We start from the raw sequence: 288,358 nt of genomic DNA, 5'->3' as shown, positions 1-288,358 counted from the left end.
TAGAGTATTTGTGGTGGTTCACAGCAAACCAGATTAAAGCATTTAAAACACAAAAATTTGATGTGACAAACCTAACTCAGATTCACAGATTTCAAATGATAAAAACCATTGATTTTAAAGACAAGTCCATGATCTTTGGGGGTAACTCCTTGAGTTACCTGAAGGGTACAAATGAAATCTGAGCAGACAGGGCTTCCTGAACGATCCAGTGGATGCCAGAAACCCACTGGAAATCACCTCATTTCTGCACCCAAGTTAGTGGTAGGGATTGCTGGGAGGGTTTTCATACAGATCCCAACTTTCCATTTTCTCTGTTAGTGGAGAGTGGGAAAGAAAAGCAAGACAAATGGGTAAACATGCGCTCTGTCTCAAGATAGCATTCACGAGGAGACCTCTACAAAGAATTTCTTCAAAAGGGAGAGATGAAAGGGGGCCTGGTTTTTGCTGGCATTTGCGCTGGCATTTGCAGCATTACCGTATGCCTCCGAGCAGGGCATGAGCAGCTCTTTGATTGCCAAAGAACAGTTGCACCTCTGTCAGAGCGTTCCTCATGACTCACACGGCTCAGCAGCAAAGCGAGGGATAAGAGCAGATGTGAGGGGGAGATCACAGCAGTGGGAAACTAGCTTGAATACAAAAAAAAAAAAAAAGAACACACACAAAACACAAAAGGGGGGGGCATGAGGAAAGGCGGAAGGGGCGAATTATTTGGTAGTCAGTGCTGTGGCACAGCACCTGTTGTCTTAGAGACAACAGTACACCCAGGAGGAATGAATTGTTCCTTCTTGATCATGACACTGGACAACACTGCCCAGAAAATATCTCAATAGCAGCAAACATCATCCTTTTCTGTTGGCTTCATGCAACAGAAACTTGATCTATAATGGAGAATGTGGAAAACTCATTTACATACTATTTTTTAAATTAACACTTTCATGGCACTTACTCTGTCCCAACTACTCTGCTAAACTCCTTGCAAAGACAAAATCATGTAATCTCCTTGGCAATCTAATAGGCAGGTAAGAAAGCTGACATCTGGTCTCTTCCAGTGACTGATCATGGTTATCCTCACTTCCATCCTTCACCACCACATTAGCCACGATTATTATTATTTTTAGCCCTTACTGTATATCAGGTGCTTCTTACATCATCTCACATACCTTATCATTTTTGCCCTTCAGCAACCTTGTGCTGTGGGCACTATTCTCATTTCCATTTATCCATGACATGTAAATATGATCATTTCACAATGAGACTTAAAAAGGCTAACCTACATAAAGTGGTAAAACCGAGAGGAAAGCTCAAGAAAAGAACCTTATTCAGTCGTTTCTCAGAGTTGGTGCCTGGAACCACCATGACTCCCATGCAAAGCAATAAACAATTCATTGGCCGTATGAGAAGCTCTGGTCTCAAGGAATTTCTTCAGAGCCATAAAGCTCCTTGCAATCTCCTTGCAAAACTCACTCTCTGTCAGGTGAGCTATCAGAGACCTGGCATTGAGTCATAGGATCCCAGAGCCTGCCCTCTCCATGCCACTCCATTATACCCACAAAGAAACCAAGGTACATAGTGCTAAATAAAGTCAGAATCAGGAATTGAGCATCAGAACTTCAGCCTACCACCCTCTTTCAAGAAATTCCTGGCCCAGAAAAATGGGCCTGTGTTAGTTTTTGCTGGCTGTTTATATATTCACTGAATGACGAATCACAAGACACAGGACTGGAATGTGAATTTTGGCCCCACTTTCATTGCTAACACAAGTAGGGACCTTTTTCTGTTTCATTTACTGACTGGTTTGAAAAAAAAATCTTGTTCCATTTTCTGTGACTTGATGAAATGACTTCTGCAAACTCCAGAAATGTACTTAATTTTATTAGAATTATTTCAGAATTACCAGAAAAGTCTGCATGAAAATGCTTGTCGATTATTTTGTTTCCAGGTGATAGACAACTGCAAAGCAAATCCAGAATATATGCGGACATTTTTAAGTAACAATCCCAAATTCGGCCATGATGAATTGACTAATTTCTCTGAAAATGAATTCATTTGTTTTTGTTTTTGTTTTTTAAAAAAGCCCATAGCACTTACTGTGTACTCTTTATACCCTCCCTATGCAGTGACACACAGTGAGAGGCACACAGGACAAGACACGTGTCCAATCCCTAAAAGATTCCCTATATCACAAAGAAGACAGATAGGTCTATAAAGGAAATTCTGCAGAGTATCCATACAGCAGGTTAATCAAAAACCTTTATACTTAGGAACACTAAGAATAAGGATGTGAACAAAGATGGAATTCAAAGATCTCTTTCTAATTCCATCAGCTGGTCAATAATCAAATGACCATTTACCAAAATGATTTGAAATTGCAGAATCCCCTGATCTGCCTTCGGAACTAATGCCCAGGATAATGAATGCCCAGGTCCTTCAGATGTTTAATTCTGAAGGGCCCTACTTTCCAAAAGAGAGGCTAGACAAACTCAGGAAGTGACATGGAATCTTAATGAAATGGATTGAGAGGTCATACAATTCAGACTCCATCTTCAGGCAAGACTCTCATTTTTAAAGACCTCAGGGAGAGAAACTTGATGACCTTCTCTATTGATAGTTTTGACAATCCTCCGATGGGTCCGCATTAGTGGCTCTTAAAGTGTATCCCTCCGCCATGGCCTCTAGGATCCCTCGTGGCAGCTGGACATGAGAACAGCCTGTGTTTATACTGCATCTGGGACTGAGGTCTTGGTCCCCTCAGGTCTGCAGGATGATCTGACTTTGCAGCTGGAGGCCAAACCATGGCTAAGGGATTCCAGTATTTCTGGGGGGATGGGATGGTGTGGGTCCCTAGAGCAGGTGACAGTAGCTGACTCTTAACATTCAGTACTAACTACCATCTGGATAATGTGGACCCATTAATGATGTTCTTTGACATACACTATCATGTGGTTTCCAAAGCAAGGTTGGGATAGCAGCCTTGTAATTACTGTCCCATGTTATACACCAAAACTGAGATTGAGAGGATTTAAATTACTAAATGGTAGACCTGGGGCTACTATTACTATTCTACGACTAGTTCTAATAATAGCAATCATGGTGGTAATAATAAACGTGTATGTGTTCCAGCCACTTTGCATGGAGTAGTTCATCCAGTCCTAATAACAGCTCAACTAGGTAAGAAGTTTCTAATATCGCCATTTTACAGAAGGTGAAACTGGGATTTAGAAAGGTTAAGTAATTTGCCTGTGGTCTTGCAGCTAACTTGGTGAAATGGAATTCAAACCTAGTAATTTGACCCCTAAGCTGCTATATTCATTAGAATTTTAAAAAATAACTACAATTTCTACCAGAAAAGGCATTCAAAATCCTAATAATTCTTGCTAAGTCTTCCTGATATGTGTTCTAATCCACTTGGATGGTGATACAACCACATCTCCTGGTGTCTGAGACATTGTCATCTCTACCCACCTTTTTCCCCTTCACCTCTGAGAATTTCAGCATTACCCTACTTCTTTGTGCATTAATCCTGGGCTAGGTTCATATGTCCCTCCCCACCAGCGGGACACAAAGAAATGGACTGGGACAGTGAACTACAATATCTTCACCTGGCGCAGCAGGGAGGACCCTCAAAGAATAATAGAGGCCATTGGTAATTTTCTTTCCAAAACACTTTCCTATCTATGCTTCCTTAAAATTTTGAACTTCATAGAGGAGGTATCTGATGAAACATGAAGAAACCAAATACTTGGGGTTAAAGTCACAGAGAAGTTAGAGGCAGAGTAGGGTCTTAAACCCAGGGCCCCTGACCCACTTATTCAGCAACACACTGGCCAAGAAGTCAATGCCGTAAGCACTTACGGGAAGGCTGCTATGATCTAGGCATTATTTCAGTTCCCTAAACCTCACAAGAAGCCTCATTCATTTATTCAAGAAACCCTTACTGAGTACCTGTAAAGTACCAGGCACTGCTAGGGACACTGAAGATATAACAGAAAACAAAACGATGCTCCTGCTTTCCTCAAGCCAGTATGCTAGCGGGGGCAGAGAGACAAAGCATATAAGCAAGGAAATAAATGGTATGTCAGGTGCCGATCAGTGAAGGAGAAAAGCAAAGCAGGGAAATGGGATTGTGTAGTATGGAGGGTGGGGAGGGGGCTCACTACTTTGTGCAGGGTGGTGGCCTGAGTATAGGCAGAGACCCAGCGGGAATGAGGGAGCAAGCTGTGTGGAGATCTGCAGCAGGAGCATCCCAGGCAGAAGGAAGAGCATGTGGCCCAGAGCAGGGTGTGTGCCAGAATTTCCAAGGAACAGCAGAAAGATCACCCTGGTAGCAGTGGATTGGGCGAGGGGAGTATTCATAGAAGATGAAGTCACATAAGTTGGGCCTTGTGGGCCCTGGCAAGGACTTTGGCTTCACTCCAAGAAGCCAAGGGAGGGTTTTGAACAGAGAAGTGACATGGCCCAACTTACATTCTAAGTGAGGACGCTATAGAATCAGCAGGTGCCTGGCATTCTACTGTCTCTTTCTCCACCCACCCAAACTCCTCATTTCCCAGAGCACAGCGAGCCTGGATTCCCTAATAAAGTCCAGGCAACAGGACATAGTGGAAAAATAAATCATTTCTATTTTTAGCTTGAACAATCCTGACTATTAATTATAAACGCCAACACTGAATAAATATTCTCATCATGGTTTTACTACTGTGCTTTAGAATTTCTAGATATATCCATTATCATGCTTGCATCTTTGGCAGAAAGTCTAGATTACATTCTCATGCCTTGTTTGTCTATTATTTATCTTTAGGTCTTTTTTTTACGTAGTCATGATGGAGTGACCCATCTTGTATTTATAGTCTATCCCTATTAAATTTTATTGTTCATTTATGGCCACTTATACAGCTAGTCAAGGTCTCGGTCTAAGCTAACCCATTTCTAGAACCATCTCTGAGACCTCTAGCCTGAAGTCATCTGAGAAATCAATAAGTGCGGAGATCTTATAAATCAGCACGAAGTTCATATGGATTTTTTTTTAAATCTATGGTGGATTAAAGATGGTCACAAATTTCTTCCTGCTCCTCTCAACAAGAGGTAGGTCTGTTTCTCCTCCTCTTGAATCTGAGTTGGCCCTGTGCCTCGCTTTGACCAATAGATTGTGTAAGTGCTTAGAAGTAACGATCTGGAACTTCTGAGCCCAGGCCTTTAGAGAACTGTTGGCTTCAGCTTTTTCTTTTTTGGAAGTCAGCTGCCAAATAGCAAAGACTCTCCGGCTAGATTAGTGAACTGTGAGAGACACGCAGAGAGGGATTCTCAGAGGGTGAGAGACCATCTCGGATGTTCCAGCCTCAGCTGAGGAGACAAATGCAGCCACCTGAGTGACCTCAGCTACACCACGCTGTGAAGAGCCACTCAGCTGATCCCAGTCAACCCACAGAATTATGAAAAACAACAAATCACTGTTATTGTAAAGCACTAAACTTTGGGGCAGCTGGTTACACAGACATAGAAAACTGAAATACCATCCTGGACTTGCTTTTTCACAAGAGGAGGAACAGTGGGGAGGAAGGGAGAGAGGAAGAGCTGGCTGGTCCAGCAACAACACTGCAAATGGCTTCTTGTTTTTTTTTTCAAGCATCCCTAATCCCTTATCAGTAGTTTCCTAACATTGATCCTCAGACCAATGTTGACTACATAAAATTATCTGAGAAATTTGATTGAAATACATATTTTTGAACCCTTCCTTTGGCAGTTTGGACTCAGTAGGTCTCAGATGGGGCCAGAAATCTGTATTCTTATAAAAGTCTCCAAGCAATTCTAATATGCATTCATATTGGAGAATTTTGGCTACCAACTGGAGGTAGGTTTATCCAGTCCTTGGACTGGTATGGTGTCTGGCATATATGGGAAAGAAATTCATGCTTGAGGAATGGATAAATAAGTGAATGAATGAATGAATGGGGAAATAACAGGGATATTTGTCCCCTAATCTGTTCTGTTTCAGATCATCTCCCTTACACTTTCGCACTGATGGTGTCCATTGTCACAGTCCTGTTCACGACTGAACTCTGAAGTGTTGCCCCAGTTCTCGGGCTCTGGGCTTGGAAGGATCACGAGCCTTAGCCCACATGACGGAGAGATGACAAACAGTAAACACGCATAAAGAATGTATTGTAAAGAAAATTTAAGGGTGCAAAGCAAAAGACATATCCTAAGGGGAAACAGGTCTGTCTCTGTGAGTGGAGAAGACACTATTTCTATGGTTTTCCTTTTATATGCTAGTAGTTTCGGTAAAGGTTAGTTACAATTATTCATAACTATATGGCACTGTTTTGGGGACTAAATTCTTTCCAGGTGTGGACATGACTTAAAGGTCATGTTCCAGTCATTGTTTCTAGTATAAGTATGATGGGGAAAGTTCTATAACTCATTCCCTGGTGGCCAGGGTTCCATGGACTAATTACCCCATTCTTTAAGACTGAAATAACTGTTTCCCCTGGTTATTTTTCTGTAACTATTTCCTTCTTATTGTTATTCTGTAACTGTTTCCTCCTTCTTGTTGTGCTGCCCCTATTGTTCCATTACCTCTGGTTTTTCTGTCCCTAACATCCATGACAACACTAACACCTGTGCTTCATTCTTCCTTCCTCTTGGCTCCTACTGCTACCCAGTTAGGAACCTTGTGGAGGTGGGAAGAGTATGGAGTCAGTGTTAGGGAGGACAGGTGAGAGCCAGAGAGAGAGAGGGAGAGAGAGAAAGCCTTAAAAGGGATTCAGCATTAGGACAATGCAGATAAGCAAAAGTAAACAAAACAAAGCAACACGCAAACAAACAAAAACTTGGCACAGCCCTTGAATCTGAGCTATTTGCCTCACTAAAATCAGCCCCAGGAAACTAAAAAACAAACTCCCATTTCCTCTCCTTGCTTCCATAGGTGATTGTACTTTTGAAGGGAAGAGGTTCAAATTCAAAAGCACTGGCAGTTCAGGGAGCCTGGAGGAAGGAAGGAAGGAAGGAGTAGAGAAAAGGAGGGATGTTTGAGGGGGAGGAGGACAGTGGGAGCTGGACACCTGGGAAGATGGAAGGGACCACAGGGATAATGTCTCAGCCAAGGCGATTTGCTTGCTTTTTGCACCAAATTCTGTTCCCGTCATGCTGAAGAAACTCAGTCTAAGGCCTTCGAGACCTGCATTTTAAAAACCTGAAAACCTGAAAGGCTTCCTCTCTCACTTGGGCTCTCAATCTTTCCTGAATACAAAAGACTGAAAAAAAGTAAAGATCTTGAAAAACAGTCCCAAACCATTTCCTGCAGTCTAATTCATTCTGATCCACACCTACTCAAATTACATTGGTGGCTTTGTTCTCTGACTGCTTTACTTACCAAATGACACAGCAAGTTCTCTAGGTACAGGGAGCAAACACACACAGAGGAGCCCTGCAAAAAAATAACCCAGGCTGAAACCAAAAAATGAAGCAAGTTGAAACATATTTTACAGAAATTTAAAATGCCAGGCTAGGAATATGCTTGCTATTGCCTACTTCCTGCAAGGCTTCAGAATTAAGAAAATCTACTCAAAACTTGGATACCAAGTATCAAAATTTGCATTTTACTACAGAAGTCATACATGTTTATGGTAGAAAAATAAGAATATAAGGGTTAGTAAAAAAGAGAAAAATCTTCCATAATCCCATCATCTTTAGATACCTATTGCTAGCATTTTAGAATATATCCACCCAGATTATATCTATAGCTATATTTACAAAAATATGACACTATATATACCTGTCTTCACTCACTTAAAAAATCTAAACAACTTTCTAGGTTAATTTAGATATGCATTATTATCAGTAATGACAGTATAGTGTAGTAGTTGAAATACATATGTTCTTTTTTTTAAACAAAATTTTGTTACAGCACCAGAAGAAACACACACACACACACACACACACACACACGCCTGCATATGCACATTTTCTTAAGATGGATTTCTATCGATAGCATTATAGCATTACCGGGTCAAATCTTTTGACAGATACTGCCAAATAACTGCTTGGAAAATTTTTACTACTCAACATTCGTGCTAGCTACGTGGCTGTTTCCCCACACTCCTGCCATTCCAGGACAATCTCCTTTCTTACCCTTTGCCTAAGGGTCAGAAGAAAATGTTTGCTCACTATTTGAATTTTTTTTTTCCCTCACTGATGAGACTGTGAAGTTGAAGGTCTTCCTACATATTTATTTATTCATCGTTATTATTCTTCTTTACCTTGGGTTTCTCAATTTTTATTGGGGTATTCATATATTCAATATTGACTTGGAACAGACTCTTTTAAAGGAAGGATAGTAACCTTTTGTCATTGGTAATATACTTTTTCTGGGTTGTCACCATCTTCTACATTTGTTTATAGCACAGCAGATTTGAACAGGATGGGTTCAAATCTTAGCTTTTCCATGTTCTTGTTTTATGAAGTTAGGTAAATTACTTGACCTTTGTAGTCCTCAGTTTCCTGATCTGTAAAAGACAAATCATAATAGTACCTTGATTATAGGGTTAGATATCAAGTCACATCAAGTCCTGATAACCATATCTGACATGTAATGAGCTCTCAAACAATGCTAGATGCATGAATTATAGTAGGTTTATTGCTATTCTGAAATGTTAATCTCATTTGGAGTTAATTTTTTTCTTTTATCGATTCTCCCTTTGAGGTCATGGTTAGAAAGTTCTTCTCCACCCACATTGTAACAGAGGGAATGGCCTGGGGGGAAAAAAAGACAAAAGATTTTCTGTCTTTTTAAGACTTTTCTCCTTCTTTTTGGAAACTGCAACCTGGCCTGCATCTCTGAAGCAGGTTAAGTGATTTGTTAAAACTCCCAGGTGGCACCAGCCCCCACAGGTGGGTGGCCGGGGAGTTCACAGGCTTTGTCTTTGGCCAAGATGGGAAGATTAGAATAGTTAATCACAGTAGTTGACTGAAGCTGAGAACCCTCCCTTTAAAAGCTCTGTATTTCCACCTATGTTCAGGAAAATTTGAATTTTGAGACAACAATCTCTATTTTTCTTCCCTTTGCCAGCAAAGGAATAAAAATGTGTCTTTTCTTCCTCCCCAAACTGCTTGTCCTCATTCTTCTGACTTGGCCTCGTGGACAAGTAGCCAAGCTTTCGGTAACACCATTATTACATTTTTTTCTAGTGTTATTAAGTTTTCTTTTTTACATTTCAGTTTTTAATCCATCTGAAATCAACTGTAATGTAAGTTATGAGTTAGAAAAATCTAACTTCATTTTTGTGCCAATACCATTTATTGAATTATCATTTGTCCCCTACTAGATTGAGAGATGACATGACCTGTGAATTAATCTCTTACAAGTGCAAAAGTCCAGTTCTGGTCTTGCATTTCCACTCATTGATGAGTCTGTCTACCTCGAGGCCAATAATGTAGTCTTTTAATGATTGTAGGTAGTTTCATAGTGTATTATAATATCTGAACAGCAAGACTTCTCACATCACCGTTCTTTGTTAAAATTACATGGAGTGTTCTATCGTATTTATCATTTCAGATGAACTCTACAGATGGAAATTTTGTCCAATTTCCTCCATGTGGTGGATGCTGTGAGGGGCCACCCAGATCTTCCTTCAGGAATGAAGACTTGTTCCCCCAGCTGCTGGGAGTGCTTCTGGAAGATGGTCCCCAGCAATGAGCCATCAGCTGAAGAGAATCGCCCTACCTTGTTAAGGTCCCCTTCCAGAAGTAGCCTATATTTGATGACACACGATGGACGGTAAGGCCAGCCCTTAGTCCCTACCCTATATAACCATCCAAGTTGAAGCTAGTGTCACGGTCCTGTTCGTGGCTGAACTCTGAAGTGTCGCCTCAGTTCTTGGGCTCTGGGCTTGGAGGAATCGCAAGCCTTGGCCCGCGAGAAGGAGAGAGATAACAGACACTCAGCAAGTATGCGTGAAGAATTTATTGTGAGTAAAATTGAAGGGTACAAAGCAAAAGTACGTTTCCTAAGGGGAAATGGGTCTGTCTCCGTGAGTGGAGAAGACCCTAATTAACTCTAAAATTCCTCTTTTAATATGTTAGTAGTACATGTTGATGTAAGGTCAGTTATAATTACTTATGACTTATGTCACGGGTTTTGGGGACTGAATTTTTCCAGGTATGAACATAACTTAAAGGTTATGTTCCAGTCATTCCTTTCTTCTCTACATTTGATGGGGAAAGTCACCAGTTATGGTGTTTTTCTATTTTCTGATTGGTGGTCACTGTTCCATGAACTAATCACTCCATTCTTTAAGACTGGAATAACTATTTCCCCTGGTTATTTTTCTGTAACTATTTCCTTCTTATTGTTTTTCTTTAACTGTTTCCTCCTCCTTGTTTTTCTGCACCTATCATTCCATTACCTCTTGTTTTTCTGTTCCTAACACTAGTGTCAGTGCTTCCTATGGGGACAGGGAAGTCCTCTTTGGGACTGCTTTGCAGACTGCCTTTCCCCTCTGCCCAGCCCTGCCTCTCCCCACCACCCACAGTCTAGGAGCACTCCCAAATAAACACCCCACAAGCTAACCTCAGCTTCACCCAGCTTCCTGGAAAGCCCCACCTGCAACATGCCCCTCTAAAAAGTAAAATTGTTGGTGTTTGGATGAAAATTCCTTTACACATCTAATGATTAATTTGGTAAGAATCAACATTTTTGCAGTAAATATTGTCTTCTCATTGTATATTTTTTCCATTTGTCTCAATTTTTCTTGTATTCTCAAAAATAGTTTCAGGCTTTTTTCACATAGGACCTGGAGTTTCTTTTTAAGTTTATCCCTAAGTATTTTGGCTTTACCATTGACACTATTACTGAGATCTAGTATTTTTTTTCCTCCTTATGATGAAAAATAAATTTACAATCCCAGACTGTTTTGTAAAAGAAGTTTCATTTATTTTGTGTGGCTCCAAAGGCCAGAACTGGGATAATGGAAACAAATTACACAGACACATTTTAGTTCACTATGTGCACAACATTTCTAAAAACTAGGGCGGTCTATTTATTCCATCTTCAAAGAAGATATGGAAAACACTATCTTTAGGGATTGAGAGTCCCGTGACCCTGAAAGCGTACAAGAAGGAGCTAAATAATTCTTTCAGAGATGTGATAGACTAGACTTATGTGTACACTTGGACTGATCTTCAAGGTTCCGAGATGCAGCAGTCAGTATGTTTAACAATGGGTGACTTTGTTTGTTCTACATTTTCCCTTTCTGTTCCACAAAACAGATCCTTGTAAACCACCCTCCCTATTCTTCTGATTCCAAATTATGCCTTTATCTGAGGCCCTGCTAAAGCAAGAAAAATATGTTAAAAAGTTCTTACCCAAGAAATAAAATTTTAAGTAGGGGAGCAGGATTGATTCAAGAAGTCTGTGACTATTTGAAATGTGAATTAAGCTTTACCACTAGCTATGATGACCTGAGTGAACTCATAAAACAAGAACCTGAGAAATATAGCCCACAGGAAACAGGAACTGAAGAATCCACCTATAATTTAGAGCAGGAATTGGTAAATGGGAGCCCAAAGACCCAAGCCAATCTACCACCTGTTTTTTAAATAAAATTTTATTGGGACACAACTATATTCATTCATTTATCTATTATTTAAAGCAGGCAAAGTGGAATAGTTGTGAGAGAAACCATATGACATGCAAAGCTTAAAATATTACTGTCTGGCCTTTTACAAAAAAAGTTTGCCAACTCCTAGCTTAGAGGCAAAGTAACAAGAATAACCTAATAATTAAGACATGAACTTTGGCATTAGACTAAGCTTTGAATTTTGATTCCATTATTTAGTTGTCTTATGACCTTAAACAATAAATATGTCATTTTCAAACCCTAATTTCCTCTTCTATTAACTGATGTAACAGGTGATGAGCATAGTGTTTTGACTGCTTAAATAGGATAGCATTTGGCATAATGCTTAGTATGTAGAATAATCAAGATCATTATATTTAAAATGAGTATCTAGTAGATAGCACATGGTTGTTGTTGCTGTTCTTGTGGAAATCTGACAATGTCTGTCTTTTAATTGGTGCTCTTAGACCATGAAAACACTAATCAAAACAAAGTTGTGGGAATAAAAGAAAAGAAAATTGGAGTGGCTATTAATATCAAACAAAGTGGACTTCAAGTCAAGGAAAATGCCAAGGTAAAGAGAGAGATTACATATTGATAAAAGGGTCTATTCACCAAGAAGACATAACAATCCTAAATTAGGATTGCCAGATAAAACAAAAATATTACATGAGACATAATTATACTAAAAAAATATTGTGAATATAAAAGTCAAACTTAACTGGGCATCTTGGTTGGTTTTTGTTTTGTTTGGGCTTTGGTTTTGCTAAATCTAACAATCCTATACTAAGTGGGTGTTTAACTAACAACAGAGCTCCAAAATACATGAAACAAAAGGGAATAGAAGTAAAAGGAGAAATGGGCAAATTCACAAGTATATAATACTTGGAAACTTCATACTCTTGTCTCAGCAATTATAGAACAAATAGACCAAAAATTAGCAAGAATATAGACCTGAACAACACAATCAACCAACTTGACAATAATTGACATTTATAGAACACTCCATCCAACAACAACAGGATACATACTGCTTTTAAGTACGTGTGAAACTTCTCAAAAATAGATCATATCCTGAGTCATAAAACAAACCTCAACAAATTTAAAAGATCAAAATTATACAGAGTATGTTCTCTGATGCTAATGGAAATAAAATAGAAATCAGTAACAGAAAGAAAATTAGAAAGTCTCTGAATACTTGGATATTAAAACAACATACTTCTGATTCATCTATGAATCAATGAGGAAGTCTCAGGGAAAATTAGAAAACATTTTGAACTGACCAACAATTAAAATACAATATACCAAAAAAAAGTTCTCAAATCAAAGATCTAAGATTCCACTTTAAAAAAGTAAAAAGAGAAGAGCAAAAAAACTAAAGCCAAACAGAAAGAAGGAAACACTAGAGATAAGAGGGGAAATTAATAAAACTAAAAAGAGAAAATCAAAGAAACTAATAAATAAAACTGATAAATCTCTACACAAAGAAAAAAGAAAGAGGGTACTAATTACCAGTACCAAGAATGAAAGAGGGAATATCTCTTCATGTTCCCATAGCTATTAAAAAAAATAATAAGGGAAGACTATAAACAACTCTATGTACACAAATTTGACAACTTGGACTAAATGGACCCAATCCTTGAAAGATACTAACTACCAAAATTCACCTAAGATGAAAAAGATAACCCAAAGAATTCCCTAACTATTAAAGAAATTAAGTTAATGTTTAAAACCTTCATGAAAGGAAATCTCCAAGTACAGATAGTTTCACTGGGGAACTCTACCGATCATTTTAAAAAGAAATTATGCAAATTCTATATAATCTCTAATAGAAAAGGAAAGAATACTTTCCAATTCATTTTATGAACCTGGCCAAAACCAAATCAAAGACACCAAATACTAAAGATAGTAAAAGAAAACTACAGATTAATCTCCCTCATAAATATAGATGCGGGCTGGGCGTGGTGGCTCACGCCTGTAATCCTAGCACTCTGGGAGGTCGAGGTGGGCGGATCGTTTGAGCTCAGGAGTTCGAGACCAGCCTGAGCAAGAGCGAGACCCCATCTCTACTAAAAATAGAAAGAAATTATATGGACAGCTAAAAATATATATAGAAAAAATTAGCCGGGCATGGTGGTGCATGCCTGTAGTCCCAGCTACTCGGGAGGCTGAGACAGGAGGATCGCTCGAGCTCAGGAGTTTGAGGTTGCTGTGAGCTAGGCTGATGCCACGGCACTCACTCTAGCCTGGGCAACAGAGTGAGACTCTGTCTCAAAAATAAATAAATAAATAAATAAATATAGATGCAAAAATTCTCAACAAAACTTTAATAAGTTAAATCCAGCCATGTGTCAAAATGTACTAATAGTGACCATGTTGGATTTATTCTAGGAATGCAAGGCTACTTCAGTACTCTAAAATTAGTCCACCATATTAACAAAGAAGTAAAACCACATGATCACATCAACTGATGCAGAAAAGCTTTTAATGATAAAAACTCTCAGCAAAGTAGGAATAAATAGAACTTCTTTAATCTGATAAAGGGTATTTATAAACAAAAAAAACCCTACCCTATATCTAGCATCATAATGAACTGAGAAAGACTGAATGCTTTTCCCTTGTGTTAGTCAGTGTTCTCCAGAGAAACAGAACCAGTAGGATATATTTATATATCCATTCTAAAGTGATATAGTTCAAAAGCCTTAGAGCCAGAGGCTCTAAGTGTAGATTCCAGTACAAATCTGAGGATCTGAGAATCAGGCGCACTGAGGGCAGGAGAAGACTGATGCCCCAGCTCAAGCAGTCTGGCAGAAGGTGAGCAAATCCAACCATCCTCTGCTTTTCTGTTCTACTCAGGCCCTCCATAGGCTGGGTAGTCCCCACCCACACTGTGAGGACACCTGTTACACTCAGTCCACCAATTCAAATGCTAGTCTCTTCCGCAAGCATCTCACAGACACACCCAGAAGTAATGTTTAATCAGCTCTCTGGGCATCCCATAACCCAGTCAAGTTGATACATAAAATTAACTATCATCCCCCTGAATATTGGGAACAAGGCAAGGAAGTCCATTCTTACCAGCCTTATTCTAACTGTGCTGGAAGTTCTAGCCAGTACGATAAGATAAGAAAAAAAAGGAATGCAGATGGGGAGGAAGAAACAAATTATCCCTATTCACAGATGACATGATTGTCACATAGACAGTCCCGTGGTAGTGATTTTTAAAAAATGCTCCTAGAACTAATAAATGAATAGAGCAAAGTCTCAGTATGTAGGGTCACACACAAAAATCAATTTTATTCCTATATATAGCAATGAACAATCATTGAAAACGGATATTTTTAAAAATACCATTTGCAATAATTTCTTCTAAAAATAAAATACTGAAGTATAAATATAATAAAACATGTGCAGCCTATGTAAGCTAAAAACAACAAATGCTAATGAGAGAAATTTAAAAAGAAGAGAGAGACATATGATTTTTATATATAGATTAGAAGATTCAAGCTATTCCATTGATTTAATGCAATTGCAATAAAATCCCAGAAGGATTTTTGTTATAGAAAAGCCGATTCTAAAATTTATATGGAAAGGCAAAGAAACTAGAATAGCCAAAACAATTTAGAAGAAAAAATTTGGATAAATCACACCACCCAATTATGACTTACTACAAATCTACAGTCATCAGGAGCATTTGGCAATGGTGGGGAGATAGACATATAGATAACTGACCAGAATAGAGAATCCAGAAATGTGGACAATGATTTTTGAGAAAGGTCCAAAGTAAATCAATGGTGAAAGGTTGGTCTTTACAACAATTGGTATTGGAACAACCTGGACATCCCCATGCAAAAACTTGAGTTTTAACCTACCCCTCAAACCTTATACAAAAATAACTTAAAATGGATCACAGATATAATGCAAAACCATAAAGCATTTAGAAGAAAACATAGGAGAAAAATCTCTAGGCAAAAAATTCATGGATAGGACTCCAAAAGCAGGATCCATTTTTAAAAAAATGGATAAATGGGACTTCATCAAAATTCTTACAGTTTGTTCTGCAAAAGACACTAACGTAATGAAAAGACAAACTACAGACTGGAACAAATGATTTTAAATATACAAGCAACAAAGGACTTGTATCCAGAATGTTTAAAGAACTCTTAACACTCAACAGTAGGAATAGAAACAACAAAATTTAAAAATGGACAAAGCAACTGAACTAACACTTCAGTGAAGGGAACATGTGGATGACAAATAAGCACGTGAAAATATATGTTCAACATCACTAAGGAAATGCAAACTGAAACCATGTAAAATACTATCACACATATATTAAAATGGTTCAAAAAACACTGACAATGCCAAGTGCTAGAAAAGTTTCACAGCAGCTGGAACTCTGACATATTACTAGCAGGAGTGTAAAATGATACTACTTTGGAAAACAATTGGCTGTTTCTTATAAAGTTTAACATATTTATTGTATGACCTGGAAATACCACTCGAATGTATTTAGCCTAGAGAAATGAAAAGTTATGATCACACAAAAACTTATGTACATGACTGTTTGTAGCAGCTCCATTCATGGAATCAGCCCAAATGCCTTTCAATGGGTGAATGGGTAAAGACACTGTGGTATGTCCATATGATAGTGCACTACTCAGCAATAAAAGGGCGGGAGCTATTGAAATGCACAACCCAGATGACTCTCAAAGGCATCATGCTGAGTAAAAGAAACCAGTCTCAAAAGGTTATATACTGTATTGTTCCATTTATAGGACAATCAGGAAAAAACAATACTGTAGGAATGGAGAATAGTTTTGTGGTTGCCAGGGTTTAGCGGTCGAGGATGTGATAGCAAGTGGGAGTTTTATGGGGTGATGAAACTATTCCGTATCCTGATTGTGATGGTAGCTATATGAATCTATACATTTACTAGATGTTTATTTTAAATAATAAAATTAATTTCTTAATATATTTAATTTTTTCCAGAACTATTTAAATGCCTTCTCTCTTGGAGGTACTAATTTGGATTCCAGTCCTCAAAGTACTGAAAAATAACATGGAAGAGACAAGAAAATAAATAATCCCAATACATTGTGTTTGTCTGTATGGCAAGATGCTATAAGCATACGTGGCAGAAGAACCTAACTCTACCTTGAGCGTGGGTCGGGCAGAGAATGCACCCTGGAGAGGTGACTGGAAAATTGAATAGGTTGAATTGGTTTGGAGAAGCAAGTGGATAATACATATTAGAAGGTGTTCAAAACAAAGAAAGCAACATGAGGAAACTGAGGCTTGGAGAAGCTGGGGAGCTGGGGAGCTTGCCCACATTTCTGTAAATCTGAAACTATTCTAAAATGAAAAGTTTATTTAAACAAACAAACAATCAAACAAAAATGAAGGATGACTCAGAGGAAGGAACCGAAAGCTTTAAGACTTACTCCCAGGCCTCAATACTTAGTGAAAGAATAGCTGACACTTGCCCTGGTGGATTTCAGAATTGCTGTTTCTGAAATACCAATGACTTCTCTCTGTTTCCAGTTTTCCCCCTTTTTGAACAGGAATGTCTTTAGCAGTTATGCTATGTCTGTCCCACCATTGTATGTTGGGTGTGGAGAGCAGGTGGTAACTTGCATCTGCAGTTTCTCAGGTGAAGAGGAACTGTAGTTGGGCTGTAGGAACAACACCTGAAGAGCCGCAGCTTCTCCTAAACCTGATTTAGATAACAAGAGTCTGGATTTCAAGCTGATACTTTAATAAGATGAAACTTACCAGGTGGTAGAGTGGGGGGCGTTGAGCAAGAGTGAATGTATATTGCATGTGTGAATGATGTGAATCGTTAGACCAGAGGGCAGACTGTGTAGTCAACCTCTAAGACAGCCCCCGAGGAACCCACATTCTGTTATTCATACTCTAGTGTAGCCCTCTCCCATGTTGTACCAGTGTTGGTTTGTATGGCCAATACTGTACAGAAAGATAGTATGCCACCTTCAACACCAGATTATAAAAGCCATAGCTTCCATCTGGAGCACTCTCTTGCTCACTCCAGAGGAAGCCAGTTGCTGTTCTATGTGAATAGCCTGTGGAAGGCCAACATAACAAGGAACTGAAGCCTCCAGCAACAACCACATTCATGATCTTGGAAGTGGACCCTCTGACCCAATCAAGTTTCAGAGGACCGCATCCCTGGCTGACATCTTCATTGCAGCATTGTGAGAGTTTCTGAGTCATAATAACCCAACTAACCCATTTTCAGATTCCTGGCCCATCGAAACTGTGAAATCATAAATGTCTGTTGTTTCAAGCTGCTAAGTTTGGGGTCATTCATTACCCAGAAATAGATAACTAAAACGTTCACCCTCTATTACAATCCAAAGTTGCCCTCTGCAAGCACCTGTGAAATGAAAGTGAGCAGCTAAATGCAAGGAAGCTGAGTCAGTAACAAATTAGCTGGGAGCAGATAAGGAGGCCAGTAAGGACAGACTTAAAATAAGACTCCCAGGCAATTGAGGATAAGGATCAATCTGCCTGAAGAACCATAACACATACCTTGCTATAAGTCAGGAGCCAAAGATTCCAAACTGTTTTCCAGAGCAAAAGAGTCAGGTAGAGGGTATCAGGCAGTTCAATGTAAATAAATGGATACCTGTCCAGTTCTCAAGCTCTAGGCTAATTTAAGGCCGTGATAAATTTTTGAAAATGGGACCTTCATCACTGTCAGGGAGAGAATAGAATTCAATTCAATCCAACAAATTCAATTCAATCCAAGTTAGTGGTCACCGTTTCTGCTGCAGAGGAACGGCCTGATGCTCTAAGACAGAAACTGAATCATCTGTGGTTTTGCTATAGAGCATTTAATCACCCCACTGGGCTGCCCCTTACATTCATAATAAAAGTGAGCACCTGGGCAGCTATGCTAGGTCATTGTAGTCAGGATTAAAAAGACGAAAGTAGGACAAAAAGAGAATACACAACGGGGGAGGCCAGAACTCAGAGGAGGACCTCAAAAAAAAAAAAAAAAAAAAAAAAGAGACACGGAAACATTCCCCCTATGAAGAAATAGTGCCAGGAAAAATGTTAAGATCCTAAAAATAGTGCTTAGAGTTGACTCTGGTGTTTCCAAAATACAAAAGTAATAGCCATCATCACCACTGTCATCATCACAAATGTTACCTAATTCACCTATGTGCCAGGCATCGTTCTAAACGGTTTTCCCGGTTCAATTTATTTAATCTTCACAGTAACCCTATGAGATAACTAATTCTTTTCTTCATTTAAAAATTGCTGAAGCATAAAGGCTAAGTAAATTTCCCAAAGTCACAAAGCTGCTAACCAGCAGTGCTAGGATTCAAATCCAGGCTTTCTAACCTCACAACTAGTGCTGTATTGTCCCTCGGTGAGTCAATGTGGACTATCGGCCTATGTCCCTGACCACTTGCCCATCAGAGTCCATGCTTACATTTTCACCAGGGAAAGCCAAAAGTGAAGGACTGAAGTGGGAATCAAAAGCCCTAGATCTGGGGTTTTTATTTCTGTTCAGCAGTTCTGGGTTAGATATGGGTGAAGTCCCATCTAAAAATGCATCTGAGGTCAGCCATGCATGGCTGACGGCCACAATACACCCCTGTCCCACTGGCATCTGAGGTTTGCCCCTCCCACCCGAGGAGTTCAATAAAAAGAAATCTCTCAGAGTGCACCCTTTTCTCAGGCCTTGCTGGGAGACCGGCCATTTGATCCCTGTCCAGAGAGCCAGGCTTGCCAAGCTGCCCCAGACCACAGCTTTCAGACTGCAGGACTTAAAAATTCAAGGATCTACTTTTTAAACTCTATCCTGAACAAATAATGCTTTAATAATACATATAAGACAACTGGTAATAAAGCAAAATTTATACCTGAATGTATAAACTGGTATTAAGAGAAAGCTGAAATATTGTTGCTACTAATAATAAAATAAGGAAAACACAGAATAGTTAAGCTGGAAATACAGTAACTTTTTTCTTGTTCCTTTGGCTTTTTGTTTAGGTGACAGCAAAAAAAAAAATTTTTTTTATTCTCTTATGTTGGTTATACATTTGTTCTAGTGAACTTAAGGAAATTGAAAATTGTGCCTCTTTTATAATCCCCTCCTCAACGTTCCAGGAACACCCTTGAGTACATCTTCACCTTCATATTCTCACATAAGCCATGGGCTTGTCTCTTGTGTCATTCCCCCTCCCAGATCAGGGGAGGGTAAATATTTGGGGCCTTGTGGTTCATATAGTCTCTGTCCCGAGTACTCTGCCATCGCAGCTTGAATGTAGCCACAGACAGCGCCTAAACGAATGAGCTCGGTTGTGTTCCCATAATACTTTCTTTGCAAACATTGATATTTGAGTTTCATGTAATTTTTACATGTCAGGAAATATTCTTTTAAGTTTTTTCTCAACTATTTAAAAATGCAAAAGCCATTCTTAGCTCACAGGCCATACCAAAACATGAGGTACATCGGATTTGTCCCATGGGCCATACTTTGCTGACCTTTGCCTTAGACGCTAAGCTGCTTACAGGCAGGGACAGGGTCTTATTCATCCTAATATTTCCAGTCCCGATTGCAGTGTCTATGTCAGAGCAGGAGCTCAATATCTGTATCTTGAATGGCAGAATAAATGCAAGTTGTATTTCTCCTTTGTGAAGATCTGGGTATAGATCATTTAGTTCTTTGCCAATTTAATTATATCTTTGATGCAAATTCCCATATTTCTAATTATTGCACCCTAACTTCAACCTCATTTCTAGGCGTAGGGCTCATCCCAAAATTGTGTCTTGCCTTTGTAATTGGCTCCTGGCTTGTCTTCCTGTTTATTTCCATAGGATACTAGCCACTCTACCTTGAATGTAGTGTCATTCAGTTTTGGCATAGTGGCTATATTCCTAAGGCCACCTGCCCAGATTTTCTTAGATAATCTGTTTTTCAAAGATGTACGTATGTATCACAGGATATTTTAGCCTGGTGGGTTCCCATCTCAGGGGCTCACAGTGAGCAGAGGGAGGTGCATCCACTCCCCTTATATGAACTGACGTCCTTAGATTTATGTGGGGCCGAGATCAGATACAGACATACCGGCTGCAGACATGATTGTGGGAAGAGGCAAAGGGGTTTGAGAAAGAGAAGTGAAAGAACTGACTAGCTAAACACTGTGACACTTGGGGCTGAGACAACCTGCACTCTGTGTGTTGGAAAGGAGCACATCCACAAGAATGATGTAGGTCACCACCCCAAGGCATATGGCGCTATTCCAGTGGCACCAACATCACAGCCAGACGGATTTCCAGCTCCACCAGCATTGAGGCTGCAGACATGGAGGCAGCCATGGAAATGGGAGCAATATTTCAGCTCTAACAGCAACTGTATACACTGAGGCTCAAGTCTGCAGACCTTGAGCTTGGCTGGCAGAACAATAAGCAATGCCAAGGCCGATCAGCAGACTCCTGGGAGACATGGGCACTCTCAGCAATACTCAGGATCAGAGTGTTGGTACCACCGCCTCATTTCCCCAGTAGCCATGATCACCAGTGTATGTGACTGTGAACCGACAGCGTATCACCCACAGCACATGCTTGGCTTGCAGTCGCCACTCCATCAGCATCTGTTGGCAGGATGATTGAATTCCATCTCTGGGCAGGTGTTTTGTCTGGTTAGTCTATACTGTATTCACCACTAAAACCACGTCTGGCATAACAATGGCACCCAATAATCATTTGTTGAATGAATGAAAGGTGAGTTTGTGCTTCTTCAGTTCATTTTATTTTTTTTCTATAAATGTGATGTATTGAGAATACTTTTTAAAGATGTAAGTAAATTAACAAATCAGGGGAAAGCCCTTTGTCCTATTTTCTGATTTATGTTTCAAAACATGTGATCACTCTTCCTAATGTTATTCCTGTGATCCACTTTCCTTTGAACCTGCAGCTACCATTATCCCCTTGTACAGGAGCTTATAAATGAGACCAGCCTGCCATGGATAACCATGCTGACGATGTCTGAATATCCATTTAATAGCAACTAGTGCTGGCGTTTTCTTAATGTGGTTTCTCTTGTAATTCTGACAGTGTTATGAATGCTCCAGTAACTTTCAGCTAAATCATCACAGAGTTTCAATTTCCATCTTTAAGCCCCGCAGATAGATCCATAACCATATTATGCAAATAAATAGCTGCATTTCAGGTGGATGGTGGAAAATGATCTAAACGAACGTACAAGGTAATAATGCAGGTCCTTAAGCTGGAGCCGGCCCTCGTTCACTTATTTCCCCTTCAGTGATCAAAGGCATATTAGCCAATTAAAAATAAAATTGGTAAATGGTGCTGACATGATTTTATTCTGCTGTTTACTCTAGAAAGGAGAACATTTCCGGTGAGCCAGTGCTCCCCAGGCAACCTCCTGCCACCGCAAGCACGGGGGAGAGAGGAGGACTACGTGGGCAGCTGTGTTTCCAGCGAGAGAAAGAGAAAAGGGACTCTCTGCAGCTATTGTTTAGGGAGCTGACTTTCCATGTATGGCCCCGGCTACTCTACGTCTTAAGATCCCCATATGAAAAACAAAACACAAGAAAGAAATTCTGACCCTCCTGGGATTCCTTTAAGTATTCTTGAGAAATTCTTAGATGTGTACTGTTTACTGGGCTGTCTTCCATTTATTTTAAGGAAACTTGCTTTAAAATGTACTTTTTAAAAAATTCCACGATGTTTCAGTATTTCAGAGCTTTCAGAGTTTCAAATGTTCAACTGGATCAGTACAAAGTTTTCTATTTTTAAGAGGAAAAAAAAAACCCCAAAAAACCAAGAAACAACAAAGTCTGTTATGAATGACAAAATGTATCTTTTTTTGGAGATCTCTAATTCTTGGCCTCAGAGTCTATCAGGAAAGCTGTAGATAGGGTTTCAGAATACACTGTGCTTAGGAAAATGAATTTATAATCTCTGTCCAGTAAATTACATAGCTCGTTTTGTTCCAAGCGCAGCTTTCTCAGAGGGACTCACTATATGCTCCAGTCTCCTTGCACTGAATCCTGTCCAACCCTGCTCTACTGTTTAAAGGACTACCAGCCCATTGACAAAGACTTATTGAGTACCCAGAGGCATCTAGCTGCTGTCCTTGTGCTGGACGAGAACGTATCTTCAGTGTCATGGGCCGAATAGAGGCCCCTAAAAAATGTATCTATATCCTATTCCCTGGAACCCGTGAATGTGACCTTATTTGGAAAAAGGGCCTTTGCAGATGGAATTAAGCTAAGGATCTCAGGGATCATCTTTTTTTTTTTTTTTTGAGACAGAGTCTCACTCTGTTGCCCAGGCTAGAGTGAGTGCCGTGGCGTCAGCCTAGCTCACAGCAACCTCAAACTCCTGAGCTCAAGCGATCCTCCTGTCTCAGCCTCCCGAGTGGCTGGGACTACAGGCATGTGCCACCATGCCCGGCTAATTTTTTCTATATATATTTTTTAGCTGTCCATATAATTTCTTTCTATTTTTAGTAGAGATGGGGTCTCGCTCTTGCTCAGGCTGGTCTCGAACTCCTGAGCTCAAACGATCCGCCCACCTCGGCCTCCCAGAGTGCTAGGATTACAGGCGTGAGCCACCGCGCCCGGCCTCAGGGACCATCTTGAATTTAGGGTGGGTCCTAAATCCAATGACATGTGTACATCCTTATCTGATAAAGGCAGAGGGGGACTTCAGAGACACACAGAGAAGATGGCCACATAGACATGGAGACAGAAATTAGAGCTATGCAGCCCTAAGCCAAGGAACGCCTGGAGCCACCAGAAGCCGGAAGAGGCAAGGAAGGACTCCCCCCCCTACAGACCACAGAGGGAATGTAGCCCTGGAAACACCTTGATTTTGGACTTTGGTCTCCAAAATTATGAGAAAATAAATTTCTATTGTTTTTAAATCAATCACCCAGTTTGCAGTATTTTGTTATATCAGCCCTAGGAAACTAAAGCAATCAGGTGCCACTTCAACACCTCATGCTTAGAGACATGTCTAGGATTGGATTCTAACGGATTTATTAGAATCCTTTTTGTTTTGACAAGCAACTCCCCAACTCTGTAATCACTACCACCCTACCATGCTCTGCCAAAAAGAGAAAAAAATATCTATTCTTGTATTTACTTTAATCATATACTAGCACATAATGTTACAGAGAATTGCTGGCAATTTACTGCTGATAATTAACTTGTTTAATTATTCCTCTTATTCTTGGGTGGCCTTTCTTGTCCTTTTATTTAGGATGAAAAAGATACTGTTGTCATAATATTTCTAGCTGCTCTTTGATGAATCAACAACTCTGAAAGAGAAGGAAGATCCAGAAGGATGAAGTAAAAGAGGATAAAAGACTAACTTTGTCCTGGTCCCCACCTTGAGCATCTGAATTTCCATGAATACATTTATGAAACTCAGTAATTTCCATATATTTTCATATATATCCTGTCACCCACACATTTCATTGTCTCTGAACAGACTTCATAAGGAAAGCAGTGGGAGTTTCACCTCTTGGACAGTGAGTAATTAAAGATGCCTTCTCAAGGATGTATTATTAACAAAGGTCAAAACCCGACAGTCGTACTTCTGGGCTGGGATGAAGACATCACCTGATCACAGACGTCATGGCAACTGGTCACAAGCCAGATATCTTCTAGGCCCAACGAGAAACCCAGAACATTGTATAACTGAAAACACTAAACCACAACTTGTAAACCACTTCATTAGGTTTCCAACTGTTATTCTTGACTTCATTAACAAAACAAAACAAAATACTAGCTATAAACAAGGCCCTGCTCGGCCTACACTGCTTTTGAACAAGATGATAGAACATTCCCCAAACGTGCCCTGTGTCCTCTGGCTCCCTGCCTTTGCATTTCTCTCACCAGGAATTCTACCCTCCCTTCCCCTGCGTCTGCCTTTTGAAACCCTACCCTGTCCGAAGTCTCTGAAGATGCCCCTCAGCTCCTTCTCCCACCGCGGAGGCACAAGGGCCCCTTTCAGTCCCACACCACTGGCTTTGTGTCCTCCTCCGTGGCTGGCCCCTTGTGTTCTTGTCACACTCCTCTGACCCTCCTCAAAAGCTGGGAGGTCTGGGGGCTGTGGGGGTGGAACATGTTAGAGTCAAAAGAAATAGCTACTGAAGGAAACAAAGCCAAACTAAATCATTGAACTATCCAGGGTACACTCAGGGAAGAAGTGCGCTTGGAGCCCTAGTCCCTCATCTGTACTGCAGGAAGGCTATCAAAGAAAATAGTCAATCATCTCTGATTCTTTTTTCCAAAGGGAATAGGGTGGGCCAGCCTAGGGTCTCCTCTAAGCCCCTTTTTCCTGTGGACTCAGTGCTATGTTTTGTTCACCTTTGTTCCTATATTTCTTATTCTTACATGAGATACACAGTCAGCACTGATAGATACCTGTGAATATTGAACTGGGGAGCTTCCAGTCGACAGGACCCAGTATATAGAAGCATAAAACGGCTTCCTGACACCTCAGCTATCTGAGGGGGACATGTTCACCTCTTTCCCCAAAAAATGTCCCCACCAAGTTGCCAAATTCTGCACAGTCTTTCTAAGGCACTCCTGCGATCTCTTCATTTCTGGTCACACTGCCACCACCCTCTTCCTCCCACGCTGTTGTGTTGATGGTCTTCCCGGTCTAGAGTGGGAATCAGCTTCCTGAAGCACAGTTGGTTGCCACGTTCACTCAGCTGTCTGCTAAAGAATAGCCCCTGGGGTTCCACATCTGACCAGCTCAAGTCACAACCCTCGTCCTGCTTCGAAGGCCTTCTGCACACTTGCCTTGGCTGACCTTTCCACGCTTCTCACGCACTGTTCCCCCTCAGAAACCCCAGGCTGTAGCCAAACAAAACATTATTCGCTTCCCAAATATGCCAGAACCTTCCCACATCCCTCTCCCTGGTCGGGCCGACCCACCTGCCGGGAATGCCCACCTTGCTTGTCTGGCTGCAGGGCCCAGCTGTCCTTCAAGGCCGACCCAGTGCTGCCTCTACCTGGACGCCTCCCCCAGGCACTGCAGTCAAGGATGATATTATGAGCCTTTCGTATTTTGTTTGTGGAACCTACGTGGCCGTTCATTTCCTTACGTAAGAGTTGCCTGCTCTACAGCAGGCACTGTGTAAGCCGCGGGCTTGTGGCGTCTGCCCCACCCAGCCTTGCTCCAGCTCCTCCACCAGGGCCCCAGGCACAGAACGTTCTCAGTGAATATTCATTGAATGAAAGAATAAATTAAAGTGTAAGTCATCTATCTGTTCCTGCCAGAAAGTCAGCTTTGATCATTGAAAAAGGAATAAAATCTATACCCCAAAAAAGTTAATAAACAGTCCCGGGGGATAGCACCATCCTTCGTGTCTTCTCACCGCCCTCTCCCTGCCCTTGGAGAAGAGACAGCGTGGGAAGACAGAGGACCTTCCCCAGCCCTGGCTCCAAGTGCTGGGGGTTTCTCTGTACCATGATGGGGTGCTAAGTATCACACCCCAAATTCACAATGCATCTGACCACTGCCAGCCTCGCACCCTCACCCTGCTGTGGCAGAGGACAGAGCAGGGCAAGGGCTGGGGGCAGGGGGACAGGCTCTGCTAGCCACCAGGTCACAGGTCAGACGACAGACTTCACAGAGCCTGTGGTGAGCCCCTGGGGATGGCGAAGGCGGCAGCAGAAACACCAGGAATGTCTGCCACTTGGCTGCCCCTTGCCTGTTCCTGTGTCTCAAGGGAGGTCTGCCATTGGGGCTGGGCTGGGGCCCCAAGCCCCGTCTCTGACCTCCTTGTCACCATGGGGCATCTGTGAGTCCGGACTCAGAGCATTCTCTCCCACCAGTGGCCAGGCCACAGTGCCTTAAGGGGAGGGCTGTGCCCAGCAGTCCTGGCTGGGGCAGCCAGGCCAAAGGCAGTGGTTACATCGGGCTGTTTCAAGCTCTGAACAAAGGCAGTGGGGAGGGGACCCACATCCTGTGGGGGCGGCAACAGTGGCGAGAGCAAAGTGGCAACAGAGCAGTTCAGGGGAGCTGAACCAAACACGAGGAAGAGAGTCCAAACAAGGTGTGGAGGGAGAACCGCCTGCCACGCGAGGACGGCCCAGTGTGTCAGAGGTGTGAGAGCAAGTGCGGCATCTGACGGCTGACGGGAAAAGACGGTCTCACCGGCACCCCAGCCGTCCCTGGATGAAGAGCCGCCAGCTGGTGACACAGGGGTGGTGGCTCCCTAGTTTCTCTTGACTGGAACCCAATATCCAGCTTAGAGGGGACTGCAGGGGAGCTTGGACACAGGCCTCTGGAGAAGACAACCAGCGCCAGCTCTGCTGTGTGATAAAGGGGGACGAGGTGGAGAAAACGTCAGAAGAAAAATTGTGTGATGGTGGCATGTGGCCAGATTGGGGAGGGGAAAGGAGAGCTCCTCAGGGCGTGGGGATAGCTGGGCACAGCCAAGGCACAGGGGAGTCCACGTGTGCTTGGAGGAGACAGCAATCCCTCGTGCAAAGGTGAAAAAATTAAGGCCTTCACAGTCAGGGAGGAAGACGTGGCCAGTGGGCAGAGGAGACAAGGAAAGGCAAGATGGGCCCGAGGGATGGGACCTTCCTCCCATATCGGGTGCCCAGCTGAGGACTTTGCTCAGTAGACCAGGTTCCAGACTTGCTCAGAGCATTCATTAAAATACAGATTCCCAGGCTCCTACCACAAAGATTCTGCTTCTGTAGGTCTGCGTTGGGTCCAGGAACTACAAACAGCAAGGCACCGACCGCTAAAACAGAAGGGTCTTTAGGAGTCTATCGCAGTAAATACAGCCCTGATGGCAATCCTGATAATAGTAACTATGACTGCCATCTATTGAATGTAGGCTACATCCAAGCTCTGTCATAAACATGTGAGTTTACGACATCAGATCCACACATCAGCCCTATTACTCCCATTTTAGAGATGAGAAAACTGAGGCACAGAGAGGGCAAGCCCCTTGCCCAAGGTAGACCGGCAGCATCAGGCATGACCTCAGGGCATCTGTCTCCAAAGCCTGTGTTTTGAACCACTGTGTTATTCTGCCCCTTGGGGCTGGCATCCTCTGGCATGCGAGGAGGCCAGGCATCCGCCCTCGCCTTGCAGTGCCCTGGGGTTCACAGTGCTCCACACCAGCCCTCTTCCTCCTCGCTCGCAGCCAGCCTGGCCAGGGGAGATGAGGGCCGAGACTCGGGAGTCCATGTGTGTCCTGGCACACGGGCGGAAGGCAGGGGAGCCATCCAGCGTCCTCCCCTCTGTTTGACCTCTCCTGTCTTTTTTGCTGAGGAAAACTAACAGTTCCACCGCAGAATGTGCCATTTTTTCTTTCTGATGTTAATCTAAACAGGTCTCTTATCTCCTTAGGCCAATCGATTGTGCAGACCTGACAGCAAACAGTCCAGGAATTAAGCACCTGGAATCTAGAGATTAAACCTAACCCTACTTATCTGGGTCAGACACTTCGCCAGGTTTCCCGGCTGCAGTTTTTGTAGTTTCTCCCTCCAGGGTATCTTTAGGATTTCTTCCCATTCAAATGCATTCTGCTGAAATCCTTGGTTTTCCCTTGGGTTCCTTCCCTTCTCTCTAACCTGGATATGCTCTTCTGCTGACCTCACCCCGACGTGACCATAATGAATTTCAGACGGGGAGGCCATTCCCCCACGGATTCAGAAAGATCCTCAGTTTATCTTCCGAGCAGCTGTGGAAGGAGGGCAGCAACTCTGGGCTAGGGAACAAAAAGCCAGTGTTGGGAGCCTAGAAAGTGGAAAAGCCATTCTCCATGTCTCAGGAACAAAATGGGAATGCTGATGTAAAGGTTGAATAAAACGATGAGTTACACACATTCTTTATAAGTGGCAAAGCACCATGCAAGTATAAGCTGTCGCTTCCTATCGTCTGGTGATCCTCCCCAGGGCCAGGTTACTTTGTCTAAAAATAAAACACTTCTGGTTCTGAATAGGGTCTATGCCTTGTCTAACACCTTGCACCTACTCAGAAAAGGTCACTGGAGTCCAAGTTCAAAGTCCTCACCGGTGTTCAGGCTGTGAGTCAGAGACCAGACTCAACAGTGGAGTAGACCAGGAGGAAACTCTCCACACCTTGTTTCACAGTTAACCTGTCCTTGAACAGGTAGGTGAAGCTGGGGGGAGTGTCATTCTGACCATGAATATGGCAAACTAGAAAGCAGTTATATTGCGAGGAGGATCTCAACCCCGTCCCCTCCAACACAGGGGCAGGACAAATTGGCCCATTTCGTTCCAGGGGTATGTGGGATGCAAAAGCCAGAGCACAAATTACGACGGTGCGTGGAGCTCCAGCCCACTAAGCGTCGGCGCGGTCGGCAATTGGGGACACCTGTGCCCAGTAGGGATGATGTTTTGAATGTTTATTAGGCTGGTCTAGGGCTGTCGTTTGTTTCCCAAGAGCAAAATTGTCTCATGAAGCTCCCCGCAGTTGCACACATGAGTTCAGAATATGAATATTAATGAAATAAAATGATACACCTTCCACTAAAACTTTATTTGTAGATTTTATTTTCTGCTTACAGGAACATTGATGTTGGTGCTTAGGTCTTTGCTGCATTTAAAGTGCCTCTTTAAAAACCTCATTTGGAGTGAACATTCCATTAATGTTTTGTAGTATTTGGCGTCGTTCCTTTGTCTCCTTGTGGTTTGCCTCCCCCTTTCAGGAGAGGGGCAAGAAAAGGGAAAACGGAAGGCAGAGCTCTAGCTGTTGAGAAGACAAGTATGTGTAATCAGGCAGCAGGGTGGGCTGAAAGGGACGAAGCCCTGCGAGATAAATTCTTGTTATGGCAAAGGTGAATCTTATGGAAATTTTTCACTCTCCTCGTGGTATCCCACCACCAACCACCAATTCTTTATTTTAATTATTCTCTGTATTTATAATCTCACCCTGTTTCAGAGTGGATTTTTTGTGGCTTCAAAGATATTATTTTGATTAGCTTATTTTGATAGTTAACGAAGGGATCTCTTGGAGTTGCCAAATCTTGGGCCAAATGAGTCAAGTTCCTCGGGAGGTAGGTACGGTATGGAGCCGTCTTCCCAAATTAGTTTTGGTGACCCAAGCCAGACCTGTTCAACGGCTCCTAAAAATAAAGCTGGCACTTTGGCTAGAGTCATCCCAGAGTTTGGGTGCAGAACTCATCAGGCAGAATCCCTGAGGGAAACCCAATCCCTCAGTCTTTTCCCCAGAGCTCCTTGGAGGGCTGGGTAGTAACTCCCTAATCACGGTTCTGCAAGCCCAACAAGGCAAGGCCTTAGTGGGAGCCACACCTTCCCCGGAAGCTCTTTGCAGGACACAAGGGCAGAGGGGGCACAAGCTGGCCACTTGGTGAGGCAGAGCGCCCTCCCGGCGCTCCTGGAGCAGAGAGAAGCCTTGCGCCACCCCGGGAGCCCCAAGTACACAGCTGCGATGTGGTGCCTCATAGCTGACCATACAACGTGGCTCTACAGAGAGAAGAAAATGTCCAGGGCTTCAGTCCAGGGCACCCTTTGAGGTCGAGGTAGCAGCTATTGTCCGTGAGTCCCAACCCAAATGGTTTCTGTGAGTATCAGAGTCAGCCCATTTATGCTGCTCACCTTCTGCTGCGAGGCAGGGCGAAGGTGCCGGAGTAATGAGGCAAGAGGCTGGGAAGCAGCGTGGCCGGGAGCAGTCTGTCCTCCTCGCTGTGACCATCCGTGCTAGCAGCCTCGTCCCCTGGCTAGTCAGGATGTGAAAGGTCCTAGAAACCATATAAACACAAAAGGAATAATGTAAAATTTTTGAGGGTGAGGTTCTTGATGTCACCCCTGTTACCTACCCAGACCTTTCAGAGAGGATGTTATGTCCTTTCCTATTGCAAAGCCTCCCTGGCGGCGGGGAGGAAGATGCCAGGGACAGCGGAGCTCGCCCCACCGGGGCCTTTGTCCCAGGCGCTGGCAAGCGCGTTCCATGAGAAGAGGGGCTTGTCGGTGTGGTTCAGAGCTGGATCTTCCGTCATAGCAGACTGTCTGGCCATCAGTAAGATACCAGTAAGCAATCACTAATATCAGTTGAATAAATGAGCGAATGGAGTCTACTCTCAAGAGAAACCTAAAACACTGCTTCAGTGTACCTTCCACAGATATATTTATGCTTAGGGAAGGAAAACTCCAAGGACTGGATGATAAAAATCAAGTGCAGTCTGAGTTTCTAGGAGCTGAATTGAACAAGCTGAGACGGCCCGGCCGGGCCGCCAGAGCGGGTGGCAGTGGGCAAGGTAAGGGCAAGGTAAGGGCAAGGTAAGGGCAAGGCGCACGGTGTTGCCCGAGAGCCCTCGTGAGCCCACGATGCTGGAATCTGGACCCCAGAAAGGATGTCAGTGCTGTCCCCTCCACGCTGCCTCTTGAGAAAGGGATTCCTTTCCATGGGATCCCTCGCAGCAAAGTAGGAGAAGCAGTCCCCAGGGCAGTGTCCAGGTTGCAAACAGATGGTAAATGACTGCTCACCTTCTGCCACACACACCCCACGTCCTTTCATGTGGGAGTACTGTCGGAAGGGTGTTATTGGATTCATCCATTCAACAAATACTTACAGAGTCCAAGTATTCTGAGAATACAAATGGGTGAAGACCTGAATTCTGGCCTCAGTGACCAAGGCAGAACTTGCTTGCACAGAGACAGGGTCTCACTCTGTCACCTCAGGCTGGAGTGCAGTGGCACAATCATAGCTCACTGCAACCTTGAACTGCTGGACTCCAACAATCCTCCTGTCTCAGGCTCCTGAATAGCTGGGACTACAGGCATGTGCCGTGTGCCGTCACGCCAGGCTATTTGTTGTTGTTGTTGTTGTTGTTGTTGTTGTTGTTGGCAGAGACGGTTGGTGGGGTGGGGGTGTCTCTTGCTATATTGCTCTGGCTGGTCTCTAACTCCTGGCCTTAAGAAATTCTCCTGCCTCAGCCTCCTGAAGTGCTGGGATTACAGGCATGAGCCACTGTGCCCGGCCTGAACAAACTTCTTTATGGTAGGGAGGGGTAGCCTATTCCTAGGGTCCTAAAACTTAATCATCTGTCATACCTCAAATCTCCCAGCCAAAGGGCAGCAACCATTAGTCATATTCTCCCCCCAGTTTCCTTCTCTTTGCCTTAATCCTTCAGATCAATAGTATAATTACTGCTCTAGTCTGAGGGTCTTTAATTTTCTATTATTCTTGCTGATTGCCAGTCAACTTTTAAAGTTGATTTTTAATGATTTTTGTAGAGAGATTTTCTGGTTTATTGGAGATTTTTGGTTTCACAGAAGATTTAAAGAAACAAAAGAATGTAATTTTACTTGATTTTCTTTTCTGGCTTACAAATCATAATCTGATGGCGTTTGCCAAAGGTGAGTTTCTGTGAGTGGGTCTGTTTCCGTGAGCGGTATCTCCGTGAAGGTGTGGGAGGTAACTACAGGGCACAGGATTCTGTTTCGTGAAATAACAGCCTGGAGTGTGAGGACATGGGGGCAATTCCAGGAGTGAGTATGGAGATGGACTTAATTAGGGGAATTAAGGTACAGTAGGAAAAACACAGTCTGGTTTGACCCCCAGCTCTGTGACCTCGAGCAGGCAACTTACCTTACTGAATTCTGCATTTCTCATTTGCTCAAAGGATGCCTGCCTAAAAGGCTATGTCAGCATTCTTGGTAGTGGGTGCGAGCACCAGGTGTCGGCTAGCAGTGGCTCTCACAACAGGGAACTGTGTGGCGCGTGGGAGTGACGCGCAAGGACTGCAGGGATGGTGCATCAGGCCTTGACGTTTGGGGACTGGCTGTCCCTGTGGGGTGATTGGGGCACCCCGGCTGTGATTACACTCGTGTGAACAAGCCTCTGGCATTTCATGAAGACTGAGCTGAGGGTATGAAGCAGAGGGGCACGATGTTTATCTCAATCTCAGAGAACTGAAAAGAACCTTCAAGAACAAAGAGCCCATTTGGTAAGTAAAGTCAACTGCCTGATAAGGGCTAGAATCCAACATGTAACCCATCTTACCCAGACCTACTTTCACTCCTCCCACCCACTCCCTTGTCCTCCTCAGCCTCCAAACCAGGTAAGAAAGCAGAATTACTGCCCAGGTCTACATTACTCTCTGATATTTTAAGCTGCTCCCTGCCCCACACCCCACTATGTAAGCTCTCAGCTCACACAGCTCCCATGAAAATCTCTCTAGCACATTTTGGGAAAATCCCGGACGCAAAATCTATACTGACAGCTGTAACAGGGTTTTTTTCACCCATTCCCACATTGCGCAGCCCAGCTTGGCAAGGAAGAGAGTCTGGCGTGTGACCTGGCTTCCGCTGGCTGCTCCCCAGCCCCAGGGCCCTCTGGCTGAGCTCCTAGGGCAGCCCACCCTCTTCCCTGGCCCCGTTGCGGGTCAGAAGCACCAGCCCCATAGTACTCTCACCCCAAGCCACTAATTCACATAGAACCTCTCCCACTTTTCCAAGATCTGACAAATCCGAATTTATTTTGGGAAAACGTTTCTGTATTTTTTTTTTTATTTGCCCCCAACCTTCTCTTCGGACACCCAGGAATCTTCTTTAGCTCCATCTGAAAACTCCTAAGTCTAGGATTCACCCGCCTCTTCCCAGCCTCACTCTTAGCAGTCATTTTGTTTTTAAAACCTATTCACATTTCCTGCCCTTCTCTTCCAGATCATAATCCATCTCATTCTCTCAAACAAACCAGGTCTCGGAAATTCCGAGTAAAATTCTTTCTTATTTTTAACACCATGTTTCAAAGCCTTTCTTATTTTTAACACCACCTTAGACCTTCCCCATCCCCGTTGCTTCTCTTTGGCGTCTTCACCTTAGGACGCCTCCAAACACAACAGGAAGCCAGTCAGTCCAAGGCTGTAGGGCACAATGCAGACAACTTTACTATGCGGAGTAGACTCTGTAAGGCACAAACTCTTCAACTACATAAAAGTAGATAAATCACAGCTATTCGTTACCCGAAAGCACGGGCTTTGTATCTGTTTCACTCTCATGTTCTGCTCTTATTTCCACCTTCTCCCAGCCTGTCCCCTACTCCAGTCCCCTAAAACCCACCCCTCCTTCCACCCCAGCCACACATGGCATCTGCCATATCTCTGTGGGTCAGGGGGATGCACATGCAGCCCACCCTGTCTGGTCTCTCCCGTCTCACCGTCTTGCCGTTGAATGGAGGTGAGGCTGCACTCCAAGTTGCCCTACCCTTTGGAGGGGGAGCCTCCCCTGTCTTCTGCAGACTGTTCCCTGGATTCCTCTCCACCTAGACTTTTGGCCTCCTTGCTGCTCTCCTAAACTGTCCGTACTGCCCCCTGCAGACTTCCCTTGTCTTTGGTCACTCTCCATCACCCTGTAGGCATAGTCACATCGTTTGGCTTTCGGCTCCCAGTCTCTCAAAAACACTCCCTCTGTTCTCCATCTCTGCCCTACTTTCGGGAGGGTCTTCACCCAGGCCCATAATCAGGGCCACAGGTGGCAAAGAATGGCCCCCTCTCAGCAGGCAGAGTCTTGGCAAGGGGAAGAACCTGTACTCGTCCCCAGAATGGGCATCTAACCTACATAAGCGTACACAGCAGCCCTGCCCAAGACATAGACTGAATTTTAGATGAGGAAACGATAGTAGAAAGTGGAGTCCTCAAGAAGTTGAGTTATTTCCCCAAATAACTCCCAAATCCCCTCATACCTCAATGAGGGGTCAATTCAGAACTAAAGCCTATGTCTCATGCATCCCAGTCTAGGGCTCCAGTATTCTGCAAACATTGGTGATGATCATTCTCTCCTCACATCATTAGCCATCGTGAAAATGCTAAACTCACATTGAAATTAACTGAGGTTTCTGCCACAATCAGATTCAAGTCCACGTGCCAGCAATAGTTGAGGAGTGGAAATTCCAAGATTGCTATTTACACGTTACATCCACCATATCCCTGTGCCAGCCCCCCAGAGCCCCATGGAATAGATACGAGGCGGGCAGTTCTTTGTATTGGAGTAGGAGAGAGGAAAATGAAGAAACAAATGGTGGAATAGAGGAACAGAGAGGTCTAAATTTTCATTTCCTTTTCGGGTTAGTATTTTTACAAATAGAAAATGCTTTCCCATTTATTGTAACCCAATTTAGTGTCAATTTGCTATTAGAAAGCCAAATTTCTTAAGCAATATCTCTTTAGGCTCTTTTCCTAAGTCAAAACATCTGCCTTTGTTTGGGGCTTTGGGATTTTTTTTCTTGTTTTCCTTTCTTTCTTTCTTTTTTTATAGTCCTCAAGACAGCCACCCCAACGCCACAGCACCATTAACCCAGCTGCAGCCTGGATTCTGCAGGCTCTTTACTGCCTTTCCCGCAGCTGTTGCCAACGCATTGTCCTATCCTGCAGAGAGGTCAGTGGAAGCCATAACTCACGGGTTGTGGCACTTGCAGAGATACCAGGCATCCATCATCTGGGCTTTCAAAATGTACAAGAAATCTAAATACTGAGAACATTGCTGTGGCAAGGAAACGGGAAGGAGTGTACCTCTTGTTGTCCTTATTGCTCGAGGCATCTTCCTGCCAATGGTCCAAAAGGAAGAGGAAGAGGAAGTTTCAGGTACCTTGACAGCTGGAAAATTGTCTTCTCTTAATGCAAATCACAGGAGCACCTACTAGGTACCCAGCACTGTGCTGGTTGCTCTGCCCACGTTATCTCTCAGTATTTTCCTTATTGTTTTAGGATGAGGCTAAGAGAGGGAAAGTGATTTGCCTGAGGTTGCATCACCGACAAGAGATAGGCTCACCTAAAGGGAATTTGTTATAGGTAAATTAAGTGTGAAAAGGACCCAGGAAGCAGGGTGGGTCATTAGGAAATGAAAGAGGAGAGGAAAAGAGGGAAAATGACCTTATTCACAGTTAGGCCTGAAGTAGGTGCCAGGATGTCAGTCCTCTAATAGCTTGAACTTGATTTTCATCTTGTTCCCTGGTGCTCAGTTGAGATTCAAATGTCCCATGGCTCTTCTTCAAACCCAGCTCTGAGTGAGGCATCAGGTCAGCTAAAGCTAAGCAGCTGCCCTCCCAAGCCCCTCTAATCTGGCTTGCTCACCTGTGTGCACATGGCTTGCTCCTTGGGACCAAAATTGTCCACATCTGCTTTGTCCAGTGTTGTACTAGTGTCTCAATGCCTTTCTTCTTCCCACTCCTCAGAGAAGACATAAACTTCCCATCTGGGGGCTGTTGGCCTCTAGCCTGAAGCTTTATCCCAAATGGATCAGGATCTGTTTGGCCACCCAGGATAGAAGGATGAACTCCATATTTCTAGTTCACCCAGACCATCTGCTCACTTTGCAATAACATTGTTCTCTGGGTCTGTGCTAAGGGACCACTTAAGAGAATGCTGCTTCAGTAACTAAGCACTTTGATGTGAATTTAAAATGGATCCTTATTATAACCAACTTGATGTGATAGCCCATAAAATGGTGGTAGGATTCCAAGAGTCCTAATTCTCTCCATAAAAGGAAAACAAGAAGGGATTAGAAAAGGAGACAGTCTTTTTTTACATCCTAGAATCCAGCTAAGTCACTGCATAAGTTAATTAGCAGGGCAAGGGTGCCACCCAATTCACTGATTCCCACAAGTACTTATTGACTCTCGGCCATGTTCAAAGTTTCCTGAGAACAACATCAGGAGATACAGTCATGATGAACTGAAACCCTTAGGGATGTTTTATCAGGCTTTCTTGGTTGTAGAAGTGAGGTGGGGTGTTACTTTTCTGAGTAGGGTTTTACTCTCATGGGAGAGAAGTTGTAGAGAAGAAGAAAGAAGAAAGTAGACAAAAATACTGCCCCATGTAGATGTTTGATTGTCTTGCTGGAGGAAATCTACACTTTCATCAATGTGTTGAGAGTTTGGGGGTTTTTTTGTGGGAATAATGCATTGACATGTTACGTTGGCAAAGGCTGTTAAAAGGGCCCAGCCACACGTGTACTGCACAATATAAATAGATGAGGGTCTACTGCCTTCAAGGAACTTATGATTTTGTAGGATTCATAAGACAATTAAAAAATAGCATTGGTGCAGGGAAGAACTTGGTCAGGACCCAAGTTATGTCCTTTGCACTCAAAGCCGTTCAGAGCAGATGAGACATGTGACATTGCTGTTTTAATATCCCAAGTGCCACCTCAGCACAGCATTTTATTGCCCCATCTGGTAAAGCTGGGGGGTGGAGAGAATGAGGAACACTGTAAGGATGTCTGTCTTGCATCTTATTTGATATGCCCTGAAAATGTATGGTTGTAAAAGTAATAGAGGATAACTCATTATAACCTTGGAATGGGGAGGACTTTTGAGCAGTATACCAAAGCCAGAAATAGTAAAGATCGATTTGATGGGATAAACACACACACAAGCACACAAACTTCAAACAAGTTAAACAAACAAAAAGACAAACTGGAAGAAGTATTTGCAACATATGTCGCAGACTGTCATTTGTTTTTTATTTTTAAATTGGTTTAAGATTGCTTTGATTTTATACTTGGATTCTTACCAAGCTCTGCGCTGCATCAATATAACAATAGTTTATTCAAATCATTAATAAAAAGATATACACCTGAGAAACCATTATCCATCAACGGAGACAATGGAGACATGGTAACTAAATGCAATGTGACATCCTGGACTGCATCCCAGAACAGAAAAAGAACATAAACCCCAATAAGAAAATAGACAAAGGATATGTACAGATAATTCAAAAGAAGAAATAAATAGAAATGAAAATAGTCAATGAAATATGAAGATGTTCAACCTCACTATCAAAGAAAGGAAAACTTTTATGTACATAATACATACTATAAATTTTATGTGTATATATACTATGTATTACATAATATATACTATACACACTAATTTTGGATTGGCAAAGGCAAAAAAGATCAATGATATCCACTTTTGATAGTGGTATAAATTGATAAAATCATAAACTCTTCCACTCTCCTGTATTTCTGCCTTGACCATTCTGGTCCAGACTATGTGCTGTGTCTGTAGTCCAACAGTTTGGGCTATTATCATCTGTCCCTTGGACTATGGCAATAGCCTCCTACCTTGTCAACCTGTCTTCATTCTTGCCTCTGTTCATCACTTCTCTCTACTCAGCCAAATTTATCCTTTCAAAACACAAATATGATCCCCAAACCCTGCTTACACCTCTCTTTGCTGTTAGAAAAACAACAAAATCCTCAACCAGACCTACAAATGCACCCATGGTATGCTCCCTGCCCCGTCTCCAGGCTCACCTTGCCCCACCTTGCCCTCCTCATCTCCACTCCACCCACGCGAGCCGTCTTCACCTCCCTGCGCACCCACATTCCCACAGGCTATGGCTGAAGTGCTCTTACCTCCCTCGTTAGTGGAGGTAACTCCTATTTAACCTTTGGGATTTACCTGAACTGTCACTTCCTCCAGGAAGTCAGCCTTGAACTCTCAACTAGGTGAAATCCTCTCTACCGTACTTTCCAAAAGTGCTATGTATCTTTCCTCGGTAACACACCAGACTCCACAAGGCATGGGCCATACCTGGTGTCGTTCTCCATCGTGTCCTGAGTACTTAGCACATGGTTCTTGGCACATACAATGTTCTCAATTAATACTGTTGAATGAATTATTAATCTTTCCAGAGATCAGTTTGGCAACATTTGTCAAACTTTTAAATATGTGTCTTCTTTGACCCAGAAATCTATGTTAAGAAATTAATGTTTTCTTTTATTCTGCTACACACAGGCATACACACATGTCACACACACACATATGGGAGTGAGTCCTGAGATTTTCCACTTTTTAAAGTATGCACATATTACTTATATAATCAGGAAAAAAATAAAGATATTTTTATTCTTGGAAGAAAATGTAGGTTAATGATGTCGTATGTAGGTTATATCTAAACAGTTTGAATCAAAGGAATAGTTTGAAAATATCACTGTTGTTCAAAAGACTACCCCAAATTGCTATGGCAAAAGGGTCACGTCAAAAGTCAGAGGAGGTAGACAGTTTCATCTGTGGATGGGGAACTGTGGAGTGTTCAAGGACGTTTTCAGAAAGAGAGATCCTGTGGGTCAGGTTAGGATTCACACAGATGAGGAAGCAGGGAAAGGCTGTAAGTCAGGCAACAGGACCGGCACACAGAGAGTTATGGAGACGGGAACGTGCCGGGCAGGCAATGTGGGCATTTTCCCTGAGTGCAAGTACAGAGGGAAGCAAGACACGAGAGAGAGACAAGGTAGGCAGGCCCAGATTACAAAAATTTCCATAGCTGATGGGAAACAATCGGGTGGTTTTAAGCAGAGAATAAACAAACATGGCAGGCTCCATACTTTCTTATTGTTTTCATTTCTTTTTTAAGATGATAAAACATACTATTAATACTCAGTGTCACAATGCATATCTTTATATATTTCTTCAGGCACAAGTTTAAATATAACTCTAGGAGAAATTCCCAAACATGCAATTGATATGTGAAAGGGTATGCACATTCTAAATTTTTATAAATATTGTGAAACTGGCCTTTTTGGAAGTTGTATCCATTTACATACCTAAAAATATATATATGAATCACTGCATAAGCTCATCAAAATAAGTGGCCAAAAATACATTTTAAAACTCTTTGGCTATTAGGTGAAAAATGTAGTTTTAATTTACAATTGCTTATTGTGTTGAATCTAGGCATCTTTTCAAATACCTAAATACAATTTGTATCTCCTTTCGTGAGCTATTGGTTCATGTCCTTTGCCAATTTTTCTATTAGAGTGTTGATCTTTTTTCTATTGATTTGTAGAATTGCTTCGTATGACAAATTTAGCTCTTCATCTGACATGTTTGTTAAAAATATTTTTTCCCTTTTTGGGATTTGTCTTTTGACTTTATTCATAGCATTTCCTATCATGCAGAAATGCTTGATTTTTACCATGCTTAGAAAGGCCATCTCTACTCTAAGATCATTAAAAATTTTTTTACATTTTTTTCCTAGAACCTCAATAGTTTAATTTTCATGTTGATAGTCCATCTGGCACTTACTTTGCTATAAAGAGTTAGGAGAAATACAACTTTTTATTAATATTTTCCAGATGGCTCCCCAATTGTCCCAACACCATGTATTAAATTGCAAAATTTTTCCCCATTGATAAAAATTGGCAAGGTCTATCAATTACTAAATCTTCATTAAGTATTGGTATCAATTTCTGATTCTATTCTGCCTATTGTTCTGCTTATTTATTCATGTACAATTATTAACTACATTAATGATCATCACTTTGTTATAAATTTAATATCAGTTAGGGTTAGTTCTCCCTTTTCATATCCTCCTTTTCAGAGTTTTCCTGGATATTCTAGTATACTTATTTTTCCATTAGAGTCTCAAATTAGGTAGACTGGTTAGAGAAAAATATTTAAAAAGCCCTGTTGGCATTTTTATTGGGACCCCACTAAGTTTATAGATTAGTTTAGGGAGAATTGGCAGCTTTATAATAATTTGCGCTCTTGGTCTTTCCATTTATGGAGTCTCTTTTGTGTCCCTCATCAGCATTTGCAAGTTTCCCTCACATAGATCTTATGGGCACCATACTCTACAAGGAGTACTTGTTAGATGGGAGAGGAGGAAGACTGAGGCAGGATGGTGAGTTAGGAGAGCACTTCCCAGGAGAGATGTCATGAGCAACTGAGCTACGTGAAAGCAGTATACTCAAAATGGTAGCATTTTTTACTTATTAAAAATTGAAAGCAAGGAAGAAAGCAGGAATCAAAACCTCCTCCAAGGTTTTGAGTGTAAGGGATGGGAAGTTTGGGAGGTGGGATTATCAGAAAAGGAAAACAAGGAAAGAAGAACCAGAGTGTAAGCAGAAAGGTGATGTATTTGCTTTGGGAAATACTGGCCCTTGGGTTTCAGCAAGATGGCCAGGTGGAAACGTCCATTGAGCAGGTGGAAATGAGTGTCTGAATATATAGACATGACTTGGAAAACAAACCACTGGGTGACAGTCAAAATTTCTCCGCTTCTCAAGAGGCGAACAAGAGCAGGACCTGGGAGGCATCTTTTTTTGAGGGGAAGGAAAAAGAAGGGGTAAGCGATCAAGAGATAAACAATGAGAGTAGTGGAAGAAACAGACCAGTGCAGAGTCAGGAGAATGGAAGACAAATCAGTGAACGAAGCTGTATTTCCCATCCTCTAGACGCTTTCATACACTTGCATTAGAGATTGGCCATCTGGGGTTCAATCTTGACCCCGTTAGCTGGGAGTTATAGGACTCCTGGAAAGTTAGTTAAGCTCTCTGAGCCTCAGTTTCTTTATCTGCAAAGTGGAGATAATAATAGTACCTCTATCAAAGGGCCGTTGTAATGATTAAATGAAGTACCTTTTCAAAGGCAGCAGGCATTCAGAAACACTAGCTCCCTCCTCAGCACCCAGAGCAACAAAATTCTGAACAGTAGAATTTCTTATTGGACCGCACTGGAGCTGCCTTGTTCTGAAGAACTGCATGGTCAACAATGGGCAGAGACATCAAGGAAGCTGATGTTTGGCATTTAGAACACTATAGTTGAGCTACTAGAAAAACTGTTCTTCAGAACAGTGGATACAAATCCAAATCCAAGAGTCTAGAAGTGAGTGGCCTTATTCCCTCCTATGGACTCTGTTCTTGCTGTCCCCTCAGCTTACTTCCTCGTGTACCCTTCCAAAATTTCTGTTGCATATACAAACAAATATTACATGGAGCTGAAAGGTAGTGCACTGTCCACTCTGTTCTGCACCTGACTTCTGCTGTCTTGTAGCTCTTTTCAATGTTCAAATATATTATAACTTTGTTCTCTGTTGATAAACATCTGAGTTGTTTCCAATCTCCTGTTTTTATAAATAATGCTGAAATGGTTAACCACGTACACATGTTCTTTCACACAGCAGTTCTATCTGTAGGATGAATTCCCCAAAGTGAAGTTGCTACAGGACAAAATCTTAATCAGACCTAAAAAAAGAATCAACTCCTGCAAATATAAAAACCAAGGCTGTAATTCTTCTGTGAGATGTCCAGCTTTTAGCACAGGAACAGATAACTAAAAATCCCTACAGGAAAGATATTTCTTACTTCCTCTCTTTATGAAAACAGAAAACAAACCCAAACACCCATGATGAATGTGCATTTTACTCCTCATTTAATGTGCTTTCCTCCAGATGTTATTGAAATCATTGAATTTGATGCACTCTGTTGTAATTTTTATTCACACTCTGTCCGAAGCCTTGAATAGCATTAGGGAGGTGGTTGGGTTTTGCAGGAATTAATAGACAGAATCCTGGGTTGGAATTGGTTACAATGACAGCTATAGAGCCATTTTATGATCATTACAACTTCAGCAATTGCATATTCCTAAACTGAATTATTGAGGTAGTGGTTGGCAGACATGCAAGTTTAAATTCGTATGGTTCGCCACTCCTTTCCTGGCTGTTCCCAGCCCTTTGACCCCATGAACAACTACACAACCGTCATCTGTAACAGGGAGCCTCTTCTTCCAGGAGGCCTTAAGCACTAAGCCAGCGGTATGTCCATGGCAGCTGGGAGTGAAGACTTGGCACTTCAACTGTGTCAGGTGGAAGAGACAGAAGAGAAGAAAGAGCCAGGAGATGGCCTGCTCTCCTTATTTCTGACATCAATCATTTTCTTCTAGATGATTCTGACAGTAAGAGAGCTGAGTTCCCAGGGGAGCTCCATCCTGGGTCATGTCCTCATAGATCAGAATGAGCCGCCCTCCCACAGTCCACACCAAGGACAAGCCCTGCAGACTGAGCCAAAAGCCAGCCCAGACATCCCAACAGAGAATGCAAGGGGCCCTGCCCCCATGAGGGATTTGAAAACAAGAAGAAAACAGCCAGCCAAGTAGGTAAAAGTACAGAAATACTGGAGTCTTGTGCTTTTGTAGCATTCCTTATCAAATTGAACAATAATAAGAAAAAATTAGAAAACTCAGCCCACAAGGAAGAAGCAGCAGGCAGATAAACCAACTAAGTTGGAGGCAGCTAACACCATAGCTCTGAAGATGGTGCCACCTGGTGAAGATTCAGGGAGACGGCACAGGGTTAAAGAAAACAGCTCAAGAAACTCCAGCAACCTAGGGGGACCCTAGAGGAAAGGCATCAGAAATCAAAGTGCAGCTGCTCTTTTGTTTGCTGCTTAAATCATTATATATTAGCTGCAAATTTAGTTTGCTGGCCAACACTCAAAAGTGACATATGGCCAATAAAAGGTTTGGTGGAGTTTTCCATCTGCTGATCGACTTTACCATGGCCGCCATGCTTACGGCTGGGTGTCAGAGCAGACTGCACTTCAGAATCCTGTCATGAGCCGTACGCAGGCTGGTAAATGGGCACTTTTCTAAACCGGCGTATGCCACCAGCCCAGCAGAATGTTTAACAGGTTGATGTGCGTGTTCTCTGAGAATCTATTCCACTCTCAGATCCAACCGCCTTCCAGGATCCAGAGAACAAAAAGCGCCTGAACGGACGAGCCCTCTGGAACGTTGCGGGTGGGGATGCCATAAGCTGGCTCCACCCGTGGAGTTCCAAGGCATTATCTGGATGTTCAGCACAAAGATTGTGAGAGACAACTACACTCTGGGTGCTCATTAAAACCCAAGCCAGATGCAAAGGAACTGGCAAGCGCCAGTGGCTCAGTTTTGGAAACTGTATTCACTGGCATTAAAATGCAAAGAGAAGAGGTTTATGTTCCTGGCTCCGGATTGTTCATTTCACCCACCGTGGAACTACAGTTACCTGCACTTGGGCAAATCGAGGCCAGTGGTCCACTCTGCTTCCACCCGTCAGCAGCCCGTGTGCTCCTGGTAAATGCTGTCCCGCCACCCTCTGCAGCTCACATTCAGAGACATATTCATGGTCCTGCTGCGTTTTCACTTTTACAGCCGCGCTGCAACAGGGGTCAGATTTTACCCCAGAAACTTGCGATGAGAAGTCTCTCAAAATCATTCTAATGCTTTTCTAATTGTTGTGTTCTTTAAAAAATGGAATTGGAGGATGAATGATAGCCACCGTGATTTATTTGTTCAAGTAAAAGAACAAAAACTGTCCCAAAAGGCAATTTCACTATAACCCAAAGGGATGCTAGCAGGAGAGATGACGATCCACAGAGCCGCATTTGCTTGCATTCTGCATCCCGCTGTCATTGCTCCTGCCTGCTCTGCACCTGTCAGAAACAGACTGCCAGAGGCAGAGTGAGATTCTGGGCTAGACTCAGAGACAGTCTGTTGCTGACTCCTGTTTTGAATTTGTTGGCAAAGAGATGGTAGAAGGGCAGGCGGGAGACAGGGACAGAAAAGAGACTTTTGAAATACTACATAGGGATTGATGTAAAAAATAAAAAGTCCCTGAGTCTGTAAGGAGGTGGCACAAATTATAACAATGAATCATTTGCACAGAAATGGGCCCTCAGTTCTGACAGACAGCAAGGATTTAGGAAGATGGATTCTTCCTGGGTTCAGCAAGAAGCTGAGGCGAGGAGGCCAGTGGCACTTGGGGTTTGGCAGAGAGTCACAGACTCTTCCTCCAGTGCGCTGACTTGGCAAAAACTCCGTCCTCGAGGAGCCAGCCTCTCTGGAGACTATAATTTCTTTTTTCTTTTAACCCATGTGCATTTGAGGGAAAATTTAATCTCTCTGCCTCTGGCTCATTTACACTTAACTCATCAAAAAGTTGTTTTGCTTTGGTCTATTTGATGGACAATAACTTAGAGTCTAATTTTATAAACAGCCTCTGGTCCTGGAAAAAGACCCAAACCAAGACCCGAGACTCAGACCCAGCTTCTGCTTTGATTGAAAAGAGTGGGAGGTTATTTTGGGGGTAACACTTCGGGGAGAGTGTTCACTGTTTCAACCTTCCCCCCAGCTCCCCTGCTCCCACCACCCAGTGCACAAGCACACACACTCACACATACACACACTCACACATACACACACTCACAAGCTCACACACACTCACACATACACACACTCACAAACTCACACATACACACACTCACAAACTCACACACACACTCACACACATACTCACACACACTCGTTCAACTAAGGAACTGAGTCTGGTCAGAGGTCAAGGGAACAGGGTGCCTGAATGGCTTTCTTGGCCATGGCAACCTGCAAATAGTAATTAATGGTTAAGACACACCATCCTTAACCATGAACTTAAAGGTGCAGGTCTGGGGCAGATTGCCCTTTTCTTGGTGTATTACCTTAGGCAAGTTACTTAATCCTTCCAGATTTCAGTTTTCTCATTTGCACAACACTGATAATGAAAATAGTGTCCATTTCACAAATGGTGAGGCTGAAATTTGTTGATCCGTATATAGTGCTTAGCATGGTCCCCGGACAGGGTAAATACTTACTCAGGGCCTACTTGAAACCAGTGAACTGTAACTGTTTTGGCCAGGTAGATCAGACACCCATCTGATTCCTGTATGCACCGCCTCGCCTGATCCTCTCCGCCTCACCTGACTTCTGTCCAGCAGTCACTGCAGTGACCAGCTCGTCACGTCGTCTGAGCAACTTCATGCAGGTGCAGTATGACAGCACTCGCCACGTACCTGTGCTGTGTGCCCTGCACCTCTGCAGGGGCCTCTCTGTTGCCTTGGGTGGAGTTCTCCCAGAAGCAGATGCTGAGTTAAGAAGTCAGAGGTGAAGCTAGGAACAGTGATAAGCGAGTAGGGATGGGAGATCAGGATGAGAAGAAAGCCAGTAAAGGGTGTGTTCATGAGCAAGTTGTTGCAGTGGGTCACTGGGACTCAGTCCCACTAGAAATCTCTGGGAGACACCACAGTACATGCTTTATGGTTGGCTCATCCAAGGGACAAGGACACTGGCGTATTTAGCCACCAACTCTCAACTCCCAGGGATGTTAAGCCCCTGGCATGGGGGCCTGTCATGCACCTGCCACCAGGGAAAGCCTCAAGCAGAGAGCTGCAGGTGCTGCCCTAGAGAGTGAACGTGTGTGCGGAAATAGGGAGTGATGAGGAGCTCGGCGGAAGCACGGACAGAGTGGCTGGGCCTGTGCCTGAGAGCCCTGGGACTTCCAAGGACCCCTCTCAGGGTCTGTGCATGCATCCAGGAAACACAGGGGAGTTGAGAATGTGTGGCTCAAAACTTTTGGGGGCTAGCGGGAAAAATGGGAGCTGGTGGATAAATTCTTCCCCTTTCTCTCCTTAGGGAGGACTGTCCTGGGATCCAGTTTATACATCTTGGAAAATGGCTTCGTGAGATCAAGCAGTCCATCTCACACAGAGGAGGCTAGCACTCCGACCCACCCTTGACTCACCTCTCCTCCCTCCTGCCTCATCCCCTCAGCCTCACTCCTGCTGCCTGGAGCTCAGCTGTACCAGCTAGCCTTGGCCTCCCGCTCTGCCTTCTAGGGAACCTCGGCTAAGACAATAAGGCTAATTTCTTATTACAATAGACTCCCCTTATCCACAGTTTCTCTTGCTGTGGTTTCAGTTACCTGCCATCAAATGTGATTCAAAAATATTAAGCAGAAAATTCCAGAAGTAAACAATTCCTAAGTTTTAAATTGTGCGACATTCTGAGTAGGGTGATGAAATCTTCTGCCATCCTGCTCCATCCTGCCCAGGGTATGACTTATCCCTTTGTCCAGGTATCCATGCTGTACAGGCTTCCTACCTGTTAGTCACTTATTAGCTGTCTCGGTTATCAGATGAAAAAACATAGAATATACAGGGCTTGGTACTATCCTCATTTTAGGCATCCACTGGGGGTCTTGGAACACATGATGTCCCCTGTGGGTAAGGGGGAACGACTGTAATTCCAAATCTCCGTCACTTACCAACTTCACAGAGACTGGATCTGGTATAGGGTGCTAACAGGCACAATGTGGGATATCAAGTTACGTGGGCACCTATTAAGAAGCTAAGACCTCCTAAGTCAGCCAGGAAAAAAATATGAGATCACAGTACTCGGGTACCCCATAGGAAGGGAAATACAGCTCCTGGAGAGAATGGTCCACAAATCCAAGACCCCTGCTTCTTGAAATTAGAGAAAGCAGAACTCGGAGAGAAGCTGAGGGTTTGTATTTAGTGGCTTCTTGGAATGGAGCTGGAGGCAACGTCTCTGCAGCCTGGCCATGTGGTTCCTTCCACAGCAACCCCGCACCGCCCCTCCCCCTAACCAGTGGAAAGCAAGGACTGCATGATGGACAGTGGTCCTTAACAAAAATGTAATAAAGAAGCAGACATTGCAGTTAACTTCAAGTGTTGCAAGACTAATTTCAGTTCTTATTATTTTGAAGCTATTTTGAAGGAGACATTAAGTGCCTTCTTGGACGCAAAATCCATATCTGGTGAAGGAAAGAATTCTCAGGACACGTAACTGCCCGGTCTCTGTGTCACAGGAGGCACAATCCCTGCCTGCCCACTCACTCCTGCTGGCACAGAGACGGCACCCCCGCCCCAGCCGGGGCTGCCCTGCTGCTTTCATGCCAGGAAACACTGGCTGCAAAATGAATAATACATCACTTTGTTTCCGTGAGGATGCTTGTCACTCTTTCACTTGCCAAAGTGCAAATGAATATTCAGCAAGGACTGTAGCCTCTACTGCCTGCCATGAACAGGCAGGGTCAGTGATGACCCCTGTGATATGATTTCAGAATGCTCCTCCTGCCCAGAACCCACCCCCAGGAAAAAACCTGAAACCTGCAGAGGAGGAAATTGGCACTTACTGAGCGGCTATGCACCAAGTTCTGCACTAGAGCCTCTCCACGGATTAACGCAGGAATCCACAGTTATTCTGTGCGGCACAAGTAGCAAACATTTTATACTTTGTGGTCCACAGGGTCTCTGTGGCAATTGCTCCACTCTGCCAGGCTGGCACCAAAGCAGCCGTAGATAATAAATACACGACTGGGCGGAGCTGTATTCCTATAAAACTTTATTTGCCGAGACAGGATTTGGCCAGCAAGCCCACGTTTGCTGAGCCCTGGGTCAGCCTATGCCACCTTCAGGAGCACTGTGCGTGGTAAACATTTTCTTCTTTGTGATGTTTCTCCTCAAGGGTAGTCACTCTTAAGAGAAATTACACAGCAAATCCCAAACATCGTAGTGTGGCTTAATTTGTCATTAGCTCTTCAAGAGATGAGAAGTGGGGGAAGAAAGAGAAACAGCTCTTCAGAGTGAAGGCAAACGTCAGGAGGTAGTGAGCGGTGAGCCAGAGTAGGGCCAGGGCATCTCCGGTGGGAGGCAGGGGAGGTTAGGGCTTGGAGGACAAACTGTTACATGGTCACAGCCTCCCACCTTTAACCCGTATCAAATGACAGCAAAAGCAGGGTCTGGGAATCAACGCTTTGGCAAAACAGGCTCTGCTTCTGACAGGTGCTGGGACCCTGGATGAGTCATGAATACTGGACATCAATTTTCTCATCTGTCAAGTGGGGATTCGTAAGATTGACGTGAGGATTAAATGAGATAATTCACAGAAAGGGCTTGGCAGAGTGCCTGGCACGAAGTGAGCGCTCAATAAACGTCAGCTGTTATTGTTGTTGTATTGTTGTAACCCAGAATGAGCCCAAGGAAGGAAAGGCTACCAGGATGAAAATGCCCACCGTAAACTCACAAATGTTCTTAGGGATACTCTAGAGCTCCCCTCTCCCTTGTAAGGAAGAAGCTTATCAGTGAGTCAACTGGACATTCTGAACTAACAATGAGTCGTAAACAGCAATACACACCACAGAACGTGTCCCCTCTGCAAACTTAGAACCCATCAATCTCTGCCTCTAGGAAGTCTCCCTTCCCCAGCTTCACACACTTAGGAGTCGATCACTGATGCTCCAGAGCGCGTCCGTGATCAGATCTAAACGCTAGGGCTTGTTTTCTCAGTCATTTATTTCACCCATGCTTTCTTGAAGGCTTGCTGAGGCTTGAGTAGAAACACAAGAAAGAGTACAAATGAGATAAAATAGAGTGTTTAGGGTACATAAGACTAATTGCTTTTTAATTCTCTCTGTTTGCATGAAGCCTGGTGGGACTGTGTTCACAGCTCTTGACCCTAAGGGGCCAACACATAACAAGAACATTTAAGATGGGGAATCAAGTTTCCGGGCAAAAATGTAGCCACCACCAGAAATATAGAAAAATGTGAATTGGAAATTCAGTGTTTCCTGGGTTGAAAATGCTCATTTACTGTGGAGCCCTGCTGGTCCCATCAGCCCCTCCCAGCCCCTCCCACGCGTCCGCCTCCTGCGGGAAGGAGGCCTGGGCTCGCTGCTCCAGCCCGTGCCAGTTCCTGGCCCTTCTCACTGCCTACGGGGCAAACCGCAGGGGCTCTCAATCCGGGTGCTTAGGATAATCTAGGGTGCTTAAAAAATACTAATGCCCAGAACCTCCCCAGAAATTCTAACTGACTTGGTCTAGATAGGACTGGGTATCAGAATAGCTTTTAACTTTTTATTGAAATAAAATATATATACAGCAAAGGACACATAAGTGTTCAGCCCAATAAACGCTCCCAGTGGGACGTATCCATGTAACTAGCACACAGATTGAGACGCAGAACGTTCTCACCACCCCAAAGCCTCCCTCACCTACCCTTTCTGACCCCACTCCTCCCCGGGTAGCCATCCTGACTTCTAATAATAGACGAACTTTGTCTGTCTTTGTATTTGATATGAATGAAATCATACAGTATGACTTCCTGATATTTAAGTCAATTCTTACATTTTGGAACAGTACTAGAATGACAGAGAAAGTGCAGGTAGCACAGAGAGCACCCACACACCTTGCCCCACTTTCCCGTATTGTTAACCTCTCCCGTTGCTATGGTACGGGTAAGTGTGTGACTCTCCTCTGTCTGGTTTCCTTCACTCAGCATTTGACTTATGGGATTTTTCTACACTGTTGTGTGTCGTTGCTCTTCCATTCTCACTGCCTGCCCAGTGGTGCTCCATATTGTGAACGACCCGTAATTATTTGTCTATACTGTTACTGATAGCATTTGAATCGTCTCCAGCTTGGAGCTCTTACAAATAGTACTGCTGTGAACATGGGAGTGAGCATGTGCATTTTTAAAAAGCTCGCCAGGGATTCTAATGTGCAGCCAGAACTGAAAGCCACCGAAAGAGTTAATTCCACCTTGGATTGTTGTCGTATTGTTCCATATCCCTCAGTCTTTTCTCTTCCGTGGGGCTCTCGGGCTCCCCACAGTGCATGGTACAGAGCTGAAGACAAACACCGCTGTCTTGACTAATCAATTGATTATGCTTTCATAGTTCACGTCACCCTCTGTTCCAGGTTTGGGGAAACCAGTTCTAGCAGCCACATCTCTCCCCGTGATGGAGCAGGTGCTACAGTGCCTTCACCTGGCCCAGCGCAGGCCTTCCCTGGGCCTCTCAAACAGGCATCCCCGAGGTGCGCTGGAAAGGGCAGATCCTGAGCACGGATTTAGCGGGGGTGGCACGTACAATGAGCTCACGTCAACCAGGTGGCTATTGAGTGGTCATCTGTCATTCTTCCTTTGTACACTGATTGTATCTTTTTTCACTTTTCCAAAAGGCATTTTATCTTTTTCTTAATGACTTTACAATTGTAGCTCTTTACATATGAGAACATTAACCCCTTTTTTCTGTCATATACATGGCAATTATTTTCAGGGTATGGCTTGCCGTTGAATATTGTGTTTGCCGGCCTCTGGAAACCTGACGTCCAAGCCTGTCTTCTCCTACCCTCGTCCTCTCCAATACCCACACAGAGCTCTGTTTTGTACGTGGCATCGTGAACATCTCCACCTAATCTCAGCAGCACATCAGACCCAGATTTCTGCCGGGAAATGTGGCTGTTCCACTGCTGGGTTTATCTATGTCTTCATTTCCTATGGCTACTGTAACAAATCGCCATAAACTGAGTGTCTTAAAACAGCAGAACTGTATTCATTCACAGCCATGAGGCTGGAAGAACAAAGTCAGGATGTTGGCAGGACAGTTGCCTTCTTCTGGGGTCTCTGAGAGAGAAGCTGCCCCAGGCCTCTCTCCCAGCTTCTGCTGGCTCCCAGCAGTCCTCGCCTTCCTTGGCTGTGGACACAGCACTCCAGCCTCTGCCTCTCTCTTAACGTCACCTTCATCTCTGTGCGCGTGAGTCTCTGTGATGGGTAATTTTGTGTGTCAACTTGCCTGGGCCACGTTGCCCAGATATTTTGGTCAAACATATTCCGGATGTTCCTGTGTGTGTGTTTTTGCACAAGATTAACCTCTATATCGGTGGGCTTTGAGTAAAGCAGGTTGCCCTCCATAATGTGGGTGGGCACCACCCAACCAGCTGACGGCCTGAGTAGAACAAAAGACCGACCTCGACGAAGAAGGAATTCCTCCAGCAAGCAGTCTTTTGACTTAAACTGCAACACTGGCTCTTCCCTTTCCTGCATCTCCAGCCTGCTGGCTCACCCTGCAGATTTTGGACTTGCCAGCCTCCATAATTGCATGAGCCAGTTTATTAACATATATGTTATTATATTATACACACACATATACTTCCTATTGATTCTGTTTCTCTGGAGATCCCTGACTAGCACAGTCTCTGTGTGTCCTCGTCTCTTCTTATAAAGCCACCAGTCATCAAATTTAGGGCCAACACTAATCCAGTATGACCTTATCTTAACTAATTACATCTACAAAGACCCCATTTCCAAATCAGGTCACATTCTAAGCTTCTGAGCAGTTGTAAATTTGGGGATGGGGCACCGTTCAACCCAGTACAATCTACATTAGCTTGGAGTTAGTGGATCCCAGAGCTATTTCCCTTTTCCCACCCATCCTGCAGATGTCATAGCTGGGAAGACCGGAGGCGGCACACCTTGCAGACTTCTAGCACCAGCCTAGTCCTCCTTTTCCAGCCATTGCAGGTTGAGCATGTCAGTCTCAGGTATTTGTTGTGTTCGAGTTGGACCCTTCCTGACTGTGCTTCCTAAACCCAGGATGGTGCCATATACTCCAGTGTTTATCAGTTCATCATACACTTACTGGGCTGAGCACTGAATTCCTGAGGGCACAAGTATGGTTTCTGGAGCCACGTGGGCTAGGTGTGAATTCCAGTTCTGTCCTTTTTACCTGTGTGATCTTGGACTAGTTATTTTACTTCTCCCTACCATAAAGGATTGTTATGAATATTAAAAAACCAGAAGATGTGAGGAAAGCACCTGGCAATAAATGTTAGCTGTTTTTGGATATTATCAAGAAAATAAATGAGACAGGGTCCTCACCGCTGGCCCTCTTGCCTCACTTCTTTGGCCTCCTGGTCTGCATACCACACATTCCTCTCCTCCTCCAAAGCCTGCATGGCCCCTCTCAGAGCCTCCAGAGTAAGGTCTAACCCCTAGACCAGCCTCTCTCCCACAATCTCCCTCTATACACTCTGCAAGCTGGAGCACTCACCACCCAAAATCACAGCCTATATGTTAGGACACCAGGTTTTGTTCATTCTCTTTGCTTTGCCTAGAAGCTGCTTCTTTCCCCGTCAGTTGTTTACTTTTTCCTTTTTCAAGACTTCACTCAATTGTTACCACCATCCTAATGTATTTCTATTTCCCTCAGCAATCTTCATGTCTTTTCATCCTCAATTCTGCATCCATTTATTTATACTTTTTATTTTATTTTATTCTATACAATTTTATAATTACTTAGTCTTGTGTCTGTTTCCCTGAAGATGGAAAGTTGCATGAGAGTAGGATGTGTATTTGACTCCCCTGCCCTGTGTGTGAGGCATGCAGTAGGCGATGATCGATGTTTGCATCAATTGAAAAGGCCACACGGGCCCTGATTGCTGCACGCCAGCTTGATGTCTGCTCTAAGCTTCTCGCTCATCTTATATTATTTGTGTTACATTACCTACAATTCTTCCGGAGCAAGATCTCTTAACATTTCTTCTCATCACGCTGTATCACCCACCTGCATTCACCAGGAAGGAACCAAACACCTGGCCATTGTCACCATCCTCACATGCCCTGCTGGGTGGTGCTCAGTCACACTGGCACAGATTAGCCACATTGCAGGGCTCTCATCTTGGCCCTTGACATTGCCGTTGTGCCCACATCATTGCACAAACATGTTCTCAGCCTATTAAGGATATGGCAAATCTACGTACAAATGGTGATCTTGACCTGCATAATCATAGAAATTAACTAAATTCTTAACTCAAGGATCTTTAAAAAACACAAGTAGCTGAGACATGACAGAGAATCCCAAAGTGCCTGAGTTCCAACCCCTAAACAGATGGTAATGCACCTGGGTAGTACCGCCAAATGGCTAGATACATTTCTTAAGTCCAACATATAGGAAGACAACTGGCATTAAAATTTTTTATGTCTCTGATGAGAGATGATGAAGGATTTACTTCAATTATATTCCTGGATTCTTGGTGCAAGGACATTTAGTGCTCTTAACCAGTAAGCGTGGTAAAAGCAAACAACCCTGACTTCTCCCTCCAAACCGCCCTCTGTTCTGAACTCCGACCACATCCGTCTACAGATTCAAATGGTCCAGGGCTCCCCATTTCACACAAGCCTGAGTTTCCTCTGGAGAAATGGGTCCCTCCATGCGCCTTCACCATCCCTTCTATGTCCATCACACAGACACACAGGATCTGCCCCCTCCAGGCCTCCCTCATGCTCTTCCCCTGCCTGCACTGCCAGTTTCTCTTGTCTCAGTGGAAAAAGTAACCATATACCGTATTGCAATGAATCAGAACTAGAAGCTGTTGTAGATTTGGGGGGAAGTGGGTAGGAACAAGCTGTGAAAAAAGTGTTTCAAAAATACTCATGGGCTTTGGGCATGGAAGAGCTTCAGTGAGGCCTGGGAGTTCATCCTACAACAGCTCCTCCCTTCCCCTTGTTCGTGCTGCTTCAAGGGAGGTCGCTGCTCGGTCCCGCTGGTGATGGGGGCTGAACCACACAGAACGCCTCCACCCATGACTCACTACCAGGGCTTAGTCACGGACTCCTGACACCTTGCTGCAGGCAACCAAGTATTCTAATCGGATGCCAAGCTCATCTGAGGGCTGTCACCAAAGCTTTGCTTGCATAAAACAGGACTTTATAAAGCAGCCAATTTGAGTTTTAAAAATTGGATTTAAAAAAAGTTAATCAGAACACACAATCCTGATTCTTACTCCTTTCACCCTCACCCATCTCTGACTCCCCGCCATCCATGCCTCTCCCTGAACCTCACAATACCCTTTTCTCCCACCTTCTTCTTTATCTTGCCCTTAATGGCGTGAAGGTCAGAGTGGTTGTAAAGAAAGAACTGATTAGAAGGGAGGAGGTGGGGAGTGCAGTGGTGCACTGTGTATTATTTGATAACTTTTATTTGAGACACGGTCTTGCTCTGTCACCCCAGGTAGAGTGCAGTGGCATCATCATAGCTCACTGTAACCTCAAACTCCTGGGCTTGAGCAATCCTCCTGCCTCAGCCTCCCAAATAGCTGGGACTACAGGTACATGCCAACACACCCTGCTAATTTTTCTATTTTTTGTAGAGACAAGGTCTTGAACTCTTGACCTCAAGTGATCCTCCCTCCTCAGCCTCCCAAAGTGCTGGGATTGTAGGTGTGAGCCACCGCACCCGGCCCACCCTGATAACATTTTTAAAGGTGAAAGTTTAAGCATTTGTTTATTATTATTTTTTTATTCAGGATAGTATGGGGGTACAAACATTTTGGTTATATGTAATGCCTTTGCCTCACCCAAGCCAGGGCTACAAGTGTGCCCCGCCCCCCAATACAGTATATTCCACTTGCATTAGTTGTGGGTTTACAGCCCCCACTCCCCCACCCCACTAGCACCCAATGAGGATTACTACCATGGGAACACCTTAGTGTTGGTCAGTTAGTACCAATTTGATGGCGAGTACATGTGATGCATGTTTTTCCATCCTTGTGATGCCTCACTTCGAAGGATGGGCTCAAGCTCTATCCAGGATAATATAAAAGGTGCTAGATCACCATTGATTTTTTGTAGTTGAGTAGAACTCCGTGGTATACATATGCCACATTTTATTAATTCACTCATGTATTGATGGGCATTTGGGTTGTTTCCACATCTTTGAAATTGTGAATCGTGCTGCTATAAACATTCGAGTGCAGATGTCTTTATTATAAAATGTCTTTTATTTCTTTGGATAGATGCCCAGTAGTGAGATTGCTGGATCAAATGGTATTTCTATTTTTAGCTCTTTGAGGTATCTCCAAATTACTTTCCACAGGGGTTCTACTAATTTTCAGTCCCACCAACAGTGTAAGAGTGTTCCAATCTCTCCACATCCATACCAGCATTTGTTGTTTTGGGACTTTTTGATAAGGTCCATTCTCACTGGAGTTAGGTGATATCTTATTATAGTTTTGATTTGCATTTCTCTAATGATTAGACATGTTGAGCACTTTTTTATATGTTTGCTGATTATTCAAAATATTCTGATATCAAATCACCTGAATCAAGATGTTAGGTGACACAAGAAAGGGAGAATAGTAATTGCTATGGCTAGGGGCTGGGGTTGGAGGGACTCTTATGACTGATCCCCTTTGCCTTGTGCATTGTGTGCATGCCGTACCTTTTCACCAAAGCATAAATGAGTTTTCTTTAAGGTCGTATATGCCCTTAGCAGATCCATTGTACTAGGGTCCAAAAGAACTTTACACACCACCTCCGGGGGGACAAGGTTAAAATCCCCATTAATTCCAATGTATTTAGACCAGAGTTTCTTTAGAAATAAAAACTTGAAAGCTTTCTTAGCAGCATTCTCTCTTTCTAGTGTTGGAGGTGGAGTCTAGAATTGCCTGTGACTTACAAATAACAATAGCACAGGATATAGGTTCAATATCACTCCTGAAGAGTTTTCAAAATACGTGTCTGAGAAGCAAAGGCATATTTAAGAATGCAAGCTCATGTTTTCTGATTGGTGAATAAATATTACAGTTCTGTAAGTCAAGACACACAGCCAACAATCTTACAATAGTAGAGTTTATTGGCTTATATATTTTTCAGAAACTAAACCAGCAAAATACAACATGCTGCAGATTTGCTTCATTTGCTCTCTTCAGTCAACTCCAGGCAAGTTTTAGAGCGTTACTCTTTTACATGCTATCAATAGTTTTTCCATCAGAAAGCTATTTTAATTCATTATTGATGCTTTAAAAAAAATGCCACTGTTTAACCACTACACTATTGATGGCAGAAGATAAAGGAGAAAATATGTGGGGAAATGCAAGAAAATCCTGTGAGTGCTGCCACTGCTTTTGTTTTAATATGGTTCATTAAATTATCTTCTGGTGCAAGTAAGCTAAGTAACGCCTCCATTACCCACCAGAATGCTGGAAGCACTAACAGAAATTCCCTGCACACACCCCTGTTGTTTTCTCCTGAAATCAGTCTGGCGTAAGAATTAAGCTTTGGGCGTCTGAAATCTGACTTCAATGCTACACTAACTACTAGATTATAATCTGAGCCAATTTTCTCAACTTTTCTACCTAAGATCCTTCGTCTGTTTAAAATAGGGATAGCAGTTGTACTTCCCTCATCGGGTAGTTATGTGGAGTAAACGAGACAATGCATTGTCAAGAGGTTGGCAATGAGTGAGCACTCAATAAGTATTAGCTATTGTGTTTACACAGTGATACAGCAGCCTGACCCTTTGTTGGTACATATGGGATCTTCTCAACCCAGGCACCTTCGCTATTTCACCATTGCCTCATTGATGATCCATGCATGGAGAGCAGGTTTCTATTGATCACAAGTTCCCCACATTTCACTCCCCCATTCTGCCTTGTGGCTTCCCCACATTCAGTATTGTCTTAGTCTGTTCATGCTGCTATAACAAAATGCCTGAGCCTGGGTAATTTTTAAGAACAGAAATTTATTCCTTACAGTTCTGGAGGCTGAGAAGTCCAAGGTTAAGGCACCGGCAGATTTGGTGTCTGTTGAGGGCTGCTCTTTGCTCCATAGATGGCACCTTATTGCTGTTCCCTCACGTGGCAGAAGGCAGAAGTCCAAACTGGCCTAGCTAGATCCCCCTAGACCTTCTACAAGGCACTAGCCTCATTCATGAGGGTAGAGCTCTCAGGACTAATAGCCTCCTAAAGGACCCACTGCTTAATACTATCACATTGGGTTTAAGGTTCCAACATGTGAATTTTGGAGGGACACATACATTCAAATCAGAGCAGGTGTCTAGCAATAGCTGAATGACTTGGAGATACTGACTGTTTTCTACCCTTCTCTCCTGTGCCCTGCTACACTGATGCTGCTCTTAAACACAGGTGGAATAGTGAGCACCAGTGCAGTTTCATTTTGAGGGATAAAGGAGGTCTCAAGCCTCCCCTCATCCCCAATTATCCCTGATCTCTACGGACTGCCCAAACTTATGCCATTGGCTCAGTTAAATCTTCAGTTAAAAGGAAAGAAAAGGAGAAAAGAAATGGAATTAAAACTCTTCTAAAAAGAAATGGAACATGATTTTATCTTGTTCCAAACTACCTCAAACTCAGGCTTAAGATATGATGGAGAATTAAGACAGATTGGGTGGCCTGTGGCATATGGATTACCTTGTCTCCTTCTGCTTACCCAAATCCTACCCATTATTCAAGACTATTCTACAAATATTCCATCCAGGAATAAATGCTCCCTTCTTTAAATGTTCATAATGCATTGTAGCTTGATTCTAGTCCTTCTTAATTCCTGCCTTATTTTAAGGTTATTCATGTGTTATAGTTGTTTTTGACCATGTTCTAACTTTTCTGCTGGGCTGTCAGAAAACTGGGCTCAGAGCTTCTGCCTTTATTTCTCATGAATGGTTTGCAATCCATGCTCGTTTTCATGTTGTGCTGTCCTTCTAGCTCCAGCCTGCATCCATAGCCCCATTTGCTGCAGGAGCAACAGCTATTAGAGCCCCAAACTTACAGTGTCTTAGACCCAGTGACATTATATCACAGCCTCGGAAACCATGACATAAACCAAAGGATAATCAATGCCATAGTTTTTAATAGTGCAGCTAAAAATGGATTGCCTGCTCCTCAGCATAGGGAAACAATTATAGCCGAAGCTGCTCTAGAGGGGAGGAGTGATGTTTAATAATATGATATAGGAAATCTCATGATACCACAAAAATGGATCATCTATTTTTAGCTTCAATCTGGATGTGACTTTTCTCACACAAAGGGGTTGCAAACCCCATCCGTTACCACAGCCCTTAAAATTTCAGGTTCTAGCCCCCAAATTACTAATCTTCACAGAGGGAATGCAGTCGTCCAGTCCATTTTCTTGGAGCCACAAACTCAGAAATCTATATGACCATGGGCAGCACGTTGGAGGAACACTGATGGGAAACAAAGTCTTCTAAAGGATCTGATGAACTCAAAGCCAGTGATATCAGAGCCAGAAACATCATTTCATTTGTTTTCTTTTCATCAACTTAAATCGACCTCCAAGTTCATGTGACTCAGGGCTGGGGACACATGGCCTCTTAGGCTTTATTCCAGTTTCTTTCTTCTCCAGTGTCAAGAAGATTTACAAAGAACCCTGAACATAGGAGCAGGTCCTCGTTTCTCTAATGGTTCCTTCTGGCACCTTAAAGGTTTAGCATTTGGAGGTTTAACATGGCCCTTTGAAGTTGAACTATCCCAAAGCAGAAAGCCTCACCCCATCTTCCCCAGGTGCTCAGCAGCCCTGGGGAGGAGGGTATGGGTCCAGCCACTCTCCAGACTGCTGGTCTGCAGACCCTACTTAGTCCCTGGGACTTGTCCTCCGAGGTGAGCCTCTTTTCTCCACCCAGCACCATCGCTTTGATATTTGACGTTCAATATTTTATAAAGCACTGGAGGACTTCGGCCCTCAAGCAGCTTCTCCTCTCTGCTCTGCAAAAATGTCCAGGGTAAATAAATACAAACATCCTGTTTCCCATCTGAAACAGGGAAGGAGAAAAAACAGGGAAATACACACACCAGCTAGTATCTCGATTCTTTATTTTTCCATTTATGGAAGACTCTGTAATAAAGACATAAGCAGGGTATAGATATTTCAGGAAAGATCAGAACTTTTCAGATAAGAGCAACATGAAATATGCAGAAAAGAAACCAGTTTGGACCAGACTTAGTAAAAGGTGATTTTAAAGTTCCTTAGTGAGGAGAGAAGAGGAGAAAAGGGCTAGATCTGTTGCATATCTTACCTTTCCCGCTTGAAGTCTATACATAAGAACAGTGAATGGTGTTTCAATTTCATCTCATCTTCACAAAACCCACCACAGAAACCTTTCTAAAAGTGTTAGAAACAGATGCAAGGTTTAAGTTATACCCACTGGATCATCAGGGTCAAAACTGCAGGCAAAACCAGATAAACAACTCCCCCAAGAGGACTGGCTTAACCCCAGATTATTTCCATCTGCGTATGCAGAATATGAAAGTCATACAGCTTTTGAAGGGGAATCCAGGTATCCGGGGGAAACTTTTGCACAGCACAGATGATTTGAAGAGTAGCAGATGCTTTCTTCCAACTTATTACACTACTCCGTTACTAAGGAAATGGAAATTTTGGAAGCTGGCCAGCCATGTTTAATCTAAAGATTTGTGCTTTCCAAAAAGGAGTGGAGATAAGCCACGCTTATCTTTCCCATCACAGACACAACCTACACAAGCCAGAAGTTTCCCAGCCACAATATATGGTCCCAAAACTTTACTTCCCCTCTAGTTGTTGGCCAAATGGTCCCGAATGGAACCACAGAAGAATCATAAATAGGTGTGATGAACAGGCAGGCAGCCAGTTTGTACATACATGGAGAAATAATGTATGACTTTATATTGTACAAGTAACCCAGTAATACATGTTTATTGTTAAATAAGAAAAACCTAGAAATCATATAGATAAGCCAATAGTAGAAATTAAGAATTGCCTATTATCCTATCACCTGGTAATAACCACTATTAATATCTTGGTATATATTTGCCTGGACCTTTTTAATACACACATAAATAGGATATACATCTAATTTGTACAAGAATGGGGTCACTGTACATTTTATTTCCTAACCTATTTTTAATTTAGGGATATATTTCCATACAAACAAACTTCTATTTAATCATTTTAACATCTACAGAGCCTCCATTGTACCATAATTATTTTATTAGAAAATCTAGGTTACATCCAGCTTTTTGACATTATTAACAATACTACCATGAATGCATACACTCTAGGTGTACTTCTAGCCATTCTCTTAGTACAAGTTCTTTCAAAACAAACTTGAGGTCAAAGTTGTTCGTATTTCATAGGTTCTTTTGATGTACGTTGCCAAATTGCCCTTCAGAAGAGCTGTTCCAATTTACTCCCACCTGTGTGGTGTGGGTGAGTGTCCAACACATTCATCTTAATGCTGTGTAGTAAACTCACTCACAGACACAACTTTTTATGACTGTAAGAATCTGAAGCCCTGGCCAGGCACAGTGGCTCATGCCTGAAATCCTAGCACTCTGAGAGGCTGAGGTGGGAGGATTGCTTGAGCCCAGGGGTTCGAGACCAGCCTGAGCTAAAAATAGAAAAATCAGCCAGGCGTGGTGTCGTGCACCTATAGTCCCAGCTACTTGGGAGGCTGAGGCAAGAGGATTGCTTGAGCCCAGGAGTTCGAGGTTGCAGTGAGCTATGACAATGCCACTGCACTCTACCCGGGATGACAGAATGAGACTCTGTCTCAAAAAAGAAGAAGAAAAAAAAAAGAATCTGAAGCCCTTACAATATGTTGTCTAACATTCTGCACACAAGCACACCTTTTGTACAAAATGTTTAAGTCCTCAGGAGACTCTCATTTGGCAATAATTCCTAAATTATATTCTATTTTTAAAAATCTAGTTTAATCAAATCAACATCTGAGTCTCAGGTTCTTTATCAACTAGGTGTTCTCTAAGGTCCCTTGTGTCCTCAAACTATGTTCCCCTCTGGAAAGGGAGAAAAAAAAGGCCCAGGTCCTTCACCTGGCCCAGCCTCCTCTCCACTTCCCCTTCTGGGCACCTTCATGCCACTGAGCTGTTTCCTGAGCCAGCCAGGCCGTTTCTAAATTCTGAGTCTTTGGACACACTATCCTCTCCATCTTGGAATATTACCCTTCTTTTTTTCCTCCCTTGACAAATTCTGCTCCTCCTTGAAGATCCACTCCAATAGCACCTTCTCTGAGAAGCTCTTTTGGGTTCCCCAGCAGCCCCTCTTGGCTTTTCCCACATCAGCCGGTTTACGCCTCTTCTGCAACACATAGCACTGAATGCAGTGAGCTCGTGCACGTCTGTCTCTCCCCTGACCGTGTCCTCTCTTCATCTCATGGGTTAAGAACTGTGTGCTGCATACTAAGGATGTTTAGTAAGGACTTGATGAATGTGCAGGTGAGCAAGTGAATCAACAGGTTACAATTTTTCAGAGTCCATCTGTGACATCTCTAAAAACTTCAGAGATTTATGCAAATCTACACCAATGTGAAGTTGGCATTTTGCACATCTAAGGGCCAGGGTTTATTCTGGGGCTTATCCCAGATCCAGGCTCCTCTCGATAGGATACTTTCCCTCCTTCCTATGAACAAGCACCTACTACCAGTTCTCATCCCTTGGACTAGGGAAGAAGGTGGTTAAAGCCCAGTGTGTACACACAGTGCCACGGGCCCAAGCAGGTGCTATATGCGCCATCCACAGTGAGGGTGTCAGTGGAAAGAAGGGAAAGTTACAGGAATTCTAGATGAATAGAGGAGGGCTGGTAGAGAGGACAGGGTCTTTGCATTCCCTTTTAGCAGCAACTATAGCATGACAGGAAAAATAAAAGAAAGGAAGTAAGGGAGAAATGTGTTTCCATTTCTGTTTACTTTAGACTCAGGCTAAGGACATAATGTGAGTTATCCTCAAGCAATGTGAACATTCTGCAGGTCTGTCGTCAAGTAATGTTTAGAAGTTCTTAACACTACACAACTCGGTTCCCAAAGACACTCTCCTCCACTATTTTTACACAGCAAAGCAGATTCCCAGCTGTTTTTGAAATCTGATCTAATCAAAGACTGTTTATCTATTTGCCATGAAATTGCAGCCTAGCCATACTGCAGTGGCCGTAGCAAGACCACCACTGAGCATTGGTGAGCACTGACTTTGGTAGTTGGAATTCCAAGAATTGAGATCATACCTTCAAAACTGCCCTCTAGGCCTGCAGTGGAATCAGCCCAGAACTTTTGGGCTAATATATATAATATGGTTGTATGTATGTATAATAATTAAAAGTGAAGGTTCCAGAGTTTCAGGCCCTAAGCTTAAATTATAGCTCTTTCATTTTCTATTGGTGTAAACTTTGGCAAGTTACTTAGCTTTTTTTGAGTCTGTGTTACTTCTTTTATAAAATGTCTTACTCTTTCCTACTGTATACAAGTGTCTTATCAAATGTCATCTCCTCAGAGAGGCACTCCCAGACCACCCTGTCTAAAATGGTGCTTCACTATCACTATCCGTCATTTTCCTGTCTATTTTAACATTCCTCCTGGCATTTATTACTACCAATATTCTGTAAGGTTATTTGTTTATTGCCTTTTATTAGTAGGAAAGCACCAAGAAAGGAAGTTCCTTGTCTCACTCATTCTAGAAACACATATTATGAATTCAGTAAATATTTGTTGAATGAATGAATGCATGGGAGTACTAATTGCATCTGTTATTGGATTATTATGAGTATTAAATAGTGCACAAAAATGTTTAGTGTATTTCTTAGCATATTATAAGCATACAGTGTCTGATAGCTAGTAGTTCTAATAATACTATTAACAGTAATAAACATTATATTACCAGAGTCATTTTTTAAAAATCTAATAGTGAAAATATGACTTTCTAGTCTTATTTTATGTAGCCTTTAATGAATATCCCAGCTTCTCCCAAGAAAGGATTTAAGGTAGCTTACAAAAATATGTAAAACTACCTGGACCAACATAACTTAATTCTAGAAGATTTTTATAGTTATTGATACAATTTTAATGCATTTCATTTGCCTATTCATACATTTCAAGGCAAACACAATTAACAATCTTATTCTCCTCATTTACAACAGTAAATGAATCTTTGGAGGAAGAAGCATACAGTCATCCCTGACAAAATTACAAGCAATGGTTTGGTCTCCATCCCAGGGTAGGAAGACCATCGCTGAGCTGTACTCAGGTAGCATGCTCTGTCCTTGCAGGCTTTGCATCTGCATCTGCTGAAAACAGCTCTTGTAAAGTATTGTAGGTGTCTCAACTAGGGTTCTGGAATAAATTTTCCCATAATGCCAGTATTTAATATGCTTATTCAATGCATTTAGTGACTCTCAAATATCATGCATTGTAGAGCTCACAGCTGTAATACATTTCCTCTGTTTTTCCCTCTTACTATATTTTCTATATCATGCAGATTTTTGTGTCTGGTATTCCCACGTGTTTAGTTCTATAGAGTTTCACATCCTTTCCCATTTCCATTCATTCTTCTCTGTCTACGGTGGCCTCTGTCCACATTTGTCATCTTGATCTCTGCTTTGCTCCTTTATTTGCATTTCTTATAAGGTTTCCAGAGTCCTTACTCATAATTTGTTTCTTTTTATACTTCTTAATTTATTTGACTAAACAAATACATGCTTGAAAAAGATCATATTTGTCTCGTTTCAGTTAACAAAGGCTCAGATAGAAGCCTTTGATTTAATTGATAAATGCTCAGAAATGCTTTACTTCTTGTAAGCAATTTTGTGCCCAGTAGTAGTACAAAATAGGTGACATTTTGACATTATATGTTGTGGACATTCTAAGCTTCACTCAAAAAGATTAGCTGAATAAATTCTCAGAAACATGTATTGCTTATAAATGGTCATAATCTGAATCTTCACTATCATAATTTGTAAAATAACAAGCTTGCTTTTCACATGATCATCAGAAGTTTGCACCAGCCGAAGTGGTCAAGAGAAAATCTCAGCCAGTTGAATCTCAGAGAAACACACTTTAACATTAAATTTCTGAGAAAGATTCTAGAATAGAAAAACACAGACAAGAAAAAAATAGCAAGATGAGGAAATCAGGAAAAGGTAATTAGATAAAGCACAGGGTAAAATTATTCCTGAGAAATAGCCTATTTGTCTGCATATTTGCTAAAGTTGAGCTGGGGCCACAGATCTAGCTCTTACAGGCAAAGCAAAGAAGAAAACATATTTATTGATGAGAGTCCCAAAAAAGTGTCAGTTCACTTAGGAGAGTCACAGGTCTTCCTAGCTACGAAACCCTAGAAAAGCTTCCCTTGTGGGTCCTAATGAAGGGAATATTGAGCAAACGAGTGAACTATTTCCTCAGCAACCTTCCATATTAAACACCAAGGAGACAAAACAGGAGTGCTTCTTACAGCATTCGCAGCACCAAAAATTTTATAGCCCACAAGGCAAGTCACAAAAAATGATCCATAAGAAGTTAAGACAATCAGGGTCCCAGTGTGCAGCTCTCAATTCAGGAATAATCTGTAGAGTTTTTTAAAGAATGGAGTTATCTGTTCATTCAACGAATAGCTACTGAGTATTTGTATGGGTCAGGTACTGCGCGGGGCAGTGGGGAAGAAGCAGTGACAAGACAAATGCAGTCCTTTTCTGCAGAGAACAAACTTGTTAGGAAGATAAAGCAACATCTACAAAACATTTAGATGTGTGCACAAGGAGAGGAGATCTAAACCCTGGATTTTCAGCTCCTCAGCCTCCTCATGTTTAGTTGCTTTTCCCTTCACTTCACTGGAGCCAAGCTGGCCTTACTATCACAGACTACCCTGTTATTACTACAGTCAGTGCCACCTCTGAAATCTGTTTCAGAAAACCCCATCTCTAGTCCACACCTCCTCTCAGAGCTCCAGCTCACTGACACAGGTCTTCAGTCTCACTGATATCCCCAACCATAAACCACCTTCTCGTTATCTACCAGCCAGCCCCTTTTCTTATTTCCTTCTTATTCATTTAGATCACATGGCCCATCGTTACAATCACCTCCTTGGAAATCTCCTCTCCTCTCTGACTCCTCCCTCTTCTGTCACACGTGCCTGGAATAAAACCAAGCCTGGCTGGTCTCATTTATCCACACTTGCATTTGAAAAACTGAGTATGGCTGGAGGCAAAACACATACACACAATCCAATTGACCAGTTTCACTTTAAACTCATGATAAAAAGCCCAACAAAACACTCCTCTTTTGTTTTCCTCATAAATTAGCTTCTCCAATCTCAGAATGATTATTTTATACTTTCTATAGTCTTCCTCCTCAAACCTCCTTCATATATGAAATAAACATTTTTAAAATTTTTATGATAAAAAAACAGCAAACAACAGATAAGAATTTATATAGCTTCCTCTGTATCAAATCTGTAAGTCTCCTTTGTCTCTATCTCTTCTCCCTTTTTCCCATTTCTATAGGGGACACAGGGGTCCTCCAGCAAAGGCCCTGTCCCCTCTCAGGCTCTGGAACCCCGATCCCCATGTTTCAGGGATCCCCCTACCCACCACTGCACTTTCCATCTCTTTCTCACTACGGGACCATTTCCATCAATGCATAAACATGCTATAGAACTTCCCACGGTAAAAACAAACTCAAACAGCCACAAACCAGCTCCTTCATTCAATAACACCCCCCCACCAGCTGCTACTCAGCTTCTGTTTCACATACTAAAAAAAAAAAAAAAAAAAAAATCTCTACTTCTTTCTAACAGTTTACTCTGATTTTACTTCTACTCACCGAACTCTATTGAAACTGCTCTGAAGGACACCCGTGATTTCTGTGCTGCCAAATATAATGGGCTGCTTTGTATTTTACCTTATCCTCTAATGATGCCCTCCTTTAAAGCTTTCCACCTTCCCCTCTGGCAATACCACACTCCTCTGGTTGTGCTCCTGCCTCAGTGACCCTCTTTCTGAAGTTCATTTGCTGGGTCTTCCTCTCCTACCAGGCTGTGCCTCTGAGCCACGTGCTCCTATATCCACCTGCCCACTTGACACACAGGTGTTCGAAGGATGGTGGGCTGTAGGGTGGCAAGGTGGGTGACAAGGGATGGGTCAGGAGGCCATTGCAGAACTCTGGGCAGCAGACAGTGGTGGCAGTGGGTGTGGAGCAGAGTGCGTTGACTCGGGGACGTTTAGAAGGTAGAGTGATCTGGACTTGGGAACTGACAAAGGTGGTAAGGGATGGCAGGAGTAGGAGTCAAGGATGACAGCCAAGGTGGCATCGTTCACTGAGACTGGGAACTTGGAAGGAAGATGGGCTCCACATAATATATCCTTTAGAAATTTTCCAGAAACCTGGTTTCTCCCAACTGAGCTTTTAGAGAAGAACTAGGCAGCAGAGGGTTTGAGGTTTATTTCTCTGAAAAAACAAACAAAAAGCTGATATGCAGGTGTTAGGCATCAAGAGCCACATGCTCTGACCATCCTTGACTTCCAAAAGTCCAGGGCCCAGGTCTGTTTGCTCAGCACGCTGCGCCCAGCACTGGCATATCGCAGGTGCTCTGTGAATGGTTACTCAGTAACCGAAGGAAAATGCAGTTAGCAACCCCTTATGAACAGTTAGGGGCCAGACCAGAATGGGTGCCTTTTACTTAACTTCTCTGTGCTTCTCTTTCCTCACACATAAAATTAGAATATTAGCAGCAACTTTCTCATAGAGTTATTGTAGAATTAAATACAGTAATAACCATAAAGGTTTAGGACAGTACATGGCTCATGATGGATGCTCAAAAAAGCTATTTGTATTAATAATATATATTTTTTAGGAAACTTCTACTCTGCCATGTTGAAGGGCCAATTGACTTGTATGACATTTTTTAAAAGAAAACTGTGGGTCTTAAGGAAAGTAAGACTTGAGACTTGGGTGGAACATCTGACCTCTGCTTCAGATTCCCAGGCACATAAAGACCAGGACTCCAGGAAGCACAGTCTCTGAGAGACCCAACCTCATGGCAGCCCCTGTTCGTGTTTCTCTCGGCGACCCGCTCAGAGGAAGCCCAGTTTGCTAAGGGAATGGGTGCTGAGTGGATGCTGAGTGTTGCGATTAAGCCATGTTCCTTCAAACGGGAATCCAAGGCGGCTTGTCATTTGAGGTTCTCCGATGGTCACACCCTACAGTGACAGGAGTGTGAGTCCACCTGCAGGACAAATTAATGGCTTCCCAGTCATGCTCAAAAGGTAAGCACAGAGGGCACAGAAAGAGAGCCTGCCCTTCGAAACTGAACCTCTTGTTCCCGTTGTATCCAGGAGGAAAATTTGAAAATCTCAGGATTGGAAGGATCCCCCAGAGCCACGAAAATAAGTGCTAGTTGAAAGGAGAATAGAAAACGTGGTGCACAAGCATCCCAGCCTTCCAACCACTGGAACCACCGAGTCTCTGGGAAAGAGAAGACAGGCCATGTGCAGTGGATGGCAGGCAACACGGCTGAGGGGACAGAGCTTTCTACCAGTAACGGCCAACGTTTGCCCGGTGCTCTGGAGTTCACAAAACTCTTTAATATAGATATAATGGAGATAATGTTTTCAAGATACTTTCCAACATGTTTTACATTTCTGTTTGCCCTGTGGTTACCCGCCCACTGAATCAATGGCATTTCTTGCTTCAAGTAAAGGGCAGCCACAGCCTAGAACAAAGCACTCATTCCTCAACTTTGAGTTCCAAGTGCAGTTTTTTTCTTCTATTCATAGAGGAAAACAGTTTTGAAAGCCAAGATTTGTTGAAAGAAAGAAGCATTTTCTAAAATCTAAAACTCACTGTTTATATATCAAGGGTAAAGTTTGGAAGACTGAACATAGAAGTCTCCCAAGCTACCAGGCGGGCTGGCACCTATCAGTGAGACAAAGTCACCGAAGGCAGGGCCCTGCAGAAACTGTCACTGAGATGCAGTTGGGGGTGGAGATGTTTACTGGGGCTCAGCAGCTGGGAAAGGAAGTGGGAGAAGTCAAACTTCAAAGTCAAGTCCAATGAAGTCTCGGCCAGACCAGTGGGGAGCTCTGAAATGAGTATTTCCCACCGGAGTTTTCTGTGTCAGGCTGAAATGGCTGGGTTTTTATGTCCCTGCCCTGCTTAGATGTGGGCTGCCTGTGCACGGTGAAGCTTGCGCCCTCAGGTAAGGCGGCCCTCTGGCTCTCCAGCTGAGGCAGATAAAGAAGGGGCTGAAAGTTGGAGGCTGTCTGCTGCCAGCAAGCCCATCTGCTGGGAAGACATTCCTTCCTCAAGGGGGATCTGGGAGGCCCATATCCATGTAGGGCACAGTATCCTAACAGTTAGAAGAAGCTGGAAAACAAAGGAGAGAAGGGCAAAAGGGGAGATATGTGTGTCCTCAAGCTCTAGAAAAACATAATGTAGTTCTAGATCCTTGAGAATATTAACCAAGAACAAAGCAGACTGAGTAGCCCAGCAGTCCAGAGTGCAAGGGCCCTTGTCACGAAGACTTCTGCATGCTGTGCACTCAAGAGATTGACTTACCAAGAGTGATGGTAGTCCCAGTCCCAAGAACAGTCTTGGACTACCTGGGCATGATGTGTTAAGCTACTCAGATCACAGTGGTCCGTCCTTGTAACCCAGTTCCCTACTTCTCCAGCTCCACACCACCCCACCTCTGCCACAACAACAGAGCTATGACAACCTCCATCTCTGATTGCTAAGAAAGGACTTCGAAATACATTAAGTAATTTTTATAGCCTACCCCAGCACAGAAAGAGTTATAAAGCATTTATTTGCTTTCTCTCTTCAGAACCAGACTCTCTCACGCTCAGTTCTTATGAGCTCTGTGGCTCTTGAGTTCCAAACCTAAGGGAGAACTTCTAAGCCCAGCAAATTCTGAAGCATCCCTGATGAATTCCTTCATCCTGATTATTTATAGTAAAGGTGGCATTAATCTCCCCATGTAGGGACAGCAGCCTTCACACAGCAGACTAAGGAAAAATGGTGATGCTAACTCAGACCCTGAGGGGGTTTATTATATTAAAGTGAGAAAAACAAATCTCACACTCTCTCATGTTTGAGTCAGGGCCCCTCCACTTCTTGTTCTCACTTGCCACCCCCTCAACTCCCCAATGAAACAGAGTTAGAGGAGAAAACAGCAATACCAAGCCAGAGGCAGGCCTTTTTCCAGATCACTCATTAAACCACCAAGTGCCAAGACACTCAGGGAAGCCTTTTATCTACACCCAGAGAACAAAGGCAGAGTAAGGTGAGCACAAATGAAGGGGGAGCCCCAAGTATCAAAAAGCAGGCTAAATGTCAAGTTCCATTTTGTGTAAATTCAGTTAAATGAAAATCCCTGTCTGTTAATTTTTTCCCCAGCCTGATTTTTTGCCCAGTGCATTCTGTTTCACTGAGAGCTGAGCACTCTGCCACGTTCTAGTAACGTGTTCTCAAGATGTTGTGGTGCAAAGGGAGAGGAGACCCACATTTACGTTCTCTATCTTTAACCACACAGCCTGAAAGTATGTGCTTTATCCTCATTGGCTGTTTCGGAAAGTATGGGCAAGGGGAGTTTAACCCAGATTTGGCTAATTTTAAAAGTATTTACACCCTAAAATTTTGTTTATATTAAAAAATATATAATTTACTAAACTGGAATACTACCAAATAATTTGAATTCCCTGTTACCACCAGACCCTTGCCCACTGCCCAGGTAAAGGCCAATATACTGAGACAGCAGGAATTGCCGCAGAGAGTTTAACATCACAAGGTGTCAGGTGAAGAGAGGTAAGTAATTCCTCCCATCCAACTCCCTTAGAATTTTGGAGCTAAGACTGTTAAAGGTGGCTTAGGGAACAAAGGGCTAGGGAATTGGGTCTGCTGATGGCTGGGGAAGAACTCATAGAGTTGGGAAGCAGAAACTGTCTGGGCAGGGGGTTGCAAGACTTGTTGGGTCTGTTCCTGCGCGAGGCCACTGGTCCAGTTGATGTCAGTTGTCCCCCCCCCCACCATCACCAATGCAAACTCTGGAAGATATCTCAAAGACCAGTCTTAGGTTTCACAATAGCAATGTTATCTGCAGAAGCAGTCAGGGAAGTCACGAATCTTTCATCTGTGAAGGAGATATGACACTTAAGCAGTGGGCAGTTAATAGCAATAGGAAGTTAGGGAACAACGGCCGGTGAAGGAAATTAGAAATATTTTACCCCAAAATATGGCATTTTGACATACTGGACTGACCGAAGAAGGCTCAAGATCTCTCTGACCTCTCCCCCAAGCATGGGCTCTCCCAAAATCGTTGAAGTTTCTTTTTCTGTCTGACATACAGACCCACCTAGGAGAACAATTGCTCTTTTATTTCCCTCCCTATAAGACCATGAATGTGAACACACCTGAACAGACTCTTAAAGAAGATAATGCCCCCTCTTTCAGACTTTTTGAATTCCGTAGAGAATTATGTACCAATTAATCTTCATTCCCCCTCCAGCCATCCTCCCTAGCAATTCCTTATTGCCCCTGGACAGAATCCTCTTTTCCCCCATCCCATAACCAGTTTTACCAGAAAGGCATATAAACTTCTGAACCCTGTTGGGGAGTTGAATCCTCATTCTGAGGGTTCCTGAGTAGACACATTCAATAAATTTATATCTTTTCCCTCCTATTAATCAATCTGCCTCATGTCAGTGATTTTTCAGCAAACCTTAGTGGGGCAAGAGCCTTGCTCCCTGTAAGCGGACTGGAATATGTCTTCCAGTGAAAGAAAAAAAAATAAGTACCAACTCTGAGAAGACTATGATGGCTTTCTAGGAATTGAAAATGTTTTAGGCAATTTTCACAGAGTTGGACTCATTCAGCAGTGGAATGGACCAATCAGAACTGGGTTGAAAATTAGGGAAGTTCACTCATTCTCTAAACCAGAGCTCAACCTAGTTTTTATATTCACCCTTAGTGAGATTGCTGGGAAACTTACTAAAGTTGAGGGTCTGGGAAAGTTGGCAGGTATCTTGTGACTATATGAACCATTGAGTAAAATGCTACTCAACACTCAGTCATGGCTGTGGATCAAGCTAGCCACTCATGTGATAATGAGAGGCAAAAAACGAAAGAGCTCAGCAGACTCAGCTGAAAGCTCCCAGTCCTGCTGCAGCAGCCTGAGGGAGGCCGCTCCCGGGACTGCAGCAACTGAGAGACTGGCGGCTCCACCCAACAATGCATTGACATTCAGTATTCACTCTGCTCCAGTTCTTACTTAGCATGGTGACAGTCAATCGCTTACCTTCTTAGAGGTTACCCATTGTGACTTGACTCTGTATATTTAAATTGCAAAAGGCAATGGCAAAATATGTGTGCTCTTCTGTATGTATATTATCTATTCCAGTAAAATATTAAAAAATAACAAGGTAATACTGATCAGCTGGATTCAAAGCATGGAAAGAGCCCTAATCATCTGCTTCCTTTCCCTTCCTCAGTCTTCACAGTAATCAGGGCAGCCTATGAACACCTTCCTTTCAGGGGGTAACCAGCGTTTCTCGCTCTTGTTCAATGGAGGAGAGTCAAGCTATCTTCTCAAATGCCAAATTTCATAGGTCTCCTAATAGTACATTTTCCTGTATTTCCTCAAACAGGAAGCTGGGAAAGCCCATTCTGTGTCGAGGCATCAGCAGGTGGAGCTGAAGAGCTAACTGAGCCACTGAGTTATGGGACGTCTCAGACAAGTACTGAGAGAACTGAGCAGATGGCATTTTGGATGAGACAAAAAGGCAGACTCACAAAACATTCAGTTCTTACAGGGTCCTGTGGACATTGTCAAGGAAAAATGCAACGTGGAATACCTTCCTGGTTTATTAATATTTCATTCATTCATTCAACAACATTTATTAGATACCCCCATGTGCCTGGCACTGTGTTGCACACTGAAAGTGCAGTAGAAAATTACATAGACATGGTTTTGCCCTCATGAAACTTACATTCTGAGGAGTCGGCTCAGCTTAGTGGTTAAGAATGTTCGTGCACTTGACATTAGACAGATCTTTGTCTCCATCCTAGCTCTGCCACTTAGGAAATATGTAACCTCAGATCTTAGGCAATTGACTCAATCTGTCATCTATAGAGCAAGGATAGCAATATCCACCTAAGTGGTTTTCCACTGTCCTAAAATCATCTGGGAAGTTTTTACAAATACCAATGCCTGAGCAACTCCTATAGATTTTTCTTCAATTGGTCTAGGTAAGTATCAAATCATCAGTATCTTAAAAAGCCACCAGATACTCCTACTGAGCAGCCAGTGAGAACTACTTCTCTATTCTTTCTGGTTGGGGGAGAATTGCACTGAATAATACATATGGACACCTCAAAGCTCATGTAACTGTTAGCTTTGATTCCCAAGCATAACAGGTGCTATTGAACTCAGCAGAGGTCTAGGTATCTGGGATAAAACTGTTAACCTGAAGTTGGTCAGTGAGTAAGGAAGAGCTAAAGATAATTCTGATGGTTTTGTTACTTAAAAGAAAAAATGGCTCTCAGTCTCTAACTTACTCACATCTCAATAACCACCTCTGCACTGATTTTAATGGGTGAATTTAATTGGCTATTTTGAAAGATGGCTTGTTCTGGGACTTCTTTTTTTCACTTCTTTTAATTTCTATTTTTAGTACAAACCACTAAGATCTTAAGAATGTGTAATACTAGCAAGCATTAATAAGGGAAAGAATTAAGAACATATTTTAGAATCATATCTAGCCCAGAACTTTCATTTTAATGGATGAGAATAAGGCAGCCCTAAGAAATGAAGCGATTTTCCCAAGATCGAACATCCAGTAGGTTCACAGTTTCGTTTTGTTTGATCTCAGCATGAATCTATATAACAATTTAGCTATAGGCAACTTTATATAAGACAGATGCTCCTCAGCTTACAATGGAGTTACATCCTGATAAACCCATTGTAAGTTGAAAATATCATGAGTCAAAAATGAATCTAAGGCTGGCAGCACAACATAGATGGGTTTCCTCCTGGTTGTACAGAGACTCTTTGTAAAGCAAACCATGTGTTCACTGTACTAAAAGAAATTTCTTGTTAAAGAATACAACTATGAATCCCTTTGGTTAAAAACAAAAAACAAATATAGAGACAGCAGTGGCATGATTTTTCAATCTCTCCAAATCCCTACATAAAAACAGACAAAGCAACTAGATAGCAAATCCAAAGACCCATGGACAAATTTAAAATATCATTGTGTCAAGCTATACCTATGCACCCCAAATACAAATGAGTAGGAATAAGACACCCTCATAACACCAACCATGCATAGTACCAGCTTCTATGCAGGGGAAAATACAGGGAAGGCACAGGAAATTTGACTGACCTGAGAACTGGAGACCTCAAAATAGATAGCAGGTATTCACAGAAGTACAATAGGGCAATTTGAGAATAGCAGCTAAAACTAAAAAGAAAAAAAAAGCTGGGCTCATTCCAATGGTGTGTGAATACAGGGGTCACAGTAAGATCTGACCCATATGAACTCTCAAAACTGATCATCCAGGGTTAGGTTCTCTTCCAGCACAGGGCCCAGTGCATGAAGATTTGAATCTACACATTAAAACTGCTAGTAATGGAATAAAAGCTAAGCAGGATAGAGACAATAGAGAAAAAAAGGAAGAAAAGGTCCAGATAAACATAGGGGTGGAGGACTGAGCCAGTATACCTAAGAAAGCAAGCCACGTTATTTTTTAATACTACGAGAAAACAATAGAAGAGGTAGCTCTGTGAATTGAGAAAAGCTGTAGTGAATAACACCCTTCCTCTAAATGTGCAAGAAAAATTAATTTAATATAAAAATGAAAAAAGTGTGGAGGTCAAAGCCCACAGAAATTTATTAAAAGAATAAAAGAAAATAAGGGGCAGAATAACATCTCTTCAGACAATGGAAGCATGCCAGGAAGACACACCCACAGAACAGATCAAAACTGTAACCTAGAACTGAAAAGACATGAGGGAAATCATAAAGAACAACACAAATCAGAATTAGAGACAAACCTAGAAATGAAGTGGTAAAACTCAGGAAAGAATTAGACATAATAGGAAAAAAGCCATTTGAAAAATGAATATTAAACTAGAAGGGACATAAAAGCATTAACACCATAAATAATGTCTTAAGAGAAAAAGAAAAGAAAAAGCATTAAAATTTTTAAAATCTAAAAAGAAATGAAGAAAGAGATAGAAAGGATTTATAACCAAGTTATGATATTGAAGATACCCAAAGAATATCCAACATAGAAATAATGGAAGTCCCTGAAAGAAGAAAGCCAAAAAAGAAAAAAAAGGAACAGAACATTCCTAAAATAAAGGGATTTGAATCTAATAATGAAAGAGCACACTATATGTCTAAGAATATTGACCTAGAATGACCAATACTATGATATATTCTAGTAAAATTACTAAACTTTAAAGGAAAAAATCCTTCAGGTATATAGAAAAAAGAGCATGTAACTTGTAAAAGGAAGAAAATTATCGATTTGTCAACACAATGCTTTATGGTAGAAGAAAATAGAATATTTCAGATATTTAAGGGAAAACATGTGAGCCAATGATTTTGTAGACAACAAAGCTGACTGTCAGAGTATCAAGATCAATGACAAATTGTTACCAACATGAGAGAACTCAAGAAATATCATTCCCATGAGTCCTTCCAAGGAATCTACTGGAAAATAAGTTTCAGGCATCAAAACATCTAAACAACAGTCTAAAGACTAGTGGCAAGGATTAAACATGTAATTACTTGTAGAACCAAGACTAAATGAGGGTTAAAGGGAGAAACAGTGCATTTGTCTATATGCTCAGGCAATGTAGAGTGACTACAGCTCTTAAAATGAATAGGAGGAGAATGGAAGAGCATATGCAAAAATAATTAACTCTTCTCATAACTATTTTGGTATTGATAGTACCAATGTTATTTGAGACTTGTATGTAGGTAATATGGGACCAGTAAAATTATAAATTGTCAAATATCAGATATTCTAATTCTATCATCTCCTATGTTCTTGAGAATCAGAACCCTTGATATGAAAGAAAGGGGATATAGAGTTAGTACCAAAAACGTTCAAATTACAATAAAAAGCTGTAGTTCTGATTTGAATGAGAAGTGTCAGTATGAACTTCAGAAGTATTTTATTAAGAGATAAGAAAGTGTGTGTTCTGTGTGTGTGTGTGAGAGAGAGAGAGAGAGAGAGGTTTAGAAACAATGACCAATCCAATTGCAATAAGCATCTCTAGCAATCCAGATTCTTAGATCGTGGTCTTGAAATACTTTCCACTTAAAAAATAAAGATTTTGAAGAAATGGGTGCTGTCATGTATAATATGAACCTGGAACATCTTTTTATACCAAATAGTGAAGAAGCTATCAAAGATGGTTAAGATCATGTCAAGGATGCTCAGAAACCACCTGAAGAGGCTCCCACTGGCTAAAGATGAAACAACGTGAGCTTCAGAATGGGTAATAATTGCAATTGATTGGAACCCATCAAACATATTTAAATACATTAATTCATAATAATTTTAATCTAATTGATTATTTTTAGAGAAAAATGGGGAACTGATTAACTATCTTGAGAACCAGTAACCAAAGGGAAAAATCAAGCATGTGTCTAGTCTTTCCTATATAAACTGGGTACTCTTGGATACCCAAAGAGTAGATGATAAAAATCATCTCTTTGTGAAATATTCCAACTAACAAATGAAGGCTAAATTATAGAATTAGAATGCTACCCTTTTACAACCCCCAAAGAATTAATGGATCTAGGTAATGGGCATGAATGGCTCTTCACATTACAAAAAGATGAGCCTCTGAACACACCACTATCTACAGTCTTGCTGCAGGGACAGGACCAAGTCTGACCAAGCCTCTGCATCCAGCTGCCAGTCTACAAAAAGAAAGAAAACAGAGGAACATATTGAACTATACCATGAGGACACAATCATCAAAATCAGGACTGCAGGGAAACTCTACAGATCAAATGTCCTGAGCTCTTCTGACAGATAAGTTATAAGGAAAAGAAGAGGAAGGAGGGGAGATCTACAGACTAAAAAATGTAAAAGATATTTTTAACACAAAACTAAGCTATAGAATCCTAAAGATGCACCCAATTAGGTGATAAACTATTACACACACACACACACACACACACACACACGCAAAAGGAAGTGATTCCTATACAAGTCAGGAGAGGGATTACTTTCAGACCAAGGGAGATGAGACTGAGAGACATGAAGCAGCTTCCAGGTGGCTGGCAAAGTTTTATCTCTTGACCTGGGGTGTTTACAAGGTTGTTCATCTTATAAAAAAATAATAATATGATAATAAACTATAAATATGTGTGGCTTTATCTGTGTTTTATTTTACAATAAAAAGATTTTTAAGATCATTTTGCAAAATGAAGAATAAGTGTGCAAAGCAAATCTAATTAGCCTCTTAAATTCTCTTTTCTTGGTAAATCCATATTTAATTGGATAATTTGTTTACACCAAGTGCATGCCTGTTCTGGGAGTGTGTTTTCAAGAATCATTAAAGTGCAATGAATCAACAAATGTTGACTGGATACCCACTATGTGCAAAGCAGTCCTGTTCCACTGCAATTGGCTTGTGCCTTCAGACACTTGCTCCCTCTCTTGGATTAGTTGACAACATGCGTTGGAAGTTTTCACTGTGGGTTTGAGTTTTTGCTATTGTTGGTGCTTTATTTGTTTATGATGTTTTGTTTTATGAAGTCATTGAATTACTGCATGGTGAAGAGAAGAGACTCCTAAGACACTTTCACTCAGCATAAAACTGAGCCATAAGTGGCCTCTTTTCCTAGTCTGAACCACGGCTGGCACTGAGGCCACAGGCCAGCGATCCAGGGTGCCACTTCCTGTGGGTGTCAGCAACTGGGACTCGGATTGTTGAGAATCTGCTCTGTTACTGGGCTATGCTTTGGTGACTCATCATCCCAGCCTGACAACCACACCACACATCTGAATATCTATTTCCTAGAAATGACAGTTTCAGAGTGGTTTATAATGGGTAGCAATTCCCAGCAAAACAAAGGATGTTTGAGAATTTTTACCAACCTAGGATCACAAATATCAGGAAGCAACTTAGTCCTTTCCACCAGATAAAGCCAGCTTATAAATCTAAAACTTTGCAAGCACATCAATTTTTATGCCTTTTCTGCACAGAAAAGGAAATATGAAAGCTGCAAAACTATGAAATTTTTATAACCAAAAAGGGGGCTTCTATTTCAATCAAGAGTAATAAATAATAATAGTAATAGAAAGAAGAAAAGAGAAAAAATTAAAGAAAAGAAATTGAGTACATGGCAGAGGCTACTGTAAGCAAATTATGTGCATTCATTTATATAATGCTCACCACAACCCAAACAGAGGTGATCCCTATCTCACAGATAGTAGAACAGTGGGGCAGAGAGGTTAAATAACTTGCCACAAGGTCACATAACTAGTAAGCAGCAGTGCTAGGACTCAAACCATGTGGTGTGGTTCCACAGCCTGTGCTGTGAGCCACAGGTTACGATACCACCACAAGTTCTTAACATCTTGGCAAGTCTCTTAAATGCTAGAGAAGATAATAGCCTATATTTGAACACTACCTGGCTTGTCAAAATTGCATTTTAGATAGCTCCCTCTGAGAGAAAGCACAGCTAATCTATAATCGAACAGGATCCACTTTATCTCCTTAATAGTTCTTGATGCTGTTGGCTTCTCTCCATCCTCATTGCCACTGCCTTGGCTCAAGCCACCATCATTTCTTGGCTAGATTTTTGCAGTCACCTCCTAACTGGCCTTCCTGCCTTTAGCCCTAAATGGAGATGAAGACTAGAAGCCAAAACAGAATTATAAAAGGGTGCCAAGCTAGCCAAAGAATGTACAAACACCAGCCCCAACAACTTCTAGGAGCAAGGGCTGGAGAGAGAGCAGTGGAAGCAGTTGCAAACTCAGGTCTTTACAAATCTAGAGAAAGTCGAAAGCAGAGCCAGTATGGAGACATTAACTAAAACCATGCATTTTCATCAAGTGCAAGCTGCCTGGCTCTGCCCTCAGAGACTGTGGGCCATAGAAATAGCTGCTGGTAATGGTTGTCTGCTCCCTCCCCTTCTCCTCCAGCCTCTCTGGGCCTTGGGTCTCCCGGTCAGAGAAGCGTGGCTTGCTCCAATCTCCCTGCCTCCTGTGCTAGTCTCGCTGAGATGTGCCCTGGGCAGGGCATTGGGCAGGAAGGAGACTCCTCACATGATCCAGCTTAATCCTCCTTTCTTCCCTTCCTGAAGCGGCACACTGCAGTGAGAGCACAGCAGAAATGCAGACAAAAGGGGGCCCAAAATGGGCAAGAAGGGCCCTACTGCTCGGCATCCTCTGGACCACCACACACCTGCCTCTCCCAGGAGCCTCCTTGCCCCAACGTCTCCCCAGGGCCACAGGTAAGTGGACACTGGGGTCAGTTACCTCTGCTGCCGCTGCTACCACTGCTGCTACCACACACAGAGCAAGGGACAAAGATAGGGAAATTCTCACATAACTTTTACATATGCTTCCTGCTTGAAATTTGCTTTGAATTTTGGCATTTAGAAAGATAGCAAACACTTTTGATACCTCAAATAAGTTCTTAAAGATAGTTCTGAAGTAATTCACAGAGATCATGAAGAAAGCAAGTCTCCAGTTTTTATTGTTGGAGACTTCATCATGGAAAAAAAAATCTCTCATCCTAGAAACTGCAACAACAGATGATTCTTTGCAGACCTGTGGACATCTTAGGCTCTAAAATGAGAAAATGAAATTGTACAGATAGTAGAAATCTTTACTCATCGGAGATAGAGTTTTTACTTGGGGAGGGAAAGGAATTCAGAATTCCTTTTTAGAAATAATGCAGACAAGGAAGAGTGATTTCGTGATTTCCCCTTTTTAATTCTTTATACCATCATCACCATATTTCATTAAAGCATCTCTTTCTGGTCTCAAAAACTATTTTTTAAGGCTCTACAACTATATCATATTTGGAAGTATGTTATACATTTTCACTGGGTTCTTAAAATTCTACCCAGATACCCGACACTTACAGTTTTTTTAAGGACGCTCTCTTTGTAGGCTCAGAATGTGTGACTCCAAATGCTTCAAACTTTTGTCTCCTCTTCCTTAACCAGAAAATAGCACCCAATGTGTTATTTCTCCATCATCGGAGTTTCCCGAAGGGTTTTTCACAAAACAGGAGCGCAGAGATGGCGGCATCATCATCTACTTCCTAATTATCCTTTACATGTTCATGGCTGTGTCTATTGTGTGTGAAGAGTACTTCTTACCCTCCCTGGAAATCATCAGTGAATGTAAGTGGCTGGAAAGCTCCCCTATAACCTTCAGGAAGAGTGTGTCACACAGATAAGGCTCTCTTTGAAACAACTCAGCAATAATTCTCTCCATCTCAACTGGTTACAGAGCAGTGACTTCTGTTTTGTGGGGTCCTGTCTCTTAAGGAATTGGCCGAGTGTGGTTTTTCTTGGTAGTCAACATGCATGAGAGCATCTTTAAGTTGGTACCCACCACTTATTATTATACTGCCTATTTCCAGAAACTTCCGGTTTGTCTACTGCTTAGCTGTTTGTTAATGAGAACTGTTCCAAGATTTCACTTGCGTGCATTTTGTATGTACTCCTAAGACAATGGGGGTTGAAATTCCGAATACTTTCCATTTTATACTTCAAAAAACTTTTTTCATTTTTACTCTAAGATCATTATAACTTTATTTAAAGAGGTAAGTGATAAACAAATGCAATTAAGGACCACCCTCCCCGTATTCCTTTCCCAGCATCCTGCCATTAAGGAAACTGATAAATTTAAGAATCAGTCAATAAATACACAGAACAGTAAATCCTGCATCCTATGTAAAGTGACTTCAGGCATCGGATAATTATAAATTCAGTTATTAAAAATTAAGCTCCATTACTGGTTTCTGAAAATAAGATCAGCCAGTCCAAGCCCCGAGTTCTCCTCCTACAGCAGCGTATATTGCCCAGAATTCTGAGGATAGACTTTCATTGGCGCACTGGTCCCTAAAATCACGATATCTGTGATGTTTTACGCTATTTAAGCAAAAGTGCCTGTGTTTCCAGTCTCTGTCTCCCACTGGGTTAGTTAATTGGTGGAGCATGCTCACTTCACAGTGATGTCAAAGCTAAGGGTTGGGTTTCCCATTACATATTCACAGGACTGCACAGAAACAACGGCATCCTCCACACCCTCCCCTGCCATACATATACATTGCTACTATTTCTTCACAAAGGGAAAGAACATGAATGTAAGCTCTCCTTTTTCTCCTCACCCTACTCTACTCCCTCACCCTACTCCTGCTAAAACGCAAGGCAAGTTATTTTGTCTCTTGCTCACTGCAGTCTAGCAGTATCTTTAGGATAAATAATGGTAACTGGCAAGAGCAGAGGCACTCAACACCCATTTCTTTAATGAAAAAAATCTATAGAATAGGTTAGGGTAAGTTTATTACAATTATTATGTAGCTTAAGTATATGTAAATATATACTTTTTTACATTGACATTACATCTTACCTTGACATTATTTTCTTTAATAAGGATTAAATTACTTTAACATATTATTTTTACTTAATGAAATATAAGAAAAATAGAAGAAAAAAGTAAAATTACTGTTGCTTCTATCACCCTGAGATCCCCACAGTTACCACTTTGTATATACTTTCTTTAAATCTTTTGACTCTTCAACGTTTCGGGTCTTTCTTTTTCCTCATGTAATATTTTAATGTGCACATTTCCCCATATCATTAAATACTCTTCAAAAAGATTATTTTTAATGGGGACATGATAGTCTGTGATTCAATAAATGATTTAAGCACCTGACACTGGTTTTTAATACATAGTAGGGACCCAGTAGAAATTTATCATAATTTTTAAAATTATTAATCTCATTGGACATTTGATTTGCTTAAACTTTTTGTTAAATAATGTTATGCCCATACTTGTATAAAATCTCTGCACACTTCTTTGATCATTTCCTGATTAAGAGGAAGAACTACATGTTTTAAGCCTTATGATATATAATTGCCAAAAGGTAGTCCACATAGGGTGTGCCAATTTAAGCCTCCATAATGCATGGCAGCATCCATTCCAGAAAACCATGAAAAACATATTTGAAATATCTTTGTTAATTGCTTTAAAATGGAAATTTATTTTATAAAACTTGTATTTGTCCTATTATTCATGAGAGTGAACATTTTATATATTTATTGAATTTTGTAGTTTTGTTTTTGTCCATATTTTAGGGGGGTTATTAGTCTTTTTCTTACTGACTTTCAAGACTTTTAAAAAATATATAAAGATATTAATACTTTTTCTAATATAATCTTTATATCATATGTTTTCATAGTTTGTTATTTGCTTTTGTATTTTGTATGTTTATCACACCAAAGTTAAAATATTTTTAAGTAAATTTATAAATCTTTTCCTTTATAATTCTCCTTTTGGTTTTATACTTTTTATCCCTAGGTCAGAAAAAATGTCATATTTTCTTCTACTTACATTATAGTTTTTATTTCTTCCATTCAGAATTATCTTGCTATAGGATAAAATGCTACTTTTTCCAAAAGTTGATCAATTTTCATATACTAAATTCTTGTATACACGTGAATCTGTTTCTTTACTCCCAAATCTATTCTAATAATCTATTTATTCATTCTTGTGTCTGTACCACACTTTTAATTAGAAAATGTAAAAAACTAGAAATTAAAAATGTTAATCATATAAAATTAAGAAAATTTAATGTTAAGGTATTATATACATTTACAAACAATGACTTTACTGAACAATGGCAGGACTGAAAGAATAAATTCATCAAGAATTTTGATTATAAAAAATTATCTTGGGAGTGGTAAAAAGTAAATAAACTTTTCTGGCCCTGTAGAAGAAACTATTGCATTAAAATTTAGAAATTATGACTTCGAAATAATCTTCATTAAGTGACTTCATATGCCTAAAATAATGACTTCCACCCTGCCACTTGTAAAATTACTTTGAAATATCATCAGCAAAATTGCATTTCTCAAGTGAGTCACTCTGCCCTGAAATATAACATGGTAGCTATAATAGATGTATGATTGATAGATGCCCATGCCACTGGCAAATCTTCAGCCGTTAAAAATTGGCCCTGGTCTTGAATGTCAAAAATGCTGGGAACAAAATGAGATAGAAATAGTGCTAGCTCAAAAAATTTTAAATGCCTATAAATTAATTCTGCCATTTCTCTTTTCAAGGTCTAGCATGGTCTTATCCAAATTATGACATCAGCAATAAAAAACAAATCCCCTGAAATTTGTTTACATCCACAGAAACTGGCTTCAGAAGAGTTTGCAAATACTTTGCATTTCCCCACAGTTCCTTGATGTGCATTGAGTTGTAGTAGTTCCACCCATTTTATCAATTAATAATTATTAACATAATTCTCAAAACAGTTCACAGAAGCATTCCACAATGTACTAGTGTTATTATTTATTTATCAGTTATTTATCATGATACAATTGCAGAAGACCAAGCATGATGCTAAATATATACGTGTATGGCTTCATTTAGTCTTTACAAAAACACAACAAAGTAGACACTAATATTTTGGTTTTGCTAATAAGAAAACCAAAGTCAAGATGGTAGGTATCAATAATTTCTCAAGCCCACACAGTCACACAGAGAGAATCCTGATCTCTCTGATATCAAAACCCAAGCTTGATCTCAACTGCTATGTGATATAATTTTACACATCCTTGTTTGAGATTAGCTGCCATAATATGGTTGTTTCAGAACTGTTCTATTTGAACAATCTTATAAGAAGTTTTCCTCTCAAGAGCACTGAAAATTTTGACCAAAAAAAAATATCAAATATCCATTGTAATCATGGAAGAAGTAGACTACAAAATAAATACACTGAATTATTTATAAAAATTGGTTTAGACTTTTGATAACCTATAGGGGTTGTAAATTCATGTTATAAACACTTGCCCATAATTAGGCTCCCAGGCCTAAACATTTTGTCTAAGATGTACATGAGATGATAGTGTAGTACTGTGGAACTTCATCATCATACATGAGGCCCTAATTTTCTGTGGGGTACATGCTCTGAGTTCCAATCTAGAATACAGCGGGAGAATTCGTAAGACCCTGTCCCACCCCAGCCCCATCAGTACATTACTCCTTCCTCAAATCCCCACAGGGGCTCCTTTGGTCAGCAGTAGGATCTTCAGCAAGGTGAAGACTAGGAGAGGCTTGGGGCTGGAGTGTCCAAGCAGAGATGAGTCAGAAGTGGGGGAGGACAGAGCCTCTTGCTGACACTCTGGCAGGGCCCCCGCTCAGTCAAGAGAGTGCTCTCTCTCTGTACCTATAGATGTTGGTCTGGCAATATTTCCTAGAGCTGCCACCACCAGAGGCTTCTAGCAAGGATTTTTTTCCTTCTCCTTGCTCATAATCACAAAAGTTACACAACCTCTTCTCCACCCTTCAACGTTGGAAAAGCTAGAAAAGCACATATCTCTGTTAGGCAGGCTAAGACATTCTACCATCATCTTAACTGTGTGGAACCAATACAAGAAAATGCTGTTGCTATTTCTTTAATCTCATCTTCTTCCTTCCCCCCACCCCCATTTAGGTTCTGTAGGAAAAGAAGCTAATGATGATTCTCTGAACACAGACACCTGAAGTGAAATTAATCCATGTTATAGAGGGGAAAAATATATCACACTCTAGTTGCTCAGGGCATTTTACCTTTTGAGAAAAGGTCTGGCTTCTGTAGTGGGAAACAGGATGGAGGCCCCGGGAAAAGGGTTAAAAGATGTGATCAGAGGGGAAATATCATCTGGGGCCAAGTTAGAGCTAAGGGAGGTAGAGGTCAAGCAGTGAGAACAAATCCAAGGGCAGCTCCCTATACCCACCAGTTGTGCTTACTTGGGGGCGGGGGGGCAGTACTCTGAGGGGTGTGTGCAGGAGAAAGAGACAGAGACAGAGACAGAGTAAAATACAAATGACAACAATGCAGGGAAGGGAGTCTCTGTGGTCCCTGGCCATTCATGTAAGCCTGTCTTAGGAACCTGTGCTTAATTTGTGAAGTTAGCTACATTATCTTGTAGTCACAACTGGTATGGTTTGCTTGGGGCATTTTCCACTTTTTCTATATCTCTATGTTGAGATACTTGCTGAATCGTCAGTGACAATGCTGGAACACTGCCATCCTATGCTCTAGTGCCATACTAGTACAGTGAGATGGTTGAAAGTGCCTGCCCTGGAGACAGACACAGCCTAGGTTCAAATCCTGGCCCTGCCATTTGCTAGCTCTGTGACCTTGGGCAAAGTGCTTAACTTTTCTCTGCTTCAGCTATCTTAGCTGTGAAACAGGATGATTATAGTCCTTAGTTCATAGCGCTGTGTGCCAAGTACATAAGAAAATATAAGTGAACTGCTTACACAGGTACCTAGCACATAGAAAGCATTCACTGAATATTCATTTTTACATAAGAACAGACTACAAAGTTAGAATCTTTTACTCAGAAAAGATGAAAATGGAGAGGTGAATGATCAAAGTCAATATAAATAAGTTTGGAGCAAATAACCAAATATATATTGCATCTGCTAAAGCTTGAAAACCAAGTTTAAGGTAACTAAAAGCAAGCACTATTTCACAAGGTAAGAAGTAAGCTCATGAAATTCATTCTTTTATTTCCTCTAGTAAGCCATGTGGCAACTTTAAACTATACTTTAAATATCTCTGGAATATTCTGTTTAAAGTTCCTTTTATTTCTCTTACATTAGCACCCATACCATTTTATTTCATCTTTAACAATCTTTTGTCGTTAGAAAGTGATATTTTTAAATTATGTTTAATTTAAATATAAACCAATATATATAAGTTTAAAATATAATATAAACCAGATTACCTTAAAGGCCAAATACGACTATTATCACTCATCTCTATAAGCAATTCATTTTTACAAAAGTTAACAAAAAATGAAAACAAAATATCCTTTTGATATGTAATGGGAATCTCAGAGGTTTTGAGCCACGGTTTAGAGCAGCTTTCTTTATATTTTTCTAAGATATAGATATAGAAAATTCCAAAAACTCCTTAAGATCAGTCATTTGATAGAGCCCAAATTCCACAATAAGTTGGCTATGAAATTTTCCTTTTTAAATGTTACACTAATATGCTATTCAATTAGAAATTATAATCCTCCACCATGCTGATACCTTTGAGTTATAACATGCCTTAAGTAAAAATGATCTTAAGATTTGGGGGAAATATACTTAAATAAAATATTTACATTTTTATTAAAAAATTTTTACTCACTCTCCTTTGAACTAATATTTGCCTATGTCCTACTTCATGTTTCAGAAATAGACAATAAGAAAGAAATGCAAGTTTTAATTCCAGGTAGAATTGTTTCCAAACTGATAAAACTGGGAGTCGAATAATTCTGTGAGTATGGCATTTGGATAGTCTACAGTTTCAGGGGATTGTTTGATTCTTAATCCTCATGAAATTTACAGAAGCAAAAACTTCCCAAAGAACAAAGAATCTAAGAATAGTGCTTCCTCCTTGTTACACAGACACTCATTCTCCTAAGAGCATTTCATCCTCTTTGTTGTTCTTTTCTCTCTGATCTAAATTGTGGTCCCCTTGGATTGCAGCTAAATCTACACCAGGCATAAGGATCTAAGTAAGTGCTAAGTAGTCTGTGACCAAGATGCTACTGCATGAAAAAGTAACAATAATAATGATAAAGCTATATATTAATCTCTTTACTTTGCCCACAAAGATAGCCAAAAGAGCAGCTTCTTGGTGTCAAAAAGATCTAGGTTCCCATCCCACCTCTGCATTGTGACCTTGGACAAGTTATGGATCCAAAACTCAGGTAACTGTAAGGTTTGGAGGTAAAGGGTCTCGCATATGTTTATATGCTAGGTTCAGGGCAGGTGGAAATCCACTGTAATATTACAGCTACTGGATTGGGAGTGGGGGGAGTCCTTCTTCTTCAGTGCAATCTAGCCTTTACAAGCATTATACCGAGTTTCAGAATTCACTCCTTCATAGCTCAGACAAAATATGAGGTGGTAAATATAAGGTAATCAAATTATTTTTATTTATTATTAAAAACAACCACAGAGCATATACATGCAGATATGTATTCCGAACTCCCAGTAATTATTTTTCCCCCTAGGCACAATGATGCTGATTTCACTCAAAATATTTCTAGAAATACATTTGAAATTAATTGCAGAACCAGTTTTGCAAATCATAAAAAAAAATTAGTTTGCTGTCACATTTGGTTTTGGGTCCTAAATAGAATTATTCAGCATGACTGCTCACCTTAGTCACTAGAGTTGGGTCTGAATGACTTTTGATTGTTCCCAAAACTCTAATCCATTCACAAAGCACAAAAATTCACAGACTTAAAAATTGTGCCAGAGGACACCAAATTGTATCTAGCGTGGTTGCAACTATATTAAAATGTGCATTGTGAAAATGACTGGAAATACATTAAAATGACAGCAGTGGTTAAAATACAATGGTAAAAGTATAAGTGACTCTTCCTCCCTATATTTTCTTCTCCATCCTCTAAATTTTCAATACTGTAGGATTGAGGGGTTTTTTTAATTATAAAAGAAATTTAATTAAAAATAAATAGTGAGGCCGGGCGTGGTGGCTCACGCCTGTAATCCTAGCACTCTGGGAGGCCGAGGTGGGCGGATCGTTTGAGCTCAAGAGTTCGAGACCAGCCTGAGCAAGAGCGAGACCCCATCTCTACTAAAAATAGAAAGAAATTATATGGACAGCTAAAAAATATATATAGAAAAAATTAGCCGGGCATGGTGGTGCATGTCTGTAGTCCCAGCTACTCGGGAGGCTGAGACAGGAGGATCGCTTGAGCTCAGGAGTTTGAGGTTGCTGTGAGCTAGGCTGACGCCACGGCACTCACTCTAGCCTGGGCAACAGAGTGAGACTCTGTCTCAAAAAAAAATAAATAAATAAATAAATAAATAAATAGTGTAGAGTCTTAAGGAAAAGAATTCATATTCTACATTTTGAGTAAAGATTGAAAAAATTAGATGATACCTTAAAGATTATATAGTCCAACTCTCCATTTTACAGATTGCAAAATACGAGGCTTGTCTATGTGATTTATCTAAAGTCTCATCAAGTTACTGGCAGACCAGAATCCAGATCTCAGTTATAGTTTAATATACTTCCTACTATATCATGTTTCCAGAAGATTTTCAAAAATTGTTATAAACTGTCCAACATGGCATCACAGAACACATTTGAGAAAAAGTCTGATAAATTTTAATTATGAGCTCATTATAATGAAGTTGCACTTTATAAAAACAATGTATTAGTACCTAAACCTCTAGAGAAATCTCATCTTGAATACTGCTACTATACCTTGAAGGAAATGTGATTATTCCTTTAGGGTAATGGGGGGAGGAGGGGAGTAATAGCGATAGAGGGAAAAAAAAAACTGGAAGAATTTATCTTTAATAATAAACTATAGCAGAGAGAAATTCTACCCAAAAGGTCAGAGAAGACAAAGCCAATCTATTCTAAAGTTCGAAGGTATAAACCATTTAACAAAATATTCTTAGAATCTCAAGATACAACTTGTTAAAATATTTTCAAAGTTTTATACATCCATCTACACAAAATCTTTTTTCATAATTCAATTAGAGCTGAGCGAATAGCAACAAGCCTCATTCTTACTGCCATTTGAGATGAAAAGAGTTCTAAAGGGCCACCTATTTTTCTACCTTGCAACAGCCCAATGGATCACCTGTTCTCTTTCTTGAGATTGAATTTTTCTAAAGTAGCATTCTTCAGCTAGTGCTAACAAAGCTTGGTCAGTCTTCACGGGGCACCAAGTTTGGAAAGTTATTTCAAGATAATGCGTTCTGTTCTTTTTCATTTTCTTCCATAGATTAGCTAGCTCTGATTTGATTTGGGAAGATAATTCATGATAATATCCAGTAGCACTAAATTTATAAATTCTCTAGAATATGCTACAAAACTTCCAAAGTACTCCTAACTCCTAGTAACTACTTTTTCCCCTAGGAAAAAATGGAATGGCGTGGTTAGCCACGAAGGAGGGGCTAAAAATGATTCAATCACCCATCAAGTTATAATTGGCCTAAGTGCCATTTTTGTATTAGGTTTCTGTGGTAAAACAGAAACACTGGACCTAGAATCAATAGACACAGGGTTTATGCTCTAACTCCCCACATTTAAGACCCTTACTATCCATGTGACTTTGAGTTACTTAACCTCCCGGACCTATTTCTTTATCCATAAAATGGAATACCACCACTCACACCTGAGGATAGTTGATATTATTAATACTAAATTATATACATGAAAGTGAATTGTACACCATGAATGTATACATGGTATATATTATTTTGAAGTAAATTCCTAAAATGGAAAAAAAGTTAATCACTGAGCAGTCTGCTTTATCTTTTTGTTCTATTTATATGGCCAGTTGTTCTTACTACAGATCACAGAGTTGTAATAAGAATACAGTATAAGCCGGGCGCGGTGGCTCACGCCTGTAATCCTAGCACTCTGGGAGGCCGAGGTGGGCGGATCGTTTGAGCTCAGGAGTTCGAGACCAGCCTGAGCAAGAGCGAGACCCCATCTCTACTAAAAATAGAAAGAAATTATATGGACAGCTAAAAATATATATAGAAAAAATTAGCTGGGCATGGTGGTGCATGCCTGTAGTCCCAGCTACTCGGGAGGCTGAGACAGGAGGATCCCTTGAGCTCAGGAGTTTGAGGTTGCTGTGAGCTAGGCTGACGCCACGGCACTCACTCTAGCCTGGGCAACAGAGAGAGACTCTGTCTCAAAAAAAAAAAAAAAAAGAATACAGTATATATATTTGTGTGTATTTATGTGTGTGTGTGTATATATATATGTACACACATATACTGGCTGGAGTGATTGATTATATGTATATGTACACTCTCACCAAGAAAAGAAACACTATGAAATGTGCTATGGTTCAGATATTTGGCCCCTCCCAACCTCTTGTTGAAATTTGATCCCCAATATTATAGGGGCCTAACAGAAGGTATTTGGGTCATGAGGGTAGATTCCTCCTGAATAGATTAATGCTCTCCCTGGGGGTGAGTGAGTTCTCACTCTCTCTCCTAGTTCCCTTCCAAAGCTGTTTGTTAAAAAGAATCAGGCACCTCCCTCCCTCTTTGCTTCCTCTCCTCATATGATCTCTGTACACACTGGCTCCCTGTCATCTTCCACCATGAGTGGAAGCAGCCTGAGGCCCTCACCAGATGCCCAATCTTGAGTTTTTCCAGACATCAGATTCATGAGCCAAATAAATCTTTTGTCTTTATACATTGCCCAGCCTCAGGTATTCCTTTATGGCCACACAAAACTAAGACAAAGTGTAAGCTACACAGATCACTTCTCTCTCTTCATTAGTCAATGCAGATGTTCATCAAGTGACATGACCAAAGGCAAATAGTGAGATATACAATAAAGGGCCTGGACTAGATAATCCTAACTATCCTGAGAGAAACTTTCACCATGGTATATCAGGTGTCAAAACAGCTCCACTAGAGCTAGTTAGGCCTCTGAGACCAAATAACCCTGAGGGATCAAACTAATGACTGCGGCTGGTATCATCCGAAGGCAATATGTAGATGGCTTTCCAACCACTTCCCATATCTTTCAGAATAAAAGCCAAGGTCCTTATGAGGATCCATAAGGTCTTACATCATCTATTACCTTTAATCTCAACACCTACTGCTCTCCCTTCACACTGTTCATTCCAGACACACAGGTCTTGTTTCTTGAACACATATGCTAGCTTCCATCCCAGAACCTCTACAGTCATTTATTCTCCCTAGGATACTCTTATCCCAGGTATACGAGTGGCCAGCTTCTCACTTCAAAGTCTTTAGTTACTTTCTCAGTTAACTCCTTTCTGGTTACCCAACCTAAACTTTCAATCCTTTCTCCATGACATTTTATATCCCCACTCCCTGTCTTTACTCCTTGCTACTTATCTCTTACATAATACATATTTCATCTGGTTTGTCTGTTTCCCCCCACTAGAATTAAAGCTCCATGAGAGCAGGAACATGTCTGTTTTATTCATTGCCATATCCCTGGCACATAAAAAAAAATCTGGCAGATAGTAGGTACTCAATAAATGTAACAAATAGATGAACAATAGCCAGATGACTATATGTTGCTGCTAAACCAATCACCCCAAATCACGTTATTACCTTTCACAGTCCTGGAGGTTTACTTGGCTCAGCTAGGTGGTTCTTGCTCAGGCTCTCTCTCATGCAGTTACAGTCAGAGGATGGGGCTGGGATCATCTGAAAGCTCACTCCCTCACACTTCTGGCACCTAGGCTGGGAAGAGTCAAATCTGGGAAATGAAACAGCCAAAGTTCCTCAGGCATCTCTATTTCTTTATGGGGTCTTAATGAAGTCTCTCCAGTATAGGGGTTTCAAGGTAGCAGGACTTCTTATGTGATGGCTTAGGACAAACATCCCAAGACAGGAAATTGTATCACCTTTTATGTCCTAGCCTCACAAATAAATGGCTCTGCCAAAGCCATACTCTTATTAGTAAAAGTCACAAAACATGCATTCAGATTCAGGAGGTGAAGACAGACTCTCCTTTTTTTTTTTTTTTTTTTTGATAGGGAACAGAAAAGTTATGAAAACACACATGGGGCAGAAATATTGTAGCTATTACTGTAAAATACAATCTGCTACACCAAGAAACAAAAAAAAGGAATCAGTAAGTTCAAGGGCAAATGTCCCAGCAGAGTGGAGAATGAGATGGACCCGGGAGTAGGTAACAGGTGACAGTCCCACAGATAAGAATAAGAAGGAAATATCAACCACCTATAGCAGGGACTCAAACAAGCACACCAGAGTTTGAAGGTCTGGAAAGACTTAACTATCAAGCATCCACAGGTATAGTAAACAACAACAAACATCAACAAATAACCACCATCAAGTCTTGAAAACCTGACTTCTAGTTCTTTGACATTCACTTTGTGACCTAGGGTAGATAATAATAGTTTAACATCTAGCACGCTACCTCTACTGACTAGTTAGCTTACCAGTAAGGCCTGGTTAGAGATTTCTGATGCCACCTTATTTCAACTTTCTCAAAGCAAAGACAGAGTAGTTTCTTCAAGGCTTTCTCTTTTCCTTTACAAAGTAGGTCCCTCGGCTCTAAAATTGAAAGGTTCAAAGATTTCTTAAGACTTTCATCCTGTCAATGACTGAAGTTAATGGACTTGAATGCTTGTAAGTCTGGAAGATATACACAAACTATTTGAATAGTATTGAAATATTTTCTTTTATTTCCTACTCTAGAGCAAAGTTTTAACAGGTCCATGTTTTAAATCAATAGGCTGTATTTATACAATATCAGACTTATTGGGCTTTTAGTTAACTAAGTAATTTCTTCTCGTTTGTAATTACATAAGGCTGAAATTGCAAATTTGTGAACAAGCTCAATACAGCTTCATTTATAGATCTTAAAAACTACTACTATCTTTTAACCCCCTCTTTCAAGTTGGGTTAGGATTCACAAATTATCATGCTGTTGCTGCTCACCTCAAGCCCTACCAGTTAGAAAGGAGTCTCTTTTCTGGGTTCCAAGTGACCCCATATCTTGGCACTCAGGATACTGAGCTGCAGTTCCTTCCAACAGTCTCCTGGCCTTCTCATCCTTTCTATAGAAGCATCAAGTGATGAATTCATAAAGAAACCAAGACAATAGAGTCCTTTATTTTTTAACCTTCATATTTAGTTTGCCAGCTTAAGTCAATATTAGTGTTTTTGTGTACAGCTGTAGCTTTGAGTACCTGTTATATTTAGTTATAAAGACATACTCTTTCACTTTATCAGGCATAACAATAATTTCATTTATGTTCAGCCCTTGGATTGTCTCAGGATGTTGCAGGTGCAACTTTCATGGCAGCGGGTAGTTCAGCTCCTGAATTAGTTACTGCTTTCCTAGGTAAATATTGCTTTTTATACTTTTTGCTTACTCAATGTGATTTTATTCTATTCAAGTTAACACTAACTTAGCTACTACTATCTTGCACATAGGTGTATTTATCACAAAGGGAGATATTGGCATTAGCACCATTCTTGGATCTGCAATTTATAATCTCCTTGGCATCTGTGCAGCCTGTGGCTTGCTGTCTAATGTGGTATGTAAGGAAAACTTCATTCAACAAAATTTATTGTCTTGACAGAGTCTAAAAATAACTATTCATAGTCTGAGACAAACAACAAGGCACTAGTAATGTGTTCAATCAAATTTATTAATCAGTAGAAAAACATGTATTCAATTTAAAGTTAACCCACAAATAGCTCTTGGTCAAATTTATGAAAATCAGTGTAGGTTTAGAAACACAATTGTTCTTTAAAACTCCTTTTCCTCTAAGCAATATGCAAAAGGTAACAATATATAACTACAAATATACACGCAATTTTAGTATTAAACTAAGCATTGTACTTGAAGAAGTTACACTATAATGGAAACAATAAATTCACTATCATTTTACAGGTTTCAACACTCTCATGTTGGCCCCTATTCAGAGACTGTGCAGCATATGCAATTAGTGTAGCAGCAGTTCTTGGCATAATATTTGACAACCAAGTTTACTGGTAAGCTTGAGATAACTGTTACTCTTATGTAAAACACAATTAGAGAGAGGAATTTTATGCAATTCTGATGGTTCAGTAATTTTTTGTTCAGAAATGTTATTTCAGTCAATCTGCCACTTCCACACCATATTCCAATGAGTCTCTGAACTAACTTGCTCATTATACTACTAGGTGGGTTCTTCTCATTACTTTGCAATTTCTTTTTAGTCACCTCAGTCTCCTTTTTTGTCTCATTAGTTACTAGAGACCACCGCTCTTCCTTCTCCCCACTGGCTGCCTATTCAGAAAGTTTCCCAACTTTTGTTGTCTGTTGAAGTCCCAACAGTTGGCTTTTTCCTTCTGCTGGGTTATTGCTTACCTTGCCTTGATTAGAAGTGGTCACTATCACAAAAGAATGGAGAAAGATGGTGTAGGAAGTAAAGAAGTCCCTTTATATTCCTCCAAATTTTTCTCTGATGCTCATTTAGCAGGAGGAACTACAGCCTTCTTTCTCTAAGAACCAACAATGTTTAGCTTTCAATATTAAAAATTATTTTTCCTGTAATCTCTCTGTGCCCAGCTGGTCCAAGAAAATGAAGAAGGTGGCAACTTAGTGAACAGACATCAACTTCTTCAACTAATAAGCACCAGACATCTACTAGGTGTCTATTACTATGCTAGGCATCATAAGGGAGAAAGAAATGTAAAACTCACAGTCCCACAGGTTGTACACTGCACAACCCCCAGAGGACATCAGAAAAATAGAAAACAATGTAAATGATGCCCATCTGGGGTAACACAACTTAAGAACGCTGTATAATACCTGCTATTAAGAAACTGAAAATCTAACAGGGAGCAGAATTTCTAAATTAATCATCCAGTCATCTACATCTAGTCTTTTCCCCAAAGACAGACTGTGTTGGTAAACTGAGAATCCTTCTGGAATTCAGTAGCTGTCTGTAAGGGACAGTGACTGTGAGGGTATCCAAGCTAAGGCTCCCACCATTAGGGAAATCAGGAACTCTGTTCTTTTAGCTGTAGCAGAGAGAGATTTATGGCTATAAAATAAAAAGTAAATGCAAGGTTCAAATGTGATGACATTAGCTAACTGCCAGAGTATAAACAGTTCTTGGTACCTAAGTAGTAATTTTTTATAATGTCCTTATTTTCTTGTGAATAGAAACCAAATTCAGTTACATTACAATCATCAAAAAAATCTCTGTATAACAAACTGAAAAGCCCCAGCCAAAGCCTTACATATTCTGAATATTTTACACAAAGTTCCTATACCAGAAAATTTGAATGGACATAGTTGAAATGAATTAACAGATATTATATTCTCTTATAGTTGTTAAGTATTTGGGAACTGTATCATGCCAATGAACTGAGGTAGAAAATGCCCACCACTATTTCATTAGTTTTACTTTTATTTTGAAAATCTCCAATTATTAGTTTCAAGGAATTTTTTATGCCTATCATTTGGAAAGAATTTATACATAAAGACAATGAATTATAATCCTCTTTCTTAAATACAGAAAGAAGTATCAGGCTCTTATCAATAAATATACAATAATGTTATAACTGGACAAATCTACAAAACAAAAAATACCTAGAAATGTTTGATTCCTCTAATGCTGCTTCTGTTAGAAAATCATGAGATAGATACTGCTCAAAAGCTATTAGCTCTAAAATGACTTTTGTTTTTAATTTAAAAACACAAATTTCTCTTCTTTAATCTATAGGTATGAAGGAACTTTATTACTTTTGATATACGGATTATATGTGTTAGTGCTGTGTTTTGACATTAAAATTAATCAATATATTATAAAGAAATGCAGTCCTTGCTGCGCCTGTCTTGCCAAAGCTATGGAGGAGAGAAGTGAACAGCAGCCACTGATGGGATGGGAAGATGAGGGTCAACCATTCATTCGTCGGCAATCAAGAACTGATAGTGGAATATTTCATGAAGATTCTGGCTACTCTCAGCTCTCTATAAGTTTACATGGTCTTAGTCAGGTTTCTGAAGGTAAGAACTACATCCTGCCCACCATTAAGTCTAGAAAAACTTAAGCATCTCGTTTCAATTCGGCAAGTATTGTGTTCTTATTATGTAAAAGATGAGGCAATTAAGAGTTAATAAAGAGGAAGTCCCTACCCTTAAGGAACTTCAAATATTATAGGGAAAAGAAAGCAAAACAGCTAAAATATGAAGGTATATAAGTACCATAAAAAGATAAAGTGTAACTGTGGTTTATAAATAGAACAGATTGTACAAAACTTAGTGAAGAGAGTTGGGAGATAATCACAAAGCATTTAAACTGAGCCTTGCCGGACAGGTAAGATTTTAACTAATGACCTAATATTATGACTAATAAGTAATAGCTGCTGAAGTCTTTATATTGTATCAATGATGCAGAGAGTAAAGTATTAATATAAGACACAGCATATGCACAGTAAGGAAGCAGAGGAAAGATGGACAGAAAGGAATAGATATGAATCATCTTAAATGCTGGTGTTAAGAATCTTGGAAAGATTGTGAGGAGGGAAATTAATACAACTGTTAATTTAGGAATATTATCCTGAACTAATGTTCATAGAAGAACTGAAATATTAGGTAAGAGACAAGGAGATCTTACAGAACACATCTAGCTAATGTGTTCACTAGATGCCTAGGTAGAGTAAAAGCAGTGGGAAAAAAGAGAACAGATGTGAGACAATACAGAGAGAGCATCGGCAAGACTCATCAACTGAGGGACTGGACAGAGCCAGAAAAGGGAAAAAAGACCAACTCCAAGGTTTTGATCTTCACTGAGAAAATGGGAGCACCACTTGTAAAATTGTAAATTCCGGGAAAGAGCCTGGTTTGGAAGAAAAGAAAGAAGAAAATAGTTAAGGTTTAAACGTCATTTGAAGCAGCAGCAAAACATTAGATAAATATCTGTTCAGTAGGAGGTCAAATTCAGCTAGGGCCAGAATTTTAAGTTTGTGGGTTACTTTTATATGAAGTCATTGTATAAAATAATACTAATTTTAACTAAGTGCATTAGTAAGGGAATTTGTTCTAATTTACTATTTAAAAAACTTAAAACATCACTTTTTCCCCTTCTTACAAAAAGTATAGCTTCTAGTCTTTCAGGTACAAGAGTTATGGATCTCTAAGTTAAATTCTGTAATAAGAAATTAAAACGAACCAGTCCAATTTTGATTACATTAAAATTATTTCTAATATTACTTAATGGCACACTGGTTAAGCCTTGGCAGACTTTTTTATGAGTTATTTTACTAGCATTAGTTGTAATGTGATTTGATCTAATATATGAGTACATTATTTTGTCAATGCCATACAAATTTTAAACAATTTTAAATTCCCCTATTTATCCAATATATTATCATTATCCTTGTCTTCCACTGACTTAAACTGAATAAAGGAACATATTCAACTTTCATAAGTTACATTGTAGAATATACTACCTTCTATTTTCTTAACGTTCTTTCTAAGAATTTGGTAAAGGCTGAATTTAGTAAATAAAAGAGTAATGAAACAAACAAAAAAACCCCACTTATAAGTAGAATGAAATATGCAACCTGATAAAAGGATTATGCTAAAATTATCTTATATTCCCTAAGTATGCATTACCTGATACATTGTGCAGGCAGAGGCACCATCAATATAGTGGAGATAACTCCAGTACCTGGGTTAGAAGTCAAGTTAATCCCATAAGCAAATGGTCACTGAAGACAATCTGCATTGTAGAAAACCAAGAGAAAGCCAATTGATCCTTCATAAACACTATCTTTAACATAATTTAGCGAGTGAGCCAAGACATTTTGATGTATTTAAGGCCCCAAATCAAGAAATGCTGAGTATCACATCTTACATTATTTTCCCTAAAGTTTCAATTAGTTTCCTTTTGCCAACAATATCAGTAATGAGGTATTCAACTGTTTTAAGTAGCCTTTTAAAAACTGATACAGCTAATTTATTTCAATATAGCTTTCTAAATGGGCATTTTAACTTAATTGGCAATTTGAGAAAACTCAAAATTGTTTAATTTTTCCACAACAGATCCACCAAGTGTTTTCAACATGCCTGAAGCAGACTTAAAAAGAATTTTTTGGGTATTATCTCTTCCTATTATTATATTACTTTTTTTAACCACACCAGATTGTAGAAAAACATTTTGGAAAAACTACTTTGTGATAACCTTTTTCATGTCTGCACTATGGATATCTGCATTTACGTATATCCTGGTTTGGATGGTCACAATTACTGGTATGTATTTTAAGCATAATAGCACAATTTAAAAAGAAAATAATTTCATATGAGAACAAATCACATATGTTTACTTCAAGTAGTCTAGCTAGGCAGCAAATTTCTTTTTCAACAAGACTAAAGATTAGCTATTTACAAAATGATTAAATATTAATACATTAATAACAACAAGATCACTCAGGTTTTGTGAGTTGCATATTGCATATCAATTATATTTCTCACTACTATACACTCTAGGATACAAGTCAAGGGATCATCTTAAAAATGCAATCAAATTCATGGGATGTCTTTCTATTATGATAATAATTAAATCACATTGCATGGGGTCCACAATAAACTCCTCATATTGAATTCCATTTCATAATGAAAAACAGAGCAGGGAGCCAGTGTTTTGGGAAAACAATGGGTGCTGTTAACTGGATTATATTTTATTTTGCTTTAGAATATGGCAAAATAAACATACTATGAAATGAGTGAAAAGGGTATAAAATAAAGTTTCATTGTAGGTTTCTACTACCTTTATAAATTAAGACTTAACTATTAATGTTTAACTGTTACTGTTGGCCATAATCTGCTCTAGTCCCCAAAGGAAGAACTAATTTATAAACATAGACCAAAAAATCAGGAACTTCTCCCAAAAGGGTTAACCTAAATTGACTCATATTAGAGGTGAACAAACTACTGTTTGTGCCAAAATTACCCGGCTTATTTTTATTAGTAAAGTTTTACTGAATATAGTCAGGCCCATTCATTCACATATTATCTGTGACTGCTTTCACACTATACTGGTGGAGCTGAATAACTGCAACTCTTTAGCAAAGTAATTACTATCTTGCCCTTCACAAAAAACAAACCAACAAACCAAAACAAAACTGCTTATACCTGACTTTTCTCAAATTAAAATATATAAGTCTTAGAATACTAGCATACTAGAATACTTAGTATACTAGCAAAATGTGGAATATTAGAGTTTTTTTAGAATGATAAAAAGTCCAATTAGCTTGCATGTTATATCTATCCAAATTTTCTCAGCCAGAACATTTGATATTAGGAAAATAAAAAGAGCAAAATCAAGTAATAGATCACAGAACAGCTACTAAGATGTAAATATTAGTGTAATTTATGTACATATGAACTCCAGCAAAGCCAGTAACAAAAATTAACCAATTCCAATTTGAGAATCAATATGAAAGCATGCAATAAATAAGCAACTTTCTAATTAAGTTCTTTTAATTGGCATTTTAAGGGAAAAAAAAGAAAAAGATCCTAAACCAAGTTTTCAATTACAACATTAAAAAAACCGTTAAATATCTTTTTTTTAACTTCTCTCTGGTTCTGTTTCCCATAATGAATACATTTCTGAAAAATGTTGAACTGACATCAAATTTAACAGAAGTATTAATAAATTGGGACTGTATGTTAGAAAGACTCAAGTAGAAAACAAATAGGTTTTGTTTTCCTCAAGAGATTTATGGACTTTCCCAAAGAATACACTAAATTAAGGTACACCACTAAAGCAGAACTTTAAAAATGTATATATACATGTTAACACATTTATAGCTTCAAGATAGCTATAAATAATTTGCTTAACTCTGACTACTTTTAAGGAAACTGTTTTAGAAAAGAAAATGAGAGAATGATCAGTCTCATTAGCATGTACTAAACAACAGCACTGATACGAAAAAGGGTGGACATCTACAACTTCTATAAGAATAACAAATAGGGTAATTTCTTATTGGTAGTATTTTGGCTGTTAAATATCTTTAACTATCTTCCGTTAAAAATCTGTGCTACACTGGTTGCCCAAATTACCAACCTGATTCAAATATTTTGCTAGCTAAAAACTAAGTAAAACGCATATTGGTTCTGAAATCTAAATGTGCCTATTTTATTTTTGTTCAAGAAGGAAATATCTGTAAAGACTGGTTAATCTATAAGATTTGTAACTTGTAATGTCTATGTTTATTACAGGGGAAACACTAGAAATTCCAGATACAGTAATGGGCCTTACTTTATTAGCAGCAGGAACAAGCATACCAGACACAATTTCAAGTGTGTTGGTTGCAAGAAAAGGTAAGAAACTAGATCCCTCAAGCTGCAGTGCCCATTCTTCAATCCTGGTTGGAATATACTGAGTAAAGGTAGCTTTAAAAATATTTATTTGCTCAGTAACATACTTTGAAGGAAAAAAAAAAGTGACTCTAGAGCAAGAGTTTACTATTTAATAGATTAATTTCACTTATTCTAATCCCCCAAATCATATTCACCTGAAATGTGCATTAAATAGTAATTAACCATTTAAATTTGAATGAAAAGCAATGAGTAAGCTATATACCTTATTGAAAAATGGTTTAATAAATAAAGATAATTATTATTAAATAAATGTTAAGACTATAAATACTAACCCAAGAAAAATTTTGAAATACAAACTCAGTAAGACTTTTGCTCTAATAACAATATTCCAAAACCAACCAACAACAAAAAGTATCCAGTGTTTTTTTCCTTATGAAGACTATTAATAAAATACAGTACTGGTATGCACATTTTAACAACATGTTTTTCTTTTGTAGGTAAAGGAGATATGGCTATGTCTAACATCGTGGGATCCAATGTATTTGATATGCTATGTCTTGGTGTTCCGTGGTTTATTAAAACTGCATTTATAAATGCATCAGCTCCTATAGAAGTGAACAGCAGAGGACTAACTTACATAACCATCTCTCTCAACATTTCAATTATTTTCCTCTTTTTAGCAGTTCACTTCAATGGCTGGAAACTAGACAAAAAGTTGGGAGGAGTTTGCCTATTATTATACTTGGGGCTTGCTACACTATCAATTCTATATGAACTTGGAATTATTGGAAATAATAAAATAAGGGGTTGTGGAGGTTGATATTTTTAATAGTGTTATGTGAGAAATGTGAATGGCAGGGAGGGGAAGAGAGGGAAAAATCCATTTCTTCGTTTAAATCAAATAAAAAACATCCTGAACTTCAGAATCTAAAACTTACAGTAATTCTTCATCACCAAAGTAACTCAAAACCAACCAAAATCACATCCTAATTTGTCTGAGCCCTTTCTTCTCATGAGCAATTACATATTATAAAACAGAAGTTTTGAAAAAAACATCTATGTTTTACCTCACAATAAGTTGATAAAAGCTGGGGAAACTAGAACAAACAAATCCCACTATATAGTACTGAAAACAAGAAGAAAATGGCTTGTTTCATTAAAAACAGTATAACCATTCATTTAAACTGAATGACCTGACTTGCTGTCTTTAAAAACCCAAACTTGAGATTAACAAAAATCACAGTATATTTTTAACATTATACTGTTAAAAGCTGGTGGGAGTTTTAAAAGTACATTTTTACAGCTTTTGTAAGCATACAGTATTACTTAAAAAATGACTTTTACTAGGAGATTCAGCAAAACAGATGTAGGAATGTTCCAACCATGGTTTGAAATTATGCATTACGATCCAAGCGAACATCGATTTCTCTGCCACTGATTTTTATGCCATTCATTATTCTGCAGGCTTTTTCAGCTGATTCTGGTGAGTCAAATCTGACCGTTCCACAGCCTTTCGACTTTCCATTCTCCATTTTTATTTCTGCAAACATTACATGACCTGTAAAAGAAAAGCCACAGAATTATTAGCCAGTTTAAATGGGTTCTATTTCACTATACAGGTTTAAACTTCCCCACACCCAGTGAAGTGATAGGTAATTTGATTAAGAACATTAGTATTAATGATTTAAAAATTACAAATCACATAAGCATTATTATCATTTTATATTTTGAATATAACACAATTCACATGAAGTAATAAACAGATACATATTAGAATATACAAAATTGGAAACCTGGATAGATTTGCTTAGGATTTAATGTATTTTATTTATGTTAAATCCCTAATTTCTGAAGTGAATTTTATAGCAGTAAGTCAAGGTTAGCACAAAATGCCACCAACTCACCATGCCCCAAAACAAACTTAAATATTTAAACAAAATTATTTTTAGAATTTAATGCCCAATCCCCTAATCTCTCTTCTTTTGCTTTTATCCTCATTTCACCCCTTCATCCCCTGCAAATAAGTGCAACTGCCCAGAAATCTAATTTCCATCAGGCCACAAAGGGCCCCAACTAATTCAGCTTTTCAACCACAATGCCAAAGCCATTTACTCACTATCACAATTTGAGCTCAAAGTCTAAGAATGGCACCAAATATGTCATGGAAATAGTCATGGAAGAGACAGCATAAATTTAAGTCAATAATAGTAAAAACAGTCATGTTAATAACACAAAGGAGAACCTCAGAGAAATTTCAGGGAGGAAGATGAAAACCAGACAATTGTTCCTTGTACAGTTAATATCACTGCTAACTCTAGAGACTGATATTTGAAGTAAACCAATACCATTTATAAAAATATAAAGTGGCCATAAAAATTCATCATCTAAACCAGAACACTTCTGAGATTAAAAGGAGTCATCATCAATAATTACAGGTAAGAAACAGATGTAAAGTGAGACTATCCTCAGGCAAACTGGAATGCATGATCACCCAATCCAAACAGGTCATAAATTTCCTTAGATGTGACTACTTACCATAATATTTCCCTCCCCTCTAGATGTATGTGTCAAAACAAATCAAATTAGAGAACTTCAAATATTATAGTTGCCAGATCACTATGGGTTAATACTCTGAAAACCCAATCATACAGCTAGATATATACAGCTCCATAAAGGGAGGGGGTGGGGAAAGGAAGAAAGGGAAAGGTAAAAACGGAGGGCCCATCAAAAAACTGCATAATCCCTTCCCAGGTGAGGGGATCAATTTTTAATCTCAATGCATGAGTATGATTTTTTTCAGCCTTGAAATCTTAATCTGAATGATCTCTTATCTACAATACCCTGGGATACTTTTCTACTTTTGTTTTTTCATCCACCCCCATTGGTGGGTTTCTTTTGAAAACCAAATGGTAGTCAATTGCTCACCTACTAAACACGAATTAAATGGTCTAAGATAATGAATGTCATACTGAGCCAAAACCATGATCTTGTTACCCAGGCCAGGCAGGCTTTAAATATGTTCTGAAAGTTATAAAACAGGCTAATTAATCTCCAGAGAAATTACATTATAATGGTTAAAATAGACCCAAGTAATATTTAACCTACAACTGGGATTAAAATGGAAAAAATAAAAACCCACAGCAATCATACTTTCTAATAAACATCATAAAATAAAACTGGAAAATGTATTTTTTTTAAAAAACTTTAAAGATAAATGTACCACAATTTTCAGAGTCCTCTTAATATCCTGAATGCTCATACCTGCAAAAAAGCAAGCTGAATTAAAGAAGCCTACCTTTGTAAATGGCAGCACTTAACAGTGATTTTGAAAGGGACTGTATAATTTTCAAGGGCAGGTTAAAGGTTCTTCCTTATTCTAATTTTACCTAAAAACGTAGGGTTTTTCTTAAGTATCCCATCACAGGTTTATTACCGATAGTAAGGTTCACCCAAGCAAGAAATCTTCAAAACTTTAAAGGAAAATATGTCACTATCTTTTGCATAATCTCTCAATCTTTGAAAACAAGTTTCTCTTTCTTTTTTGCTTTCTTCTTAAATTGTCTCCCTTAGTTTAGGAATCAGCACTCAGACCTCCACATTCCTGACTTCAAAATGATCTCAACAATTTTCTAGCTGACAAGGCCCCTCAGCTAAGATGCTTGAACCTTCTTACAATTTGGACATTCAGGCTATACAGAGAGTAGTTCATAGATACTTGTTTCATGGTTTGACTGTCACCAAAAAATCTCAGAAGGATAGAACCAGAAAGAGTTGTAAATTTTCTAAGTTTCTTCCTAATCCTATAAAAATACCAATTGATATATTTTCTAAAGATAAATAATTCAGGAAAAAAATAGTTTCAAATAATTGATTAAAATCAGGCCTGCCTTTTTACATACTGAGGACTTCCTCAACTGACTTAAATATCTACTGATCTTGTAATGATTCCATGAAAACAAAATTATGACTGCTATTTTAGCAATAGTAAAGGATAAAACAGCATGCCATGAGAAACCAGTATCACAGAATAAGCAAACATATTGCTGTTACATACACTAGTAATAGAAATGACTTATCCTTCAGTAAGAAAAACCTTTCCACTTTATTTAACCTAGCCTATTAACATCTGTGGGGTACACTTTGGGAAATGTTGATAAAAGAGCATATCTAAAAATAGACCAAGTCAAAGCATTTATAAATAAATAACTGGTTCAATAAAATCTAGTGCCTACATGAAGCTGTAACATAACCACAGGAGAAAAAAGGAAAATCAGATATTCTACCATAAGAAGCATAATTAAGATATAAAGGACAAAACACAAAGTTTTGGTGTTTCTTTACAAACGAATGAAAGTGACTATCAATGAATGTTCTTCAGATATTATCTTTACTGTTACCAAATTATTTTTACTGTTAAGTTATTCTAGAGTTAAAGTCCACTCATCATGTTTGAAGCAGCAAGTGCTTTAGTAAATAAAATCTACCACAAGTCTCCATTTTCCATGCAGTTAACAAGTATACTGATGTAGAAATACTGCATAATGGAAATCTGTGGAACAAAGTTATCTGTGGAACATATTTTTTATATGTCTTAAGGCCCGCAAGAATAGTTGGGAACAAGCTTTCCTTGCACTGGAATTCTAAAATATTATAGTCCCGCATCATGCTGAGCCAGGCCAGAATTCCGCTAACATATATAGACAACATGAGAGCAAGTTTGAAAGATTATGCCTATCTGACCCCATTTAGCACAAGCGAAACTAATGTGGGGTCCAGCTTTGGAGAGGTCAGTTAATTTATTTTTACTCAGCCTTCTTGAAAATGCATGTCACTGAGGAATTACACAAGGCAGGATAAAAAGAGAGATCTCTTTTACTATAGGAAAGATGTGTGTCTTATCAGCCTGGGGTCAAAAACATTATCTTTGGGGGCTTATTGGAATTAGAAGGAATTGGAATATAGCAGTTATATTCATTTGTTGCTCATCTTGTTATATTTGGGAAGGTCTAAAAATACTTTTTCCTGAATTTATAAAGGCTGAGAAAATGTTGAATTGAGGGTAATATAACCCATAATACAACATTTTCTCAGCCTTTGTAATTGCTCCATCAAGGACAGCTAATCACTAGAGACATTTTATGAGCAGGAAGGCTTGCCAGTGGGACCATTTACTGGCAGATATTGTTTAGGAGAGATGGATGGAGTACCACTAGACTCTTATTAAGAAGCAAGCAAGAGAATATACTTACTTTGGGCGCAGGGGAAAAAACAAACAAACAAAACTGCCTTTACTGCCAAAGAAGCCATTACTTACTCACAGTAGGTTAAAAAGAAACATCCCATACTGAGAAAAACTCTAAGATTTATAAATAAACAAAGTGATGTGCCAGAAAAATGGATAGTTTAGTTCATATTAGCCAGATGATTTTCATTGTTGTCAATAGCTGGACACTAAATTCTATATTATTATAACTTACTTTCTTTCCCATCAATGCAATTCAGGTTAAAAATAAGGGAGATATATTAGGGAACTTTATATCTTGGTATTACTGTAATATAAAATCTAAAAGTCAGAAGTTTTTACAATAAATTGAGAGTAAAAACAAATATCATTAATCTTAAGTTATAACTATAGATTGATCAAAAAGGGATATAAAAATATAGCTTAAAATAACAAAGTAAAGAATAATTTAACCATTATTTTATATGTCTAAAATACTGTAGAAATTTTTCAAATGTAGATTTGGATGCTTTTTTCTTTCAGAAAATGTCTTTCAATTGGTGATATCCATCTGTCAAAACAATGCCACTCCAACCAGAAAAAGCCTGCAAAAAGACCAAATTTGCTGCAAGCCTTATTCACACCTGACCTCAAAAGGAAACCTGCCTATATAGGACAATGAACAGTCAACTCAATATTGCTCAAATTTTCATTGTCATTTCTTTGGCCCTCTTTGCTGTTTACCTTGTTAAAGTTCATTTCTACTTTTTAACACAATGTCGTATCTCATTTGGAGATGCTTTTTTTACTGAAATTACATCAACAGAAATTGTCTATACTTGCTGCCACTGCTCTCCATTTGATGTATTTCACTAAGGCCCTAATATGTTCTTTCCTCTGTAGTCTGGGATTCATGGCCAGATGTTGCTTATACAATCTGGCAGATCTTCTTACTCCTACACAAAGACAACCAATGCCTCGAAACAACTTTACTACTTTGCTTTCTCTTAGTGACAAATATTTACGAGCCAACTTGTTTTCAACAAATTTTTTAATTGAAAAATGTCATCTTTCTTCCTTGAACTTTAGATTAGTGCAAAATAAAAGGATGATCAACAAAGGGAGCCAACAGAACATCCTAGACAAATTCATGCTGTTTGTTCTTGAGGGCAGGGGTATCTGAATTTGTTCACCTTCATAATTCTAATGCCTGCAAACTGCAAAAAATATAATATTTGTAGATTTAATGAATGAATAACTGAATAAAGATCTATCCAAAACATTTAACTTATGAATATTTCATAAACTCTTACTATACGGACAGAGATAATGAAAGTTGCTACAATAAAGAGATGACAGTTCTTGCCCTCAAGAGCCTCCATCTGGGATGGAAGAAAACATGAACAAATAATTATAATATAATAAAAACTCATAGTATATGTACAGAGGCAATGAAAGGTGCTAGGATAAAAAGATGGCAGTTCTTGCCTTCACAAGCCTACATCTAGAATGGAAGAAAATGTGAACAAATAATTACACTATAATAAAAGCCACAACAGAGTTACGTATAAAGAACCACGAGAACCCAGTAGATAATATTATCTCTGATAGTGGCCACAAAGGCTATTTTTGTCAGAGAACACTAACCCTATCCTATCCCCTTTTCATGACCTTGAAAAATTAACGATATATTCCAAATACTCTTAGCTTTCTGTTAACTCTAACAGGCTGAATGTACCACTTTTAGTCCTTGTTCATCATTATTTGCTACCTATGTAGCTTACTATTGTGATTATAGTCTCTGGGATTATAGTCTCTGCTGTCCCAACAGCAGAATACTATCAAAAAATATGTTACTTAGTGACACTCACACTAATTCTCTCATTGTGACAAAAGAAAATAAAAGTGAGAACTTTATAGGTTAAGAGTAACAAAAGTAAGTATGGTACATAAAAGGGTCTCTTTTAAAAGTAATAAATCACCTAACCTTCTACAGATCTAAGAAACACATTAAGATTGTATAGGTAGTATCATTATAGTTAAGAACAGTTTAAAAAAGAATTAGAAAGGCAACCAAAATATACCTATGTCTAAGGCATTCCTGGTAGTGGGTTCTACGCTACCAGCCAAGTTTCCTATTTTAGGCAGGCAATGCAGTGTATGCATTGCCTATTAACTACATATCAATTGGATGTCAGCATCTCAGCTGGTCATGCTGACAATCCACTGTACTACACTATAAACAAGGAAGTAAATATACTACTTATTAATATTTCTCATAAGAAAAAACTTTTTAATGCAAACGATGATATGTTAACCTTTTAAAAATGAGCTAGTAAAATAAGCCCTTGTTGATAGGAGACAATGACAAGCTATACCCTAAACCCTATTATTTAGTAGTAATTTGCACTGCTCTAAGTTAAAAGATAGCAAAATAATTCATTTAAAGTGGAATTAGACCTGGCACACTATCCAGACTATCCAGGAATAAAGATCTGGACAGGTAATGGGCTAAATACAGTGGCTGAAAGTTTAAAACCAATGCTCCTCCATAATTATATCAACATATCTACAGTCACATTAGCATACTTACCACACTGACTGAATTTCTCTTTTAGTTTCTGCCAAGTCAAGTCAAAAGGCAGCTAGAATGAAAAAAGGTATTAGTAACATATATACAAGAAAAAAAAGAATTTTATTTATCCTTTACATTTATTTGCTTACATTTCTGACAAATATCTGGTTGCCTTTGGAGCCTATTCTGTCTCTCATTCCGCTTCCCATTGGACCCGATAAAAATCCTCGATCCATATCGATGCTCCTTTCCAGTATAGCTCCTATACCTGGTCCCATTCTATCAAAGCTGGAACTCATCCGGTCCAGTCCTATCCCCATTCCTCCAGTCACACTGTTCATGCCACCCATTCCACCACCTGGATTTTCAAGAAGGGAAGGGAGGATTTGGGAGTTTTGTGTTTGGGTTTCGAAAACATAAGGAAAAGAAGAAGAAAGAGAAGGAAGAAGGGAAAGAAGAGTCATTTTTGAGAAAAAAGGGGAGAGAAAAATTAATTCATTTATATAATTAAATATTTATAAACATAAAATCATTTTCATACAGATAATTTTCCAAGGAATTCACTTTGGTATACATTTGGTTAGTTGAGAAATTGTAATTCCAGCCAATATATAAATACATTATGCAGATATACCTCTATAAAATTATATTCTGATCATAAAACACATCGTATAAATTATACCAATCCTGTACCAATCACTTTACCCATTAATATTAGTGGTTTTTAATCCTTATTTTTTATTTTCAAATAATATCAAGCATAATAATTGCTAGAACAAAGATATATAGAGATAAATTCAAATTATTACAACTCCAGCACACATGCTACCCTCCTCATACTCTCCACATGTAAATATTCCTTTCCTAGCTTACCTTTTACCTCAGTATCTTCACCTCTGTTTCCCACACAGTTTTTCTTTACACTGCTAATCAATTTTCAATATACAAGAAAATCATAGCAAAACATAACTTTTAATCTCAATATTATACAGAACTTGTGAAGGGAACAACAAAAAATGGTATCACTTCCATTTAGCCAGAGCTTGAGAATTTAGCTTCTAGCTGATACCTACTTCCTTTTTATGTACTAACTCTTTCCTGGCCCCCTTAATTATTACAATCTTACCCATTCTCAAAACTTAATATTGTTTCTCATACCTAATATCCCCATACATGGAAATTCTAAAAATTAACATCACTCTCAAATTGGCTTTCTGTGAATAACAAATATAAAATTAGGGAAACAGAAGTATAAACACTGAGATAAAAGAAGAGGGTAGGAAAGTTAGGATTAACAGGAAAATGGCCAAGGCTAAAAGATGATAAAGAAGGAATAAAATGAGGGGCAGGATACAGTGGAAGTAGATGTCGTCAGCTGACAGGATTTTAGAATTCACTCTTTGAGTAGGTTGTATTCCTATTTGTGAATTTTATCAATTAAACGAAGTCAATATGGGAGGCCAAGGCAGGAGAATTGCTTGAGGCCAGGAGTTCAAGACCAACCTGAGCAAGAACAAGACCCCATCTCTACAAAAAATAGAAAAATTAGCCAGGTATGGTAGGTAGCATGCATCTGTAGTCCCAGCCACTCAGGAGGCTGAGGCAGGGGGATCGCTTGAGCCCAGGAATTTGAGATTGCAGTGAGCTATTGATGACGCCACTGCACTCTAGCCCAGGCAACAGAGCGAGACCCTATCTCAAAAAATAAATTAATTAATTAACGAAGTCAATAAAGTATGGGGAGCTCACAGATATATGGCCCAATAAGCGATAGAGGTTAAAAAAAAAAAAAAAAAAAAAAAAAACTTAAGCCATGTATTAAGGCTTAATGTAAGGCCTAAAACGTGGTAGGTGGAAACAGATAGGAAACACAGCATTCCCCAGTGTTGCAACTACCCTTGATTCTATCACAGAAAAGGTTTAAGAGGAAAGGAAATAAGCACCTCTTTCAACCTTAGGTGTCAACCTCAGGAGGTCTCTAAAAGTGTTATATCTGCATTTAACAAGACACAAGATGTTCACAAATGAAATGAGCTAGTCACTAACAGCTGTTACAGAAAGTAAGCAAGGAAATAAAGTTGGTCCTAAAGCAAAAGTTGTTCCTGACACACAATCAGAGAAATCCCCACATTCCTTAGTTGGAAAGAAGGTTCTTGGATTGGCTTGTTAACACAAACTGTGGTGTTAGTTTAGAGATATCAAAGAGGTAAAATTCAAACAGTTAATTTAGAAATTTCAAATAATGATCAGAAAGGCTTAGTTTAATAACTATCAAAGTTTCCCATATTATGACAAGACATATTAACATAGATGCACAATGTATTACTATACTACAATAACTATTCTTGCAAAGTTTTTGCAAGCACTCAAATATTACTGAATAAATTCTAGTAAAATTTAAACCTACTTATTCCAGATCCTACTGGACCCATGTTAGAAGCTCCTATTCTTCCTGCAAACCCTCCAATCATTGCACTGCCTAAACAAGGACGGAAAGATACTAATTAATTTAAATAATCATACTTTAAAATTCCCAAGGTACTATGCTCTCAGAAAATGTACAATAACTGAAAACTATAAAGTCTTCTGGAAATAGGGTTCAAATGTGTAAGATATGAAAAAGAGAGCAAGTACATTAAAATCCCTAAAATGTTTTCTTCAGGTAGTAAGTTGCATGAAACATTATAAATTTCTAACTTTTCACAAAAAAAGGAGAACAAATTTTAAAAAGTATAACCTGTGAAAAGAAAAGGAGAAGTATACAGCCAACCCTACCAAGTCTACCAAAGGAATCTCCAAAGCCTCGATTTATTCCAATATCACCACGTCCAAAATCTCGCTCCATGCTACTAGTCATCGCACCACGGTATAGCTCTGAAAAGATTGTGCAACAAATTAACCCTTTTTCAAGTACATTAATGCATGGTAAAACACTCAGGAACATATATCTAAACTAAACTGAAAAGACAGCATAAGTCACAAATACAAAAGTCTGTAATTTTACCCAACTTACCTTACATGCCACACATACCATGCCCATTCCCGCCATGGCTGCTCTTATCCCCTTAGTGCCCATATGCTATCTGAAGACATCTGTAACACCCATTCCTAAGTGATGGGGGGGAAATTTTAATAATAGGGAAAACTAAACATAGCACACATATCCCACTCCATACATTTACCTACCTCCCATTCGGCCAACTCCTCCAAATCCTCCCATGCTATTCATTGCTTCCAGACCACCAAACCCAATTCCTACGGAATAAAGATTAATTTTGAGATCTGACTGTCAGTTATATAACTGAAAGGTGCACTTTGTAAATGTTATATCTCAATAAGCTCTTCAGCCACCCTACCTGTGTAGCTACTTAACACATCGCCTATCCTTAAGTATGTACTGAGCTCAATTTCTGCTAGCAGCCTTTAGAACATGAGCCAACAATAAACCAAGACTTTTTTTTTCTTTGAATTCTCAAGAGTTCCCAGTTTATTAAAAATGGAGATGGGTACATACACAAAACAAATGCTCATACATACCTCCTCCAATTCTATTCATTCCTCCAAAACCTGGACCATCCATTCCCATACCTCAAATAAAATACACAGTACGTACTTTGAGTAAATTTTATTTTTATGACTAAAGAATGACATAATGCATTATAACAAAATAGATACCATTGGTCTAGCCATAATGAAACACTAGAGAAGCAGCAGGGTACAGGAAGGATGGTTTAAAGTACTATGCCATAGCAGTTTTCTAATCATGAGTCTTCAAAAAGGCTTCTTTGAACATTAGACAAGAAAGCAAAATTCACTAGTCACACCTACAACATTCAGTTAGAGAATATCTAGGACTAGGTAATTTTGTTTCAGAACAGACACAGAAAGATCACTATAGCAGATTTAGAGATTAGGCCAGAATGTAAGGACTCCTCTTAACATGGCAGTTAAGGGAGTTGTAAAAAATTTAAAAATATAAATAGTATGTGTTTGGGGAGGAGGGGGGTGGAGAAAATTTGCTTGGATCAGAATGGTTACCATAATTACTCTCATAATTTAAAGTGTGACTACAGCATCTCAACAAAAGTAGGATTCTAACAACATTTATCAGTACACCAATTAAAACAGTAATTCTCAAAGTATGGTCTGGGGACCCTTGAGGGTTCAATAGGTCAAAACTATTTCAGTCATCAAATACTACTATGACATTGACTGTTTTACTCTCATTCTTTCATGAGTTTAAGGTGTCATTTTCCAGAGACTATATGCTATATAGTATCACAACAAACTGAATGCAGAAACAGATATAACAGCATGTCTGTTGTATTAAGCCAAACATTAAAGAAATGCGTGAAAAGTTAAAACAATGCTACTCTTCTCACTAATTGTTCTACATTGGAAAATAGTTTATTTTCTTAAAAATTATATTTATGTTAACAGATAATGGGCTTATTATTGTTATTTTTATATAAATATGTAATTTTTTACACTTCTAAGTTTTCATTTATAATACAGTAAATATTGCCAAATACAAGCACATGAACAAAACTTTTTGGTCCTCAACAAATTTTGAGAATATAAAAGGGTTCTGAAACCAGAAAGTTTGAAAACCAATCTCTAAAAATGAACTATGAGTTAGTCCAGGTGAACAGCCAAATAGCTACCTGAAAAGCTACCTTCCCAACTAGATACATAAATTTAAGTTGCCTATGATATGGTAGCATTTCAGCCATTTCACAAATACTCTATGTCCATTACATTCTCCTTCTGCCTTAAAGACGTTTCAAAATCCATATGGCTAAATGGCTAGCTACAATATGGATGGCCCCAGAGGCACCCTCCTGACCTTTGCCTACTCTCTTTCATGTCAGCTGCTTTCAAGGTTTCATTTCTTTTTCAGACTGAAGTGACACCCTAAATATATCACTATAAAATAGAGCCCTTTAAATATTACCACAGATTAGCAAATGTAAGCTTTACTACCTAGCAAATGTATCATTTAAAAAGAAATAAGAAAGGTAGAATACTCACCACTTGGACCTAAATTTCCCATCACACCACCTATATTCAACTGGCTGGCACTAATAGGCTGTCCACCTGGACCAAGTCCCATTCCAATGCCTCCAAGACCACCTAAAACACAAAAAAGAAATTAAATAATGTCTTCTGCAGCAATGGATGGAACTGGAGGCCATTATCCTAAGTGAAGTCACACAGGAATGGAAAACCAAATACCACATGTTCTCATTTATAAGTGAGAGCTAAGCTACGGGTACACAGGGGCATACAGAGTGGTATAATGGACACTGGAGACTCAGAAAGGGGAGGACAGGAGGGGAGTAAGGGAAGAAAAAATACCCATTGGGCACAAGGTACACTGTTCGGGGATGGGTATACTAAAAACCCAGACATCACCACTATACAATTCATTCATGTTAACAAAAACTACTTGTACCCCCGAATCTATCAAAATTTTTTAAAAAGGCAAAAAAAAAAAAAAAAAAAAGAAAGAAAAGAGAATAATATTAGCAAGATCCATATATGATTAACTAACTAGCACTAAAATTTCAAAAAAAGCTATATGTGTATGACAGTATCTCCAAAATTTTGTAAATTTGCCAATACAAGCACTGGTTCTTGCTTTCATTTAGAAAGCAGCACACTGAAGCCTGACTATAATACCATTTATTAAGGAGAAATGTTTTGTGAAACAGGTCCATTTTATATCCCACTTAGAGGTATACTGAAAGGACTACCAAAATACCAAGAGGATTTTGAATATCGTATCACTTTATAAATGGAATATACATCTGAAAATGAGTATCTTGCCCAAATTTGTAGAACCACGTAAAATCTTGGAATTACTTTTAAGATGATTCAAATCAAACTAAAAAGTCAACAATAAAACATAACAATGAATGAAACAAATATTACATTACCTAGTTTTCTCATTGACATATGTATTTTACATTTATGTGGCATCTTAAGTGTTTACACATCTACTACCCACATAGATGAGGAAATTTTTGAGACCTTGAGTTACTTCCATACAATGTCATTTAGCTATGTGATTAAGCTAAGACTAGAATTTGTGTCTTCTTTCTCTAAATCCAGCATTCTTTTTACTACTTCTCTTAAAATAATTAAACTACATTTATATATTTATTAATACATATTTAATTAAATTGAAATAATTAAATTAGTTGGAAAGACTTTAAAGAGTATAATTTGATGACCTTAAAAACAGTGAACACATATAGATGGGGACTGTTTTAGTCCACTAAATCTGAGTATGGTTTTAATGTCCTTGCTAGTCAAAGGTATAAATTAATAAGTCTTAGGAGCTTAGAAAACCATATACTACATTTAATTTTATAAAATTAGAGTACAGAGCATGTTGTATTAAACTGTAAAAGATCAACATGAAGGAAATCTTTTTCCCACTCACTCCCCTAAAATGGCCCACTTGAAAGCAATAGCATATCTGACCATCTGACCATCACCCAATGCTTATGTGTCAAGCATCCAAATTTTCATCTATATCATTCTTCACTAAGAGAACCAGGTCTCCTTGAAGGCAGGTCAATCCCATGTATTGAAATAAGAAAAATCAAAATGGATCTGGGAAATCTTATCTTTACCAAAAAGTAAAAATATCAGAAGCATAGAGAAGGAGGTTCCCACTTGCCCAGTTATAATTTGAGCAAAGGAAAGGAGGTAAGGAGAGAGGAAAAAAATTATTTGGCAGAGGGGTTATAATGATTAACTTAACTAAAACAAACTGATTCTGTCAAAATCCATGAGTACATACTATGTATTAATAGAGAAGAGTATATAAAAATGTAAAACTCAAGAAGAATAGATGCAACATAAAAGTATGAACATAATAGTACAGGTTTGTAATCTAAACAAATAGAAGAATATTAATAGTGAGAAAGTAAATTGGAAGTCCTTGCATAAAGCTAGGGTCTTGAAAGATGACACCCTGACTGATTAGGTAAACCTGGGGAAGAGGAGGACTGCCCTACAAAGGGGAAAAGAATATGCAAAGACATAGCTGACAAATTTTCGACATTTATTTTTTAAATGAATTCTCAGATTGCGAAAGCCCAATAAATAGTAAACTACACCCATACTAAAGGAAAACTGCACACCAAAGACAAAGACCTTAAAATAAGCTACATGAAGAACACAGATTATCTACAAAGAAACGACTATTCAGTAGATAGATGACTTAATAGCAACAATGGAAACCAGAAGACTGGAATATTTTCAAAATGCTGAGAGAAAATAACTACCAATCTTAAGCTATATAACAAGTGACACCATCTTTGAAGACGTTTATAGACAAACCAAAATTGAGAGAAGTTACTAACAGATCCTCATTAAAAGTTTCTAAAAATAAATACTCCAGAGAAAAAAAAAAATTAGTGTCAGCATCTGTAAAAGCAGAGGAATGATGATACGACAAAATGGTAAATAATAATAATGTCTAATTTGTGGTATAGGAAAAAAAAAAGCAATATGGAACTAAAACATTGAGCAATAAAAGCATATAATTCCACAGGAAAATGATTAGAATTAAAGTATTTGAAGGTCCCTCTACTATTACGAGAATAATTATATTAACTTCAGGCTTTATACAGACATATTGCAATATCCAGAATAGCCACTAAAAAAGAAAGATAGGAGAAAAATACTTGTAAAACATAGAAAAATAGAACAAAGAATAAAATAACAGAAATTAACCAAATGAACCAATAAATGTAATAAACTCTTCAATTTCATGGAAAAGTCTGTCAAATTGACTTTTTAAAAATCTAATCCCAGCTATAACATTATTTATAAGGGGCACATGTAAAACAGTAAAAACTAAAGAGACAGGAAAAATGTACCAGGCAAATACTAAATAAAGCTGTCATACTTACATTAACATCAGACAAAAGACAGGTAATTACTACAGTTAAAATCACTCTATAATGATAAAATTTTTGATTCACTAGGAAAATATCTCAATTTAATCTTGGATGCATCTGCTAAGTTAGCTTGAAAATATTTAAGTAAAAACAAGAAAAAATAGACAAATCCACAATTACTTGTTTTTGTTTGTTTCTTTTGAGACAGGAGTCTTTCTCCATTGCCTGGGCTAGAGTGCAGCAGTGTAATCAGAGCTCGCTGCAACCTCAAACTCCTGGGCTCAAGCAATCCACCTGCCTCAGCCTCCCAAGTAGCTGGGACTACACGCATGCGCCCGCCATGCCCGGCTAATTTTTCTATTTTTTTGTAGAGATGGGGTCTCCTATGTTGCTTACGCTGGTCTCAAACTCCTGGCCTAAAGCAATCCTCTCACCTCAGCCTCCCAAAGTGCTGGGATTACAGGTGTGAACCACTACACCTAGCCCAAATCCACCATTCTAATGGGAGATTTTACCAGACACATTTCTCAATAATTGATAGCACAAGTGAACAAAATTATTGGTAAAGAACTAAGACAGTTTAAATAATTAACAAACTTGATTTAATGGACACATATAGAACACTGCACTCACCAAGCACACCTAGAATACTTATAAAAATGTGCCATAGGTTAGGCCATCCATATACAAGTCCAAATTAATTTCAACGCATCACAATCATATAGACCATGTTCACTTACCACAATGAACTTAAGTTAGAAATTAATAAGGAAAAAAAAACCTCATACATTTGAAAATTCAAAAATTATGTTTTCAAATAATACATGGCTCAATAAATCATAATCATAATTTTTAAATACTTTAAAAACTAAACCATAATAAAAATACTCCATAGCAAAACCTATGTACACTGGCTAACTTCACAGTCATAACTGCTTATATTGGAAAAGAGAGGCTGCAAATTACTGAAGTAAGGATTCAACTTAAGGAGTTAGGACAAAAATAAGAGACTAAACTCAAAGAAATAGAAAAAAATTGCAAAGCTAAGAGCAGAAATTAAAGGTACAGAAAACAATATTCAGTTCTTTGAAAACACTAACAAAACTGATAATCTCTACCAAAATTGACAAAGAAAAATTGCAAACCTTCGGATTTTAAAAGACAGAACTATAGATGCGGCAAAAATTTAAGAGACAATCTTATGCCAATAAATTTGAAAATGGCAAAAATAGATAAATCCTTAAAAAAACAGAAATTACTAAAATTGACTCAAACAGCAATAGAGGGAAATACGATCAATCAGTAGTTAAAAATCTTACCCAAAACAATGTATGAAGGCCAAGACAGTTTTACACACTATTTCTAGCAAATATTAAGAGAACACATAATTCTAATAAAAAAGAACAAATACTCCCCAACTCAGTATTGTTTCTAATAACTAAAAATTAGAATAACCTAAAAAACAGAAAAATGTATAAAATGTGGTATCAGCAGTTAAAATGAAGAAACTAGAGCTACATCTATCAACATACATGAATCTCAAAAACAATTTTAAACAAAAAACAAGGTATATAATACTAATATACAATATTATGTCACTCACACCAAATTTTAAATATAGCAAAACAATTCATATGTTTATGATTTACAAATGTGTAGTCAAATTATAAAAACCTAAATGATAAATACTATATTCATAAGTTGTTTCCCCTGGGTGAAGCATATGTTCAAAAGTGGGTAGAGGATAGCAGAAATCTCCACTTTACTATGTAAAATTTTATTTAAAGAAAAAATATATACAACAAATATGTCATATGATAGCTATAGAATAGCTTTATTTGTCTATATATTTAAAATATTTTATGATAAAAAAACTCGGGGGGATGGGTGGGACATGGGCAGTGTATGTGGCCTGAACTTTTGTACCCCCATGATGATAAGCTGAAATAAAAAAATAAAATAAAAAAATAAACTTTAATAACCAGAGAAAGTACAATGAAATAATAAGACAACAGCTAATATTTCTTGAGTGTTTACATTATGCCAGAAAGGTTCTAAATACTTTACACATATTAACTCATGTAATACTCAAGCCAACCCTATGAAGTAGGTACTATTATTATCCCCATTTTTCAAATGAGGCATTGAGACACAGATACTAAGTACATTACATTTTTGTTTTTTAATCCTTTGGAAAACAATTTGATAAAACTAATCAATGGACATACACCGAGAACTGCACATATACTTCAGAATATCTATCTTAAGGAAATAACCAAAAATATAACAGATTTATAGGCAAAAAAGCATGCATTACTTTGCTGGTTATCAAAGGAAATAGAAGTTAAAATACCTAAAACAGTGAAATACTTTAGGACAGCAGTCCCCAACCTTTTTGGCACCAGGGATCGTTTTTACGACAATTTTCCATGGACCCGGGAGCTGGGGAGTGGTTTCAGAATGATTCAAGTGCATTACATGTACTGTGCACTTTATTTCTATTATTATTATATTGTAGTGTATAATGAAATAATTAAGACAACTCATCGTAGGTTGGGGGCCCCTGCTTTATGGAGCATCTGCATAACAGACTATTATACCACCAACGAAAAATATCTGCAAAGAATTTTCAACATGAAAAAATGCCTATACTCTAATATTTTTTTAAAAATTTGCAGTTATTTATATGATAGTTCCCAACTACATAAAAAAATATACATAGAAGGAAAGACTAGAAGAAAATATACAAAAATGTTATAAAGGGGGTTACTTGTAGGTGATGAAATTATAGCGGAATTTTTTTCTTTTATTTGTATGAGCCTACCAAATATTTTAGGATGTATCGCTTATATATTCAGGAAAAATTACCAAAAAGAAAAAAATGGCATACACATGTATCTTCTCAGTCTTCCTAAGCAATAGCATGAAACTATTTCCACAATTCCAAACTAATCCCAAATTGTGTGCAATGTAGGACGTAGGTACAAAAACAGTTTCGTTCAGCACATAATAAAACTGGGAAAAAAAGGTCTGTGTTGTTGTTTCTAATAGTAGCTTTTACTTACGTGGTAGTTGTGGTGTTTTACTATCATGTGAACGGTACTCTTCATGAGGAACAGACTTGTCATCCTAAATGCAAAAAAGTTTATTACATGGTTAGTATATTACCAAAAAAATCTATAATGTACAGGAGAGCAGATAAAAGATTTGAAGAGGTTGGAGGGTTGAGGTGATACATAGGAACTCACCATTTTCACATGCATAGGTCTATCAAATAAAAACTGTCCATTGAACATAGCTGTTGGTTCAGTCAAGGAAAGGCAGTTAAGATAGCTATAAAATTATACTTGAACACAACTAATTTTTAATAATCTTAAAGTCCAACTATCTCTAATATTTTAATTAACATCTTTAATAGTTATTGGTATTAGCCACTGCTGTATACTCAAAAAAATCTTTAATTCTTTGCTTTATACTTTTAATGTATAAATAAGATATACTCTTTCAGTTCAACCACTGAAAAAAGAAAACTAACAAGGTTTCATTTAAAGCAATTGCTTTAATGTACAATGGATCACATAACTGTCAAAAGCATGTATACATATGATTAGCTGTGGTAGGATGAGAGAGTAGAAAAAAACTTCATACCAGCCTTACAAAAATTGCTAATTCAAGTTTTAAGAGTGACTTTAGTACTTGGACATAGTAAAGGTTTTATGTGCTGGAGACTAAAGTCTAACATATTTCTAAGCCAGGCAACCTTAAATTCTATTATCCCCACAAAATGGTATCAAGCTTCCACTTCATAAATAACGCTAAAATGTAAATCAGGATACAAATTGCTTGAACAGCTTCAATTGCTTGCTCAAAAGTGACAGTGCCCATTCCTCTGCTCTTGCCATCTTTGTCTTCTTTAATATCTGCCCGCTTTACAGTTCCAGCTATGCTGAACACTTCCTTTAGCTTCTTCCAACCAACTTTGAAGTCAAGCTTAACATAAAATTGTATAAAGTTACAAAGCTAATAAATCCCTCTCCCCATTTATAAATACAAAATAATCTTTTCTAAACCCTCAAAACTATAAAGAACTATAATTCTTATTCAATAGTATATCAATAATTTTCAGATAAACATCTTCAGTTGTTTAAAATCAGTTAACCTACATCTAAGTTGTTCCTTATCCTTATTATTTTTAATTTCCAAAATCATCTCTCAAGTGCTCAACCTGTTTTGTACATTTGAAACTTGCATATTTATTTTTACCAAGAGAAATCCAGATTTTAAAAAGTATTAATTTCACTGACTTCCAAAAGCTTAGAACAAATGACAAACCAACTATAACATGCACATTCACAATAATCAAGGCCACAAGAAATCCATTTACCAATATGCACCATAATACCTATTATTAAAGTAAATAATTTCAAGAACTGCTTAAATGTATATAAATTCTACAGTTCTCTGTTTAAAAATCCAAACAGTCGTACTTAAACTCTAATCTTATAAGTATACAGACTTAAACTGTATTTGAGTAAAAATAAGCAAAATGTTCTAGAAACCTTTAAGTCATTCATCTAATTAAATTATCTAATGATCAGAACTAAGTATCTGAATGACAAAATTTTAAACTAAAGCTTAAACTTACATTAGCAACAAAAATTGTGGAACCAAGTCTACCAGCCTGCAAATTACTGATAACCTCAGGAGGAATGTTTGGATTATTGAGAATGGAAGGTGGTAAATTCATCAACCCCGATCCCACATCAGGGACATGTCCTCCTGGAAATGATCCTCCTGTTCGTTGCAATGCCCTACGAGCATTTTCTCCGTCAGGATCCTATAACACACATTGAATGTTAAATGCCACTAAATATATCAGTAAATCTACACAATTAAAATAACAACTTCAAATTCTACAGTAACTATCCCATTTGGCTCAAATTATTGACCCTTTTGAGAGTGAGCTTTTTTTCTCATCCAGAGAACTGAGTGCCATAAAAACCTGTGGATAGACAAAAGATTTCAGTCTCCAGAGATGTCAGTTAAATACCTCTTTCCAACCACTAAAGTCACTTAAGAACTTGAAATTAGTTTAATTTTGCCCTCACACTAGTGTACAAGTATATGGCAAATACACATATATGAGAGCAAAGTACTCACTGTGACCTCTTTCTTTCCAAAATGTAGAAATGGTGAATTCTTACCACTGGATGCCCAATGGAATGCCAAATTCAGACTAATTCAAAGATTTTCAATAATGGAACACACAGTTATAAAACTCAGGAATATTGTGGTAGAGGGAGACCTATTATCATCTATAAATTTCATTCCTGAATAATTATCTACCTTCTAACCTCTTACCTTCCTCAGTAATGATTATGATCTGAGATGGGGGCAAAGGAGAAATAAAGGATGGCTAAGTGTCCAAATGGAGAATTATATTAAACATTGGTTTTTGTTAATTTCATTAATTTTTATGAGAGAAATACCCTAGGTTTAAACAAAACCAAAAAAAAAAAGCAAGTTTAAATGTACTTCTCACTCATTCCACTAGGTGGAATGAAAAAAAAAAGCAAAAAACCACATAAACAACATTGATAGACTAACATTTGCAATACCAAAGATTATGCTAAAAAGGTAACCATCAACTCTACTCTTCTGGCCTCAGTCTGTGAATACAGTACTAATGAAAAGAAAGTTGGATAACCAACAAATTCTCTAGGACAGCTGTTCTCTAGAATAAAAGGTGAATGTAAGAATAAAGTTACTCTGGCTTCCAATGTATTTCTTCACTATGAAGGAATAAAAAAGATTACAAAGTAAAGAAATAAATTCTATAAAATGTTTAAATTAATAAATAATAAATTCTTCAGGTCTGAGTATTCAAAAACTTGTACAAATACAAAAGTTAGGACAGTAGTTACCTATGGAGAAGATGTTTCTTGAATTATTAAGACATATAGGCTGTGCTTATTACATTAATAAAGCATATTGCTATTTTTTATTTGTCTTTTATATATATGACAAATATATATACACATAATACATGCACACATATACATATATAATATATAAAATAAAATTTACATAAAACAAATGACCTACTAGATAACATGGCTCTTATTCCTTGGTTGCCTTGCTGTCAGCCTGACAGTCACTGACTGCTATTGCTTTTAGAGGACCCATAATACATTTATGACTACTACTAATCCCCATTTAATTAAATGAAAAGTTGTAATTCTTGGATCTGTTAAGGAACGTTGGAAATATACTTTCCTTGGACTTCCATCTCAATGGTAGTTCTAAGCATTCACCCCAGCCACCCAGCTGTAAATCCCAGGAAAGGGACTGCCTGTGATAATGTTAATCCAAAAAATTTAACTGAATAAATCCCTGATCATTTATCCAGGCCAAATTTGACCATTTTCTCTCTTTAAAAAAAGTTAAAAATGGAAGCATCCTTATGCACTTGGATCATATAACTCTACTCTAGGGCCTCTGAAATATTACTGAAGATCTACAATGTGCTAAAATTAAAAGAATGAAATAACATGGCCTTGGCCTTTAACATCCAATAAACGTTTTTTCCAATTAAAAAAAAAGATATTGAGAATCTATAATACTTGTCCTTCCCTCAAAATAATCATTCTGAGGATTATAAGAGAAATTATTCAAGATACCAACATATTTCTGAAGAATTGGTCCTGGCTTATACATAAAAACCACAAATAAATGGCTGACACAAGCCACAACAGTCTAAACTTTTTCTACCAATTATCCATGTCCCTGTCAAAAAAATTTCAAAAATAATAACCCCCAGGGGCTCAAATAGGATTAGAAGAATTTGGAAGCTAACTCTAATAAAGGGATTTAGGATACATGTATATATGTTGTAGCAAGGCCTTTAATGTCAAGCTATCATCACTGCATACTCAGGAACAAGAGACCAAGCACTCTTAGGATTAACAACAATCATTACTATTACTGCTAACATTTTTAGGTAGTTACAATATTTTGAGCATTGTGCTAAGTGCTTTATATAAGTATAATAAATAGCTAACAATTAAATGCTTTACATGTATTAACTCTTTGAGTCCTTATAACACTATTAGGTAGGTTCTATTATTATTCCCGTTTTAGTTATAAGGAAAAAGAGAGGTTAAGTGATTTGCCCTGAGTCACACAGGTTCTCTGATGCCAGAGACTGAATTCTTTACCATGTATCTCATTTAGTCTTCATAAAAAACCTTATTAGGTAAATACAGACATATCTCATTTTATTGTACTTCATAATATTGTGCTTCACAGATACTGTGTTTTTTACAAATTCAAGGTTTGTGTCAACCCTGTGTCGAGCAAGTCTATCAGAGCCATTTTTCCAACAGCACATGCTCACTTTGTGTCTGTGTCAAATTTTGGTAATTGGTGCAAAATCTAAAACTTTTTCATTATTATTACATCTGTTATAGTGATTTGAGATCAGTGATCTTTTATGTTTTAATTGTTTTGGGGTACCACCAATCACAGCCACATAAGGCAATGAACTCAATCAATAATTATTGTATGTGTTCTGACTGCTTCACTGACTGGCCATTCCCCTTGTCTCTTTCTCTCTCCTCAGGCCTCCCTGTTCCCTGAGATACAATATTGGAATTAGGCCAATTAATAAGATTACAATAAATTCTAAGTGTTCCAGTGAAAGGAAGAGTCTCCTGTCTCTCACTTTAAATCAAATGCTAGAAATGATTAAAGTTTAGTAAGGAAGGCATGTTGAAAGCCAAGATAGGCAAAAGCTAGGCCTTTTATGCCAAACAGTAAATTAAGCTGTAAATGCAAAGGAAAAGTTCTTGAAGAAAATTAAAAGTAGTACTCCAGTGAACACATGCATAAGAAAGCAAAACAGCCATATTGCTGATATGGAGAAAGTTTTAGTGGTCCAGATAGATTAAATCAGCCACAACATTCCCTTAACCAAACAAACCCTAATCCAGAGCAAGGCCCTAACCCTCTTCAATTCTACAAAGACTGAGAGAGGAAGGAAAAGCTGAATAAGAAAAATTTGAGTCGGGCGCGGTGGCTCACGCCTGTAATCCTAGCACTCTGGGAGGCCAAGGTGGGCGGATCGTTTGAGCTCAGGAGTTCGAGACCAGCCTGAGCAAGAGCGAGACCCCATCTCTACTAAAAATAGAAAGAAATTATATGGACAGCTAAAAATATATATAGAAAAAAAATTAGCCGGGCATGGTGGTGCATGCCTGTAGTCCCAGCTACTCGGGAGGCTGAGGCAGGAGGATCCCTTGAGCTCAGGAGTTTGAGGTTGCTGTGAGCTAGGCTGACGCCACGGCACTCACTCTAGCCTGGGCAACAGAGTGAGACTCTGTCTCAAAAAAAAAAAAAAAGAAAGAAAAATTTGAAGCTAGCAGAGGCTGATTGACGAGGTTTAAGAAGAGAAGCTGTCTCCATAACATAAAAGTGCAAGGTGAAGCAGCAAGTGCTGATGTAGAAACTGCAGCAAGTGACCCAGAAGATGAAACAGTCTTCTATTGGGAGAAGATGCCTCTAGGACTTTCATAGCTAGAGAGTAGAAGTCAATGCCTGAATTCAAAGCTTCAAAGGACAGGCTGACTCTTTTGTTAGGGGTTAATGCAGCTGGTGACTTTAAGTTGAAGCCAATGCTCGTTTAACATTCTGAAAATCCTAGGGCCCAAGAATTACACTAAATCTACTCTGCCTGTACCCTATAAATGGAACAAAGCCTGGATGACAGCACATTTGTTTATAGCATAGTTTACTGAATATTTTAAGTTCACTGCTCAGACCTGCTCAGGGGAAAAAAAAAAAATTCCTTTCAAAATATTACTGCTCACTACCAATGGACCTAATCATCTCACCTAAGCTCTGATGGAGATGTACAGGGAGATGAATGTTGTTTTCATGCCCATTAACACAACATCCATTCTGATGCCATGAATCAAGGAGTAATTTTGACTTTGAGGTCTTAAGAAATATATTTTGTAAGACTATAGCTGCCATAGATAGTGATTCCTTTGATGGACCTGGGCAAAGTCAACTGAAAACCTTCTGGAAAGGATTCACCATTCTAGACACCATTTAAGAACATTCATGATTCATGGGAGGAAGTCAAAGTAGCAACATTAACAGGAGTTTAGAAGAGGTTGATTCCAATCCTCATAAATGATTTTGAGGGGTTCAAGACTTCAGTGGAAGATGTAAATGCAGATGTGGTAGAAATAGCAAGAGAAGTCGAATTAGAAGTGGAGCTTCAAGATATGATTAAATTGCTGCAATCTCATAATAAAACTTAAACAGATGAGGAGTTGTTTCTTATGGATGAGCAAAGAAAGTTTCTGTAGATGTAATCTATTCTTGGTGAAAACACTGTGAACATTGTTAAAATGACAGCAAAAAATTTAGAATACTACATAACTTTGTTGATAAAGCAGCAGTAGGGTTGGAGAGGAGTGACTCCAGTTCTGAAAGAAGTTCTACTGTGGGTAAAATGCTATCAAGCAGCATTGTATGCTATAGAGAAATATTTCTTGTAAGGAAGAGTCAATCAATGCAACAAACTTCACTGCTGTCTTATTTTAAGAAATAGCCACAGCCACCCTCGCTTTCAGCAGCCACAACCACCCTCATCAGTCAGCAGCCATCAACATCAAAGTAAGACCCTCCACCAGCAAAAAGATTAAGACTTGCTGAAGACAAAGATGATCACTAGCATTTTCAGCAATAAAGTATTTTTTAATGGAGGTATGTCCGTTGTGTTTTTAGACGTAATGCTATAACACATTTAAAAGACTATAGTATGTGTAAACATAACTTTTATGTGCACTGAAAAACCAAAAAATTCATACAACTTGCTTTATTGTGATACTCCCTTTTATTTTCGTGGTCTGGAACCAAACCCGCAGTATCTCTGAGGTATGCCTGTGTTATCAGTAGTAGTATTACAATTACTGAGGTTTAGCAAAGTTAAGTAACATACCTAGTCACATAGCTAGAAACTGATGGAGCTGGGACTCAAAGCACTTGTTAAATGCTAAGGCTTACTGACAGTACTGCTGTACAATCAACAATTAGCATCAGTGTTAATAAAGAATCTTCAGGTTCCCCAGGTTAAACCATCTCTCTCTCTTAGCACAGACTTTAGCAAGGATATGTACATAACTGGTCTGTAATCAAATCCTTAGGATAAAAATACTACAAAGCTGCCCATGAAGATGAGTGCTTTACAAGCTAATCATTCCAAGGTAAATTACACCTAACTGTACATAATATTTTTATGTTATCTTCTGGTTATTTTTTTTGTCAACCTATTTACATGCAACAATTCCATATTAAGAGAGCATTTCCACTTTAGGGGTTTCTGAGTTCTAGTTATAAATTTCACTAATAAAGTTATAACTTTCCTTAAATTTTTAAATGGAAGTTTTGAAGTTAATTTTATTAAAAGTGAACATCAATTTTATTCAAATCCCTAAGATATTTACACATTATTAAGCAATCTTTAATTATCAACTATAACACAATCTAAAAATTAAAATGTCTATACCAAATAAAGTCAGCACTTAAAGTTTGTCATCTTTAAATTTCTTGGTCCTGAAATTTTTTTTAATTTTATACCTCTGTTTACAATAACTCGAAATAAAATATATAGGATAACTACATAAGAGCAAATAGAAAATCATGTACAAGTAAAACTATCACCAATATATAAAGCTTTATAAGCATCTATGCGTAAAAAAAAGTTGTAGTTCAGACAAATACATTACCAAAAATGAAAAGTCCAAAGAAAGCATGTCCTTATGGTCAAGTGTTTAAATTCCAAATATAAGAAATCTTACCTCTTTAATATTCAGGGGTCTTCCACTAAGATCATATTTGTTCATAGTTTCTAGTGCTTTCTTTACAAATTCTTCATCTTTGAATTCAACCACACTTAATGGGGGAAAAATTTATAGGAAATGTTTATGTACTAATTTTTTTCCAATCAAAAGTTTAATTTGACTTAAGATACTTAAAAAAATTCTTACCCACAACCCTATATCCAGGTAGATTTGTCAAAATATGCAAAAGAAAAAAAAGTTTTAGATCAGTAGACGAAGGTAATGGTAGATTCTAACATTTAAATCATTAAAAGTAATAATAGAGTACAATAATATAGTGTAATGACTTTTCCATCTTTTACACCTCCAGGACATAACAGGCAAGTGATCACAAATTTTCTGTAAATCTGCAACTCTAAGATAGTAGAACGTAGCATTTAACAAACTTGGAGCACATTTTTACTTTTAGATGACTTTCAAGTTAAAACTAATGTCACTGCACAAATTCAATCAATAGTAATCCAAGGAAACAACTGAAGGCTCCAATATACCTACCCTTACAGAGTAACAAATATTTTCCAAAAATGTATTGTGTACAATATATTTTTCAACTCTATTAAAATCAAAATAGCAAATAAATATTAATTTTATTTTGAAGAAAGTTCTCTGTTAGATTAAAACTGGCTGTATATAATTTTAACAGCACCCAGCTGTAAGTATGTAAAAATTACCTATGCTAAAGAAACTAATTTGTAGAATCATTTTTAAAAATAATTCCTTATGTTTACTGTTCAAAATGCCATTTGAATGTGATGACAAAGTTTTTATTTCTCATGCACCTAACTAGTTTTTTTAATATAATTAAACATGGTAAAGAGCTTTCACTATATTCTTCAGTATATTGCATTCTCGTTGCTAAAAATCAAAATCTACTGTCAACCAATTTATTTTATGTCAATTTATTCATAAATGTCATTCATACCAAATGGTCATAGCACTGCCTCTTATGTAGTCCTGCAGGCCACCAAACTAAGCTTTTCAGTAAAAGTTTCAAATATACATTCTGATTAACACCTTTAAGCTATAGGCCTCTCAAAAAACTCTTAAGGAATATTATCAACTCAGTACTTTTAAAATATCCTTGAAGACATCAAAATACAACAGAAATCCTATATTAAAATCTTGTTGGCTAAAAAGAAGCATTACCTTAGTGCATCAGAAAAGTGAATGCCCTTTATGAGCATTTACAAAACCCATCCCTTCCAGGCAGCTAGTTTGGTTTGGATAAGTGTCAGACTTGCTAGTATAAAGCCTCAAATCTTGCATAATAAAGTAAAACAAAATGAAACTTAAGTTTCCGAAAACTGGTACAAGTATTATACAAAAAGTAAACTGCTGAGGAACTTTTAAACCTCAAGCAGATTATTGCCCACAGCACTTACCCTTGATTTTCCTTCCGCATCCTTAAAGAGCTCCACGTATGTAACCTCACCAACTACATAAGACATACAAAAGGAAGATACCAAGAAACAATACATTTAAACACCAATATCTTGCTTTACTGCACACCTGTGCACAACTCTACAAAGCACCTATTATTCACCAACAATCAAAACCAGACCAACATACCTCCTATCAATGGCTAGGTAAATTTAACTAATTTTCAGAAATGTACATCATCCACATTCTCTAAAAAAAGCTAACAACCATATTAACCTAATTCATGCTACAGATCATATTTTGGCCAGCATGATATAGTTGGTGAACAAATGCACATATACATACAAATGGTCCCTTAGCCTATCATATTAAAAAACATCAACATTTGCACTTTTCAAATAACTTTGGTCAGCCTACACACAACAACTGTTTTAAGGTGACTTTCTACCTGAATGTCTTCAATCATGTTTGCCATCAGTAAACTAAATTTACAAGTCATGCTTCACAGCAAACCACACACTTTCTAAATAAAGTCAATGAATAAAACCAATCAAATAGTTGTCACCTTACAACAGATACACCAATGCAAATTTTTTAAAATTTATTAGAAGAGATCAGCCTCAAAGCCAAGTACATAGTTTGCAGGACTGTTGAAACTCAATTTTTCAAGAGATAACAAAACTAACTTTTACAAGATCAAGTATTAAAATTATTTTTCCCCAAAACCAACCATATATGTAAGATGAAGGTTTTCAGATTATTCTGAAAACTGCAACAGCAGTAATGCAATTTTAATATAGAACTTCAAAGACAGCATCATGGCAGTCATGACAATGCAAACAAAATAAATTCCACACCCAGATTCCAGACTCCACCAAGATAATAACAAAACAGCTTTTGGAAAAAAAATAATCAGACCTTATTATTCATACTTTAACACACAAAATGTATTGCTTAACTAATGCAGTAGTCCTTTAAAAATCTATAAAAACTTCAACTAGACAAAGCAATCACTTTAACAAAGTTCTTGGTGGCATGCATATGCTGGCTCGCTACTATCCCACTAAAATGGCAAAAAGAAAAATACTTCATTTATCCATACTACCTTGTTGTGAAATTGTGTCAAATGAAAGAAGAGGAAAAGATTAATTCACATATCAAGAAATAAAAATCAATTTTTTGAGTCTGTGTGGCTCAGAAGAATAAAAAAGTTTAATTAGTTCCCTCCCCTTTCTATATGAAGATTATCCAACAGTGGTTTATTTCAGAGATAGTTACCTTTTTCTCTCATTAGATCTTTAATAGCTTGCCATTTCATGTCATATGGGATATTGCTAATGAAAACTCTGTTACGATTTGGACCCTTCTTTTCTCCAGTGCCTGAATTCTTGTCTTTCGAATAAGGATGAAATCTATTTGCCTTCTTATTTCCTGTAGATTTTTCTTTTAAGTCAGACTTCTCTTCTTTCACTGATTCATCATTCTCCCTATGAATTTAAAACAAACAAAACCCTCAGTTGTGCTTCTAAGAACGTAAGTCTGTATTAAGTAAATAATTCATATTTATCACTTCACAAAACTCTCCACCAAGCGAGACCTCAACAAAGTAGCTGGAGAGTCAGTCTGATAGCTTTGAAATTACCCAATGCCATTTCAAAGCAAGGGTTTGGGCATATTACCAAACTTCTCATTTAAAAAATCCTCGTTTTTTATTATGTTAAATAGTTGCAAGCATCCAAACAACCAATTAGTTTTTCCCATCATACTACTTAATAAATGTTATTAGAGTGGGGGAGGTGGACATAGGTGATTATATTTCTATAGTATGTAAAACAGCCACCTATAATGAAGACTTAACTTCCTGGGCTTCATTCAAAACTCTAAAAAGCTAATTTACAAAATGATACCCTGAAAAAGTTCCCAGAACTTTCTCCTCCCCTGCTTAAAAACATAATAAAATATGGAGCTATGTCTATACATCTACATCTACATATGTATATACTCACATAAAACTCTCAAATTTTTTCTATTCCTAATTTTAATCAACAGAAAATTTACAAGGCATCCTAATATTTTTATGTTTAACATTTCTGTTTTAACCTATAAACTAGGATAGGGTACTTCACCAAATCACGCCATTTTTTTTTATTTATTTTACCTTATTATGGGAGTACAAAAGTTTAGGTTATGTATATTGCCCATGCCCCCCCCCGCCCCCCACCCCCGAGTCAGAGCTTCAAGCATGTCCATTCCCCAGACAGTGCGCATTGCACTCATTATGTAGGTATACACCCATCCCCTCCCCTCTCCACATCTGCCCAACACCCAATTGGTGTTATTCCCAAATGTGCACTTAGGTGATGATCAGGGAAACCAATTTGCCGGTGAGTACATAAAATCACGCCATTTTTATTAGTAATATTAACTATAATGAGGGGATGGGCTGGAGGAGAGAAGCAGTACTTTAATGCAACTTACACAAAATTTTATAGATCTACTTTTTAATGAGGCCCTAAGTGGGAAAAAATTTAATTGATAAGACTGTAATCACAACACAACTACATGATGCTATACACCAATCATCCCTAATATGTAGATGTACACTTAAAGTAAATCCTATAGATAAAAATCTGGATTTATATTTAAAAATGCAATTTACTTTTCAAAATGAATCTTTTTTTACAAAAGTAACAATAAATGTCTTTTAAATCACTAATTGCTCTAGTGAATTTAAAACTATTTTAACAATAAACTTCAATTTTAAAGCAATTTTTCACAAACATATCTAATAAAAATCTCTAGGAATGACATCCAGGAATCTAAATTTTTTTAAGCTTCCTGGAGTATTCTGACAACCAAGTAAGTTTCATAACCCAGGCTTTAAATTATCTTTTAAGCCAAGCAATTCTGGGAATCTGTACATTGCAGTGCTACACACATACCTCTAACTATAGTCACCTGTTACACAGCACAGTAAATTTCTTAGACACTACTCATCTGAACAGGTAACAACACAGCCATAAATACAGTACATAAACTCTGTGAGAACAAAAACCATCTGCTTTCAGCAGCACCTAGCCTGGTGACTGCATATAACATGTGCTGTATAAATAGTAAATTTTGAATGAACAGTCTATTAAGAATCCACACTGGGCCGGTGGCTCACGCCTGTAATCCTCGCATTCTGGGAGGCTGAGGTAGGAGAATTGCTCAAGGTCAGGAGTTCAAGACCAGGCTGAGCAAAGTGAGATCCCGTCTCCACTAAAAATAGAAAGAAATTATCTGGACAACTAAAATATATATACATATAAAAAATTAGCCAGGTATGGTGGCGCATGCCTGTAGTCCCAGCTACTCAGGCGGCCAAGGCAGAAGGATCGCTTGAGCCCAGGAGTTTGAGGTTGCTGTGAGCTAGGCTGATGCCACAGCACTCTAGCCAGGGCAAAAGAAGGAGACTCTTTCTCAGGAAAAAAAAAAAAAGAATCCACACTCATCTGAGCACAGACGTTCCCACTGTCTGACAGAAAAGCAGTTAAAATAAAGAAAGAGACATTAAGGCCACCTTGCCAACTTGCTTTGCCACCTGTTCAGACATTGACAGGGACATCTTCACTATCAAATATATTACCTCATCAGAAACAGCATGGCCTAGAAGGTGTTATCTCAAGTGTTCAACTCTAAAGTACCTACCTGTCTGAAGAAAGTGGCACTTCTGAAAATGACAGCAAGCAGCCAAAAGACATAGAGGCTTTTTCTCTGGTTTCTGGGTACAGCAGACATAAGAACAAACCCTTCTTTTTAATCCCCCAAAGGACCTATTTACATAACAGGGTTAGGCTAAATTCAATGAATGTTTGTGAAAATAAGTAAGTCTCTGTTCAGGTGAGCAGCTACCTAGATAAATTTACCCCTATCCCTGCCTATTTTCTTCCTGGATGAAACCAATTGTAAAAATTACACAAAGTTCTGATGTACTCATGACATTCTATTATTGACCTGAGTGGGGATTATATGGATGTTGTAAACATTTGCTTACAACGATCTGACAATTCCATTAAAAAGCAGTAATATATACATCTTCTTTACAATATTTACTTGAATGATAACTAGAGAGTAATTTCTTCAAGTTTTCTCCAATTAGTAGCATTTTAAAAAATACTGCTAAACTGCTTATCTACAGTGTATAAACTGAGATTATCTATGGAAGTCATATCAGTTTAGAGACTAGAACAATGATCTATTAAGAAACTAAGCCATACTTACACAATTTCTGAACTATTTCTATGTCATAAATACACTATGGAAGAAAAAGTAAAAATTAGTGAAAACTCTTAAGGAAATGATGCTACATAATACAAAAATATTGGCACTATATCCAGAATTACATGTACTAATTCCCAAACTATTCCTTTAGGCAATTCCCCCCAACGTATTTAAAGCCTCTAGAATAGTCACAAAAATGTTACCTACTCTTAAGAGTGAATTATGCCTACCCAAATTATAACATAAATTTCTGAAAAAAATCAATATCCAACATCAAATGAAGAAACAGTTTAATGTGTGATTTAAAAGTGTAAGGGTCTAGTATGAGATCCAAAATTAATCCCAGTGCCAGAGGAAAACTACCAGAGAGAAGTGCATAGTAATTAATGCCTACATGAAGATAAAAGAAAGATCTCCAACAACCTAACTGTACACCTCAAGGGACTAGAAAAAAGAACAAATCAAACCCGAAGTTAGTAGAAGGAAAGAAATAACAAGAATTAGAGAAAAAAATAAATGAAATACACTAGAAAAATAATAGAAAAGATCAACAAAATTAAGACTTGCTTTTTGAAAAAATACACAAAATTGACAAAGATTAAGCTAGACTAAGGAAAAAAAGAGAAGAATCAGAAATGAAAGAAGAGGCATTAGAACTGATACTAAAGAAATACAAAGGATCATAGGAGATTACTTTGATGATACGTCAACAAACTGGATAATCCAGAAGAAATGAATAAATACCTAAAAACACAACTCACCAAGTCTGAATTATGAAGAAACAGAAAATCTGAACAGATCAATAATGAGAAAAGAGACTGAAACAGTAATCAAAAATCTTCCAACAAAGAAAAGCCCAGAACCTGATAGCTTCACTGGTAAATTCCACCAAACCTTAAAGAACTAATACCAATCCTTCTCAAACTCTTCCAAAAAAATTGAAAATGAGGAAGTGCATTCAAATCATTTTACAAGTCCAGCATTATCCTGATATCAAAGCCAGACAAGAATACTACAAGAAAATTATAGGCCAATATCCCTGATGAACACATGCAAAAATTCTCAACAAAATACTAGCAAACCAAATTCAACGGCACATTACAGAGATTATACACCATGATTAAGTGGTATTTATCCCAAGGATGCAAGGATGAATTAATATACCTAAGTCAATAAATATGATATACCATATTAATAGAATGAAGGATAAAAAATCAAATGATCATCAATAGATGCAGACAATGCATTTGACGAAGTTCAACATCGTTTCATAATGAAAACTTTCAACAAATTAGGTACAGAAGAAATGTTCCTCACCATAACAAAGGTCATTTATGACAAGCCCACAGCTAACATTATACTCAACAGTGAAAAGCTGAAAGCTGTAACAAGATAAAGTGTCTGCTCTCATCACTTCTATTCAACAAAGTACTGGAAGTCATAGCCAGAGCAATTAGACAAGAAAAAGAAATAAAAGGCTTCCAAATTGGAAAGGAAGAAATTATCTCTGCAGATGACATGGTCTTACATATAGAAAATCTTAAATACTCCATCAAAACAACTGTTAAAACTGATACACAAATTCAGTAGTAATAGGGTACAAAATCAACATTCAAAAATTAGTTGTGTTTTTACACGCTGACAACAAACTATCCAAAAAGAAATTAAGAACACAAGCCCATTGACAACAGCATCAAAAAGAATAAAATACCCAGGAATAAATTTAACCAAAGAAGTGAAATATCTGTGCACAGAAAACTATAAAACACTGATAAAAAGAAATTAAAGATAATTTAAAAAAGGAAAGATATTCCATGTTCATGGATCAGAAATAAATTGTCAAAATGTCCATACTACCCAAAATGACCTACGGATTTAATGCAATCCTTATCAAAATTTCAATGGAATTTTTCAAAAAAATAGAAAAAATAATCCTAAAATTGGATTTGGAACCACAAAAGGCCCCAAATAGCTAAAGCAACTTCGAACAACAACAACAACAACAAAAAAGCGGGACTTCTTTATTTTAACTTATATTACAAATCTATAGTAATCAAAACAGTATGGAACTAGAATACAAACAGACACACAAACCAACAGAATGGAAAGCCCAAAAACATATCCACACATATACAGTAAACTAATCTTCAGCAAAGGTGCCAAGAATATACAATTGGGAAAGAATAGTCTCTTCAATAGATGGTATTGGGAAAACTGGATATCCACATACAAAAAAAAATGAAATTGGATCCTTATCTTACAACACACACAAAAATCAACACAAAATGGATTAAAGACTGAACATAACACCTGAAATCATACAACCCTAGACGAAAACACAGGAGAAATGCTCCAAGACACTGGTCTTGGCAATGATTTTTTTGGATATGACATTAAAAGCATAGGCAACAAAAATAAAAATTAACAATTGAGACTACATCAAAGTAAAAAGTTTCTGTACGGCAAAGAAAACAATAAACAAAATGAAAAGACAACTTAAAGAATGGGAGAAAATATTTGCAAACCATATATCTGATAAGGGGTTAATATTAAAAATATATAAAGAACTCAATAGCAAAACAACTCAATAGCAAAAAAAAAAAAACCTGACTAAAAAATGGGAAAAGTGCCTGAATAGACATTTTTCCAAAGAAGACATACAAATGACCAATAGGTATATGAAAAGGTACTCAGCATCACTAATCAGCAGGGAAATGCAACTCAAAACCACGATGATATATCACTTCACACCTGTTAGGATGACGACTATCAAAAAGTCAAAAGATAAGTATTGGTGAGGATGTGGAGAAAAGGGAACCCTTATACAAATACATATTGGTACAGCTATTATGGAAAACAGTATGGGGGTTCCTCAAAAAATTAAAAAACAGAGCTACCGTATGATCCAGAATGCCATTTCTGGGTATACTTGCAAAGGAAATAAAATCAGTCTCAAAGAGATATCTGTACTCCCATGTTCAATGAAGCATTCACAATAGCCAAGATATGGAAACAATCTAAGTGTTTGTTTATAGGTAAGTGGATAAAGAAAATGTGGAGAATACATATAGATACACACACACATAATGGAATACTATTCAGCCTTTAAAAAGAGGGAAATCTTGCCATTCGCAATAATGTGGATGAACCTAGAGGACATGATGCTCAGTAGACCAGACTCAGAAAGAAAAATACTGCATGATCTCACTTGTATGTGGAATCTAAAAATGTCAAACTCATACAAGCAGATAGTAGAAGGGTCTTTAACAATGAGGGTGGGGAGAGATGCTATCCTTTGGGTCCAAACTCTCAGTTCTAAGATATATAAGTTCTGTAGATCTAATGTACAGTATAGTGACTATAATTAATAATAATGTACTTACTTTATACTTGAAATTTGCTAAAAGAGATCTGAAGTATTCTCACTATAAAAAAAAAGTAACTACATGAAGTGATGGATATGTTAATTAGCTTGATTATGGTAATCATTTCACAATGTAGTCATATATCAAAACATCACATTATATACCTTAAATATATACAATTTTTATTTGTCAATTATACCTCAATGAAGATGGGGGAGGGGAATTAAGCCCAGTTCCAGTCTTTACTCCTAATATAATAAAAATTACTACTCTACTAGGGAACACTTCACCTTGCTCCAATGCTTAATATTCTATAAGTACTCTAATATAACTCTCAAACTCCATTTACTCCAAGGTGTTACTTAATCACACATGAATATTTGTTTTAAGAGTACTGGTATTTTCCCTTCTATTCACTTTTAAAAAAAGGAGAGCTAGTATACCATTTTGGCATAAAAGAAAAGACTAGACCTAGGGAAACAGATCTTTAATTTCTTACCTAAAGATGTGAACATGCCAACTAAATTCTCTGTATATGGGTTTCATAATCATAAAAGTTCACTTATGCATTTCTTCAACAACTACTTACTGGGCCTTTTTAAATGGCTTTGAGGTGAGTAAGACATAGTAGTATCCCAGCCTCAACAACTATGGATTAACCTCACCAAAAGTTATTTCAATGCTGATGACAAACAGTACTCTATTCACTTCTAAGCAATATACATTTTAGGGCAACATTTGGTCATTTTTATCATCCATAGTGAATTCTTATCATCAAAAACATATAGTAATCAATTCAAAGTTTATGTGTTGAGGTTGTTAACTACTCCTACTAGTTCACAGAGTCAAAAAGGTTTAGGTCCCTAGTTATTCAGTGTGAGTGACTTAAGCTGGACCATCGTATGTTATATGTTCTTATGGCATAGACAGTACAAGAAAATCCCTGAGAGTAAACTAGCCTCTACTCAACTTCTGGGAAAAGAGCAAGGGAGAAAGATGAATTACAAGCAATTTGGAAAGAATCTGTATTTACTAGTAATATTTACTAATTTCTTCACCTTATATTTTTCTCTTCCTAAATGAGAAAGGATTTTTTCCACACCTCTCTTCTCCATCTTTTCCTATCTTGCTAAACCATGATGAGACTTTTAATGGGATTGGACTTTTAGATCTAATGTAGATTTAAACACCAGCTTCACCTGTACCAACACTATCACACTAATCATACCCAGGTAGATATTCAAGGCTGTGCTTTTTGTTCAGGAAAAAGATAGCACATATGCCCATGGTAAGATATAAAGTAACAGCACATACTTTTAAGTTCATCATTCCAGGATTTTCATTTCTATTTTTTAATGCCAAATAAAATCCCTGAAAGCCCACATTTTGGCAGGCATCGTATAAAGTGCCTCACTTACTTTCTGGTTCTTCAATTACCGAGGTGCACCACTGTCCATCCAGGAACAAATTCTGTGAGTTTCCAAAGATGCTACCTATCTTATTCAAACCTATTTAAAAGCAAGAATGTCATAATGGAGAGAGCCACCCACTTCATCTGCAATCAACTCCTACACAGAATGGTCCAGATCTTATGATACTCTTTCAAACATTTTTATGCAAGAGAAAGTCAGACGTTTCCCTTTCCTATTTTAGTGTGAGCATATGTTTACTGCTTTCTACTCTGAGGCATAACAGAGAAGGAAAAGGATGTTTTCACTAAACTAACATACTTTCAACTTCAGGTTTAAAGAGCTGAAAATAAATGCTTGACTTCGTATCCCCCCACACGACAGGAACAAAGGGGAGCATAGTATTTCTCTGTAACATTTCCTTATAATGAGAATTTATTACGGATTTGAGTCAATGAAATTCTTTATAGGTACTGATGACAGCTGCAACCTTCAAAGTGGGTTTTCTTCTATTAAAAAAAAAACTTATATTACCATTATACCAAGATTAAGACAATCACAACCTGAGTTTTTAAAATAGCCTTCACAACTGACAAATGTTAGCGAGTGGGTGGAGAAGCAAGGCACAATCCCTTTTAAAAAGTAATGAATAAAGTCTAGCCAATTCAGGGGTAACACAACAGATTAAGTGTAACAGCACATTATTAAACTTCCTCTCCGTATCAGTTCAAAAATGAATATACATTTTAGATAACAACAAAATACTAAACTTGTAAAGCTCCAAATAAGGCCAGGGATATTCCTTTTAAGTGCGTTCTCGGTGGTTAAATGGAAATGTCCGATGATGTCATCCCTAGATACCCCCTAGTGATGAACACTAACTATTGGCCCTTAAAAGGGGGACCATTTTCCTGCAAACCGTGGCGGTCTCCAGGCTTTGCTCAAAGGTTCCTCAGTTGAAGTCAGGGAAGAAGGGGTGTCCTGCGGTCTCGGCCCAGAAATAGGGGAGGAGGGCCGACTCCTTACCCCCCGACACTCCGCCCCGGCTCACCCGGCCGCACCAGGCCCGAGACAGGAAGGGAAAGGCCCGGGAGCCGCCCGGCTGCACCTGCTTCTCGGGCGGCCAACGACTAGGGGCCGAGAGGCTGTTGTCCCCCATCAAGGCCTAGTCCAGCCTCCGGTCCCTCGGCCGAATCCCCGCCCCCACCTCGCCCCAATCCCCGGAGGAAAAGACAATACATTTTAACGCCATTGGAGCTGCTGCTGTGCTGCTGCGGCTGCTGCTTCTCTGCCTCTGGGGGATGCGGTTCTCGCCGCGACTCGCCCGGCGGCTCCGCGGGCTGCTGATGCGGGCTGTCGTCGCCAGTGGCCCCGGGCACCTCGGACTTGTCGGCGTCCGCCATCCCGCCGCCGCTGCCTCCGCCTCGGTCGCCTGCGCTAAGGGGCTCCGAGCGCGACAATGGCGGCGGCCAGGGAAGCGGTAACGGATCCCGATTTGAAAAGGCCCCGAGCGCTCAGTTGCCCGGATCTCGCGAGAACCGGTCGAGGCTGGGCGACTGGGAGATGGTGTGTGCGCGTGCGGGGGGGAGTGGGTGTGCAGGGGGCGGGGAGAGTTGGGGGAGAGGGGAGACAGGGGAGACAGAGAGGCAGGGGTTACGGTCGCCCTTGCTGCAGTCGGCCCTGTACCTGCCTGGGGAGGGTTTGACCAGTCCTGAAGCCCCAGGTGGTGCCATGTTCTGACCACCATGCCGCCTGTCCCTTGGCACCCAATGGGGTCTTCGTTTAAAAAGAAGGATTAGAAACTTCTGGAGTTCTGAATCCCAGACTGTTCAATTCTTTCCAGGTAGGGGCAATTTAAGTTAGAGAAGCACACTCCACGTTGCATCTTTAAAGGCGTCTGCAGATCTTCAGGCTCCCCTTAGAAATCCTTTGAATGATTACCTACCACTTCAATGCCTAGGCACCCTGTGGACATTCAATAAATAGATATTGATGATTGATTGCAATTCACCAATTGCATAGCTTTGAATTTCTTTAAGAATTGGTTGTTCTTAAGAGTGAGGATTTCCTTGAAACTCAGCTACCAGCTTAGTAAAAGAAAATTGAAATGTTTTAATTCTCTGGGCAGCAATCAGTGGGAGGAATCTATAATTTTCATAAGACATCTAGATTGGCTAATAATGGACATTTTGTGTTTTGGTTATGTGTTTATAACATGCTGCTGGAAATAATATGTGAAACAGTTACAGGCCCTCAAATAAATTTAATTACCATGTGGAGTTTTAAAATATAGTAATAGATTTTTTTCCCTATGTATGAAAAAGAAACCCATTAAATTTAATCAAGTCCTAACTCTTGAGTACTATAATAATATTTCACACTGAAATAACCTTTTCAGCTGAAAAATTCAAACACCTTCCCAAACATTTCTTTTCATAAAGAAGCAAATATACATGGTTTACATGCTCTGCAGAGTGTCATACGCGCATTAGTGGTAAAGCTGTAGTTAGAAAGTAATACTCAAGTGATGCATACTTTTTTCAATTTCCCTCGTTCTTCGGAATTTCAATATGTAGGTTCCTGCCCTCTACCAAAAAATACCATAAAACATTTGATCCTGTGCCTGAAGAGTTGAGCTACTTCATCAATCATACACACACACACACACACACACACACACACAAACAAAATCAGAACATTTTAATCTGAATGAGAATGCTTGATGAAATACTGCTGTTAGGATGGTGCCTACATTGTTTCATAAAGATAACAAATGCTGTTATAGTTGTATAAATCATTTCTCATCCAACCCTGAGATACAGTGTTTAGAGTAGCAGAAAAGGGACTCGATTTTGACAAAATCTGAGTTAGAACCCCAGCTTTGCCATTTTCTGCCCATAACTCCTTGGGCAAATCACTTCGCTTCTCAATCTCTCCTCCATAATTAAGGATAACAATACCTCCCTTGCAGAATTGAGGTGAGAATTAAAAGAGAACTTTATGTAGGAAAAAGTGCTTTACAAACATAAAGTAGTGTTACAATTCACTGTCTCTCCAGGCTCAGCGGAGTTTTAGTCAAAGAGAATCTAAGTGATTTTCCCACAGCCCTAAATTATAAGTACTTTCAACATAGTCATCATTCTGTTACTCTTTTGCTATAGTTGCATTTAACAATGAAAATTAAACCCCACCATCCCTAGTACAGTATATTTTTGCAAAAATCCCTTACTTCAATTCAGTATTTTTTTTTTTTTTTGAGACAGAGTCTCACTCTGTTGCCCAGGCTAGAGTGAGTGCCGTGGCGTCAGCCTAGCTCACAGCAACCTCAAACTCCTGAGCTCAAGCGATCCTTCTGTCTCAGCCTCCCGAGTAGCTGGGACTACAGGCATGCACCACCATGCCCAGCTAATTTTTTCTATATATATTTTTAGCTGTCCATATAATTTCTTTCTATTTTTAGTAGAGATGGGGTCTCGCTCTTGCTCAGGCTGGTCTTGAACTCCTGAGCTCAAACGATCCGCCCACCTCGGCCTCCCAGAGTGCTAGAATTACAGGCGTGAGCCACCGCGCCCGGCCTCAATTCAGTATTTTTTAAGAGGGCTTTATGTTTAAAACAGAGTAGTAAGCACACGAGGAATACAAAAATGAGTTACGGCCCTGTTGGGAGAGGACTATTATAAAAAGCTCAATTTGAGCACCATAATAGAGATAAAGCAAAGTATAATTAAAAATGTATTTACAAAAACAGGAGACTGGCCTGCGTGTCTTAGTGTGCTGATTAAAATATTCCTGTAAAATATTTATCTTGACTACTGAGCTTTTGAGCACTCCTTTAAATGTTGTGCCCAAGACAAATGCCTCGCTCACTGTAGCTTAGTCCTAGTCCTGATAAATGCATTAAGAGTGAAGGTTAATTCGTACTGGGGCATCGGTGAGGGCTTCATAGAAGATCTGGATTTCAAAAGATGGAAGGAATTGGGGTAACTTCTGAAGAGGAAAAAAATGATTAATCCTTATCTCTCTATCTAACTGCTCTGTAGATGGATCTGTCCTACCTCTCTTGCTGTTAATAATGTACTTAGCTAAACCTGCAAAAGAGGAAGAAAAAATAGTTACTAATATTCTATTGCTGAATTCCATTTCTATATTTTCCGTTTTTCCTCTCTATTGTTTTTTTTTTTTAGTACATGTATTCACCTTGAAAATTCTTAAGTAATAGTCCAGTTCTTATTTTCCCACAGTTCCCATTGCTCAAGTGTTATCCTTTATAATCACATGAAATATATTACTGGCACAACTTCATGTAACCACTTAGTTTTCTTTCTTACGAATTGGAGAGAGAGAGAGAGAGAGAGGCCATTATACTTATCTAGAAATGTAACCCTAAAATTCCAAAATATTTTCAATTAATACCTTAATATGTGTGTCATTTAGAAATTGTGTTCACCCGCTAGTAATAGCAACTGGAAATAATAGTGTCTTAAACGAGATAGACGTTATTACTCTCGAGTAAAGAAGTGCAGAGGGAACATCCCAGAGAAGGTATAATATCCACAGTCATCATGGACTCAGGTTCCTGCTACCTTAATCTTTCACTACTGTAACCTGAGGCTTCCATTCTTAATGTTGCCCTTCGGCCCAAGATGGCTGCTGGAGGTCTAGGCATCTTGTCTCCATTGTAGGTCAGGAGTCCAGAAAAGAAGGATCATACCCAGAAGTCTCACACAACACTTCCACTTATGGGCCAGAACTTAGTCACGTGACACACTTAGCTGAAGGGGAGGTTGGCAAACAGATTTGGGCTGGGCTCACTGCCCAGGATCCTGTTACAAAAGAAGAAGGGAATGGATTTACTATGGGTTATATTTAAAATCTAATATATATTTCCCTTTATTCTAAAAAGTTCATCCTATGATGAAAATGTGGATGTTGGTTATTGTCAGTAGAAAGAGAAGTTTAATCTTATTCTGACTATCAACTACTTATTCTCTCTCTCTCTCTCTCTCTCTCTGTCCCCCCATCACCCCCACAGTCCCCCACAGTTCTGCTTAATTTAAGAGTCAATTTTTTAGCTTTCAGCATTCCAAAAATACATCCTGTGTAAAGTCTCCATAGGCCAAGTGAAGTTTAGAATTAAAACAATTTTCTGAGTAATCCAGGCAGAAGCTGCATTTTTACTTCTATTATTCAAATAATTCAGATAACACCAAGAGTTTTGCTAGAATTTCTTTGATAATTGTTTTGCTTTTCAACTTTACAGTCCCAGGGTCATTGCCCAATGACAGATTTACTTTTGAATTTTGTAAGCAATATTGGGATGTATTTTTTTCCTTGAAGACTCCTAGAATTCCCAGATATTTGAGTCTCAACTTTTTAACCACTTTCTAACTTTTTAACTTTAATCACCCTGCCTTTTCCTCAGTCTCACCCCAGTAACCCCAATAAAGGCAGATCAGAAGAGCAAATTTCCAAGAGCCCTGCCCTACTTTCCTTTTTAAGAACATAGCTACTCCCTCCTCTTTAATAATCCCATGAATTAGGCTACCTGTGTCCAAAGCCATAGGTACTATTGGAAATATTTTTAACTCTCCTCAGTTTGGTATCCTAATTCAGAGTATTAATGAAAATGATTGCTTTATATCAATTTTTATTTTTAATTTAAATAATTATCCTTTTTAGGAACATCATTCTCAGTTTTCAATTACAACATTTGGAAGAAAGAATAGACTTCTTACATTGATGAATTATAGTGTTTCATCCACATGCTATCCTGCATATTTGAAGATAATCCTATAAATGATGATGACAGAGATAAAAACTGACACAATCCATCTCCTTCTTTTTATTTGGCAATAGAAAGCCAATTTATTGTGGTGGCTATGAGTATTACTAGAAGTCTACATTTCCTAGTCTCACTTGCAGCCAAATATGCCCATGTGACTATGTTCTGGCCAATAAGATATAAGCAGAAATGTAAGGACCATGTAGCAGTTTCCTTAGAAAGAACTGACTTATCCAAGAGAATGACACTTTTGTCCTCTCTTTCCTCCTCCTGCTGCTGGCTTGCAATAGAGAAATGATGTCTGTAAGAAAACAACCCTATTAGACCATGAAGTGACCTTGTAATTGGAACCTAAGTGCTAAGAATGGTGGAACAAGAAAATAGAATCCAGGTCTCTGATGACACCATGAAGTCACAGTAACAACCCTGATGTTCCTACCCCTAGACTTGTTTTCAAGAGAAATAAATAAATTTCTATCTTGATAAATTGCTGTTATTTGGGGTCTTTCTATCAAATACAACTGATAATAATCCTGATGACTATTAATTTAATTGAAATGACTTATTTGCTTCAATAGTTTCTTTTACACCGTGATCACACATACACTACTCTAAAATGTTTTTCTGAAGACATCATTTACTGTGGTTTTGGTTATCTCTTTTGCTTTATGCTGTAGAACACTACAAGAAGTTTTGTATATGATATCCATTCTCCATTTTTTTCTTAATGACAGAACCACAATTTTGTTTAAGGTAACAATGTGCCCAGCTTAAATTCTAGGAGTGACCACAGGACACATCTCTATCCAATGACTTACAAGAAGTAATAATAATAGCGTTTCTGAGAGAGTCTTTATTTTCCTAATAAGTTCTTTGCCTTTCTTCCTTCTTGTGTGTCTAGAGGATAGAGTACCCATCTTGAAACCAAAAGTCAACAGATACAAAGACAAATGCCACAAGCTAAGGATGACAGATCAGAAAGATATTAATAGGAAACTAAAACGTTGGTAATCTCACAGTAATTGTATAAGCCCTGGACTGCCCACATCCAAACTTCTTGTTTGTGGAGAAAAATAACTTCCATTGCCTTTAGGCATTGCCATTGGATTTCTGTTGCCTCAGTTTCATGAAACTGAACAGAATTCAAAAATTATACCATATTACAGCCCTTTTCAACAAAGGCCACACCATTCCTGACGGCTGCTAATGAGCCTAGTTTGTTGGAATCAATGGTTTTTTGGTAGTATACCAAGGTGATACATTTTTTTCCCATGGTATATTGCAGAATGGTAGACTGAAGTATTTTCATGTCACTATATACTAATTTTTCAATTCACAAACTGTTTAAACATGTTCAATATGCATATGTATATATGTACAATACGTATATAAACAAACTTGATAAGGTACATTTCCAAGATTTTTATTTCTAACATTTTTCAGCAATCAGTGAAATAAAGCTTTTAATTCAGTCAAACACCACAGATATTTCATGCAGGAAAGGATTTAATGCAAAGTCTTAAAGGTTTATACAATAATTAGTAGGGCTGGGAGACAAAGGTCCAGAGGCTATTGCTAGAGTTGGAAAAATTAGGAAGGGCAGGAATCACAAAGAACTACCACCAATGATGTCTCTAACCTGTGGCAATAAGGTAAGTCTCAGGATGTCCTTATGCCCAGAAGCTGCTGACATAATGTTCCATCTGCCATTTGCTGAGAGTAAAGGTTTCTCCTTCTTGTCCTCCACCCAAATTTTGCAACAGTGCCTCTTATTAGCAGAATTATTTTGGTGCAGTCTCTAAGCCGTTTGACATACTTTCTGGGGTACTCGAATGCAAAGAAGAGAATTATTGTATGTATTTGTTCATTCAGCCTGTCAAAAATAAAATCAGGTCAAATTAAATATTTTTAAAGTTTATCATACATACAAAAGAAGAGATTGCAGCCTGGGAAACCCCAAACTGAAAGTGGTAAGAAGAAGCACAGAGTCATGGCATTGTAAGTTGGCTTATGATGCAAAAACGAGGAAGTTGTTTCACTTTTACGATGATTGGTTATTACCATGGGGGTTTTCAGATGGCAGAGAATTGGTTCAAAGTGATCCTCTTTTACCATTTTTAGAAGGTGAGTTAAATTGAATTTATGGTTATTCGAGGCATTTACAAGAAATAATTTAAGTTTTGCTTATGTGGCCAAACTGGTTTTATCTGCTCAGAAGATTCTCAAGTGTAGTCTCCATTTTATTTTGTTTTAACAATCCATTCGTTCATTGAGTCTGTTAGATCTAGAAATGCCTGCCCATCTAAATAAGATAAAGTATGTAAAAATACTTGTGACATATATTATTCCTTTAACTCCATTAACAAATCTCAAATATGAGTTACCTGTAATATCCTTCAGGTTACTAAGAAAACCACATGGTAGTCCTGTCAGGGTAGATGTTCTGACAGTCCCAAAGTCACAGAGCAAATGTCAGCTTGCATAAGTATCCATGTATTTCAAACTAGATTTTTGCATCTGGACTCCTAATATTTCTGAAAATTAGTATCAATAACATTTCTGAAAAATCAGACCTTGTTCTTCCCAATTACTTATCGCTTTAAGCATCATCTAAAGTCCTGGGGACAGTCACATAAGAACTACTGAAAATATAGAATATTACATAAAAATTATTAAAATTAATCAGTCCCCAAACATTACATTTGTATTTTCTCCTTAAAATCTTCATATTTTTAAACTACTCTTTTAAGCAATGGCCACTAATTTCAACTTATTTAACACTGAGTTTTAGGTAGTATTGAAAGATAAGGCCCCTTTTTGGCCTTTCTGATTGTCTTCTATAGTTGCCTAAAGTGACTTTATATCTCCCTGGGTAAATATTCATTCTTTTTATCTTTACTTAAAATATGAGAGGTTTGAGTTTTATTTGGCTAACTTAGTTATAGAAATCTACTGTAAGTGTACAGGTGTTTCTTCTTTAACAATGCACACATTCCTGAAAAAAAAAAAAAAACCTCGTATTCTACAAAATCATGCATTAAAAAAACTAACAACTTAAGAAAATAGATACTGGGCATATACCGAAAGGAAAAAAGGTCATTCTGTAACAAAGACACATGTACCCGAATGTTTATAGCAGCACAATTCACAATAGCAAAGATGTGAAAACAACCCAAATGCCCATCAATACATGATTGGATTAGTAAGCTGTGGTATATGTATACCATGGAATATTACTCAGCTATAAGGAATAATGAAGATACGACATCTCTATGGTTCTCCTGGAGAGAGTTGGAACCCATTATATTAAGTGAAGTATCCCAAGAATGGAAAAACAAGCATCACATGTACTCACCAGAAAATTGGTTTCCCTGAACATCACCTAAATACAAATCTGGGAACGACACCAATTGGATATCAGACTGAGGTGGGGGTGGGGGAGGGGATGGGTGTATGCCTACACAATGAGTGCATTGTGCACCCTTTGGGGAATGGTAACTGCTTGAAGGTGCTGACTCGGGAAGGGGGGGTGGGGAAGGGAGGGATATATACCTACATGATGGGTGCAATGCGCACTACCTGGGGAACAGACACGCCTGGAGCTCTGACTTGGGGGGAAAGGCGGTACAGAGGCAACGTATGTAACCTGCAATTCTGTATCCCCCATAACAAGATGAAATAAAAAAAAAAAAAAAAAGAAAATAGAAAGATAACCCACATACTGGGATAAAATCTTAGCAAAACACATGTCTGATACAGGAATTATCCAAATATACAAAGAACTCTTAAAACTCAACAATAAGAACACAATCCAATTAAAAAGTGGAAAGCTCTGAACAGACGTATAACAGAAGAAGATATACAGATGAAATATAAGCATATAAAATGACCAAACCATTATATACCTATTAGAAGGGCTAAAATTCAAAAACATTGACATCACCAAATGCTAAGGAGGATACAGAGCAACAAGAATCCTCCTCATTCATTGCTGGTGGAAATACAAAATGGTATAGCTGCTTTGGAAGACAGTATGGCAGTTTCTTACAATGGTAAACATTACCTTATCATACAATCCAGCAATCATGCTCTTAGTTATTTACCAAAATGAGTTAAAAATTTTATTGTCCACACAAAAACCTGCACAAAAATGCTTATAGCATATTTATTCATAATTGCCCTAAATTGGAAGCAACCAACATATCTTTTAATAGGTGAATAGCTTATCAAACTGTGGTATATCCATATAATGCAATATTACTGAGCAATAAAAAGAAATTAGCTATCAAGCTACAAAAAGTCATGAAGGAAGCTCAAATGCATATTGCTAAATGACAGAAGCCAGTCTGAAAAGGCAACAGTGTCTGTATGGCACTATACATATGTTCTGGAAAAGACAAAACCATAGAGATGTTAAAAAGATCAATAGTTTCCAGGGGCTTATGAGGGGAAGAGGAAAGAATGAATAGGAGATGGTTAGGAATATATGACTATTTTGTATGAAAATATAATGCTGGATACATGGCACATGCATTTGTCAAAAATTATAGAACTGATGGACACAATGAATAAACTCCAATGTAAACTATGGACTTTAGTTAACAATAATGTAACAATATTGGTTTACCAACTATTAACAAATGTACCACACTTTTGTAAGATGTTAGTAATAGGTGAAACTGTGGGAGAAAGGGAAGGGAGATATATGGGAACTTTCTGTGCTCTCTGCTTGACTTTTCTGTAATCCTAAAACTGCATGAAAAAATTTGCCTATTCAATAAAAAAGTAACTGGCAAGATTTAGGGAGAAAATCATGTTGGGGAAAAACGAACAAAAATCCTACACAGCATCACAACCAGAGCACTACAAAGACATTATAAACCTAATAAAAATGTTAGCACAGTTAAAAACACAAGTTGAAATATATGTTACAATATGTATTTAGAATTCCACAAATTTGTTTTAGTTAAGAAAGAATGCCGAGGCGGGTGGATCGCTCGAGGTCAGGAGTTCGAGACCAGCCTGAGCAAGAGTGAGACCCCGTCTCTACTAAAATTAGAAAGAAATTATATGAACAACTAAAATATATACACATATACAAAAAATTAGCTGGGCATGGTGGCGCATGCCTGTAGTCCCAGCTACTCGGGAGGCTGAGGCAGTAGGATCGCTTAACCCCAGGAGTTTGAGGTTGCTGTGAGCTAGACTGACGCCACCGCACTCACTCTAGCCCAGGCAACAGAGTGAGACTCTGTCTCAAAAAAAAAAAAGAAAGAAAGAATGATGGGACAAGTACAAGGAAAGGTTGAGTTATGAAAAGAAGGACAAATGCACAAAGATCAGGAAGAATTATGCAATACACATTATCAAGACAGAGCATGTGGTCAAACTGAGCCAAGAGGAAAAAGTGTTCCCGAATGGCATTGTGTATGCTTTGTGCTTTCCTCCACAGCTTATTGCATTCAGCTGTGTTAGTGGATTTAGCATTCAGCTGCTTTCACTTGGTAGTCAAAACATTAATGTATTGAGGAAAATCGTGTGTAAAACAATTGATTTCCACATTCTATTGACATTCTTATTTGCCAATTATGTTAACTGACTCATTAAGGAAGCATACATTATAACAGAAAAAAAAAAACTGTTTTTGTTTCTCTGTTTCTTTAGCCAAGCAAAATAACTTAAGTTAATTACTATATATTATATTGTAGTTATAGCTCACACATTCATGGAGATTGTGCCCAAGGTATCCTTTCATACTCATTAGCTTCAATAATAAATATATTGGAGGGTTTGAAGTACACTTTAAATGAAACAATTTAAGGCTATGGGCAGTAAAATTAAAACCAATTAATTAAATGAGACTTCATTTAAATAGATTACTTTGAACTGAAACATTTAGTGCGTTTTTCTTTGCAGAAAAGTTTACCAGCAGACATAACATTTCATTTTCAATGGGACTCATCAAATAGACCAGCAATAGATCATTAACTACACTGAAGTGTCATCATGCTCAATTCACTTATGAGTCCACACACTTAGATAATTTCTTTACTGTTGACAAAATCCCACTCAGTCATTTTCTAATCAAATCTAATCATCCTATTACTGTACTCTCTAATCTTATTTCAGCACATTCAACATTGACTACTCTCAAGATATCAGATGGTAAAATGACTTAGAGAAGAACTCCAAGGAAAAAAATAGAAAACTAATAGAGTGGTTGACAAAATATACAGGACTTTAAGCCATTCAATACTTGCAAAACTGGAAATGAAATCATTAACCATTTATTTATTTACAACAGATTTTTAAGTAGGTTCCTTGAATTACTTGGGATTATAGAAATGAACTTCCAGAAGTTCATGAATGCCTGAGCTGTGAGCACAATATCTGCATATATGTATTTTTAGAGAGATGGTGTATATTTCCGAGTGAAATTTCAAAATCATTCTTACTCCCTCCCCTAAAAAACATATTAAAACCATTTATGTAGAAAAAAAATAATGAGTAGATAAAAATGACACTCAAAATAGATAGGAATACGTTTTTTAAAAAACAAACAGTTGACTTCTGAATATAACTAAGTATTTAACATCATCTAAAGCCAAACAAGCATTGTATTAATCTTTAAAAATAGTTATATCAACACTACTATGTATTTGTTGTTAATACTTGTTAAAAATTTTTTGCATTTGAGGCTGCCTGTAGTGGCTCATGCTTGTAATCCTAGTACTCTGAGAGGCTGAGGCAGGAGGATTGCTTGAGGCCAGAAGTTGAGGTTATAGTAAGCTATGATGACACCACTGCCCTCTAGCCTGCGCAACAGAGTGAGACCCTGTCTCAAAACAAAACAAAAAACGATGAAGTTTTTTTTTTTTTGCATTTGAAAAATGTGGTATCCAATGTTTGAATTTATAGCAGTATTCTAATAAAAAGGCACAACTACATTAAAATATTTTAGCTCAGGAAGAATAATCAAACTTCTACCAGACAAAATATAGATTTCCCTGAAAAGTTGAAGGTAATTTATTGGCCTAATATGTTCAAGAAATGATCTCACTTTACAAGAAGTCAACTGGAGCCAGGGTGGCAAGAATTCATGCAAGAAAAATTTTCCTCTGATAAGAATTCTGAGCTGACTTGTTAGAGAAAATTCTTGCTTTCAGTTTCTTTGTGACATCCCCATTCTAGAGTGTATTTGCTATAGTGGGGCTGTCATGCTCTCTAAATTCCTTTAGTTACCATGACTTCTAACAAGGTAGATAATTCTTCCCATCTCTAACATAATTAAAAAGTCTTAGTCATATGAGAGACACTATTTATTGTATAGAAGGAGAAACAGAAAAACAAAGTGATTTGAAATTAGGATGATCTGTAATTACATAAATGGAAAATTTCTTCTGCCACCTTAAGTTTTCAATATTTAACCATTATAATTTAGATTTTTATCTTTATAGCTAATTAGATGATATATTTTTCTATATTTTAGTATCCCACTTAAAAAATTTTATAAAACAACTATATACACTCACCTAATAGTCAACGTACTTTGGCCAAAAAGTAGAGAAATTTACCTATTTATTTACTCCACTGCTGATTTTATGAGGACATTTATATAAGGTCACACATTAACATAGATAATTCAAAGAAAATAACATATCATTACCTAAGAAAAAAAAATTCCGGTAGTTAAGGTGATAGAGAAAGAACACAGATATAAAAGCCTTAAGCTCTTATGTAGTTATTAATCTTTAGCTGTTAGTTTGACTCTGACATGCCTAGCAACTAAAAAAATGGTAAATGTGATCAGTGACATAATTTTCATTCTACGTAGGAGAAGAATAAACCATTTAGGGGTGGTTTAGGCGAGCATTCAATTCCTGAAATTGGCATAAAAAGAAATATTTTGGAGGGAGTGTCTACAGAATCTAAAGTACTTAGGCATTGTTATATAAGAAATAGTAAGTGATGTGTTGACAAAGGCTTTAGTAACAGCCCCATAGTAGATATAGAACAGGTTGTGTAAGCTGGAAGTTGTCTCATACAGAATATTTGTATAAAAGCTGAGAGCACAATGTCAAAGCATGGTAAAAGCAATTCTGTCTGAGGGAGGTCTAAACAATGCCACTCACATATTTACCTTTGTAATAATTTGGATTGTCCTGAAAATAAACTATAGACTCTCCAGAAGTATAGGTTGACCATATGTGCTTTCGACAAGTATTCATATATTTTATTTCTTTCAACTACTTTTTATAAAAGTTGGGCAGCAGATATTGTCAAAGACCTGAAATGCAAGTACTCTGTGTTTTACCTTTTTGTGATTCTTTACCACTTCTTTGGCAGTGGAGAATAAAATATCAATAGCATATTAATCTCCGTGCTTCTACAGAACTTTGTAGAACTTGCCATGTTGTTTTGCAATGTTTCTCCTCAAGGGCAGGGACCAAATCTCATTCATCTTTGTATCCCAGCATCTAACAAAGTGGAACATAATGGATTTTTAATCCATTGTGTTTTCCTGAATGGGCCATTTTGCAGTCTTTTGAGAGCATCACCACCTTTCATATAGTTTGAAAAGGGTCAAGGTCATGCACCAACTAACACCAAGGAACATAATTTATAGTGAAAGCATTCCTTTGGCATTAATTCAAAAGCATTAACTGGAAACATTGTATCAAGTAATGTAGGTATGGATTTTTTTAAAAAAATCTGAAAACCATCCAGAGCAACCTTCAAAATCTAAGCATGTGTATATGATGTCAATGACCTGACAAGTCAACATTCACACAAATGATCTATGAAACAGTAGTACTATCCCACTTTCTAAACTAAGTGAGAATTAGATCTGTAACATCCAGATTTTTAAAATCAGCTCCATGAGCATTTACCATGGAGCCATATTTAAAGTCATAAAATGACATGTCAAAGTCCCTAACCACAATTATAAATTCTTGGAGGCCCATACATCAGCAGCAGAATCATATAACTTAGTTCCGTTCCCTGTTCCCTTGAGCTGGGCTTTCAAAGAGAATGAATAATTGCAGATCACAGTATGGAAATATAGAGTGGAATCAACTCTACCATGGGTCCAGACAATATCAAAATTAAAATCAGATGAAACAAATTCACAAACAGTTAATCCTGTGCAAACAAAATGTTTGCATGATTAACCTCTGAACTGATTTGAATAAATTATTTTTGTGACGGTCTAGAAACATACATAGAATAATAGATGGAAGAAAATGACCTTCTTGCCCACACTCTGTGAGTGACTGCATTGCCAGAATACAATATCTCTAGCACCTTGCTACTTGAAATGGTCCCAAGACTAGCAAACTCTGGCATCACCTGGGATATTGTTAGAAATGCAGAATCGGAGACCCAATCCCACATCTACTGAATCAGAATCAGCATTTTAGCAAGACCCTTAGGGGATTCATTGCACATTAAATTTCAAGAATCACTGTTACAGCACAGAGTACTAATAAAGGATGTGGCCCTTAGCAACCTTAAAAAGAGTTAGTAAAACCATTGGCTATGAAAATTTCACTAGAATAAGATATGTTTTCCATTCTCTTCCATAGTGTAGAGTTATTTCACCTATATTTTAGTACATTTTAATCATTTTAAATGAAAAAATATAACTTTTTTTAATGTGGACTTATATGAACTCACAGTTATACCTTGCTCATGTTTTTGTGAGACCATGAAATTCCTAAATTAATAAGTACCCTAAATAACCATAAAGTTTGTCTTTATTTCATTATTGAATCTGGTTATACTTACACTATGTATTTTCAGTCTTTTCTTTTTTTACATGAACAATGTCCCAATTCAATATCTACATTTTACCCAACCACATGACAATACAATAGTTCATAAGGTCAATAATTAAGTTTATAGGCAATCTACAGGTACTTGCAACTCGTAGGTTCTGGATATAGTATCAAAACATAAATAGGATTGGGAACCTTATAACTGAGATCGGAGAAACCACCAGACCCCTAAAATAGGGATGAGAAGGGAGGTTTCTGTTGTTTTGTTTTACTCTGCTTTGCTTTGCTTTGCCTTGCCTTGCTTTGCTTTGCCTTGCTTTGCTTTGCTTTCAACGGGGTTTAGGTTTGGAATCTACATATTCAACACTGTTTAGAAAACGTGTCTGGCAGCTATCTAGGGCATTATCCGAGTATTCCTCGACACTATTTTGGGAGTGAGGTCTCACCGCTCAACATTTCAGCACTAAGGACAGCGCTTAGGCGCCTAGTCCTAGAAACCGTAGGGGATTCAGTTGCTTGTGTGGAAGAGAAAAGGGAAAGCGTAGGCAAAAAATAACTCCAAATGACGCATTCAGTTTCCAGTGAAACCAATACACCTTTCACTCCCATCTTTCCCTGATCGGATGAGAAGAAACATGTAAGAATTTAGCACCTACTATTTGACTGTGACGGCTGTCACCGAGCACAGTAAAATGCCCGCGGCACAGCCAGGAATGCAGCAAGGAGAGGAAAACAAGGATTTCAGCAATAAATGAATTAAACACCCACTGCTTTAGGAAGTAAAGATTGTGATGAACCCTGATTGCTGACCTGCAGGGGTGTGATATAAGCGAAAACGAGATCTTATCTTTTTCTTTCTTTTTCCTTTCTTTCTTTTTCTCTCTTTCTTTTGGCAGAATTGAAAAATAGAGCCTGTTGCTGCTGTAGCTGACTCCCTCGCCCCTCTCACTTCCCACCGCCTTTCAGTGTCACGGATATACGCGGTCAAACACTCTCACATGCACAACTCGAGCGCGCCTAAATATTTACACACTGCCACCCCGAAGAAATCCAGGCACATTTGCCTGCAAACACGCGCGCGCGCACACGTACTTCGGCGGGCGCCCACGTCCTCTGTCCCTCACCGACGAGACACAGACATTTACACACGTAGGCCAGGAGGGTGCTAACCACGGTCCTGAGACTCCACGCAGGTTCCCAGAACGCGCCTCTCACATTGTGACTGAGCCCATCAGCGAACACAGACAAACCTGCCGACACTTAAGTCTACTCGCTGGATTTCATCTCCATGGCAACAAGCATGGAAGGTGAGACCTCGCTGCCTGCGAAGTAACTTTCTCCCCGTTCCCTCCGCATTAACTGACAGGGTTCCAAATGCAGATCCAGATGAGAAGTACGTCCTCGTTCTCTGGCATTTCTGAAGCAAGGGAACCAGAGGTGGGGTGGGGGGGTGAGGGAGCCTGCAAGTCTGATGTAGTTCAAATTCCAAAGGGGAGAGAGCGGCCCTAAGGCTTCTGCCGCTGCTGATGCTGCTGCCAAAAAAAAAAAAAAAAAATCAAAGGATGTGTTGTGTGTGTGTGCAGATTGCTGATGCTTCTCCCGTAATGTTTTGTAGGAACTTTCCATGCTTCTTCGGTTTAATATGTAGAAAGAGAACTGGAGACAAACAACGCAGAATGATAATGATGGCCTAGGTTTCTCTAGTGAGACATTTTGAGAATTTCCAGACAGGTTTCCCAGTGCTTTGGAAGGAAGGGATGTCAGAGTCCTTGAGGAGCCCTCCAAAGATCCTCTTAAGAGATAAATTCTCTTAAGGTTGAAATCTGAGGGTTTTGGGGTGGATTCTGGCAGATCCCCAGGTTTTGGATCTCTGGAAAACCCTGAAATTTATGCACTTCACTATGATGAAGACATCTGGGTTTGTAATTTAATTTAATTTGATCTCAACACATTCCATTTCTTATGATTCACTAACTCTGCAGATGTGTATTCAAAAATGCTTATTTGTCCTCTTTACTTTTAATAGGATTTAATGATCTTGTATATTTTGTGTGGTATGTGTATGTATATGGTGTATGTATGGGAGGGTTCATTATTTTTTAAGCTTGGGTTTCTTATATGTCTCATTTCAAGAAATTATGACTGTCATATCATTATCATTAGAGATTATTATATCTAATGGCCAATACTAAAGTACTTTTTACCCAGAACATTATATTCTACTCTAATAGTTACTATTTCAGATTTACTATTTGGAATATCATTACTAGATAAATAAACAAGAGAAAAAAAACCTGTTGATTAAAGAAAAAACAGGAGTTTCTTTAATTGGTACATACTTTTTAGCATTGGTTTCTGCAGTTATGCATTCTTGCATACAAATTAGATAACTTTATCTGAAAAGTGAATTTTTATATCTTCTAACCAGTAAACTCATTTTACTTATTTCACAGAAGAAATAAATATCATATACAACATTTATGAAAATAACAGGCTATATGTCAGGTATAAAAATACTGTTACCTTTTCTTGCGTACTTACAGTGGTATAATTTGTAATAATTGATCATAAGAAGACTGCATTTTTATTTATTGTTTGCTAACTAGGAGCCAACTTCATGAGATTTGGGCCTTTTAATATCTACAGGTAGACCCTTAGTCCAATCTTATGACTCATCAGGACTTAGAAACCTCAGTGCCTGACAATTGCCATGAAATAAATGATGTACTTTCAACTGAGTTGCTCATTTCTAAAGTATCTAAACATTTATTCCAGTAAATATGGCTAAAGGTAGTATTTTATCATTTGCAGTAGCATTATAAAAATATACTTAAATATTTTAATAATAATACATATTTATCCTGATATTTAAACTGTGCAATGTTGATTTTTCCCATTTTTGTGGTGTGGCATATTTAAAATAACTTTACCACTACCCAATTTTACATTCTACTTTTTTTTTTGAAAATTCATTTTTTTCTTAACTACTTTTTTCTCCTATGTTTTTTTTTTAATTTATGGTTTTGTAATTTCTTAACATAAATTTTCTCATATTTATTTCATTTTCTATTTCCCAGTAAACAAGATATTAAGATGATGGTTTCCTCCTGAGGTAGGCATTACAATGTCTGTTTTACAGAACCTAATGATTTTTTTCTTTCCCATCTCTGCCAGTGATTAAAGTGAAAATGCATCTTTTATCTATAATTGTTGAATATTTTGGATGCCTTACTAATTATGAAAAAGTCAGTGTTGTTTTGTTTGTTTTTAATAATATTTTGTTATTAATATTTTTATATCATATTATGCTCTGTATCAATAGAAAGTCACAAAGCTCAGCACTTAGAGCAGTATATCCTCAAAAATTTTAGACTTAGTATTGAAATGAGACAAATTCACTTCAGAGAGCAAGTAAAATGGAAATTTTGGGCAATTACTTGAAAAATTTAGGCCTGAAATACAGATATTTCAACTGCTACATATATAGTTTAAATTACCTAGATCATCTATTTGCTGAACATATTGTTAGGCAATTGCTTAAATTTTTACTTTTATTTGCTTATGTAGATACAGGCTGCAGTAATGGCCAGACTTTTTTTCAACTTTTGATTATTACTCTTTCAGTTGTTCTCCTTGACCTGTATTTTGTTTTCATCTTTGGTATGAAGTAGAATTTTAAGATGAATATAGAAGTCTAAGTTTTTCCTTTTAAAATATTAATAATGCATCTGTTCTTTCTCAGCCCAATTTTTTTGTTAAAATGGAAATTTCATAGTTCTTTGGATCTCAGGTGAATTTACTTGGCTATTCTTTTAAAATTGAATATTCAGTCATATACTTATTATTGAAAATGATTAGTCTAATGATTTAAACTTCTGCACCTTTAACTTTTGTGCAAGTAAAGTTGTTTTCTGTCAAGTTTCTTTACCACCTGACTCCATTTTCTCATTACCCATCACTACTAAATCCCCTTCAATTTATTGTCCCTCCTGGACACTCAACTAAATTTTTGTAATGGTACAGTTCTGAATGCCAAACCCAAGGCCCTGGTTTTCAGTGCTTAGACTCTATCACCACTGCAGAATTTGACCTTGTTTACCAGCATCTTCTTCTATTAATAGAAACCCTAGCCTCTTTTATTACAGGAGAACTTCCCACTACAGACTTACTCATGACCCTGAGCACTTCTTATATAACTCCACTAGGAGATCTTGTTTTTTCTTTTTAGGAGAGGCATTCCTTGAAACTCATTGCTATGTTTCCTCCATCTTCAATCCTTTCTGGTTAACAGCAAATAGAGCCTAATGGAATTACAACAAAATAGTCTTCTGGATCAATCTAGAACAAGTCTATCTGGCTTTCTACACGATAACACTTCAAATAATTGAATTCACCTATTGTCTTCCTAGGTCTTACCTTTACTAGGCAAAACTCAACAATTCTTTCCTTCTCTTAAGCTTTGATCTGCAAATACTTTTATGTACTGAGGTATCTCCATCCTGGACAGATTCTTCTACACAAACTTTGACAACAATACTCTTAAAACATTCTCCCCATCAAAAGTTTTATGCAGGACAAAATGATCTGGATTCATTTATTTAAAATTATCTATTGACTCTCTACTGTGTGCCAGTCATGAGTACCATAAATTCACCAAGTCCAGAATAAAATTCTTCATTTACTTTCTAAATCTATACTTTGCTCTATTTTCCTAACTTTGGTTAATGAAAACACTCTTCTTTATATTTGTCCAGGCTTAAAAGAGTCATATTTGATGTCTCTCTCTCTCCATGGCCCACCTATATTCCATGAGTTGCCAAATCCTATCCTCTTATTTTTCTAAATATTTTTCAAACCCATACCCTCTGCCTCTATACATCTACTGCCTAGTGCAGACCCTCATTGCTTCTCACCTGAACCATTTCTTTTCCTTGATGCTCTCTCCCTCAAACTTATGTCTACTTCAGTCTTGTTATTGTGCCACTCAACCTTTATGTAAATTAATTTCAAACTTTTACCCTGGCAGTCAAAATACTTCAAAATTGGGCTCTAACCTATCTTTCCAACATTTTGTTTCCCATACTCCCTTTACTTGAACCAAATTGCTCACTGTCCTCTGAACAAACCCAGCACTCTTCTGCCTTCACATTTGATGTCATGCTCTTTCCTTCTTCACATATCTACATTTTTCTATCTTTCAAGACTCAGTTCAAATACAGTCTCCTACAAGAAAAATTATGCTAATTCCCAAAGGGGTGAAATCTCTCTATTCCTTCTATATTTGTTTATCCTCTTTGAATCTCCTTTTTTTCAACATGTTGAAGATAATAATATCATAACCATATGTCTATTATGGGGATTAAATAAAATAATATATGTAAAGAGTATTTGATACACAGTAGATTTTAAATACAGGTTTGTTTCTACCTCCCTTTTTATTGCTTTTGTAGAAGGTTACATTGTTTTATTCTTGTTTATACGTGGCTCCTCTTCCTTACTAGTTAGAATCTCTTTGAATAGAGAAATATACTAAAATGCAGTAGCAACTCACTAAATATGTTTGGATGAAAGTATAGTGAACATATACAGTATTACTTTATATATGGCCTAACATACATAATAATAGTGTTATTACTTTCTATCATTTGCACCCCATTCAATTTAAGACAATATTTGCATTTTCAGGCAACCACCTCACATCTTTGGTACTAACTTTTGATTAATTGCAGCTTACAGACTTATTTTACATGAACTGCCAAGTCATGTCTCCTCTATTTGGAGTTGGTACATCTCCCTCCCTTTCACTTAAACACAGGACTTTAGAAGTATTTCTATTAAATTTTATGCTCTGGTTTCAACCCAGAATTCTAGTCATCAGAATTGTTTTGAATCTTGATTCTGTTTGTTTACATATAGTTTCAGCCAAGCTTTGTGTCAAATTTAATAATCATCACTTCAATGTCTTCAATTTAGTCACTGTTCAAAAATACTAAAGAGGATATAGATAAAGTTAGACCTTTGTGAGACTATGGTTGGAGACCCATCTCCATGACTACAGAACCCAATATTTATTAGGGTAGTTCAGTCAACTAGGAATCTACATTAAAATACTATTATCCAGGTATATCTCATGTCTTTCCCACAAAGATAGCATGGGAGACCATTAAATGCATTGCCAAAATCACTAAACCACGTCCATGCTATTTTTCTGATTCACCATATTGGTAGCAAACTTTCAAAAAGGAAGTGAATTTGGCACTACTTATTAAACTTATGTTAACTTTTAGTGACTTCTTAAATGTTAACAAATTACCTGTTAAATAATTAATTATGGATTTGCAACAAAGATTATACTGATATATAACTTTCACAATTCCCCCTTAGTCCTTTTGAAAATTGAGACATTTGTCCATGTCCTTACCTCTGGCAGCTTTCCCATGGTTAGTAATTTCTCAAAGGTCTTGAAAGTATATCTGCAAGTTATAAATCATCTGATCTTGGGAGATTTGACTCATTTAATGTTGTTAAACATTATTCCACTACATCTTTGTGATAATTATTCTACTACATCCTTGTCCACTTATACTGTTTGGTGTTTTTTTTTTTTTTTTTGTATTTTTCATTTCTAAAGACCATTTTACATTGGTTAAGAAGACAAAAGTAGCTTAAGTAGTTTTGCCTTTCCTTTGTCATTTGATACCATTAAACCACCTTGCCCAAGTAAGAGGTTTTCTCTCTTATTGGTCAATTTCTTGATCTGAAAATATCATATGTGAAACTCTCCCCTTGAAGCCTTTGCAATGGCCATTTACTCAAACTTCAATGCTATTCCTTCAGATATTTTCATGGCTCCCTCCTAGACATCATTCAGGCTTGGGTCAAATATTATCCCCCTAGGGAGGCCTTTGCTGAACTCTTTAATTAAAGGGGTGCCCCTCATCCACCATCATTTTCTATTAACTTACTTTGCCTTCTTTCTTAGCATTTATGACTGTGACTTCTTGGCTTATTATATAGATATGGATATATAGTGATAGATATTTTAAAATAATCATGTCTGTTTTCTCCACTGGGATGTAATCCTCAGTATGGCAGGTGCACATTCTTATCTAGTTCACCACTGTACTCTAGCACCAAGAACAGTACTGGCATATAACAGATACTCAATATCTATTTGTTCATTGACTAAATTAAAATATTATTATATGTTACCTTAAGCTCCTTCAGCTTTTTAAACTTCTTGACAGCATCCTTAAAGTTTTTGGTCACTTCTCAGCATTTTTCCTAGTTGCATTGCATTTCTTCTATGTTTTTACCAATAACAGAAGAAGAAAGAGTGCTTATAAGTTATGTTTAAAGCCATGAAGTAGCCATTTATCTATTCCTCCAAGGCAGTGTAAAAATAGTGACTTTATTTATTCACAGTGACTCTGTATATCCATTTATTGTTTAGAGCCCTACCTGATTCCAAAAGCCTTTGAAATACCTTACAATATTTTCTTAGCTAAGGGTAACAGCCAAGTATGTTGAGGGCAGGAGCAAAGGAAGAAAGGATAATTATACTAGAAATCTTAAGGTCACTGGAATTGAATACAAAATTTAATTCTGTACTTTCAGATACAGATTAATGCCAAAGTAATATGATAGTTACATACCTTTCCTTAGACAACAGAAGGAAAGATCCATTTTCACTACTTTGGATACTAAAAATCATGTGAGTCTTTCTGAGAATACTAAATAAATTTGATAGGAAAGAACAGAAACACTGAACTCTGAAAGAGCTACTGAATTTTGATATTTATCTTCGAGGCCAATTATTGAAATCAAATAAAAGTTTTCTTTTTCATTTTTAACTAAATAAATTTTCATGTTTTCTGGATATTTAAAAATTAGATTTTAAAAAATAATAACTTTATTCAACAGAAATTACATTCTTCAACATATTTAGTTTAACTCAATTCAAATGCTCATTAAATACCTATAGTATGCCAAGAACTGTGGCCACTACTTAAAAAGTAATTATTTTTCCATTAAAAATAATAAATAACTCACTAATCCACATATTTTCTAAAACTCTAAGAACAAAACATTATCTGTTATATGTTAAACAAATTATAATATAAAATATAAAGGATTTTGTATGTCTCACTAGGAAAATATCTTGTTTTAATTTAATAGTAACAAATGAGAGGTGTATTTTATTGCTACCTCTAGAAAACGCCTCTTTTGTTTGTTTATTTGTTTGGTGTGTTGGTGGGTTTTGAGAAAAATAACAGAGTCTAGTGTATTAATCACTGGCTAACAGACTTAACTCCTCCAGTGATAAGTTAGGATATTGTGTCTGTTTCTACATTATAATTTTTAAAAACACCTAAATAAATTTAGCTAACATCATAGCTATAACCAGTTTAGGCTATTTCTACATGATAACAAAATGAACTAGCTGAAAAATGAACAAATCCTTAAAACTGCCCAGGTATTTTAACTTCTGCAATGCCAATTGTTGAAGGTTGGGTTCCCAAGCACCAGACCCTGAGTCAGAATTTAGTTTGCTGGATGCTTATTTATTTGTTTGTTTAATTTTTATTTTTGTTTAATTTTTTATTTTTTGACACAGTCTCACTCTGTTGCCCTGGCTAGAGCGCAGTGGCATCATAATAGCTCACTGCAACCTCAAACTCCTGGGCTCAAGCGATCCTCCTGCCTCAGCCTCCTGAGTAGCTGGGACTACAGGCATTCGCCACCATGCCCGGCTAATTTTTCTATTTTTTGTAGAGACAGGGCCTCACTCTTGCTGAGGCTGGTCTTGAACTCCTGATCTCAAGCGATCCTCCAGCCTTGGCCTCCCAGTGTGCTAGAATTACAGGTGTGAGCCACCATGCCAGTTTGCTGGAAGTTTATTAAGGAGTGTCCTTGGGCTCAACACCTGTGGAGAAAGGGAGACTGAAGCAGGAGTGGGCAGAAGTTGAGCTGTGATATGAACCCAATAAGACAGCCTCAGCTGACCCCATTTGGAACCCTGGAGCTAGAATGGTCCTTCAGAGTTGTCCCCTTTGAGTCAAGATGGCCATGACTTTATACTATCACATCAATTAATCACTGAATATGGTCTTTTCTGGAAGGGCCATGATCTTGGATGAGGTAACTCTCGGCAACTGAGGCAATCAGTGAAAGGCATTGACAGCTGAAGACTGTTTTGCGGCAACATTCCTCGCTGCTGGGCAACGAATCCTTCATTGAAGAGACTCCACCAATAAACCAGGCTTATTGTCTCCTTTTACCCACATAGCCCCTGAAATAGCCAACTGTTGTAGCCTAACAGGGTCATACTCTAGTTTAAAAGTAATTTGAAGAAATTACTTGGCTGAATCAATCTTACATGAAGAATGCTTGGTCCAGCATCTCCATGTAGAAATATCCTGCTATTCAGTTTCTCTGTTCATTAAACAAATGAGCCAGAAAGTGTATGGATCTCAACAGATGATCTTTAATTGACGAAAGCAAGAAAATTAGCGATTTAGTTAGAAAAATTAACTTAAATTCCAGTTAAGTCTCAGAGTCATTAGATACTCATTCTAGTCTCCCATGACTTTTACAAGATAGTGCAGCAAGAACTCAATCTTCAGGAAGCTCACCCTGAGCCACTTAAATGTTCTTAAGTTTAAAAAAATTAAAGCATTTTCACTATACAATGTTTAGTAGGGCAGAAAAATGATTTAGTGGAAAGAAATTCAACAGGGGCTTGAATAATATTTTTTCCCTTTTATTGAACAAAAAGTCAAAAAAAAAATCATACCCCAGAATGTTGCATATTTCTGCCACTTAAAGTTTGAGAATAAAGTTCTTTTGTAATCCAAACCGTTATAAAACAAAACATTGATTGCATTAATTGGTATATTATTTGCAGAATAATTTTGAAAACTACAAGGACTATTACTGTCATTCTGCATTCCTTACCTACCATCCCTTGTTCTGTCTCAGTTGCTTTCTGAAAATTGAGTCCAGAAAAATCTCAAGCATCAATTATTTTAATAAACATAATTCTAAGAAATAATCAGAAGCAACAGCAATAAAAAAGAAAATACCAGGAGTCTATCATTCTCATTTATTGGATGACAATTTATTTGGTGATAGTTTTCTCAAAAAAGGTGGCTGTACAGTAATAATTATTTAAATTTAATTAACTAATTTTTATTTTGGTTTATTTAATTCATTTATTAAGACATCAAATGGGAAAAAAGTTTTGTTTCAATTCAACATATACTTCCTAAACATTTTAGTTGTAGTTTTACAATCTCGACATTGTAGGGGCTTAGGAATAGAAATCTGGCTGGGAGGGGCACTGGGGTGCTTTTCTTGAAGCTGAGTTTGCAGAGAAAACATGCTGTTATTTAACTTGGATTTTATGTTTATTTAAGGTGTTCTGAAAGCTAATGGCGATGGTGGGGAGGTGGCTAACGGCCATAGCTACTGCTGCTTGTTTGCAAGCTGCTATGTTCAGCACTGCTTGTGTTAATATAATTCCAAAAAACATAATTTCTCTCTTTAAGAAATTGACCTTTAGTGTATTAAGTAGCAGTGGTGAAGAAAATAAAAAAGTATAAAAGCTAAGGTGGTGAAAAAGAGAGAAGACATTATATCTGTTTAAAAGGATCAGGCCCTGTACCTGTAATCCCAGCTACTGGAGAGGCTGAGGCAGGAGGATCCCTTAGTCCAGGAGCCCAGGAGTTGGAGGCTGTAGTGAGCTATGATCTATGATCACATCACTGCACTCCAGCCTGGGCAACAGAGCAAGACCTTGTCTTTAAAAAAAATAAAAATTTTTATTTAATTTAAAAATAATAAATAAATAAGTATCAAAATCTGTGTCAGACAAAATGGCACTAGAGATAGACCTTGAAGTGTAGGCTTTAAACAGCTTGACCAGCTTATGCTCTATGATTCTTTATGTTACTATTTACACATGCAAAAATGAAGTGAAAATTAGATGACAATTCAGATCAAAGAAGCAGGGACTTAACCATCTAGCAATGAATCAAAAGCTGTTAGGGTTCGTTATTTGATATTCACCTACATACTGGATTTTATATTTAGAGTATGTAGGCACAGTGTTATGTATCCACAAAGGCAATTCCATGACTACTACAGTAGAAGTAGCATCTCCAATATCAATTTCACTCTGATAGGTATCTGATGACGTTTTCAACCATCTTTTGTGAGTTAAGTCAAGAGGGTTTGAAAAATGCCATATTTTATGAAACAACGACCTGCCCAATTCCATATAAGGATAAAGCTAAACTGAGTCCAATTTTGTACCTAGGCCAAGAGGTGATTCCAGCAGGAATTCTGAAGAGCTGCAACGATGCACCCGTGAATAATGAGTAGTACCTACTGCGGCAACTCTTCAGCTAAGATGAGTGTCAACGAAGTATCAGCTTTCTCCTTGACTCTGGAGCAAAAGACTGGCTTTGCTTTCGTTGGGATTTTGTGTATCTTCTTGGGACTTCTAATTATCAGATGCTTCAAAATCCTGTTAGACCCATATAGTAGCATGCCTTCCTCTACCTGGGAGGATGAAGTTGAAGAGTTTGATAAAGGGACATTTGAATATGCACTGGCGTGAGAGTTCCAACTTGATAGGTTTTATGGTTGTGCCATTGGGACATGTGGATACGTTTGTAATTACCTTTAGTGTGTGGGAGAGCAGTTCAGTTAATTCACTGAATTCAATAAACATCTGCGATTAATTTATGCACCATGCTGTGTAAATAATAAACCATCATTGGAATTTGTCACTTTCCTCTGTCCCCAAATGGAGGTTTCTAATGAATAGAGCATAACGATTGCTGCAGCCATATATACCATTTGTATTCTTATCTCAAACATCTGCCTTGAATTTCTGCTTCCTTTCTTGTGCTAATAAACTATGCTAGAGCTTCTCTGCCTTCTCTCCTCTGCAAAGCTCAGGCATCCTCTCCACATTCCAGATTCAGGCTCCTTTAGCTTTAGCGAATCAGGTCTTAAACATAAGGAGCCTTCAGTCCAAAGAATAAATAGAATATGATTTTTCTAATAATAGCCATAGATCAAAAAGGTTCACAGGTAAAGAAAACTCAAAAAACTAACACTCAAATATTACAAGTTACAAGTAGCCACAGGGCCTAAAAGTCCCCACATCTCACAAAACTCTAACCCTTCTAGTTCTTCTCCTTGTTGAATCTCTTGCAATAAAATTTTATAGCTTGGGATCCAAACCAGACCTGCCTCACGCTGGTGCTCCTTCCCCTACTCCTTGTACAAGTAGAATTAAAAAGGGAGTTTCCGGCATGACCTGGTGGAAAGGGCACTCTATCAGAAACAAGTACAGTCTCCATGCTGCCACCATTAGAGCTGCACAACCTTGGGCAAGTCATCTATGTAAGGTTTTTTGGATTGGCCGGTGCCAGAGAAGGAAAGATGAGCAGAGTTGAAAGGGATAAGTAAAGAGGCTTTATTGGGGAGATCCCGGGTGAGAGTAACGAGTCCCAAGAGAGGGGCCCCGGGTGAGATTTTCGGGTCCCGGGAGATAGAGAGAGAGAGAGAGACCCGAAAAGTCGCCCGGCCCAGAAGTCTGAGTGGGTTTATTATATATGTTTTGGGGGCTGAGGGATGGGGATTTCTTCAGAGGAAAGATTTCGGCGCGAAGAGTGAGGAATTTCTTTGTTGCAGTTTTAGGGCGGGTATTGAGGAATAGGAGGGGCTTCTTCTTTTTTTTCATTAAGGAAGGGAGGGGTGCCTGCCACCAGCCTTACAATCTAATCCCTGTGGACTTCAGTGAGAGAGCTAACCAGAAGATTTCTAATGTCCTTTGAATTTTAGTGCCCTATGAATGCTACAAATGTACCTAGAAACCCAGAGATATGAGATGAATGGGGACTTCAGATAGCATGAAAAGTTTTCAGATCAGGAGCCTAAACTCAGCGATTTGAATTCCAATATTGGCCCAGCCAAGAACTAGCTTTATGACCTAGAAAGTTTCTATATCTGTAAAACAAGGATAAAGACGCCCATCCTGCATATCTTCAGGAATTTGGAAAGATCAATGAGATATAATGAATGTGAAATCAATTTACAAACTATAAAACAGTGCTTAAACATATCTTGCTATCATTATTTATAATCCTCATCAGCAGTAGTAATAGAGATTTTCAAACCCTAAGAAGCAATGGCTTATTTTAAGTTAATCTCTCCAATCTTCATTCTCTTTATTTGAGAAATGAAAAGGTAGAATCATACAGTTCTAAAATTCTTTCCAACTACAAAATTCTAACTATGAGTCAGAATGAAGGAATACAGCAGGAGAGAAATAAGCATAAAAATATTTATGTCACTCAAGAACACAGAACTGCCAAACATACCAAGAAGGAATAAGACTAATATTTACTGAGAGTTAGCACTAAATTAGGTGCTTTCCATGTATTTGATAATCTTATCAAGCCATTGAGTTTGGGGTGACTATTTCCATTTTATTTTTTTCTCAATTTCACAGAGAAGGAACTGAAGTCGAGAGATTAAGTAACTTCCCAAGGTCACCAAGCTAAGAAATGATTGTGTTAGGAATCAAACACGAGCAGATTAATGTCTGCTGTACTCCTAGAGACTGTCCTCAATGCTTCTACATATCTTATAAACATGATCACTGTTCAGGCCTATGGCACTCCCAGACCAGCTGTCTTAGTGAGATTCCTTGATGCTTTCCATCTCATAGTAGATTTAGAACACATCACTATTGGTTGTGGATCTTCTGGACCAAACCTTCATCTCAAGGAGGCTCTTTGTACCCCAGTTGGTACAAAAGTATAGACCTAGAACACCTCATAGCCAGTTAGTAATTTGGCCCCAAAACACCTCATTGAGCCACACTCAAGCTGAACACATTGAAAGTTGTTTATGCCAGGAGATTAGGCATCTGTTTTGTGACCAAGGCTTTTAAAGTACTCTCCAAGATACACATTCAAGTACCACGTGTTCCATTTATCTCCCAGGGAAGACACCCACCAAGACTCTCCATTTTGATGACTAGAAAAAAACAAGGGCAGATCTTTACTTCAAAAGAACAAAGGCACATAAAACCAAAAGACAAGAAAACTTTATGAAATATGAGGATTGTTTCTGAAAATTCAACTCCCATAAGCTTTTCAGATATCACCAACTCCACCACAATATTATTTCCAATCCCACTGAAGAGAAATTCTATTAACCAAAAGTCTCTTTACCCATGGTTTTATTTGTGTACCTTAGACTTTTGTGTATGGGGGGCGCGGGGGTAAGAAGGGTCAGCATCTGTATTTTCAGAACTAGAAATAATATAAAAAATAGAAAAAGCTGGTTACAGTATGGATACAAGGTGGAAATTTTATTAAATGCTAATTCTTCCAGGAATAGATGTCCAATGCCATAGCCAGATCAGCCTCTAGCTTTGCCTCCCCAAGAGCCTCGTCAGGGAGGACAGGAGGAAAGATAGAGGCGCGTACCTCCACCCAGCTTGCTCCTGTTACCTCACCCACATGTCTGAAAGGCTTAAATCAGGTTCCCCTTTCAAGGTTGGCTTTATGGATGGTGTAATTTCACCCGTATCCCCCAAACCATCTCCCATCTGCTCCAGAATGTCTGAATTCCCTTAACAGAGAACAAAGACTTTCATTTCACAGTTAGAGATAAAAGGCTTAGAATGAAAATGTCTAGTTGATGTAAGACCAAGACTAAAACTAATTCGCGTTGCAGTGAAGTCAGGCAGTCAGTCAGCAAGAAAAAGGAAATTGACTGGTATCAGAGGCATTCACAGTCTTCGGGAGAGGGATGAGGTTACAGAATAAATAGGTGGCTCCTGAGAGGGTTAGAAGATGTTAGTTCACAGCTCCTGTCCTGGTTGGCTGGACAGAACTTGTTTGGGATCCCAGCCCTACCCTAGCGGTCCCCAGTCCTGATCTAAATAACCAGCCCCTCACAGCTGAGTCTGAAATGTGACTAACTCCTATGCCTAAAAACCTTCTATATGGGGAGTTAGAATCCTTTGTTGAATAGATAAATGTCTTGTGCTGGTGGCCTTTAAGAGCAGAATGAGTTTAGGTACATACTTGTAATTCTGTCTCTATTTCGGATACAGCCTCACGACATTAGCCTGACTAGTTACCATGACATTTACCTGACTAAGAGCATCAAAGGGGTTTTGCTTAGGTATCTCCAGATTCCTGATCTCCTGCATCTGTTCACTAACTTAGTTTTACCTTTCTTTTAAGAGGAAAAAAATATAATATCTATCCCAGTCTCTAATGATTCTTGGAATCTTAGATGTGGCTAAGTAAAAGTCTTTAGCCAATTGTAAATAATGCTGAAATAGTAGAAGCAAGCACTGCATAGAAACTGTTTACGTTCTAAACCCTATACACAGATTAAGTCATTTATTCTTCATAATAACTCTACAACAAGGTAGGTACCATCATTATCCATATTTACATTTGCAGAGGAGAAAATTAAGGCACAAAGAGATTGAGTAACTTGCCCGAGTTCACACAGATAGGAAGTGGCAGGGCCCGGATATAAACTAAACGTTCTGACTTCAGAGTCTTCTCTTAACCACTATATTATACCACAACCAACCTACTCAGACAACTGAGAATCACTTAGTTTCTAATAATACACAAGGAAGACTCATTCAATCATCCTGATTGAAAACCAGTGACAGAACCTGCAGGGAGGAATTGTTTGTGCTGTGTTAATAATCACCTACTCACAGATTTGGAAAAAAAAAAAAACACCTTTCCTCAACAAAATTCAAAAACCGGATTTGATAAAAAATGTTTTTCCAGTTGGAGACACAAAGATCATTTAGTAGTGCCACTGGGAAACAAACCCACAGTTTTATTCCTGCTAGTTTTCCCACTAGGCAGGGGATTTTCAATAAATCATTGATTTCACTCTCAATCTGTTCACTTCCCATGAAGAGAGGAGTCAAGGTAATATATACTACAAGCAAGAGAAAATAATTTCAGATACCATTTTCTAGTTACAAAGTACCAAAATTATCTCTGGAGGACTATATTTTGGTGCACATACTAAACAACAGGAGATCACTAGAGCTCATCTGAAATAAGATAAAGCAACACTCACATTTTTTTGCATGATTGCAGTTAAAGCAATCCAATTCTCCTTATGAATTAAAGAAACTTTTTCTTTTAACTTTCTGTCTAAAAGGATTAATGGTTTACTGCTAGTTGCCAGTTGATGTGGTACTTAAAGTTTGTTCCTCAGGGCTAATGACTGGGTGGGGCTTACAGTGCTATTCCAGGCCAATCATTGCACAGTCATCTCTTTCAAGAAAGTTTCTAACCAATAAGAAGCAGCCTAACGATCTGGGCTGAAAGCGGAGTGCCCCATATATTCCAGGGTGATGCTGAAATAGGATACGCTTTCTCCGAAGAAGGCTTCTTGGTGGTAAGTTAAACATTTCTGGGCAGGGTAAAAAAATCGCATTTAATATGATATCATAAAGTAGATTCTGAGGAGTGGAGTAAAGATGAGGATGTCAAGGAAGAACAGTGAGATGCTTTTGCAGAAACTAAAAAGATAACAACTTCACTTATAATTTCTCCAGGAAAGGTTATTTGAGAGTTGAAGTTGGGATTTTTTTTTTTATTCAAAGAAATAGCTTTAATATCTGCATGAGAGAGGCAATTTTTTGTTTATATTTATCTCATCTTTCTAGAACATTCTTTGAGAAGCCAAATTTTATGAGATCAATAAAGAAATATTATTCTAAATGAAGTATTTTAAGACAGGCCAATACTGTGGAATTGTGAAAATTATTATAAAGTCTATTCATCTCACAAATATAAACCTCTCAATTATTGAAAACCTTTCATTAAAGGGAGTTAGTAGAGAATGATTATTTTACCTAAATGTAGCATACGACTTCATTAAGGGCTATGACTTATTTTCTTACCCCCATATACTCATATATTTCTTTTAAAGTTTCCATAATTTGTTTGCAAGACAAATATATCAGCAAATGAAACATTTTGAAGGATAGTAAAAGATCCAAGAATTTATAGAGACATCAGCTTGACAGGATGTATTTTTTAAATTCACATTCTAAAATACAGGTTTTCACTTGTTGCATAGGTAACAAAACATTTCTAGAACAATTTTATTACTTGAACAGATACAGATTTTTGTAAACTAGCAAGAACGTATTTTTTAGAAGTTTTTATTTCTTTTCATTTTATTTACTGTATAATTTATATTCTTATCAATCATAAAGTATTTTGCAGTTTAAACATGTAGTATTACCAATGACCTGTTTTTCAGGCTGAGAATATTCTCATCAGTTCTTACTGTACTCAATTGGTAGAGTTATATCTTTTGTAAAGTCATGTTGAATTCAAGTGCAGTGAATCCAAGCAAATACTACAAACACACGTGAAGTTTTCATGACTTCACTGAAGTTCTGTTTGCTGAAGCAGGTCTCCAGTTATTTATTACACAATTTAATTGCTCAAGTGACTAACGTTCCTGAACAGGTAATTTTTAGTGAAATGAATTTAAAATTGTATGTCTTGTAAAAGAAAACTATTTCCTCTTGCCCCACCCCTACTTAAATATATTTGCATTACTTGGAATGAGCTTAATTTTCTTTTGCAATGACAGCTTTGAAGAACTCCCTGAAGATTATATAGGAGACAATATATCAAGAATCTATTTATTGAGTTCATCTAGAACAAAAGCCAGGAGCTCCCTAATGTAACCACTAGGGTTTATTTCAAGGAGAAAAATATATAGATTTTTTTTCATGATCACGAAGTAGATAGTTTAGTCCAAAAAATCCATTTTGGAAGATGTCACTGAACAACTCTTCCAACGTATTTCTGGATTCGGTACCCGGTAACACCAATCGCTTTCAAGTTAATGTCATAAATGAGAGCCATGAGAGCAGTGAGGTTGTGAATGACAACACTGACCCGCCACATTATGAAGAAACCTCGTTTGGGGATGAAGCCCAGAACAGACTCAGAATCAGCTTTAGGCCTGGGAATCAGGAGCGCTACGACAATTTCCTCCAAAATGGAGAAACTGCTAAAACAGATGCCAGTTTCCACGCTTATGATTCTCATACCAACACATATTACCTACAAACCTTTGGCCACAACACCATGGATGCTGTTCCCAAGATTGAGTACTATCGAAACACCGGCAGCATTAGTGGGCCCAAGGTCAACCGACCCAGCCTGCTTGAGATTCATGAGCAACTTGCAAAGGTAAGCTTGAAGGACACGGGCAAGTATCCTCCTTTATTCATTCCTTCAGGCCATTTCCTCCCCTTTCATAATGCCATGAATGTGAAACAGTCAAATGAAGAGGTCTATTGCAAACCATCCATCTTACTTACATAACTGTCTCAAGTTCCCCCCAAACAGAAAATACACAAAAAGTGTTTCCCAAATGTTTACTGCCTTAGGATAGAGAACTAAAGAATTAACTCTAAAAGCCAGGCAATATGTCATATCTTGTTTACAATTATAGTCTACTCAGTTCACACTTGGTTAAACATGTCAAACTGAATACTAAGCTGGTTCCACCTCAGTGTTAATGCTTCTATACCAACTGTTTATAAAAAATCACTTGTGCTTGCGATAGTTAATACCATGGGTGCCAGCCTTTAGTGTGCATGGGTATTTTTTATATTCTATAAAGGGAGAGTAGAGATTCTTATGAGTCTGCATTTTATCCTTTCCTCTTTAAAACTTTGCCTAAGCTTCCTGAACACACTTAAGCATATAAAACAACTAAATTAAATTTACATACAGAAGCAGCAGAAGTGGCTAAACTTTTCATTATTTAAGGAATATAGCCAGGGTTCCCAAATCTGCTAGAAGTATGAGGCAGCATTTTTTCTAATCTTGTAGCAAATCATTTAGAAGCTTATTAGATTTCTTCTTCCATAGCTTGCTCTAAAATATGTTGATGGACTTTATCTTCCTACTCTTTTGGAACACAGTTTGGAATGAGTGTCATTCTTTGTGGAATACAATTGCTTGCTAAAAAAGAATGTTTAGATGTCACATATTCAAATGAGTTTACTCCTGACCAAGTTTTGAATAGAGGGGAAAAAATGATTAAAACAGTTCCTTTCATATTCATTCATTCAATATTTTTTTATTAAATGATCACCCACTCCAGAGATTCTAGGAATACTGCTCTCAGGAAAGATGCGAATAAAGGCAAAAATCTCTCTTTAGTTTCTGCTCACCCTTCCTTCCATCTCCAAAACTTATTCCCCTTGGCTGCTAGGGCCCCTGACTCTGGGTCCTACCGCCAGGGACTGAGTGACTTGCTGAGGAGGTGCCCATGTTCTCGACTTTGTTCCCTGTCCCCTCTCTCCATCAAACCTTTCTTGTTGTATATGCCACACCAGTAACACTCTGCTAAATGGCTGGTTTCTTCATAGATGTAAGATTTAGATTTTATCTGGAATACTTGGTGCTTTAATCAAAAGAAGTTAGCAATATGGCCATTTCAGACAAAACGGCAAGCCCCAAGGAGAGTTTTGAGAAGGGAGGCAGTTTGAAACTCCTGAAGTCAGACTGAGGTGTCAGTTTCCTTTTCTATGTGAGGGGAGAGGAAAGGAAAATGGCAAAAGAGAGAAAAAGGAGAAGGAAAGGAAAAAGAAGGTTGACAGAAGCAGGCACAAGGAATTTCCAAGATGTGGAAGGGACAGAAAGAGAAATTTAGGGCTTTATAAAGAGATTTCAATTTATTCTGAAGAAATAAATTGCACTAAAGTTCTGCAAAAAAAAGACCTGAAATTCTATCTCACAATACTTTACCACATTACACGTGATAATTTTTAAAACTTCCTCCATCATTAAAATTAGTATCAAAATTAAATATTCTCATTCATCTCCAATTTACCACAAAAGAAAATAGAATTTTAACTCTATTAAAAAGGAAATGGAGTAAACTCACATCGTTCTTAGGACTGACATTCTAGAGAGAGAAAAGTAACGTATTTATAATTTCTAAAGTCATGGCTTATATAAACCTTTCAGTAAAGGGAGAAAAGCCCTGAAAGAACAGTTGTTTAGAAAGCCATCCGAATGACCATACAGGAGAAATATGATACCTGCATTTGACAAATTTGATAGCTGTTTGGGATATCATACCACCTTTGAAGAGATAAAATGAGACTAAGGACTTAACATTGCCTTATAGCACTTTTTTTCTCAGACACAAAGGAATGGAAAATTAAATATATTAAAATTTAGGTTTAAGCTCAAGTCCCTGAATGATCATTTTGAACCAGTGTAGTAAAAAGTTACTCTTCTTATAAACTTGACCCTCGCTTATCTAGGGTACTTCGTCCTGATTAAATCATGTAGAGGTATCCACATAGCCAAACTGGGAGTGGAATTCAAATTTAACCCTGGAATCTGCAATGGGCACGTTCCTGCAGCCCCTAGCACATTCTAGTGTTGCTGAAGGTGTACGGACCAGTCTGCCTCTCCATGTGTAACAGTCTGGAACGCCTGCAATTTACCTCGTTCTTCTTTGCTAGTGAATTTGATTTAACTGTTTTTTCCCCCTCAAATAAGAGATGAAGACCTGCAAAGTAAGGTAGCTGTGCTGCCGCCACCTGTGGCTCTTGACATTTTCACGGTAGTTCCTCAAATTGCGACCAGAAATCATCAATAAAATAAACATTACATAATTATACTCAGACACTTCATAGATTTGGTACGCAAAAAATATAAATCGTAGTATTTATTTAAATCATTTAAAAGTGGAAAGTATTGACATAGTACAAGTAAGGCAATATTTTTTATACCCATAATTATAATGCTTTTAAAAGCCATATAGCAATGGCATATTCATACTGAATAACAGACTATTTTTAGACAGAAAACCAGTTGAATTTTTATACAAATCCTGGTTATAATTTCCAAGTCAGAAAAAAGTTATATGATTAGATTGTCTTAATAGGTAAAATGAAAAATAGGCTTGAAAGACATTATTTTAAGTCTCTGCCTTAAGTGAAACTCTAGGTATGATAGATATTGACAGAATTTGTAATCCTAATGATTTGAGATTCTGATTGAAGAAATGCTTTTCGTTTTCTATGGAGGAATGAGCTAAATGCTTATACTGGTGGCTATTAATTATGGATTTCTGAAAACTCTAATTAAAAGCAGATAAAAAAACTGTCATTTATTTACTCTGCAATATTGTACAAACTACATAACTTCTATTTATTTTACAAGATGCTTGTGAATATTAGTTTATATGCATATAAAGTCTAGCTCAATGCTTACAATGGATAGGAACTCAATAAATGGCCATTGATGTTGACAGTGGCAATTTTTATACTAGCTTTTTATTTAAAAATTGACATATACACAAAATATTAAACAAGTACTAAAAAATATATAGTATAATGTTTCTCATCTAACATGAATCTTTCAGGTATTCTTTCCAGGGCAATCATTACTGACAGTTTCTCATAAATCTTTCCAGAGATTTTCTAGGCTTATACAAACATATACAAACATCTATAAATATCTAGCTAATTTTCTGCCTGTATTATTTTTACAAACATGTATTGGAACATATTTTACACATTGTTCTGCACTCTGCTGTTTCTACAATGTACTTTGAAGATTCTTCCCTATTAAAACATATGAAATGATTATCTGGAAAAGATTAATCTAGTAACTTTAGTTTATAAAGAGAATTCTGCTTTCAGTATCCAATCTATTCACACACAATTCCAAACTACAGGACTAACGGAAATGGAACTCCTTTTCAGCATTACTAACCACCATAGTTAGTATTTCAGAAAAAAGATATAAGTATAAAGGATTCAGGAAAATATATAGCCTTTCTATCAAAACCATGTGTTATGACATCATTGAAATAAACTATCTATGAAAAGTATAAAATATTATAAAAATTAAGACAAAAAATATTATTTTTAATGGGGCCACCGTATAAAAACTGATCCAAAACAGAAACAATGGGATGACTTCACATTTGGCTATTAGGCTGTTAACAACTACAAATAATTTGTAAATAAAAGCATTAAGATTGACTGCAGGGTAATAATAACCAAATTTTCACTGAGACTTTTTTATGCATCAGACACTGTGCTCACACGTAAAAATTTCTCATTCAATCCTTACAACAACCTCTCAAGGTAGGTACTATTATTATTGCTATTTTATAGATGGTGACAGTTTTATAAAATGCTATGGATCTTTTAGAAGAGAAAACAAAGACTTGGAGAAGTCACTGAATTTCCAAGGTCTAGAGGCCAAGGTCATATGGCTAATAAATTGAACACATGTCTGCACGACTTCAAAGTCCTTGCGGTTTATCACTGCTTTCCTTCCTCAGTCTGCTCTCCCGTGGCATTTTGCCCTAGCTCATTCAACAGCTAGAGAGAACGGTGGAACTCAGCACAAGGAAGAAAATCGCAGCTCAGTCGTGATGGGCTGAGCAGGAGGTCCTTCCTGATTTCAGTCCTGTTTCTGGGACTGTGCCAAGAGACCACATTGCTTGTCCTACAGAATTATAGGTCTCAATCATTTTCATGGTCATCGTAAAAAGCATTTATTAAGTATTTATTTACAAGAGCTACTGTATAAAGTGAGTTAAAGAGATTTGACCTCTTTCTTCTAGAATTTTATGACATAAGTCAAATGACATGGTTATGAATAGAAATAAAGAACATGTAGTCAAGTTAACAAACATTAAACCCACATAAATCAAGTTATTAAATGCTTGTCCTTTATGAAAGGACAAAAATGTACAAATGTTTTCCCTAAAAAATAATCTTTTCTAAAGCATTTCAAAGTTCAAATTTGTAACTTTAGCATTCAAATTTGGGATATCTAAAATTAGAAATAATCACTAAGCTAACAGCAGCCAAATAAAATAAACATTAAAATTGAAGTAATAAATGCCTTACAGGCCAGTGGTGACCAGAAGCCACCCCTAAAATATTTGTTGGAGTAAAATTCTGCAACTAAGGTTCATTCTGATACTTGTTAGATTTTCTTAGTACTCAAGGACAGTCCCCCTAGGAGCTCACACTATTAAAATAATCTGTGGGAAAAAAACAAAAGCAAAAAAGTGTAATTTCCCATTATAAATAGTTCAGTAATAGATGGTGAGAAGAGTAGGAGTTCTTGTAAAGGTATACTGGGAAAATATTAAGAACCTTTTAATTTTCTTTTTCATATGCCAGTTTATTGCACATAGCTAACTTTTGGCCTGAGTTATTAAAAACACATCAATCTTGTGTGTCAGATATATATCTTCAGATATAGCAAAATTCTTTGATTACAAATTGTAACCATTAGGAGTGAATAGAGGCATAGTTTGCAATAACTTTTAAAACAAGAAAAACAAACCTCTCATTTTCGTCATTTAAAATACTAGCCTTTAACACAAAGGGATAGAAACACACAGACATAATAATATTGATCAATAAGACAGGGAAATATGATTAGAATCACATGTTTTCTATTCGGAAATGAGCCTTAGGAATTATCTAGGTCTTGGTGGGATTGGTTTTTAAATAATTCAGTGGCAAAGTTGTGGGGGGCTTAGATAGAACAAGACTGGCCATATGTTGATAATTGTTGAACCTGGGTGGTAAGTACATGAAATTTATTATACTATTCTCCTTACTTTGGCATATGTTTGAATGTGTCAATAATAAAAGAAAGTTTAAAACAATGGGAGATCATCTAGGCGTAAGTATTTAGAGAACTATTTCTCAATGATGGTCTAAGAATTCTATCACCCTGAGATTAAAGGCTCAAAACTTGAAAGCATGTGTAAGTAGCAAATATTATCCAGTTGGAATTAAAGAATAAACATATTAATTTCCTCTGCTTTGATGATACCTAGAAAGATATTTGTTATTTTTCTGGAGCCTGAAAAAACATATACACGTTATATAAAATAATTTAATCTTTCATCTTACAACTCTTTAGCAATTTGCCATTTAAACTACGTGTGATTGAAGATTCACTAGTTTGCCAGTATTGGAAAGGGAAAATTTGGTTTTTTTTTTTTTTTATCAAATGATCTTTCTTTTTTTAAATGTACTTTATTTTACCTTTTCTGAATCCTTAATGCTTAGGTAAAACTCTTGGTAAATAAATAATCATTCCCTAAAGCTACACATTTAAAATGCACTTATAAAAAGTTACAGGTCATCATTTATGGTAATGGAGTGTGAACAAACAAATCAATTCAAAGTGTGAGGGGAAAAAACTAGTTTCAAGACAGCAATCATAAAACTTTTAGTTTTTGAGACTTTGGTCTCAAGAACATGAACCAGTCGGGAGTCTGAAAGCCACTGGTTATAGCTCATAGCCACCAAGTCTCCACAAACCCTCAATCCAAAGTCATGTTCAGTACTTTGATGATAAGTTGAATTTATAATTGCTGTTCTGACTTACAAAGGAGGCATTTATTAAAAAGTGAAACCAAGGTTTGCTTTGCCATGTCAGAACAGGAAGATGGCAAACATAGAAAAATGATTTTTACTTCTAGTAAACTGCTTCAAAATAAAATTTTTGGAAAATGCATTGGATTTATTCCCATTGCTGTATTCAAGAAAGATAAAACAACTTGCTGGAGGACACACCCTGCGTTGATTGTGCAGCCAAAATTGGATTCTAGGCCGGGCGCGGTGGCTCACGCCTGTAATCCTAGCACTCTGGGAGGCCGAGGTGGGCGGATCGTTTGAGCTCAGGAGTTCGAGACCAGCCTGAGCAAGAGCGAGACCCCACCTCTACTAAAAATAGAAAGAAATTATATGGACAGCTAAAAATATATATAGAAAAAATTAGCCGGGCATGGTGGCGCATGCCTGTAGTCCCAGCCACTTGGGAGGCTGAGACAGGAGGATCGCTTGAGCTCAGGAGTTTGAGGTTGCTGTGAGCTAGGCTGACGCCACGGCACTCACTCTAGCCTGGGCAACAGAGTGAGACTCTGTCTCAAAAAAAAAAAAAAAAAAAAAAAAAAAAAAAAAAAAAAAAAAAAAAATTGGATTCTAAGTCTCCTAGTTTATATGGTGCAGGATATTTTGGCTCCTACATGATAGTGAGCAATGGAAATGGTTTCTATGCTTGTAAATTTTCTCTCTAATCTTAATAGTCAACAAGAGAAGTACACAATCAAGGTTCCCCCCCCCCATCGTCTAAATGTATTTAAAACTTTGAAACTCTAGCAGATTGTAATATTTACCTAAGGGAGAATTGAACACCATACGTTGACTATATTTTTTTAATAATTTAGAAAATGATTGCTTTACTAATTTCTATTTCTGTATATGGTGGTTTCTCTGCCATGCCCTCAATGAATATTCTCTTTTGCATCATATTGTGAAGTCCTCATGATAAATTGGAAAACCATTAAACTGTGACCAGGAGGGGCATCTATCAGGAAGAAATGTTCATTTACGGGGAAATTTTAAATATATTACTCATCCTTTAGCCTACTTTGTAAGATTTCTTTTTTTACCGTCATTGGTATTCTCATTAATTCAGATCTAAGGATCACAGTCACCATTGGAGTTCATCAGGTAGCAGAGTAATTTCCTGGACCAACTCTTCAAGTTCAGGTTTAATCAGAAAACATGGGTTTTATTCCCAAGACTTCTTTAAAAAGGCAAGTGACTCAGGCTATGTCTCATGGGATGCTCAATTAATCTAGGCAAAGGAAATTGACTTTTCCCTGAATAAGTAGTTGCTGACGGTGTGGCTATGGGACCTTGATTAACCAGAATATTGACAATTAACAAAAAGTTTTTTTCAAATAAATGTATCTCCTAACCAAATAATCTCTTCAACATTCATGGACAGTTTAACACATTCCTCAATTCCCTGCTCTCATTGATTATACGTTTCAGCTATGAAAAATGAAAGTTACATTTGACCCATTCAGCTGCCTTATGTGTGTAGAATTCTTTCAGAGGAAAAAAGTGTTTTTAATTGACTGGAAAACAGCCTCAAATGTTTCATCCATCTGAAATCGACTGTATTGTATAGACCTATGCTGTTCAATATGGTAGCATTTCAAATGTTCATGTGGCTATTGAGCATTTGAAATGTAGCTAGTACAAATTGAGATGTGCTGTCAGTGAAAAATATACACTGGATTTCAAGGACTTAGTATGAACAAAAGAGTGTAAAATATTTCACTAATATCTTTATACTGATTATATGATGAAATAATATTTTATATAGATTCTATTAAGTAAAATGTATTATTAAAACACTCTGTAATTCAGTTCCCTCCTACATATTGGGGTACAACTACTGCTAACAAATACTTACATTGCAAATATTAGAAATACGATATTCTACAAAGATTAAATATATTTTTAAAATTTTGGAGTCCATATCTAAACCCAAGTTATTTACCCAATTTCTTTTTACTTTTTAAAAAGTAGCTACTAGAAAATTCTGAATTACATACATGGCTTGCATTTGTAAGCTGATATAGATCACTTGTTTCTGCCCTGCCAGTTCAACCTCAATTTTTCTGGACTTTATTTATACATATCTTACATTGGTATGAATATAGGATGTCAGTTTTCAATTATTTGTGCAAATAGGGACTGGTGATGCTTAAGATTAACATATTCCTCAGGTGATTCAAAACTAAATTTTAACTATGAATTTTAATCTCCTCTGTCATTCAATTTTTTCCCAATGCTGTCAAAAAATAATAAGATAACGTGGCTTGGGATTCATTCCCTTTATCTCCCTTTTTAAATATGGTTTGCACAGAGGAAACAATAAGAAATGGACTGCCCCACAGGGAAGGAATGGAAAAGAAATAGGCAGCAAGAATGGATAAGAAACTAGGGTGTCTGCTCCCAAGTGGTAGAGATCGGGGACTTTCAAGTCAGCCTTAGGGAGTCAGCATTGTTTATTGATGGTCTGCTATATGGCAAGCCCTTCACTGACACTAAGGAAAGTAATCCACAACATAGAATGGCTACTAGCATTCTATAATACTGGTAATTAAATGTTAAATCTTTCTCCAATTCAGTTATCATACAATGACTCTTAGTACATTGATTACTTTAGCTATCCAAGTGTCACCATGGTATTATGAACAAAGTCTCCCAGGAGAAGAAAGTCAGGGAGAAATCCTTGCTTAGGTAGAGAAGAAGAACAGGTTGGAAGAAGAAGACAAGAAGTCAAAGTGACTTGCAGTCAATAGCCCAAATTAAGGTCAGTTTATAGTGGGTCTGCTAATGACACAGTAAAGCCCAAAGAAACAAGAGCCTTTGAGGATGGCAAGTGCAAGAACTTCAGCTATCCTGGAAAAAAAAAAAAAAAGAAGTCTTTATAATAAATATTGAATATTTATTTTACACCAATCCCAGTTTAGAGGGGAAAAAAATGCTCTTGTCCAAGACTTTTTAGCTAGTGACTTCAGAATATATCATCTTAGGCTTAAACCAATTTAGACCACTTAAGTTATCCAATAGCGATGGTAATTAAGTGATGAATCTGAGAGATTCCTCCAATGGTTTCAAAACCCTTCCTAGAAAAGAAAGCTTTTTCCAGAGCTCAAAGAAGTGTATAGTCTCCCCAAATAGCCAGGTAGGTGCTAGATAAACTAAATTAAGTAGGTTCCTCTGAAATTATTCAAAGTCACATCTAAAGGGAAATTAGAGATTGAGAGTTATTCTTAACTTGAGAGAAACAGAGCTGTTTCCTCTCTCATTGAACTCAGAGACTATCCTACTGAGAAGGATGATCTTTTTCAGAATTAAGCCACAGGAAAAAAATGACATAAAAGTTTAAACCCTTATTCGTACTACTACCTACTTCTACTCAATTAGTCTTTCTAGTAGTCGGTTATGAGACTTCTTACCTTCTATATGATAGTAGCACATTCAACAATTCTCAGCCAAAGGCATATGGAATCTGAGAGAAACTTCCCCTATAAGAATAACATTCTTGTATTCATCCAGTGACTTTAAACTTTTGTAGAATACTATAAACTTTTTTTTAAGAAAACATTTCTATGTATTCTTTCATTGAATCTTCTTAAAGATCCTCTGAGGTGAGTAGAGAAATGTTATCATGATTTTAGATGAATAAAATGAAGCACAGGGAGGTTAATGGAAGGAAGTCCAGAGACTCTGCATAACTGAGGAAGGTTATCTCTCTGCCCCATCTAACGTGCCTTCTGAAGACCCTCATCCACTCTTTCTGGGCTTTCCCTCCTTGTAGCCCTTCTTCTCTCTTCTGTTCTTTTTGTGTTCTGGATTTATCTAAATCTGACCACTTTCACCAAAGGAAATATTCTCACTAGTGGAAGAACTGCTCAGGGTCCCTCTACTACCTCTGCAGTCTTAGCCATGTCTAAAAATCATTCACAAAAGGAACCCATCAGCTCCTAGGGAAAAAAAATTACTAAAAGTGACCAGAATATATTTTCCCCCGACACTTTTGGGGGGGGGCAGGATTCCAGAGTTTTATGTCAATTGTTTTGATTTACCTTTGAAAGTTTCATGGAACAGTTCGTTTGTTGACCAACTATTATATTTTTGCTATCTATAACAATGCAGAATGTGGCGGTGGCCCCAGGTTCAGCTGAAAGGGTTGCTAATGGTGACGGGGTGCCTGGAGATGAACAAGCTGAGAACAAGGAAGAAGATCAAGGTGGTGCTGTGAAGTTTGGATGGGTGAAAGGTGTGCTGGTGAGAAAGCTCCTCTGTTTACAATGAGAACTGTGCATTCAATGTGGTAGCGGATTAGGTGTTCGCAAGGCCTGGACGCCAGCATGACAAACATGGCTGTCTTGCCCCACTGTCACTATTCATGTCTTCTTTCGCTGTCCCTTCAATCCACAGGTCAGATGCATGCTGAATATCTGGGGAGTCATGCTCTTCATTCGCCTCTCCTGGATTGTTGGAGAAGCTGGAATTGGTAAGTATTTTTCCTGAATAATTTTTATATAAATTATAAGCTCAATAAGCAGCTTGTTTTCACCATTAGTGCTAAATGTGAGATGAAGGTCACAGAAATAATTTACACTTGGGCTCTTTTTACTTTGCCTCTTTGACAATGTTTGGCAGAGAAGAAAGGTGAAGAGTTAACTCCTGTGAGACTGGAATTTTCCAGCTTGCCTAACAGGTGAATGAATGCTCAAGGGATTATTGCCATCTTTTGAAAGAGTTTTAGGCGCATATAAAAGCGTATTCATTTTAGATAACAATATTCATATTTTGGGACATAATTGACATTTGCCTCTCGTTTGTCACAGAGTGTCCCTATTGTGATGATTGGTAAAACTTCACTAAATAAAAGTATCTTGTGGGAAAACCGGTGAAAATGTGACCTGACTAATAAAAAATGCTGAGTTGTTGAACATTTTCCAAAGAAAATACTTGTGTTACTTTCAGTTACCAGCAGTTAGAGAACAAAGGTTAATAAAATATTGCCAGCTATAAGCTTAAAATGATAGATGAAATAACTCAGATAATGTATATTTCGAATATTTTTTCCCCTAAATGGGAAATGAATGATAATGACATTATTTTAAGGGCGACTATTTAAAGTTTTGAAATATTACATTGCATTTAAAATATTATTTCCTCTAGCAAATCTTTTTCTGTTCAGAGTAAATCAGTAAAATTTATATGGAAAATGTATTTGAATTTTATCAAAGCTCCTGATTTAATGTGATTAAAATTAATGCTTTTCTACTCCATATATGGAAAAAATTATAAATTCACTTTAAGGGGAAGACTTAGCATCAAGAACATAGACATTCAAATGAGTTTGCAAATACTACTCCAGAAGGTATCTCAATTCACATTTTTAAAGGTACTTGGTCACTATTTATTGCCTTTGCTCCTCAAAACACATTTAGAATCACCAGAAAACTAACTCAAGAAAGAAAGGGCTAAGATGTAAATTGAAAAATTGGCACCAGTTCCCGTAGTTTTTCCGTGTTTCATGTTTGGCAACTGCTGGGTTCCTGACCAAGGGCTGTTTGCCGGTTTTATGGTGCATATCAAATGAGTGCATACAGCCACGGGGTCCAAAATAAGTATATGCTGTTCCATGGAAAATCTGCATCTTAATATTGCCAAGGTTTTGCTCCAGGGTTTCATGCAAAATTAGGTTTTTAAGGGCAGTTTAGTAACTTATTGAGATCATCAAGAAACATTACTTTGTTTGGAGGTGTGAGAGTAGCCAAGGGCAAGAGTAATTCTTTTTAATGCAACTTATTTAACATCCATATGTTTGGGCAATAATCTGAACTTTAATCAGATCTTACATTACTCTTCACAGTCAACCCAGTTTCAGGTTTATTGCAAAATTGTAAAATATGAAGAATCCTATCTTCTGCAAAATAGTTTATTACACTATCAGACACTATCCTTGTTTTAATAAGGATGTTTTATTTAAGTAGTTAAATTATATATTAGAAGAGATTAGAATTCTACCTAATGAGTGTTCAGTGAGTTTTCCTTTGAATGGAGGTTGTGTTTTTCTTTTCTTTTAAATTCTCAAAGGATAGACTTTAGTGAGTAGTAGAAACTTACTATCAACCTTGGTTTTACAGACCTTTGCTGTGAACCTAAAGCTAAATGAGTTAAGTCACTCTCTGGGTCCCATTTGGATCTCCTTTATTGGCAAAGAAAAGAAACAAATGCAAGTATTTTCCTCTTGCTTTGGGCGTAGTTTAAAGAAGTCTGAATACATTTGCAAGCCCAGACCTTGGGAATAAAGCCAAAGGGAATCTGGAGCCAGAAGTCACAGTAGCTACAGCCCTTGAGTAACCATTCTGGAGCTAAAAGTTGTGGCTGTCTTTTCCCAAAAGCAAATGGTAGAATGAGCTGATAAATGCTGTCGAGTTGTTCTGTCTTGGAGACCTGGGCTGGGGCAAGATGATTTCCAATAACTTACACATTAAGCCGGGGAGTTGGGTGTGAAAAGCAGGTATATGGCCTGAAGCAAGACACTTCTACTCTGTGAATTTCACTATCTCTTCTAAAAGTCAGGGAGTGGGTTAGAGTTAATTCTTTCCCAATCAATTCTTTGAAGATAAAGCTAAAGAAGCTTTCTAAACAGGCAGACACAAGCTGAGACAGGCGGAGGGTAACTTAGTCATTTTATTGTGGAGTGCATAGAAATTACCTGGAAAGTTGGGTTAGGAAACTGCAGAATCCTGGAATTCACTGTTAAAGATCCAAACTCAGTAGGTCTGGGCATTTTTAATAAGCACCCCAGGCATTTCCTGAAGCAGGTGGTTCAAGGACCACACTTTGAGAAAACAATGAACTGAATATTCTCTAAGCTGCATTTTACCCTAGGCTTTTATTATGTTTGATTGTGAGAGAAGCAAATCCTTTGTCATTTAAAAGTACGAAACTTTGTTCCAAGATTTCAAATGGTTTACGGAAATATATGCAATGCAACAGGATGAATTGAGAATTCTTCAGAAAGTAAGAGGCAAAGGGAAAATAACGGTGGGGAAATAATAAAGTCAGAGTAGATTTAGTGTCATGAAATGCAAATTATATGTTCCTATACAGTTTCTGGGGTGTGCTAAACATCAAACGTCCTCAAAACAAAGTCAAGAGCAAAATAAGTGCAAAAGATAAAAATAAGTCACCTTTAGTGGTACAGGACCTGAGGCCACATAGTGAAACAGAGGTGATGCTCACCACAGCATCCCTGCAATAGATATGAAGAATTTAGTGCAACTATTTCTTGTAACTCCCAGCTTTTAAGAGTCTTATAGGGGCCAAAGCAATATGGTCCAAGTTTGCAGCTTGTACCCCACAGTTATGCTCTTCCCACTGCACTTTAACCTGCAAAATAGCACAGAATACCCTGCTAGAGCCAGGGTAGAGCTGGAGCATCAAAGGAGCCAGCCTCTAGTACCAGATTCCCATTTCTGTCCTTAATCTCTTTCCACTTCTCCTGGGACATAGCCAGACAGATCACAGCCTCCCTTGGGGGACTACCATTCTAACCATCCATGGGACAAGAGAGCCTGCCAACAATTATGGAGCATTCACTTTATGTAGGGGAGCATATCAAACAGCCCAGACCAGAGTATTCTGGATGGAGCCATGGTGAGTTCAGCGGTTGTGACCTCACAACCTTCTCCCTGAATCCTGGATCAGCCTCTATTGGAGAGGGTATTATAGAGAAGGAAAAACTGTTTCCCTCTAACCCACCTTAGGCTCATTGGTCAGGGCCCTATAAATGAGACTGACCAAAGTCAGATTAACAAGAGAAAAACAAACAAACGTTTATTGACATGTGTGTGGTGCATATAGGTAGGAGCACTCAATGGTAAGTTACTCAAAGGGGTGGTTAGGACATGGGTTTAACAAAAGAACAATAAAACTGGAGAGAAGTGACAAGACAAAGAAAAAGACTTTTTGTTTCTAAGGTGGCAAACTGTAGGAAGGTAAATAGATGGGGAAGCTAATGGAAGGAAAGAACTTGTTTTGTAGATTCCTGTGGTGTTTTCTTCAGGCTAAATAAGGGTCTTAATTTGTTTCTCGTGATTAGTTTCTGTTTTTCCTAGTAGAGAGAGGAGGAGGAACACATGTACAAATTTATGTCCTGCTTTTAAGAAAATAGGAAAGAGACCAAGAGCTTTTCTTGTATCTGCTTCTTTCCAATTGCCTTCGGCTCAAAACAATCCTTATGGCCATTTTGCTACCCTTCGGTCTCCTCCTGGCTGTGTGTTTCTTGAAGCTGAGAGCAGTCTCACCTTTCTCGAATTCTGGCTTCTACTGCTTCCTCCCTCTCCAAATAGTCATCACCCTTCTAAACCATAAGATCCTTGAGGACAGCTTTTCATTTCATTTTATTTGCTCCTTGCATCTCTCACACTGCCTGCCACACAGCTGGGTATATAGTAGGCTTCTAAAAAGCAATAGCTATTATGACTATTTTCGATATGACCAAAAAGCAGTGCCACTGACTGTGTACTGTGTTCCATGCTCCATGCTAACCACTTTACACATGCATTCTTTCTAATTCCATTGCCATTTTTGGCTCAGAAAATAAGTAACTTGACAGAGATCATACAGCCAATAAGTTAATATAGTTTAATTTGATTCTATCCGCTTTACCCATCTGGTGGATGAACAATTTGCTATACTGTGTATAATTTTCCACCCCTACATAACCACATGTACATAAAAAGGTAGTTACTTGGAAGGATGAACATTTAATCTCCCGTTATATTGACAGCTTGGAATTGTAGACCAAATATTATGTTTATAGGTGTGTAGGACTTCATCAAAGAGGGGGTTCTTATTAAATTTTGACCAGACATAGTTGATTTTTTGTGTACAACTTAGCAATGCACATTTTAGCTCTTTAGTTTCTTGAAACCTGAGCTATCACAGGCAGAAAACTTCAAAGCTGAGCACTCATTCTGTGTGATTTCCCAGCCAACATGTTGAACTCAAATGTGATTTTTCAGTGATTGCCCTAGATTTGCTGGCAATTATTTAAATAATCTAAAGGATTGTTCCACCATTTAATGCTTTTATTTTTCCTCTCTCAACTGAGGTCTTGGTGTGATTATCATCGGCTTAGCCGTGACAGTGACTGCTATCACTGGTTTATCCACCTCTGCTATTGCCACAAATGGATATGTCAGAGGAGGTAATTAAATTTGTGATGTGCACCATCATTTGTAAGGTAAAGCCAACACAGGCTCTCATAGTTCACCAGTGACCTTTCGGGAGTGTTTTCAAAGGTAATGCAAGTTGGTTCCTTCTCCACCACTCCCCCACCCCACCCCCCAGGCAAAGGGATGCGAGAAAAATGGAGAAGGTTTTAACCTTTGTCAAACACCCAACTTCCTCATTCAGGTTCCTCAGCAGTAAGAAAGAAGGTCAAATGTTATGTTTTCTCTTTTCACAGCCAGGGTAGTTTCTCTCCCAGGACACCAGCGTAAGTCAACTTTTCCTTTCCAGGGCTGCGGTTTCAGTTGTGTTTATTTTAGAAACCATCCTTCATCCTGATGAGCTGTTCTCCTCCGACTTGATCTTTATGCCAGGCATACCAGTTTCCGCTTAGCACACAGAAACCCCGATGGAGCCCAAGGCATGGACCTGAAAACTTAAAGGCAATGTAGTTTGCAGCAATAGGGAAGCCAAGGAAGAAAAGTAAAACGTAGTATCTTCTATCTTTCATTGCTAACAGGTCTCGGAGTTCTCATAATTCTTCTTTCCACCATGGTAACTTCTATTACTGGGTTGTCAACTTCTGCGATAGCAACTAACGGGTTTGTTCGTGGAGGTAAAAATCTCTAAGATATCTAATGTCCTCATCACTCGCTACGGGTAGGCAAAAACTTTTTATATATTTCTTTTTGATGGGAATGAGAAAATAGCCCGATGTTCTTGACGCCTGGCTCAGTATTTGGAGGAGCCAGATGCAGAAGAAAACATAAGGTACGGTGAGTACAGTCCAGCTCTGCGCTGGTCGTCTCTGGTCTTGTTTCTAACAGACCTCTCTGGCACATTTCAGGTCATGCCTTACAGATGTGCAAATTCCTTGAGTAAACAGTTTATTTTTCAGGCAGGTCTGCATACCTCTTGCTGGTGTTTCTTGGAAAATGATTCCCGGACATGGCTTCAGTTTTAAAGTTTGGTACATTTCAGGTGCTCGCTAGACCTTCGTGGGCTGGGATCTTTTAGAACATTTCAGGTTTTCATGGGGAGGCTGAACCTCCTATGACAAGATTCAGACAGCTGCCTCCTGAAGCACCGGTGACTTTTCTCAGTACTGGAGCCCAACACCTTTCCTGGGGGATTTTGCAGGTCTTGGATTCGTCATCGTCGGCCTTAGTGTGGTGGTGACGACACTCACAGGTATTTCTATGTCTGCTATTTGCACAAACGGAGTAGTAAGAGGAGGTAAGCCAGTTAATTCACTTATGACTACAGGCTTGATTGCTAGGAATGTCTAGAGTTGGTTTAATATTGGAAGTGAAAGTTGCATATTGCTAGTTAGTCCCCAAAGTCTTAAAATAAAATAACACAAATTTAAACAGCAAGGCCAAATTCTTCTCAGTTAAAATGAGATCTCCAGAAAAGATTTTTTGACCCATTTCCCATGATGAAACATGTTTATAAAGTGGAGAGTGACCATGTGTTTAGTAAGAAGACATGGAATATTTCAGTAAAATACATGGTTTCTTTGTACCTTGGATGAGCCCCGCTGGCTCTCTTCTCGGGTCCCTGCAACGTGGGTCCTCTCCAGCGCCCTCGTGAGCAGTACTAACAGTCCCACTTGGTGAACCACTCCCGCACCCAGCCCTCAGGGTTCACCCCAAACCCTGCACTCCCAGTGGCCAGCAGGCGCGGGAAGACCATTAAAAAGAAAAAAATTAATAAATGAAGAGTTACTTTCAAAACATCTAGGAGCAGGCAGGCCCAGGCAGAAAAGGAAGTGGATAAAGTTTATCATTGTTCTTCTAACTTCCTTTCATTGGTTCCTCTGGTTCTGTACTTGAGGAGTTTATCCAGGTCTTGCTACTCAGAGCCTTCTGAAACACCATCCCTCCCACAACACACCTCCACCCCCAACTTCTACCTGGCTCTCATTTGACCAAGCCCACCTAGATAACAAGAAGCTAGCTAATGTGTTTAAGGTAATCTGTATAAAGGAAACAATGCGAATTTGCCCCACCCAGATAATATGTTGCATTTTCAGAGAGGACTTTGACCTCTGACCCCAAAGGAATTACTACAGAGAAAGAAATTTCTTCACAGCCAAAAGTAATTTTGTTTTGTTTTTAGGTGAATTTATTCAATATCATTCTTCTGTCCACTCAGTTCACCTCTAAGACCAGCTCAGTATAAGAAGTCATTAATTTACTATGGTCTGTGATAATCAGACCTCTTGATACTTTTCTTTTTCTTTTTTTTTTTTTTTTTTGAGACAAGAGTCTCACTCTGTTGCCCTGAGTAGAGTGCCGTGTCGTCAGCCTAGCTCACAGCAACCTCAAACTCCTGGGCTCAAGCAATCCTACTGCCTCAGCCTCCCGAGTAGCTGAGACTACAGGCCTGATTCCACCATGCCTGGCTAATTTTTGTATTTTTAATAGAGATGGGGGTCTCACTCTTGCTTAGCCTGGTCTCGAACTCCTGAGCTCAAGCGATCCTCCCGCCTCGGCCTCCCAGAGTGCTAGGATTACAGGTGTGAGCCACCGCACCTGGCCCATCAGACCTTTTAACATTTAGTATTTTCATTTTCAGTAACCTACTCTAGGTACCCTCCAAGTAGTTGACCAATCTAGTTCTGTGTTTCATGCACACAGACGTATGCAGCCATATATAGAACTACTTTTCCAATGTGCAAGGAAGAGGCAATTGTTCCAAGTCCGCCTTATGTTTCTTCCCACGTGCCACCCCCATACACATATGAGTATTTGGCAATAATCATGCCTTCTCTAGCTAAAAACGTAAAAAAACAACTCTGATCTATAGATGAATAATACATAGCACTACACAGATACCTTGATTTATGCAGCAAATATATACCAAAAAATTATATACACTTCACCCACTTCATTTTCTACCCAGGCTTTCCTATTCCTGGAAATTCTGGATATAAAATTTTACTTCAGTTGCATTATTAATTTGAATATGCCAATGATATTTTTTAAAGACAAAACATTTTTTGAGTAAAGTTTGCCGTGTTCTTAGTTGTAGCATATTTTTTTTACATTTAGGTTTCAATAAATTGGGTTTATTAAGTCAGGCTACTTCTATTGTAGATTATAGAGTACAAAGAAGGGTTAAGTTATTCATTAGGGTGACACAGGATTCCTAAAACTATTAGGAAGTTGTAATATTTTATTAGAATAATTAACATTTCAAATGCTTTCAGACATTTAAAACTACTTGGTCATATAAACTAGCAGTTCCTTGACATAAAGCATGTTCATTTCTTGTTTCAGGTGGGGCCTATTATCTTATTTCCAGAAGTTTAGGCCCCGAGTTCGGTGGGTCAATAGGCTTGATCTTTGCTTTTGCCAATGCAGTGGCTGTTGCTATGTATGTGGTGGGATTTGCTGAGACTGTGGTAGATCTTCTTAAGGTAATTAAGAGCTTCTCTATTTTTCAGCCAAGCAAGATAATTCAGTTTAGTTTGCTTTTTCAGGGCACTAGGGGATATTATTATGGCAAGATGAGAGGAAAAAGTTGGAAATAGTAGAAGGAGCCTAAGCTTAGCATTGGAAGATCTGGTTTTGAGTCCTGGCTCTCAAATTTACCAGCCAAGAGATTTTGGATCAGTTCCTCTATTAATATAAACCCTGTTTTCCAAATCTATAATATGGGCTAATAATGTTATTCTATGTATTTCACAGAAGTGTGCTGCAAATCAAACTAAATAATGCACATGAAATATTGGGTAGCATTTGAAACACTGGATAAATAATGGGTACTATGATCAGCAGTAATACTCTGATTATGGTTGTAGATTTCCAAAGGAAAAGAAAGTTCAAATGTTAAAATAACTCCCAGCAGAAAACTAGGCATTCCCTAGTTTAGTGTCAGTCTAGGATGGTGTATACACAAGCACAGTAATTAGCTAGTATACTAACTAACTTCTAGTCCTTGTCTTGTGGTAAAGATAGCATTCACTGAATTCAGTTGGTAAAAGTACCTCTATTTGAAAATTAGATAAATAAATGAGCTTGTAGTTCCTAAGGTGTGTTATCTTCAAGAGATGCCTTATCAGATTTGTGTGGTCTGTTCCTAAATTAAACAGCACTTAATTTCCAATATTCATACCATGAACCACTCATTTTTATTCCTCTAGGATTCCCCTTGACACACAAAAATAGTCATTCTTCTGAAACAAAACACAATATATTTGTGCACACACACTTTTACTTAGTGCTATCATCTCTTCAAAAGCTATGATTAGAATGAATCTCTAAAACTTCTAGCTTTTAACCGTGACTATCAAAGGCCTATTATCACAGAAAAAAAAAATGCTAAGTTATCTTCTGAATTTTATGAACACTTCATTTTTGTATCATCCTGTATGGCCCCATGTGTCAGTGTACAGTATCTCTTTTAACTGTTATATGCTACAATAAGACACATGCCCAAAAAGCTGTATCTCTAACCATTTAACCAATTTCCCCCCCAGGAGAGTGATTCAATGATGGTGGATCCAACCAACGACATCCGGATTATAGGCACCATCACCGTGGTGATTCTTTTAGGAATTTCAGTAGCTGGAATGGAATGGGAAGCAAAGGTGAATTTCTCAAAAATGTTACCCACAAATGCTAGTCGGGTCCTGAACAAATTGCAGGAATAGAAGGAACCCCATATTCCAAAAGAATTGCTGCTACTATTTGCTATGGTGAAAGGAGCAGGTTAGCACCAGATGGAACATGACGCCTGCAAAGCGGGAAGCCCAGGCAGTCGTGACTCACAGCTCATGAGTCACGTGACAGGGCCTGTGTTTTGTCCTTTCTGCTATCATCACACTGACACAGCCACCAAGGTGGCTGCTGCCATCTTCATGCATAGACCCTTCACGATCATAGCAGTGGTGCACGCTGGAAGCCTGTGTCTCTCAATCACAAACCCTGGTGTTCCCTTTCAAGCTGCCCGTGGGTGCTGCTGAAGCCCAAAAGAAATGGCAAGTGTGCTAGGAGAGGGTAATAGAAGCAGAAGTTATCATTCTTTTCTGAAACCTAGTATTTCACCTGCAAGTTTGAAGACACCATAGGCTTTGGAACCAGAAAATACCTGGGTTGAACTAGTAGTAAAACAGATAGTAAATTTCCAAATGAGGGGAAGCATGTCTTTTGCCTTCTTTGTAACTCCCTGCACTGATTGGTGCAATTGAAAATGTTCCTCTGTGCCTGGAGGTGAAGTAACTAGATTTCAGGTGGTCACGAGAAATAGAAAGACAGCCAAAGCCTCTCACCTACGTAAGGCGATAGGAAGCATTCCTACATGGCATTTATTTGTGGATGATACATTCACACATTAACTAAAAATTAATTAAGAGCCTACATGCGTTGAGCATTCTGCCAGGCACTAGATGTTCAGTTGTGACCAAAACAGGCAGAATCCCTACTCTAGTTCAGCAAATGGTCTACAGATAGATGAGTAATAAACAAGTAAACAAAGGAATAAATATAAAATGGTAAATTGTGAAAAAGTACTGTGAAGGAAATAAATAGGACCCTGAGATAGAAAAAAAGAAAAACAAAAAAAAGAAAAACAGAGGAAACCTACTTTAGAGTACTGGATTCCAGGAGGCAGGCAATGAAGTTTAGTGGCAATAGAAAGTAGTATTTAAATCTCCAGCTTTGTGGTTAGAGTGCCTGGATTTGAATCCGGTTTATATTTCTGTGACCTTAAGTAAATTATTTAACCTTTCTGTGTCTCAGTTTCTTTATCTTTAAAATGGGGGTAATAAAATTACCTACTTCATAGTGTTGTTAGTTAGTGGTATTATTTAGCTAAAAGAATACAGGTAAAGTTAAGTCTGAATCTGTTCTATTGTAAGCCCTCAGTGACCATATAGCTGTCATTATTTAGAGTAAGTGGTCAAGAAAGGCCTCCCTGAGGAGGTAACTGAGACTTAAAGGATTAGAAGGAAATGGCATTGTGGAGTAGGATGGAGTGTGTTCCAGGTAGAGGAAAGAGCACATAGTAACACTGAGCCAGTAAACACCTTGAAATGGAGAGACTGCAGGAAGACCATTTAGCCGGTCACCGCTGCAGAGTGCTTGAGCTGAGTACACAGCGGTCAAGTGCGCTGGGCATCCCAGGAATTCTGTGACTCATTCTGTGTTTTCACTCTCCTACACTTAGCAGCAGGAAGAGGAAGAACCCACAGGTGCTCTGCCTAGAGAAAAACTCAAGTCTATCAGTGTTAAAAACTTCTGGCTCCATTTACATTCCTGAGACCATTGTGATAGTTACCCACCTGCTAGTTGGAATGTTCTTGAAATGTAACCCTCAAGTGCCCAAGCACATGCTCCCGTTGAAAATGTAGCATCAATATCCAGGAAGAATAAGGTTTATTAACATGCTATTCTATAAGGATGCACTTATCTTCTCTGGGTAGCAGAGTCTTCACTAGAATAATCAGAGTCTTTCTCCAGTGGAAAATTACAACTTTTATAATTACATAAGAAGTTGTCACATATATCTAATTTGTCTCCTTTTACTTTGCCATTCCAGGCTCAAGTGATTCTTCTGGTCATTCTTCTTATTGCTATTGCAAATTTCTTCATTGGAACTGTCATTCCATCCAACAACGAGAAAAAGTCCAGAGGTTTCTTTAATTACCAAGGTACATGTTACAAATTAGCTGTGTTTCAGTAAATGGTTCTCCATTGCCCCCCATCACCATCCCAACCCCGCCGACCCCAGCCATGGGAATGCCAGTGTGGTCCAGGGAAGAGCCTGGAGTTGGATTCAGGAGACCCAGGGCTGGGTCTCACCTCTTCCACTTACCAGCTGGACAGATCACCTAGCGTGTTCAGGTCTCAGATTCTCCAGCCAAAGTGTGGGTGATAATAATAACTTCCTGAAGGAATTCTGAGAAGCAAATGAGATAGTGGATGTGAAAGTGCCTTGTAAACCTTAAAGTGCTGGACAAATTGTTGCCCCTATCAAACAGTAGAAACAAAGAACATACTCAGTGAAAGAGAATAGCTTGAACACCCACTGGAGGTGGGGGGCTCCGGCAGGTAAAAAAAAAAAAAACCCAAAAAACAAAAAAGAATAGCTTGAACAAATTGTTCAATCATTGCAGAGCACTAAAGTCAAATATAGTATTTTTGCACCTTGCTTTCCTATAGCATTACCTACTTAAGCATCACTGTCAAGTTTTCAGGCATAAAAGACTGTAGGAGTTACTTAGTATAACATCCTGTGATGATGTCACTGAGCATGAAAGCTGACTTCTTTTCCTCCTATTCTGCTCCTCCTATCCACTCCTTCCCCTCTAGCTTACTCAAGAATCCACTGCTGTGGTGTTTTTTTAAATATATATTTCCCTTCACTATTTATTCACTTGACAGTATTTGTTTCTTTTTTATATCACATCATCTCTTTCTTCTTAATTCTTTTCCTTTATAAAGATTGTCTTATTTGCTTTGCATGTTAGCATCCTTTTCTTTTCTATTCTTTTCCCTCCTTCCTACTTCTACCATATTTTTTGATGTTTTAAGCTTTTCATCCTTATTTGGTACCCCAGATTCTCTTGTTCACATTTTTCTTCCTCCTCTTTTCTTCTTTTTCCTTTCTGTTTTTCTTCTACATTGTTCTCTTTTATTTAAGTAATTTGGTGACAATCTGTGGGATAGTATTATGTTGTTAATAAAACCCCTCACTATGTTATTCTCCCATACTAAGAATATGGTATGAGGATCTAAAACCCAATTTCTGGGAGAGAGGAGTAAAGAGATTAGGACATTAGTAGCAAAATTGTAAAGTAGCCTCATCCACAAGGTTCTTCGACAATTAGAAAAAAAGGCATAGAAAAGCAGTGTGTTGATTGTTTAAGCTATTTATGTGTGTGAGGATTTAGTTGCATGTGTTTGGGTGTGTGTGTGAATGTGTGTGATATATTTGTAAATATGCCAACATGGTATATTGAGAGAGTGCTTCATCTCTTCCTCTTTCAATTTATTCTAGATTCTAAAAAAATCAGGCAGCCTGGGTCTCTGGTGGCACAAAAATTATTGATTTTTTAGAGCTATGTCCTAGAGATCTAAAACCTTACGATATATATTTTGACTCTTGGCAAATATTAAGATAAGGTTCATCAGGAGTATACCAGCATCTTCAAGTTCATTTCATTTATCATATAGGAATATAACTGCATTTAGGGCTATGGAAGGCAAAGGTAACTTTACCTCCTACTCTGTTAAAGAAAAAGTCTACATAATAATTTTCTCATAATTTGTGTTGCAGCATCAATATTTGCAGAAAATTTTGGGCCAAGCTTCACAAAGGGCGAAGGCTTCTTCTCTGTCTTTGCCATTTTTTTCCCAGCAGCTACTGGGATTCTTGCTGGTGCTAATATTTCAGGAGATTTGGAGGTATGTTGTTTTCTCTGCTTTGCAGCCCTGAGAGGTGGTGGTGATGGTGTTGTTGATGGGTAACAGAAAGAGCTATAGAGATTGAATGTGACCGTATCTCCCTACAGATTCACAACTCTAAGATTTCTGCAAAATTTTCTGCTTATTTAAAAGTTCTCTCTTTTAAGGCCAAATTTAGATTCCTATTCCAGATAGTTCTTACAAAAGTTTTATTCAGTGATATCAGAAGAACAGAGTATATTGATAATGTGTCATAATTCTAACAAAATGAGTATAATTCAGTAAAAAAATACCAGAACCACATTTTCTCTTTTAACACCATAATGAATAAGAACATGAAACAGTCATGAAAAATTAAAAACAAAACAAAGAAAAATAACCACATTATTACTTAGCACTCTATCCATATTATTCTATGTTAAGTACAGTAAGGAACACTGTATGAGTTAGGATATTAGAATGTTATGAAAGAGCAGTAACAATGGGATAAAAAATATAGAAGCTTGTTTTTCTAGTATATAAAAATCCGAGCTCAGTCAGGCATAGTGGCATGCACCCATAGTCCCAGCTACTCAGGAGGCTGAAGCTGGAGGATTGCTTGAGCCCAGGAGTTTGAGGCCAGCCGGGGAAACACAGCAAGACCCTTTTTCTAAAAAAAAAAAAAAAAAATCAAGCTCATGGGCCATCCAATGGAATAAGAAAAGTCTGCTCCAAAGGGTAGCCCAGGAATCAAGATGACCTCTCTTGTTTCACCATTACCTTGGGGTTTGCCCTCATCTGGGAGGTCCAAGATGACTAATCATTTCCAAGATCACATTCTAGTCCACAGGAAGGAGAATAAGGAAGTAGAGGGTAAGCAATGCCTGGAACTTGTACATATCACTCCTGCTGACATTCCATTGGCCAGAATTTAGTCTTGTGGCCTTACCTAGTTGCAAAGGAATCTGGGAAATGTAGTTTCTAGCTGGGTAGCCATATCCCCAGATAAAATTTTAGGGGGTTCTAGTATTAAAAGGAGGAAAATGAGGATGGATATTAGGGGACAATAAGCAGTCTCTACCACACACAGAAAAAAGTAGGAGTTACAGGTTTTACCTCAATAAATTTATAATCAACTTTGGAAGACAAGAAATATTTTCAAGAGTCATCAGAAGATATGTATAAATGAAAACCATATGCACTGTCCAAGTGGGTTGTGAAATACAAATACTGAACAAATAATTGTTAAGTTAGTCAGGGAGGGTATCCTCAAGGAAGTAACTTTTGAACCTGAACTGAAAGCAAAGGCTACATGCTGACTATTGATGAGGATTTATATTTATAAGAGTATTCCAGGAAGAGAAGACAACAGGAACAGTCAGGCATGAGGAGATTTGGAACAATGAGGAGTCCCTTGAACTTCAACTGGAGAAATCCTATTGAGGCAGAGTCACCTTTAAGGCAAGGGCAAACAGTTAGAGGGTACCCAAATCTGAGTGAGAGTTGCTTGCCCTAGAATATAACTCCATGAAAGTGAAGACTTTGCCTTTGATTTTGTTCATTGCTGTATCCTCAGAGATAGTAAGTATTCAATAAATATTTACTGAGTGAATAAATAAAGGCAGTTAGATTTGTTATATTATTTATAGGAGCCACAGTACTGTGATAAATTCTTGAGCAGAGATATGGCATGAAACAGATTGTGCTGAAGTGCAGGAAAGTTAAGAAACTTATTCAAAATGATTCAAGTAGTAAGCATTGCTGCTTAATGAAACTTAGCTATGGGTGTTGAATTTCTGGTTTCTCAGCTCTGTAAAAGTATCAGAGGTCACTGATTTAAATTTCTGCAAACTGGAAGCATACCTTTACATTAAAGAACGTTGTGCTTTCCCTGGACTCCTTAGAAACAAGTTTGTATCCGATGCTCAGGAGTTGGTTCACCTTACCAGCACCTACTGAGTGAGTCCCTGCTCACACCAGGCACTGCAAAAGCAAAGAGCTTCATCCTTCCCTCAAGGAGCTCCTAGTCTAAGGGGAGACAGACTTACTCTAGCTGAGTTAGAACAAGCAAGAACAGAATCATGTGCAATGGAAAGAGGAAATAGTAATTACCCGCCCCCCAAAAAAGTAAGGAAAGACTTTCAGGGGAGAGGACACTCACTCCAGATTTCGAGGGATGAAAAGGAGTCAACAGGACAAAGAGGAGAGGGACATTTGGAACAGAAGGAATGGGGTGTCAAAATGCACAGAAAAAGATGCTGCTTATGGGAATTGTTTTATGTGTGAAGTTGGGTACCTAAGTAAAATCATTTTATCAAAATGTTAATTAGCATATTTATAAAGAATCTTCTGTGTCTTAGGCACTCTGGGAGTAAGCAAAGAATTAAAAGATACTATCCCCATCTAAAAAGGCAAAACTTAAAATTCCCTTCTCCCAAAATAAGTGCTAACTTGATTTAGGGTTGCTATGTTAGTAAAGAATTTTATTTATTTATCAATCTGTGCTAAGAAATCTCTGATTTTGAGTTTACACATAAAGAAAGTACAGAGTGTGGCCTGTCATGATTTTCAGGGCGCACATGGTCGTAATATTATTGCAGAATGTTGCATTCTTTCCATTTGAAAGTACTTTTATGATTTTTCAATTAAGCTTAACTTGTAACACATACACTACTATATACCATATAATTTTGCTTTATGCTGTGTAATTGTAAGTAGAACTCAAAGGTCCTTTAAACTACCAACAGTAGAGTTTAAGTATAATTCCCAAACTAGCTAGAGACACCCAGGAGGTTAGAGGGAGTACCATAATTAGGTACATGTTTTAGAGAGAGACCACTAATGGTTTGTGAAGGACAGGTTAAAAGGCAGGGGAAGAGGGACATAGGTAGGAAGACTGGAGACAGAAAGATCAATTAGAAAATATCCCAGTAGTCTGGACAAGAGATGACATGGGCCTGAATTAAGGCCACGCAGAGGAAAAGCATGAAAGGGGTCAGCTTTTGTTAGAGTCAGGAGAGGAAATAGAAAGAATGTTTTTTTTTACTATGATCCATAGTAAGAAGACATACATCACAACCAAGTGCACACTCACAAAATTTTCCACCATAGTTCTTACTTTATTATAAGCAATGCCTTCTGATATTTTCACATCGGTTCCATTGTATTTTATTCTTTTAATGCTGGTTACAACCTACTGAATTGATTCCATGGCACAGTAGAGGAGGAAAAAGAAGCTCAGATTTTCCCGTTGAGGCTAAAGGGCAGAAGGACAGGTGTCTAGTGGGTCACTAGACTTAGGAATCTGGAGCTCTGGAAAGGAGCTAGGGTAGAGCAGGAAGCTATAGCATGGACGAGTTCACCCAGATATGTGCAAGAAGGGAGAGGGAAGAGGTCCAAGGCAGTGCTAAGGGAAACACAGACATTCACAGTAGTAGTGCTAGACACGGAGTCTATAAGGAAATAGAGAAAGAGCAGCCTAAGCGGTAGGGGAAAGCAACAGACAGTGGGGTTGTGAAAGTCAAGAAAGGAGAATGCTGTGAGGAGTAACAACATGGCAAAAGCCAGAGCAGTCAAGCATGGTAAATACTGAGAGGTGACAGTATGTTGGGAAATGGTGAGGAAACTTCAGTACTTACAGATATTATTTCTCTCTGAAAGTGAAACTAGAAATAAAACAGTGGATTCAGTTCAACTTAGTAAACATTTATTGTTTACACACTATGGGATAAGCAAGATGCTGACCTCTCCTCACAGCCTCAGCATCCTCGAGAAGGCACTGCAGGTTTCCAGCGACGGTCAATGAGTGTTGGCAAAAAGGGATGCTACGAAGTTCCCATTTTGAACCTTCTATTTGCTAATCACACACACACTAATAGGTGATCTGTAAATGTGTACCTGGGAGAAGATTTGGGAGATATCTAAGTCTAATGGAGAGACATGAGATGTGATTTCAGAGATGCAAAATTAGAGTGTGGGTGGCACACCCAAAAAGTAGCAATCTAATAGACTGCTTGTATTCTGTTGTAAGAAAAAAATATGTTTAATTAAGAAAGGTGGAAGAAGGTTAGGTTTTGGATTACTGCTGGGGGATGGAAACTAGCATTTTAGAGTGAAAACTAAGAATTTGTCAAAGTCCCAAGCCCTGTTCAGGGGAAATGTAGCCAGACTAGACCATGTGAAAATATGATCATATATTAATATATTGGCATCCCAATTTATATGTTAATGTCTTAGGGTCAAGCTGGACTCTCATGTAACTCCTATAAAGTAATTTTAGACCTTGTAGCAGTTAGTTGTAAATAGAAACTAAGCTTTTGTGTTTTAAGAACAAGACTGCCTTCCATCTTCATGTCTCTTGTCTTTACATATATATTATATTTCCTTTCTTCCCATTTAACTCAGTTCTTTACATTTCACTCAGATCTCAAAAAATTCTTATGCAATAAAATAAATTTTGGAACATAACATGAATTAGGGGATTGAGTGGGGCCCACTTCACCCACAATTGCCATCTTCTTCCTTCCACGTGCTGCTCCATTGCACATACCTGCCACCTTGACTTTTGGAGATGACAGTTTGAAAGGAAGAGACTGGGTCTGCATGTATCAGAACAAAGCCTTTGTGCAGAAATTCCTAGAAGAGTGGGGAGGAATTAATGATCACAGAGTGGCTCCACAGGGCTGGCTTACTCCCATGTGGGGGCAGGTTTGCTTGAATCTGTTATGATTCCCAGCAATCGAGTCTGCATTCACCATGAGTGACCTTTCTCATGGACTTGATCAGTGTATTTCAGTTTTTTGTTTGTTTTTTTTTATAAAAAAGCTCAAACTTTGCTTGACTGTATTGACTGTGTATTTGTATTGATGAGTCTCATGTTCTCTGGTGAGGGCACTAATGCCTACTGCAATTGTGCTTTCCTCAATTCAATATTTATTGACTCCTACTATATGCCAGGCATTGGCCTGTATAAGCAGTGAATACATTAAAATTTCTATTTAATAATCTCTGTTAAGTTGAATTGAACATAATATAATATGCTCCTTGGAAATTGATTTGGTATGATTGAGCCCCCAAAATAGGATATAAAATGGTAAATTAAATATGATGTGAACTCAACTCAGTGAATGTATATACATTTACGCGCAAGAGAAAAGCCCATTTTCTGGTATAAGCTTGAATTTGCCTCTTCTTTATGCCTGCTTATGGAAATTAAATATCTCCCCTTACAGTCATTTCTGAACTAGATTCCAAATGAAGAATTTAAGGGACTGAAGAATTTAGTAGATCATACTTTTGCTCAGTCAAAAGTGATTTTTTTAATGAAAGCCCAAGCTCAGTATAAAACAAATACACACAAACACACAGATATCAATGAGCCAAGTATATTTGTATATTGTCCCCTAACACTTCAAGGTCTAGGATACAACTATAAGAAATTCACAGGAGGTAAAGGGAAGGGAGAGGATTGGGTGAGTGAACTACACCTAATATTAAAAACTTCCTTCTGGACAGTTAGAGTTCTCTTCTGTTCAGCTCAAAGTTTTACAGATTTCTGTATTCACTCTGAACACCTTTTCTTTGTCCAAAAAGAACTTGAACTCATTGCCTTGCCATTTGCTTGATCTTTTCTTTAGAACTTGCATGTGGAAGGGTAGCCTAAAACTTTGAAAATACGGAAATAACTCCAAGTGATCTGTTTCTTATTCTGCCCTGTATTCTCCTATCTCCACCTTGTTTTTTCAAAGGATCCCCAAGATGCCATCCCCAGAGGAACCATGCTGGCCATTTTTATCACCACCGTTGCCTACCTAGGTGTTGCTATCTGTGTAGGTAAGTGGAACGTCTCTGGTGTCAGAAAGTTAGAATTATAAGGGGTGCAGTTGTTCTTCATGTCCAGTGGGCTTTCCATGGAGCATAAGTAGAAAGTTTTATAAAAGGCAACAATTTTAATTTTCTTCTTGGTACCTTAATGTTAATGGTTTGGATGCTTTGGGGGTTTAAATGCAATTAAGCTATAATGTAGATGTCTCTGAGTCAGAGCTAGAGTATAGCTAATCAAATTGTTATTCTACCTGAACACAAAGAGGCTGCCATTTTCCTACCCTAGGTGATAATCCCATTGCTAAGGAAGCTACCACTTCCAGCACACAATTCCCTTGTCCTAGGAGGCAGTTGAGAAACAGAGCAAAGAAGCAAAAACAAACAAAGGAACAGCCTTAAGAAAGTCTAAAAGAGTAGATTTTTATGACTTTGTCTCATCCTTGCACTGTTGTCCCTAATGTGGAAATGTCGCTGTCACCAACTGGCAAGAAATCAGAACAAGAAAAGATCCAGCTGCTGGCAGTGTGGGCAGCCAGCCCCTACATTGCTCAGGGAACAGAAAATATGTGTATTCACCTGCTGTTCCTGAGGCTGACTTTGGTTCCACCTGCTGCCTGTAGACATACCTCCTCCTGGTTGGGAGCTGCCCCATACTTCTGCCATAGCAGGAAAGGAAGAAATGTGCTTTCCCAACATTCAGAAAAGAAAACTCTTTTTTGTGTACACCAGGGAACATAGCTCCAGGCTGGACCCCTATGAAAACCAAAAGGTATCCCAATCCTCCTCTGCTTACTGTAAGGGAAATTGGGAAAGTGCATATTTCTGGAGATAAAAGCAAAAAAATTAACTTAGATTCTTGCCTGCCTCTTATTGGAGGAAATTGGATAAGTTTGTTAAGTGTATTGTTGTGGCAGTTCCAAGTTTAGTTACATGCAAAGAAATTTCATTCTAATATTTAGAAAATCAACACATTTTTAAATAACATTGAAACCTACAGTGAAATTTCCCAAATGGTTTTCTTTTTTTTTTTTTACCCACAGTAAAAATAAGGGAATGAACAAAGTTATAATTCTAATCACAGAGATTCTTCTATTTTTGCCCCTGATGTGTGGAAAAATCTGTGTTCCTACACTTTCCCAGGGTAAGAGGGCAGGCATAGTGTCAATGGCCTGTCATTAGTGCCAATGATGGCTCATGGCCTGGTTCGTGCGAATTTGGAGAGATCTGTTACTCAGAGGTTAAAATACAGGATTCAGAAAAGTCAATTCAACATAAATGAACATGAAAGAGGTAAAATCTGGGGTGGATAGTTTAGCTCGGTAATCAACATCCATAGTTTCAAGTGTTTAAGCAGAGGCTGGCAAGCCTCCTCTCAAGACTGTGATAAAAAGGGTTCCAGCACTGATTATTTTAAATGGCTCCTTCATCTCTAAGATTCTATGATTTTTAAGTCTTTCCCAGATTAAAAGAATGTGAATTCCATGGCTCAGATTGAGGGTGCCCAGTAGTTCCTGTCACTGGGACCTGTCTTAAAGTTATTAGCAAGGAACAGGAATCCACCCTGGGTGGAGTTTGAAAAGCAAAGTGAACAGTTTTATTGGTTGGCATTTAGTTTGTAAAATGTTTATCCTCATGTAGTTCAGGACAGTTTATATATATGTCATAGGTATATTCAAATATTTCAATAATCCTATCAAATACATATTGGCAAAGGTTACAGTTAGAAAAATTCATAAAGGAAAGTGAGTGATTTCAAGAGGTTTGAATGTTCTTGAATGTTCATAATTCCATTTCTGAGAATCTATCCTAGAGAAATATTTTGAAATACAGAAGAAAAAGTTTATGCACAAAGATGTGCATCATAGAATGTTTATGGTAGAAAATAACAGAAACACTCAAATGTATGAAAATAATGGTATAGATAAACTGAGTCAAATATTTGATAAATATTATTTGACCATTACCTAGGAAATCTTACCATTTTATCCTAAGACGTTTTCTTTATTATTTAAACCAGTAAATTTCTATATAAAGTAAAACTATAATTCTGTTTAAAAAGTTATGCAAGGAATATCATTAGTTGACAACAAGGGCTTTTTTTCTCTAAACTAGAATTCCATAATGCCATCCCCTGATTCTCTTCCAGATGAGGAAACAAATCCTTCTACTTGAAAAACACCCAATCAGTAACACTAAGCCAGAAATATGAATTGAGTGTGTATTATGCTCAAAGCACCCGCCAAGAGTATTTTAAGAGATCAGAAATTAAGACAGTCTCAACTCCCAAGTCTACCACCCAAACTTAAACCGCATCGGCAGTTGAAATGGCAGCTGGTTACAGACAGGGGGCGCGCTCGGGGCCCGGAGAATGGGAGCTTCCAGTTACCATGTCTCAAGAAGCATTGACAGTGAGCAGAGGCTAGGAAATGGACCTGTTCAGACTCAGGGTAAACTAAGTACGTTTTCAGAAGAAAACCCTAAGGGAGCAGACCACTTATAAAGAAATGACAGGCCATGGTTGTTTCTACAGGAGCCTGTGTGGTCCGAGACGCCACTGGGAGCACGAATGACACCATCATTTCTGGGATGAACTGCAATGGTTCAGCAGCCTGTGGGCTGGGCTATGACTTCTCCAGATGTCGACATGAACCGTGTCAATACGGACTGATGAACAATTTCCAGGTTCAAACTGCAAGAAAAAGATCATGTTTATTGCTGCTGTTTGCATTTTTAGTATAGTAAAATGTATAGTATAATTCACGTATAGTAAAATGTCTGAATCTGCAACTGATTGATTGATTAGTAACTGATATGAATTCAGCAGGGAATAATTCGTGTGAGAGGAAAGAAATCACACAGGCATGATGTAGTAGCAAATCCTGTGGCTACATTTACTGTGGCAGTGGGAGGGCAACAGGCAGTGGTACGAATTGTGTCACTAGGGAAAGATCACCGCCTGGCACTATGCGTCTCCCAATCAGTTGTGCAAGGGTTCATAGTGGGAAGGAGAAGTTTAGATTAGTTAGCACTCGGAGTCCACTTCACGCATGGGCTTCCACTTAGGAAAAGCCTTTGAGGTGGCCCCGGAGAACCCAAAATACAAAGCCGAGAGAGAAATTGTGAGTGCTGGAATGGAGCAGTAAATGAGAGGGAAGGAACACGGGAAGTTGGGAAAACCGTAGGACTTGCAACATTAATTTGTCTGCATGATTGGTGAGCAGAGGGAGAAGTAAATCTGTCGTGAAAGCTTCATTCATTTATTTTAACAACCAACAAAGAGAAATTAATTCAGCTGAAGTCATTATTCCAAAATATGACTTAAAGTGATAGAATCTCATCATGTCTCAGATCTAAAATTACGTTTAATGAGCACAGAAAAAGCAAAGGCTTGAAAGGCCTCTGTGTGCAGGAAGAAGAAGAAAGGTTAATGTCTTTTAAAAGACTAGTAAACAGCTGGAGCCCCTCCCCAAACCTTATTAAAATAGTACTTTCTGCTAGATAGAATTTCCTATCATCAAAGAAACACATAACTACAAAGAACAGAGGGGGAAAATGTTATTAAAATCCTGGAAACCATTTCCTTCTTTATTCTTTCCAGTATCTTCTGGCTATATTGTGGTGAACATTTATTATTTTATAAATAACAAAAAGGGCCATTTCCATTTTGAAAAAATTAAATTAAGAACTTGAGAATGAAGCAGGGGGAACAAATCTGGTTAGAAGCAATTAGCTTATACAAGAGATTCCAAATCCCAGCAAATGGAAAGGGAAGCATTTGCATAAAAATTTGGCTATTTTTTTTTTTTTTTTTTTTTTTACTGTCTATTGGATGAGACTCCTGACTTGAACCTCTCTTCCCAAGGTCATGAGCATGGTGTCAGGGTTTGGCCCCCTCATCACTGCTGGAATCTTTTCTGCAACGCTCTCCTCTGCCCTGGCTTCCCTTGTCAGTGCTCCCAAAGTGTTCCAGGTAATACAGGCACAAGACCTTGTGCTCCTCCTTATTGCTGTTTCCACTGGATGTGGCTCAAGCTGAGATATTCATTCTCACCGGCAATCATTTTCCATCATTTTCTGAAACAGTTAATGTTTGCATCTGGCTCAAGTGTGATGTCTGCCACATAGTCAAGATCGATTCAAATAATATAAAGAATGATAAACGGCAGTGTTAACTTGTGCCTCATAGTGTGTATCACTTAATCTTTCCCCAAATATTCTTGTTTGAATCACCTAGACAAAATGACTGTGCATAGATATATAAATGACAAATTTCTCCTCTTCTTTTTCATTAGGCTCTGTGCAAGGACAACATCTACAAAGCCCTGCAGTTCTTTGCAAAGGGATATGGGAAAAACAATGAACCCTTGAGAGGATATATTCTCACTTTTTTTATAGCCATGGCGTTTATTCTTATTGGTTTGTAGATTTCTTGTTCTTACTGAAAGCCAAAGGATTCTTCTGATTACTCATAGGGTTTTCCTTTTAGTTTGAGAAATTACCCGTTTTATGTTTAAGATCCCATTTGGGAGTACTGAAGTCTGTCTAAGGAGGAAATGAGAAATCCTTGTGTGTAGAGGGCCTTTGAGGAACTTGAGGTAGCCTTTGGACTTTAATCTCTTCTTTAAATCTGAGTGTTGGAAATCCACCAACCAAATGCAACTGAATCCTTTCTCCAACCTGCCTGATGTTGTCTCATTCCAGAGTCTCCCCCAGCTGCTGTATCTCCTGGCCTGATGTTAGTGTCCCCCAAATGTGGTCCATTGACCATCTGTATCACCATCACCCGGGGTGTTTGTCAATGTGCACAGATTTTAGGCTCAGTTCTAGAGTTACTGAGTCAGAATCTCTGAGGATACAGAATCTGCATTTTACAAGCTCCTCAAGAAATTCCTGGTCACTAGTATTTGAAAAACACTTACCTAGACTATAATCTCCGCTTCCTTTCCCCAAGCGATACAGAAACAGCCACATAATCTTGGACAGGTACATTCATCAGCTTCAGCCTGCACAGTCCTCATTCTTCCCTAAGGCCCACCTTTGCTGATGAGCATATGAGAGGAAAAGAAGCAAAAGCCAAAGGACAACAGGAACCACACACAGGCAGGCAGAGCCTTCCTCAGCACAGCGGAACCGAGCAATGAGGGCTCCTCCTCATTACGTATTAAACTCAGGAAGTGATGTTAATTCATAAATCCTCATAAGATTTCTATAAAGCAGAAGAAGGGAATATATAACGCTCTCTGTTTGTTAGATGTTTTAAAATTAAATAAAAAGTGATTACATACAGAGATATTTTGGTTTTGTAATTTAGGCTTTAAGACCTCATCATTGCCCTATGCCACATTTAAGTGGTTAAGCAACCAAAGTTTTAAAAGTTTTGTATAAATTAAATAATATCCTCTAAAAATCACTCTTTCAGAACAATGCAAATTAGCTCTATGCACAAGCTTTATGGCAGCTGTTCATGGCTACTTTCTCCGTATCCATGTTCTAGAATCACACCCAGCTGCCTGCATTTGCATTATTGAGGTTGATAGATGTCTGACCCTCAGATAAAAGAGGATGTCTCTATATTTTTTCTTATATCACACAGTAAACAGTCCAGCTTGGAGTTAATCATACAGGATATTTAACCATGGAGGCAAAAGTACTTTTGGCAAGCCTTAAGAGCTAGAACGAACTCTCTAGAGATATGGAAAAATAGAAATGACTAACAAGAGTCCTGAAAGTCAGAGAAAGCACATTGGGTACATACGGAGATATTCCCATCTAGGAGTTTCTGGTGCGCTGGTGTTAAACTGATACCCTGTAGAGTCTTTTGACTGTATACACAGCAGATAAAGAACACAGGACTTGGTGCCTCCAGAATAGCTACAGGGGAGTTTATAATATGCTCAGTCCCCAAACCACCTTCCCACTCCTACTTGAATTTTTCGTAGGTAGAGGTCTTGATTCTCTATTTTCTGATTGGTAGGCTTTCTTACTCACTTTATGGAAACCTTGGCTAAGAGAATGTATGTAGCTCCCAAAGAAAAATCACTAACTTCCTAAACTTTGACAGATGCTAGCTATGTTTTCAATTTCCAAATAAAGTCAAGCTTCCAGGATATAACAGCTGTTCCGGCCCTGCTCTCATCACTCACACGTACATGTTCAATTCTGCTTCTTTTACAGCGGAACTGAACACCATCGCTCCCATCATCTCCAACTTTTTCCTGGCCTCATATGCACTTATTAATTTCTCCTGCTTCCATGCCTCTTATGCCAAATCTCCAGGTAAGCTTTCAAAAAGCTAAAATACACCTAAGCAAACAGTTAGTTTGTCTCAATAAAATGAAATAAGTCAGCGAAAAGTGTTCGATCTGTGTTTATATGTTTCCTTCTATCTTAGTGGGAAGTGTAATCCACTTTATTTTAGTGAGTTGGGGGATGACTTCTGAAATAGAAAAAGAATCATTTGAGCAATGGCCTTTTTGACCAACCGTAAAGTCAATTTTCTCCTGCGGCAATAAATTATTCATTGCAAGAGAAACCACATTTATTTTAGCAGTAGAAAAACACCACTATTTATTTCCAGGGTGAAAGTGACCACAGAAGTGGAATTAATGTATATATTTGAAACTTCCTTACTATCAATTTGTTTCCTGCCCATGGTGCAGAAGAGAAGGATGAGTAGTTCCCATAATTACCTGCTGAGTGCAGGCAATGCAAATACACATTGGGCTTCGTCACATCGATGCTGGTGGCATCAGGGTACCAATTGCTTGAAAACTGGTCAAAATTCACACCAATGAACCTTCCCCTTTTTAGGCACCCCTCACCTCTTCTTTGCTTCCATTGTCCGATAGAGTTTTTCCTGCCTTTCCACCAGAGTAGAGACGTGTAATTATCAACATTCAGAAGGTCTCCACCACAAGGACTTTTACCCAGGATGTAAACACATTTCCACTCTTTTAGGACCTGCCAAGATCTCAAGTCTCCTTTGGAAAACCTGCTGCCAATAAGAAAAAATAATAGATGGAAGGGGATCCTTTATCCACCCAATACTAGGCTACAGAAGATAATAAAAGGGATTTCTTTTCCGTTTTGTTGTGTTCTTTTAACACATAGAAATGTGTGACTCCATGCCACATTACGGCCATTTTTGAAAAACAAGGTGAATTAATAGAGGCAGTCAGGGGAAAGAGTGAAAAGGAGGAAAGGAAAGAAGGGGAGAGAAAAAGGAAGAGGAAAAGAGAAAAGCATATAGAGGAAGACACATGGATACACTAACCCAGCAAATGACTGTCTCTCTTTCTCACACGTACACACACACACACACACACACACACAGAGCCAGATTCAGAGAAAAATAAGGGTATTTCCAGAGATGTTCTTGAAGTGCTGTTTCCATCTTGTGGCCATTTGGGAAATTGCTTCTGAAGACTTTTAAAGCTCTGTTGTGTTTTGGCAACTCCTAATTTAAAATGTACTTCACTCATAAACTAAATGTGCCCTTCACATCAGAGCTTCCTTGTCCTGACCATGCTGTCTTCCAATTTCTTTCATTTCAGGGACCCGACAGAAACCCCCTATGCATGTACGCACTGTGAGAAATATTTTAATTGCAAAATGCATGACATATTAATGCATTGGGTCTAGGAATCCTTTGCTAGCCATTTGGTTGTAAGAAGCCATTTCTCCCTCTTTTCCATAGATGATTATTCTTGAAAGGGCAAGCACAATCCTCCAAGGGTAATAGAAGAGCTACCGGGAAGTCAAGTTGATTGACTCTTGATGGCTGCTCTGCTTTCTCCATGGGCGCAAAAAGCCCATTGTCTCAACCTTCTCTTTCTTGAACCACGAAGACATTCCTCCTTACTATTCTTTTTTCACCCAATGGCATAGAATTAGATGCTTATGGTTTGGTATTAACAGTCTGGGAAGAAATCAGGGGATATGCAGAAAGTATGGCGGAGTCATGAGTGGCACATTTTCTAGGTGCTTAATACTTTTAAATTTTACAGTATCCTATTTAGTATAAGTACCACCTTCATAAAGCAGGGCCCCCAAGGTCATAGGAAAATAGTAACAGAGTTAGGGAACTGACCTAAAAGTTCTAATTCTTTAAAGACATGTTATATTTTTACAATATTCAGTGGCATGATAGTAGTAACATGGAAGTTTTTCTTCTGCACCTTTTTTTAATTTTCAGGGTGGAGACCTGCATATGGAGTTTACAACATGTGGGTATCTCTTTTTGGAGCTGTTCTGTGCTGTGCAGTCATGTTTATCATCAACTGGTGGGCAGCCGTCATCACCTATGTCATTGAGTTCTTCCTCTATATCTATGTGACTTATAAGAAGCCAGGTAAGATCAGAAGGACCGTATAGGATGGGGTTTCCAAATCTCTCTCTCACTACTTATTTATTAAGCACTTACTGAGCAGCTTCTCTGTGCCTCGGCGAGTCATATGTAGGGTGGATATTAATAACATAATGTAATATAGTAATAACAATAGTTAATGTTGAGCACCTATTATGGCTCATGCACTCAACTCATTTCATCCTCACAATAATGCTGTACATTACTTATTATTAATCCCATTTTACAGCTGAAGAAACTAGGGTTCAAAGAGTTGACCACTTGTCAAAGTAATAGTCAGGATGCAATGGAGCAGACATTTTAACCAGAGCTGTATGATACCAAACCCCACAAGTTTTCCATTACCTCCCCTTCTGCCTCTAATGACCTGATGAATGAGATACAGTCCCTGTACTCAAGGAGTTCACAGACTCACACTCCAGCGATTAATTATAATATAATATAGTAAGTACCATGAGAGTCATCTGAACAAATTTCTGAGAAAAGGGGAGGGAGTGGTTACCTTTGACTGGAGTTGTCCAGGAAAACTTTCCTGGTTCATGGCTTATATTCACAGGGCCAAGCACTCAGTAGGCCCTTAATAAATATTTGTCAAATGAATAAATAGCCTAGGTTTAAAAAAATCAAGTGACTAAGGGTTAGTTAATTGGACAGAGTCAGGGCATGATACTCTAGGCAGAGGCAAAGCAGGAACGAAGTCAAGGACACGTACAAGCACATAGGGGCATGTTTGGGAAGACTCAGGCCTTTAGCGCATGTGAAGTTCTAGAGTGCTAAGAAGAAGGGGCACAAGATGAGCCTGGAAGAATGGGTAGGAGCCAGAAAAATAAGAAACTTAAATGTTATGCTAAAGAATCTGATAATGTGAGCAATAAGATGATACCAGAGGCTATTCAATTGGAGAAATATAACTGGATCTGAACTTTGGATGTTGACTTTAGAACCAGGTGGATTGAAGCCAGGAGAGACAAGAGACCACAGAGTGCAGTGCTGAGAGGCTGGGAGCCACCCCACACTCCCTTCCCCTCACTCTGCCAATAAAGCAGAGATCGTAGTAACTACCTTGGAGGAGTCTGTTTGCTTTGTTTTTATCACTTTATATATTTTCAACATCAGTTTTAACTCACATATGGTAAAATTCACCTCTTTCAGATGTGCAGTCTACAAGTTCTGACAAACTTATAAAATCTTGTAACCATCATCATGATCAAGATATAGGATATTTCCATCATCCCCAAAAGTTCCCTTACACCCCTGTGTAGTCAATCTCTTCTCCCCAACTTAGCTCCTGGCAACTGCTTTTCTGATGTTTGATCCTATAGCTTTGCTTTTTCCAGAATATCATGTGAACAGAATCATATGTTATATGGTATGCCTTCTTTCACTTAGCATAATACTTTTAGATTTATCCATGTTGTTGCATGTATAAGTAGTTTGCTCTTTTGTACTGTTGAGTAGTATTCTATTGTATAAATATATTGCAAATCTTTAAAAAATCTATTAACCAGATGATGAATATCTGGGTTGTTTCTAGTTTAGGGTGATTATTTAAAAAGCTTCTATAGGCTGGGTGCTGTGGCTCACACCTGTAATCCTAGCACTCTGGGAGGCGAGGCAGGCGGATCGTTTGAGCTCAGGAGTTCGAGACCAGCCTGAGCAAGAGCAAGACCCCGTCTCTACTAAAAAAATAGGAAGAAATTATCTGGACAACTAAAAATATATAGAAAAAATTAGCTGGGCATGGTGGCGCATGCCTTTAGTCCCAGCTACTTGGGAGGCTGAGGCAGAAGTATTGCTTGAGCCCAGGAGTTTGAGGTTGCTGTGAGCTAGGCTGACGCCACGGCACTGTAGCTCAGGCAACAGAGTGAGACTCTGTCTCAAAAAATAAATAAATAAATAAATAAAAATAAAAAACAAATAAAAAGCTGCTATAAATATTCACCCACCAGACTATATGTGGACCTATGTTTTCATTTCTCTCAGGTAAGTATCTAGGAGTGAGATTTCTGATTGTATAGTATAGTAAGTGTATATATAACTTTATAAGAAACTGCCAAACTTTTTTCCATGGTAGCGGTATCACTCCAGCCATGAATGAGAGCCCTAATTGCTCTACATCTTGGTTATTAATAGCATGTAGTATCGTCAGTTGTTTTTATAAAAAGCCATTCCAATAGACGTATAGTGCTATTTCATTGTGGCTTAATTTGCATTTTCCCAATGACTAATGATGTTGAACATCTTATTTGCTACCCGTATATCTTCTTTAGTCAAGTGTCAGTTTAAATCGTTTGCTCATTTTTTAGTTGTTTGTTTTCTTATTATTCAGTTGTGAGAGTTCTTTATATATTCTGGATGCAAATCCTTTGGCATTTATGTTTTGCAAATATTTTCTCCTGATCTGTGGATTCTCTTTTTATTTTCCTCACAGTTTGTTTGGAAGAACAAAAGTTCTTAATTTTTATGAAGTTTAACTTATCTGTTTTTTTTCTCATGTGGTTTGTCCTGTTGCATCTGATCTAAGATATCTTTCCCTAATCCAAGGTCACACACCTCTTCTAGAAGTTTTAATGCACTGGGAATTATATTTAGGTCTATTATCCATTTTGAGTTAATTTTTGCATATGGTATGAGGTGTGCTTCAAGGTTCATTCTTTACATATGAATGTCCTTATAAAAATATTTTCTAAGTATAAAAATAAATGGCCTATGCTATGCTTAATGCCTAGTACATAATCAACACTTAATGAATATTAGTCTTCTTTCTCTCCAGATAATTATCCCCCACCTATTTCCTTGACTCTCCAGAGCAAGACTGGGGAGAATTAGCTCTGTCTGTCATCTGGGGTGTATCTGTACATTCCTATCGGGGACCTCATCTCATAAAACTTAGAGGATCCATTTAATATTTAAACTTATAAAAAAACAAAATACAAAAAAAAAAAAAAGACAAGGGATGGTAGAGCTGACCTCCCTTTTGATGAAGATTAGGTTTTAAAAGTTCAAACTAAAACAGGTTCAAAGCTTGCTTAAAGAACCTTGACCCTGTTCATGGAAGTAAGAATTCCCGAGCTATTCAGTTTTACTGTTCAAACTATAAAGATTACTGCGCACTATTTGTGTATACAAAATGCTGCTTTTCCTTTCAATTTAAAAATTAGTGAAGACATCTTGAATTGATTCAGGGGCTGACCATTTTCCCTTGTCTGGCTGTGCAGTGTGTTAGCACACAGCTTCTCCCACCAAACCAGTTTCCTGGGACTGCAGTTTTGCAGTCTGATTCTTCGCTGGAAAGAAGTCTCATTTCTGAGGATTCACGCAGTGTTCCTAGCAGGACACAGTGTGCCTTTTAGGAAATACTACGTTATATTTTCTCTGATTTGGACACTCATCATTGCTGGCATAGCCAAGGAAAATCATAGAAGGGAATGGCTTGTAAAATTATTCATGGTACATCGAGGGAAGGTCAATGCTTATTATGCCAATTTCCTCCTTTATCCGCAGATGTGAACTGGGGCTCCTCCACACAAGCTTTCTCCTACGTGAGCGCTTTAGATAACGCTCTGGAATTAACTACAGTGGAAGACCATGTAAAAAATTTCAGGTAAAACTGGCTTCTCGGACATGGAGGTGATGTTTTATAGTGAAAGCGGTTTTCCTTTTTGGGAAACAAGTGCATTAGAGTAGTTATAAGCTCTATGGGTATATTCTAAAAATAAGCAATCCTACAAAACTGCCACATTTTCACAACAGCACCTCCTATAAATGAATGCTTCTTTCCTTCCACACTGAGCTATGGCCACGCCAAGCTACAGCCCCTCCAAGGGCCAAGTGTCGCCTTCCCTGCTTGGGACAGAAAGGTGGCCTAAGTGGTGTCATGTCAGAGAAGTGTCCCTAAATCCCCATGCACCTTACTCATTGGTATTGTCTCCATTCAGCTGAAGGCTTTATGGCCTACTGAATTCTCTTAGAAATAACACTTTTAGCTCTTCATTAGTTGTATATGATTTTGCGTGGAACCTCAAAATGTAAGCATGCAAGGAGGATGAAGGAAAGCAGCATAAAAATACTGGCTGGAGAGGGATAGGTTGTAGGGAATTTGGGGTAGGGTAGTGTCCAGGGGGAAAAAGATGACCACCTTTTCCTCACTTCACACTTTTGCTGTAACTAAGTAAACTAAGAATACAAAGATTTCAAGGTAGACAGGCAGGACGATTCAAGAATTCTGACAGGAAAGCCAAGACACAGTTAGGGTAAAGGTTGTCCCATTTTTCTAAGCCTTCTGTCCCTGGGGTGGTTCTGGGCTCCCAGGCTTTTTGCGATGGCCAATTTCCCACCTTCTTTTCTCCACTTTCAGGCCCCAGTGCATCGTCTTAACAGGCGGACCCATGACAAGACCCGCTCTCTTGGATATAACTCACGCCTTTACCAAGAACAGTGGCCTTTGCATCTGCTGTGAAGTCTTTGTGGTAAGAGCCACTTCACCCATGGGAAGTGCTTTTTCCTCCCTGCTCACCTTGGGTTATTTTAGGCGAGCAGAGAAGTGCATGCAGTGACAGAAAAATAGCAAAACAGTTTCAACAAGAGCCCTCTACCTGACTCATAGAACAAGGCCTAGAAAGGGCCATGATCCTGAATTCAAATGAGTAAATGAAATGCATTTCAGATTTCATAGGAGACCAACTAAAAGTGATAAATATTTCCAAATGATGGTCTTTGAGTCAAGAGAAAGAGAACTGGCTCAGGAGTAAAATGAAAGCATTTGGGATGATAACTACCTAGAGAAATATAAAACGATGGAATGAGCTAGATAGAGCGCTATAATATAGATTCACTGATGAGGAAAGACATAATGGCCTTAAATGACAGTACATAGAATTTAGATTAAATATTTGGATAAACTTGATAACACTACAGATATCTAGGGAATTAAACCAAGTTTTCCATGTAATCCAAGTTTTCCATGTTTTAGATAAACACTCAGAGCTAAATGAATTCCTCTTTGTTCAGGAAGTATATGGTGGACTAATAATAACTTATTGGTGGTTGTCCTAGGAGATATTCAAAGTAGGTGCTAAAAATTTAACCATAATTATTGACCAATTTTTTCAAGTGTGGAGAAAGCATTAAAAGTACAAAATAATAAGTCTAAGTTATTCCTACAAACTAGCCAATCTCTATTTGTATTCTCATAATACACTCTTTTCTCTCTCTCTCTCCCCCCGCCCCACACACACCCTCCACTCAAAATCCTCAGCTATCAATGTGTTTTTCTAGTACTTAAGTACTTACCTATTCTTCAAAGTGTTTTTCTACAGTTTTTATTATTTGAGCCACACAATAGACTAGTAAGGCAGGAAAGAAAAGCAGCCCTGTTCTCATTTTACTGATTGGGAAAGTGAAATTCAGGAAAATTAAATTATTGCACTGGATCCCATGACAAGAAAGTGGCAGAGCCAGGATGTCCGTCCAGGCCACCTGCGTGTGCTCTGCATCATGCTGTGAGGAGAAGCCTTAGCAGACTTGTATCCCTGTGGGTGCTACCAGACTTAAATTTCCAGTAGCTGAGGAATAGGGCTGTCAGGAAGTCGTGTGACCCTCGAGCCAGTCAACTCTGCCATCGTGCAGGGGGCTAATTCACCACATGTCATCATGACCAGCACTTAAGCATCCTGCTACACTTGGCAATATTCTAAATGCTTTAGGAAGCTAGTTGTTCCTATTCTCCTTCCTCTCAGTGCTAATATGACAGTAACTCACACAATATAACTCAATGCAATTATCCAGTGGGGGGTGGAGAGACTCCTACTGAATACGTAAGATTGACAGGTTAAGTAATGACCAACTGTGACTCCAGAGGATTTTTTAAAATCTTATCAAGTACCCCTCTCTCGTATTATCAACCTTGGTGCCCTGGATTAGTGGATTTCATTTTGGCCAATACAATATAGGAGTCAGTTTTGATGGAATAAGCAGTTTGGGATGTTTCTCTTCTCCGGCAATTTAGAGAAAACTTAGTTTAGCAGGCAATAAAATATCTTTAGGACTGGAGAAATGAACTGGCAGTATAAACAGTCATATATTGGCAAGGGAGAAAAAGTCTTCTTAGAGACAAGAAATATTGCTTTTAATTAACTCTTTGATGCTTTAACTCTAATAAAGGAGTATGATGCTGAAATATCATTTCATCAGAAGTAGCGTGCTTCGTCGTTGCCTCCAATGGCCCTGGTTGGACCACATTATACATTACTATGCTGGTGTCTCCATGGAGGGCCCAAGAGTCTTGCTCCCAGGTGCTGAGGTTCTCTTGGGGACAGAAAATAGTTACTGCATCAGTTAATGACTTTCCAGTTAGTTACTTTCTGCGAGCTCCTGGGGCTGCAGATGTTGTCAGCATTTTTAGACTCCAGGCTGAGTCGTCAATCATCTTTGCACAGAAGCAGATGGAAGGGGATGTGGGGCAGTCAGCATACCATCAGAAATTTTTTTTTCCAAAAGCACCATGGTTGATGGTTAGGCCAACTTTGTGGAAAATGTTAAATAGTGATGATGATAAGAGAATAACAATTTAGTATTTAACTCTAGGAAGCTGGTGCTTATAGGCTTTTGAGAATAACAGTCAGGTTCCGAATCACTGCTTTGCCACCTATTAGCCGTGAGTCCCTTAGGGGCATAATTTTCATCTCTCTGGCCTCAATTTTCTCAGTTATAAAATGAAAATAATAAAAATGGCACCTGTGTCACAAGATTTCTGTGAGAATTATATAAGCATTCTAGTGCTGAGTTTGTTGTGTGTCAGATAGTAAATGCTCAGTTAATTTTAGTTGTTGTTGATTTTGTTATTGTCATTATCATTATTTTTGGTATGCTGTAGTTGCCATTTTCATTCCAGAAATATATTACAGTCTTCAAAAACCTAAAGCATCTCCTCTTGAAAAAAACAGGTCCAGACACTGGATTCTGAACTTGTTAGGTGTGCAGCAGTTTGATCATGGTGGAACAGTGAGATATGTACTCCCACCCAATTAATCACAGGACAGCAGGCTCTGCACTCCATCACTCCGGTGGCCTTCAGCTACTGACGTGTGTGCTCGAAGTGCTATTAACACTACCAAAATGGAGCCAGACCCAGAACTCACCGGCATTTTAATGTTGGTGGGCAGATGGAAAGCTTGTGGATCCCGCTGCTATTTCCTGCACCCATGATGTTTGTAAAGGACCAGAGGTCATGGTCCTTGAACCTGCAGAAAATGAAATTAAGAAATGTATGCTCTTTGCTAGACCCCAAGCACCTGCTGTGGCCTTGCAACTATCCAACTAACTCTTGCACCCATCAGAACTCACCCTCCCTCTTCCTGCCTTTTTCCTACTCAGCCTAAAAATTTCAAATGAGGGGCCCTTCATCAAGACAAATTTGGGGACTCATTTTAAAGAATTCAGCTTGATAATTTTTAAAATATTGTCTATTCTTCTCCTTTGAACTAAAGGAGAAAATAAATAAGTGATATACTTGTATCTCAAGAGGCTTTATATTCAATATGTAAGTACTATTGCTCTTCTGTTCCTCATTCCTGTCGCCACAGGAAGACTAGAGGGAGTAGGACGCCACCTTGTAGTATCCCCTCATGCCTGAGCAGATCCAAGTTCAGTGGTTCAGCAAAAGGCATGTATTCAGGCAAGAGTTGCAAACTGCAGGACAGGAGCAGTGGTTGACACCATAATCCCAGTACTCTGGGAGGCCAGGGTGGGAGAATCTTTTGAGGGTGGGAGTTCAAGACCAGTCTGAGCAACATAATGAGACTCAGTCTCTCTGAAAAATAGAAAAAAATTAGCTAGACATGCCGGCGTGTGCTCGTAGTCCCAGCTACTCGGGAGACTGAGGTATCCTGATATACATAAGGACTGCCTTTGTCTATGGGTTTCCTCATTTATGTCATTCATAGTAGATGGAGAGAGAACCAAACCCATCATCACAGATAAGTTAACTTGAATTTATGTGCCCTTAATTTTCTGGGCACATGACGTCCAGCTCTAAAAATCTTGTGGCGTCCGTTCACACTTGTGTTTCCCATGTGAGGAGGCCTCATGCTACAGCAGTTCCTCTCTCTCATAATTATGTTTTGCATTTAAAGGCAAGGTTTTTTTTCAATTAAAACAAATTAGAAAATAGGTATACTTTTTTTTTTTTTTTTTTTGAGACAGAGTCTCACTCTGTTGCCCGGGCTAGAGTGAGTGCCATGGCGTCAGCCTAGCTCACAGCAACCTCAAACTCCTGGGCTCAAGCGATCCTCCTGTCTCAGCCTCCCGAGTAGCTGGGACTACAAGCATGCACCACCATGCCTGGCTAATTTTTTCTATATATATTTTTAGCTGTCCATATAATTTCTTTCTATTTTTTAGTAGAGATGGGGTCTCGCTCTTGCTCAGGCTGGTCTCGAACTCCTGAGCTCAAACGATCCGCCCACCTCGGCCTCCCAGAGAGCTAGGATTACAGGCGTGAGCCACCGCGCCCGGCCGAAAATAGGTATACTTTTAAAGATCGAAAGTTGATTCAACGAATCTGGGATTTGGACTGCAAATCAGATAAAGCCATTATTGTCCAAAAATATGCCACTTACCTCTTTTCTGAATTTTTTTTTTTTTGTCTTAAAATTGCAAAAGGCTTTTAAGTCTACAGTGGCATCTTTTGTGTTGGTGGCTGAAACATAAGGGTTTTTGTAAAAGATTGACTCTATTTTTTATTTTGAAACCTTAAGAAAAATATTAAGTTGAATTATATGAAATTTGCATTTTTGAAGAGCAAAAACTGTTGAATACTGGCCATTTCATATGGCTCAACTATATAAAATTAAATGAGATTTATATTCTACCGCTCTTAATTAATAACTGTTAACATTCTTGTCAAAAATGCTTCCACTCACGTTTTGAATGAAATAAACCATCACATGTCAAGCTGATGTCCCCTGTATGACCACTCCAGACCCCCAGCTCTCTCGCTCTCCAGGGACAATGTTATCTGAGTTTTATGCATATTCTTCTTGTCCTTTCACACATGTGTACCAAGATGTAAATCTATTTTGATTCATGTTTTTCCTACTCTTTAATATTACTTTAAACCTCAGTTGTCTTTCCCCATTGTCAAGGAGAAGAGGGGTCACTTCTGACCAGCTTCCTCATGCAGAGTTGCTCTTAAAATTTCACTCTTACTGTTTCCTTTTCTCCTTTTTTTTCTAAAAATTTTTAAAATATCCCTTCGCGAAACCTAAAGCTCTCTTTGAGAGTTTCTCAAGAAAACTCAGAGAAGACACCCATCTCCTGACTCTGCGGCATATGGAGGCCAAGTCACGCCCAGATAACCGAGAGGAAACTCAATTCTCATTTTTGGCGTCAAACTTCAACCGCCTCTTAGTCCCAGCTTTCACATCCACCAAGAAGAAACTGTATTCCTTTTAGATGCATCTATTCTCCTTTCGTCAGTGAGCATCTGTTCTGATTTTAATAAAGTAGTGACATGACCAAATATAGAAAGAATAAAATGACCTATAAATGGGCACCAGGATTTCATGGTGAGATAAAATATGGGCCAAATCAGAAAGGGAAAAATTCTCATCCACAATTCCAACCAGACAGCAAAGAAAACAAAGACAGACAAGACTCTCAATGTTTTAAAAGATAAAATTGGAAAGAACATTGCACTTGGCCCAAATTCCTCTGTTTGATCTTAATGGTGTCGGAACTTCTGTGCAAACTATTTTTCATAATATTCATTTATTTGAAGTAGCGTCACACCAACTTCCTCTCCAGGCTAAATAATTAGAAATTCTTTAGTCCTTTCTCCCATCCAAGTACTAACCAGGCTTGACCCTGCTTAGCTTCCAAGATCAGATGAGATCGGGTGCCTTCAGGGTGGTATGGCTGTAGACTACCCCTTTCTCAATCAATGTCAAAGTTATAATATATACAAGGTTTTTAAAGCTTCTTTGTTCAAATCCTGAATTAATTAATATTCTCATATTTTGGATTCCAATAGAAACTAATCTCTGTAATATTATAATGGGGTACTAAAATCCATTTTTATGACTATGACATATTTGAATGTTGAATAATTGCATTCTAATATGTCTTCCCTCTTTGTTAGTTTGTTTTATTCTTACTACATTTGTATTGCAGCCTTCCTTGCCTCACATTAATAAGTGAGCTACAAGGATATTATAATCGCTTTTAGCAAAGAAAGAGTCTGCATGAAATATTTTTATGACTTCTCAATATGGCAAATTTAGGCATTAAAGTAAATCTCTCTGTCACAATTAATGTTTAATCTGGATTTTTGTGATACTAATGGATGTACGTTAGACTGTATTTATTTAAATAAATGCCATTTTCCCCAGGGGTTCATAATCATTGTGATAGAACTCAATACACTGCTGATCCAACATCTTTCCTAGATGTTGGTTATTCTTCTATCTAATGGCTGTTGTTACCACTGAGATTCCTTGAATAAAATATTCTCTCTTTTTGCAGCTGTTGAAGTCTAGAATGCCCAAGGAAGGACTGGTGACTCAAAATGTATTCACAGTCTGGAAACCTGAGCTAAATTTGATTCATAATGACATATCTTTTCTTAGACTATGTCTTCTGGTTTAATAACTACCCTCCCTATCTCTCTACCTTTTCTGTCTTCATTGAAGTTTCTTGTTTTTTTAACTTTCCTTTAATTGTAAAGTCATCCAAACTATTTTTGAAAAGTTGTCAGGATCTGGAAAATATACTGAAAAAAATAAGTATATGAAGAACCTGATCCAATTTCAATAGAATATTACAATGGGAGGAACACCAGAGATCATCTATGATTATATAATAGAAATATAATATGTGCCACATATGTAACTTAAAAATTTCTAGTAGCCAATTAAAAAGGAAAAAAGAAATAGTTATTTTTTAACCCTATACATTCAAAATACTATCATTTCAATATGCAATAAATATAGAAACATTAATGAGGTATTTCATATATTTTTTGGTACTAAGACTTTGAAATCCAACATGTATTTTATGCTTCTAGCACATCTCAGTGTGAACCAGCCACATTTCAAATACACAATAGCAATATGTGGCTATGGGCTATCACACTGGGCAGTGTTAACCCAGGCAATTGCCTAACTTTTATAGATGTAGAACATATGTCAAGCGAGGACAAATGACATACCCAGGGTATCAACCAGTCAGTGCCAGAGCCAGATCTAAACCCAACCTCCTGACTCCCAGTTCAGTGTTCTTTCAGCTCTATTATAGGATAAACACGGTGATGGAATTTGGTCTAGGGCTTCAATGAGATTGTAAGCACTCATTTAAGATTATAAAAATCAGCTTTAGATGAGCATTTAAAAATTTCTAGACATTGTATAGGTACCTTATTATTGCTACTTAAAACAATCTTTCAGCATAGAGTTTGTCCCCATTTTCAGAATAAGTTATCAAAGCTCAGAGATAATCAATTACCTCTGAAGCAGCCAAGCTTAGATTTGAGACCAGTTCTGTCTGACCGCAAAACCTGGACCTTTTTTTCATGTATCCTTATGCCTTTTCTCTCCAATCCAAGACCCTCTGAGACTGTGACTCAAGTGTGGTCTAAGAACCAGCGGCATCCTTGTCACCTGTTAGAAATGCAAAATCTGGAGCCCCACCCCAGACCCACAGACTGCATTTTATCAGGATCCCAGGTGATTCATATGAAATCTAAGACATCTCAACAAAATTCAAATCTATGAATTGAAAGAATTCCCTGGGAAAATAATAGATTTATACCCCATCAGACACACAGTAGATAATCAGAAATACCTTTTGGGTTGAATTAAAACATGAGAAGAAAAGAGCTAGCTTGTATTTTTAAGGAAATAGAAGCAAAAATAGAATTTTTAGTTAAAAATGAATTTCCAGAACTAAATCTTGGAATTGTAGAATACCTTATCTACCATCACAACACCTGCCTCCTTCTTTCTTCACTTCTTCCACTCTTCTTCTGTCATAGGTATGTGAGCATTTGTTCCCACCAAATGCACTGAATGATAAGGAAATGCTAATTGATTTGAGTGGAAATGTGTCTACGTTACACAAGGATATTTTTACCACACAAAAAAGCAACAATGCATCAGCCAAATAGAATTGTCAAGGTGTGCAGTTAGTTCATGGCGGGATTTGCAGCTCACCATGTTCTGCCTCCCAAGAGCCCTGTCCATTTCTTGAAAATGGCCTCTAGCTGAGATCTTTGATGTTCCCAAAAGTGGCTCTCGCTACTGGGTCAAAGGTTGACTGTGTATTTATCCTGAGCCTCTGAGCCTCTTCAATCATGTTTTCAGTATTTCCTCACGTGCCATAATGCCCTCAGGTTTTCCTCTCATTCAGAGTAAGGCAGTTAATTAAGCAGCCATTAAAAAGTCTAGATATTTTGGGTGGAAAGTGAATGATAGAAGGAGCACAGGTCCTCTCTAAAAGGTTGGATCCCTGTGAACCCTGTTTAGCAAGGTGTTTTTCCCTCTTTCCCGTTTTTTAACTCAATGGGGCATTGCCGGCTATTTTTGTGCTTTAGAAAACAACAGCAGTGTGATGTATAATAGCAGGGCTTCTAAACAATATTTCATTGTGTCGTACAGGGACCACGCAAGCTGTGTGTTAAGGAGATGAACAGTGGCATGGCGAAAAAACAGGCTTGGCTTATAAAGAACAAAATCAAGGCTTTTTATGCTGCAGTGGCGGCGGACTGTTTCAGAGATGGTGTCCGAAGTCTCCTTCAGGTAAGGCTGGCGTTGAGGAAATGAGCACAGAGGCAAAAGACAATTAGTGCTCCATGTTAATAAGGCTGTCAAAGTGAATGGCTGTAGTTAGGCAGCCCAGCATCAGAAATCAGTGCAGATGGTTAAGGAATTCATTTCGAATTCCTGGGGATAGGCAAAGCTAGAACAAAAGCAGAGAGGTTCTATTACAATGAACTATGAATGATACACTAGAAATGAGAAATTAGGTTGCCTTTGGCCACCAGCATAGATTCTGCCCCCATACTTATTGAAATGCAAATTTGTTCTGGTGCTTGACGACATTCAGGATGCTATTGAAACTTCAAACTATTTTTACATCTCATCCTGCATATAGCAACACTCAAGTCAGGCATTCTTTTCCTTTTTTCTTTTGCAAATGGTGTGAGGGTAGCTGCTAGACTCAACTAAATTAATGCATGGTGATCTGGGAGTAAAATCTCCCTATCCTCCTGAATTATTTCCAGAATGTTGCATAAAATGTAATAATCTCTACAGCTCAACCTTAAATCCCACAGTCTTTTCTCCCTGGTTCTTTCTTTTTTCCTCCTCTTCTTTATAAAATCTTTCCCTAGTTGCAATCTTCCCAATTTAGAGTGCCAAAGAATCCTTAAAACAATCCAACAGGCCCTCGGAAATTGTAGGGCTTGGCTTTCTAAACATTTTGGCTTTAATATGATTGAAAAGTCCTGATTCTTTGTATACCAAATGGTGCATTTGGCTTTCAGAGTTGCCATGTCTAGGAGTGTCGGCATTCAGGACTGTATCCAGGTAACCCTGATGCTTATGCAGGCAAGAAAGAAAAAATATTGGTTAAACTACAATATTGTGGAGATTAAGAGTACGTGATGCATTCCTGTCTCTAATGTCCCTTAAGAACACTTGTGAAGTAGCTGCACATGCAGAGAAGCCATTTCTGAAAGACGTATTACCCCCAATGAGGCTCTTTTCATCTGTTATTAATTTACTAAACCATGGAAATAGGTATTATTGCAAGATGCTGATTTTTCTTTCAGTAGCGAGTTATTTTTCAGTAGCTCTTTGGTTAAATATGTTGGAAGGGCTAGACATTTAATATAAAATTGTCACAGAAGATTTGTAAAATAAGAAAATTTTCAACTAGGAATGGGAATATAGACATAGAATAAGAGCAGGGAGAGAAAATACGTAGGTATAGACAAGAAATCTTATATTAATCTGGAAAAAATGGTAAAAAAAATGAACATGCATAAATTCACACACTTTTTTTTAAATAAAATTGGAATACAGAGGGTTTATGGCAAAAGGCAGGACAGAGTGGTATTAAAGGAAGCACTGCCAACCACATCAGTGTGGATAAAGCCTTCTTTGCATCTGAGAAATTATGGCACACATTACCACATCCTCATGGAAAGACTACATCCAAGCTACCATACATTTTCCAAGAACCAGATGATGCTCTAAAGAGCTGCTGGGCTAAGAGAAATACACCAAATTGCTGAAGGCAAAGTTTATTTCAGGAGCCTTCCATCACTGCCCATCTCCTTCCACTTGCTACTGTCTCCTCTAAATGTCAAACTCTGGTCACTTCTTTCACTATTCCCATGGCCCAGAGTGGCCTTCCACCACTCCCACTGCTCTCCTTATCTTCACCCACCGACACCTAATCACTCTGCAAGACTGAGAACAAATGCCATGTTCTCTCCCATGACACTGACCGTGAATCCTCATTCAAGTTTTCTTCCTTTGTGCTTCCATATGTATTTCTATTGCATTTGTGCTTACGTTAGAATTATTCGTGTATATCTTGTCCCTTCCACCCTATCTGGCCCCTTAAGGCCAAAGAATGTCCCTTGCTACTTTTCCACCACACCTAATGTAGCACTTTGCAATTAATAGGTGCTTCATAATATTGCCAAATTAAATTTGATTAACTGCAAACCATATCCTGTCATCTAACGGGGAGAAACAAAACTTCTGATATGGAAGATGGCTATTAATGATACTGTCATTCGAGAGGATCAGGTTTAGGAAACATAGTTCAGTCACTCTTCAGTAAATAATATAAGTAGAGGTTTCAGTGATCCTTTTATGTAAGAATTTTCCAAACATGAATTTTATTGCTAATGACATTATGGATATAACAGGTGGAAACGAGCTTTGAACCACTAAGTTACAACATGCATAGCAACAGTTAAGCTGACCCTCACTTGATTTTAAATTATTGAACCATTTTAATGAGTGTGTCAGAAGAAATGCAAATGACTACTAATTTAGAAAAGCTACATTTCTGTCATCTAAAATCCATTTATGGCTGAGATGATTTAGAACTAATCTTTCTATTTTATGCTTGAGTACGGGCATGAAGGACATGCACTAAAATGTAATCTAATCTTCAGCATCTTCAGAACATTACTTCAGTGCTCTCTGGGACATTATTTTTCATTCGTGGTGGTAGTTTCCCAGTACGGTAAGGATTACCCATGTGTTTGTGTCCTCTGTTTAGGCCTCAGGCTTAGGAAGAATGAAACCAAACACTCTGGTGGTTGGATATAAAAAAAACTGGAGGAAAGCTCCCTTGACAGAGATTGAGAACTACGCGGGAATCATACAGTAAGTGATGGCTTTCGAGACATGTTCTTGTTTATAAAGCACTAACCAGGGCAGTACATAACTTGTACTTCACATCACACTGTTGTGCTGGATTAAATTGCCTGAGAAGAGCACATTCCCCTGGTGCTCTGAATTCTTTCCCAAAGTGAAAAAACATCGCTAATGGTGGAACTTGAGGGAATCAGAGTGTCAGAAGAGGCAGGGTGGGAGAAGCATTAGTGTCAACGAAAAAAGTAAATGTTTAGAGTTACAACTTTAAAATCTATTTACAAGATTAAAAGCGAAGGACCGCCAGGTAAGGAGAAATTTTTCTTTCAAAACTCCTGGAATCTTGGGTTGGCTGGTGTGGCCAACTCAGACATTGTCTTCTTCCTTGGCTAATTCGTTTATTGTCCCGGACACCCATATCTCTCTCTGCTGATAGGAGGCTCCCATATGCCAGGTGCTTCTGCTACCAGGTGGAGCAGCATCGGTTTGTGTGCAGAGTGAGAGTCTTAGATGGCACGTGACATCTAATAGCTAAATATTTGAAGAGTCTTAGGGTACAAGTAATAGTAATAGACCTTGCAACAGTGGTCCCCAACCTTTTTGGCACTAGAGACCGGTTTCATGGAAGACAATTTTTCCACGGACTGGGGGTGGGGTGGTCTCAGGTGGTTCAGGAAGTGTGGTTTCAGGATGATTCAAGTGCATTACATTAATTGTGCACTTTATTTCTATTATTATTACATTGTAATATATAATGAAATAATTATACAACTCATCATAATGCAGAATCAGTGGGAGCCTTGAGCTCATTTTCCTGCAACTAGACAGTCCCATCTGGGGGTGATGGGAGACAGTGACTGTAAATACAGATGAAGCTTCGCTCACTCGCCCACTGCTCACCTCCACTCTGTGGCCTGGGGCGGGGCGGGGGGGGACCACAGCCTTAGAGGACTAGCAGGCACTGGGTTAGCATACTTAACACGAATCATCCCATTTAATTCTTATAAGAAGCTGTGGAAGTAAATACCATTATTGTTCCCATTTTACAAGTGGAGACATAGACATTAAAAATTAGGTAACATGTTGAAAAATCACGGAGCTCAGTAAGGGATGGAGCTGGGATTTCTACCCAGGAGTATCTGAATTCAAAGTTTAAAGTCGTGACTACAGTGCTATGCTGCCTCTAAAAGCACATATATACTCAAAGTATTACCAGGATTGGTGCCTTCTTTCGAATGAGAGAAAATAAATTATACACATAGAGAGAGAAACATTCTAGAAAATTGAGACTTTCTTCTAGGCTTGAAAATACTCAACCAGAAACAAGAGAGGCAGTGTAAGTGATGCCCAAGAGGCCATCTCTTATGTCAAAACCCCTAGAAATGGAAGGTTTCCTTGTCTGGGATCTGGCTGCCTTCTGATTTCGTACTACAGGATACAGAACAGGCCCTGAGAGGTACGGCTGCATTTAAGAGTCCATACTACACAGGGAAGAAGTTCTCACACCTTCAAAACAAGTATATGCTTAGTGTTTCTTACAGCAGTTTATCTCCTCTGCCCCTGTTGTAATGAGCATCACATTTATCATTATTTTGGGCAGATTTACAAAACACATTAACAAAAGCATTCTTCATTCTATTGAAAAGAAGCATAAGAAAATAACTTTCATTTTCTGAAATTATAGGCATTACTGACCAAACAGAAATTCATCCAACAGTCTTTCTAATGTGAGGACCCTATATATTAAGTGCACTGTGTTTCCCAAATATATAAACCCTGAATGCGGTGTGCTGCCATCTGGCTCCTGCTGGCGTTGTAAGGTCAGTAGGTTAAGGCTAAACCAAGTCATCAGGATCAGAGTTTTACCAGGTGCAGCAAATAGCATATTTACATATTTAGAATCACTGTGAGTTGCTAACCAGACATTCTTGGAAATGGCTTAGGTCTGCCCTCTGTTAACCAGATTCTTCATCTTCATATCAACTTCACCTTGGGAAATGAAAAGGGTAGAGGGAAAAAATCGAATAAATAGGAAGAAATGTGTAAATCTTCAAAGAGTCCATTATTCGGTACAGAATTACCTGGGACTGTCTGCTAACCTTTCCACCATCCCAAACAATCTAGAAATGAAAAGGTACCAAAATAATCAAACCCAGTAATACTGAACCAAGGGGGCCTCTGGGTTTTACAATAAATGAAAGATTGGTCTTTTTTGTAGTAAAGTTCAGTCCTAAGGTGGCTCAAATTTGTAATAATATAAAACTTAGCTGGATTGGTCAAGTTAAATGACTTTACTACCATAGCAGTGGGATTAATACGAAAGGAAGACAATCATGCATCTGTACTGCACTTCCCTTCCCAATATTTTGTTGCTTTATGACTTAAAGTAAAGCACGGTATTATTGTTAACCAGGGACATTTTATAAGAGTATAGTATTTTACCATTTTTGTTTGAATAAAAGATGTTAAATCTCTGTAATAGTCTTAAGTATGTTCTAATTTAAATTATAATCTGGGCTGGGCGTGGTGGCTCACGCCTGTAATCCTAGTACTAAGGGAGGCTAAGGCGGGAGGATAGTTTGAGCTCAGGAGTTTGAGACCAGCCTGAGCAAGAGTGAGACCCCGTATCTACTAAAAAACATATAGAAAGAAATTAGCTGGACAACTAAAATATATATAGAAAAAATTATCCGGGCATGGTGGCTCATGCCTGTAGTCCCAGCTACTCTGGAGGCTGAGGTAGGAGGATCACTTGAGCCCAGGAGTTTGAGGTTGCTGTGAGCTAGGCTGACACCACGGCACTCTAGCCCAGGCAACAGAGTGAGACTCTGTCTCAAAAAAATAAATAAATAAAATAAATTATAATCTATATGTATTAGTTTTCAATGGCTGCAAACACAAATTACTTCAAATTTAGCAGCTTAAAACAATACACATTTATTTTCTTATAGTTCTGTGGGCTAGTAGTCTGACATAGGTCTCACTGCTAAAATTGTGGTGTGGGCCAGGCTGCATCTCCTTTGGGAGGATCTAGAATAAATTTCTTACCTTGCCTTTTCTAGCTTCTAGAAGCTCCCCTCATATAGGCATGGCTAAGGCCACCTTCCTCAATCTCTAAAGCCAGCAGTGACCAGTCAAGTCCTTCTCACATCACATTACTCTGACGTCCTCTTCTGCCTCCTAATGTCACTTTTAAGTACCCTTGTGTAATCCAGAATGTTCTCCCCATCCCAAAGTCCTTAACCTAACCACATCTACAAAGTCTCTTTCGCCATGCAAGAAAACATATTCACAGGTCCCAGGGATTAGGCTGTGTTTGGGAGCCATTATTCTACCTAACCTAACCTAACAGAATCCAATTTTTTTTTTTTTTTTTTTTTTTTTGTGGAGCACATTGTGTACTTTTTGTAATCAAGGACAATTAGAAACAAGATCTGTGTTTGAAGAATTAACTTGTGTTAGAGTGGAGCTATTTTGTTAAGTAAAGATTATTTATAGTTTGAATCGTGAGCAGATATTCATATTGCACTGAACTGATTTATATCATTATCTGAAAAATTCAAGTGTACTCTGGTTGTTGGAAACATGTTTGCATGTGGTGGAACAATCACAAACTTCACTGTTTCTGGGGGAGGATGACCTAATGGCAAGTGGTCCCAGGTTTCAGGTCCATGGAAGATTGAACAAAGGAACTCTCAAAGAAAAATGTTCAAATGACTCCAATTACTAATTGGCATGCTTCCATATTTAAGACCAGAAAAAAATATATGCTACAAGAACAATGATAAAGGAAAGAGAGACTTTATTTCTCTTCCATATTGTCTAATTCCATTGAATTAGATGTAGGGAAGACATAACCATCTTCAACTACGTAGTGTTGCCATGAAAAAGTGTTTCTCCAAATGGCCTGTCCAGAGTCAATGGTAATAAAAGTTCCTTAGAGGAACTGGAGATGTTTTTAACCATGAACTTGAGGTCAGAAATGTTGCAGAAGGAGGCCGGGCGCTGTGGCTCATGCCTGTAATCCTAGCATGCTGGGAGACTGAGGCAGGAGGGTTGCTCAAGCCCAGACCAGCCTAAGCAAAAGCAAGATCCCCATCTTTACAAAAAATAAAAGACTTAGGTGGGCATGGTGGCATGCATCTCTAGTCTCAGCTACTCTGGAGGCTGAGGCAGGAGGATTGCTTGAGCCCAGGAGTTTGAGGTTGCAGTGAGCTATGATGATGCCACTGCACTCTAGCCCAGGTGACAGAGTGAGACCCTGTCTCAAAAAAAAAAAAAAAAAGTAGAAGGAATCTTCCTTGGAGAGGTTGGCTAATAATTCCAAAGGGTTTTTGTAGCCTATAAGCTCTCTGTTGTAAATATATCATTGATTATTTTGCTCATTTATAAAAGATTCAATTATTTTGAAAGTATGCAACAAGCTCTTAATCAAAATTCTAGATGACAGTCTCATTTGAATAAACTGGTCACAGAGTGAATGATTTAGTTACTTCTACCCAGAATATATTTTAAAAAGACACAAAAGGAAAACAAACAAACAAAAAAGGCATCAGCTCTTGGCTATATTCTAAAGTGGATTTTAATAGTTTCATTATATCAAAATCCTAGAAACATGTTTAATATTAATGCAAATCTTGAGGATGGAAGGAGCTGTTCAAAACACTAACCATTTTGCTTCTCCTTTCAGTGATGCTTTTGATTTTGAGATTGGCGTGGTCATAGTCAGAATCAGCCAAGGGTTTGACATATCTCAGGTTCTTCAGGTTCAAGGTATGTACTTTCTTTATTCAACCGACAAGTGTTTATTGAGAGCCTACTCTGTGCCTGACGTTGTTCTAGATGGTGAGGCTAGACCTGTGCACAGTACAGACAAAACTTCCTAACAACGGAGCTCACGTTCTAGAGCTGGCCCATGGCACATATGCTTCCTCCATGACTTTCTCCATTGCTAACACAAGTAGCCTTGGACTTGCTAACCAGAAATATAGAGTAATTCAAGCTGGTCATCAATTATTTTTCTTATCACAAAATCTCAAAGCCAGCATCAAGGAAAATAAACACCGTCAGTAAAATAAACTGCCAAATTAATCTCTGCAAGATGTTTTGGAAAATGAAGATTAATTCTTTCCTCGGAAAAACATGTATTTTGCTTTTAAGAATCTATGAACTGGTTTGTAGCTAACATGGAAATGAGCCTGATTGTATCATGCTGTGAATCACTAATCTAAGTCAGAGGCAGAAACACTAATTCAGATTAGTGACTCTCTGTTTTTTCCCCGTAGAGAACTGGTATACTTGCTTAGTCGTAGAATTTAAACATACTCTCTAGTGTATAAAATAAAGAACACATTTAAAGAGTTACCTGAAGATGGCAACAGACCACGATTCATGACTTATCTGGTCAGCTGAACTTCACAATAGAGTCCATTTAAGCCATGACATTAAGATAAAAATGTGCCTTTTGAGTGCCTATTATGTACCAGGCATAGTATGGGTATAGGGATTGGATGGACTAGGATTAATAAATTCTGTCTGTACCCTTAAGAGACTCATAGCCTAATAAGGGAAGTGGATATATTATTAGTGTGATAATAGGTATAAATAAAGAAGTAAGAGAAAGAAAGAGGGGGTTCCTAATGCCAAAAGGTCTTTCTCGAAGCAGTTACCTTTGATTTGAGATTTTTTTTAGATGCGTAGGAGTTAACGAGGCAATGTTGACGAAGAGAAAAATAGGAGAGAGTTTGGAGAATGCATTCCTGGCAAAGGGAGAGCAACTGCAGAGGTGAAGACAGGGGATTATGGAGGAGTGGGACACGTGGGCAACCAAAAGCAGTTTAGTGTCACTGAAGTGAAAAGCATGAAGCAGACAATAGTGAGAATCGAGGCCGACAATATAAGGAGGATCCAGGCTTTAAAAGTCTCATTTGCCACATTAAAAAGTGTGGAGCATATATGTAGATGATGAGGGACCATCAAAGAGATTTAAGTGAGGGGATGACATGGTCAAGCTTGGGTTTAGATCTCATACTCTTTCAGTTATACGGGGTAGGGACTCAGGACTAGAATGGAAACAGAGACAAACCAAGAAGAGTTCATGATAATCAAAGCAAGAGAACGTGACAGCTTGAACTAGGGCAGCCTCAGTAGGGATGGAGTGAAAAGGACAGAATTGAGAGGTACTTCAGAGGTACAAAGAGTAGCATTTGGGAACTGACTGGATATGTGGGATATGGGAAAAGGAGGAATGAAGAAAAACTCCTTGGCCGACTGGGTGAATACCAATGGAAATGGGAAATGCAAGAGGAAGTGTATGTTTATTGAGGAGAGGCCTCGCACAATTTTAAACAATCTCCTTTGGGAAATCCTACTGGAAATGTCCAGTAGGCAATTAGATAGTCCTAGTCTTGAAGGAGAAATCAGAGCTGGAGAGAGAGATCTAGGAGATGTTATAGGATGAATTATGTCCTCCCCCACCAAACTCATATGTTGAAGTTCTAACCCCCATACCTCAGAATGTCACTGTATTTGGACATAGGGTCTTCAACACATTGATTGCCATGTGAATTGTATTTAACTCAGGCTAGTTTTGAGTCCAGGACTTTGTGAAGCAAAGCCCTGAAGTTGGTTTGTGCAAATCTTACATGTTGGATGTTCTTATTGTTACAAATAATATTGACAACTTAGTCCTAAAAATGTGGATTGCATTGCATGTAACTCACACACAGAAAACAATAAAAAAATAACAAATTAGAAAGGATAGTTTTGTTTTAATAAAACACCATGGCCCCAGGTAAAAAAAAAAAAAAATGTTTTTCTAATGTGGCAGTCAATGTGTTAAAGAGGTAATTAAGGTAAAATGAGGTCATATGGCTGAGCCCCAATCCAATATTACTGATGTCCTTATAAAAAGAGGAGATTAGGACACAGAGCAAGGGGTGATCATATGAGGACATGGCAAGAAGGCAGCCACTTTCAGGCCAAGGAGAGTGGCCTCAGAATGATATTAATCCTGCTGATGCCTTGATCTTAGACTTCCAGCCTCCAGAACTGTGAGAAAATAAATTTCTGTTGTTTAAACCACCCAGTCTATGGTATTTGTTATGGCAGCCTGAGCTGATTAACAGAGAAGACATCATAGTTAAGGTGAAAATTAAAACCATGACCCTGGAAAATATAACTCAAAGAGTGTGTATAGTTGATAGCTCCAAGGCATAGGAAAAAGACCCTAAGGAAGGGAAGGAGAGGTCAGAAAAGTAATCAGGAGTCTGGCGACTCCCATGTAAGCCATGGGAGTAGAGTGCTCAAAATGGAGAAAATAATCAACATTGTTAAATCCAGCAGAAAAGCAAAGGAAGATGAATAAAATGTAATTGATATGACATAGATACTCTTAGTGAGAGCAATCTCTGTAGAGCCGTGTGGTCAGAATCCAGATTGCAGTGGGTTGAGGAGGGAATGTGAGATGAACAAGCAGAGAGTATGTATGTAGCCAACTATTTCGAGAAGTTTGGATGGTGGGGAGAGGAATGAGACTGAGGAGATTTACTATGGGGGACCTACAGACCTTAGAATGGGAGACTGAGTCATGTTTCCAGACTGGGGAAATGGGCACAAGGGAATGGCAGGGATGTAAGTTGTAGGCAAAGAAAGGGACGGCCCATAGAGTAAGACCCGGGAGGGATAGGGAATCAAGGGAGAGGCATGGATGGAAGAGTTGGCCTGAAACAGAATAAAAAACCTTCATTTTCTAAAATTAGTGCAAAGGAGATGAGGACTGCTGATGAGCTACGCGGGTTGTGAGAGTGGAGTGGCAGATCCAGGGGGATCATGCACAAGGGTCTCAATTCTTTCTTTGAAGCTGGAGCAATGGTTTTCTTCTAAAACCAGGACAGACATGGTCTAATTGAGGTTGAGAAGATACTAGTAAGATATTTTAAAAGTCATATTAAGGAATGAAAAAGAGCAGAAGAGTCTAGCAAGTGATCAGCTTACAACGGTGAAAACCCAATTGTGGTTGTCTGGTTTTCTTAGGCAGTGTTTGGTCTCCAAGGTACAGGAGCATCAGAGTGTTGCTGGGTTGGTTCGGCGGGAAGAAAAAGCGATTTGTGAGGGATGTTGCCCAGTGGATCCAGATTCCATTTGTTGTTTCATGCTTGTCTCCATCATTGCAAGAGAATATGCGGGGATTAGGTGAATTTTATGATCCAGCCATTGTGGTATATTTTGGGAGAGGAAGGGGAAGAAGACAAAACTAGAGATGAAGTGTTTGTATAAGATAGAGAGCCACTATCTGATGATGTATACTCTATGATTACGAAGAGCTTTAAAAAATAAAACTGAGAATAGAATCCATCCTGTGCAAAATTGTAGCATAAAGACTATCTTTTGGTACCTTTAGCCTCCTTTTTTATGCCTCTTTTCTCTTTTATGGACCTTTTACATCTCCAGATCAGATATACTAACCCCCACTTGGTGTTCATTACTAATTTCTATTTCTTCCTAGTAGAGCTAAATACATTAGTAGCAAAAATGGTTAACATTTTTGAGCTCTTAGGTGCCATCTATTATGTTTGTGCTTCATGTTCACATATGACATTTATCATTCCAACTACCCTATGAAGAAATTATCCCCATTTTATAGCTGACAAAATTGAAGCTTACCCAAGATTCACAAGGCTAGTAATTGGCAGAGCTGGGATGCAAACCTCTGTCTGTTTGAAGCCACTATTCTGCCTTTTAAAATGTAGGGCTAGAGAGAAGAACTACTAACCTAATGAGAGGCAGCCATGAAATCTGAGAGATGGGAATGGGCAAGGCTGTTGCCATGTATTCCTAGGACACCCAACATAGGGGCTGCCTGTCTATGGTAAGATAACCTGACTTTGAGGGCAATTACAATAACCTAACATTAGGAGTCCTTTTTTGTTGTTAACTTCCTAGGTTTCACTTTAATTTTTTTTTTTCTGGCCTTTGTGCTGTCATGTTTTCCCATCTAAAAAATCAGAATGCAAAGTACAATTTGTAGTTAGATTATACATTTGCTTGGTATGTTATGTTGGTCTCTTCAAGCCGAAAGATGTGATGTAGCTGAAAAATATCGCTCCCACCCCTCCGTGTTCCATCTGCCAAAATGCACCATCAATTTATGTCTATAAAGCAATACAGCAAACAAATTTTGTAGCATTTCTCAAAGAATCCTGGCAGTGAACTACATCCCCTTTTAATTTCCCAAGGGATGTATCCTATTTAAATCAACTTTGATGTTTGAAATATTTCTGCGTCTTAGTCAGGAAAGGGAAAATACAGTTGGATGCTAATAAAATAATTATAAGTACCAACTATCTAGGGTAAAGAATAAAAGCAATGTTACACAAATACATGAAGAACATGCAGAAAAACAACAGCATAATGGTAGAAATTAACTTTACGCCACATTTCCATGCATTGTTTTGAAGTTTATGTAATTTACGACACAAACCTCGTATTAGGTTTTGAATTGGAAGAAATAAGCTTGCATTTCATTATATTAGGCTGTAATTCAGGGCTTAATAAGAGCCTGATAAATCTTAAGTATTGCATTATACTATGTTAATGATGATCATCATGGCTTTTCCAACACAGGCACCGCAGTGTCATCACAGATTATAATTTAAAGGAAATATTAGCAATTCAGAATGCCCATATACTGTAGTTAATAAAGCAGTGAATAGAAATCAGCTTTATAGGTAATTTACCCGCTAATGACAATTATTTCTATATTGTATCACAGGCTTATTATGTGAGGAGAATAACTTTTTTATATAAATAAGATCGATGCTCATAACATTCTAACTTGTGCATTGCAACAACTCATCCAATACCGATGACTGATAGCATCTCTTAATAAATTAATTTATTGCCTGACGACACCAAAAAAAACACGGTATTTTATACTGCTTACTTCCCAGGGGTATTTAGCAAGTTTGCCAACTACAACAAAGAATCCAAATTGTACTGGTAGGAAATAAAGTGATGAAACGTGATTTGCAATATATTGCGGTCAAGTATTCTGTGTAAGTACAGCACGATTTATGACCATCTCAGAGCACGGGGATACTGCTGTGTCTGATCGGGTGGCTGAGCGAAATAAAGACAGATGGCCGTGTAGTAAATAATTACTTGATTGGAAGGCAACCGCTGCAGGATTGCTTCCTGCCTTCAATGTAGCTAGACTTCACCTGGGGTACAGCACATTGATTCACATGAGCATTTACAGCTTTGAGTTGATTGACCAAGGAAAGAATCACGATTTAATAATTAATAAAGAAAAAGAATGCTGCAAAATGGGACGGGATGTGATTCCCCAGTGGATTTCCCTTCTCTCACTGCTGTCAGATAATTGACTGCTCTCTCTCTTTAAGATTCAAAGCAGATTGTAATGTGTAGACCCCTGCCTATTTCTGAAAGACATTTTTGTTTTTAGAAAAGACTGAGCGTAGAACACTTTAAGCTATCGCAACAACTAAGTTGAATTTCCGAAGATAGCCCCTCCAATTGGTTACCACACAATCAGTTTACAGAGCATTTGAAAATATAGTAACTACTGTCCAAAGAGGTTTTGGCATTTGCATTAAGATGGAACCCTGGAGTCACTCTCTGTTCTCACCATGAGCACCAACAGGGATGTGTATGACGGAAATTGGTTAGAAACCGACCCTCAACCAAGAGAACCTGAAGGTCTAAGCTTTTTCTTCTACCATTATTACCTCAGGGATTCTCTTAAAATCTTGAAAAGAGAGAAGTGCAGGCTCTTGCGCTCTCTCTGTCTCTCTCTCTGGCTTTATAAATCATTCTACATTGTGGAGTTATCTAGCATAGAAGACTCGAATCCCTGTAGGTGGCACGACCTGGTTCTCCTTCCCCATTTGCCTTGCACTCTTCAAATGTGTCCCCCTGTCCTGCCTTCTGTCCACCGCAGCCCAGCTGGTCCAGCAGCCCCAGCAGCTGCTCTGTTGATAACTTTATATACAGTATTAACTTCACTTCTTTCACACCTGGTCTTTTGTACCTACCCCCCCCCCAACACACACACTTCTCACATGCCCATTCCAGACATTCTTCACTTGTTTTTCTTCTTTGATAAAGATAATACTTTCAAAAGTATTGTATTGACCTGATCTTTGTTTCAACAGATGATCTTTGAGTGCCTACTATGCTCAGATGTGGCGCCAGGTGCCAGCAGGGAGGGGTAGGCACAACTAAGAATGCGGGAGAGAGATGTGAAGTCCCAGCACAGGCTTTGGAACAGACACGTCTGGGTTTAAATCCCAGCTTTAACACTTTTTGACTGTGTGGCCTTGGTCAAATTATTCATCCTCTCTGTGTTTCACTTTTCACATTTTCAAATGGTAATAATTATGGTATCCACCTCCCAGATTTGCTGTTTTGAATTAAAGAATATGATGGCTACAAAGTGTTTGGCATTGTACTCGGCACGCAGTCAATCCTCAACGAATGCTGGAAATCAATGTGAATTAAGCTCTGCCCTCCAGGAGCCTGCAGTCGACCAGAGATAAAATAGGCATCTGCCTCACACAGTTACAGTTACCAGATAAAGGTTTTAGCAGGGTGTTACGGAAACATAGAGGAGATTGATTCTAATCGAGAAATTTGGGGATGGTTTCTTGAAAACATGCAGACTGGCAGCTATGAGGCATATTACTGAAGAAAAAGGATGGAGAGAGATAAACACTAGGATTGGATGCAGAAGACTTGGGTCACTAGTGACCTTGGACAAATCACTTAAACTTCCTGAGCCCAAGTTTCCTTTTCAATCAAACAGGGAGAATAATACCAACTCTGCCTGCATCCCAGTATTGGTATCGGATGAGACACTATACGGAAAGAGCTTTGTAATTTCTGAACATTAAAAATGTAGTAGTGTTGGCGGTGGAGGTGACGGTGAGGCAATGAACGATTTTTATCGTCAGCCTAGTGGAAATCAATTTCTATCTATCCATTTACACTGCCTTGGCTTATTTGTTCCCCCTGTGGCCAATGGTACACTTTTGCAAGTCAGCTGGCCAGTATGCTTGTCGAAAGAAATGTTTTGACAAAGTCTACTCTTAATTTCTCATGCACGCCAGATAGATAATTCAGAAGAACAGATAATCAAACTATCACTTCTACTTAGCACTGGAATGTGAAAAGGAGGAAGTGCACGGAAGGAGGCCTTAGATCACCTACGAAGTGAATAATTAAGAATTAACTCTAATAAGAACTCGCAAAATCACTGTGCAAGTGGGGAATCACACCACACTGTGGATCTGAAAATCCAAGATGGCAAAGCAGGCAGGTTTTGGCCATTAGAATTCACTCTCTCTGTCAGCCTCTGTCTCTGTCATCTTTGAGGGAACTGCTGAACTGAAGCAGGCTAGCAAAATTTGGTTTTGTCTCTCAGGCCGGGATTTTGCAGTTTGCTCTGTCCTGGATGGGCTGTGTGCATACCTTCAAGCAAATTGTTGGCATAGCTCCCGGTTTGCTCAGCCAGCTGACTTTGTTACAAAGGAGGATTTATCTTTTCTCCTCCTTTGTACAAACTAGAGGACAAAGAGCATGGTAACTAGTGGCTGATCACAGGGTCCCCTGGAGCCTGCCCATAAAAGAAAAAAGAACTCCCCCCCGCCCGGGGCAGTCCTTACAGTTGCCCTCAAAGAAGCTCACAAGTATTCACCTTCCAGAGGACTGCAAAGAGCTAGCCCTGGGCAACATCCCAGAAAGCTAAATAATAGCGAGGGTGCTGTCACCAGGGCAGTGACAACAAAGTCTGGCTGCGATGCTGCTGCTCTGGGGCATACTGCCATGTAGACCTGATCTTTAGGGTCCTCCCTTTAAAATGACATGTTGCGGGGGGCCATCATTTTGGGGGATTAACTTGGCATCACAGCATGTGCCTGAGAGTATGTAGGTTCATCTCATGATGAAGAGGTTAATAAAACAACTCAGGGCGGGGCACAGTGGCTGGTGCCTGTAATCCTAGCATTCTGGGAGGCCGAGGCAGAAGGATCGCTTGAGCCCAGGAGTTTGAGGTTGCTGTGAGATAGGCAGACACCACAGCACTCTACTCAGGGCAACAGAATGAGACTGTCTCTCAAAAAAAGGAAAAGAAAAAAATAAAACAACTCAGAAATATTACTAATAGTAATAAGCCACGAGAAGAAAGTCTTCACAGGATTTGGAGTCAAGCAGACCTCTTTGCATTTGAACCGTGTAACTTGCTGGGTGAGATCAGATAAGCTACTTAACCTCTCTGAGCTTCAGTTTCTTCATCTACAAAATGAGGGTAGTAATAGTAATTATCACAGAGTTGTTTGGGAAGGAATAAAAGTCAGCACAGTCCCTGGCACTCAAAGAGTATGCAATAAATAGGAACTGCTACAATAACTCCTAGGCTTCTCCAAATGCTTGGTTTGCTTGGCACGACTAAGCCCATTTCCAACAGAATGCAGTCATTGCTCTGTTCTTTAAGGAGCTCCAAAGCACTATTGTTGTTTCTTCTTTTTTGCAAAGCTAGGAGGGTGGGAAAGGGAAGAGTTACAATTTTCCATTCCACAGACAGGAAATCTGAGGCATAAAAAAAAGTAAATTACTTGCCTAATGTCACATAAAGCCAGCAGCAGAGCTGTAATCGGTCATGACCCCCAGTGCAATGTGGCTTGTCTTCACCTTTCAAAAGTCAGGGGTAAGCAACTCCTGTCTGAGCTCTAATACCATCAGTCTAATTTCTCGGATTTTCTATAGCTGCTGATCTGGAGAACCTTTGAAGCTTTGGGGAAATCACATGGGTGATTTGACCTTAAATCTCATGCCACTGGCAAAAGATTAACTGCTACGACCTGGAAAGGGGCCAGATACTTCTGTGTAGCTGAATAACAGCATCGTCTAGGGACGTGCCGGTCCTGACAGAGTTAGTTAGTACTTAATTGATAAATCTAGAGTTTGTGTACCTTCACTTTGCAGATAGATAAGGCAACAGGCTCCAAGGGTTGACGTTTCCAGAAGCTCTACCTGTGTTTTGTAACACTGAATCCAGGTTTTCTACCCTCTTCCTTGGAGCACTGCTCATTTGCTAAGGCTCGGTTGCAGCAGCCAGGAAGAGAAGGGGCCCTGACAAGAGTGCCACCTTGCCCAGTGTAAGCAAGAAGCCTCATTGGGTTAGCACTGTCACATGACTGCTTTGAAAGTCTTATTTACCCTGATCCAATGCAGCTTGAGGTCAAAGAGGGACCCAACGCATTACATAGAAGCTAGAAAATTTTCTTCACCATCAGAATCCAAAAAAGATAAAAGGCAGCCAGTCACAGCATCAAAGCTGGGACAGTGGGTCTAAGCCTTGGTCAGGAAATTTTACACAGCTTGACTCTTGTTCCGGACTCCAGGGTCATGAGACCCTTTTGAGCAATTTGAACTCTGACAGACACACAGAAACCTCAGCTTTCATTTCTTTGACTTTGGTCACTCACTCCACAAAGTACTTCACTTATCAGAAGGGATTCGTGGTGGGTATTTTTCACTGTGATTTGTATTCAGAGCCCATCGAGTTAATTTTAAGACTTGGTTATCTTTCTTTAAATTCTAGCTCTGTAGTTTTAGGTTTCAATTCCAGAGCCATCGTTGTGTGCCTGATATATACCCAGTGCACTTCTGTCATTTTGTCACTTCCGATTGTAAAACATCTGACCCGGTAGCTTAGGTCAGTAAATCAGTGGCTCACAGTGTACAAGATTTTATACACAGTGGATCAGGTTTTTTGTTTTTTGGATGGTAGAGGATAAGGATGGCATTAAATAGCCTCTCTTGTTCTCACACATAAAACTCCAGTCACTTCATGTATTGTAACTTAACACATTGTGCTACTTTTCTGAGCTAATTGTTACTATTTTCTGAATACAATTTACTGAAATATATTACTTTTTAATAATCATTTAGGAAAAAGATCATATTGTGTATAAATAATCATTATATTGCGTATACAATATTTTAAATATTAAAATAGTTTGTAAGGTTGTTCCTAGAAACTCTGTGGCTCTGAGTTAAGTAGAAGATTTTGTCTTCTTTTATCAGATGAATTAGAGAAATTGGAACAGGAGAGACTGGCTTTGGAAGCCACCATCAAAGATAATGAGTGTGAAGAAGGAAGTGGAGGCATCCGAGGTTTGTTTAAAAAAGCTCGCAAGCTGAACATTACTAAGCCAACGCCTAAAAAAGGTAAGCACTTTTGAAAATTTACAAGAAAGTACAAGATGAGTCACTATTTGAGTATCCATAAAGAGTCAGAAGTCGGCATCTAAGATGTCGGGGGCACTGAGTGTAGGTAGGGACTGCCAGATTTCCCTCGAGAAGGTAGTACGGCTCAAAGGTAGACGCTATTGCCATTTATCAACATCAGTAAGTACTTTGTACTATCTGCTGTAAAAAAAAATTTATTTTAGAAGAGTAATGTTTGGTTTGGGAGTTATATAGTGCTTAAGCAGATTGTCATAAAATAGAAATTTCTCAGTTAAGATGGAAAGGAGATAGAAATTTAAGAGCCAACACCCAAACTATTTAATCTACACCCGCTTACCTTGCTGACCTTTCAGGGGACTGAAAGTTGACTAGTACAGGTAAATGGGGGATCCAGCTAGAACTCTAATTTCGAAAAAAAAAGCATCTTTATCACAAACCAGAATGCAGGACTTGGAACTTCATGGATACTAACTACTTGTAGATTTCAGCTAATGTCTACACTCATCTCTGACTGTGTGGTATATATTCCTGGACAGAAGACTAGAGGATGAGAGAGCTTGTTATAAGTTTTATAAACATGTGATTTAAATGTCTGATTTTTTTATACATTTTCTTTCTTTCCAAACCACCACTGGTTTCAGTTTAATGAGGTCCACAGTGACCTCTGCTGGTAGCAAAGTAGACTGCTAACATGCATTTTTTCATGCACAAATGTCTACAGTTACTGAAGGCAAATGCAAGTGTGAGGACAGGAAAAGATCATTTCTCTGGGAGACTCTCCAAGTCAAGGTTGAGATCCAAGTTGAGACTTAGGAGACCTCTGGTCTAGGTTGACCAGAGCCAACCCTTCAAAGAGGCCATCTTCTACTCTGTAAATGGTTTGGCTCTGTTTGCTTGTTCTCCTACTATAGCCCAAGGATGAAATATCACCTATAATATAATATTTTTATATATTTACAGAGAATGATAGGAAATTTACTATAAATACTACAGGTACACTTGCGTTTCAGGGATATCCCATGGGCCATGGAAGAGCCTATTACTTACTACCCACCTCAAAATGACATAAATGATGTGTTTGAATCTAAGTTGGTGCTACATCAGGACTTTCAGGGTGCAGAAATTAAAATACAACTGTTCTGGATGCTAACTACTGTCTTCTTTCCTTTCCAATTATTTTGTTTATTAAATCTGCTCTATTAAGTGGTACCAGTCTGGAAAAGCAGTGGGACATTCAAAAGTCATAGTCCAATACTATCCTCTACCTAATGAGGAGGGAGAAGCATTAATGTCTTTATTAATGAAAACAAGACTTGTTATTACTATCTATTCTGAAGCCTATTTCTGCATCACAATACTCCTTTGGGCAAAAATGTACTCTTCTGAAAGTCAACATGCCTCATTGTTCAGAAAAGCAAAATAATAGTGTTATGCACTATTTTCAAGATCCTAGAGGCTTAGACACAGCTCCAAAGTGGGCGCATTCACTACTTAGGGCTTTAGTTGGTTGACAGCTATTTTGAGTTCTAGACCAGGACCCCAGCCCTGCCTCCCTGATATAAAAGTCCTCTGGATGCTTTGATTTCCATGTAAGTGAGAGCAGAGTTTAGTCAATTTTGTAAATAAATTTTTCTCCCTCAGTGGTCCTAGGGATATAGAAACAGTATAAGACAACTGCTTCAGAACTGACAGACCCCAAACATGGCAACAGCCACAGACAGAACAAAGAAGCTTCAGAAGCTCTTAGATCAGAGAGGACGCTCTGAAGAGACTGTCAGCTCTACTCTGAGCACTGCACTGATACCAGCTCTTTGAGACAGAGCAATGGAGTCACAGCTTTCAAAGGCACGGAAATGAGAAGTAATACACACAGTGTGGCAGTGAAACCCCTGCTGGCAAACAGGAACAAGGGTCCTGCTCAAACACTGGCCTACGTTCCTGGTAGGAATGTCACTGCATCCATGCTAGGCTGCAAATTGCATTTCAAAAAGTTGTTTTTAAGTATTTTATGTGCACCTTTAATTATAACTGAAGTAGTGGTATTTTGTCTTTCCATATATGCCGACTTTTTGTTTCATCTCATTCACAAAGATTCAAATAGCTCAAGTGGTTTTACCTTAGCTTCCCAAGATTCCTCGAAAAGAAAACGGAGAAGCCAGGCCAACCATGGGACCAAACAGCCATGGAGAATTCCAGATGCACACATTTTCTGGCAAACGTTATAATCCAGACCTTGACTGTACTTCATGAATGAATTCCCGAACAAAAGAATTCCCTGATTCTATTGCTTTTTTTCTAGAAAACCAATCACAACATGTTCTACTTCTAAGTAAATCTGAAAATATTAAGTTGATTTGTATCTGAGATTAGAGAAAATTGGGATATTTTGGCTATCATATCAGATATTTTAGCATTGTTACATGCCTAAATAATAATTCCATGCTCAGACAGACAGGATCAGAAAATAATCCACTGCTTTACAATAAATACTATATTCATAAAACTAATGTCAAATTTTCATTTAACTATTGAAGGGGATCCCATTATTATTGTGGGATTCGACCTTTATCTTCCCTTTTTGGAAAATAGAGCTCACTATTTATCACTAGGTGTAATAAACATGAATTCATGACCTTTTCTCTATTTTCACCAGTAGATTTGTTGGAAAGTTGTTTTGTTTCTGTCTTCAAAAAAAAAAAAGATACATCACTCTCCCTTTCATTTCAGAAGGCAGCATTAACACGATCCAGTCCATGCATGTGGGAGAGTTCAACCAGAAACTGGTGGAAGCCAGCACTCAATTTAAAAAGAAACAAGGAAAAGGCACAATTGATGTTTGGTGGTTATTTGATGATGGAGGTAAAAACTTCTAGAGCATATACTAGGGAGCAGAATTTCTACTTTGATAAATTTAACAAACTGCATGGGAAGGTAGATGAAAACAAGACTGATTAAAGAATAACATTTCTGTGTTCTCCAAAGATTGTGAATTATTGAAGAGCTATGGACGTGGGAATGAATAAAGATACAAAGCTATTCATTTCCTTTCAGTTAGACGTACTCATCCTTTCTGTCATAATTTATTCTTTATTCCAGGGTTAACACTTCTTATCCCCTATATCTTGACTCTCAGAAAAAAATGGAAAGACTGTAAATTGAGAATCTATGTTGGAGGGAAGATCAACCGCATTGAAGAAGAAAAAATTGCGTAAGTAGTTTACTCCTCATGTGCTAGTTCACTTCAGATCTTCGTTGCTTTAATGCTTTAATTTTAAGAACCTTTAAGTTTCTTTGAGGCACAATAGATTTAAAAACAAACACTCCAGTCTATGGCCATACCACCCTGAATGCGCCCGATCTCGCCTGATCTTGGAAGCTAAGCAGGGTCGGGCCTGGTTAGTACTTGGATGGGAGACAAAGGCTCCAGGATAGGCCGTGTGTCTACTTGGTTTTCTGGTCAATAAATCAGATGTGTATTTTTTCTAATCACTGTCTTCAAGTCCTCTTATCTATCCGCTGCCACAGATCCTTTCAAAAAGGAATTTGGCACAGAAATCTCATCTCAAGTCTTGAATGAGAGTGCCATTATCTTGTGTATTGTTTATTTCGTTCTGACTAGTAAATGTACTGAAGAAAGGGAGAGCCTGATGGAATTTATGTCCAGTTGTTTCTTTGGGGGGAATCGAAACCTGCGAATGCATGGCAGTCACTCTCAGCACAGCATACGTAAAAGAGAACTAAATTGAGAGACTGCACCTGGGTCCTCGCCCCAGCCCTGCCATCAAGGAGCTGCAGGACTTTGCAACCGTCACTAAACATATCTGGGTCCCCAGTTTCTCCTTTGTAGTTTGGAAGAGTTTAAAGACTATTGAGAACTCTTCTAATTAAAAAAAAAGTTTCACGGTAGGAGTCTGTATCTTTCTCATTCATATAGCCATTGAGCTCTGATATGTAGTTGTGAGAGTGACAAGCATGCTGAGAAGATAACTATTCAGAGGTCTCTGGTGGAAATCTGGACAACCACCTTCAGCAGTTCTTGGCCCCTCAGGGAATACTTAAGCCCTGAGCCCTTCTTGGAACCACTGCTTCCAGAAATCACAAAATAATGACAGACTTATATTCTGTAATTTTTAATATTTTCTCTTCCCTTTCAGGAGGATGCGATCATGTTGTGATGGGGGTATTGTGGTACATATGTGTGTGTATATAGTCATGCATCACTTAACAGGGATATGTTCTGAGAAATGCATCATTAGGCAATTTCATTGTTGTGCAAACATCATAGAGTGCACTCACACAAACCTAAATGGTATAGCCTACTGCACACCTGGGCTATATGTTATAGTGTGGCCTATTGCTCCTAGATACGAACGCGTATAGCATATTACTGTACTGAATACTGTAGGCAATTGTAACACATGATAAGTATTTCTGTGTCAAAATATAGAAAAGGTACAGTAAAAATACAGTATAAAAGATAAAAAATGCACACCTGTGTCAGGCACTTACCATGAATGGAACTTGCAGGACTGGCAGTTGCTCCGGGTGAGTCAGCAAGTGAGTGGTTGGTGGCTATGAAGGCCTAGGACATCGCTGTGCACTACTGTAGACTTTACAAACACTGCACACTTAGGCTACACTAAATTTATAAAAAATGTTTTTCTTTCTTTAGTAATAAAGTAACCTTAGTTTACTGTAACTTTTTATAAACTTTAAACGTTTTTTTAAACTTTTGAGTCTTTTGTAATAGCACTTAGCTTAAAACATGAACACATTGTACAGCTGTACAAAAATATTTTCTTTCTTTATATCCTTATTCTATAGGATTTTTTCTGTCTTTAAAACTTGTGGGATTTTTTTTTTTACTTTTTAAACTTTTTTGTTAAAAACTAAGACACATTTATATATTGCTCTAATATATATTATTTATATATATGTATGTATATATTACTTATGTGTGTATATATCCATACACTCATATATTTAATTTCAATTAAAGCAATATTCATATATATTGTTATATATATTTAATTCCTCCAAAGAGAGTAATATTTATAATAAAATGGAAAGGAACATGATGTCTATAATAATTTCTATTTCTTAAAGCCTCCAGTATTTTATTGAGACAATTGGTGAAATTTGAAGATTGTTTATGGATTAGAGGATAGTATGGCATCAATGTTAAATTATCCCATTTTAAAAGTTGTACCCTGTTTATATAAGAAAATGTCCTCATTCTGAGGACATGCTCATTGAAATATTAAATATTTAGGGACAGAGGGGACTGATATCTGCAACTGACTTTAAAAAAGCAGATAAGTAGATAGAGAAGGAGATAGACATAAAGAGGGAGAAACAAAGAGAATGACAAACCAAATGGGGCAAAATATTAACAACTGGTGAATCTGGGAGTGCTTTGCACTGTCTTTACAACTGTTCTGTAACTTTGAAATTATGTGAAAATTATCAGTTGCTAGGAAAATATCTCCAGTATATAACCATACAATATATGATACTTATTAGTTTGTCAGTAGCTTTTCAGTAACTATGTAAAAGTCATCAGCAAGATAATAGTCAATAAGTATCTAGACTTGCTGTCTTTCTTTCAAATAATAAGAGGATGTAGACAGCTTTGCATTATCTTCCCTGAAACATGAATGCAGAGTTAGACTTGCTGTTTCCAATATCTGCACCTACAGGGGTTTCTTTATGCCGTTAGCAGAGTAGCTTGGTCTACGCTTAACGTGTCCATCAAGTACTATAATGAAAGTGAAACACTGACCAAAAACACTGTCTGAAAGCTAAGCTGAAATAAGACACGATTGCTTTCGATATCTTAATGCAAGCACAAAAACCCTTTGATTGAAAATATTTAAATATGCAATGATGGAATGTTTTTTCTCCTATATTTTCAGAATGGCTTCCCTTCTGAGCAAATTTAGGATAAAATTTGCAGACATCCATATCATTGGTGACATCAACGTTAAACCAAACAAAGAGAGGTATGAAACATTTAACAAGATCCACTGATTACCCACTGTACTCTCTCATTCTCTTCTGTGTTGCTTATCAAAGGGAAAAAATGTTATATGTACTGCAGTGACTTCTTGATAGGATATAATAAGAAGGGCCTTCAAATAATCATGACATAGAACTATCAAGTGCATTCTAATGGGAAAAAAAGTTTTATAGTGAAGATAAGCCTGAGACGGAGAATCATTGAAACAAAGGTCAGTTAGCATTTTAGAATTGCTCTTGGTTTCTATGGTGGCAAGAGTAGCAAGAAGCATAAGGTCCAACTATTCTGACGTGAGCAATCAGGGCAAGTTCCATGGTTCAAAGCTGCTCGTAGGGCATCCTGGATGCGGAGCTCTGGCAGAGAAGGTGTGCAAACAGTTTGTGTCTTCTTGGCACAATGACAGTATCGATCCTCTGAGGCCTAAAGCTTTTGGAAACTGAGGGCCCAACACTTAGGGCCAATGAATTTTTGGGGAATCTCTAAAACTATCTGAAGCCTAGAAAAGAAAGTATTGGCTCCAAAATTTTTTAAAATGACAAAATTAAAATAATCATTTAAATACCTTCAAAATGTGACATCATTTTAACCCTCATTAATTGTTAATTTTACCAATTCCATTATTGGCTTAGTCAGCTCAGGCTACTGTAAGAAAATACCATAGACTGGGTGGCTTAAACAGTAAACATTTATTTCTCACAGTTCCAGAGGCTAGGAAGTCCAAGATCAAGGTGCTGGCTGATTCAGTTCCTGGTGAGGCCCCTCTTCCTGGCTTGCAGAGGGTGACCTCCTGGCTACGTCTTCACATGAGAGAGAGAAAGAGAACTCTGGTCTCTCTTTCTTTTCTTATATGGGCACTAATCCCATAATGGGCCCCATGCTCAAGACCTCATCTAAACCTAATCACCTGTCAAAATCTCCATCTCCAAATACCATCGCATTGGAGAGTAGGGTTTCAACTTATGAATTTTGGGGGGACACAAACATTCAGTCCATTATAATGATATTTGAAAACAATTTGTAGGCTAGACCTTCACAGGAGTTCCCAAGGGTGTCATAGCCAATGGTAAATTAGATTATGTGACTTAGAAGTATAATTTAACCATTATAAAATGCTTTTAATGGTTTACAGCCCAAAGTCATATTTACTGTTGCATTCAGATGCAATTTAATACATTTGATTTGTTGTGGAGAAGGGCCTCCAAGGGTCATCGTACAGAGGGACACGGAGGTCTCAGATGGCTCAGGTCCTCACTGTCCTGCCAGACCGCTTCCCTTTACTCTTGGTCGGCATTGCTCCTTCCTTTTGCGATTCTTGATGGGTGGTATTAAATGATTCCATACTTCTCAAGTTTTCTTGCCTCTTCCCTTCTTATTTATTATTATTCTGAATGAGCTTAATAATTAACTGAAAATTATTCAGATTTAAAATGTATTCTTATTGACCAAACAAACCTGAACTTCCTATTCTTTGAAGGTATTCATGATTCCTCTAAGAGAGTCAGTCAGTCAAAATGGGTCAGTCAAAATGACTTTACAAAAGCACCTTAATTTTTAATAAGAAAACTACAATCGGCCGGGCGCGGTGGCTCACTCCTGTAATCCTAGCACTCTGGGAGGCCGAAGCAGGTGGATCACTCAAGGTCAGGAGTTGGAGACGAGCCTGAGCAAGAGCGAGACCCTGTCTCTACTAAAAATAGAAATAAATTATCTGGACAACTAAAAATATATAGAAAAAATTAACTGGGCATGGTGACACATGCCTGTAGTCCCAGCTACTCAGGAGGCTGAGGCAGTAGGATTGCTTAAGCCCAGGAGTTTGAGGTTGCTGTGAGCTAGGCTGATGCCACGGCACTCACTCTAGCCTGGGCAACAAAGCAAGACTCTGTCTCAAAAAAAAAAAAAAAAAGAAAGAAAACAAAACAAAACTACAATTGACAGAGTTGAACTGGTTATTACTTTGTAATATTTCCTTACATCATACATACCTCTAATGCTTCATGTTCTTATATTTCTACAGTTATAAATGCTTAAGAAACATTAAGAACACATTTATAATTCTCCTTAGTAAATGGAATTAACTTTCTGATACAAATTGGGTTGTCATACCATAATCTCTGGTAGCCTTCTACATTTTATGGGAAGAATTTTAATTCCCTAAGTCTTTGCCTCTTGACATTTGCAGTGATGTGATCAAACAGGCTCATCCTATGACTCTACTGGTAGAAACGCACTCTCTTTCATGGCACATCAGGTCCAAGGATTCTTTAGCATGTGTCACTTAGCAACAGGGCAGAGCCTGCCAATATTCTGCAAGAGAAGAACATTTTCTATTATCTAGAGGGTAGTCACTGTGTCTCCTACTGAATTCAGATTTTCTGTAAGCCCTGGCTTAATGCTGGGCACAAATTAGTCATTTGTAGCCAAATTCTTCTTGCTGTTGTCTGTCTTATTAATAGCTGAAAACTATCTGTGTTTGCTAATTAATTAGTTCCTATATTCCTTTGTGTCTTTGCCCATCCATCAAGTTTCTTCTACCCAAGTCCTTTTTTCCTTCCCCTTCTTTCACACTAGTTTCTATCCAGCTGCCACGGTCACCACCCTGCTTACCCATCCGTTGTGTCCTATCACTGAGGATGCTGATATACCTGTTCCGTTAAAGCCTCAGCATTCTTTGAATACCTGCCGTAGTCCAGATGCTCTTCGTCTTACTGCCCTGACCTTTGTCTCATGGTGTCCTCTTCTCAGGGCGCAAAATTTCATGGGCAGTAGTAATAAATAAAGTACAGAGCCATTTTTGCTTTTGTCCTGGTATCTAAATTTGATTTTAGACACCATTTTAATTTGATGTTTCTTACATGTCCTCACTATCCTGCAATGAAGAGAATTATGTTCCCTCTTTGGGAAATAAATGAATTAGTTTTCAAAACTTTGAAGATTTTCTCTTTGCCATTTCAAGGTCTTGAGGAAGATGCAGGGGGAAAAAAATCCATCGTTAGTGAAACAGAAGAATCCTTGTGGTCAGTGCTCCCTGGTACAAGGACAAGAGGGCATCAGAAGAGGTGTGCTGGAAGAGCCATCCTCCTCTCTCCCACCTCTACCCTAACTCATGCCATGTCACATTATAAAAGTCATATATCTGATATTGGCAATGGCTGTTCCAATACATCAAAGTAACCCCGTCTTAAAACAAGGAATGTTAGGCCGGGCACGGTGGCTCACACCTATAATCCTAGCACTCTGGGAGGCCGAGGAGGGAGGATCACTCAAGGTCAGGAGTTCGAGACCAGCCTGAGCAAGAGTGAGACCCCGTCTCTACTAAAAATAGAAATTATCTGGACAGCTAAAAATATATATAGAAAAAATTAGCTGGGCATGGTGGCGCATGCCTGTAGTCCCAGCTACTTGGGAGGCTGAGGCAGGAGAATTGCTTGAGCCCAGGAATTTGAGGTTGCTGTGAGCTAGGCTGATGCCACAGCACTCTAGCCCAGGCAACAGAGTGAGACCCTATCTAAAAAAAAACAAAAAAAACAAAAAAAAAAAACAAGGAATGTTCATAGTAAATCTCACAGGTGGCCACTGGTAGCACATCTGGCACATTTGTAATACCTTAAATAAGGGAACTCCTTGGGGTGGTACAATTACAGAAAGAGAACTCTTCCTCTGGGCTGATGCAGTCTGGACCCAGGTGCTAAGGCTTAGAAAGTAGAACACTGGCTTAATTTCAGCTCCCACATGGGCCTTCTTGGCAGCCCTTGTCTACCATTAACAACTATACCCTGGTCACTATTCTTTCATGGTCACCAGGTGATACACAATGTCAAAAATAGTTTGTAAATGATTTCCATGTTGGAGGCTAATGTTAAATGCCCTTACATTGATTGCCTTCAATAAAATCTTTTGACTACCTATAAAACATCAGTAAGTCTTGGTGGAGGCATTTTATCACATAAACATTATCTATAAATATGGTAGGGCAAGGGTGAAAGGGAGTAGTACAAAGACAAAGTTAATGAGAAAGTAATTGAGCCAGGAGAAACGGAAAAGCTTTTGTGGTTAAATTCCGTGTTTTCTTGTAGAGACTGGATTAAAAGTCATAGGACAAAAAGACAACAATCTTATATAAAAATCAAAAAGAAACTAAAAGCAATTAACTAGATAATTTAAAGATGCTAGAGTAGTCACAAAAACAACTGGTACCTTACTTTGAGAGAAGATATCTTTGTGGACTTGGAGGAAAATTTTATGCAATTAAAAAAATTAAAAACTTAGTTATGAGGAACAAGGATGGGGAAGGCATGGCATCTGTTAATTTTCAAAATTAAATTAATTCTTATTTATATTTAATAGCATGTAATACTTGGCTTATTCTAGAGTCAATTAAAAAGTACTTCTAATAAAAATCAGATTTAAAGAGAATCAAAACAGAAATCTTGAGCTACCTCGGGATCACCTAGCTAGGAAAATGGAAAATAGCCAGCTCAGAGATGAGCTCTAGGAGGAACAAATCACAGATGAACAAAAACAAGGAGCAGTAAGAGTTCAAAGAAAAGGAATGGGCAAATTCAGCCTCATTATCACCTACTGTGTCACCTAGCATGTTTCAATTGCAAGTAAAAGAAAATCTAACTCATAATGATTCAGATGGTGGGAATTATTGTCTACATAACTAAAAAAACACAAATATAGTTTGGCTTTCAGGCTAAGCTTGATTTAAGTTAATTTTGTAATCAAGGACTAATTCTCTTTCAGTCTCTCTACCTGCCATTATGAAATCATCAATCTAAGTTGATTTAGCTTATAAAAACAAGATGACTGATGATAGCAACCGGGACTACATACTTGCTCCTGTATGTTCAGTAGGAGAGAAAGTTTGCCTCTTTCCAAGTCATTGAACTCAGGTCTAGGGCTCCATTCAGGTTTCACCAACCTAAGCGACTGGGCCACTCACTGTGGTTAGCGTAACACCCGGAGCTTACTGGTTCAAGCCTCCTGAGTTATGTGCCCACCCTGGCCAATCGCTCCGACAGAAGGTGTAGAATTGTACTGACTGGCTGATGTTGGGGATGGAGTCATTCCTGCTTAAACTACAATGGGGAAAGCATAATGTGGATGTTGGGAAGACAACCAGCAACCTCCACTTCACCTTCTATTTCTTAGGAAACTATTTTTGTACTGTACTTTCTTTTTGTTTTTTTGTTTGTTTGCTTGTTTTTGTTTTTGTTTTTGAGACAGAGTCTCACTCTGTTGCCGGGGCTAGAGTGGCATAGCGTCAGCCTAGCTCACAGCAACCTCAAACTCCTGGGCTGAAGCCATCCTCCTGCCTCAGCCTCCCGAGTAGCTGGGGCCACAGGCATGCGCCACTGTGCCCGGCTAATTTTTTTAATATACATATTTTTAGTTGTCCAGCTAATTTCTTTCTATTTTTTAGTAGAGACGGAGTCTTGCTCTTGTTCAGGCTGGTCTCGAACTCCTGAGCTCAAACAATCCGCCCGCCTCGGCCTCCCAGAGAGCTAGGATTACAGGCGTGATGTACCGTACTTTCTAACAAGGATATGGGCTGAGATGCAAAGAAACTCTTATCCTGAACAAAATAAGTATATGAAGGACTTAAACAAAGAGCCTCCCAGCTGCTAAACTCAATCCTCTGCCTGTTTAGTGAAGTGAATGCCTTGCTGTTACAGGACACTGCACACTTTTCAGAGCACTGTCACCCAAGTCATCACACTGACTTTCAAACCAGTCCCTAGCAGCCGTCGTTACTCCAATTTTATAGCCTGTGTTATCCAGGCCAAAGAGGACAAAAAAAGAGCTAGAGCAAGAACCCAGGCTCTTCTCTCTGAGGCCAGCACCTTTCTATAATGCTGACCTCTGCCAAGGGTCTCTAAAGGCACAACACTGTTGGAAGTAATAGCAAATAAAAGTACTGTGTGATTGAAAAATAACAGGGCCTATCAGTCTTATTCTTTCTCTGTCTGCCTCTATCTTTTTAAATAAGTCAATGCAATAGGAACCTACTGAATGAAGTGTCTCTTCAGTCCCTTAAACAAAGGCTCACTGGTAGGGACAATCTTACTCCTTTGTAATCACTGCACTGTTATCTGCAAGTCCTAAATCAGGCCAACTGATGAGATAATTGAACTCATCGCTTCATATTTCCATTTCTTAAGCTAATGGTATATTGATTCTAATTATCACTCATTCCAAAGTTACTAAATTATAAGTAAGCTACATTATGTAAAACCAAAGAAAATTGTTCATACTTGAGATCATCTTAAAGTAGCATACTGAAGACTACTGCCAGAAATTGTAAGATTTACTTTGTGCTATTGTTTTAAAAAAAATAAATCTTATGAGAATCTTAGATAAGACAAGTGAGATTTTTTTCAGCAATTTTAAAATGTTCTATAGCTCTTAGATACTGCTGCTAGTTTTCTCCTCAATGATTTCTTTTTAAATGCTCTAACATGTCCTCAGGTTTTTAGGCATTAAAAGATTATTGATTTTTGTTCTTTCCCCTAACATACACCTGAATACATACTCATTTGAAAATCTCAGGCAGTAACATCAAACACCAAAAGGACAAGGGCAGCATTATTTGAAGCAAACATACAAATTGTTCTGTAACCATTAAACTTGCGGGAGCTCTTGCTGTTCTCCTCCTGCCTGGCCACAGCTTCCTGCCATGAGTGGAAGTTACCATGTGGACTAAAGGTGAGGGTGGCCCTATCCCACTCCCAATGAGCCTAGCTCCTCTCCAACATTAATTGATGAATGTCTCCCATAGAGTCTGTGCAATAACCAGATGAAAACACATTTATGGGCTGAAGGGTCTACATTACAACTGTGTCTTTGACTACACTTTGCAGAAAATGTCTTTGCAGAACAATGACTGTCTATGTATTTGGGCGTTAATATTGAAGATCTAATACCTAGTATGCTAACAAGGCTTCAAGCACATTAAGGCCTTTCTCAGGTAGGGAGGGAATACTGTAACCATGGTTTTACTCACAGTAAGTTCCCCCGCAAAGATAATTCTTAAAAGATTTGCATGACATTCAGCTCTGATTCCACAGCCAGCAGAGCCAGTCATACCTGGAGTATCTGTGAAATAATGAGTTAGTTTCCCACTGTGAGGCCTCCTTTATAATTCAAATTTCAGCTGGAAAGTCTTTGAAGAGATGATTGAACCATATCGTCTCCATGAAAGCTGCAAAGATTTAACAACTGCTGAGAAATTAAAAAGAGAAACTCCATGGAAAATTACAGATGCCGAACTGGAAGCAGTCAAGGAAAAGGTAAGGACTTTTCCTCTTTAATTTTTACTTTGCTGTGTAACTAGCTGAAAAAGCAAACAGTGGTTGATTTAAAGATCAAGAAGCAATGTATTTATTATCCAATTTCATTATTCAAGATCCAGGGTTTCTACATTTTTCAACGGTTTTTCAATCATTTATTAGATATGAGGATTTAGAAAACTGTTTTCTTTTTTTCTATAAAGTCAACTATTTTTTTAAAAAAAAAGTTTTAAAAACAAGTTATTGGTATATACTGTAAAGTCTCTAATTTTAAAGAACAGGAGGCAGATCCATCAGCCTAAAATAATTTGTCGGTATGTGTACAAAGGAGATAAAGGTAGATGGACTCACAACACAATAACAAAGAATTCTAACCTGAGGTAGATGGTTATGGCAAAGTAACAAAGGTATCTGAGGAAATATATGATGTGATTGGGACAATGAATACGAGAGTTGGGTCTAGCATACGTTGTAAAATGGATGAAAAACAATGAGCTTTTCTAGAGAGCCCAGTGAGGAGGTAGGAGTTACCTTCTTCTGACATGAGCTAAATGAAGTAGGTGGCAGTGGGAATGATGAAAAGGACCATGACTCAAGAACTAGGTAGAACTGACATTTAAATTAGACATTAAAGAAAAAGGACCACAAGACCTTCTAAACTACAAGATCTAAACAAACTACATTAGGAACTGAACTTGGAAAAATTAGACAAGAAATACTAAAAGCCTTTCAGATTTAGTAACAAAAAAATACTGAATTAGAATCATAAACTCTGTGTAATAAACTGCCCAGTTCTAACTCAGATTTATCAAATAATTGAGTAAATCACACATCTGATCCTCTCTGAACCAGTAAAACATAATAATAAATATTACTCTCATTGCTGCAAAATACTAATAGCTATTTTTCCAAGTGAGTCTTTTGGTGGCTCTTTAATTGAAGCCAGCTTCTTCTGCTTATAAAATATCCAGAGGTCTTAAAGAAAGGTAGACTAGGATATAATCTATGTTCTTAGGATAGCAAATGGGTATCAAGATTCTGCCATCCAAAAGACCACCAGGATGTCTAAAGAGTAGAAAGAAGAGCTTTATTAGCAATGTCAGTTTGCAAACTGGGAAGAGATAGTCTCTAACATGGATGAAGATGCTCTCTCTTCAAAGAGGGAAAGGGCAGGTTGAGTTTTATGCCTCACAGAGTCTGTATTATACAGTAGAGTCATACATATTCTGCAGGTTTGGGGGGAAGCTATACATATTTATAAGGGGGTAGAGCACATGTGCAATGGATAAACATATATGTAACATACATTCCATGTTCACTTCGGGGCAATGTATTAACATTAAAATGAGGGGGAATTGGGGTCTTTACTGCAAAAGGTAAACTATAGGACACAAAGATAGTTTGTGTGCAGTCTCTATAAGCTGGCTGAAACTGGCTTAAGGTCAGCAGTTGCTTATCAGAAAATATTTATAAGGTTGTCCTTTGTCCAATCAGAGTTATAGTGGTCTGGGTTGTAAATAAGAGTTAGGAGGGGTCTGATGGTTCCAATTGTTAGAGACTTTAGCAAGAGCATAGTTTTTCTTGTAGCCATAGGAATTTAGAAATTTGCCATGCCAGCTGGGCCCTGAACCCTCAACCCATAGGTAATTTTTGTTTCCTTAACCTTAGGATCCATCTTAGTTGATAAAGGGGCATCTATTTTGGTTTCTCAGATCATAATTGTATGTTTTCTTTAACCAAAAACCTATTGCCCCAAACTGGCCATTCTCATCTTCTTTTTATTGTTATCCATATAGTTTGCTTCCCCCCGCCCCCCACCCTGACCCAGAATTTAATAAGTCACTAAAGCGCAATGAAAATATGGTCTTATTCTTTACATTTCTAAAATTTATCATGAGGTTCTAAAATATGGTAAGTTTCCAAGCCTGAAAAAATAATTGCATTTTTTTTAATGAGGTTTTCTGCTTGTCCATGATTTGAGGTAAGAAGGTAAATTCTCATTCATAAGTCTGGTAGAACTGTACTCAACAAAATCTGAATGTTGTCCACAGAGTTACCGCCAAGTTCGACTGAATGAACTCTTACAAGAGCACTCAAGAGCTGCAAATCTCATTGTCCTGTAAGTATCACTGTAGGCATTTAAGAATGTTAGAAAAAAATCTTAGGGTAAATGGGTTAATCGATTAAAAGCTCATGATTCTTCACATGGAAAGTTTTTTTAAAAAAATTGAAATGTGGGATTTTAGACAGTGAAGGAAGATAAGTGCCACCCTAAGACCCTGATGACTGGGACCATGAATGTTAGAGGGCTTTGCTTGGACTCACTACTGGTCACGCCGTGCCCACCTAGAGCCCAGGCATCCTTCTGAGACCGTGCTCCAGGAGCCTGAGACTCTGCTGTTCCCTGCCCAGCAGCCCCAAGTCAGCCACCCAGGCTCAAGCCTCTTCCCTGGGTGGGCGTTTCTGAGCTTCTGTGTCCATGGCAGGCAGTGACCTTTTCCATTTCCACTCTTTACCCTCTGGCCCTACAAATGTCAGGGGAGTATCTACTGAAAATATTAATGTCCATTTACTTTAAAGATTGGTAGCTAAATATGAAAACCAAGATAACTATGTCTCCAAGCACAGTCTGGACTGGAGGACTTTCCATCAAAGATGTTGCAAAATGGTCTCCTGAACTGGGTGGTAGGGCTCCAATAGCTGGTTTCTGAGATTTCTCCCAAATACAAGAGATTTAAACTATTCAGAAAAAAAATAATTTACACCAAAAGGGGGCGGGGGTAACAGTTGATCAAATTTTTTATTTAAAGAAGAGTGAACATTTATATTTCTGTTTTGTCTTTACAATGCCTAAGCCTATTTTTCTGGTTTATAGATATTTGTATTATCTGAGAAATATGTCAGTTTAATACCTATATTCAAAATAATTCCAGTGCTTTCATTTGGGGTGAGGATAAAAGTTTTAGCCACTGGTTATTAAATAGTTCAGAAATGCTAGTGATGTTTCTGCCTGTAGTAATTTTTGCTTTCATTTTTTTCCTTTTCTTCCATGCCATCAGGAGCCTTCCAGTGGCAAGAAAAGGATCTATATCGGATTTGTTGTATATGGCTTGGCTGGAAATCCTCACAAAGAACCTCCCTCCTGTCTTACTAGTTAGAGGAAATCACAAAAATGTCTTGACATTTTATTCTTAATCTGTGAAAGATTAGAATACATTTTAACTTCATGTATGAATAATTAAGAAACATTTTCCAGTACTTTATGTTGTAAATCTGATCTATGGATATGCAAATTTCTGGAGACTATCACAACAGATTCTACATAGATTTTGTCATTTTTTATTATTAGTTAATGGGAGCTTTTTTTTTCCTATCAGTTTAAGGGGGTGTCAAAGCCATTGCTACCCCTAGAAAAACATTCTTATCATTGCTGTTGGTAAACAAAAAAATTAAGCAAATCCATGTGGCTTATGCTCATAAAAACCACCAGTTTGATTTAAACTTCTCCAGGCAAACTTAAGCATTTGTTTCTAGGGCGTTTGCTTCTTAGCCCTGGTTTAGGTCTCAGCCCCACAGCAGGTTCTCAATACAGGCTATTGACAGGCCGGTATGGGAACCATAGGTGGTTATCAAAGGAAAAGACCAACTGGGTAGGGAACGTGATTATGTTTGGCCTCCTGAGAGGCTTATACCTACAAAGAAGATTTAAAAATCAATAATGGAAAACTTTAAGAAGTACTTGAGTCTACAAAATGTTGAAAGCAGTTACCTAAATAAGGATATTTAATGTAACAGATTATATATTTAGAGTGATCTGAGCAATCTTTGATAACATACAACTTGAATTTGCTGCTGACTGAAATGTATTATATATTAACTGGATTAGAAGACAACATACATTCCAATTAAATGAAATATATTTTATTCTTAGCATATAAAGTTTAATTGTGCTCCCTGCTACATATTTTGAAATTTCCATCATGGCATTACTTTGCATATTTTTTTCTAATTAAGTGGTTAGCACAGATGAGATCTTTATAGATGTCTAATTGAAAACCAAGTACCACAAATTTTCAAACCATTATTAAGAAATATATCCTGAATCATCGATTTAGTTACTTTCTATAATGATTGTATGGATTTTAAAGAATGATTAAAAATGTGAAGGGGAAAAACTTTGCAAATTTAGAATATACAGATATTGATTTTTTCATTTTTATTAGTATACCTATAATACTTAATCACATTGACAAACCAACAAAAAGTTGTTTTTCTGATGAATGGCCTGATTTTTCTTCTTGACATATTTTGACTGTTTATTCTACCTGAGAAAATATATGGGAAAAATGAACCTGAAATAAAAAGCACTCAAATTCTACTGCTTTGGCCTAGGTCATGTTTTTACTTTTCAATCACCCAAATCATGATGCAATGGTATATCAGATGTGAGCCTGAAAATTTCACTCAGTGCCCTCATCTGCAGGTTATTTAAAGCTGGAAAGCAAGATTAAAGCTTCCAAGCTCAGCCTCTCTGTTCAAAAGGACGACTGCAGGAAAAGGGAGACCATCAGCAAAGCTCATAGAGCTAGAGATCCCCATTCCAAATCCAGGGCCCTTTTACTTAACTCTGCCCTCAATTAACCCCTCTCTCTTGAGCCCTAGTACCTGAAATCCAAATGCCTAGACTTGGTCCTGGGCACAAGGAACCCAGCTTCATCTGGGCCTGACACTTCTCTGAAATAATTCAGAGGGTCTCTGGGAAAGATGAGAAGTAATATGGCTTCTGTAACAGATAAGTCCTGGCTCTTGTTTCTTTGCACAGCTGTTGCAAGGTGGGTTCCCTAGGAAACAGACTCCCAGACAGAGTTTAGCATGTAGTGCCCTAGGGATCAACACTGGGGAAATGGTGAGCTGTGATGCAAGCCCAGTGACAGCCTCGCAGACCCCACAGGAAGTAGTCCCAAGTAGGGCAGAGAGGGCCAGGCCTTTGTGCTCCACATTGATCAGTCACTGGATGTGGGCTGCTGGGAAGGCGTGTGACCTCAGGTGAGGCAGCCCTGTGCAGCACAGGCAGTCCCTGAAGGGCCTGGGAGCTGAAGTCTGTCTGCTGACAACACTCCTAGCTGCTGGGGCAACAAGCCCTTCATTAAACAAGGCCTGGGTAGAACATTGCCAGGTCTATAAAAGTGGCCATATAAGGTAGTGGTGGGGAAAAAAAAAAACCTCAGTTATTTAGTTTTCTGAGGGAAACTGGCAAGAGGGTGACTGAGTGATGTTCCTTGGGTTCCAGGTTAAGTGGTGGGTGGCAGTAGGGACGGGAGATTTTGAAGTCAAGAGCAGTTCTATTGGGAATAGGTTTGGATAGCAGAAAATCCAAAGGATAGGGGCTATGGTCAGGTGGCAGCAGATTTTTATGGCCCTTGGTTGTTATTTGCTGTTGTCCTTTGCTTCACCCAACTCTATTAAGCCAACCACCCAACATCTTCATGTCTACACACAGGTTTCCAGCAGGAAAGGGGAAGTTCCACAATCATGGGCATTGGTGTCCGACTTTCTCTGTCCCCTCACTTTGTACACGTTCCTCATCAGCATCCCCATCCTTCCGTCCACTATGATTTTTCAAAACTCTCATCACTTTTTCAGCTGATGACCCTGCCCTCATCCCTACAGACATATGCCTGTACAAATAGACATAGAACTTTCTTTCACAAATAGGGCCACACTGGGAGCATTGTCATGTGAGTTTCCCCCTTTATTCTCTGTTTTAGAAATCTTGCCACAGAAGCTTTAAAAAGAGAGTATAGATTCTTGGGGATGACAAAGCCCTGCTATATTAGACTCTCTGGGAGTGGGGCCAAGGGACCTGTACATTCTGATGATCCACAAGATCTTGGAACCACTGCTCTAGAAACTCCCTCTCATCCCCATGGTTTGACTTCCACCACATGTTGGTGTCTCCCAAATTTATATTTTTAATTCAGATCTCTCCTATCTCTTAGATCCATATATTTAAACATTAATTTTCTTGGTGTTTCTCTTGTTAATGGAAAAGAAACCCCAAACTCTGTAAAATAATTTAAAGAGGTTTATTCTGAAATGAATATATGTGAGCATGGCCCTGGGGGAGTCACACCCAAGAAGTCTTGAGCAAGCGGTCCTGAGGTTACAGTTTGGCTTTATACATTTTAGGGAGACAGGAATTGCAGATAAAATCATAAATCAATACATGGAAAGTATACATTGGTTTGGCCCAAAAAGGTGGGATAACTTGAAGGGCAGGGGGGAGACTTACAGATTACAGGTGGGTTTAACAATTCTTTGATTTGTAATTGGTTAAAAAAAATAAAGCTTTGTCTAAAGGCTTGGAATGTTTTAAGTTAAGATAAGGGAGTCTGTTAATCAGAGACAAGCCACAATATACTCACTCCAGTTAAGCAAATTAATGGACTGCAGGTGATTTAACCTTTGACCTACATGTCCTGTTAATAATTCAGTATCTTATTGTTATCAAGAGTGTGTTTTGTCAGTCTTATGATCTCTGTTTTGACATTAATGCTGGTCAATTGTTGTATCTAAACTCCAAAAGGGAGGAGGTATAACTGAGATGTGTCCAATCTCTCTTTTCTTCATAGCCAGGAACTCAGTTTTAAGGTTTTTGTGGGATCCTCTTGGCAAAGAGGGAGTCCATTTAGTTGGCAGAGGGGTTAGGATTTTATTTTAGTTCACACTCTGGATGTCCCACAGACACCCTAAATGTAGAACAACTAGACTTCTGTTGTTGGAGCAATGGCTCTAATTCTCTTTCTCAGTCACCTATCAGATGTTTAAAAAAATGGATTTAATAGGTACAATAGTGCTCACCCACAAAGAATGCACCATCTTTGTGAAATCTATAGAATTTTTATAAAAACAAATTATATATTTGTGAACCAAAATAAAATCCTAAGCCCCACTAGCTGAATGAATGGACACCCTCTTGGCCAAGAGGACCCCAGAGAAATAAACCTTAAAGCTGAGCATAGTCGGCCAGGAGAAGGAAGGTCAGGTACACCTCGTCCTGCCCCTCCCTTTCTGATGAACAGACATCCTTATCTTAAGCTAAAACATTCTTTTAAACAAAGCTCTATTTCCCTAACCAATTACAAATCAAAGAATCTTTAAACCCACCTATAACCTGCAAGCCCCGCCCCCCACCTAGTTGGCTCTTAGTAGCTGAGATGTGATCTCCATAAATGTGAGATAGCATTTGAAGTAGGCAGGATTTCTAAGATGGCTTGTGTGATCCCCTCCTCTTGAGTTTGGACAGGACCTGTGAGCATAATGGAGTGCCACTCCAATTATTAGGTTACTTTTATGATAGAGATGAAGAGATTTTATAGATGTAATTAAAGTCCTTAAGAAGTTTAATTCTAAGTGGCCTTGACCACGGTGGGCCTCGCTTAATCAGGTAAGCCCTTTAACAGAGAGGCTAGAGGTTAGAGATTTCTTCCTGCTGGCCTTAAAGAAGCAAGCTGTCATGAGTTCTACAGCAGCAAGGAAATTCATTCAGCCACTAGCCACTTGAGCTTGGAAGAGAATCCTCAGCCTCAGAGAAGACTGCAGCCCCAGCTAACACCTTGATTCCAGTGTGGTGAGATCCTGAGCAGAGAACCCAGTTAAGATATGTGCGCACTCTTGACTCATGGAAACGGCGAAATAACAAATGGGTGCTGTTTTAAACCAATAAGTTTGTGATAACTGTTACGCAGCAATCGAAAATGTAGCATCCCACTTGGATTTTATGTTTCATAGAATGAAAGAACATACTATACTTGTAATGCATAGAGTCACACAAACTCAATCATATTATTATAATTACCCCATCCTACAATGAATAATATCAGTTCTGAGTTTTGTTTGGCCCAAGAAATAACTCAGAACCTACCAAATTATACTTGTCTAATTCTAGCTTCACAAAATAAAATATGCAATATGAACCTAATGGTTTGCAGGACTGTCGTATTAATAGTAAATCTGATGAAACATTTCTCTCCTCTATCAGTTTCTTCACCCAAGGAAGAACCATATTAAAAAAAAAAAATGTCAGTGAGTGTGTGGTGGGGTCAACTAGGCTTTTGGGGTTTTTTTGTTTGTTTGTTTGTTTGTTTGTTTGTTTTTGAGACAGGGTCTTGCTCTGTCACCCTGGCTGGAGTACAGTGGCGTCATCATAGCTTACCGCAACCTCGAACTCTTGGGCTCAAGCAATCCTCCTGCTTCAGCCTCCCAAGTAGCTTGGACTACAAGTGTACATCACCATGTCTGACTAATTTTTCTGTTTTTTAGTAGAGACAGGATCTCCCTCTTGCTCTGGTCTCAAACTCCTGGCCTCCAGTGATCCTCCCGTCTTGGCTTCCTAAAGTTCTAAGATTACAGGCGTGAGCCACCATGCCTACCAACTTTTTTTTTTACAGTGATATTTTAGTTGCTTACTTATTTTATAAATAAGTGCAACACAATAATAATGGTGATATAATATCTTACATTTTTGAGTGCTAAAAAGTTTATTATATATGACCTTTACAATATATGTCACTTCAAACATGAGTTAATAATTAAATACTTAGCTTAGCAGGCAAGTAGTTTATTTATGGATTTCATTTTTAAAATATTATTTTTGAATAGTTATTATTGGCATATAATATCAATTAAATGTCTCACCTGTCTTTCATTCATCTGTTTTTCTCCAAACTCAACCCTTAGTGGTTTCTTGCTTATTCTACTAGAGGTACTCTATGCATTTATAAATAAATATTCAAATAAATATGAATAAATAAATGATAAACAATGGTCACTAAATGTGATTAATTAAGTTAAAAATAGTCCCTAAGATGTCCAAATAACAGCTCCCCTGTCTTTGCACAATAGATCATATCCATTTGGGGGGATATCTAGAACCATAAAAATAAATTCAAGCTGAAAAAGACCTCAGAGATCCTCTAGTACTAAAACAGGATACTCATACAGAACATTTGTACACAATTCAGTGAACATCGTATTAAAGGAGCAGTAACTAGCAATAAGTGGCACAGGGATAATGCAGCAAAACATCAAAAACATTTAAATAAGGAAATACAAGACTCAAAGATGCAGCAGTTTGAGGTCACAAATGTGGGAGGCACTGACTCTACATACCTCAAAAGAGCTTGAGGACATCATCACTTTGTAAGAGGACAGACTAATGGCAGAAAACCTCAATTTTGTTCTCAGTATCCAGGTTAAGAAAGCAAAGATATATACAGTTCATCCTTAGAAAACTTCTCATCTCCACGGCTGACATCAGAAGATGGCTAAGCTTCAGTTATCTGGAAAATTAATTTACACGGAATGACTCTGGCTGCAGTTAAGCAGAGTGCATGCAGCACTAGTGTAAGATGCAAACAGTGTATTTTCAGGTTAAGAAATTTAAGATGAGGAATGCAGAGAAAACTTGTCAAGGGCTGAGGCCAAGATCCAAGTCATGAATGTCATCACTTCAGAGAAAGTGACAAGCAATGACATCTGGGCAAAGAGCTTTTACTTTCTTCCTCAGCCTGGAAGATATTGTAGCAGGGAGTAGTTTGGGGAAAAAACTAAGCAGTCGACATTTGAGAGAAAGACACGGGTAACTGCCAAGCTGTGGGGCTCTGCTGCAGCCCCTGGTGGCCGAAGTGCAGGCCTCTGTTCTCACACAGCTCCCTGCCCAGCAGCGGTGGCTTTCCCTGGCTTCCAAAGGTCCATCTGCTCTGTCGGATGCCCAGGAGATCAAGAAAAGGAGACTGGCTTCTCTGTTAATATGTACTTGGATTTTCCTATCGTACTTCTGCCCAGCAAAAAGGTGGTAGAATCATTCTCAGGGAAAATGAGAAGTTCAGAGAAATAAGCAATAATGAGTATTGAAAGATGCTAAACAACTCCAGCTGCTAACGCAACCAGCACACTGGAGAAAAACGATCACCTTTCTATGATTTCCTAATGCTCACAGGTACATTTGCAAAATGAATTCTACTCAAAAGTTTGTGCACTTTGGGCTTAATGTGTGGACTTAATGAATCCCGGAGTCATTTTTTACTTCTCTCCCAACTCACATCTGATCTATCAGCAAATTCTGTTGGCTTCAGAATATATCCAGAATCTAATCACCACTCACCATCTCCACTGTGACCTCTCTGATCCATGCTGTCACCGGATCATCTCTCCCCTGGGTCACTGTAGGAGCCTCCTCAAGGCTCTTCCTGCATCAGGCCTTGCTCCTCTTCTGCCTCATTTCAACATAGCAGCGCAAGCAATCCTGTTAAATGAAATAGAGCTGGTTACTCCTCTTATCAACATCTGCAAATCGCTCCCCATTCTACTCCGTGGAAAAGCCACTTTCCTTACACAAGTTCACACACAAGTCTCTACCACTGCACCCCACACACCCACTTCTGTGACCTCATCTCCTACAACTGTAGGTCCTCCCCTGTCACTCTGTTCCGACCACACTGGCCTTCTTACAGGTGAGTTTGCACCTTAGGGCCTCCGTGCTTGCTGTGCCCTCAGCCTGGAATGCCCTTCCCCAAAATATCACTTCCTTCAAGTGATATCCCCACACTCAGCACACAGCATGGTCTCACTGAGGCCTTCCCTGGCCACCCTCTCTAAAATCAGAAGCCTACACTCCACATCTCACTCCCCTGCTTTGCTTGTCTTCTTAACACTCAACACTATTTATTTTAATCACATCCTCTATTTACTGTGAGACTTATTTTTGTCTATTCTGTTCCCTGGTATATCCTTAAAGTCTAGACCAGTTCCTGGACGTGGAACTCATTCAAAAAATATTTGTTGGAAAGATGAATGAGTGCAGAGCACTGAGGGAAATGGAAAGCATAAAGCTCCTTTGGGGTCTGGTATCCAACTCACTATGGGGCCTCATTCCACCCTGCACAGACCCCTCCCGCACCAGCCATGTGCCACACAGCTCTGTACACCTGGGGTCTCGGAACGTGCTGGTCCTACTGCCTGTGATTTCTGACTCTCCTTTGTTTTTATCACTTATTTTCATCCTCCTTTAGTTCACTACCAATGAGGTAATTACTAAACAGCCCCTCACGAGTTTCTTGGCCATCTGGTATAAGGTCTTTTGTCAATTCAATTTAGCAAAAATGTGTCAGGCTCTCAAATAGGAAGTTACATTGTTCTAAGCTCTTAAGATATGGCATCCACATTCCCTGTCTTCAAAAAGTTAGAAGTTTAGATAGAACGGCAAACAAGTACACACACTAATTACAAATTGTGAAAAAATACTGTGAAGGAAATACAGAGGAAACTATGACTGAGAATAATGGAAACCGTAGTTCCAGGGCACGCAGGGAGGGTGTCTACGAAAAATATTTAAGGTTGAGAATGTGCTGACAATGCCGAGCTTTCCGTGAGCCCCGTGCTCCTGGAAAACAGCAATAGTTAAGAGATCACCCCACATTTTGTGTTCTAGAAAATGGGTCAAGAATACACACATACTTAATTTAACTAGGTTCTCTGAAAACGGCTAGCTGCAATGGACCACCGTTCCGCACGTGACAGATAAGCATTACGGTCAACTCTTTCTCTTGACTCCTATAAGACTTGTAGATGACTCCTTGTTTACAAGGTCAAACCCAGGCCTTTCGCCTTTTGCCTGAGCCTGCAGACAAGGTCAGACACAGACCCTTTGTCCTTTGTCTCATGAACGATTAGCTGAGGTTAGAATTGTTTGTCCCCCTGAAAGTAGCTAGACACAAAAGTGAACATTTCCTGTTCCGCTGAAACTTCCCTTGGTTGAAAACAATCCCAGCTGCAAATTACCCCACCTGTAACTTGTCTATGCTTCCCTGTAAAAGTCTAAGGCAGAACTACCCTGCTGAGGCACACTATAGTCATCTGAGTAATGGCCCCTAAAGACATCCAGGCGCTAATCTCTGGAATCTGTGAATGTTACTTCATAAAAGGCTTTTGCAGATGTGATGAAGGATCTCGAGAGGAGGCAGTCATCCTGGATTTACCTGCAGGGGCCCTAAATACAAGCACAAGTATTAATATCTTTGTAAGGAGGAAGCAAAGGGAAATTTGACTATAAGAAATAAGAAAGTCATGTGACAGAAGCAGAGAGAAACAGAGAGAAGATGATGCACTGCTGATTTTGAAGACAGAGGAAGGGGACTTGAGCCTTGGAACGCAGCTCTGGACGTGGGGAAAGGCAAGGAAACGGACGTGGGGAAAGGCAAGGAAAGGCAAGGGCCCTAGGGCCATGTGGTGCTGGAGACACCTTAATTTTAGCTGTGTAAGACTCATTTGGAATTCTGGCCCCCAAAACTGTAAAAGAGAATGAGTTTCTGTTGTTTTAAGCCACTAATTTTGTGGTAATTTTTTGCAGCAGGGATAGAAAACAAATACACATTCTAATCTTCAAATTTGGAGTGTAGATTTGAATAAAATCACTGCCTTTACTTGCTCAGTTTTTGTCTTTGATGGTGCTACCCAGTTGAAGAGCAGAGAGTAGAACAGGCCTGGCAGAGTGAACAATGTGGGCGAAAGACCCAGGCAAGAAGAGAGAGTGCTGTGTGTTAGGACTGGGGGATGAATGTGATTCAAGAAGTTGAAGGACAAGACCTTGCTCATACAGGGAATTTGGGTTTTATCTCATGTGTGACAGGAAATGTTTAGATGATTTGAAGCCATAAAGAGTGGAAGCAAGGAGATGAGTTAGTAGTTCTGGTAAGAGATGAGGGTGGCCTCAGAATGTGGAAAGAATGTAGATATATTTAGATACGGAATCAGCAGGACTAGATGAACGGGATTCTGTTTCTGTAAGGGTCATAGTAAAAAACAGAGAGCACAAATTAGGATAATTTGAGGAGGGCTTACTAAAGGGACTGTTTACAAAGGCATGGGCAAGACGTGGGAACCCAAAAGCCCAGGGGAGAGTGCAGTGTCTGGGAGCTAGTCACAATGCAAGCTTACCCGCTTCACCAGGCCTAAAGGGAAAGGGGAGAAAGGAGTTTCCAGGGCCTGGGAGAAAGGGCAACCTTGATCAGAGCAATGGTCTCCAGTGGAGGGACACAGACAGCCAGGGGGTCCCTGGCCGTACCCTCCCCTCTCCCTTTCACCTCCTGCTGGGGCTCTCTATTGTCCACACCCAAATGGAACCTAGAAGACAAAGGAGCTAGCTGGTGAGGTCCACAGAAGGCAGCCTCCTGGGGCAGAGAACACGGTGTAAAGGGGCAGAGAGTGGGTCTGGAGGGAGCAAAGAAACAAGGGACAGGCCAATTATTTCAATTCATTAAGAGAAAATGTGGAGACTTGAATTTTCTACATGATTTCCTTAACACTCAGTGTTGCCTAGCCCATGCCTATAGGCACAAAAACAATGAACTCTCACCTCCCTGACTTTTCTTTGAACATTTACAATGGCTCTTTTGTCCTAAAGGCAATCAGGAAAGGCAGTGATTAAAACACTTATGAGGGAATAATAATGCTATCTTCAAAGCTCAGTGGAAAACTTCTTTTGGTAAAGGTACAAAATTTGAGGAAATACTGCTATAGGAAAACTGGATAATATCCACTTTAGGCTGAAGAGAATTGAGTTTGTGCAGCCTAGTGAGGAAAGGTTGTTTCACAGGGGCAGAATATTGAATCACAATCAACCGAAACCACGGCAAACCTAATTCATACATCTCCCTGCATGAATACCCATATTTTGCCATTGTTTCAGTTTCCCTTTTTTTTTCCTTGTTATTACTCTGGAAGATAATTCAATTCATATTGCACATTTCCTCACAGAAATTTTGAATCTTATGAATATAAAAATCATGGACTTGGCCCAATTTTATTTTAATCAGTTTTTCAGTTTCCTAATTCAGGATTAACTTCCTAGCATATATGCAGAGATTTAGTAGCAAGTGCAACAGTGTGCACATTAAAATATGGAGAGTTTCAGCAGCAATTTGAGTTATGGTAATTACTGGGTTTGTTTACACAGGCATAGATGAAAAACATAACCTTTTTGTGTCTGTCTTTTCCTTTTTAATTTGAAAAAATCATACAACAGTTGTTTAATGTCATGGAGGAAATCAGGTGCAACCAATGAGACTGAGAAATAAAGAGATCAAAACTGTCTAAGTTAGTGTCTTAACTAGGCATCCTTTCTCCTGGAGCCACCCGCCCCCCAATAGTATAGAAAGGCTCTCATGCCCAAGGTCTGCTCAGAATGATTGCCACGACCTTCACCTGCCCCCAAACCACCCACCCAGTCGACACCAGCATCTCCACATACCAATTCCAGTGTGGCCCCGAAGCCATCTTCTACTGCATTTCCACAACCATTCTCCGACCTCACTCCCTGGCCCCATGAGCTCCATCCAGGAAGTGGGACTAATTGTGTTGGGACCCACACAGGGGAAGAAGAGAGGAGGGAGGAAGATGCTCTCCCCACCACCCTGCAACTGGGAGCCAACGAGAGAGGTACCAGTGCTGTTGGGGAAGGCAGGAAAATAAGCCCATCCCAGGGGACACTAAGGAGCAGATCAGGCCTGCTTTTGTAAGCCATATTGATCCCAGATCTGAAAGCTTTCCTGACACCTAGATTCCTGCTTTCATGACTACAGGGCTGATTCCCAAAGGCAGCAAACAGGCAGACAGAGACTTTTACATGTCTTATAATGGTTAAAAAAGTGGTGAAATTACCCAAGTGACTAATACTTGATTTCAATATCTTCCTCCATGTCTTCCACCCTATTTCTATATCAAATTGACTTATTGGGCCATCAACCCAGCTAAAAGGGAAGTCCTACCGACTAATTAAAATATCTGTTCTAAGTCTTTCTGGAAATACAGAAGAAAGGTCCTCAAAGAGGTCCACACCTTGATCCCCAGAACCTGTGAATATATCACCTTACACAGCTAAGGTGTGACTAAGGGTAAGGACTTTGAGATGGAGAGATTATCGTGAATAATCTGGGTGGGCCCAATCTAATCACGTGAATCCTTAACACAGAAGGACCTTTCCTAGCTGTGGTCAGAGAACCAGAGAGATGGCAGTGGCAGCATGATAAGAACTCAACCTGCTGTTGCTGGCTTTGAAGATGGAAGAAGGCGGTCACAAGCCATGGAATATAGGTGCCTTTAGAATCCAGAAAAGGCAAGGAAAAGGATCTTCCCTTAGAGCCTCTAGAGAGGATGGCAGCCGTGCCAACACCTTGATCTTAGCCCATTGATTCCTGTATCAGGCTTCTGACCCAAAGAACTGTAAGCTAATAAGTGTGTATTGCTTAAGCCCCCAAGGTTGTGGTAATTTGTTACAGCAGCAATAGAAATGTATACAGTATAGACTTCATCGACTCAAGCTTGGATTAGCACAATAGAAAATTCCCAATCTCTTCAGCCTCTTTAATATCTGAGTCATCTTAGAAAATCTTATTCCACCAAACTTCTGTCAAATATCACCTACTCATTCTACTCCCCTGTTCCAGAGCCTACGGATGGCAATTTTATCAAACTAAGAGCATCAGAAGATCTGCGGTGTCCCCTTTGGGCCCGCCAAGAGGGGAAGATGGGAGGATCATGGCACCCTGATCCCATTTTAATAGGAAAAGCTTTGCTTTAATCATCCTACATAGTGTACTTCAGAATAAAATTAGTCTTAAAGAATTGATTCCATTGCTTTACAAGCATTTGACCTATAGCATCAAATATAAACTTCTTTGCCCAATTTTTAAGCCCTACACAATCTCACCCTGTTCTACTCACCTAGTCTATTAACTCCTTTAGTCCCCAAAAGTAATCATTCACATTAGTGAGAACAATTTACTCATAATACTGTTAGGCAAGGACCAAATCTACAGGTGGCAGATACAGGCCAGGAGAGTGGTCCCTAGGGGTGGGGAAGCAGGGGAGAGCAGGGAAGGGGCCACAGGAAAACACAGCCAACAACTGCAAAAAGCAGAAACTTGAGATTTTGAGGCATACACAGCTGTGGAGCTGCAGCTTTGTTATAAGAACACCTGTCAATCATGTATATCAACCGTCTGGTAACATCCCACACCTCCCATAAGCCCTCCCCCAGACCAGGTCAATAAAAGGAAACCACCTGGGAGTCTTCAACATCTTTCTCCACTCGTGGAAACTGACCCGTTCCTTTCTGGAATGTACTTTCACTTTGTGTAGCTCCCTTCTTTTATACAAAAGCTGTTTGTGTGGAATTGCTTCCTGTCTGTGGTCACTCCATCGCACTGGCCCTGCTTTTGAATTTTCCAAGGAAAGAGCCAAAGAACCAGCACAACAGTCCACCAAGAGGCCAGACCTGACAATACATACAAATAGATGTGTTCCTATTGATACCCGAACCCTGGACAGTGCAAATACTGAAGCTTAGAATCACTCTGAGTCTTCTCCTGCCTCAGAGAAAGCCATTCTGTTCACCTCCAGGCCTTTTTTTCCACCAAGAAACCAACCCAACTCCCCTAACTCTCCCTCCCTGCCAGGAAACTCTGCCTCCTGCATACCAAGAAGCATTTACAGGTTGAGTATCCCTTATCTCAACTGTTTGGGACCAGAAGTGTTTCAGATTTCGGACTTTTTCAGATTTTGAAATATTTGCATATACATAATGAGATATCTTGGGGATGGGACCCAAGTCTAAACACAAAAACTCATTTATGTTTCATATACACCTTATACACATAGCATTAAGGTAATTTTATACAATATTTTTAATAATTTTGTGCATGAAACAATTTGTGCATGTACAAAGTTTGTGTAAATTGAACCATGAGAAAGTAAAGGTGTCACTATCTTAGCCACCCATGGGGACAATCACTGTTGTTTGGCATCACCATCATTCCTGACTTTGAATTGATATGCTACTCATTAGCAATCATTTTCTTACACACAAGTACTTAACAGTAAAAAATATGACACACCATGACTACAGTGAAAAGATAATGTTCTCAGAGTAACTAAGCAGCACAGTAGCATCACCAGAATACCTGTATCAGCTATTAAACAGCAGCAACAGCAAACAATGGCAGGCTTTCAATCTCCACCTACTTTCTGTGTTTCGATTAAAAGATTACTACAGTAACCCCTTGGGGATGCTGAATAAACCATGTGCTTTGGGCCTGTTTTGACTGCAACTTGTCACATAAGGTCAGGTGTGGAATTTTCCACTTGTGGTGTCATGCTGCTGCTCAAAAAGTCTCAGATTTTAGAACATTTTGGATTTTCAGATTAGAGATGCTCAACCAGGAATTACACAGAGCTACAGGGAGTCACTGTGTATCCCAAGCGAATGCCTCTCCCATCTCATGGCTCACTTTCCTCCAGGTTATTTGAGAGTCCATTTGTTCTAAAGTCTAAATCTTCACTGCTGCCTAGTTTCTTCTCAGAACCTTCTCTTCCCACTCCCTGTTCAACCTGGGCCCTCAGACCACTTCTGTTGATTACTGAGGGAATTCTAGGATTTTCTGTAATGCAATGCTGTCATCATCAGGCTAAAATCAGAGGAAGGAGAGCACACTCCCATTTTCTGCTTGATCCCTTCATAGCCTAAAACGCAATTAACCGTGTACGCAACATGCCTTAATGAAGGTTTGGGATAACTCAAAGAGATCATAATGTAGATGTAAAACAAAAATGGAAACAAACAGTAAAACCGGATGCTAAATTTGACTTCAAACAAGGATCAAGGTGAAATATATTTAAAAAATCACAAAGTTTCCAATAGCCACCTGCTCTTCCTGAGGGTTGGCAGTTCAATTTAATAGATTGAACAATATACCCCACCATTCTTCCAATAAATGTTCTTCGTGGATGAAGGCAGCTCAAGTTGGTTTCTGTTACTTACAAGCAAAAGACTACTAATATATCTTAAAAAGAGAAGAGTGGTTCTGTAGTCATATATGTTTGGGAAATGCTACAGAGCACATAGCCCCGGCTTAGAGATTCACAATGTTCATTAAAGACTCTGAGAAGTCCTGCCATACAGAAACGACCTTAACTATTTAATCCATAATTACCAAAGATATGTGTCCCAAACTTTTGCCAGCATGAAACTCCTATTAACATTCTGCAGAACTAATATTTTACTTCAAGGTAAACAATGAAATGCAAGAAGGCAATCACATTGTTATTCCAAAAGAATTCATCCTATTATTTTGGCCACATTCCACGTAGAATTTTATGAATCATTCATATTAACATATTGATTAGAAGTAAAAGGGATAATACTTTTAAAATAACTTCTTGGTAATCCAGGTTTTTTCCTTTACTTTCCCCTTATTGCTCCAGGGTATGAAAGGGTGAGATCCAACAAGTTTATAAAGAAAGGGAGGTCTTAACCCACAGGAAGAGAGGAAAAACAGCAGAAAGGAAGAATATAGCAAAGAAAATTGACTGAGGATCCTAGGCCCCTACCCTCCTCACCTTTCCTGGGTCAAAAACATGGGAGAGATGGGTATCTGTTGCTTTCCTGGGAAATTTTCAAGCCCTTTAAAGAAGCCCCATGACACAGAAATATATTTGGTGACCTGAAATTTATTCCTAACCTGCAAATATTACAAAGAAATGTTTATTACATTGAGAAATAATTAAGACACTTGGTCAAGGCTACAAATTGATTTTGTGAGAGTATTTTATCAAGCGATCCTCCTGCCTAAGCCTCCCAAAGTGCTGGGGTTTTAGGTGTGAGCCACCACACCGAGCCAGGAAAAATATCTTGATTCTTGTTGTGGACTGAATGTTTGTGTCCCCCTCCCCCATCAAATTCATATGTTGAAGTCCTAACCCCCAATGTGATGATATTTGAGATGGGGCATTTGGGAGGTGATTAAGTGAGATCATAATGGTGCAGTCCTAATCTGAGGAAAGACCACATGAAGACACGATTGGAAGGTGGCTATCTGCAAGCCAGAAATAGAGCCCTCACCAGAACACCACCATGATGGCACCCTGATCTCCCTGATCTTGGGCTTCCAACCTCTAGAAATGTGAGAAAACAAATTTCTGTTATCTAACCAGTCTATGGCATTTTGTAATGGTAGCCCAAACTAAGACATAACTAGGTATTTTAAAGGACGAATATCTTGATTCCTGAGCTTTTACAAAATGTGTTAAAATATTCCTAGTTCCCAAATTTCTGCTGCAATAATTGCAGTTTAGTGTCCCTTATTTGCAATATAGATTTCCAGACATTAGTTGTTTCTGACATTGGGTCTATATTTATCTTCATTTGTTTTAATATTAATAGAATTATAGATAGGAACACTGCCTGAGCTTCCATCATGATACTCTGAAATTTATCAGCCAAAAGTCAGGCTGAAAAGTTAATGAATATTACTGAAGATAACCTGAAAAGATTCCTTGGAGAGATTGGACAACAGAAGTTTCCAGGCTTTTCATCACCAAACATGTTTAATAATTGGAATACACTGGGCAGTTTACAAAGTCTCACAGTGTTTGCCTATTATACTGCCCTACTACTACCATGAAAACAGTCTGTGTGCTGGAGTGAAACCAGTTCTGCCCCTCTGGCCAGACAGAACCATACAATTAATCTCTGAATTGACTCAGTAGGGATGGTCTGCATTATATAGTTAATTTTCCAGTCCAATTAGATGCTCTCCAAAGATGAGAGAGGGAGATACAATATGAAAGAAATCATACAAACCAGGAGAGACAGTGGATACCTAGAGAACTGGCTTTTGTTCTTGAAGAGCTTTCCAGCTTAGTCTATATGATCTCCCCACCCAACTCTTTCCCCCTTGTCTAATCTTGCAATTAAAACTGTCAAATAAATCAGATTCCTTATTACTCAAAATTTCACTTTACATTCTACACTGTTTCAGCCTTTTAGTACTATTTAACTGTTGTTGGGGCATCTTTTGTGACTTGTTGTAATGGTCTGAATTCAGCATAACTAAGAAACAAGCAGAGATTCTGAATGCTGCCTGGACTACAATTATTCTTAATAAAATTGTACCACAAATTTATTGCCAAGAACAAAGGTTCTGGCTCTGCTTCTGTATTTAAGGTCACCAAGCCTCTATGAAAATGGTCCATAGTGTAGTAGTTTTGGTAAAGCCAGCAGTCTTGGTTAAATGTGAAGGAATTCTTTCCAGGATGTCTTGACCCCAGCAGATTTTCTAGCAATAAATCCCCTAAAGCAGTGTCCTCAACCAGCAGTGGGCAACAGAGTCACCCTAGAAATTTTGGATGTCAATTTGTAGTAAGGTTTGGACATGTGCATTTACCCAAGCCCTCTAGGTGATTCTCTGTATACTCTGACTCTTAAGCCATCTGCTTTTATATTCTTTACTTCCTGAAAAGTCAATGATGCTTTAAAAGGAAATAACAGTAGTCCTTCTCTGGACTGTAATTACAGAAATCTTGTCTCCTGGTATTTCTACACACACTGGCTTAACTCAGAGTCAGATTTTCATGAGGATTATGTTAGTTAAGAGAGAGTGGGTATTTACTGTATTAGAGAGAGCTGTAGTTCTGAGTTCGTGGGTTAAGTATTCTGATCTCTTTGTACTTTTGTAGTACAATGAGGCAGTAATTTGTGAGTTAGTCCAAAGTAATTTTGTAAAAATAAATCCTTGTTTTGTTAATTATCTGCTAGCTCCTTACCTGTTTATTTAACTGCCACTCAACTTAGTGTCACTCTACTGAGCTACTTCCATGCTTAAGATCCCTGCACTGGTCTTATAAAAACAAAAGTCTGCATATATTTATCTGATCTTTGTATTCTTCCCAAGAACCTGGCAGGAACATATTTGCGGATTTCACAGTTATACACTAGTTAAGTATTTTCAGATTTAGGCATATATACTCCTGGGGGAACATAAAGACATTCCAGGAAATTTCCTGATGGTTTTTTGGACCAAACAGTTTTAAAAGAATGAACTTCCAGCTAGCCAACATACATATGTACTTTTTACTTAAATGGATCTGCCTGTAAACCAGTTCTTCCCAGCTCCCCTATTGCAATTGCCTTTTTACAAAAGATAGGCATACTTCTCACTCATGCAGAGCCTGACTCTGGTGCTTTGCTCTCTGGTGTAAAAATATCTAGCTTGAAATAAAGGAGCACTTCTAAATTTTGGTGTTCTGGCACCAAAAGCAGGCTCAGTATTAAGAGTTACTAGAGCCTCAATACGGCAGATATAAACCTACAGAGCACAGTGGCTAAGTGCAAGAGCTCTGACACCCGACTATCTGAAGCTGAGTCATGGTTTAACCTCTTTCTAGTTGTGAGCTGTGTGATCTTGGGCAAGTTATTTAACATCTCTGTGCTTTGGTTTTCTCATCTGTAAAATGGGGATAATAATAGAACTTGTTTCCTCTAGTTGTTGTGATTAAATGAGTTAATATATTTAAAGCACTTAGAATATATCTGGCATAAAGTAATCACCATGTACGTCTTTGTTAAAAGGAGAGAGAAATTCCCATAATGGCAAAGGTAGGAAAGAACTTTGCTTGTAAAGTACCTACTTGCATTCTCAGAAGCTGTGGGCCCCAACCCCCAGGCTGCAGACCACTACTGCTCTGTGGCCTGCTAGGGATCAGGCTGCAGAGCTCCACTGCCCACCACACCGCCCGCCCCACCCGGGTCCATGGAAAATTTGTCTTTCATGAAACTGGTTCCTGGTGCCAAAAGGACCACTGCTCAAAAGGTTCAGGTTGGCACTAGGCTTATGTAATTGAATTAATCAGCATGACTGATAGGATAACTATATTCTGATAAAGACAACAGCATGAAATAAATTGTGGTTGGAACATGTCTAGTTCTCCTTGACTGCAGTTATCTTGAATTTAAGGTATATTTTCACATTGAGTTATATTAGGTCATTAAATACGAAATGTCTGATTTTGAATCAAAAGTGCAGTTTATCATATCTCATACAAGAAGCAGTACAATTAATAAAAGTATGTGCCTAAACTATCAGCACAGTTTTGCCACCTTAACAGTAGCTTGTTTATGCCAACGGAAGAAGCCTGGAGTGTGAGTGGCGATGAAATCACGAAAGGCATTTTCCACAGCTTGTTGCGAATAGAATATGTTCCCTCGCAAGAAGTCATCCAAAGCCTGGAAGAAGTGGTAGTCAGTTGGTACAAAGTCTGGTGAAAATGGTGGATGACAGAGAATTTCCAAGTCCAGCCTCTGCAGTTTGAGTAGCGTTGTTTGTGCGACATGTGGTCAAGTGCTGTCTTGCAAGAGGATTGGCCTGTCTCTGCTGACCAATCTTTTTTTTTTTTTTTTTTTTTTTTTGAGACAGAGTCTCACTCTGTTGCCCAGGCTAGAGTGAGTGTCGTGGTGTCAGCCTTGCTCACAGCAACCTCAAACTCCTGAGCTCAAGCGATCCTCCTGTCTCAGCCTCCCGAGTAGCTGGGACTACAGGCATGCACCACCATGCCCGGCTAATTTTTTCTATATATATTTTTAGCTGTCCATATAATTTCTTTCTATTTTTAGTAGAGATGGGGTCTCGCTCTTGCTCAGGCTGATCTCGAACTCCTGAGCTCAAACGATCTGCCTACCTCGGCCTCCCAGAGTGCTACGATTACAGGCGTGAGCCACCGCGCCCGGCCTCTGCTGACCAATCTTAGTTGCTTCATCGAAATTATCCTCATCATTTCATGCAGTCAGTTGCAGTAGACATTCACTCTAATGGATTGACCAGGATTCATGAAGCTGTAGTGGATAATACCAGCACTGGACCACCAAACAGATACCATTAGCTTTTTTTGATGAATACTCTGTTTAGGACTGTGTTTCAGCATTTCATCTTTATCCAACCATTGTGCCCAATGCTTGCAATTGTCAAAAAGAATCCATTTTTCATCACACATAACAATATAGTATAGAAATGGTTCACCTTATTACGTGACAGCAAAGAAAAGGTAAGGTTCAAGACAATTTCTCTTCTGATGCTCATTTAATTCATGCAGAACCCATCTATCTAGCTTCTTTACCTCGCTGATTTGTTTCAAATCCAACATCATTGGCATAGTAACATCAAACCTTGCTGCTAATTCATGTGTAGGCTGAGATGAAATCACTTCCACTACAGCTTTCAGCCTATCATTATCCACCTTGGTCTCAGGTTGCCCACGTGGTGCATTTTCAAGATTAAAATTACCAGAATGGAACTTCTCAAACCATTGACATACCATGTATTCATTAGCCACATCCTTCCCAAACACTTCCTTGATATTTTGAGCTGTCTGCACTCCATTGGTTCCATGATGGAACTCATATTTGAAAACAACACGAATTTTTCACTTATCCATGGTTCCACAAAAATTGCTCTAAAAAAACTGTGAAAGATAATCACAAGCCAAACGTGCATTTGAAAGACTGAGGATGTACTTTCACAATAAAAATTAAATAAGAGGTGTCAAAGTGAAATGTCAGAGATAGATATTAACTGTCAAACTTAGTACTTAAGGAAATCGAACATTTCATGCTTAATAACCTAGTGTTTCCATTGTCATAAAGAATGTCCCATTAAATGATTACTGGCTTAGAACCCTAACCTCTTACTCTCTTCCAATTGGATTATGGCCTTTTCTCTTTTCAGTCTAAAATAACCTTGGATGAAAAGTGATAATAATAAACACTTTCTGTATCCATACTAACAGAAAACATAGCAGAATACCTTCTTGGTGCTAGGTATTATAATGAGCCAGACAAATAACTTTTGTGCAAAATACTAAAGTAGGTGCTTTGAAGTATTCATAAAAGTTTATGACTCTTATTAATGTGAAAGATAAAATGCATACACATGAGAAGATTACACAGTGGGAGTATATGGTTAAGTGACTAACAGGTGATATAGTAAGTGTTATAAGAGATAAGATGGGGCAGAGGTCACTACTGATTGTAAGGAAATTTCACAAATGAAGTGAGATTTTTATCTGGATCTATGAAAAAGGAAGTCATTACAGTCATTACATTTCTAGATAAGCGAGGACTCAAATAATTTCTCTCTCATGTGAACTTCCTTAGGAAATTACTAGAAAAAATACTTCAGCAAAACAAGGGAGAACACTAAGAGGAAGATATTAGAGCCATAAAACCAGGGTTCTAATACAAGGGAGGGGTGAAGGAAGTCCTAGGACTAGAGAGTCACCAGCACAGACTGGAGAAAAAGAATAGAGGAAGGAAGGAGGCAAGCTCCAGGCGAAAAATGGAACTAATGGGGATTTGACATGTCTCACTGTTTCATTCCATGTGATACACGTTTGAAGTATTGGATCCACTACAGCATTTGGGGGAAAAAAACGCAATAGGTAAATTAAATACACCACCAACAAAGACAAATGGAAAAACAAGGCAATTACTGACTTGACGGGGGCAAGAGTAAAAAAAGGAAATAATCATATCAGTTGTGAATATTTACATGGTCATGATAAAGTAAATATGAACTGCTGACTTATCCAAACATTGTTAGAAAACTAAGAACTCACTCAGAATGGTGAGGGTAAGAGACTTAAATCCTAAACTAACCTATTGAGATAATTTCTATACCATTAAAAAAAAATAGCAACATATAATCTAGAAACAGGGAGGTAAGTTCCAATACAAACAGCCAAAAAAAATTGGAAGTGTTGCCCCTAAGGAATGAGACTTGGGGTGATGGCGTATAGAGGTGTAGGGCAGGGACTGCTGTTTTTCATTGTAACCCTTGAAAAACATTATACTGAGAAAGTGTTTGCTTAAAAATTAAAGGAGTGGACAGAAAAATCTAAAAGACTTTGCAAAATGATAATAGACAAGGGTCTGATGGACTAGAGACAGTAGGATCACTATCATTCATTCATATAATAAATATTTAACATGCACCATTCCAACCAAGCACTAAGCCAGACACCAGGAATACAGAGGTAAATGAAGACATATAAGGTCCATATCCTCATGGAGCTTGTATCTATCTACTACAGGAAGTAGACAACAAACAAGAAAATAAATACAAAGATGTACAGATTGTAGTAATAAGTAGTGTGAATAGAAACAAACTAATTACTGAGAGAAAATGGTGGTGAGGGGAAGACAAGGCAGATTCTTCAGTTAAGTTTGTCAGGGAAGGCTGCCCTGAGATGAATAGATTTAAAAGACATGAAGCAAAAGCCAAGGCAAGAAAAAGTCTGGTGGGTCTAGAGACTGTTAGAAAGCCACTGTGGCCAGAAGCACCAGAGCAAGTGGGATGATGATGGCTCAAGATGAGGTTGCAAAAGTAGCAGGACTCAGATTGTGTTGCTATAGGTATAAATTTGGGAGTCCTCAAGGGAATAGGTAATATTTAAAATCTTGGCAGAGAGTGTATATTCCATAACCTCATCCAGAGGAATTCCAACACCGAAGAGATGAAGAGCCAGTTAAGGAGACTGAAAAGGTGGGGCCTGTGAGGAAAGGCACAGCAAGGAAGTCTGACAACTTCACCAATAATTCACTAACATTTTTTTAAAACTGCCCTACAGCTTCTATTAACTTTGAAAATAAAAGTGCATTCAATAGGGTTTTCAGATTTTTGTGCCAGATCCGGAAATAACTGGAGATACTAATATCCCAGAAAAATCAATTTACAATGATCTAGAGTTACTTGTTCATCTCCGCTCTAAGTTACACCACCGTGGCCCAGGATCTTCGTTGGAATGCTAGCCACGGGGTTCCCCCCTGTGTCTGGCTGTGGTCTTCCCAAGCCTCAGCGCTAGGATTTTAAGAGTGTTGTCCTTGCAGTTATCCCGACGCCCGCGCCCCCAGCCTCCTTTAAGAGTAAACAATATATCGTCTTGCGCTCTCGGTGCTGCATGGAAATCGAGCGCGCTGTCTTGCCCACAGCCTAGACACTGGACGCAGCAGCAGCTGTCATCAGCCCCGTGATGCGGTTCCGTTGTTTTGGGAGCACCTGAGATCAGAACCCGAGGAGTCATGGCCGCAGGCGGTGCCGCCCCAAGTAGGTCAGCCCAGGTGCAGGGCCTGGCGGGCACTCTCGGAAAATGGCGGCCAGGGAAAAGATGAAGGGGGAGGGCGGGAGGCAGAGGCACCCGGAGGCGGCAGCGAGACTCGGGACGCCGAATGCGCCGCGTTCCCTGGGGCCCAGGGGCCGCGCTAGCCTCGCTAGCCTCGGGCGGCCGGCGCACCGCCTCCCTGCGCCCCAGCCAGAAGGCAGCGGTTACTGCTTCCGAGGTCATGTGCCCGGGACACGTCTTTAGGGTGCAGGCCTGGCGCGCGGCCGGAGGCGCTAGAGAGGCAACCAGCCCAGATCTTGGGGGAAATGACACCACTATGCCCTCGCCCGGCACTCTGCTACCATTTCCTTCCGTCTCTGCTCCGCTCGGTGTTTAAAAACGCGCCAAGCGCCGGGCAGGGAGCCGAGGCCGCCGGACTCTCCGAGCCAGGCCCAACCGTGGGCCCAGCCGCCCTGCTCCGGACACTCCGGACGGCGTCCAGCGCCAGCCGCCAGAGCCGAGCCTGCCGCGGAGCCAGTAAAGTCGGGACCCAGGCTGGAAGGGCAGGCTTTCTAAGGCGCGGGGATGCTACCTGTCCGTCCCGCGGCACCCGCCACGCCCGGCAGCGGCGGGCCAAAGGACCCTAGCCACCCGGAAGGAAGCCCTCCGCCTTCAGGCGATGGGGGATGTGGGAGGGCGCGCGACTCCTACGCGCACGGGAGCGAGTCCATGCCGGTCCCCTAATTGGGGGGGGAGGCTACTGTGGCTTTCTATTGTGTGTGACCGAGGCCACCGAAGCTGCCCCCCTACATTGGACCCGTGCGCTGAATTTGAAAGGTTTACTAAGGCTCAGGAGTTTCCAATCCCAAATCTGGTTTTCGGGAAGGGCTTCTAACCCAAAATTTGAATCTCTCCTCCCTTCTCAGCCAGAACTATGGGCCCGTCCAGGAGTGGGGAGGAGCTGGCGGGAAATTTAGATCTTGGCGTGTTCCGTGCCTCAGGGTTCATCCTGCGCTCTCTCCTTCCCTTTTCCATTCACTCTCCTCTCTCTGCCATGCCTTGCTCTGAAGACACCGCTGCTGTTTCCCCCAGCAAGCGGGCCCGGCCCGCGGAGGAGGGCAGCATGCAGCTCCGCTTTGCCCGGCTCTCGGAGCACGCCACGGCCCCGACCCGGGGGTCCGCACGGGCTGCGGGCTACGACCTGTACAGGTGAGTGCGGACCTCCGGGCCTCCGCGCGCCTTGGGTGGTCGGCCCTGGCCAGGAGGCTGAGAAGGGCTGCCTTCTGCCTCCTCCGTCGCTATCCCCGCAAAGAAGGACCAATTCCTGAGCCGTAGAGCTCCAAGGCATGTTAGCTTTTATTTTCAGGCCATCTGCTGCCACAGGTGGAAACATTCACCGAGAAGATTACGGAAACAAACTCATATATATATATATATATATATATATATATATATATGGTTTCTGTCCTTCTGTAGGTTTTCCCTAATCACATAGTGGATTGTTGTGAGAATAAGATCAGTAAATGTACGTCAGCCAGTTAGAACTGTGCCTGGCACATAGTAAGGACTTAAGCAGTGTTAGCTATTATTGGCTATTATTTGGCCTTTTTTCTTGGTTCTTTCTTCATTTTCCTCTTTTCGTACTATGTTAGTGAAACATACACCTTTTAAAAGTCTGACTTTGTGCCCCCTCATGCCAATTTGTACCTCTATTTCCCAATAAAGTTTTTGTTCAGGGACAAAGACATTCATTAACACAATATCGACATCTCTTTCCTCCACCAAAAATATTCACGGGTAATTATTTAAAGCGGTCATCATTTTAATAAGCTAAAAGAATCTACTTCTACCTTCATAAACTTTTTTAACGATGAATTAGAAATTCATCATAGCAAGATTGATTATAGAAACCAAGGTTGCATGAATTATGTTATGAAATATATTAATAAAACAATTTTGTATGCTTGATCACAAAGAAAATATAAAAACAATTTTATAAATAAATTCGGTTTTGTTTTTGAAATACCTTCTTAGTGCCTATGATTACACAATACCACCTATGGAGAAAGCTGTTGTGAAGACAGACATTCAGATAGCTCTTCCTTCTGGGTGTTACGGAAGAGTAGGTAAGTGATTTAAGAAACAGGTAACTATTTGTCAAGCTCTTCCTTTGTGATACGTTCTTTCATCTTAGTTTCATTTGGGGTAACAAGTGAAGGGATATTGCTTGGGCTGTGTCAAGAAGCACTACGCCTGGAGGCAAATACAGCCATTTGAAACCCTTCATTTGCATATCTGCTTTAGCCTCCATCTCTTTTTGCCTATTTACTTCTGCTTCCTTACCGGAGCTTTTAGGCTCACACTGGCCCAGGATACTGTTCTCAGAACACCTCACTGTGAGAAAAACTGAAAACTTAGGTGATTTGTAACTAGAGCTCTTTCTAATGCTAATGCCAACTCCCTCTTCAAGGATTCGACTGCATATGAGGTCAGATTTCTTTGTGAAGACAATGATGAGAGTGGCTGATATTTGTGAATAAGACAGAGAGGCCTAGGATAATGGCACCTGGCATTTTATATTATGAGAGGAAAACTTCTGACCCCTGTTAGTATCAGAGTATATCAGCCCACTTAACGTGTTCTTTGGGTATCCTCCCATGGGGTTAGGGTAAAGGATACTCTTCAGTGTTCTAGAGAGAAATGCCTCATTGAGAGGAGCTAGGACAAAATGGAGTGCACTTCAACAAGGTTGATTTTTCTGGAGCGAGTCAGTTGTCGCCAGATAGAGTTCAAAACTTCTTTTCAAGAGCATAATACTTTTTGACTGATTTCAAAGTAAACATATAGGGGCAAATGGAACCGTGACCCCCCCCTTTTCTGGGGAAGGAAGCTAGACTAGTACTATCTTGATAGCCATGAGTGGGAGAACAGCTAATACTTCAGCCCTTAAAAGAAACAAGATGGGCTGTCTCCTCATCTCTTTTTGGCATCATTGACTGGTTTTAGAATTTTTGGTGAGGAGAAAGGGCAGGAGTGGATTGAAATAAAAGTCAAGGCAGGAAGAGGTAGCATTTATTGACGAAGTGCCTGATTTAAATTATTCTGAAATGACAAACTAGAAGTTAGGATCATTAGTGATAGGCCTGATGCTTACTTAAGTCAGCAAGTATAACATAAACTTGGTTTTTGTTTTTCATTTTTAGGATAAAAAGTATACTGGAATTGAATTTTCGAGGCTTGGTTTTAGGCATTTTATTTGACTGATGTTAGGCCTTTTATCTTATTCTGGTTCATGTGTTTCGTGCAGGCACATCTTTTGGCATCTGAATCCTGAGTAGGAGGAGTCCCAAGTTCTAGGCTATGCTCTGCTACCGTTCGGTTAGGTTTGTTCCTCCCCCCTCTGTCTCTCTTCTTCCCATCTACATTGTACATGTTCAGATCTCCCATCTTGACACCAAAGTCGACTCTTCTCTTTCTTCCCCTTTGTGGTCAAATTTCTTGAAGGAGCAATCTATGCTTGTCCCTACTCGTTTCCCATTCAGTTCATTCCAGCAGTCCTTCTCCCACATCTACAACACCACAAATCAACCCTGAATTGACTGCATTAAATTAAAACCTTGTTGAGTTTTTCTAAACTAGTCTTTCCAACTTTGGTAATCCAGTATGATAAAAATGTTCTTTAATTCAGAACCATCTGCTAAAGTTAAGATGAAGATAACATAGGAGAAGAGAATAACATGCTTAAAGTGCATCGGTTATATCCAGTATTTCCCTTCCCCTTAAAATAACTAATGTCTCTTTTTTTGATTTTCAGCTCCACGTTCTGGGTTGGCTGCAAAACATTTTATAGATGTAGGAGGTAATATATTTACTTTTTTGTTCTGTAAATGTTTGTAAGTATTTACTTTGTCTTTGTTTGAAAGTAATATTCAGGGGCCCAGGTGAGATGGCTCACGCCTGTAATCCTAGCATTTTGGGAAGCCAAAACTGGAGAATAGCTTGAGGCCAAGAGTTTGAGACCAGCCTGGGCAATATATATAGCGAGATCCCATCTCTACAAAAATAAAAACATTAGCCAGGTGTGGTGATGTGCACCTGTATTCCTAGCGACTCGGAGGCTGAGCCAGGAGAATTGCTTGAACCCAGGAATTCAAGGTTATAGTGAGCTATGGTCAGGCCACTGCACTCCAGCCTGGGCAACAGAGCGAGACCATGTCTTTAAAAAAACAAACAAAAAGTTAAAAAAAAAATTTTTGTCAAGAAAGTCCTCAGTGACACCTGTTTTCCTTATAGTGAAGCCTTGCTTATGTCTCCCAAAGTTAACAACTTCCTGACGTGGCCCTTTCATGAAGAAGCTTCAGTGTTCACTGCTAACCACCCTTGCTGTAGGATTTTTTTTTCATTGCCTATTCATCTAGAAGCAATTGCTGTAGGACTTCTAACCACCCCATCTTATAAGGAAAGTCTCACTTTCCTGACAGGGTTCCTTACTTCAGATCTCAGACTTGATGTCCTGACCCTTCTTTATCCCCATAATAGTAAGTGTTCCACTTAACAAGACATTTTGGTCCTCATGTAAGTAGGTATGCTAGAATCTCCTCTTCCAACCGTTTTTACAGAGCTACTTTATCAAGGCCTTTTAACAGATCAGGAAACTGGCTCAGAGATGAGCCCAAGTTCCTACTTGTTAATACAAACAGAAGTCTGTATCCATGTGATTCCAACCCCCTTGTTCTTTCCACTGCAATTAAATCTGGAGATTACCCTGCCCCATCTCCTTCACCAAGTAAACACTGTCGTAAGTTAGCTTACTGTTTTCTGCCACTGCAGGTTAAGCATGTTGTAAGGCCTGGCTATCCCAGACAAAACTGCAGCCATTATTAAATTTTATTAACAGGATTTGTTCTGTAAAATTTGGATTCAGTCAAAAGGCCACACTCAAGGATCCAGAAGGCCACATGTGGCCCCAAGGACGCAGGTTCTCCACCCCTGGAAGGGCCTGGTGTCTCCCCCTGGTGTCACTAGGTGGTGCTATAGGACAAGACAGGAGCCTGAAAGTTCACAGTTCTTAGGGACTAAAGGGGAGCTGAGTTGTATGTAGCAGGGATTGACATCGACAGCCCACCCTGGGATGAGGATTCCGTGGGCTCAGTAAGTTAGTCTTAATGTTTGAAAATGCTTTAACAAGGTCAAGTGTGGTCATTTGGGACTGTAACGTAAGGATATAAAAGATTGTATATATTATTAAGGAAATTTCAAAAGGTTGTGAAAGGAATAAAGCTTTGGAATAACTACTGGGTTTAGGTCCCAGCTCTGTCACTGATTAGCTAGCTGTTACTTAACCTTTCTGAGGCTTAGTCTCCTCATCTGTACAATGGAAATTAGTGTGCCTGCCTCTGAGAGGCGGGAGGATTAAATGACAATGTATGTAAAGCATCTAATACGGTGCTTGGCACATACTAGATTCTGTAAGTTATAATTTCTGTCCCCTAGGGACTTCACTGATTTTTTTTTTTTTTTTTCAGTGTGGAAACTTTTTTTTTTTTAACTTTGTTACTAATTTTTGCTCTGTTTAAAACAACCCTCTGGAAAAAAATTCATGTAAAAGAAATGGAAAGTTAGTTTGCCTGGTGGTGGGTATGGTGTTATTCATAAAATTACATTGTGGTGTGTTCTTGGATGCAGAGTATCTTAAACATGTCTGTTAGGCACAAGTTTATCATAGTTGGCAATGGTTTTTATTTCTGAAGAGAGCTGTTGTTACAAATCCCAGGCTGTAAATAAGGGTCAAAGGGAAAAGTGAGTATGCAGGATTCTGTTCAGAATTCACATCTGGTAGGTGTGGATAGTTTTCATTAAAAAAGGTTTCCAACGAATGACATGCCAAACTCTTGACACAGTAAAACTTTTGCCTGAAGTCAGTTAATCACTCTGCCAGTTCCAATGCTTGATTTTTCCAGTGATAACTTCAAGATACTTTCTGCTTTCTCATGAAGAGAAATATCCCTGGTGCTTATATCCCTTATGCAGAGAAGGAATATATTTTGGGTTTTTCTTGAGGGTCAAATGACAATTGGTTAAGTGAGTGAAATTGAAACTATTGAATTTTTTTATACCATTGGCATTCATGCTAGAAAAAGTATTGAGGGTCTTTTTTTCTGCCATACATTTTAATTGACTTCAAATGACTTCATTTCTTTTAGTCAGTCAAAAGCTTTTCACATTTTTGTGCCCCAAGCATAAAATCTTGTTAGATCACCTGGCTCTGCAGAATTCAAGACACGTAACCATTTGAGTACTCCTAATGTGACTGCTGTACAGATATGTAGCAGAGGTCTTTACAAAAAGGGACTATTTTTGTGTGTTAGAAGATACCATAAAGTCAAAAAACAAATAATTTGCAACTCATATGAAAAAGAACAGATAAGGAAAAAAATCATCAATAACATAGAGATGATAATATGTAAATGTCAAGCAGACATATGGGAGGGAAAAAGTCCAATCTCACTAATTGTCAGGGAAATGCAAAGTAAAGTAATGCAAAAGTATGATTTTACCCATCATACTGCCCAGAATTTAAAAGATTACTGCCATCTGGTACTGGCAAGGATTTTGCAAATGGGCATTCTCAAGTATTGAATGGCTATACCTTTTTTGTGAAATTATCTAGCAGTAGCCTTTAAAATTGAAAATACACACACCCTTTGACCCAGGAAACTGGTTTTTGCAACCTATTTGATGAGAATAAAAAAGCACTAATGTACAGGAACATAATGCAAAGGCTGCTTTGTTTATTATAGCAAAATGTGAAAGCAACCTGAATGTCTGTTTTTATGTAAGAGAATAGTTAATAGAAATAATGGGTACTGTATTTCCATATCTTATATCCAAAAGGAATAGCTAATATTTACATACATATTAATCTCAAAGGGTATCTATGATATTTTAAGTGGAAAAGTAAAATAATATGTAAAGTATATTACTGTAACATTGGCTACCTCAAGGAGGGTAAAGGAACATTATTAGCTTTTACTTATATATATTTGCATTATTTGGATAGCTTTAAAATTTGATAAAGTAGGAACAGAAGAGTTCAGAAGTCAGTCAGTACACATTATCTTTCTCTGACTTGTTCGAGATAGGTGGATTATTAACCTGTACCTCAGAATCTCCCAGCATGGAAATTCCGTAGCCTTCTGTGGTCATTTGTTCCAGCATGGAACAACATGCTGTGCTGAGGGTTTTCTTTGTTAAATCTAATTTAAATCATTCCTGCGGTCGAAATTTTCTTCAAATAGGTAATGCAGAAAACAGTTGGTCCCATCTTTATATCAATTTTTTTTCATAAATATTAAGGTCTAAACTAATGGTCAGTTGGCAGTGGGGAAAGAAACCAGAGTTTAGTATTTTTTGAATTGGTCAAAGTTGTCCCTGTATGACTAGAAAAGAACTGTTTCTTTCAGTACAGATGTGAGATCAACTGCCTTTGCTGCTTTTCAGCCCACTCTTAGACTCGCCCTTATCCTCACTGTTAAATATTGATTTATTCAAACGCCTAAAAGTGTTGCATCAGGAACCTTTTAAGAAGTGCTTAAATTCAGATTTATTTGTCCCTAGTAATTTATTCATAAAGCACAAGGATTCGTTTAAAATTCTACTGTAATCTACTGGAAAAATCTAAAATGTTGTTTTTTCTGAGTGTTTTTCCCCATGGAGGAACTAAGAGTTTGCCTTTTTTTCCTATATGAGAAAATTGAAGGCGTGTAGTTAGGAATTATCCTTGTTCTTAAAAAAAACCTTCAACTAATTAGAAATATGGACAGACAGCATTAGTACCCATTGAGCTAAACTCCTGATTATTTTTATTTCCTTTTTTTTTTCCCCTTCGTAAGGGTTTTTTTTAGGGGATAGGGTGTTAAAAGAAGTAAGATGTAAAATGGAGCTACATTCAATTAGTTTCACGTGAATCCCGTTCAGCCTTTCACAAACAGGGGAAAGAATTAACATGTATAAAAGGAAATTGATGGGGAGGATGGAAGGTGACTACTAATAGGTAGGAGGTTTCTTTTGGGGGGTAATGAAAATGTGCTAAAAGCTAAAATTGACTGGTGATGGTTGTACAATTCCTTTTTTTTTTTTTTTTTTTTGAGACAGAGTCTTGTTCTGTTCCCTGACTAGAGTGCAGTGGCCTCATCATAGCTCACTGCAACCTCAAACTCCTAAATTCAAGCAATCCTCCTGCCTCAGCCTCCTGAGTGGCTGGGACAACAGGCACATACCACCAAGGCCAGCTAATTTTTTTCTCTTTTTAGTAGAGATAGGGTCTTCCTTTTGCTGAGGCTGGTCCTGAACTCCTGACCTCAAGCAGTCCTCCCACCTTGGCCTCCCAGAGTGTTAGGATTACAGGTGTGAGCCAACGTGCCCGGCCCATAATTCTAAATACTCTATAAACCATTGAATTGTATACTTTAAATGGGTGAATTATATGTGAATCATATGTCAATATAAAAAAAGAAAATGAGAAGCCCTGCTGTACCTATATTATCTGTGCTTGTGTTTATGGAAACATTTTAAATTCTTGGCCCAAAAATAAATGCTAGCAAGTCTGGTAAATGTAGCTTTCTGGGCCTGGACAAGGACTTGGCTCAAGTCTGTCTTGTAAAGATCTGTCCCTGTGTTCATAATCTCAAAATAGGTACCAATTACACGTATAAAAGTATATTCATTATTAAGCTTATGTGCTAATGTCTTCTGAGAAATCATGCTCTAAGAAAGGATGGTGGTTCAAATTAAACAAAGGAAGAATATGAACTGAAAAGTTCAGCTTCGTTTTGTTATAAAAATGGAATGTTCAGGTATTTGTAAGACTACTGCTTAAGAATGTTAGTGTTGACTGATTCCACTGCAGATCTTCAGGCTTTTTGACATTTTTATTTATGACTCTATCGTATTTCAATCTGGATATTAGTGGGAAGCTGCTACCAGGAAAAGCCTTTAAAACCAAAGTCATAATTTTCCTATAGTCTTTTTGGCAAGTGTGCAGTGAGTAGGTGGTAGTTTGGAGATGGTAATTGCTACTCCCAGCTTAAAGCAGGAAATGGTTACCATTTGATAAGGGTGACAGGTTGGAAAATTAGGACCCATTTTCTAAGTTTTTATTTACATTTTAGTAATATTTCTTGGTTTTGAGGCTTTACATAGTACTAGAGCAAGGTTGATTTGTTCAATTGTAGGGTTAAAAATCTTAGAGCTATGTAAGAATGATTTTGAGAAAATCTTATTCCCCTGGTGTTCTGATAGCGTAAATCAAGATAATATTTTTTCTTTCCTCCAGCTGGTGTCATAGATGAAGATTATAGAGGAAATGTTGGTGTCGTACTGTTTAATTTTGGCAAAGAAAAATTTGAAGGTATGTTAAATACATACGTTTGCATAAATGCAGTGAGTTTTCTGAGTTATGTCTGTGTAAATAACATTGACTCTTCAGATTCCCATAGAATAAGACAGGATATAGAGAATGCATCAATAAAATATCCGTAATAAACTGTTCTGTGTTTTTTTTCTTTGAAGTCAAAAAAGGTGATCGGATTGCGCAGCTCATTTGTGAACGCATTTTTTATCCCGAAATAGAAGAAGTTCAAGTAAGTAATATAAAAGCTAAGTAAAGAGTGAGTGATATAACATCTTAAGACTTAAGTGAAGAAAAAAAATGTCATCTTGTCACGTGCACTGGCTCATGCCTGTAGTCCCAGCTACTCAGGAGGCTGAGGCAGGAGGATCTGTTGAGGCCTGGAGTTCAATACCAGCCTGGGCCACATAGTGAGAGCCTATCTCAAGGAAAAAAAAAATCTAGTTTTGAGGATTATGCTCTCTAACTAAATAGTATATATGACTAGACTTATTTTAAGCAAAATTAAAATTTTAGTTTTAGAATTTCTTTAAATGTTTTTCATGTAGATATTATGTAGCATTACTTCGGTTAATAAATTATTTAAGTATACTACAAACTTCTATTTCCTTAGATTTAAAAAAATTATCAAGTAATCTAATTTATGGAGCTTTATTAAAATTTAATTATCTTATTATCTCCCTTTTGAAAAAATGATATAGCAAGAATAAACGTCTTATGTTAGGAACTGGGGAGAAGAACTGAAAGGCTCTAAAATTAACTACAAGGCTTACCTACCACCTTTCTATTTTTCAGGTTTTGGATGACACTGAAAGGGGTTCAGGAGGTTTTGGTTCCACTGGAAAGAATTAAACTTATGCTGAGAATAGAAAATGAGAAATTGTACTTTTTTCTTAAAATTAAAGAGTTTTTGCTTAAAGTACTTTAGTGTTTTGCATTTTTCTAAAGTTAATAGCTTTACCTTCTATAAAAATATTTCATTTTCTTATGATCTGTTGGGATCACATAAAAACTACTTTCTTATGTTTTTCTGCAATTGATAGTTGTATGTAAATCTGCTTTGTGGTGACCTAAATGCAAAGTGTATTTAATTCAATGTATGATACCGCTTCAACTTACTTTGCTTTAATTGCTTTAAGTCATAAGCAATACGTTTAATTCAATGAACTTATTAATTCTTTCACAGATACAAATTATTCCGTATGTTGAACTAAAAGAAATGAAAAGGAGAGGTTAAAGATTTTCGTTGTTCTTCCTTTGTCTTCACTAGTCTAAAAATTTTTTTTAAATCTTAAGATTCTTTGTGAAGTTTAGAAGAAAAGAATTCTGTGTTTAATTTTTTTTTATTGTTTATCTTTTGGTAGATCCTGGGCTGACTGGGTAGAGATATGTT

At 38.8% G+C, this 288,358-nt stretch overlaps 5 protein-coding genes across 10 annotated transcripts; 4 read left to right on the top strand and 1 right to left on the bottom strand.

Annotated features, from left to right (window-relative positions):
• The first annotated feature begins 77,886 nt into the window (after positions 1 to 77,886).
• Positions 77,887 to 99,838, top strand: SLC24A5 (solute carrier family 24 member 5). The gene is made up of 9 exons (XM_069460333.1): positions 77,887 to 78,062; positions 78,783 to 78,962; positions 91,613 to 91,696; positions 91,789 to 91,892; positions 92,252 to 92,352; positions 94,074 to 94,357; positions 96,398 to 96,604; positions 98,576 to 98,677; positions 99,175 to 99,838. The coding sequence occupies exons 1-9, from the start codon at positions 77,942 to 77,944 to the stop codon at positions 99,495 to 99,497; spliced, it is 1,506 nt and encodes a 501-aa protein (XP_069316434.1). The 5' UTR covers positions 77,887 to 77,941; the 3' UTR covers positions 99,498 to 99,838.
• Positions 99,839 to 99,977: 139 nt separating this feature from the next.
• On the bottom strand, positions 99,978 to 137,119 carry MYEF2 (myelin expression factor 2). Its single transcript, XM_069460319.1, has 16 exons — positions 136,956 to 137,119; positions 127,958 to 128,166; positions 126,682 to 126,734; positions 125,447 to 125,454; positions 125,258 to 125,351; positions 119,035 to 119,226; positions 118,226 to 118,379; positions 117,638 to 117,687; positions 117,455 to 117,518; positions 111,505 to 111,606; positions 110,011 to 110,061; positions 109,660 to 109,728; positions 109,249 to 109,347; positions 106,623 to 106,831; positions 106,492 to 106,543; positions 99,978 to 100,235 (listed from the first exon to the last, which is right to left on the bottom strand). Exons 1-16 carry the CDS (start codon positions 137,117 to 137,119, stop codon positions 100,072 to 100,074), a joined length of 1,734 nt encoding a protein of 577 aa, XP_069316420.1. The 3' UTR covers positions 99,978 to 100,071.
• Positions 137,120 to 162,654: 25,535 nt separating this feature from the next.
• Positions 162,655 to 162,900, top strand: CTXN2 (cortexin 2). Its single transcript, XM_069460307.1, has one exon. The coding sequence runs from the start codon at positions 162,655 to 162,657 to the stop codon at positions 162,898 to 162,900; it is 246 nt and encodes an 81-aa protein (XP_069316408.1).
• A 6,062-nt stretch (positions 162,901 to 168,962) lies between these two features.
• On the top strand, positions 168,963 to 255,949 carry SLC12A1 (solute carrier family 12 member 1). Of its 3 annotated transcripts, none has more exons than XM_069460283.1 (26): positions 168,963 to 169,570; positions 179,917 to 180,048; positions 180,202 to 180,277; positions 186,160 to 186,255; positions 188,304 to 188,443; positions 189,506 to 189,616; positions 191,566 to 191,677; positions 193,306 to 193,433; positions 199,160 to 199,244; positions 201,766 to 201,917; positions 203,098 to 203,205; positions 203,528 to 203,651; positions 205,410 to 205,511; positions 207,430 to 207,585; positions 211,105 to 211,204; positions 211,958 to 212,069; positions 220,251 to 220,391; positions 222,895 to 223,001; positions 227,680 to 227,762; positions 238,095 to 238,238; positions 240,987 to 241,118; positions 241,356 to 241,467; positions 244,175 to 244,261; positions 251,438 to 251,573; positions 253,625 to 253,692; positions 254,633 to 255,949. In XM_069460283.1, exons 1-26 carry the CDS (start codon positions 169,151 to 169,153, stop codon positions 254,766 to 254,768), a joined length of 3,300 nt encoding a protein of 1,099 aa, XP_069316384.1. In that variant the 5' UTR covers positions 168,963 to 169,150; the 3' UTR covers positions 254,769 to 255,949. The 3 variants fall into 3 exon arrangements, with proteins under 3 accessions (XP_069316384.1, XP_069316373.1, XP_069316394.1); XM_069460272.1 differs by lacking the exon at positions 186,160 to 186,255 and adding an exon at positions 185,540 to 185,635; XM_069460293.1 differs by lacking the exon at positions 186,160 to 186,255 and adding an exon at positions 184,901 to 184,996.
• Positions 255,950 to 277,424: 21,475 nt separating this feature from the next.
• Positions 277,425 to 287,842, top strand: DUT (deoxyuridine triphosphatase). Of its 4 annotated transcripts, none has more exons than XM_069460251.1 (7): positions 277,425 to 277,561; positions 278,627 to 278,765; positions 279,591 to 279,682; positions 281,371 to 281,415; positions 286,891 to 286,965; positions 287,127 to 287,197; positions 287,761 to 287,842. In XM_069460251.1, exons 1-7 carry the CDS (start codon positions 277,537 to 277,539, stop codon positions 287,815 to 287,817), a joined length of 504 nt encoding a protein of 167 aa, XP_069316352.1. In that variant the 5' UTR covers positions 277,425 to 277,536; the 3' UTR covers positions 287,818 to 287,842. The 4 variants fall into 4 exon arrangements, with proteins under 4 accessions (XP_069316352.1, XP_069316335.1, XP_069316359.1 ...); XM_069460234.1 differs by lacking the exon at positions 277,425 to 277,561 and adding an exon at positions 277,795 to 278,093; XM_069460258.1 differs by lacking the exon at positions 277,425 to 277,561 and adding an exon at positions 278,042 to 278,093 and having other exon boundaries at positions 278,649 to 278,765.
• The last annotated feature ends 516 nt before the right edge of the window (positions 287,843 to 288,358 follow it).

This window comes from Eulemur rufifrons, chromosome 2 (assembly GCF_041146395.1).
Source record: "Eulemur rufifrons isolate Redbay chromosome 2, OSU_ERuf_1, whole genome shotgun sequence".
Taxonomy (NCBI): Eukaryota; Metazoa; Chordata; class Mammalia; order Primates; family Lemuridae; genus Eulemur; species Eulemur rufifrons.
The sequence above is the reverse complement of the archived record's forward strand: the minus strand, read 5'-3'. Positions and strand labels throughout refer to the sequence as shown.

Coding starts and splice junctions, on each gene's coding strand:
- SLC24A5 (XM_069460333.1), top strand. CDS start 77,942: ATGCAGACAAAAGGGGGCCCAAAATGGGCAAGAAGGGCCCTACTGCTC. Junction 96,605..98,575: donor TTGGATGGTCACAATTACTG/GTATGTATTTTA, acceptor TGTTTATTACAG/GGGAAACACTAGAAATTCCA. Junction 98,678..99,174: donor TGTGTTGGTTGCAAGAAAAG/GTAAGAAACTAG, acceptor TTTCTTTTGTAG/GTAAAGGAGATATGGCTATG.
- MYEF2 (XM_069460319.1), bottom strand. CDS start 137,119: ATGGCGGACGCCGACAAGTCCGAGGTGCCCGGGGCCACTGGCGACGAC. Junction 126,735..127,957: donor AGATCTAATGAGAGAAAAAG/GTAACTATCTCT, acceptor TGTCTTATGTAG/TTGGTGAGGTTACATACGTG. Junction 118,380..119,034: donor CCACAATTTTTGTTGCTAAT/GTAAGTTTAAGC, acceptor TTTTATGTTAAG/CTTGACTTCAAAGTTGGTTG.
- CTXN2 (XM_069460307.1), top strand. CDS start 162,655: ATGAGTAGTACCTACTGCGGCAACTCTTCAGCTAAGATGAGTGTCAAC.
- SLC12A1 (XM_069460283.1), top strand. CDS start 169,151: ATGTCACTGAACAACTCTTCCAACGTATTTCTGGATTCGGTACCCGGT. Junction 169,571..179,916: donor TTCATGAGCAACTTGCAAAG/GTAAGCTTGAAG, acceptor ATAACAATGCAG/AATGTGGCGGTGGCCCCAGG. Junction 244,262..251,437: donor GTTAAACCAAACAAAGAGAG/GTATGAAACATT, acceptor TTCAAATTTCAG/CTGGAAAGTCTTTGAAGAGA.
- DUT (XM_069460234.1), top strand. CDS start 277,883: ATGACACCACTATGCCCTCGCCCGGCACTCTGCTACCATTTCCTTCCG. Junction 279,683..281,370: donor TGGGTGTTACGGAAGAGTAG/GTAAGTGATTTA, acceptor TTTGATTTTCAG/CTCCACGTTCTGGGTTGGCT. Junction 286,966..287,126: donor TGGCAAAGAAAAATTTGAAG/GTATGTTAAATA, acceptor TTTTCTTTGAAG/TCAAAAAAGGTGATCGGATT.